Source organism: Callionymus lyra, chromosome 15, assembly GCF_982586985.1.
Source record: "Callionymus lyra chromosome 15, fCalLyr1.hap1.1, whole genome shotgun sequence".
Taxonomy (NCBI): domain Eukaryota; kingdom Metazoa; phylum Chordata; class Actinopteri; order Syngnathiformes; family Callionymidae; genus Callionymus; species Callionymus lyra.
In genome coordinates, this window is record NC_141832.1 from 20,090,716 (window position 1) to 20,338,356 (window position 247,641).

At 39.6% G+C, this 247,641-nt stretch overlaps 20 protein-coding genes and 2 pseudogenes across 31 annotated transcripts in view; 7 read left to right on the forward strand and 15 right to left on the reverse strand.

The window, feature by feature from the left end:
- LOC148065250 (actin-related protein 2/3 complex subunit 1A-A) overlaps positions 1 to 248 on the reverse strand; it is a 5,186-nt gene extending 4,938 nt beyond the window's left edge. The window contains exon 1 of the mRNA XM_087809618.1: positions 99 to 248. The gene's annotated coding sequence lies outside the window, so the exon portion shown is untranslated. The remainder of the gene's footprint in view (positions 1 to 98) is intronic.
- A 1,423-nt stretch (positions 249 to 1,671) lies between these two features.
- prkar1aa (protein kinase, cAMP-dependent, regulatory, type I, alpha (tissue specific extinguisher 1) a) lies at positions 1,672 to 8,432 on the forward strand. The gene is made up of 11 exons (XM_087808774.1): positions 1,672 to 1,761; positions 3,407 to 3,591; positions 3,660 to 3,827; positions 4,901 to 4,992; positions 5,065 to 5,126; positions 5,194 to 5,240; positions 5,309 to 5,467; positions 5,533 to 5,593; positions 5,831 to 5,952; positions 6,651 to 6,732; positions 7,867 to 8,432. The coding sequence occupies exons 2-11, from the start codon at positions 3,418 to 3,420 to the stop codon at positions 8,037 to 8,039; spliced, it is 1,140 nt and encodes a 379-aa protein (XP_087664900.1). The 5' UTR covers positions 1,672 to 1,761; positions 3,407 to 3,417; the 3' UTR covers positions 8,040 to 8,432.
- A 647-nt stretch (positions 8,433 to 9,079) lies between these two features.
- LOC148065252 (primary amine oxidase, liver isozyme-like) lies at positions 9,080 to 13,918 on the reverse strand. Its single transcript, XM_087808773.1, has 5 exons — positions 12,336 to 13,918; positions 11,011 to 11,129; positions 10,781 to 10,947; positions 10,571 to 10,703; positions 9,080 to 9,627 (listed from the first exon to the last, which is right to left on the reverse strand). Exons 1-5 carry the CDS (start codon positions 13,906 to 13,908, stop codon positions 9,334 to 9,336), a joined length of 2,286 nt encoding a protein of 761 aa, XP_087664899.1. The 5' UTR covers positions 13,909 to 13,918; the 3' UTR covers positions 9,080 to 9,333.
- Positions 13,919 to 17,452: 3,534 nt separating this feature from the next.
- On the reverse strand, positions 17,453 to 30,858 carry carm1 (coactivator-associated arginine methyltransferase 1). Of its 3 annotated transcripts, none has more exons than XM_087809182.1 (16): positions 30,679 to 30,857; positions 28,900 to 29,022; positions 27,799 to 27,905; positions 27,605 to 27,709; positions 27,404 to 27,514; positions 27,155 to 27,332; positions 26,075 to 26,165; positions 24,148 to 24,229; positions 22,964 to 23,049; positions 22,795 to 22,884; positions 22,592 to 22,729; positions 22,432 to 22,521; positions 22,210 to 22,322; positions 21,015 to 21,092; positions 19,064 to 19,132; positions 17,453 to 18,962 (listed from the first exon to the last, which is right to left on the reverse strand). In XM_087809182.1, the coding sequence occupies exons 1-16, from the start codon at positions 30,818 to 30,820 to the stop codon at positions 18,823 to 18,825; spliced, it is 1,743 nt and encodes a 580-aa protein (XP_087665308.1). In that variant the 5' UTR covers positions 30,821 to 30,857; the 3' UTR covers positions 17,453 to 18,822. The 3 variants fall into 3 exon arrangements, with proteins under 3 accessions (XP_087665308.1, XP_087665307.1, XP_087665309.1); XM_087809181.1 differs by having other exon boundaries at positions 28,900 to 29,025; XM_087809183.1 differs by lacking the exon at positions 19,064 to 19,132 and having other exon boundaries at positions 28,900 to 29,025; positions 30,679 to 30,858.
- Positions 30,859 to 33,745: 2,887 nt separating this feature from the next.
- On the reverse strand, positions 33,746 to 36,026 carry LOC148065254 (guanine nucleotide-binding protein G(I)/G(S)/G(O) subunit gamma-5-like). The gene is made up of 3 exons (XM_087808821.1): positions 35,912 to 36,026; positions 34,723 to 34,849; positions 33,746 to 34,615 (listed from the first exon to the last, which is right to left on the reverse strand). Exons 1-2 carry the CDS (start codon positions 35,999 to 36,001, stop codon positions 34,724 to 34,726), a joined length of 216 nt encoding a protein of 71 aa, XP_087664947.1. The 5' UTR covers positions 36,002 to 36,026; the 3' UTR covers positions 33,746 to 34,615; position 34,723.
- A 300-nt stretch (positions 36,027 to 36,326) lies between these two features.
- clpp (caseinolytic mitochondrial matrix peptidase proteolytic subunit) lies at positions 36,327 to 39,977 on the forward strand. The gene is made up of 7 exons (XM_087809212.1): positions 36,327 to 36,394; positions 36,998 to 37,099; positions 37,831 to 37,902; positions 37,980 to 38,076; positions 38,588 to 38,775; positions 38,843 to 38,948; positions 39,630 to 39,977. Exons 1-7 carry the CDS (start codon positions 36,383 to 36,385, stop codon positions 39,854 to 39,856), a joined length of 804 nt encoding a protein of 267 aa, XP_087665338.1. The 5' UTR covers positions 36,327 to 36,382; the 3' UTR covers positions 39,857 to 39,977.
- Positions 39,978 to 41,441: 1,464 nt separating this feature from the next.
- Positions 41,442 to 43,037, reverse strand: hspb9 (heat shock protein, alpha-crystallin-related, 9). The gene is made up of 2 exons (XM_087809466.1): positions 42,773 to 43,037; positions 41,442 to 41,950 (listed from the first exon to the last, which is right to left on the reverse strand). The coding sequence occupies exons 1-2, from the start codon at positions 42,976 to 42,978 to the stop codon at positions 41,494 to 41,496; spliced, it is 663 nt and encodes a 220-aa protein (XP_087665592.1). The 5' UTR covers positions 42,979 to 43,037; the 3' UTR covers positions 41,442 to 41,493.
- Positions 43,038 to 46,027: 2,990 nt separating this feature from the next.
- aldh3b1 (aldehyde dehydrogenase 3 family, member B1) lies at positions 46,028 to 54,398 on the reverse strand. 2 transcript variants are annotated; one of them, XM_087810132.1, is made up of 10 exons: positions 54,165 to 54,398; positions 53,275 to 53,478; positions 53,098 to 53,208; positions 51,764 to 51,884; positions 50,682 to 50,767; positions 50,105 to 50,186; positions 49,657 to 50,049; positions 48,161 to 48,327; positions 47,997 to 48,096; positions 46,028 to 46,525 (listed from the first exon to the last, which is right to left on the reverse strand). In XM_087810132.1, exons 2-10 carry the CDS (start codon positions 53,455 to 53,457, stop codon positions 46,341 to 46,343), a joined length of 1,428 nt encoding a protein of 475 aa, XP_087666258.1. In that variant the 5' UTR covers positions 53,458 to 53,478; positions 54,165 to 54,398; the 3' UTR covers positions 46,028 to 46,340. The 2 variants fall into 2 exon arrangements, with proteins under 2 accessions (XP_087666258.1, XP_087666257.1); XM_087810131.1 differs by having other exon boundaries at positions 53,275 to 53,465; positions 54,165 to 54,397.
- Positions 54,399 to 55,288: 890 nt separating this feature from the next.
- On the reverse strand, positions 55,289 to 59,822 carry LOC148065258 (serine/threonine-protein phosphatase 4 catalytic subunit B). Its single transcript, XM_087810134.1, has 9 exons — positions 59,685 to 59,822; positions 58,365 to 58,613; positions 58,167 to 58,218; positions 58,048 to 58,098; positions 57,043 to 57,144; positions 56,606 to 56,779; positions 56,390 to 56,516; positions 56,121 to 56,310; positions 55,289 to 56,016 (listed from the first exon to the last, which is right to left on the reverse strand). Exons 2-9 carry the CDS (start codon positions 58,472 to 58,474, stop codon positions 55,887 to 55,889), a joined length of 936 nt encoding a protein of 311 aa, XP_087666260.1. The 5' UTR covers positions 58,475 to 58,613; positions 59,685 to 59,822; the 3' UTR covers positions 55,289 to 55,886.
- A 912-nt stretch (positions 59,823 to 60,734) lies between these two features.
- Positions 60,735 to 69,772, reverse strand: cln3 (CLN3 lysosomal/endosomal transmembrane protein, battenin). The gene is made up of 15 exons (XM_087810135.1): positions 69,599 to 69,772; positions 69,472 to 69,508; positions 68,302 to 68,398; positions 68,146 to 68,232; positions 67,682 to 67,761; positions 67,055 to 67,140; positions 66,621 to 66,693; positions 65,645 to 65,788; positions 64,808 to 64,947; positions 64,531 to 64,586; positions 64,395 to 64,463; positions 64,201 to 64,256; positions 64,037 to 64,130; positions 61,923 to 62,063; positions 60,735 to 61,854 (listed from the first exon to the last, which is right to left on the reverse strand). The coding sequence occupies exons 1-15, from the start codon at positions 69,636 to 69,638 to the stop codon at positions 61,738 to 61,740; spliced, it is 1,317 nt and encodes a 438-aa protein (XP_087666261.1). The 5' UTR covers positions 69,639 to 69,772; the 3' UTR covers positions 60,735 to 61,737.
- A 535-nt stretch (positions 69,773 to 70,307) lies between these two features.
- dus1l (dihydrouridine synthase 1-like (S. cerevisiae)) lies at positions 70,308 to 77,430 on the reverse strand. Its single transcript, XM_087810136.1, has 14 exons — positions 77,333 to 77,430; positions 75,784 to 76,029; positions 75,607 to 75,715; positions 75,497 to 75,547; positions 74,534 to 74,646; positions 74,164 to 74,246; positions 73,979 to 74,082; positions 73,766 to 73,913; positions 73,073 to 73,169; positions 72,424 to 72,506; positions 72,189 to 72,352; positions 72,084 to 72,121; positions 71,934 to 72,009; positions 70,308 to 71,270 (listed from the first exon to the last, which is right to left on the reverse strand). The coding sequence occupies exons 2-14, from the start codon at positions 76,018 to 76,020 to the stop codon at positions 71,140 to 71,142; spliced, it is 1,434 nt and encodes a 477-aa protein (XP_087666262.1). The 5' UTR covers positions 76,021 to 76,029; positions 77,333 to 77,430; the 3' UTR covers positions 70,308 to 71,139.
- Positions 77,431 to 78,077: 647 nt separating this feature from the next.
- csnk1da (casein kinase 1, delta a) lies at positions 78,078 to 85,621 on the reverse strand. Its single transcript, XM_087809979.1, has 9 exons — positions 85,175 to 85,621; positions 82,970 to 83,080; positions 81,796 to 81,944; positions 80,929 to 81,157; positions 80,688 to 80,858; positions 80,448 to 80,596; positions 79,710 to 79,878; positions 79,527 to 79,630; positions 78,078 to 79,454 (listed from the first exon to the last, which is right to left on the reverse strand). The coding sequence occupies exons 1-9, from the start codon at positions 85,248 to 85,250 to the stop codon at positions 79,404 to 79,406; spliced, it is 1,209 nt and encodes a 402-aa protein (XP_087666105.1). The 5' UTR covers positions 85,251 to 85,621; the 3' UTR covers positions 78,078 to 79,403.
- Positions 85,622 to 86,490: 869 nt separating this feature from the next.
- engase (endo-beta-N-acetylglucosaminidase) lies at positions 86,491 to 98,186 on the forward strand. Its single transcript, XM_087809980.1, has 14 exons — positions 86,491 to 86,585; positions 86,900 to 86,973; positions 88,974 to 89,175; positions 89,309 to 89,457; positions 89,524 to 89,678; positions 90,578 to 90,726; positions 91,542 to 91,713; positions 95,362 to 95,468; positions 95,538 to 95,649; positions 95,716 to 95,903; positions 95,965 to 96,107; positions 96,861 to 96,975; positions 97,031 to 97,139; positions 97,196 to 98,186. Exons 1-14 carry the CDS (start codon positions 86,518 to 86,520, stop codon positions 97,595 to 97,597), a joined length of 2,145 nt encoding a protein of 714 aa, XP_087666106.1. The 5' UTR covers positions 86,491 to 86,517; the 3' UTR covers positions 97,598 to 98,186.
- Positions 91,726 to 93,002, reverse strand: LOC148065263 (cold shock domain-containing protein E1 pseudogene; annotated as a pseudogene).
- A 286-nt stretch (positions 98,187 to 98,472) lies between the features above and the next one.
- On the reverse strand, positions 98,473 to 103,022 carry scpep1 (serine carboxypeptidase 1). Its single transcript, XM_087809981.1, has 13 exons — positions 102,900 to 103,022; positions 102,634 to 102,773; positions 102,329 to 102,418; positions 101,755 to 101,910; positions 101,582 to 101,656; positions 100,690 to 100,762; positions 100,537 to 100,574; positions 100,349 to 100,477; positions 100,200 to 100,284; positions 100,019 to 100,132; positions 98,997 to 99,134; positions 98,775 to 98,938; positions 98,473 to 98,698 (listed from the first exon to the last, which is right to left on the reverse strand). The coding sequence occupies exons 1-13, from the start codon at positions 102,955 to 102,957 to the stop codon at positions 98,633 to 98,635; spliced, it is 1,326 nt and encodes a 441-aa protein (XP_087666107.1). The 5' UTR covers positions 102,958 to 103,022; the 3' UTR covers positions 98,473 to 98,632.
- Positions 103,023 to 103,382: 360 nt separating this feature from the next.
- coil (coilin p80) lies at positions 103,383 to 107,248 on the forward strand. The gene is made up of 7 exons (XM_087809982.1): positions 103,383 to 103,634; positions 103,767 to 104,817; positions 105,623 to 105,709; positions 105,950 to 105,997; positions 106,546 to 106,615; positions 106,767 to 106,858; positions 107,104 to 107,248. Exons 1-7 carry the CDS (start codon positions 103,384 to 103,386, stop codon positions 107,149 to 107,151), a joined length of 1,647 nt encoding a protein of 548 aa, XP_087666108.1. The 5' UTR covers position 103,383; the 3' UTR covers positions 107,152 to 107,248.
- An 861-nt stretch (positions 107,249 to 108,109) lies between these two features.
- On the forward strand, positions 108,110 to 119,113 carry rab11fip4a (RAB11 family interacting protein 4 (class II) a). The gene is made up of 15 exons (XM_087809984.1): positions 108,110 to 108,371; positions 110,342 to 110,429; positions 110,685 to 110,773; positions 113,120 to 113,274; positions 113,386 to 113,517; positions 114,375 to 114,509; positions 114,718 to 114,753; positions 114,832 to 114,940; positions 115,325 to 115,428; positions 116,063 to 116,203; positions 116,277 to 116,358; positions 116,422 to 116,559; positions 116,614 to 116,754; positions 117,016 to 117,159; positions 118,303 to 119,113. Exons 1-15 carry the CDS (start codon positions 108,219 to 108,221, stop codon positions 118,417 to 118,419), a joined length of 1,764 nt encoding a protein of 587 aa, XP_087666110.1. The 5' UTR covers positions 108,110 to 108,218; the 3' UTR covers positions 118,420 to 119,113.
- A 2,082-nt stretch (positions 119,114 to 121,195) lies between these two features.
- On the forward strand, positions 121,196 to 131,374 carry LOC148065267 (uncharacterized). 4 transcript variants are annotated; one of them, XM_087809516.1, is made up of 7 exons: positions 121,196 to 121,407; positions 122,779 to 123,032; positions 124,073 to 124,319; positions 126,977 to 127,066; positions 128,952 to 129,176; positions 129,256 to 129,429; positions 129,975 to 131,374. In XM_087809516.1, the coding sequence occupies exons 1-7, from the start codon at positions 121,273 to 121,275 to the stop codon at positions 130,140 to 130,142; spliced, it is 1,293 nt and encodes a 430-aa protein (XP_087665642.1). In that variant the 5' UTR covers positions 121,196 to 121,272; the 3' UTR covers positions 130,143 to 131,374. The 4 variants fall into 4 exon arrangements, with proteins under 4 accessions (XP_087665642.1, XP_087665644.1, XP_087665645.1 ...); XM_087809518.1 differs by having other exon boundaries at positions 129,256 to 129,381; XM_087809519.1 differs by lacking the exon at positions 126,977 to 127,066.
- Positions 131,375 to 140,037: 8,663 nt separating this feature from the next.
- Positions 140,038 to 169,405, forward strand: LOC148065268 (insulin-like growth factor 2 mRNA-binding protein 1). 3 transcript variants are annotated; one of them, XM_087809252.1, is made up of 15 exons: positions 140,038 to 140,858; positions 141,554 to 141,614; positions 157,060 to 157,108; positions 158,006 to 158,057; positions 158,937 to 159,000; positions 160,403 to 160,696; positions 161,041 to 161,193; positions 161,262 to 161,387; positions 162,423 to 162,558; positions 162,639 to 162,761; positions 163,207 to 163,323; positions 163,409 to 163,483; positions 163,553 to 163,684; positions 163,768 to 163,881; positions 164,545 to 169,405. In XM_087809252.1, the coding sequence occupies exons 1-15, from the start codon at positions 140,684 to 140,686 to the stop codon at positions 164,737 to 164,739; spliced, it is 1,866 nt and encodes a 621-aa protein (XP_087665378.1). In that variant the 5' UTR covers positions 140,038 to 140,683; the 3' UTR covers positions 164,740 to 169,405. The 3 variants fall into 3 exon arrangements, with proteins under 3 accessions (XP_087665378.1, XP_087665379.1, XP_087665381.1); XM_087809253.1 differs by having other exon boundaries at positions 162,645 to 162,761; XM_087809255.1 differs by having other exon boundaries at positions 161,041 to 161,175.
- Positions 169,406 to 185,574: 16,169 nt separating this feature from the next.
- On the reverse strand, positions 185,575 to 189,895 carry LOC148065269 (tumor necrosis factor receptor superfamily member 5-like). 2 transcript variants are annotated; one of them, XM_087809679.1, is made up of 9 exons: positions 189,847 to 189,895; positions 188,885 to 188,993; positions 188,318 to 188,411; positions 188,096 to 188,221; positions 187,440 to 187,595; positions 187,236 to 187,323; positions 187,022 to 187,177; positions 186,896 to 186,941; positions 185,575 to 186,718 (listed from the first exon to the last, which is right to left on the reverse strand). In XM_087809679.1, exons 2-8 carry the CDS (start codon positions 188,909 to 188,911, stop codon positions 186,917 to 186,919), a joined length of 672 nt encoding a protein of 223 aa, XP_087665805.1. In that variant the 5' UTR covers positions 188,912 to 188,993; positions 189,847 to 189,895; the 3' UTR covers positions 185,575 to 186,718; positions 186,896 to 186,916. The 2 variants fall into 2 exon arrangements, with proteins under 2 accessions (XP_087665805.1, XP_087665806.1); XM_087809680.1 differs by lacking the exon at positions 189,847 to 189,895 and adding an exon at positions 189,790 to 189,844.
- Positions 189,896 to 196,056: 6,161 nt separating this feature from the next.
- LOC148065270 (general transcription factor II-I repeat domain-containing protein 2 pseudogene) lies at positions 196,057 to 198,807 on the reverse strand (annotated as a pseudogene).
- A 4,301-nt stretch (positions 198,808 to 203,108) lies between these two features.
- On the reverse strand, positions 203,109 to 212,188 carry LOC148065271 (uncharacterized). 3 transcript variants are annotated; one of them, XR_015713431.1, is made up of 6 exons: positions 212,134 to 212,188; positions 204,872 to 204,965; positions 204,650 to 204,775; positions 203,523 to 203,678; positions 203,319 to 203,406; positions 203,109 to 203,260 (listed from the first exon to the last, which is right to left on the reverse strand). XR_015713431.1 is itself a non-coding variant. In XM_087809681.1 (6 exons), the coding sequence occupies exons 1-2, from the start codon at positions 211,255 to 211,257 to the stop codon at positions 205,076 to 205,078; spliced, it is 507 nt and encodes a 168-aa protein (XP_087665807.1). In that variant the 5' UTR covers positions 211,258 to 211,661; the 3' UTR covers positions 203,109 to 203,260; positions 203,319 to 203,406; positions 203,523 to 203,678; positions 204,650 to 204,775; positions 204,872 to 205,075. The 3 variants fall into 3 exon arrangements, 1 of the variants encoding a protein (XP_087665807.1); XR_015713430.1 differs by lacking the exon at positions 212,134 to 212,188 and adding an exon at positions 211,243 to 211,661; XM_087809681.1 differs by lacking the exon at positions 212,134 to 212,188 and adding an exon at positions 211,243 to 211,661 and having other exon boundaries at positions 204,872 to 205,567.
- Positions 212,189 to 247,641: the final 35,453 nt, after the last annotated feature.

The following is a 247,641-nucleotide window of genomic DNA, read 5'->3' on the forward strand; positions in this document are numbered from 1 at the left end:
TTTAGTCCCTACTTTTTTTATCTTTTAGAAAGAGACCGATGGGCTTGAAAAGTCCAATTGTTAGGGAGCAGAAGATTTCAAGTAAAACCAATCCTTACCTGGAAGACTCTGAGGGTCACTTGGAGGTGGATGTTCAGGGGTGCAGGTCTCTATCCGCGGACTCTGGGCAGTCAACACGAATGGAGCGGAGCAGCAATGAGAAGGAAGTGCCAGCGTTAAATCTGAGGGGAAAGAAAGGTGGGTGTGTCTGCTGGCAGAGGTTGTAAAAGCACATTATCTGGAGCTGTGGTGAAGCAGGACCAGGCTTGCAGACACAACACTGCAAATGCATTCTTTCAAATCCCTCAGCAAATGGACAGTCAGCAGTGTGTACTATAGTGAGCGCTGCAATGACTTGTGGGTATAACAAATGAGTTCACTAGCCTGAGGAAAACAAGATTGTTTCCCAAGAAGTCTTTATTACCAAACAGATGCAGGGTTTACAATAAATGCAGGAAAAACATGCACAAATCAACCATGATAACGAAAGTCAAAGTCATGAAAAAACATGCATGTCCCAGTACAAAGTCCTCTTTTCACTGCATACCCTGGACAAACACTGAACATTTCTTTGGGGAATTACCGCCACCTACTGGTACGGAGTCTACATTTAGTGGACATAGTTTCTCTTATCTCCATGAAATTCAACTATATAAATACTGTTAATAGACATATATCATAAGAACTTCTGATAAAATTATCCTTTAAATCCAATAAAAAAACTTTTTGTCTTTGTATCTCTTCATTACTATTGGATATCAATTAAATCAATTAATACATGCTCTCCCGTTTACTTTCCTCACAATAGTCACAATTTCCTGAACTCTATATCTTTGTTATAAAACATGTACTGTTCAGTCCTTCGTGTCTTAAAAGGATTTTACCTTGACTGTACCTGTGTACAGGTCAGGTCAAACTTTACAGTACATCAGTAACAACTGAAACTGAAACTGAAACAATATCTCTACTACTTATTATACAATTCTCAATGGTAGTTCTAGTTAAGCACATTTGTGAAAGTATCATGACCTGTAATGATGTAACTACCAGGTCATGTTCCCCTTTGGCCTCATAATACCTAGTTTGCATTAAAAACCAAATCATCATCTCTTTTTCCATCTCATATTTTTTCAAAACAACGCAGATGAGAAGTAAAAAAAAAAGTATAAAGCAGTTCTATTTATAACTGAAACGGTTAATCTGAAAAACAGTGTTCAACTTTGGTCTGTGGGCTAAATGTTGCCGAAAAACTAGCATTGTACATCTAACCTGGGACTCAGAAAGGGGTTGCGAAATGGAGTTATTTATGCTGCTAGAAAAATAAAACTATTGTAAATGCTCTTGCACTTTGACTACATTGAACTAGTAGAGATCTTGTCAAATTATTTTAGTTATAATAATATATAATAACATAGTTTGTAACATACAAGATCCCAGCAAAAAATCAACTGGAGACAAAATAATTGTGGATGTTATTTTAAAAACAGCAATGAATAAAACATTTATTTAAAGTAATTATTTCATATTAGACGAGTCCTGAACGATGATATGAAAAACAGTTTGTTCATCTTTCAATGTGATTTTTTTCTTACCGTAAAGGAACCAATAATGCGCAACATGTTTCATCGGTTACCGTAGTGACCGTAGTGACGAATTGGGCGGAAGTGGTTTTTCGTCGAAGCTAAAAGAAAACAAACGACGACGACGAAGGTCCATATTTCAGTAAGAACTTCCTGCATTTGTTTTATTTAAAAATATGAACGTAAACAAGTGCGTGTGTTTATGAGACATGAACGATAAAAGCGCAGTTAAACACGTTACTTAAATTATGGCTCAGTTAGCACGAGAAGCTAAAGTATTTTTCAACGCTTTGAGCCGTTAATGTTGATGTATATTCACATTTTAACCTCGTTTTTACAAACCAGGCGTGTTTTCTTGAGGTACTTACAGTTGTCTAAACAGAAAAGGTCATGTTAGTCAGTGGGAAAGGATCGTGCAAAACATTAGCAGCTAACAACGTAGCATTTACTGTACGAACTGTAGTGGTATTGATATTATATTCTTCTTAATATGAAGCTTTACTATTGTAACAATGGCCGCCTTGAAGGATATTCATCTGAGTTATGGTGTTTAAAAGCTTAAACAATATGGATACATGCTATGTTGTTGTTACTGTGTAATGTAAAAGTATATTAACCCGCGTTAGCTTAACATTTGCAACATATTTTTATTTTCATTAAGTAATTCATTTTGGGTAAGTACACAAGTACATTTGACAGTAAACAAGTCACACTACATTAATATTTTACCAAAACTAGGACGTTAGACGTAATGTGGACATCTTCATTTTTAAACATTATTTTTTTCAAAAGTTTTTTTTCCAGTTGTTTTTTAACCTGGTACTTCAACAAACACCGTATGGAACTAAAGTCAAAAGTAGTAATGGGTGAACTACTACAAATAATTTACATTTTAAAATAAATTGCCATGACCTTGAGCATCAGTGATGTCTCACAATGTCCAGAAGTCAACTTGTTGTGTCCTTACGGTTCTCCTCGGATCACAGAGGAACAGATTTTTAAAGTATGTCAAATAACCAAAAAGGTTCATTTGTATTTCAGGCACAAATAGTTATTTACAACTTAAAGTCTATACACAAATGTTACATCGTAACAAAAATAGTACAGTTTATATAAATGTATTATATTCTTAAAACTAAACATTTTTGGCATTGTAAAACCATTAAAACCACTTTATTTGTATAACAAGTCTCTTTCCAAAAATGATGTGTTAGTGACTGTGTGAAGTAGATATTTGAGGCCCTGGTCGTACTAACATGGTGCCTGTAAAGCAAAATAAACACTGCATCGAGCACTGCGGGTACAGAGCATAATGGAATGATTACCATCATCAACGGTCTGACAGAATATTGCACATAAACATTACATTAAAAAAAAAATCTTTATGTTTTACAAAGAAGTAAATGTGACCAAATGTTGACACTTTACAGGAAATGTTATCAAATATTACAGATAAAATAGGGTAATGGTCCTGTAAAATAATGTGTCCTGTAACAATAAAGGCTGCAATAAGGTTTTGAACATACAATTGTGTTGTACTATATGGATTCATGGTCTTCAATCATCTTATTTTATACAGATCTTATAAGAGTACTTTATATCATCATTGGTGCTGAATTTGATTATCATAAATTAACTGATGATAAAAATATATATAGTATTTAAAGGAATAGTATCCATCCACGTTCTTAATTTATCTATGATCTTAGTTACATCTAAAAGCAAGGATTTTGTTACCACTTGACTGTGATGCGTGATTTCTAATGTTTATCTCTTTCTAAAATCAGCAACGGTTACAATGGCGTCAAACACTTCCAGCAGCGATGAAGAGCGGAGTTTACGAGAGTGTGAGGTGTATGTTCAGAAGCACAACATCCACCAGCTGCTCAAGGACTGCATCGTGCAGCTCTGCACGGCCCGCCCAGAGAAACCCATGGCATTCCTGAGGGAGCACTTCGACAGACTAGAAAGGGTAAGTGACAGTCAACAGCGTTGTGTATAATAGTGGAGTGGAAGGTTCCTGAGATGTGTGCTGTGTAGGAGGAGGCCCAGCAGATGGCCTCCCAGCAGAAGTCCAGCATGAGAAGAGACTCGCGTGACGACGAGGTGTCTCCGCTCATGAATCCAGTCGTACGAGGACGGAATCGAAGAGGAGCCATCAGTGCTGAGGTGTACACAGAGGAGGATGCTACTTCCTACGTCCGGAAGGTGAGGATCTCAGATTGTCTTGCATCTTTTGTCCATAATTAGCTTATATTGCTATTTAACCACAGCCTTACACAAGTTTTCTGGACATCTCTTAATCAACAAACATAAACAAGCATCACCTTTAGAAGTATACTTTATCTCTGTTTAACTGGGTCATGTAACCTAATCCCCTCCTCTCCTGTTCCCTCCACAGCTTTGTCTGTTTCACAAATATTGGAAGCATTTGTTGGAATCTAAACAGAGGCAGCACTGTTTATGTGGACGTGACTGGCGTTCATCTTCCTAGTGACTTTTGCGATGAGTTTATTGGCCTCGACATGTTCTTTCAGTTGTTACTGCTGTTGCATTTGCACGTCCCTTGGTGTTAAGTGGGTGTTTTTTAGGAAGCGGGGCAGCGTCCTCGTTCATGCCTTTTCCTGATCTGGTGTCATTGTATAGTTTGAACTTATTGTGGCTTAAATTAGGACTCAAAGATTTAGGGAAAGTTATCAGTATTGTGATTGAGTATGTTTTTTGGGGGGAGGGGGCATACTGTACAACATTTGATAGAATCAACATTAAGCCAGGCCTGCATATTATTATGAAATGTTATATTTGTAGTATTACTAGAGTACTTGTCTCTGGTGGGGCAGACTTTATAGACCACATGACTCTTGACGAAGTCGTAACTGCTTTCATGTGTTTTGAATCCAAAATATGTCCAAACATCACATTTTATAGCTGGTGGAGTTTACAGTATCCTCTTGTCCTCAGTAATTGCAGGGATCTCGCAGGATTTCTTTGTTCTTTTAGCTGCCGAGGACGTAATGAAAGCTGCCATCTAGCCGCCAGAAGTTAAATTGTAACCCAAAATTATGTGAATATATGTTAATGTGAATTATTATTTTTTAATATATCTTACACTTTTGAACCAAGACCTCAAGATACTATAACTCCCCGCATTATTATGGCTGAAAAGCATGGTCCTTGGAGGTGACGATTTTCATTCCTGCCGCCTTGAAAATCGTTCACAAAAAAGTTGAAGGTCATGAACCACAACCTTGAAAGAACTATAATACCGTCTCTGATTCCAGGTCATCCCGAAAGACTATAAAAGCACGGCGGCTCTGTCCAAAGCCATGGAGAAGAACGTCTTGTTCGCTCACCTGGACGACAACGAAAGAAGGTGCTTCTAGTTTAGCTCAACACGTCGAGCTCACAACGTCATCGTTCTAATGATTCTTTCATTTCTCCTCAGTGATATTTTTGATGCAATGTTCTCAGTCAACTACATCGCCGGAGAGACCGTCATTGTCCAAGGTTCGTACTTAATCTTTACCTTCATATTTGACTCCAGTTATCTGATGTTTCTGTTTTCTTTTGGCAGGTGATGAAGGAGACAACTTCTATGTCATTGATCAGGGAGAAATGGATGTACGTTTTTCTAGTTTAGATTTTTTTTTTAACTGACAGAGACCCACAGCAAACATGTCTCTGTCCAGGTTTATGTCAACAACGAGTTGGTGACCAGCATCGGAGAAGGAGGCAGCTTCGGGGAGCTGGCGCTGATCTACGGGACGCCTCGCGCCGCCACGGTGCAAGCCAAGTCTGACGTCAAGCTGTGGGGCATCGACCGGGACAGCTACAGAAGAATCCTGATGGTGAGCAGACACTCTGACTTGATTGTGAGGCCACTTCTAAACTCTCCTGGTGATGGGTTGTGTAGGGAAGCACTTTGAGGAAGCGTAAGATGTACGAAGAGTTCCTCAGCAAAGTCTCTATCCTGGGTGAGCCAAACCTTTTTCCTCTCGGACCTCGAGTTTGTGACTGTTTCAGCTCAAAGTGTTGCTTAATTAAAGAAGTTATGTCAGTTAATAAACTGAAGATTGTGCCAAGTCTCAATTCAAATCTCTTTAGCTTTAACCACAATAATTTGGACAACAAGTTACGAATCGTAATAATGTTAAAGTGAGGCACACTCAGCTGTGGACTGACAACATTTTCCTTTTCCTGATGCTGAACAGAGTCTCTGGACAAATGGGAGCGTCTCACTGTAGCCGACGCTCTGGAGACGGTTCCCTTTGAGGACGGGCAGAAGATTGTGGTGCAAGGAGAGCCAGGAGACGAGTTCTTCATCATCCTGGAGGTGCCTGAGATATGACATGTTTTGAACCTCTGATGAAGAAGCTCTTTTTGTGTTAACGACAATAATCAGGACACAGTTATATTTAATCAGCAGTAAAAAAAAGTTCTTTAAAATTAAAAAATTACAAATTAAAAATGTAAAAATACAGTTAAAATAGGAGGAAGAAATAAAAATACTTGTCCTAACCCTTTTATACTCTATTAATTTAATATTATTTAGTATATATAGAGACATATAGTTACATAAAATAAAACTATGCCACATATATAAAATATAATTTAATACAATAATGTACAATGTAATATAAAATTGTATATATACGCATATACTAAGCAGATGTCTGTATATCTACCTACGACACACTACTACTAACACAAACATACTACGTTTTTATCTTTATCACAATATATACAATGTACTAAGTTAATTGCTATTTAACCATCAACATGATCCTATTTCTAGTTTTATCCATCATCATCCTCAGTTATAATACTATACAAAATACTCTTTCAGTAATATTATTTTTAGATTTTTAAAATGGATTTATATTTGTACCGTTTAATTTCTGTCCACAAAATGTTCCACAAAGTCACAGCTCGATACACACATGCTTTTCATTATCATTGATGTTTAAGTGACAAATATAAAACCGTGTAAAGAGGTTCACAGGTTTTTAATGTGATGCTGCCTTGCTCCAGGGAACAGCGGCAGTGCTGCAGAGACGCTCTGAGCACGAGGAATTCGTGGAGGTGGGCAGACTTGGACCTTCAGATTACTTTGGTGAGTAACTAAACTTCTAGATGGTTGTTGTTGTTGATAGTGTGTTTCACTAGTAACACATGTGGCCTGAATACCATCTGTGGTGTTTGAATGGAAACATTCTGGGTTGTGTTTACACTTTCAGACGTTGTCTGTGTATGTGATGGAAAATGATTCAAGTGTCAGTGGATAAGAGGAGCTTCTGTCACCAACTGTCAAGCCACATATAGAGACACACAAAGCTTCATTAGCATTAAAGGACACTTTTATGGATCGTAACTGTTGTTATTGAGATAAAACCACACATTTGTAGATTAGAATGTGTATTTTTTTTATTATTTTTTTAGGGTAAAGTGTCATAGTTACAGTATGTTGGGATGTTGTTTTTCTACTGTGTTCTAGATCTAAAGGAAGCTGTTTTTTTGACTGCTTTGAAAAACGATTAATCTTATTTTCATACAAATCTAAAGTAAATGTTTAGTAAAATAAAAGTAAAAAAAACTAGATAATGTCAATTAAACCAGTCATGGGGCTCAACTGTACGGTTTAATGGACACATTTGTTTGTTGTTATGCTAATGTTTGTTCTAAATAAGTTTAGTTCTAATCACATATAACCAGTGTGACTTTGTCGACAGAGTTTAATATCAAAGCTAAATGCTAACATTTTTTTATTACATAGGCAGATGTGTTGCTTTTTTTGTTCAACTAAATATGATTCTTCAATAGATAAAAAGTGACTTTTCTTTACAATAGAAACATTTATTTCCAATCAAAGAAAATTGCTTTAATTAAAAAAATGTAATCATTAAAAATATGTATAAGACCCAAAAAGGCGCTTCCTTTATAATAAATGAATTGAAAAAAGTGTGCTTCATTTCCATTTCTTATGGAATAACAAAGAAACAAATAAACCTTTATTTTGTTTCATTATACAGTAATAGTCCTAAACCAGTTTAAAAAACAGCCGTTTATAAAGTCCTTTATATCCGTTTCAGTGGCAAATTTTGTAGTTTTAGGCAAATTTAAATTTCATATATTTAATGCAGTTTTCTCTCTGAGGTCCGATTCCATACATTTTTAACTGGAATAAAAGTCACATTTGTGAAGTCCTGGATATGGTCTTCAGTAGTTGATGACATGATTTGTGCTCCAGGTGAGATCGCCCTCCTGATGAACCGGCCTCGTGCGGCCACCGTCCTCGCCTCGGGACCCCTCAAGTGCGTAAAGCTGGACCGGCCCAGGTTCGAGAGAGTCCTCGGCCCGTGTTCCGACATCCTGAAGAGGAACATCGAGCAGTACAACAGTTTCGTGTCTCTCTCCGTCTGAGCTGCGAGCGCAGCACGAGTCTGTAACATCCAGACTGTTGTTGGTGTCCACAACCGTTCCTGCTCCTGTGTGTGTGTGTGTGACACGGAGTTACTGCTGCAACCACAGGTGTGTGTCGCTCTGACTGCATATATGAAGGTCTGCTCAGAGCTCAGGACACCCAGAAGAGCACCAGCAAATAATAGATTTTTTAAAGACTGCTGATTTAATATTTACTCTCTTTTTATTTCCCTCTGTGTGTCACTTAACCACACGATGTAGTCTTAACCACATCCACACACACCTCGAATTATATATATATGACATTATTTGTTTGTGCGACTCGCCTTCTACGTCTTTCCAGGACTCACTTCCTGCACAATATTTTTCAATAAAAGTGATTTTAAAGTGTTATACGACGCAACCGGGTGATTTCTTTTGTGTATTTAAGTCGATTGTGATCCCGAGAAGCTGCAGGGCGCCCCCTGTTGTACACAGAGCGAATAGTCACTGTCGATGTATCGTCGAACGACATTTTGTCATTAAGGACGTATATATAAGGATTATTCAACAGAAAGCTTTAGTCCGTCCTGACTTGCATTGAACCATTTGAGCAGTGGTAGCTGGTCAACAGGTGGCGCTAGAATGGTGAACATTTAATTATTTTTCTGGACATAAATTAATCTGCTTTCATTTTATTAATTTAAAATAAACCTGTTGTTAGAAAAGCATGGCCTGGGGGCCACATGCAGCCCTCTGACTGTATTTTTTGCGGCCCGTCACAGTGAAACTATAAAATGATCATCAATGAATGTTTCTGTTGGAAAACAATTGTATTATTTAACTACTTTGAGTCATTAGATATGTTATTTTAAAGACTTATTTTCTCTTGTCTTTCTTTTTTTGCATAATATAATTTTACATCATATTTCTAGAATTAAATATAAGATGATATATTAAACAGTAAAATAGCTAATTTAGATTTATTTGAAAATTATTATTTAATATAAGAATTTAAAACAAATGTAATACTTTTTGTTCTTCAGGATCTTAACAAATGGAATATCATCAAATATGCAATGAAATGACATCTTGATCTTATTTTATAATATGTTTTCCGATCCTATAAAAGCTACTTTTATTTGTCTCTTCTTTCTTTGTGCTTGATGACCCCTTTCAATATTCCCAGTCTTTGATACGACCCCTGAGGGAATCTAACTGCCCACTTTTGTTCTAAGATAATCTACTTTTCCACTCGTTTATTTCCTCCATTTTCAGTTTTTATTGAGTAAAAAGTCGGCTCAGAAATGAAAAGTCATTCGAACCAGTCTTCAAACTTGACCACATTATCGAAGCCCTGGTAGGAAAAGGGCTCCAGCACAGGACCGCAGGTCTCTTGAGCAAGGCACGCCATTCTGTTCGAGTCACAGCTGCTCTCGGTGCCCGGTCGCATGTACACGGCATCTGGAGAGTCTATGGACGGGTCCTTGTCGAAATAGTTGTGTGGTCGCAGCAGGATGCTTCCTCCGTTGCCCACGGTTACCGTGTTAGGGATGTCCTCCGCGTGAGGGATGTGGAGGAAGCCGGTGGTGACCCAGGCGACAAGGTCCTGTCAGGTAGAGACACGTCAGTATATTCCATGTAGCAAGAGCTTTAATATGGAACTATACAAGTGCAGCAACATCGCATACATCTGCCAAGGAGCTCATTTGACTTTATTTACAAACCCTAAAACATCATTACTGCCCTACTGTTTAATCCTGCATCAAGGTTGAGGGTCAACTGGAGTCTATCCCAGCTACTCAGGGCAAGAGAGAATCTAGAATCCATTCAAGTGAATTTCTAAATCCTCAAAACTATCTTATGCTTATCAAGATGAAACCCCAGAGGTTTTCTTCTGGATGATGTCCCCATTATTCTATTGAATTGTTGTTTTTAAAGCATTTAATTGTTTTTTGGAATCATTGAATTCAATAGTTTCTATATTAAAGGTTAAAATGATTTTTTTTATTGAAATATTTAATTGAATACGTTTTATATAGAAAAGTTAAATCTGTTGTTTTTTTTGTAATAAAATATAATTCAAAATAGAATAAAGAAAATACATTTTCTAAATTCATTTTTCTCTGTGATTCTTAGCATTTTAAATTAAATAAATATTCTATTTTAATTATTCAAATAAATAATTCAAGGCTTAACTCTTGTGTTATCTCTGGGTCATGATGACCCGGTGGCCAGAAAACAAATGTGTTTGTTGTATCCAGCAAGGGAGGTCGTTCACCTTAACACAGAGGCAACTTTGTTTTTGGGCCACCGGGTCAACTTGACCCAGAGACAAAACAAGAGATACCTCAAACACATTTGCTGTCAGGACACGGGGTCACCTTGAACCAGAGACAAAAGAAGGGATACCTCAATCACATTTGTTTTGTAGGGCCACTGAATCACATTGACCCAGAGACAAAACAAGGGATACCTCAAACACATTTGTTTTCAGCCTTCGGGTCACCTTGACCCAGGGATGACACACGTTTAAAATCATCCGGACTCACCTCATCCACAATGTTTTCGTTGTCCTGGATGAAGGTGCTGAAGTCTACAGGAGGGGACCAGATGTTGTTGAGGTTATACACACTGCTGCTGGTTCGCTCCTCGTCCTTGTGCTTGGTGACGGCGACCTTGTACCTTCAACCAGGAGAGAAACACACCGTCAACGTCCCTGACCCGGAGCAGGAATATTCAGGGTCAAAGTTGGTACCGACCTGGCCCAGGACATGGAGCGCTCCTCGGCCTCGCTCTCGGGGAGCGGGTCCCCCGTCATGCTGAACACCTGCAGCCTGTAGCTGCGGTGGTGACCCCAGCGGTTGGTCTTGTTGCTGGCGATGTGAAGGTAGCGCGGAGTCTTGGCGTCGAAGCGCAGCGCCGCCTCCTGCAACATCCACCAGCATCTTCAGCCTCCACCTCCGAGAGCATGACAACAGAGGAGACCAACCTGCTCCGTCTTCAGCTGCTTCTCCACCAGCTCGGGCACCATGGCGTAGTGCTCGGGCATCCAGGGCAGCGACGTGTTGACGAACTTCATGTCTTTGGTCTGGAAGACGTTCTTCACTCCTGCCATGAAACAGTAGTGATGATGTCATAGGCGGGTCATGTTGAAGACGTTAAAGAATGTCAGTCAGTAAATATGTTTTCTAATTGATGTTCATCATTCTATGTTAAACTGGAACCTAAATGGCAGCTAATAACTAAGGTAAGGTAAGGTAAAACTTTATTGATTATTGATTATTGAAATAGTTTTTTTCCAATAGCCACAGAAAATACAGCAATTTTAAATAAAAATCAAAATAAATCAAAAATAAAATAAGAATAAGAACATAAAGAGAAAGAACAAGATGATACAATCTAAGTCTAAAGACAAAGATAAAGAACATAGATCAAAGAAAAATAACAAAGACAAAGGATACAAAGACTAACATAGAACAGAACGTCATGATACTTTCACTCCACTCCTGCCCCCGAACTCAGAATTGAAAAAATGTTTTAACAACTAACTATTTCTAATACTGATTAATTTGAATTCCTCTGTATGTATAATTCTATTGATCAATTAAATCATCGTGTCCAGATGTTTATTTCATTTTTTGTTATTATGTTAAATAATAATAATTTCTTGATTTCTTCGAATTCTTTTCAAGATTTTCGATTTGATTTTAATAAATATTTACTATTTTATTTTATATTTAAATAGCTGAACAATGTGAGGAAAGTCTGGGCCTCCCTGCTGAAGCTGCTGCCCCCCCGACCCGAACCTGGATGAGACTTTTCTTCTGATAATATATATATAAATAATATGGAGCTGCTGATTATTAAACTGGTCGCTCATGTTCAAGTGATTTTCTTTTAAATGGTTTGATGAATCAGTAGAATATAATCTTATTAGTATTTTGCTATGAAGTAACTCTTTAACATAGTTTTGAAAAAATAGTTTCAAAATTGATGTGTTAAGTGTTAAGATATATAGAGAAATATGTGCTAAACTGAAAGCACAGAAGTCTCTCCAGTCATGTTATTATTATAGATATGAAAAAATCTTCCTATTTCTTAAACTTTTTGAATGTTCATCCATTTTTTCCTAAACAGGTGTTTCCTCGATTATTCCCCCGAAACTGATTTGAAGTTTCTAGTTGCAGTTTTAGGAACATTTCTTTGGAAACCATTGCATAAGTTGTAGTTTTCTCTTTAACTCTAAGGTTAAGAAGGTACTAGAGCTTTTTATTTTAATTTTTTTTGCTTTAATTCAGCACTTGATGGACTTACCGAGGATGTCCAGGTCCACCTTAAAGTTGACGAAGTGCGTGTGCATGTTCCCGAGGACGTTCTCCGCGACCTGGTGACCGTGTTTGAGAGCACCGTCCACCAGGTAAGAAGACGAGATGTATCCCGTGGCGTGGACTTTGGCCTCGACCGAACCGCTCTGGTAGAAGATGAAGTCCCACATGTAGTCGTAGTTCAAGATGGCCGTGATGGTCCGGACCACCAGGGCGCTGTTGCTCATCCCGCCGTAGCTCGTTTGGAAGAAGTCGGAGAAGTGCCTCCTCAAGGGCTGACCCGTGTTGACCTCGAATATGCAGATGGAGTTTCGATACCGGACCGGAACCGGGACGTCTATGTAGCGGTGGGTGTCCACATACACGGCATCAGGGGGGCAATCCACGCCTTTGACCAGCTCGTGGGCAAACCGTCCGATTCCAATGCTGGTGTCCAGGAACTTGGTGATCATCATGCCTGGCGTGACAGAACCATAGACGGAAATGGACTCCTGCACGCTCAGCTCATAGAGGATCCTCTCTCCTTTGAAGCGAACGTCAAACACCCGCATCCCTGTGACCGAGCTGAGCCCGAAGGCAAAGCTCCAGTCCAGGTAAAGAACCTGATTCCCGCTGACGCTGAAGCGTTTGCCCTCCACCTGAAACGGCTGCGGACCCACCTGGCGCCGCTCGTCCCCGGGCTTCAGAGAACCGTAGTCCTCCGACTCCTTGTAGACGATCTTCTTGACCATACCGGCGGCGTATTTGTCCCGGAGCTCGGTCACGCTGTCGAAGTACTGACCGTTATAGTAGAGCTTCTTCACGCTCCAGTCCCCCTCGTCCACGCTGTCGTGATGGACCAGGACCTCCAGGCCCACGGGCAGGATGTACACCCCGCTCATGTCTCGGAAGAAAGACATCCAGGTCTTCCGGTCCTTGGAGCGGACCCCCCGAGGCATCTGCTCGAACCCCTGCAGCTTCTTGCCCTCGTCCACGTCAAAGCTCTCCTTCATGAGTCGAGGAAGTCTGGAGAAGACTTCTCGCTCCAGGAAGTCGTAGAGCAGGACGTACTCGCCGCTGGTGACCGTGCGGGCGTTGATGGGGAGACCGGTCTTGTACCGATCCACGGTGACGTCCTTGTGGTATGTTGGGTTGGGGAGAGGTCCCACTACGTACTCCTTGATGTGGCCTTGAGATCCGTGGAAGACCACGACCGTGGCCTCGCGGACGGGTTTGGCTCCTTTCCCGTCCAAGTACGACAGGACATCTTTCTTCTTGGGCAGGGAGAGGTCGATCAGGAACAGGAAGTTCTCGGAGGGTTTGGCGATCTGGCTGGTGGTCACGTCCAGGTCCTTCTGCTGGACCATGTAGCGCTGGACCTGATGGTATTCCTCCCGGGAGAGATCGGCGAAGACCTGGCCGCGGTCGTCGTGCTTGGCGCGCGGAGGGTGGACCTTCTGCGTGGTGGCACATTTCGGGGACCTGTTGGAGTAGATGCAGATGAAGATGATGTTGAGGAGAACGGAGAAGACCAGGAGGGAGATCAGAGCCCACTTCAGGAGCGAGTTCTTTTTCTCAGCCATCGTGAAGGAGCTCCACGGTGAGAGTGGCGAGGAACGCCCATCTGCGCTCGCATGTCTCTCTCCCGCTCTGTTTATGTTCCCAGCAGATTCTTCTCAACCGTCACCGACTGGTTCGTTTCAGGAGGTCATTAGAACGTTCACAACCTTCTGCAATTTTTTTTCGCTCCACAACAGTTTTGGCAGCTCCGTCTTTTGTCCGCTCGCCAACGATTACACATGAATCCAAACACCAACTGCTCTGGTCTCACAAAACAAACAGAGCCACACTGTTGTAATCTGATCACCAGAGGTCCGTGCATTCCTGTGTACACTAAACACCCGCCGAAAATCTCCCCATTCAAAGAGATTGAAACCAGATGTGGGGGTCGACTCTTGGCGGGAACTCTTTCACTTGAGAGAAGTTACCGTGAAAAAAAAATGAAGTTTGAGTCGAAATAAAAGAGAAAATACAGCAGCAGGAAATGAAGTCAGTGTGGGAAGAATGTGCGACTTCTACTCAACACACTCTACCAACGACTGAGGACTTGGATACAAATCCAGGTTTGAAGTGATGCATGAAACCATTTCCGGCCGCAAACGTGTCTAGAAGGATTGTCCCAACCTAACGAAAAGTAACTCCAGGTGACATTTTTTCGTAATTGCTGCAGAATTTACGCATTTTGTGAACTGATCTCAGACAAACATCAAGAAGTTCTTTGTCAGACGGTTGTTAAAACAGGTTCCAGAGTCGACACATTTCATGCAGTTTATCAGCCACATGGTCAGAGGTCGGTTACTCCTTCACTCCTTGACACAGAGACATCTTTACTCCTCAAATTCCTTTGTCACACGTGCAAAGATGAAGATACCAGCAGTGATACAATAATAATAATGTTATACACATATACAGAAAAAAAGTTTGGACACACATTCTAGGCTCGTTCAAAGTTTTCTGACTGATCTTAACTTCTAAGAGTTATGATGGTTTGTTCTTCCATACAATTAGGTATAAGGATGTATCAACTTTATTTCTATACAACACAACTGATGGTTCCAACACCATTAATAAGGCAAAAAATTCCAGTAAGTATGCTTGAAAAGACGCACATGTGAAGTAAAAACTATATCTTGAAGGTCATCAAGATGATGCCAAAAGTCTGCATCGCAGTTACCAGAGAAGAAATGTGGCTAATTATTTTACACTTTCTCGTTGAGTACATAATTCTAAATGTGTTCATTTATAGTTTTGATGCATTCAGTGAAAATCTATCACGTAAATAATCGTGAAAACAAAAGGAAAAACGTTGAATCAGAAGGTGTGTGAAAACTTTTGGCCTGATCTGTATGTTGTATATTGATAAACATACTTTAGTTCAAAACATTCCCATAAAAAACACATGAAACAAATTAACAAATTCTGAAACAGATTTACAATGAATTCAATTTGTAAATGTGTTTCAGGAAAGTTGTCATTCTGTTTCAGAGTTTGTAAATGTGTTTTAGTAATTTTTAATTTTGTTTCTGTAAGTTTCAGTAATAAGTTAATTTGTTTAAGAGTTTTGTCAATTTTTTCAGCAAATTGCAACTTTTTTTAAAGTTTGTAAAATTGTCTTAATAATTTGTAATTTGTTTTCAGAGTTTTGTAAATTTGTTTCAGTAATTTATTAAAAAAAATAATTTGTTATTTTGTTTCACAGATTTTTTTTTAATTTAATTGCAACTTTGTTCAGAGTTAGTAAACGTGTTTCAGTAATTCCTAATCTAGTTTGGGAATTGTGTCATTAGTTTCAAAAATTGGTAATATTGTTTCAGAATTGTGTACATTTGTTTCAGTACTTTGGTTCAGTAATTTGTTTTTTTGTTTCAGAGTTTGTCATTTTTTTAAAGTAATTTCAATTTTGTTTCATTATTTTTTAATTCGGTTTCACAGTTTTCTAAATTTGTATCAGTAATTCCTAATCTAGTTTCAGAATTGTGTACATACGTTTCAATATATTGTAACTTTGTTTAGAGTTTGTAAATTTTCTTCAGGAAATTGTAATTTTGTTTCAGAGTAAATTAGTTTCACGATTTGTTAATTTGTTTCAGTGAATTGTACATTTGTTTTGTGCCTCTGGTCCACCGTAGAGGTAATAATGAGGGCAGCATCTGGTTTAAGACAGTGAAGGGCAAAAAGCTGCAGTTCACTCATTGGCCACTTGAGGTCAGGTGCAGACAGATATGAAGTCACTGTTCAGTCTGGTTTGACACACAATCTTCAGCTCATCTTCCATTATAATGAGCATTAAATAACCTGAATGATTCTGTTTATACCTTGTCATTAAAGAGTTCCGTCATCTCAGTGGAGCAATTATGTTTTCTATTCTAGTTTATTTGCATATCTTCCTGATCCCAGATCAGTTGTGTCTGCATCATCTCGACATCTGCCTTCAGTCTTCCCCGACAGGTCCGAGAAGATCCTTTTTACATTTAATCTCTGTGATTTTTAAGCTGTTTTACCCATTTTGGTTAAAATAGTGTCTGATAAAGGCTTTTATTAGCTTGTATTACAAATTACATTTGGCTTTGAACTAACGTAAACAGTGTTTGCCAATATCAAAACCTCTTGATGGTCAGAATAAACACCATTTGTTTAACAGGCTGAAGTATTTTAAATGTCACACCTCCAGAGTTACTCACCAGTTGATGAATATATTGTCATTTCAAACTTTTTTTCAGACCATAGACAGAAGACGCAATATATGAGACCTCTGGAATAATAGAACAAGATGGTTAAAACATGTTTCTACTTTCATCTGCCAGCAGACAAAGAATAGAAGTCTTTTGTAATTGTGACGTGAACTTGTCTTGAGGAAGAATCCCACCTTAAATGTTTGATACCTGCCTGAAAAAGTACAATATTAATACATATATATATATATATATATATATATGAAAAGATCCCACATTTTTGTTCAGCATATCCAAGTTGAAACTGTCCATCCAGGGACTCTTCCCTTGACTCACTGGTTCACAATTAACTTGTTAATAGTTGTCCCAACAAACTGGGACAGTTCTAATTAAATTAAGTATCTTTCATTTCAATCTTATACTTAATATTTATGTTACTATCGCAGGAATATTCCTGAAATAAATGTGATAATTCAATATCATAACAGTTGTTTTTACTTTTCAAAGCTTCACTAAGAAAGAAGTTTACACATTCATTTTATAATTTCTATTTATATAAATAATCTTTTTATTTATATTTTATTTTCATAGTCCAACACAAATTATTGTATAAGCCTTTATTATTCCTTTATTTAGCTTTTGTTTTGCTATTAATTTTATGCATTTTGTTAATTAAAATCCAGACTTTGGATCTTTTAGATATTTGTTATCCGCCATAGTTTTCAGACTATACAAATAAATACGAGTTGTTTTTGAGCAAGAATAAATAAGAGTATTTTATGTATAAAATAAACAAAAATACTGATATTTGACTTGAATAAAGATCTAATTCTGAACTGTAGCTACTACTATAATACACGGATCGAAGGCACAAATGAAACACGACACAAGTCTCTCCATCATGTACGTGGACGCCATTATTGACTATACAGAGCAGAGTGATCACGACAGAGGCGACAGGAACATTATCTGCTAGAACGAATGAAGCTCCAGAGTCCATGGAGCAAATCAACAAATTATTGTCCAAGATGGTACATTACCACATTTAATCTGCACTTTTTTTTTTTAACCCTTTGTTTTTTTTTTAAAGAAAAAGAAAAAAAAAAAGGACAAAAATAAACCCTACAAAGAGACGTTGCTCTCTTAAAATTCGTTCAGTCCATTGGTTGTGACGCTGGAAGCAACGAATGTCAGTCGTCCTCTGCTGGGCTGATATGTCGGTGGTCTTACACGGTGAAGAGACGGCTGTAGTGCATCTGTCAGAGTCTTGTTGAAAGTAAAAGGAAGGGGAAGCGAGGGAGGATGAAGGTGAGACTTCTTTCAGATCCTGCATGGTCCATAAATGTTCATAGACTTCCAGTTACTAACGGATCCTCCTGCTCCGGTCTTGGTTCAGGGGGGGGTCGAGGGGTTCCGTTTTGCCTGACAGATTTACACCAGGGGTTCTCGTGGTCACATGCAAAGAGACCCCCCCAGGGGAACCTTCCATGCTGAGGGTCTGAACATACCGGCAGACAATGGAACGGATGCATAATCTTCTCGGTCATTATTGCTTGTCCCGTATTGCTCCTCGTGAAGTCACGTAAGTGAGAGCCAATTTCAAAGCCCAGAACTTTGGGTCGGGAACAGATAACCGCTAAAGATGGCGCTGCCGGGGAACTCGAAAAGGAAAAAGTGGCAGTGGACGTTAAGACGGTGCGTTTACAGACGTGAATGAACATTTTTCAGGGAGCGTAAGTAAAGACATGATTTCGCTCGGATGGAAGACACATTTAGACGGGTTAAGATGATGGACAGATGTCTGTTGTCGTGTGCAGCAGCTGGTTTATTTCACTACCTCGGGGGGGACTCAGCATGAGAGGTTCCCTCTGTGAGCGACTGCTCAGGTCTGGTTCACTATAAACATGATGGGTGATCAGAAGATGAGGTGAAGCCTTCTTCTCTAGGTCCAGACGCGTGAACGGATGTCGACTACTTGGAGGGAGGGAGGGGGAGAAAAAAAAGATGGGGAAATCCTGAGCGGGCGACAGACAACAACTGCTGTGCACGTGTCACAGTCCAAGTAAAAGGGGGAGGAGCTCGAGTCTGGACGGATGTTTGTTCATACAGGGATGGACTCAGCACGGGATGATGGACGAGGACATGGGGGGAGTTTTGGTATTGGCTGCACTTTGTGAGTCAAGATGAGGGCGAGGGGTCGGGGTTCGGGGGGGGGGGTCTCGTCATGCAAGGGCCGTGAAGCCGAAGGGGGGCTCGACCTTCGTCTTAACTGCCGTAATGCATGGTGTTGCTGGGGATGACCATGGGGGAGGCCATGGAGATGGCCGCCCCGCCCATGGTGAACTGGTTGGTGACTGGGTAGTAGTTGCCGCCGCTGCTGGGGCCCGACTGGCCCGTGGTGGATCCTGGAGAGACAAAGAGGAGAAGAGCGAGTGTCACACTTGACGATCCTGCGACAAGGCTGTTTTTTTTTTTATTGTTAGAAGTGACAGATAGGTGGATGTACCCTGGACAATTCCTGTGCTCATGATGGAACCCATCCTGGAGTGGGTGTGGTTCACGATCCCCGTGTTCACTGGGACCAATCAAGAGAGGAAACACAGTCAGCCGTTTGTAGCTGTTCAGTCATATGACATCACCAACCAGAGGGCGCACAAGACTTTAAGACAGCAGGGAAGAGACGCCGAGGCTGAAACTAACTTAGTACGAAAAAACTCCAAAACTGTCTAAACCAATCAAGGACCATCAGGGAAGTGACGGACGAGGGACAAGTTTGAGTTAATTTCTCCCTTTTTCTCCTGATGACATGTGAATTTTTTTCCGTTTTTTGGTCAGTCATCGACACATTGTACTCATTACTACAATATCATGTTATCAGTGCATATTCAGTGACCAAATATATTTTCATTAAAATCTGACTTTTTTTTTCTATAGGAGTGAGAGGATCTGTTTTTACATTTTTTCCCCTAGATAAACCTCCACAAAGATTACAATAGTATGTGCAGCAATACTATAAGTTTGTTGATGCATTCGCTTTATACTAGTCCTTTTTCTCCGTCACAGTCGGTCAGATTTTTTTTTACGTTCAGGTTTACATATGATAATCAAAGTTATTTCCATTTCCTAATTAAACCCCCTTTTTTAAACCACGTTCTTGTCAGTAAAACCAAGAATTTCCTGGTTGGGTTTTTCCAATCAGTACGACTTTGGTCAAGCATTTGGGTTCAGAGGGAACCATTTTGTTAAATCAACAGACTTGCCCCGTACTTTACACTCGGGATGGTGACACTGGTGCCAAACTAGTACTTTTGAAATCTTGCACTGCCCAGAACATAGTTAGAGAATAGAAAAACTAAGTTTATTTAAATTCCCTTTTTGACTAAAAATGACAAAAAGGCAGTTGGAAATGAAACCAATACTTAAATATATTAATAGTATTAGTGTTGATACCCATCCCTGTCATGACAAAACACTTTCTTACTTTTGGCACCTTTATCTTTAGAACGATTAATTTCAATACAAGCTGAACGATGAAACACACGCTCTTCACAGGGTTGTCAAAATTAAAGTATACATGGAGTAAAAACCCATACTTTACTAAAGGTAACAAGGTATTTGTACCAGGTTACCCACAACCACTGTTATCTGAACAACTCCAGCCACACAAACGTTCTCATTGACCACACAATGAACACACACAAGCCCAAACTATCAACCAACACACGAGTCCTCGCCATATTTGAAATGCTGTTGCGTTTATTTCATACACATTTTACAAAAGAAGATTGCAACGTGTAAACCTGCCAATGCGCCGTTTGAAGGATTAACGGAGGCATGCCCGAATCGTGCGTCTTATTTTGTAAACGTCTGGTTTCAAATGTGTACTTCCTGACTGCCACTCAATGTTATTTGAAACATGGCGTCAACAACTCCAGTTTTGAAACACTTTTAGTGCATCAGCTGTTCAAAAGAATCATCAACTTGTCGAGTAATTAAAAACAGACTAGTAGATTCTGAAGGTTCTCTTCCTTCACAAATATTTGGACTTGATCACACAGTTGTGTAGTGTTTCAACTTATCATATAATCATGCCGGTAGCTCTGGTTTTAAAAAACTGTTTCACAGAGAATACCATCACAACAAGACACCAGTGTTGCTTTATTTTTGTGTAGTCACGTGTGGTTGGAGCACATTTAAAAGAAGCTCTTCAATAACTGCTCACATTAAACTTTTCTCACGATGGCCGCAGAGCTCCGGCCCGACTTCCTAGCATGTGTACAAAAATAAAATTGGCAGGGAAAGCCACTAGCTTTTGACCGTCATGATCAGCCATTGAACATTTAAAAACAAGTAGAGGGTGTTGCAGCATGAACGACTATACGAGAAGAGAAATGTGCTTCGATTAATGCGTCATCTTCACAATGTAAATGTTAGACAGGAGGAAGGGGGGGTCGTACCCAGAGGGATGATGTTGTTGTGGGTCACCGGCGGGCCACTGCCAATCACCGTACTGAGGTCATAAGCAGCTGGCATCCCTGCGGGGACAGAGCAAAAAACACAGTTTGTAAAGGAACACCGTTTGAATTCCGTACACATGAAGACAACATTGTTTGCGACACCTGCTGGTGTAATCCAGTAACACGAGCCCATCAGTCACATGTTATGAAACCAATGATACTTTGAACCACGAGTGTTGAAATAAGCCATGTCAAAATAAAAGCCACAAAAAATGAAAGACTATTTCGATTGATCTGATAAACGGTACAAAACACAAACAAAATAAAAGTACTTCAGCTTCAAGTATGATATAGGTAATAAAAATGTAGTATTTCACAACATCTGATCAATAGTAAAGTTTGTGTTGTGTAGTTTCTGGGAATCACAATCAATATAATGGGGTTTCCGTCCCATGTTAGTTCAATAGGATTGTTGTCCAACTATCATGTAAAAAAGTGTCAGCCCTTCAATGAAGCTTTTGCATTTTGATAAATGATAATTATGCTTTTAAATGAGAAAAATGAGCTTAATCTAGTGCAAATATTTTCCCTTCCTCGTTTACAAATAACATTCACACCATCGAGACGCATCTTTCTGTTTGTCAAGTTAAGGCAATCAAGTCTTTAGCCGCATGAAAAGAACACATTATGTAACAACATGGTTACATATGAAATCAGTCGGCAATAGTAATCACCATTTTGATAAATGTGACATTTCTGGCTCCTACTATCATCTTAATGGACTATGAACTCTTCATGATTGTGTGTGATAAGATATCAATGTTCAAGCGCTTGTGACCCTGGTCACATTTTCAGTGATGGGCTGAGCAAGTGAAAACATTGGAGAGGATGGCAGTGAGGCAACTATTAACTTGTTATCCAGTAGAATACAATAGAATCAGTGATGCACATGAAAGAATAGTAAAGCTTTCTTGAGCAAGAGTAACAACCTAGTGGTGGTGAAAGGAATGACAAGACTCTTGAGACGTAGCTCTATTCGTCTTCAAGCCAAGCATCAGTTGTAGTAAGAACTCTGGAGTCACAAAATAAAATCTAAATAAGATGAATAAAAAATGGGGGATTGTGGGTATTTTTCTGAGGTGATAACCTAGAAAAGGGGCCTAAACACATCAGCTTTGTATCTGTGCGTGTTCACCTGACACAGCCATCCCCTGATTCATGCTGTATGCAGCCCCTGTGTTCCACATATTCTCAGATGGGGAGGTGTAGTGTGAACCTGGGGGTGGGTTTGGGGTTGTGCCTGTGTACCTGCAGGACGAGATTGATCCACGTTAGCCAAACGTCTCACTGCCGCTTTTTTGATGGTACATTTTTTAAGAAAAAGAGTGTGTTTCGGGTGTATTTTGATGAGACTAACCTGAAAAAGGGGTTCTTCAAGTCCAGGAGGTTACTGGACTTTGATCCAGTCTGGTCCACCTGGGCAACAATACTGATGTCATAGCTTTGTCTGGGGGGGAGAAGAAGAAGAAACAGTGAATATCTTCTGACATGATTGTTTGGGAGAAGCAAGACAATACCTTTTGTTGGCGATCAATATGGCTGTGCCGGACAGCGTATCCCCAGCTTTGGTGAAAAGGGGCGACTGCAGCAGACAGCGGACCTGGTACCAGTGGGTGAGGGGCTCTGTGGGTGCCGTGGACAGCCATACCGTCATCCTTTTAGTGACGAGACAAGCCGTTAGAATCAAGTCAGAGTTCACGTTTCTCATTTACCAACTTACGATGATCCCATAAACGCCACATCGAACCAGAAAGCCAAACCGTGTACCAGACCTGAGTGCATCATATGGAACTTAAAAGGAATCTCTATCCTGGAAGACAGAAGACCAAGAGACATGAGATGAAAGACGTGGACGACTGGAGGAACAACCAGCAGGAAGTGACATGTACCTGTAGAGATCTTCTTCTTTGGCCTCCAGGAAGTTAACTGTGTATTTTACCGACTTGGCCATGAGGATACGGATATCAAACGTGTCCTATGGGGACAAATAAAACACAGTTGTTTGTTTAAGAATAAAATCTAGAATGCCAATTTCGGTTTTCACATTCATCATCTTTAAAGCAAAGAGATCTGTATGAAATAATATTAATGCTTATGTTCAAGTGTTCTATGTTGAAAGAGAACTAGAACAAGAAGAAGCCTGTGTTACAGGTCATTTAAATGACTTTTTTAGGAAACGTTTACATTGATAGTTGAATTTCCTGCTTGTGAAGTTCTGGAATCAGAAAGGTTTTAAAGGATTCATCATCCATTTGTTTGTATTTTAACCACTGCTGCTCACACACCGTGTTTCGTTAAGGGAATAAAAGCGAAAATGACCTCATAAAACAACTATCATGGGACTGTGGTGACAAAAGTGTTACTGTCCAATATTGTGTTTGGGACGCAGGGTAAAGTTTTATAGAGCCTATACAACTCTGAAATGCTTTAGATCACAAGTCCCAAACGCAAGGGCTAACAGCCAAATCTAGCACAGCAGGTGAATGAATTAATACATTAATATGTGACCTACAGAAATGCTAGTGTTTTAAGCCAAGTCACAGTTATAAACACTAAAAATGACAAAGAAGGAATTTGATGGGAGTGTTGGGGGAAGAAGGACAAACAGAAATACTGTAAATAAGATGGATTGAACATCCAAGATTGAACAAAAAAATGGAATAAGACTCATCCTTACTCAATCTTGGCAGTTTTTTGATTGGCCCACTACTTGAATGCAAACATTCTAAGGCCCCTTGTGTGATCAAGTTTGACACGGCTCAAGAAAATATTTATAGTAGGAAACTCAACAGATGACTATTCATTGGTTGAATTCTCATTTCTAAAGGATTCTCTACTCCCTTTCTTGCTTGCTCCCTCTACAGTGTTGTACAAGTGAGTTCTGAAATTTCACTGAAATAACTGTCGGTCAATAATGTGTGAAGAATAAATTACAATGAGGATTTTTAGTTATTTTGGTTGGATGTGTGACGTTTTAAAAGTCATGTCATAAGAGCTTCTAGGTAGTGGTATGAAGTGCTTTTCTAGTTAATATAATGACGTAATGAAGTAGTGACGGGAAACATTTACGCACCACAATTGGCTGGCGGAAATACTCGTCAACTGCTGCCCCCCGCAGGGCAGACAGATCCACACCGTGGAAGGATGGCTGGTACCTGAGAAACAAAACTTAATAGATCAAAAAGTGGCCTTTTAACCAACGGAAAACATCTGTGATCCTTTTTGAGGCCAAGCAGGTTTAAAACAGAGATTTGAAATGACAAATGTATTGATGGAAGCCAATTAAAGAAAACAGTGCAGTGTTTTGAAGCACTTTTTTTAATACACAAATATCAAATACTGGCCATACTAGTAGACACATTGTTTAAGTTAGTATAAGGTTCTGTCTCTTTAAACTTGGGGAACACAAAAGATCCAAGTTCATTTGGTAAGTCACCACCACTCATTCATGTTTCCAAAAGAACAAAGGTCCAAAATGTCACTTGAGAGCAGGACAATTCACTGTAGCCCTTTGACAGGTTGTTGAAATAGCCATGCAAAATAAATCTCAATACAAGTAAAGTTATAATAAGGAAACAGACAATACACCAGAGGGCACTAAAACTAAGAACCACAGAACAACAGCCCTTGTGACAGCAGACACTGTGTCTCAGGAGCAGGTTTTCAGTGTTTGCAAACATTATTACAAATTTGAACTGTGCAAGTGCTCTTGAGGTGCAGATTAGAGTGTGTTCCAAAGGTTGAAGCCTTTACGGGAGCACAACTACCTTTTCCGAACTACAAAGTACTCTCTTAGGGCCTTGTAATTCAAGATTTTGTTTCCGCTTGTGTGATGTCATCAACGAGCCATCAACTTTCGCTGCATTCTTGGAACGAAAATAAAAGCTTAGGTTTCCAAATACTGATTTCCCCTTATTTCTCCCTTATCCCATGACATTTTTCATACAATGTAGGTCGATTTCATGTCCATGTGATCATTAGAAGCACTTGTTTCTTTAATGGACACACATGTCGAGCAGTTGCATTATCATTTCTACTGGGAACTGTAGTCTTTAAGAAGGCAAATGGTCGCAGTATCGTCCGTCTGCATTTTACTGGAATCATGAGAACCAAACTGTCCAGCGAAAGAGGATTTCACTTGATATTTGACAATGCATTCTGACAAAAAGCTGTGGCAGTGATCCAGGCAGCTACTTGTACTGACAGAGACAGAACAGAACACACCTTATATTTTAAGATATTGCATATTGTTACTTGTATTCACCTTTTGCTCATTTAAAAAATATACATGTCAAGTCAATTCTACCCAGAAAATACCACTAAGTAGAAAGTCTCTGCATCTTCAAACCCCCCAAAAATGTTGATAATAATAATGACGGTCTTCATTAAAAATAATTATTGTTAATACAATTAAGATGAAGCTCTTTCTCTTTTTAACCACCACATGTGTATTCAACAAACTGATGCAATTTGATCTTTTTACAGGTCAAGAGAATTTCTGGACTTTTTTGCTTTAACTGTGCACACACCCCTGTTAAAAGCTGTGTAAACCAGCATCACCAAAAACAAAACGGTCACTTCATTTGGCCAAAACATTACAACCTGACCCCATGTTTGCACTGTAAACATGATCAAAGTAAATCGAAGACAGTGGAGCCTGACATGTAAACCTGTTCGATGTCAAATATAATTTAACATACATTAGCCAGCCACAGCAGCTGCCCTTGGACACATTTAGTAATGATCAGATTATTTTTAATAAAGCAAGAAAAAACAGGATATTTGGATAAAGGCAAGGATATAAAGTAAACAAGCATCTTTCCGTCCCAAAATAATTCCACAACGTGTCAATGCAGATCACAACATCTTGAAGATAAAGTAACTATGATAGGCAAAACATTAGTTGAAGCCCCCGGTACTGTCCATCGAATGATGCCGATTGACTTTTCTGATCTATGGATGGTTTTCCTTAATGATCCTTATGATTTCTTGTTACTCACCAGAAGTTGGCCTTAGTAAACTGCTCCATGTAAAGCTGCTCATCTGTAAATGGGGCCAAGTGGACATCTCCAATTGTGGGAAACATTTTACCTGAAACACAAAACACATCATTGTCCCATTACTGTTCTGAACCTTATTTACATCATTCAGTAACAGCCCTCACCTTTCCTCACGTACAAAAATTGATTTTTTTTTTATCATTTTGACAGTCTATTCAAAACTAGTCTTCATCGGTACAAATGAAAGTGATCTTAATTAATTAAAATGAACTCCAACAGTCAATGATCGATGTTCACCTGTACTTCAAAATGTAGAAACACAATGTGGTTCTTGGTCATGCATAACAGTTTAAGAATGCTTAAAATAAATGCCTAAATTAGAACAAAGGTAAACAAACATATATGCTTGAGAAAAGTAGCAGCTTCTGTAATTCCTCCAGCTTCAAGATGCACATTGCTTCCAGCTTTCTAATCAATAAAGAGCAGCAGGTTCGGCTTTAGCTCATTAACATGCAGTCAACACGATGCAAAAGCCATTTCTGAGCCAAGAAAATCATTTGTCTGCTGTACTGAGCTACGAGTCTGACACTCGTAACTTTTGGAAATAAATCGCGGGATCTGAGTAAATGCTAAATCAGACTGGACAGTAGAGTCGAAGAAAAAATAATCATACAGTGTTACAAGCATCTATTAAATCAATTGTTTTCTATGATGAGTTTATGGTAGAATGTTATCACCAGAAAGACTGATCATTGATACCCAGCTCGGCAGCTGTTCAACAGTTCCAACCAGATTTCTTGACTAACTTAATTTGACCTTGATTTTTGTGTACAATGACTTTCTTGTTGCAGTAGTAGACCAACAGTCAGTAGCCATGCACGTACATCTGGCATTAGATCATAGCAGGATCTTAAATGAATGTCGGTTGGCTAACTACCCTCTGAAAATGTACAAAAACTTATGTCTATTCTTGGAATGACAATTAAAAAAGCCTTAAGTCAGAAAGTAATCAAAGTGGGACCGAATGTCGTTTATTCCCGAAGCCCTTTTACTTGATTTCAAACAACGGTGTGTACTTACCATTGGGTCTGAGGAACTTCTTAGCGTGCAGGTAGCTCTCCAGCATGCGCTCGTTGAACAGCATGTAGCCCATGGGCTCTGAGATGATGATGTCTACTTGTTCAGGGAGTGTCACCTCCTCCACCTTTCCTGGAATTACAACTACGCGCTCGCCGAGGCGGTTGCTGTTGACGAGCACCTGCGGATGAGAGAACGCTCGTGAGTCCAAACTGATGTTTGCATTGACACAAAGGTATGTTGGCTGCACACCTCAGCGTGCTGGGCCATGGTGCTGGCCTCCACAGCATAGACTTTCCTGGCACCTGCTTGTGCGGCAAAGAACGAGAGAATCCCTGAACCACAACCAACGTCCAAGACGACCTGGACCAAAGAACAACAGGTCAGATAATGGCAATTGGAGAAGGTTAGTAAATAACTATCTGGGGATACATTAAGAGAAAACACAATCACCTTGTCTTTAAAGTCAGTGTGGTTCTGGAGGATTGCTCGCTGATAAGTCCCTGTCCGAACATAGTCCTGCATCATGTTCTGTTGCTGGGAGAGGTAGCCATAAAACTATATGGGGGGAAAAGGATTTATTACTCAAAGAAGAACTTTACAGGGTGAATCCATTTTAGGATGCCTGGTGCATGTAGTCACCTCACCTGAAAGTACTGTACAGCAGAGGACTCCTCTGTTCTATCACTGAAAACCGACCGCTCCCCGAGATGGCCGCGGGAGTTCTTCAGGACATTATAAAAGGACTGAAAGTCTGAGGAAACAAATGATAAAGTTAGAGTGCAAAACAGAGATTTGAAAAAAAAATGCTCACAATAACTTTGAGCTTTTAAGTAACAGGATGAAAGCTGAGGAGTGGTTAGGTCAGGGTTTTTAATGCATTGGACTAGTTAATTGTATGAAACTATGGAAGTGTCATTTTGAAAATGTGAAACTTTGGATGGTTTTATTATGCGTTTTGGCATGTATTTTTTAATAGTTCAAAAATATATTGTATACTAAATTTTTATAAATCAAACCTTTTCCAAATTAATCTGTTCTTTCTTTTTTTCTTTACAGATAGTTTAATATTATTATTCCATCAATTCAAACAAAAATTTCTATGGAATTTTGTTTATTGATGGCCTTTGGAATTGAATTTAAAAATGTAGGTATAATGCCACCAGAAAATTCCATAAGAGTACAGCCAGTTGATTTGATATTCAGTCAATCAAAGCAGCACCATCATAAAAACATTTAAATATAGAAATAGTTTGATTAAACCGTTTAAAAATAGTTTGATCCCTGAAACAACAACATTTCCAAACAAAATTGAAAGTTTCAAATTCAAAATGTTCAATATTGTCGTGGCACTAATGTACTTCCAACTAATTTGATATCTACCCATAATTTGAGGATGTAGTACTTAATAAAATAAATGTAGTTGGCTTCAAAACAGGTCTAAAGTTAATGATGCTATCAAATCATAATATCAGTAGCAGCATGTTTTTATTCTACTTCAACATTAAATCTGACACTGTAATTTTGTGAATCTTGACTTCAGCATACGACATATTAAATGTTGTTGTAAATTGTAAAATTATAAAACAAGTTTATTATTCACATTTTTTAAATAGATGCCAAGTCATGACAAGGTGTAATAAAAACAGATTTGTGTTGCCCTATTCAGTTTCGGAACTGCAATAGATAAAAGATGATTGCAAAACCCATGACAAGCTCATTATATACAGATCTGTGTTTTACTGTACCTGCGGGTGATGAGAACTGCAGTAGGACGCTGTTGCAGCCGAGTGTGATGATGAACGACTGTTTCCCCACGCGGCTGCACTCTGTCTCCCGGGAAACTGAACACTTGAACACACTCGCCTCCTCTCCTCGAAAGAAGGGGAAGAAAGTGTTATAAAAAAATATTCATCTTTAAACCGTTTTGAATAAATTTTGTTTTGAATTAAAAACTTTTGCATTTCTTTAATCAACACTCCATGCATTCCCAAGTACCAAAGCAGATTACGGTTTGATTATATGACTTCAAAGACCAGTCAAGTTTATATAGCAGATACAAAAGACCTTAACTGAAGACGAAAGGAATGCAAATAGAAATATAGATAGAACTTGATTGATCTCTTCTGACATTTTACATTTCTTTGGGGAATAAGGACACCAGTTACCACAAAGAAGCTAAAAGAAGAACACAGTGCAAACAAAGTACAAACAAATATATACATCAAAACAAAAATGATTTGGCTGCGTTTTCATACCATTACTACATTATTACCATTGGAAAAACTTGGCGCGTAGCAAGCTGATAAGAGGTTTTATTGACGGTTTAAATTTGTATGCAACTCAAACTTGACAATAACAAATAGAGTCGAGTACATTCAAATATCCGCCCCCTATCAAGTTAAACATCTGTCAAAAGAAAAAAACATTTTTGAGGAAGAAGAAATTATACTAAAAGGCTAAGCTGAGAATTTATTGATCGCGTTTGATCATTAAAAAACATCTGCTTCTGCTTTCAGTCGCATGTTTCATTTCGAAACAGGTCACAAGTCGGCCTTTGGTTCTTGATTCGTTTTTCTTTTTTATTGCTTATTTTTATTATCTTATTTCATTCTTTTATTCTGTTCTGCCACCTCAAAAATCCTACTTTGTGTTTAGATCACTGGCAATGAAAGTTTCTGATTCCGAAATAAGAAAGTAGCCTTATTAAATGATATAAATGATTTGCATAATACTTCTTTAAAAACCAGATGGCAAATCATCAAAATGTAAGAAAGAATTGTGAGATTATGATGATCTATAAAAATATACATTTCCGAGTATTTTGGAATCCAAGTTGTCCTAGAGCTTCTAAGCTGACGAACGTTTTCATGCGCAATGAAACTTTAAAGCTTCTTGGTTCCCTTTGAATCTCTTTTATGGATCAAACAATGGCATGAATGGAGGTGGCCGGGACAGCTTGCCGCGGGAAGTCCCGCTGAAGAGGTGCGGCGAGGATGCTGCCAGCGGGCGGGAGAGCTCGGCCAGCACCCGGCTATTGTTCCAATGAGAACAAAGATGAATGCATAAGTAATGAGGGGCCCAGGCTCACAACAAAATAAAGCGCCAATACTACAAATAATAAAAGACACTAAAAATCCAATAAACTTAATTAAAAGATGTATTTTTGTGTCTCGTATGCGCGAGGATTTTTGAGCGAAGCGTCCGCGGTGCGTCTGGCGAGATGCTCCGTTAGCTTCACCCATAAAGCAAAGTTAACTAGCGATTTAAATCAACCTTTCAACCTACTAACTATTTCTACGCCTTCCTCGTTTAACACCCGTGGATAAGTTTGTAGTTTTAATCCACTAGTTCTCGTTTCTCTGGTACATATTTCGGATCGTTCTCGGAATCCCTCGTGACACACTGTAGGGACGACGTGGTCTCAGCAGACGGGTTAGCTTCTTCAGATTAGCCCGGTGTTAGCATTAGCACTTAAGACGGGCCGAAGATCAGGAGACAACAACTTCGGGGACATATTAACTCACCATTGGAGAGGTTGATAAGGGCCGAGTCCTGCGTGCTCTTCACCTCTAACCGCAGCGGCTGCTGCTCAGAGTGTCGCTGGATATCTCCGTTCGCGTCTCCGATGGAGAGAAGCCGCACGCCGGGAAACACCGAGACCGCCATCTTCTTCACTAGAGGCCGGTGGCGCACTGCTCTGTGCTGGAGGCTAACACAGGGACCTGTCGAAACAGCGTCCCCGGTGGCTACGAGCGGGTACTGAATAAACACAACACAACGGACGCGGGAGTTGTTGGGTAAGTAGGAATATGGAAGTAAATTTGTTTTTGTAGAATCAAAATAACACTTTTAATTAAAAAAATAATGTTTTTAAGGACTTTTGTTTTCTGCGCAGAAATGCATGAAAATATCAGTATGAATTCAGTGTGTCAAAGAAATTAAATGTAAAAGAAAAAGTGTAAATATATTCAATTTTTAATAAAACAAATATAAAAATTGAATGTTAAAAATCTCAATGTAAAAAATTAAATATTTAAAAATTCAGTGTAAAAAATTCGATGTGCAATGTATCGAGTTATATCCATTATTTAATGTTACAAACATAAAAAAAATAATAAAGAGACTGAAACAAAGCAGCATCAGTATGATGTCGCAGCGTAATGCCAGGGATCGAATTCTTCTCTTTGGCTGCCTGTATGTTAACACTGATATTTTTTCCCAACAAATTTCTTACACTGAATTTATTTGCATTTCATTTTATATTACGTTAAAAAAAAATACGTTGAATTGTTTACATTAAATAGTTATGAATTACATTTAAATATTTTTTTATTTTTTTATTTCAAATATTTAATTTTACACTGAATGTATACATGCATTGAAATACAAAAAAAAACAGTGCTAGAAATTATTATTTTATGAATTCAAAGTCTGATTATGATGCTAAACTATTTAGTGTTAGAAATTTATATTCAAAGTCCAATGGCTCACATTTACTTCCATATAGGTAAATGCACTTTAAATAATTATTAAGTTTTAAAAATGTATTTTAATTTTGATCGATTTAAATATCAATATATTTATTTTGTGTGGTACTGAGTTTTGCTTTTAATGTTAAAGGTCAATTGTTAAGTACTGTAAATAAGTAGCTCTTATCTCATATCATCTTTAAAAGGTATTAATGCACAGATGCATGTGGACCCTGGTCTGGTCTCCTGGATTACGGATTATTTTACTGATCGACCACAGTATGTCAGGCTGAAGGACATCACGTCTGACACTGTGGTGTGCAGTACAGGAGCACCTCAGGGGACAGTACTGGCCCCTCTCCTCTTCACCATCTACACAGACTTCTGCTACAACTCAGAGCTGAGTCTCGTCCAGAAGTATGCTGACCACACTGCTATTGTTGGATGCATCAGGGACAACAGCGAAGACGAGTATAGGAGTCTGATACGTGACTGGAGTGAGAGGAACCACTTGCAGCTGAACACCTCAAAGACCAAGGAGCTGGTCATGGACTTCGGGAGGTCCAGGACAAAGCCACGTCCAGTGTCTATCAGAGGCGACGAGTTGGAGATAGTTGACAACTATAAGTTCCCTTGGTGTGTGGATGGACAGTAAACTGGACTAGTACTGCAACACAGACCATGTTTATAAGAGAGTTCAGAGTAGACTGTACTTTCTGAGGAGGCTTCGATCACTTAACATCTGCAAGAAGCTCCTCTGCATGTTCTACCAGTCTATAGTAGCCAGTGTCCTGTTCTATGCTGTGGTGTGTTGGGGTGGAAATGTGTCCAAGAGGAGTGTCAACAGGTTGGACAGGTTGATCAGGAGGGCTCCTGTGGTTGAAGCTGGACTCACTGGTGACAGTTGCTGAGAGGAGATCACTGAACAAACTACTGTCCATCATGGACGATGACAGTCATCCTCTGAACACTGTCATCAGTGAGCAGAGAAGCAGAATGAGTGCACGAATGCTCCTTCCCAGGTGCAAAACAAATAGACTCAAGGACTCATTCATTCCTCGGGCTGGAGTGGAGTGAGAGTATCTGGATGTTCTGTTCTATGTTAGTCTTTGTATCCTTTGTCTTTGTTATTTTTCTTTGATCTTGTTCTTTATCTTTATCTTTAGACTTAAGTAAGTAAGTAAGTAAGTTTTATTTATATAGCGCTTTTCCAGAACCAGGGTCACAAAGCGCTTAAACAATCAAAACAATATTCAATAAAGTATATACTTTAAAGGTCAAGATAACACTGATAACACAGCAGGAGTTCCAGAAAATCAAGGAAAAGCCTGAACAAATAAAAACGTCTTAAGAAGTTTCTTGAAGGAGTCAGTAGATCCATCAAACACAGAGAGAGAGTAAGATCGTTCCAAAGCTTAGGAGCAACAGCCTGGAAGGATTTCTCTCCTTTGGTCCTGAACCGTGTTCTGATCCACAGACCTCAGAGCCCGAGCTGGGGTGTAAGACTGGATCAGATCACTAATGTAAGGAGGAGCCTGACCATGAATAGCTCTGAAAGTAATAACCAGAAAGTTGTTCCTGAAAGAAACTGGAAGCCAGTGAATTGTATCATCTTGTTCTTTCACTTTATTTCTCTTTTTTCTTGTTCTTATTTTATTTTTATTTATTTTTTATGAAAAATTGCTGTATTTGCTGTGGATAATTGGAAAAAAAAAAACAATTTCCCCAAGGAGACCTCCTGAGGGATCAATAAAGTTCTACCTAATCTTCTTTCAAAACGTCACTTTTATTTTGGGGTAACTAGTTTCAGTGGTATATTAAGACATAAACACAAGCATACGCTAAATATCATCATAATTACATTACAAACGAGAAATATAAAATAAATAAATAAATAAAATATGTTTGTACAGTAAAAGAAAAATAAGAAAAGGGGGCAGATAAAATTAGAACTGTTTGTCTATCTGCTCCTTTTAATCTCTATAATCCTGGAATGCATAAAGTTCAGAGGTCAGATCAAGAGAGTTCAGATTAAAGGGACTTTATTTATTAACAAAATCTCAGGATGAACCTTCCAGATATGCATCAGTCGTCAATATGGTTTACACAATATAGTCTCAAAGATATTTTTTGGTTTACATCCAAATTCTAAGTGACCAATTAAAGGTAGCCTTCCCTTCTACGATCAGCAATCTTCGCTGGCTGATGGCTTAACGTTGGCAAAAAGCACTTGTGGTGAAACTACTATGGATTGTTTGGCTAGAAGATCATATCTCTCTCCTTCCTTACAACACACATACAAATGAATAAAACCACACACTCAGTCATCATACATTTTTTAATAGACTCATATTTAAAAAAAATTAAATCCCTAAAAAACACTATAAAGCAGATGTAAGGTAAGGTAAGGTAAGGTAAAACTTTATTGATCCCTCAGGAGGTCTCCTTCGGGAAATTGTTTTTTTCCAAGAGCCAATACATACAGCAATTTTTTATCTTTGTGACCCTGGTCTAGAAAGGCGCTATATAAATAGAGATTATTATTATTATTATTTAAAAAAAATAAAAAATAATCAAAATAAAATAAGAACAAGAGAAAGAACACAATTACACAATCTAAGTCTAAAGATAAAGACAAATAACATAGATCAAAGAAAAACAACAAAGACAAAGGATACAAAGACTAACATAGAACAGAACATCCAGATACTCTATATATGTCTGTGTAGAAATGTTTTTTTTTACAATTACATGGTCACTGAATCCATTAAGCTACATTCAATTTTACAGAGAGCCTGGTTTGACACAAAGTATAACTTGTTTTCTTTTTGACATTCTCCTTGGATACGGTGGGTTTACTATTTCCGCATACAATTGTGTGTGAGGTCCACGACAACACATGACACAAACATGTTTATCAGTAGATTTCTTCACTCCTAGTCCTTCAGAAGGCAGCAGATGCTCAGTTTGGCTTGCAGGGATGAGTCTTGTGCTGGAAAACAGAAAGTTCTTTGTTTAATGACTTGGAATAGGAATTTTCTTAGAGCAAAAAGAAGAAGCCTTCAAAGAGCGATTAAAGACTCTTGATAAATACCCCACCTCAAAGTAGAACACATGACTTTGGAGGTCTGAATGGGTTATCGCTGGAGGGAACACCCATCAAGAGCGGGTCTTTGTGGGCATTCTGGAGACAGAAGTTCTTCAGTTCTGCAGCCGCTTGAGAAACCTGCAGTAGTTGGGTTAGAAAACATAAACAAAATCTTCATTGCAATCCTATTAAAAAAACCATCAAATACTGGCAGTAATCACTTACTTAGTGAAAATAAGTGGAAAAGCACAGAAATAACAATCTAAACATAGTTTAACATAAAAAATGTTAAAATTTTCACATAGCAACACATCCTTTTGGTTACATGCAGCACGTCAATATTTTTTAACAATATTAAATACGTAAATAAATGAACACGTCAAGTAGAAAGTTTAGAATAAAAACGCTAGAATATGATCAACATTTGTATTGTTTGCTTCTAATATCTTTTAGCTCAACATAAGAATCAGAAAACTTTTATTTCCAGTGTTGTAAACACAACACAGTAAATTGTTGTTCTGGACAAGAGGACAGAAATCCTTCCAGGCTGTTGTTTTAAGCTTTAGTACAATCTTCTTCTCCCTCTGTGTTTAATGGAGTCTACTGACTCCTTAAAAAATCATCTTGAGACATTCTTTTTTCTGCAGGCTTTTCCCTGATTTTCTGGGACTCCTGTGTTAGTTTTAAGTTTCTTGGCTTTTCTGAGTTTTTAAATCTGTAGATATTTAAAATCTTTTGAATTGCTTTTGATTGTTCAAGCGCTTTATGACCCTGGTCTTGAAAGGCGCTTTACAAATAACTGTTACTTACTTACTTACTAACATTACAGAATATAATGATACATAAGTACATATAAATTAAATACTAAAATATGAGATCAATAAAAAAAATATATATAAGTAATAATACAATAAGAGACAGTACCTTATAATGGAATATAAATAAATAATGAATACAAATTAAATTAAATACATGTTAAAGCTTTAAACAGAATATTTCCTTTAGCACAAAATAATACTTGTTGAAAAAACAAATGTGAAATGACCAGATAATAATATGGCAAAATAATCATTTTATAAGGTGACAATGGAAAGCAAATTGTCAAATTTGCTAGTATGTTATTTATTTTTGTTGAACTGTTTTTTTTTAATAATAAAAAGACTTAAAGGAACAGGTTTGACTGGTTAAACTGATGCGTACCTTGATGCGCGGAACACTGGCCTCCAGTCGCAGCTGCTTCACCGCCTTATGAGCCAACACCAGACTACTGTTGCCGGTGTTGTTGGACATTCTCGCACCAGAATGAAAAAAGCAATACAAAAAAAGTCAAACTCCCAAACTGGGCTTTATACTGAAGCGTCACTTGGGGGGGGGGGGGTCATAAAAACATCTTCAAAATAAAAGCTCCTTCACACAATTTCGAAAAGTGAAAATAAGATGTTTCATTTCACTTGTCTAATCTTTGTCTATGTTTATAGTTATGGTATGTATCTCTAACAGTTATTACTGAGCCCGATGCGAATGTTGAGGACAGGAACTTTTACGTGTACTACTCCGGAGCGTTAGATGGCGCTGTTTTTTAAACCTGAGCGTCTATGTTTATGTTTGCGTAATGCGTGCGTATGACACTGTTTCCGGTGTGTCAGTGTCATACAATTCCCAACAACTAAAATGCTTTTACGAGTAAGTATTATCCGTTTCTATTGGTCTGTTTAACATGGGCGTATAAAAATGTTGTTAAGGCAAGACACCTAGTGCTAATATTGCAATATTAACAATATTATGTCAACTGTGCGAGTGGTTTTGCTGATAAAAATGTTGTATCACCTCTAACCTCCTGAGTCAGTGGTGATCTCCTCACGCATGTCTCTCACCTATCCTGCTGTTGGGAAAAAGACGATACGTTTAACAACGTATTAGTATTGAAACGATCAGAGAAATACATTTTTGGATGTCTGCAAATGATTTTTAGAAAATCTACTTAATTGGTGTTTTTAATTAAATTTATCTGAACATTGAACAAACTATATACAGTTATTGGTTGACTTATATTCTGGTTGGCAATAAAGGTAATGTCTCAAGTTACTACTTTTGATTTTTTCGTATGAAACGTACTGTGATCACATCATGACTTGTAAATATTCTAAGACTCATCCCTTACACAAACAGATTATGAGACACAACAGTCAGCCGCTGGGTTAAAGCTGTACTCAAACTGTCTTTAGTAACAAAGTGAATGCATGTCTCGTTGTCTAACAACTTTTCTTCATCTCTTCTGCATCTTAGAAGGTGCTGACGCTCGGAGGACTCAGTCTGAAACAAGCCCGATTCATCCATCACAGCCCCACATGGAGAACTCCACTAATACCCATAGTTGTGGAGCAAACGGTGAGTCAGATTACAAGACTATTGTCATTTTTTTTAAATCCATATTATGGGTTCCTTTTTTTATATTTATAATGTGAGAGAAATGTCAACATTATGGCTTTAGCTTGGAAGGATACTTGCATCATCTCATCCAGCTGTGTCAGTCAGGAAATGTGAAGATACAATTTATATTATGTTATATTTATAATATGATAAATATAATTTCATCACAAAATAAAAAAAAGGAACACCATGAATATGGTTTGTTTATTGTACTTCTAAATAAAAAAAAATCAATAAAAAAAAATCTAATCCTTCTTGAACTATAAACCATAAAATAACTATGGTTAAAATGTAATGTGATTTGAAAGCAACTCTTAAATAAACATCGCAACCAAAAAGAAAAAGTAGAACCTTCTCTGTGGTAAGAGCATAACATTTCGCGAGTTCCTAAACCATCATGATTTTACTCTTATTTAACTGACTAGTGCAGTGAATAGATGTGAAATTAGTTTTAATTGTATTCATCATGTTCTTAAATAAAGTATTTAAAAGTCTATAATCTTACTTGTAGACACCTGCTGCGGCCCAGATAATATTCTTTACACATTCAGTTGAAATATAATTTAATCTGAGAACAGATAATATCTCCAAACTGTCTGTTATTGTCTGTATATGGCTCTTCTATCTTGCATCTATATTTTCATTTTTCACATGTTTGTCCTGACTGTTGTCAAAATCCATATTTACAGGGCAGAGGGGAGCGAGCCTACGACATCTACTCTCGTCTGTTGAGGGAGAGAATCATCTGTGTCATGGGTCCTGTAAGTGTTTGCCTGGAAGACTTCCGTCGCCTGCCGTCACTCTTAAACTAACGGTCGTGTCTCTTCTCTGTGGTCAGATCGACGACTCGGTGGCCAGCCTTGTCATTGCTCAGCTGCTCTTCCTTCAGTCTGAGAGCAACAACAAACCCATCCACATGTACATCAACAGTCCAGGTGTGGCCCTCAAACAGTCCTACATGTTGGTCTCAATGAAGAAATGATACCTTCGGTTATTTAAAAAAAAAATGCAGTGAAAGAAGCTAAAATAGCCTAAATCAGTTTGCAGACCTCTCTTCCCTCTCTCAAGCCCCTGTTTTTGCAGACTTCCACCTCTCCTCTCAGGTCCATAATCTGTTCTCAGGCCCTTACCTCTGCAGACCACTACCTCCCTCTCAAGCCCCTACATGCATACAAACGTATATCTATATTCAAATCAATTTCAATCCATGTTGAATACATACCTAGTCTCTAACCACTCTCTCTTAATTTTTGATTGATTTCTATTTGAGTAATTTATATATTTTTCCTTGTGTACATAAATATATACACACACATGTACACAGAAATACTACATAGAGAAAATTAAGCATCAACAAGGTTAGAGATCATCAACAAAGTTAAAGATCTTAAAACAAAAGATATTTTTTATGTATTACAAGCTGAATTTTGTATTGATGTCCTGCAGGGGGCGTGGTCACCTCAGGCCTGGCCATCTATGATACCATGCAGTACATCCTCAACCCCATCTCCACCTGGTGTGTGGGTCAAGCAGCCAGCATGGGAAGTTTACTGCTGGCCGCAGGGACGACAGGCATGAGGCATTCACTGCCCAATGCTCGCATCATGGTGCACCAGCCCTCAGGAGGCGCCAGGGTAAAGCTCAGCCCACATCTTCATCGCATTGTCTGACTAAACGTGTGTGTGATGTGTGTGTGACCAGGGTCAGGCCACTGACATCGCCATCCAGGCTGAGGAGATCCTCAAGCTGAAGAGACAGATCAACCACCTGTACGCCAAACACACCGGCCAGCTGTTGGAAACCATCGGTACGTTGCTGATTAACACCGAAGTTTGTTTTCTTCCATGGGTCGTTTAAACCCTTGACCAGTAAGATCAATCAAAAACACATTCATTACACAAATCAAAGCAGCAACAAGTAAGATTTGACATTATTTTTGTCACAATTGTTGTAATTGTTAAAGTTCATGACTTGTATAAGTCTTTAGCCATTATTTTATTTTTATTTTAGTTTCGCCTGGAAGTAACCAAATGATAAATACAAAAACTGTAACAACTAGAGTCTTCATGAAAAAATACAGGAAGAAAATTAATGTAACTGGCTAAACAGACTAACACTGCAGTTCCATTATAATGACACAAGGGGGATCCATAAACATTATTATCAATTCTACATTGAACAATGTCTGGCATTATGAAGTCTAGGTACCAATGTTCAATAATAACAAAACTCTAACCAGAACCGAAAACAAGGCAGATTCCAATATTTTCCCAAATAACAATCTTTATATAACACTAGAGCACAATTCTCTCCCTGAAACCTAACTTGCATGAACACATAATTCACCCACAAGAGAAAAAATGTGAACTCTACAACAAAACAAAACACAAACATTCTGACTCTTATCTGTGTGTCTGTGTTTAACATTCTTTAAGCACTGTTTAAAAAAACTTCCTGATGGTAAAAGTGTGTCTCATGGGTCTTTCAGAGAATGTGATGGAGCGGGATCGCTACATGAGTCCGATGGAGGCGCAGGACTTCGGCATCATCGACCGCGTCCTCGTCCACCCGCCTCACGCGGGCCAGGACGAACCAGAACTGGTGCAGAAGGAGCCGCCTGCTGCTGCAAGTGTGTCTCCATCAACAGAGTCTGCTGCTCCAGATGTGAGCGTACCCGGGAAAAGCCCTCCGTCCTCCTGCAAACCCGAGCCCTGAGGTTCCTCCACAGACGTCTTGTGTGACTGTGCTGCGTTGAGATCTTCACTGTCATTATACTCGTGACCCGCAGCAAGTGTTTATGAACATTTCTAGTAAAATATAATTTTGGTGAATTCTTTTTAAGTGTGTATTTATTTGTCTTCTAATGTCAACCAGAGACAAACTGCCTCATTTATGCCATTTTTAATCGAGAGATATGACTGAAAGTCAGGCCTCGGGGCAAAAAATCAATCGGCCAAGACCTTTCACATGACCCTCATACATCTATTGAACACCAATCTAAGGTTCATCCAAAACTACATCGTGACCGGTGATGTCATGCGGTTCAAAAGGCTGTTGAGATTAGAAACGTCTACAATGAATCTGGTTAATGCAGATGGAAGGAACTTATCATTGCTTTCTATTTTAGACCTAATAGTATGTATATTATATATTTAACAAAAAAGCTCAATTACTATTGTTACATTATTGACTTAAGAATTCATAATTAATTAATTGAGTTTATTTTTATTGTTTTTGATTTGATTCGTCCCACACTATTGAATGCACCTTCGATGTCCTAAGCTAATGAATGCATCACATCGTGTCAACCACAATGCCAAGAAAGTGTATCCATTCGGTTTTAAAACAAAATTGAACGTAAAAGTTATTTTTGCATGTTTTTTTTAACTGCGTTCCATCTTATCTTATTTTCCTCACATTAATATTTCATCAATTTTTTAGGGGTGTGGGTGTCTATGGCAGAACACTATGGTCCCATTCTATATGGAAAATGGTGAAATCACAGGCTGAGGTTAACAAATGATTTCACAACCCAGTAGGAGCCGAACCATCTGTATTAAACACCTGTTTACTAAAAGTGATTTCCTTTGCTCGAAAAACAATCACAATGATCATTTAAGAGATTAGTGGATAAAACATTAATGTACATATTAATGCAGATAATTTCTTTCTTCTCCAGCATGAGTTTCACACAAATTCGAATGTCAAGAGTTACAAATCATTAAGGACAAATGGAAATAAGATAAATGAGGTAACATCCTCAAAGACAAACAACACAAAACAGAGCAAACCACCAAATGAAAATGGCAAAAAAAAAGCCTCTATAGTACAATTATACGACCGCACATACATGTGGTGTCAAAGTAGCACAAGGCCACTGATTCAACTATAGAAAATGAATTGATAAAAAAAGGATAAAATTGTATATAATTCATTACAAATAGTCATCCATTGAGAGAAAGATGAATTTCTAACTTTCTAGTTTCTATCTAAACAATTTGTCTTGTAACCTTTATGAAAAATGTGACGCACATAAAGTACAAGCACATGATTCTAATCTCTCCTCCAACACAAAACTACATTTACTTCCATGAATTAAAATACTTTGAAAAACAAGAACCCATTTTCTTTCTTTTAATAGAAATGGAAACAAACAGGTGACTAGATTTGTTCCTCACATATATTTGTTGACAACTTCCTTGAATATTTAAGAGGCCCCCATGTAAGGACAAACTTGAGGACACCAGTTTGAGAAGGTCAAACATTTTATTCCAAATATAAACTGTTTAAATTGATTTAAAAAAAATGTAATCTTTGATCAAACATGCCGGGTGCATTCCTGTGTCCAGAGGTCACTCTTCCTTCTTGTCGCTGCTGATGGGAAACTCCAGCGACGACCTGAAGCGAGTGGGCTCCTCTTCTTGCTCTTCTTCTTTTGCTGGTGTTACAGCAGCAGGGGCTGAGATACAGAGCTGTCCGTTGTCCATCAGGGAGCAGGCGAGCGCCGACAGGTCCAGGTTCTGAGGGAGGTCGATCTCTCTGGTGAATCCCGTCTGACATGAAGCCAAGGAGCAGGAGGACATGGAGGAGGAGGCCGAGGAGCAGGACTGAGAGTCTTCTGCGAGAGCCTTCTTCTGAGCCACCACGACGATGCGTCTGTCCTTCAGTTTGACTGTGATGTCGCTGGGAGCGTAGCCGCGAGCGTCCAGGGTCACCAGGAGGTTCCCGTGGGCGTCGGTGGTCTGTGGTGATCTCTGCTGCAGCGCTGTCCTCTTCATCTCCTTCTGTGTGTCGTCATCCTCCTGAAATCTGGATGAAGACTCATATTTAGTATTTGGTGTCTTCTCCTCATTGTCACTACATACAAGCATTTAATTATTGTTTTTTAATATAATTGAATACAATCATTTGTAGATTGAATTTGTTTTTCAAATAAGTAAATAAATTAGAAAATTTAAAAAAAATGTTTTTTCAATATAACATTTTGTATTATATATTTTACATTCTAATTCCAATAATCCAAAAATAAAAATTGTAAATGTAATCATTTTTCATTAATAATTGCCATAACAGAAAATTCAAATATTACCAAAATTAATGATTTTCTATTACACATATAAATTGATATTCTAGTTTGTTTTTAGTTCTGCGTTTTTTTATCCCTTAAAATTTGCTTTACAAATGTTCTTATAATGGCGCCATCATTTATTTAATAAATAGCCAAATCTTTAAAAATGTATCCACTTATTTGATTTACATTGAGTTTAATATTCTTATGCCAATAATTAAAAAAAACCCTATTTTATTCAATATAATTCTCATTTGTAGCCTTTTGAATTAAATATAAAATGATCATATAATAGTGCCATAATTTAATTTTAGTTCACACTTTGAAAATGTTTTATTAAGTTCAAATATACAAAGTATTTATATCGTTGTTAAATTCAACCTTTCAGTCTAGAAGTTATTGAATACAATTATTTAAAAAATGCATTTAAAACTTTTCATATAAAAGTTTCAAAGTTTGAAATGTTACATTCAACCATTCAATATTCTGATATAATAATAATAATAATAATAATAATCTCTATTTATATAGCGCATATACTTCCATAAAGGCAGGAAACCTACCTGGCAAAAGATGAGGGAATGAGGGGCAGGAGAGTGAACTGCTGGCTGCTGTCACTGAGCTCCTTCAGGAGACCCTTAGGTCTTCTGTTGAAGAAGTCGTCCTGCATCTGCGAGAGGGCTCCAGAGGCCGAGGGCCAGAGCGGCTCCTGGTTGAAGAAAGGGTCGTCATTGAAGAGGCTGGATAAGGCGGAGCGCTGGGCAAGCATGTCGGCTCGAGTGGGTCGTATGGTCTCCGGAGAAGAGGGAAGATTCCTTGGTGTTCCGTCTAGGAGTTCCTTGGTGTCTGAGTATTTCAGCAGAGGTCCGCTAGATTTATAGCCCGGCCTCGTCCCACCCTCCGAGTATTTACGGATCATGAGCTCAGCGCTGTTTATGTGCCAGTGAGCTCAGGAGTGTCCCTGGATCATCTTGAGTCTTAGGAAAGATATGTCACAACTAAACACATCAACACCAAAGATGAGTCAGTGAAGACGATCAGAAGTGATGACTCAGCTGGTGATCAATAACTATAAGAGGTAAAAAGGATGATTTTGTGTTATTACTTGTTTATTATATAGTATTCCACTTCCCTCACAAACCAGATATTGACTTTATCTCACAGCTTAGATCTGATGTATTTACCGAGTCAAATTAACTCTTTCTTTTTTCCCTTTCTTTTCCCATTTTCATTCTCAAAAAGACCAAATAATCCATCCATCTACAAATGACCTTTTTCAATCTACACCTTTAAACCGACTCTACTGAGAAACGGAGGGTTTTTCATTGAGAGCAGTCAGTTTTTGTGTTCAGAAAACAAACACATACCTTGACAATGTACTACTTTTTCCTGAAAATATATTTGATAATGTACTTTGATCAATCCAGTCGTTATGTACTATTACTCCTCGTGGTAAAGGAGACTCTGATCTGCCCTTTTTTATGGGCAAGTAGGAGAAGATCCAGTGTTGAATAAAGAACTGTTGACCATCTAGGAGGCATGGTAGGAGCCGACCGGCCCATATGAATGGTACATTTTTATGATGTTTTATGGACTGAAAACAGCTGTATCTGCACTAAATTATCAGCTTTAGGTAGAAAGAGTAAACAGGCTTTTCATGTTTTAAACACAAACAAACAAAAGAACATCTCTTTCTTTTTAGCCAAGTGCAGAGAATACAGATCTCTGTCACCCCCTCAAAAGATTGAAATGTCCCTTCTTGTTATTTATTCATTTTGACAGGAAACACAACAGGTGGACCGAGTGGATGGACTCGTTTGAAACATTCAATACATAAAACAAGTCACCGGGGGGACGTCCCAGTTGTGTCTGGCATCTATATTTGTCTTTCTACACATTTACAGTTGCCGGAGAAGAATGTGCAAGTGGATCTTCTCAAGTTACAAGTCTTCGTGGTTGTGCTGTGGAGGGGGTTGATCTCATCGCGTGAGTGGCTTCTATTAAAAAAAAAGAACATGTGTCATATCTACTTGATGTCACTCAAGAATGTCTTAATAAGGACTTGACAATCCAGCGTTAATCCAAGTAAGAAAAGTATGATTTATGATGAGGAAATGTATGATGCATTCTTCATTTGGGTAATGAGAATTTAAAAAAACATTGAAAGTTGTTTTTTTGTTTGTTTTTTAAATCACACTAGAAATTTGAAAAACAATTTCTGTTAAAGCCCCAATATGTAAGTTTGAAATGAATGTTTCTGAAAATTACTACAATGTTGGGGTTCCTATGTTTTTCATTTCCCGTGTGTACATTTGTTATCAAAACATGATAAAGGCTTTTGTTGTTTCTGGTTTTGGTTTATCTTCTGATAACTTCAGTCTCTCAGTACTTGACGTAAAACACTGTTTCATGCATGAGGTGCTACAAAAAAACCTTCTCCAGATTCATGAACCAGACTGACCTGATCGTGAACACGCGAGTATTTGACGAATTTAAAGTCTTATGGTAATGAATCATTATCATTGATCTCTGCCAAAGAATAGACAATAACCATTTAAGGAGGTGGAGATGACTGTCCACCTGTCAGACAGGCTGTAAACAGCAACAGAAGCAGAAATCAAAAATAATTTTGGGCTGAGTTAGGAAAAACATTTGATGTTCTATTGTTTGTATTGGAGTGAAAAATATACATATTTTATTTTAAATGTTACCTTGTCCATCACTCTTTAGAATAGAGAATGAACCAGTATTACAGTTGAAACTAAAATGCTTTGAGATGAAACTGGGGGCAAATAAAGCATTTATTCTTGTGTTTTTATCATTATTACTTAATAAACATACATTATGTCGAAATTGTTAATTATATTAGTGGATACTAATGAACTCTACACATACTCAGGTGTAGATTTATAGTATCTCACAAGATCAGAGCTACTAAAATATTGATGAATGCCAGAACAATCCAGTAAATTTACCCCTTTGACAGTTTACACACAAAATTTGTTCTGCTCACGCTTCATGAATGAGAGCAACTGTCTGGTGGTCATTCATAGACTCAAATCACCAGTTGGTCTTCACATTCCACACTCAGTACGTCAACAATCCTCAGGGACAAGTTTCTCTTCAGTCGTTCGCTTTAATGACCCTCGCTCGACACGTTGATTGTTCTGATGAGAGCTCTCGAAGTAGAACCTGTAGTCATGGCGTGGCAAGAGCTTTTCCTGGCGACAGCAAACGTGCATCGTTGACCCACTTAGGTCTTTTCAAGGGTACTTCACACAAGGAGCATTTGTCGTGAGATATAACGGTCAATGGTTTTGGTGTCAACAGGTTGGACTGGTTGATCAGGCTCTGTGGTTGAAGCTGGTGACGGTTGCTGAGAGGAGATAACTGGACAAACTACTCTCCATCATGGATGATGGCATTAACGAATGCTCCTTCCCAGATGCAACACTTACAGACTCAGGGACTCATTAATTCCTTGTGCTATTAGATTGTATATTTCTCAGTTTGGGAGCAGGAGTGGACTGAAAAGATGATTCTATTCTATGTTAATCTTTCTATCCTTTGTCTTTGTTTTTTTTATTTGATCCATGTTCTTTATCTTTAGATTGCACTTTATTTTTATTGCACTTTGTTCTTGTTTTATTAATCTATCGTCTGTATTGCTGTTCGCTTGAAAACCAATTTCACGAAAGAGACTTCCAGAGGGATCAATAAAGTTAATCTATAATAGGTGTTCATCCACATAAGATTCTGTCATCTTCAGTGTTTTCCACAGAACTCCCTGGTCAGGTAGAGAAAGAGGAGACACTGGAACCATTTCTCAGTTTTATGGAAAGTCTGGAGCTCCTGAGATAAGCTGTAGAAGAAGAAGCTAGACAGTACAGTCACTTTTACAATTAAACAGTCAAGTTTTAGCTTTTATTTACAACCCCTGGTCCCAGTTACCTCAAAGCATCCCAATAATAAAGTAATTAAAAAAAACAACAGAACAGTAAAAGCATTAGTAAATGTCAGTGCAAAAGCCAGAGTGAGAGGCTTTTAAAAAAAAGAAACAGTGTCCATGTGCTCAAAATCCACCTCAAAACTTTTAAAAAGGACTTGTCACAGAACTGGACTCCAAGGCGGTCACAAGATGACGCAGGTTTTCTTGGTGCCGGTCCAGCGCAGCCAGCTCAGCTTGTCCTCCTGGTAAGGCGGATACCGTAAGCCGTTGAGCATCTCTAGAGCCCAGCCTCGCTTCATGCAGGCTCGCCTGTGGCTCAGCGTCTCGAAGCCCCACCTGCCATGGTAGCTGCCCCAACCGCTGCCCCCTGCAGGTGGAGATAAGAGTAAGAATTCTCTTCTAAAAGACCAATGGCAAGTTTGATGATACGTCATGTGTTGTACAATTAATGTGCATGTTAAACCTCATATAAAACATTAAATAGATAAATGTTATGACGATTACAACTTCTCTTGTAGACAAAGTCGTACATTTTTCAGAGTCAGATTACAATCATGGTTCTCATACATATTGGGTTAATCCTCATTCAGCTTCAAATCTCTCAGATCCTCATCATGTCACCATCACTCAGTTTCTTTTGTTTCGCTGTATTTTATACAATGGCAGTCAATGAGTTGGAGCCGGCAACTGTCGCCCCAACATAACCACACCTATTTTCCTGTTAGACCAGAGGGGGCGGCTTTAACAAACATCTTTTTAAATTCACTTTAATTTACAAGAGGGTCCACACGAAGGTTCTCCTTGAGTCCAAGTTAAATAATGATCTAATTACATTGTGTACATCTAAGATTCAAGGAATTTAATTTTTATTATATTTAAATAAATGGAAGCAAATTATCATCAAGGCCCTGTGAATAAGCAACAAAACAACACAAGACAAAAAACAAAAGCCAAGCAACCCGATAATAAAAGTCAAATAAATATTACTGTTTGCAGAAAGTAACCATAAAAAACTGCACGTCACCACCACTACATATAATGTTCCATCTAGATCGAAAAGATCGCAGATAAGTTAAAAGAACAAGATCCAGGCACAGAAACAAGCTCAAACATCCGTTACTATCGTCAAGTTTAATCAAAGCTCGACTCATTCTTTGAAGCTCGAAGACATTTATTTAGTGCTACCGTCTTCAAATGCACCAATAAGGCCATCAGTGACAAGAAAACAAACGCAGAACTAGACCTCACTCCCTCAAGGGAATAAAGTTTATTTATGAACACTTTGTTGTTTTTCACAACAAGCACAACAATTCTCTCGCTTCATGTCCTCGTCTTGTGTGTGTCGCACATACAATTCCCCCTCGCAACGTAATGAAGCCGAAAAAAAAAAAAGTAAAATATTTATTAATCTGAAAATGCATTTTCAGAGATTTTTTATGAAATCTGAACATAAAAACTAAATTAAGAAATGGTGAGAATAGCTACAAAATGTGTTTTGTGAGAGGGATGTGTGAATTGATATTGAGGAACCAACAAATAGCCAAGACAGAAACATCCATACAGTGACGGCAACACACTCACTTTCAACCATCTATAAAAACACTGCTTCTTTCTCTTTAGTTTATACCTTCAGTATTGTAACTTCCATTACCTTTCAAATCTGTTTCACTAGAACAACAAAAACACCAGGAGATGAACTTGCCTGCCAAGTTACTCGTTTTTCTTTGGCACTGATCATTGCCAGACATGAATGTGTCAATCAAATTAATCCATGTGTCAGATTATATGAGCGGTTGATTGTTTCTGCTGTGATGAAGGTGATAGCGTCTGTCACTCACCAACACCTCCGAAAGGCAGGCTCGGCAGGGTCATGTGCATGATTCCGTCGTTGGAGCAGAAGCCACCGCTGCTGGTCTTGTCCAGGACGGCGTTCACCACCTTTCCCGATAAAAAAACAACGTCAGCGGAAGCTACGAAAATCTCCAGTTCGAGTGAGATTTACCGAAGACTCCTCAGAGAAGACGTAGGTGGCCAGTGGGTGTTCTCTCCGGTTGACATATTCGATGGCGTCCTCCAGAGTCTCGATGGTGATTATAGGCAGAATTGGCCCGAAAATCTCCTCCTCCATGAGCGAGTCGTCTTCAGACACGTCCACCAAAACTGTGGGAGCTGAGAGGTCCAACACAGAAGCTCCGGTTACAACTTCTCACATTTTTATATCGTCAATCGGTTGTTCAAAAGTGATCGGATTGAACCTTTAAAATGGTTTGTTTAAAGGGAAAATAAGTAGCCTGAAATTAGACTGGATGATGTAATCCAATCCTAGCTTTTACCTGGATCAAACTTTCAGTTTGTGTCATTTAAATATTTCAGTAGGATCTGAATCATGTGATTAAAAAAACTGGACTATCCTGCGCCTAACAGGTCAAACAAGATCAAGAGCAGCTCACCAGAACAAATCGTTATATTTATTCTGTATTGATTCTTTTGTGGCTGTCGACGTCTTTGGAATTGAAACAAAAATTAGAAGAGGATTATAGGTAAGAATAAACAATATACACAAAAATATAAATAATCACTTATTATTATTATTTTATTTATATTTTCCACCTGATTTTTCCAACTATTGCAGTGATAAAGTAGCTAAAAAAGATAAGTAAAATATAGTACAGATCATTTTCAATCTGCTTTGATAACCCCCCATAAAAGTAAGACTTATCTGATTCTGGACAGCAAAAAGGGGATTTTAAACTCTGGATAATTTTAACCAGAAGTCATTATCCATGCGTTTGCATCTTCTCGTTTAGACTATTGTAACAGATTATTTTCTTGTCTTAACAAGAAGGATCTGTCTCGCCTGCAGTTGATTCAGAACTCTGCAGCGAGAATTCTGGCCCCGCTCTGGTAGAAGAACTCACATTTCCCCGATCCTTAAAACTCTTCACTGGCTTCCAGTTTCTTTCAGGATCAACTTTAAAATTCTGGTTCTTACTTTCAGAGCTATTCATTGTCAGGCTCCTCCTTAGATCAGTGATCTGATCCAGCCTTACACCCCAGCTCGGGCTCTGAGGTCTGTGGATCAGAATCTACTTTTGGTTTCTGAACGGGCTTCTGAAGCAGAGAAGAGAAATCCTTCCAGGCTGTTGCTCCTAAGCTTTGGAACGATCTCCATCTGTGTTTGATGATCTACTGACTCCTTCAAGAAACATCTTAACACACTTTTATTTGTGCAGGCCTTTCCCTGATTTTCTGGGACTCCTGTGTTTGTCTTATGTGTCTTGGCCTTTAAGAATTTTTAAATCTGTAGGTATTTTTAACTGTATATTGCTTTTGATTGTTCAAGCGCTATGTGACCCTGCTCTAGAAAGGCGCTTTACTAATAACTGTTACTTACTCACTTATTTCCTGAACAACTGACCCATCATGATTCAGTGAACATTTCAGTTAAACGGCTAGAAAACGACAAACAACTGTTGATGGTGTAAAAAAACACATTACCAATGTATTTGTCCTCCTGGTCGCTCTCTCCTCCAATCACGATCTTGCCTTTGGACCTCTTCAGCATCTCAGTCAGGCGAGTCCAGTGGCGCTGGGACACGATGCGAGACAGGTCGGGAGACTTCTGCGGATCTTTGTCGTAGAAGGCTGCTATGGTTTCAACGATGGCGGGCAGCAGCGAGTCGCACATTTCTCGCGAGCACAGCACGTAGTCCGGAGCCACGCAGCTCTGGCCGGCGTTGAAGAACTTGGACCAGACCAGGCGCCGGGCCGCCGACGTCACGTTGACCTGACCGTACACCAGACAGGGACACTTGCCGCCCAGCTCCAGGGTGACCGGGGTGATGTGCTTGGCGGCCGCCTGAAGGATGCTGCGAGCCACCGCCTGTGAGCCTGAGAGGACACGTGTCAGATCAGATGATGCCGACTTTGGTCCACGTCTGCTCACCGGTGTAGAAGATGTGGTCGAAGCGATGCTGCATAAGAGCCTGAGTCTCTTCCGCTCCGCCTCGGACGACTGCGTAACAGTCCTGCAAGAGACAGAAGGTCAACGAGATCATTTGTGGGAGAAAATCAGTGCCACTACAATATTGAATGGTCGGTAAAACAGTGCCAAAATAAAAGTTAATATTTTTCTTACACATAGAGTCTGATCTTCCAATTCCATTAATTGAACATTTTATTTTCTAAATATAATATTTTTTTATTCATAGCCATCTAAATTCAATATAAAAATGTTGGTATAATAGTTACGTTGTATATTGAATTTAAAAGCCTATTAGTTCAAAAATATTTAGTAAATGTATTTTTATTTATTGAAATTTGAATATCCTGAACATTTTTCGTTTTTTAAATTCAATTATTTTAATATAGAATTATTGAATTAAAAAAAACAAACTGCAATGCTTAAAAACAACAACATTTTGTTCAATTCAAACTCTATATAATTTCTGATGGCACTAATATACTTCCATACATTTGCTTCCAGAGACTCTCGACACTTGATTGAGAAAGAGTTTAAGAACCTGGTGCATGTATTTGGGGATGAGGTCTGCGACCAGTTGTTCAGTGGCGGCGCTGACCTCTGACGGTTTGAGGACCACACAGTTCCCTGCGGAGCGATGACATCATGTCAAGTCTTGAGAGAAAATTGGTCGTTTCATTGGGAAAAGACATCGACTTTTTAGTTCATCTTTTATGAATCATTTTTGCCCTCCTAAAGTTTCCTTTTTTTTAATATCATAATCACATTCCTGGAGATTAACTTTGTATCAACACTATATTTTTAACTGGTGTCTCATCTCAGGGTCAAGGTGACCCAGTGGCCTGAAAACAAACGTGTTTGTGGTATCCATTGTGTCGTCTCTGGGTCAAGGTGAACGACCAGTTTTCTGGCCTGCGGGACACTTTGACCCAGAGCTAACATAAGGTTTTAATGTTTTTGTTTATCACATTAAATTGATATGTTTTTAAATATGGCTGCCTCATTCAAAAACAACTGTTTGCAAAAAAATTAAACAAAAATGGAGGGATGAAACATTTACCCAAACTCTCCCACATATTTTTGTAAATATTTCACAAGAATAAATTCTAGTAACCAATAGAAATGTTTGAGATTAAAATGCTAACAAAGCTAAGAAGTAGACATCCATAGGGCAGACCAGGCGGACTTGTCTTCTCCTCACTCATCAGTTCAGGGTCAGAGTGTCCATCAAGACTCTAAAAACTCTACGCTAACCTGTCACTGAATTGCATAAAACGAACCGTCGTGCTGACATTGCAGATAAACGAGTTGAAAAAGGGGGGATGAGCTCAATGAGGAAGGATGACTTCATGTAAGACCTTATCCAAAGATCAACATGTCGAACAACATTCCAGTTTCATTGACGGCATCTACTGATCTTCGTGGAAACCGATTGCCTTTCAAAGGGAATGTCTGTCCTTAAGAAACGCTCCAGGTCAAAGGTCATTTTGTAGCATTAGCTTCCCTCGATAAAACAAGAGTTTGGTCACATTTTCAAAGTCGATGTAAAGCTGCATCTGTTGAGGCGTCTAAAGTGAACTAGTGACTCGTCTGTGAGTCGCCCTCAGTGGAGGAGTCGGTCACCTGCCGCGATGGCCGCCACGAAGGGCAGGATAAGAAGCTGCAGTGGGTAGTTCCACGCCCCAATGATCAGGACGACCCCCAGTGGAACCCTGCGCACAAAACACTCGTCCATCTTGGTGGCCTGGTGAAGAAACAAAGGCGTGATGAGTGACTGGAGAACGCTGAATATAGTGTTGAGTTCACATATTTCAACGTCAAATTTTTTGCTATCGACGTGCCTTTTATCAAGCGAGTCCTCTGTGCCTCAACCTCCATTCAGAGAATTCTACATGTCCCGAACCAGAGGAACAACGATGACGTGTTTTTAAGACGAGTGAATGTTCCGTTCCTCTCTGGGGGAGCCATCTTATTTCACATTCTGTGGCTGTTACGAAATGTTGCTCTTGAGCTCAGAGTAAAACTAGAACAATAACATTACTCCAAACGTTTAAATCATTTCTAAATACATTTTTGTTAATTACCAATTGATTAACTAAAATAAGTTAGTTATATAGTTATATAAGTTATAGTTAAATAGTTTTTCCAACTCAGGGCCCACTTTTAAGTCTCAATAACCTTTGCAGCTCCGACCCCATAAATACGAAGGCATTATAATGCGTTCTCAGAGCACTTTCTTTTTTTATTGAAGATTGAACAGAAAAGGACTGAAATCAATAAAGAAAAGAATATTTAAAAATGTTTAATACCCTTTTTAACTTAACGAGTTTTAACATTTAAAACTGTTATTTATTATTATTATTATTATTATGTGCATTTTTATTTTTATATAATTTTATTCAACCTCCCACAAAAAAAACGATACCATTTTAGAAACGATTTTGCGGCCCACTTGCAATACCTTCGCTTCCCACCAGGGTGGGAATCACTGATCTATTCTAGGGCATAACTTTTATTCCTTTACACATCTTTCTGTCCCGATTGTGTCCTTATTTCACACATCCACTTAACCTTTCATGTATTACTTGAGCGAGTTGTTAAAATAGTAAAATAGTTTAAAAAAAGGATTAAAAAAGGCCTTTTAGTGACTGAAATTTCCAACAATTCAAAGATGCCGTGTCACACATAAATCCAATAAGTTAGGTTCAACATAAAACTAGTGTATGTTTATTATACCTTGTCATGACTTGGCATCTATTTTAAAAATGTGAATAATAAACTTTTGTAAATTTACAATTTACAACAAGATTTAATATGTCCTATGCTGAAGTCAAGATTCACAAAATTACAGTCTCCGATTTAATGTTGAAGTAGAATAAAAACATGCTGCTACTGATATTATGAATTGATAGCGTCATTTAGGGACGACATGGAATCAAATGTTACTTCAGACCCACCAGGTTCTTGCCGACATACTCCTGTTCCATCCAGCTGTGCAGGTTCTCAGTGGCATAGACAAGGTCGTTGATGACGATGTCCACCTCTGACAGGATGGCCTCAAACTTGGGCTAGGGACACGAAGCATGAAGTCAGTACAAGTTCCTAGTTACAAGGAGAACCATCTAGTGCGTCACCTTGGCCAGGTCCTTGTGTAGCGCCTGGAGGATCTGCTCCTCGTTCTCCTTGATCAGGGCCTTCAGTCTCCCCAGTTGACTCTTGCGAAACTGCTCCGGCATCGTGATGCCAGAGCGGAACGTTGAGCGCAGCCTGTCCATTACTTCCGAATGTGTGTCCATTACTTCCGAATGTGTGTCCATAGCTTCACCTGCAAACAATCCCTTTAAGGTAAGGTAAGGTAACACTTTATTGATGTTTGAAATTGTTTTTTTCCCAATAGCCACAGCAAATACAGCATTTGTTCATAAAAGAAAAATAAAAATAAAATAAGAACAAGAACAAAAAGAAATAAAGAGAAAGAACAAGATGATACAATCTAAGTCTAAAGATAAAGAACATAGATTAAAACAGTTATTAAAGCTACCAAAGAGTTGAGCTCAATTTAAAAGAAACGTTAATCACATTTTTTTTTTAATGAAAAATGTTTGTTTTTTAAGTTTCTAATAAAAAAGATCAACATTTATAAACTGAATTTATAACACCTGACTGGATTAGACTGTGTGGAAGGATCACGGGAACATTTAAATCCCAGCAGCACGTTTGTTCTTAAAGTAAAGCAGAACAAAATGGGGCAACAAAAAGTTTAAAATGAACGCCCTAAAAATTCGGCAACTGGTAATCGTTTTTTTTTTTAAACACGAGGGACCTCTAAAGAATTTTCCATTTGCTTTATCTTCCAACTATAATATTCAAAAACTCGACAAAAAGCTAAAATAAATATATTATGTAGACTATAAAGCACACGAGTAGGAAGTTCAAAGATGTGTGTGAAAGTTCGTCTATCACTGCTTCCTGCAGGATAAACTTGTGCTTCACTTCGATACAAATACATTTCCCCGCATTTTACCTTTTTTTTCCGGAAGATTTCTCTGAAAGGCTTTTCCTGTTCTGTCCCTTTTTCACCTGCTTCCCGGTCACTTCGCGGTTGAGTGGAGCGAGTATAATGTCCGGTGTTTCAAGAAAAACAAGCCACGGAGCTTGACAGATGAGAAAACTACGGAACACGGAGAGGCTCAGAATGAATATATCATTGAGGCTCAGGACCAGAGGAGAGAAATCTTTTCAGGCTGTTGCTCCTGAGCTTTGGAACGATCTTCCTCTCCCTCCGTGTTTGATGGATCTACTGACTCCTTTAAGAAACATCTTAAGACGTTTTTATTTGTTCAGGCTTTTCCTTGATTTTCTGGAACTCCTGTGTTGTTCTCAGTATTATCTTGATCTTTAAAGTATATACTTTTTTGAGTATTGTTTTGATTGTTTAAGCGCTTTGTGACCCTGGTCTGGAAAAGCGCTATATAAATAAATATTACTTACTTACTTGTTGAACAAAAACTCGTGTTCATGTTTCTTTGGTCAGACCACAGGAGGGCGCTGTCTGTCTAGAAAACAGTGGGCGATCACGTGAAATAATTATAATTATATATATATATATATATATATATAGGAATTCCAATCTCTATTAGTACAGATTAGAATCCTACTACAGAACTGGGATCTGAATATTGGTAATACAATCTCTACTAGTGGGATTCCAGATCCTACTGGATTCCAATCTGTACTGTCATATATATATATATATATATATATATACTGTGACATATATATATATATATATATATATATATATATATATACTGTATATATGTGTATTTTAATTATGCGTAAAGCAAGAGTCTATTTAATCACCCATTTCATCTATGGGCTAAGAATAGTGGTATTTAGGCTTAAAAAGGGATATAACTTTATGCTAAAGTCAAGAATGAAACCAAACTATAATGAAAAATAAAAAATCTAAATGAAAATTCAAGATATACATTTAATTGGTCTGCTTCATTTTCTTATTTAAATCGTTATTTTCTATGCCAATGTTTTTGTGTCAATTCAAATTATGCTTTTTCAGCCAACAATCAAACCCTCTGGCCAGACTAGAGACGTGCCGTAGTAAAATAAATGCTCACAACCCAATTATATTGATACAAAAAAACTTTATTTGACAATATCAAAACCGACAGACCTACAGAGACTTAAAGAGATAAAAAGGAATTATGAGAGAATGATGAACGAGATGACAGAAATGGTTGAAGGGATAGGTGCATGTGGAGCAGCACTGGTTATGTCACGAGGTCATCAAAGCAACGGAGCCACAGGTTTTTCTGCACAGAGCCTTGACAACACTCAGATCATTCAAAAACATGTCAAAGGAAATGTTTAAATCATACTGTCAAACATCTACATAAGCATCATCCCAACATAATTGACCGGAAGCTACCTTATTAGAAAAGTCTGTGATGTGATGTCAAGATGTCTACATCAGAAGGAAGCCGAAAAACCGGAACAGTGGATGGCAGAAAAAAACAAAAACAAATCATGGACCCAATTTCCACCTCCTCTGAAATCCTTCCACCGTGACCATCAGATGGCAGCGGTGAGGCAAAGTCCAGCTGTGTGTGAATCTGTGCATAACTGTGAGGGTTTGCCGTCTTGGTTTGAATGGACCAGAGTGTCCTGTTGCAGGGTGGAGGACAACAGCTTTGAGGAGCAACACAAACTTGGACAGGCCGCAAACACGTCACAGGAAGTAGTCGGCCACTGGTTTTTTGGAGGGGATTCCTCTGGTCTCTTGTGGTGCTGCCTCGAAGATGATGAACTCTCGCTGTAGATGCTCATCCAGCTCCAAGATGGCTGCCACATTGCCACATCTGCACGAGGACAGAGCGAGTGAGAGCAGGAAAATACCCACACAACAATTCAAGTATATTCATGAATGTCAGACTTTGAGACATATCACGTGATGATGACGTACCTGTAGCAGTAATTTGGTGCCGACCACACGGTCAACACCGTTTCATTGAAGTGCCACTTGTATCCCTCCATCACCAGCTGGTGGGCCCGGCAGATCATGTGGATGTCATTGGCGGCGTTGAACTGGGCTACTACGTCGCTGCCAAACAAATAGCCAGCACCCCTCGGACTGACGCCCCATCCTGTTGTGTCTGCAGGTGCAATGTGACAGAAGACAGCGGTGAGATCAGGTTCACGGCCATCAAAAGGAACACGGAAACATCTGGTTACCTTCGGGGTCCGACCAGAGGAGATCACACATGGGTCCGTCATGGGGCACTTCTTGTTTCCTGTCAATTGTCCTGATTTGATCCAGGGTTTGAATGGAAGGAGACAAGCCTCCATGTACACAAAATATCTGTATAAATGAAGAGGGAAAAACATAAATTAAATGTTTTTCAACGGGAATCGTTAGACGGCGTTCTGCTCAAGGCAACAAAAGCTCACCTTGCCATCAATGATCGCTGAGAGGGAGAGATAGTCGAATATCTCTGTGCAGTACCTCCACACAGTTACTGAACCATACTTGCGGAGGCACTCGTCGTAGAAACCATACACTTGTGTGATCTGCCGAGACTCATGGTTTCCCCGTATCAATGTGATTCTATCTGGGTAACGGACCTGACACAGGACACATAAACAACATAGTCAAGTATATGCAAAGCATTAGTGCGTATTATTCATTTTACTATTCTAAATAATCAAATATCATTAATAAAATCAAGTCACACATGAAACCCATTAAATGAAAACTACTTTAGGAATTCATGTGGCTTGGATTGGGTCTCAGGAAAAGTAAAATGCAGCAAAAAAACTAAATAAATAAACAACAAAATGCTCAAACTGTCTTGCTCATTAGAATACAAAGACGATTCACATCTTACCTTCAGAGCTAGCAGGAGCAGGAATGTCTCCACACTGTAAAAGCCTCGGTCCACAAAGTCTCCCATGAAGAGATAATTTGTCTCTGGGACATCTCCACCTACCTGAAAACCCAAACACAATGGTTTACAAAATTTGCTGAGGCAAAATAAAAAAGTGAATCATTCAGCACTTGGTTTTTCAAACTTTTTTCCCCCATCAATTATTTTCTGAAGGTTTAATAAATCAAGAGTTTGAAGAGCATTAGTTCCATTTTCATTTCTTAAAAAAAAAAAAATTTGAGTTGTTTTGTGTATGTGTTTTGGAGAAGAGACATGACTGTTTAATAAGATCTTAAAGTGAGGGAAAGAGTTTCAGGCTAGGAGGAGGAGTCAGCAGGATGACTTCATGCCAAGAAACAGCACCAGGTACTTGTTTTTTGCAAGTGCAGAAAAAGTCAAGTACATATTAAGTGACATCACAGGGTCCAAAAAAATAAAAATCAATCTTGCTAAAGGATTATAGCACGACAAAGCTTTTCCAAGATGTGCAACGACGTTACTGCACAAGGACACAGTGAAATTGTGGGCCATTACAGTTGCTGGTGCAGCCTTTAAACCTCAAGCTACCTCGAAGATGACTTGCAACATGTTACTTGACTTGCCAAAAGACTTTACATTATTAGTAAAAGACAATAAATTATTGGCGTAAAATAACTGCTCACATGGACAGAGGAAGTGAACTTTTAAAAAATATGAGATAGAGCTTGTGTTAATATTAGGGTTTAGGAAAAAAAATAGCCTTTTGCCAAGTCAGTGACCTTGACATTTGTATAAACAGATTTTCTTGTTCCTCAGTCATTTATCTTTGAAGAGTTCTTTGACAAAACAAAAAGTAGGTGCCTGTGAAATTTTCCATAACCAAACTGCACTTTTCCATCAAGTTCTCAACTCCTGCATTCTAAAGTCTTGGAACTGAAATCTTACAAAAGTAACAGAGCGTACAGCCATCTGGTGAAATGAACTTACTCTGAAGAGTTCCTTCAAGTCATAGAACTGACCATGAATATCACCGCACACCTGCAGGACAAAGAAATTACAATTATTTTTACTTGGAATCTACGTATTATGCAGGTAAAGTAACTCACAGTGACGGGGGAATCTACTCTCTGGACGTTGCTTTCTTCCACAAGTATTTCTCTGAAATTATGTTATAAAATGAGTTATTTATCCAACAAAAAAGGGCAAATAATCAAACTTGTATGGAAAAATAAAGAACAATACAGCATTCATTATATATCTATGAATGATGAATGTGTTGTCAAGGAAACAGAAAGGTGCACTACCTGGCTTTTGCACAAAGAGCTTTGACTTCATTTTCCTTTATGAGCTCACAGCGTCTGAGCTGCTCAATCTGTCGGTCCAGGTCACTGATATCCCCCATCGTCACACACATATGGAGACTCAGCTCACGCTTCCTCTTACACAAAGTTCTAATTAAAATAAAGGGTTGTTCTTTTCAGCCCACAGATGAGAGAAGAGTTTGGAAATAGTTCCACCTCTTGCAGGACGCTAACAAAAAAAAAAATCAGGATCTGTGGAGAGAAACAGAACAGTGATTAATATTGAGTGATATTAAGCCTATTATGTATCTGAAATAAAACATATGACAAAGGGTATACCAAAAAACGACCCAACAACACCAGATAAACAAAAATCCTGAATCCTGAACCAAAATTTAAATTAAATTGCAGATAAATCCACATGACATACTTTTGGAAATCCATGACACGAATTAATGTGATTCCTATTAATTTTCTACATGTAGATGGCTTTGCTCAGTGTAAAGCTGTAGAACAGCACCAAGAGGAGAAAGCAATGTAGATCCATCAAACACACAGCAAAGTCTATTTACCCTTCTGGTCTCAACCCTTACTGAACAAATAAATGCATATAGAAAACGACGAAAACAATTACTGAAATAACATTTAAGATTGAAAGAGTACTTTAGTATAGAAAAGATACAAATATATAGGATTCAAAAACAAAAACGTTGTAATGTTATATCATAATCTCGTATTTAATCGCCATATAACTAGTTTGCGTTGTGACATGTGATAACACTAGTAAATGTTGGTAGTTATAAAAACAGTTCATCATTGTTGTGTCTCGGTAAGTGGACGTGAACGATTAAAAGTTAACATTCAAAAATAAAAGCTCAATCGAACTAAAAATAACATTGAGTGCAAGTAACACACTGGGTACTGAGAACAACAGCTAAAACTTTACATTTACAGCGACCGAAGTTCGGGAAATGGGGCCTTCGGGCGTTGCAAGCCGGTAAGCTAACGGTTAGCGCGCTAGCTTACATCAGTGCTAACGACGTCAGAGCAAAACTTGTCAACGGAAAACACGTTTATAAAACCTTTGTTCTTCACATGTTATCAAATGGTAAACAGTTAACATATACACAATAGTACATGGTCTTCGCAGTATAACATAAACCTGACGTCGTAAATTATTGTATTTCAACTACCGAGTTGATGCTAGCAAACTAGCTAACAGTGTTAGCAACAACTAAGTTAGCACCGGGGCTAAGTATTGTCATAAAAACGAATCCTTTCGGGCGAACAGTATTAATCTCGTTCATTTCAAATTCACGTCACCTTAACGTCTATGACAAGAGGGCGACGAAGTTCCAATCTATCATTCCAAAAAAGTCCTCAGCCTTTTTTCCCTCGCTGCTGCTCCAGCCGGTTCTCAGCTGCAGGTCTGATGACGACCACACCGACTGACTGCCACTTCCGGTCCAAAGAGCACGCTGACAACCGCCTACATAGACGCGGGGAGCGGAGGAAGCAGCGACTCTGTTGGCCTCAATCGATTGTTGTAGGAAGATCCACTTTTGTGTGTTTGCTGTTGGAATTCCATCTACATTATAACGACTTTTAAATTCATAAGGCTATAATTTCTACTGATTTTTTTTAAAACCTAAAATGTTCATTAATCGTTGTAAATTATATACACATATTACTATTTGATTATTGGTGAGAACATTGAAAATGATTAAGATTGTGGTTTGTCTTGAACACAACAAATGTATACAAGACTGAACCTTCCGGTTCTATGATGTAATAAAGTGGAGAACAAAGACATTTAGGTGCAGTAGATCACAATGGAAACATAAAAGGACTCCACAATGACTGGGCAGATTAAACGGGAAAGTATTAACAGATGGATGAACTGGTCCTTCTAGAAACATTTGAAATATTTAGTATTACAAATTGGTCATGTTTGCTGCTGGTAAATGATGAATAAAACACCCGTCTTTATGTTTTGCATCATGTGTCTGAGAGGACTACAATTTAAAGTATGCTGCATGTCTTGATACAAGTATATTTGACAATAAAAGAACTTGACTTGAACTAAAAACAATTTAGCAGCTCCTTCAGTGTCGGACTTGTACATCCGTTCTGCAGGAAGGATTCTGCTGCTCCTTTTCTGCCGACTGTGGCATTGTGCATGTTTATTAGCATTGTTTATTTAGAGTTATACTTTGTTGATTTTTTCTCAATTTTTTAAAATTTCTTATTGGGTTTTGTTTTTAATATATAACATACTTACTGTATGTTTCAATATTATCCGTTTGTATGGTTAATCATTGTTTTTGGGAGCTGCTGTGACAACCAAACATTACTCCAATGTGAAGAAAATAATGACATATTATATCTATAACTTTATTTGTGAGTCCAATGTTAATGTTTATGAGACACAAAACAACATAATCAAAACCAGGATAATCTGATTATATAAATCTCTGATCACAGAGTCCAAATAGCATCACCATCATTATTATTATTATTATTATCATAAGGTAAAACTTTATTGATCCCTCAGGAGGTCTCCTTCGGGAAATTGTTTTTTTCCAATAGCCAGCAGCAATAACAGTAACAGTTAAATCATCATCAACATCCACAGCACTGCCATACTTATAATATTGCACCAAAAAAATAGAAAACATTTGCAATACAGCACTTCAAACTGGTAAACAATTATCTGCATGTTAACCAAAACCCTGATGAATGCACAAACCTTTATCTCAGCCAGTGGTCATCATAAAAAGTGTCCTGCCTACACTGCATTTGAGTCATGTGTTTACAGTTCAACAACAGGTTGTTAACACAGTTATTAGCCTGGACCCGTTGCCATGACTACCATGGTTATGCATTACAGCGGTAAGTTCTTCTTCTCGTAAGAGGTTAATTCAAAAACCTATATTACATTTCATGTTTTTTTTTGTGTTTTCATTTAAAAATAATAATATTTATTTAAATATTGAAGTAAACTTTTCAGAAATGTTTCAGCTGAACCCATTATCTTTAAAGAATAATCCATCTATCTATTTAAATGAAACATTTTAAACGTTTTAATTCTATATTCCAATTTTTTGGTTTTGTTTTTTGTATTATTGTCATTATTATACCTAACCCATCACTAAATATGTTTAAAAAAAAACTCTGTAAAATTAAAAAAAGATAAGACAGTAACGTTTTGGTAAAAGTAGTATTAGTAAATTAGAAATAAGTCATTATATTATCTTCATCATAATAGGAAATAAATCCATAAACAATTTAAAATGGAACAAAACACAGTAAGAAAAAAGTGTCAAGGAAACACGTACAACATGTCATTCTGCTCAGCACCCACTTCTGATGTGGATCATAGTGAGCAGAAGTAGTGATGGGTGGGTAAAGCAGCGAGTGCAGCCAGGGCGATGCCAAAACTGTCTCCTACACTGGCTGTGGCCATGGCAAACTCCCGGTGTCGCTCCTCACTCTGTGAAGCAGAACGTAGGTCATGTGATCACCAGAGGACGCCTTTACACTTGAGAATGTGTCGGGTACCTCCTTGCTGATGAAGAAGAAGGTGTTGACGTATGCGGCCCCTCCCAGCAGCCCCTCGTAGAAGATGATGACAAACACCAGCCAGGCGCTCGGTAAGAAGAGGTAACGTACTGCGAATAGCAGCAGGACAGCGTTCAGCACCTGCAAGACAGAGAAAATAGATCAGAATATCAATTCTAATATTGTTTACTAGAGGATATTGTTCTCACAAATTAGAGTAAATAGTTTGATGTTGATGTAAAGGTGCATATGATAGATAATGTAAACGTTTTTTTCAAGATATATTAATATGCTTAAAAATAAAAGTAACATTTTAATAATAAAATAATAATAATTTATTTCTGTAATGGTAATAGATTGAAAAATGTCTTATAATGATTGTTTGAATGCAAAGAAGGAAATGCATTTATTACATAAAAGAAAACCCATATTAGATTAAATTAAATCTAGATTATATTAATGAAATATATTCATTTTATAATTGTTCATTACAGAGACAATGTCATTTCATGTACGTCAAAACTGTTCTTTTTCATATTTTCTTTAATGATGGTTGAATTTCCAATCCATGTAGTGAAACTTTGTATTATTTTAATTATGCTCTTCACTTGTCTGGACGACCCCGCTGGAGCCTGGAGTGTCATGTGACCACTCAACAGATGTACATCACTGCGTCAATAACAGTGTTTTCATAAAGGACTGAACTGAAACTATAACAGTGTTTTCTTTGTTGTGTAAACAAATGTACCTGTCCAGTGAAGTTACACTGTTCTGACAAGCGGGGGAGCTAAAAACTAAAACTTATTAACTTGTGTGTATGTGTGTCACTTTAAGGCAGAGGTAATAAAACTTTCTCAGCAGTCGACTACAGAACTTAAAACATGAGCCAAAATGTCAAAGTCAAAATAATCTACATATTAAATGCAAACATATATATACTACTTTTGCATAGCTTCTCACAGGCTGTCAAAGAATGGCTTTTAGACCACCAGTCCTGCACGCACTAATAGTACCAGATATGTATTTGGATTCCACCGGATTAACAAAGAATCTGTGTAATTTTATTATCTTGTAAGTACACACAGTACCAACTGGGTATTTATGATATCTGATGCTACCTTCGCGGGTACCATCTGTTAGCCGCCACACTGTGAATGATGATGAACAGATGGAAATTAGCATTGTGCTAAATCTGGTGTAGCCATCTTTTTACTGTAACTGCACATTGTCCTTTTAAATAAATTGAAACTGAATCCAACATTTTAGTCATATCTTGAGTCTACTGATGACATCTTCAAGATCAATGCAGTTATAACATTTCAATCCAATTGGTTAATTTTCGAGTAGAGTGAGTAAGTAAGTAAGTAAAGGTTATTCCTCAGACCAGGGTCACAAAGCGCTTAAACAATCAAAATCAATACACAGTTAAAATACAAACTTCAAAATGTCAAGACTACAGAGTGTCACACAAAAAAAACCCAAGAAACTTAAGAAAAAGCACAAATAAAAAGGTCTTAAGATGTTTCCTGAAGGAGTCAGTAGATCATCAAACGTAGAGGGTTGGTCCAATTAACTCGACCTTCACAAACATCTTTTTCCTGGACCGTGTACTGTCAATAAATGTACTTTTATTACTGCAATAAAATACCAAAGTCAAACCGTGAGGGACAAAGACATTTTACAAGACTAGTGTGACTGATTGAATTGATGATGTAATGCGATCTAACTTCACCACCTTGGTGACCGACTGGTGGATCACATTTGAAATTTTGAGCCTCAAAGGAGTCAAGGTTTTTCCGAATTGCCACCTGGATTTGGAGTCGTTACTCCAAAGCTCCATTCTACCTCATCTCTGTGAGTTGCATTAGCAAGGTTTGGAAAATCATTGCTACCTGATGTCCAGTCGATACGCATTTTAATTCAAGGTCAAGGTTAAACATCTCTTAATTTAGCTGTCAGTCTATCTTCCTTCCTATATTTCTGTCACCAACTTTGAAACTAGAATTGCCCCGATTTAAAAAATGATTCATTTCCTATGAATCAGCCTAAAAAAATATACATTGGTGGAACTTTTCAATAAATAAATGTACGTTCAGAACAGTTCAGAATCTCACCTGCAACCAGGAAAGAGCCCAGAGTTTGCGGATCTTCAGGCAGCACAGTGAGGAGCGAGAAACCAGCACCCCGATCTGATACAGCGTCTGATACCTTTCACAAGACAATGTCAAGAATCTACATACACTGGTAGAACTAGCTCACTCTGCAGGTGTTTACTGACCAGCGGTACTGCTCTGCATGGGACAAGAAGAACGTTGGGAAATATAGGAGTTCCATCTATACAAAAAATGATCGTCACTTTAGGAAAATTGTCCAACCACAGAAGTAAAGAGATGTTAATGCAACTTATTTCGAGCTAAAGGAAGTCGATTTCCACGACCTGCCAATCATGCAGAAGGGAAATGCAAAACTCACCAAGCCCTGGTTAATGAAGTACTCGGCGAAGTAGACGAGGCCCAGAGGCAGAACAAACTTCAGCAGACCCTGCTCCAGCATCAGGAAGTAAGAGTTTTAACAATGATTCAATGCGAGACACACTCAGACAACTCACCCTGATGACCAGGAGTTTCTCTTGGAGAGTCAGAGCGTCTTGTCTTCTGCACATTACTAGAATTAAGAAAAAGATACGAAAAAACGGACAGTTAAGAAATGTGACGTGTCTGACATTTTTCAAATCCACATCATACACCAGGTATTGATAATTACAGTTTATCCGTTGATAGTCAAAGTACTTTTGAGAAGATGCTAGTGAGTAACCATTAGCAAACTTCGTCCTCCAACTTTACAATATCATGCATTGTTTGCCAACTAATGTCTTCTTCAGTTACCCGTTTCGCGCGTTTCCTTACGATCCTCTCCTTCGTCGTCCATCAGGGGGCGTCTGTCCTCTGAGCCTCTGTCTATGTTTGCCGTCGGTTTGGTCCTCCACTGTGGCAATGATGGAGGAGCCACCAGAAGACCGAAATAACTGCACGAGGATAGAATAAATTACAACTCACACTTGGTAACATTCATAATAGAATTGAAAATTAAACTAAATTAAAAAGCACAATAATAATAATTATTATTATTATAATCTTTCTTAATAAAAAACGTTGCTTAATAACTCAATAGTAACAAGGATTATTGCATGTTAAATGCATTTAACATAAAAGATTAATTTTGATGACTTAAAAATTGTAATTTAATATTCAAAACAACATTCGATGCCTGCTAGATTTCATAAGCTCTTAAAACCTTTATGAAATATTGATGGATCCGACCATCATGAGGGATGGATGGACATATTGGTGGATGGAGGGATTCACTTAACAGATAAATTGTTGGTTTAAAAAAAAACATGGATTAAAACAGTAAGATTATATAATAAATAATAATAAAGATGATATTCAAATATTGAAGTCTATATACTTTTTAGTAACATTTAAGGCATTGAAATTGCGAAAAAATAAATCAATCTAAAATCAAATATTCTAGCACTACCTTTAGAAATCTTAAACAGTCATTAAAAAAAGAAAAAAATCTTGATTTCTCTAGCAGGGAAACAACAAAATGAAACTGAATGAAGGTCCCTAAAGTGAGCAGGTTACAACTGCTTAAACTACTGATGAATTCTTATTTAAAATGTTTCTCCCTCCATGAATAAATCCGAGCTCCACACTCACCTGAGGAGCATGATGACCGGCACCACGAGCATGATTTGGAGAGTGACCTGCGGTGTCAGACCAGCCTGAGTGAGTAGAGAGTAGAGGAAGGCTCCAGCAACACCAGCACCACCAGTGCCAGAGCCCCAGCCTCCCAGTACATCCCTGAGGAGGGAGACACATGCTTTTACAAGAATGAAACACAAAGTTACGATAATGATGTTCACTTATGGGTCGCTCGACAAATACTTTAAGCTGAGTTGAGGAAGTGAAAAGGATGAAAAGCTTTGCTCATAAAGTATCAACCATTATTAAGTAGTCAGCATTATCAAATTATCCTCTTCTTTTTGCATTTTCATAAAGAAAATGTCACCAAAAGTCAGAAGACTCCACCTAAATCTATGTTTGCTTATCCTTCTTCTTCCCCTGTGTTCTATAAATATATCCTTAAACCTTAGTAGTTGTTTTTCACTCCTTCTATAATATCGATTTCTAACATTTTCTCTTTCTTTTCTCAACATGTCCAAACCATCTGAGACACTTCACCTCTTCTAACAATTTTTCCATAGCTTGTTTATAATTGAATAGAGTAGGTACAAAATATATATATATATTTTTATTATAAATGCAATTAACGTGCAAACATTCAGAGCATTCATTCATTTTGGAGTAGCAATTAAACTTCCAGCTGCTACATGCAGTCATTACATCTACAGCAGCTAAAGGAACAATTATATCCTGCAATGACTGAGGACGAGAGGATACAGTCAACTCCAGCAGCTTTTAAAGCTGATGTTTGCATATTTCGTGTGTTTTTAGAGAAACTCCAAAATACTACAATTAAATCCTACACTATCACAATGTATCATATTGTTGCCCCCGTCTCGTGATATTTATATCGGGAGATTTTTTGCCAATACAAAGACCCTTCTACCTGGAATAATAGAAAAGCTCTCTTTAAAATGTCTTTTAAAAAGGGTGTTTAAGACGTTATTACCTGCTGAAGAAAACGGTGAGAGACAGGAAAGACAACTCTCCCAGTCCAGCGCCAAAACTGGCAAAGATAACACCTTGAAACATAGAAGAGAATATTCAGGTGAACATTTAGCAGCAACACTTTGAATACAAACAAGATAATAAATGAGTATTTATAGACTCTGACTTGAAGCATCTATAGAAAATGTTAGATACAAGGAATTGGTAATGTTATGGTCGTCATGCCAACCATACAACCTCTGATGTGTCGATGTTTAAGGTGCTAATGATGACGCTCGTAGATATTTTAGTTGTGCACTCTACAGTATTTGTAGTTGGAAATGTTTTTACAAAAGTGAGTCAAACGGGTGAAAATAAATCAGCTGTCTATGACATGTATGTCATGTAATAAAAAAACAGAGCGAAAACAATCAAAAAATCACAGTACATTCTTACCGAGAATGCTCAACCACACAGATGTAGAGAGGGACACCAGAAGGAAACTTGTAGTAGCCATGACAACACAGAACAGTACACGTAACCTGAAATAAGAAAAAATAATAGAGAATGAAAAGACATCTTGATGACAATGCAATTATGATCACCAGGGATTTTGTATGGTTCTTGAAAAATACAATCTGAAGGTACAGGTTAGACTTTTTCATAGTACATCACACTCTTGTAAGAACCGGCAGTAAACAGTAACAGACATTGAGTGAATTTATTTTTTAAATATATAAATATAGTTCATGATATTTGTAGATGGCCACAGAATCTGAACGCTACATCAGTGTTTGCATTTTGAAAGTAGTTTCATTTACATGGGACAGTTTGTCATTCAAACATTTGCTTTAATGTTCTCCTCTGTCACTATTATGCAAACTATCATTAGCTAGTTGCTTTTCATAACTGTATGGATGCGATAGATAACTAAACCTTCGACAGATCCTATTGAAAAATGAAACTGAAAATACTTTCAATTGGTGAGCTTTTCTGAGCAACAGACAGGAACACTCATTTTACAGATATTGTCTTCCAAGAGACTTAAAGCTTTTTAATACTTATTGACTAAAACAAACTTACCCATAAGGCACTTTGTGGATGAAAAAGGGGGCAGACAATTTGATGATCAGAGTTGGAAGGATGTCAGCCAACAAGACCGTCTGTGCGGACAAATAGCACAAAAAAGAAACAATAATTTCAAGTTTCTTTTCTTTCTTTTTCTCAAACAAAATATAATTCATGTGAAACAACTACAGTTAAAGCACCAACTCAAATATTGGTTTTGATCCAGTCATTCCCAAACTGTTTTTTCGCCACTGTCAAAAGAAATGTAGTCTTAAAAGAATGTATTTAAATTGTTGTTTTACAAAAACACTGTAAATCAACAATGTCTGAGTGTTATTTGTGAAGATTTTGTATATTGTGTGTGCATAAAATATATGTATATATATACATATATATATATACATGTACATACTTTGAGAAAGAAATGGATGGAAGGATGGATAACAATGATTTTGCTCTTGTACTTCATGCTCAATTACCGCAGTAGATGCAGGGTTGCAGTCATAGTTGCTGCTGCTGTTGCTGCTGCTGTTGTTATCCTTCACCTGCTCGACCGACGGAGATATCTAACATTTCATAAATCATCATTGGTCAGTTTTGATACCCATCAGAAGGAGCAGAAAACATGTTCTTACAGATGATGTGTTGTTTCTAGACTCCTGTTTCTTAAGGATGTCATGAGCCGCACTCAGCATCACCACATATGCAAAATTGTTACACAATCCTAAAAGCCTGCAGAATAGGAGGAAAGATAGTTAGAATCTAAATGATCAGGGGTTTAATAAAATGTGTAGTAAAGTAAATAATGCAACAGAAAACGGCTTTTTGCTCTGGACCATAACAAGACCACTTGAATATGTGCAATTCAAAGAAGAGAAGTTAAAATTATAATTTCAATAATATTGTACACAATATCCTCATTTAAAAAAAAGTGTCCATCTGGGTTTATGCCATTTTTTATGGAATACTAACTGACAATACTTACGATGCAAAATGAAATATCTCTAATTTAACACATGCCCCTAGAAAAAATATTGTCCATAGAAAAAAAAAAATACGGTGGATTTTAATCAGTACTGCCAATAAAAAGTAATATCCATAGCTGAATAAAATCATTCTTTCTGTGACTTCAGAAACACATCAGAAATAATTAACAAGAATGTTATTTAGACACTGAAAATGCCTTTTTTCCATAATGAAGACTTGCTATTTCAAAAATTGGTCAATATTAGAAAGAACCCACTTTCTATCCATGTCTAAAGTGGGATGTAACCACTCCATATATATATATATATTTGTCACAGTAAAGATTGGAATCCAGTAGGATCTGGAATCCTACTAGTACAGATTGGAATTCCAATCTGTAAATTTAAGTGTTAGAAAAATGATAATTCCTAATTGTATTTTTTAGAGATTTTGAAGCTTAGCTATGGAATTTCTGATTCCAAGTCTGGATGTGTAGATTCTGAATAAAATCATGGTTTGTAAGAAAATTGTTGTTTCGTTTATATTAATACCATACCATGGCAATAGATTTAGGTTGATCCTCGGACAGATTGCGATTGACGGTATTTTAATTGCGAATTGTCCAATGACAAATTTTGTTTAAGTATATTACATAAGTGTGTATATATATATATATATACATGTACATATAAACACACACACAAGTACGTGTTACCGACTGACTAACCTCAGGAAGAATGACGTTTAAGGGGCTACCCTTGATGTGTTAGTTTGTGTTGTTACTTTTAAATAAGAGATATTCAACATATGTTGCTGTTTTTATATCCTCATATACTCACCAAAAGGCCGCCCAGTTCCTCCACCGCGCGACCCGACCTGAACAGAGATCCAACCCGACATTAGGAAGTTTATTATCGTCAATTGTTTGTACGTCACGAGTTTTAAGAGTTTGATCAACTGTCTCACCATCGCTGCTGTCCGGAGAAGAGTCAGAGTTCTGCTCCATTGTCAAGTAAATAGGTGTCTGCAACAATCCTACAACTACAGTGTTTTCTTAGGCCTAAATCAGCTCTAAAGCCAAGAGTCTGTCGTTAGCTCTCTGTTTACCTCCATAGCAGACACTTTTGAGTTGCAGTGGATCCGTCGGTACGTCACCAGAAATTCGGTGTTTCACAAAAATAAACCCCACGGGAAACTCGGTTTCAACGTTCCGACTCACGGCGTCGACATGTACCTTACAAAATATGAACCCTCTACTATAACACTTCTATACTTTTTTTCACCACAGTAAAAGGTGAGTCTACAAGTCAAAGTTGCCAAATAGTTTTGTTGCAAGTAAAATAATAATATTCCCAACAAGCAAAATGGCCGACGGAGGAGATGAGATGCTGCACATTGGACTGTCAATTTCCTGTTTAAAATACACTTCAAATAAAGTTTTGAGTATTTATTTCGGGATTTTCTTCGAGAAGATTGTGAACAGGAAGTTGAATCAATATATATAGACTTAACTCGTGTAATCACAAATGTGTTAATGTTTTATATTCAGTACAACCATTTAATTTAATATTGGCTTCAAGCTAAAGATATGTTTTAAAATGTCAGACGAAATGAGTATTGACGCCACCAGGCAAATCAAATAATCATAAATAAAAAAAAAACAACAAAAGCACAGTTTATCTCTGAATGTTTTTTATTACCAGCTAATGTAACATTGTTTTTTGTAATCCTCCATGTAAACAAGAAGTGGAATTCATCAAAAGGCACATATAAAATGCACAAGCCATTAACCTTAAAAAATAAATAACCAGTCTGGATTTAACCTGCCCTGCTGCGTATTACTGTTTATTTTTTAAATATTAGGAAACCAAACGGGTGTGAATGGCGCAGAATGCAACTCAAAATAGTGCAAAAATAAAATAGTCTAGATTGAGCAGTCTTGTCACCAGCAACACCAGCAAACCGTCTACTAAATAAAAATTAAATATTGTTCTACATTAAAAGGCAAATCTATAGATGTTTTAAGAGATGAGGATAATGCAAATTAAGTAATAATTTACAGAGAAACTGAAGAAACAAAGAACCATTTTGTAGTTGAGAAGAAACATGTGCAATTATGTAAAGCACAATTTGATTTCTTGAAAAAAAACAACAATTGACTTTTCATCGGGGTGATAGATAAAAGGATCAACCTTTAAAAAAGTATTTATAAAAAATGAATTATTTTCCTCTTTTTTTTTTTATCTTCCTGCTATTGTCAAATCAAACTTCTGATGCGTGTCTGAAGACAATTGGATCATCTATGTATTGACTTCAGCTCCAGCCATTAGCAAGTGCCAAACATGAAAATCCAAACCACATTGTAATCGACTGAGAACATATTATCTGAACAGGAGTAACAGTGTTGATGCGCATCGTTGTCATTTGTTCATTAGATTCAGTTGAAGGTAAAGCCTAAAGTTAAAGGGATGGTGTTGAAGGGTAGAGGAGCAGCTCATCTAGAGGCCTCACACGTTCTCTGCAAGAGAACCAGCGTTGAGATGTTCTGAAGCAAACTCTGGAGGTGCATTTGCTATGATGTTCTCCTGCTCTTCTGCTTTGCGCTTATCTGCCTTCGTCTTAAATCTCAGACCGTGACCTGTGCGGGGAAATAAGAACGTGTCAGATTTGCGATGGGCAGTAACAGATCACAGATCATAGGAATACCATTTCATTGATCAACGGTGATGAAGATAATTAAAAAGCTGACAATACAAATGATGACTTGCGTTTCTAAAGTTAAAAATTATTAGTGAATCTTATGCTGGAAATTACACAGCGAAATGCAAATAATGCAGATTTTAAACGTGATCAATCTGCTTGTTAAACAAGGAAATACAGCATGTAAACCTGGCATTGATGAATTGATGCTGAGACGACAGAGACGGCAGCGTAAAAAACTGACAACACAATAAGCTGTCAGAAATAATACAATCAGATGGCCTTAAAATGACGGTCCTGTCTGCAGTTTTATAAGCCATCTGCTTTATTGCTTTGTTAGAAAAAAATATATAATTTGTACCATCTGTCTATGCAAATATCTCTCGTTACAGTGTTATTGGACCTGTCACTTATAAACAAACGATAAAATGAAAATGTTCAAATCACTTTTCTTTTAGAATTTGGTTAGGGTGTTTTATATTCTGGCTCTAGAGTCCACAAATCACATTATTTATTTAATCCTGCCAACACATAATTTATATTTTCTATTTTATTCTCGCAGTGTTCAGTCAAGGAAGCTGATAATGTTGTGTTTACTGACTTGGACAATCTGCCACCTCCTTGAAGGCTTTCTTCTTACAACATCCTCGACACAGGTTGAAGACACATTTGTTGCCCTGAGGGTGGAAACACGGTCAGAGACAAGAACCTGGAGCTGAACACGAGAAAATGAAGCAGACATGGAACAGACCTTTGGGTTTCCACACTGCTCACACTTGACGTACTTGGCTGTAGGAGAACAAAACAACTTAGTCAGTCTGTTAAACAATGAAGTGCCCCAAAAAAAACAACTCACTTTTTTGATCTGCGTTAAAGTTCTTGTTGGGGTTGCGGGATTTCTTCTTCAGCTTGTTTTTGGAGAGGCTGTCCGCCGTGAGCTCAGAGTTCTCCAGCGCCCTCTTCTGACACAGCGTTCTCTTCACCACTGCACACGGACCGTTGCCGTCCGCCTCCTTTGGCCTGTGAGAGCAGAGTCGCGCGTCATTATCGAGTCTCCTCGACACCTTTTAAAGAATGACATGGGAACTCACAGAGGTCTAACGTAGGGTTGACAGATCCAGTGAGGGAAGGGAAGGGAACCGATGTCGACTTCTTTTTCTGTGGCGATCTCCTCCTAAACACACACACACACACAAACATCCCTTGTATTTACTCATCTTGCCTACTAATGTGTTGCAAGAGGGTTAAACATTTTGCATTTTGGAGTCAATAGTTGAATGGAGTAGAAAAACATCATCTTAGTTCAAAGTTCAACCCAGAGTTGTTAAAATGGTTCCCATAACTGCTGCATGACCAAAAAAAAATTGTTTAATTAAGACAGCCATTGTCATTATTCGTTCTTTCCATGTTGTCAACTGAAGATCCAAGTAGTTAATGCATAAACCTGCTTTTCATCTACACAGGTCTGAAAATGAATGCACGTAAAAGGCTGAACAAAGCTTTGGTCGTCCCATTATCAACATTTGATTTGATCATGAGGAAAACCATGGAAAGCTTCTCCAATAAATGTAATTCTCTGTATGAAAAAGTATCTTGTAACTGTGATCTTAACTTGGTAAAGATGTGGAAAATTATTATCAACCTTCAACCATCATTGTGTGGGCAGTTGCAATTCAAAGTGCAGGATTATTGAGCAGCGAGTCCTCAACATTGGGGTCTTAAATGAAGATAAAGATTCACCTGACAGCGGAGCCTCAGCTGCCGGCTGACCTCTGCCAGGCAGTCCAGCGTTTTAACTTTGGCCAACTCTTCTCGCAGGTCCTGGTGGATCTGAAGCCTGCAACAAACCGTGAGCATGTTTCAGTTTAAGAAAAGGTGTTAAAACTCTGAGAAGACCATTGTGAAACAAACTCAAAAGGACTCTTGGACCTCAACATGCTAGTCTGAGTAGACACACGTTGGAAAATCCATAAAACAATAGTATTGATCAGTAACTTCATAGTCACATGACCATCTTTACCAATGAGTGGAATAATTACTCAATCCACAGGCCTTTAACCCTTGTTTTTCTTTAGGATCAATGTGACCTGGAGGCTTGAAAACAAATTAGTTTCTGGTATCCCTTGTGTTCTCTCTTGGTCAAGGTGAACAACCTCCCTGTCTCCCATAAATACATATGCAGTTGAGGAGGTCGTTCACCTTGACCCAGAGAAAACACAAGGGATACCACAAAAACATTTGTTTTCGGATCTCTGGGTCACACTGACCCTGAGATAACGCAAGGGTTAATTAAAACGAACAGTTGAAAATATATTAAGTACTCGAGAAATTACTGTAATAGGTTTTATAATACATATATTTGATTGTGTGGTTGAAAATAGTTGGTTTATCAATACATGTTAATACTAAACATAGATGTAAATCGGAACATACGTGTGGTGCCACATCTTAAACAGGTGAGCTCGGACATAGGACAGCGTACAGGGCGTGTGTTTCCGAACAACCTCCAGGTATTCTTCCGCCATCTCCCACACCGGAGGGCTGCGGCCTTCGAACAACGCAGGGTTGTGCAGGTTTCCCTCTGGAAGAGACGTAAACCCACGTCAGCGCTGGCCTTCAAAGATCAGCCTGAACAGGTCCACTGACCGGCGCTCATGATTCCATGCACGCCCGTCTCCTGGATGCAGCGCTCCACGTCACTCAAGTACTGGATGTTACCGTTGGCAAACACTGGGATGTTCACAGCTTTCCTGCCATTGAATATATCAAACGTTCACTATGTAGGTGACGTTTCCTCCACTCCATGTAGAGCAAACGTTAAGAATCCTCACCTGACGGCCTTTATGTGCTCCCAGCTGGCGATGCCCGTCATCGGCCCTTTCTGGTCTTTGGTACGACCGTGAACAGTCAGTAGCTGATCAATGAAAAAACACTTGTGTTACAAATATAAAACAACTTCTTTTACTGTGACGATAACTCAAATGAGCTAAAAACAGACATGAACACAACAAAAATGGTTTTATTCTCGCAATATACAAGTACTTGGATATTCTGAATAAATACCTTGTTTTCTTATATTGTTGCTAATCCACAGTCATTTTAAAAATATTATGTTTTAAAATTTACTCTCAATGTGCTTTACAGAAATAAGTATAACATTTTTGATTAATTTGATCCACCTTGTGATTAAAAGCCTTGTACCTGACATCCAGCTTTCTCCAGCATCTGGGCATATTGAATCGTCTTCTCCACGTCCGGAAACACCCGGATTTTACAGGTCACTGGCACGGACAGCTTTTCATCTGCCAACTTAACTGCAAGAAATGACGAGAAATGATAATAAGAAATGTTTTTCAACTTTTGTCAAGTTGCCATCATGTCATATCACAACATTTCAAAATCTCAACCCGAAGAGGTTAAGTTGAGAAAACGTCAAAGTTTAAGATATAAATACTCATGTCTTGTCTCATCTTAGTAAAGCTTAACTTGATTCAAACTACTTTCCATTTGCTTATACAATTTTCCTGCCAGACCCAAAATTAAGATTATGATGAGGCGTCTTCAATCAATAAAAACATCCCTTTGCTTTCCTATTAAACACAGCTTTCAATTGGCTGGAAAACCTATTTAGAAGAAGTGAGAAATCATTTTAGAAAAATGAGACACATTTATTTGTTCTATGAATATCAGACACAATTACTACAACTAAAAACCAATCTTCTCCCTACTAGCCAGTCACAGTAGGAGGCCGTCTACACCGAGTCTGGTTCTGATTGAGGATTCTGCCTGTTGAAAGAAAAGTTTTTCCTCTCCATTGTGATTTGCTGTGACCCGTTTCCTCTTCTCTTATATACATTTAAACTGTGTTTAAAAGTGTCTTAAGATAACACAATTTAAATGAAATTATTTTATATTTTTCTTAAACTTCGTTATCTTTGTTTTGGTAAATTAACTTTGCAGTTTGTTCAATTCTTGAGTCATTTTCTGCATTTTATTTCAGCTGCAGATAGAAAACTATGTCCAACTGTGCTGTTCTTAAACCGTTTCTCACAACTTGTCATTTGCTGAATGCCGGTCAGTGGATGATTTAGATGTGGTGGTTAGTTTGACTGTAGAAAACAAAAGTTTGTCTTAGATTAAAATGTAAGAAGAGATCAAAATTACCCATTTTCTCCAACAGCTCCCACTCCTCCTGCAGAAATGCTCCGTAGTGACCTAAATAAAAAGGCAGAAAGTCGAGTCGTTCTCCAGCTCCTCTAAGTAACAGGGGTTACCTCTCTTGGCGATCATCTGAGGACAACCCAAGTTCAGGTCGATGGCATCACAGTAGTCCTGAGCAAGGATGGCTGCCTGGACAAACACTTCCGGGTTGTTGGCACAGAACTGTGAAAGGAGAAGAAGAGCATGACGCAACCATCTGATGGTTTTAAGACTGCAAAGATGCTGCTGACCTGAGCTATGAGCGGCCGGTCCTCCTCGCACACCTCACTGTACAGGTTCTCTCTCCGGTAGTTGGCGTCCCGGACGAACACCTGAGCGTGCAGCATTGGGGTGTAGCACAGATGAGCCCCGTGGCGACGGCTCAGGAGGCGCCACGCCAGCTCGCTCTGGTCTACCATCGGCGCCACCACGTATCGTGCTCCCTTCAGGGTCTTTTTCCAGAACTCAAAGCCCTTCAGCTTGGTCATGATGGGTGACTACAAAACAGAAATATTCCTCAATCAGCTGTTATAATTCTCCCCGAAATATCACCATCAGTAAAGTGTCTACATTGAAAACAAGGATAATCATGGTGAAAAAGTCAGATGAGGTACAATGGTCAGCCTTCATCTTTTCAAAGTCTCAGAGGGCATTAGAAAGGCTGGGAAAAAAAATCAATTTTCGGCATCACTAGCCCAGCATAGTACAAATGATCTGAAACATATAGAAACTGGCAAAATGGCGACCACTGGTTTTTACCACTTTGATGTAGGTAATACTTCATGCATCTTGGTGGATGGTGTCTGATGAACTATTGAAGAACCAACTGCGTCTTCCACCGATTAAAGTGTTTATATATGACATGAAGAGCATTTTGTAACTCATGCAGCTGATGCCTCATGGACAAACGCCAAAAAAAACATCAGATCATGGGCACAAATTGAAACCAAGCATATCTCCTTCCATCTCCATTATCAAGGGTTCACTTTTCCAGGTAAGATCAGAGCAACGATCCCGAAGAAGTCTACAAAAAGCATTAGTCGTTTGGATAATTCAGAGCTCAAAGAGTCACAATAAATTGAAACAACTTTTCAAGATACTACTAGTGGCCTCAAACTAATAAACAACACTGCTGTATCAGGAATGCTTTCACTTTCACCCAGTATTCTGCTTCTACTCCTGCTAGAAGAATAAATCTGCAAGACTCAGTTGGGTCAGGGAACTAAGTCATAGAAAAACACGATCCAACCAACCCAAGAATTTTTTTTTTTATGATCGCCAACTTAGTCTTTACAACATCGAACTTCTATAGAAATATCACAACGTAATTTAATGTTTAAAGATAGCAGTTGAGCAAACTGAAAACATTACCAAATAAATCAGGAAATAAAGTGTTGACTACTTTCTTTTTTAATTTCAACAAGTTATTTTAGACACACATTTACTGGAAAATTTGAGGAAATCCCTGATGAAAAGGAACCGTTTACTCCACCTCTCCCATGTGATGGCCTCTCACAATACTGTCATGGTGAGCACTTTAATAGTCACATGTACTGACCACTGCAGACCAGAAGTATTTGAGCTGATGTTTCAAGCGAAACTACATATCATGGCCAAGGTATCAGATGAAGACTTTAGAAAGATGCTCCTCGAAAATTCCGCTGAATTGTTTCCCCAGCGACAAGCATTGAGGTGGAACCACATGAATCACAGCAGTTGGACACAAGTTCAGAGTTTAACATAAACCCAACTCAGGCAGATGTATTTCTGCAAAATACGATTCAAAACACATGTACTTACTGTGTTTTCGCCTGGTTATTTGACTGTCTTTTCTTCTGCAGTAGTAAACACAAATGTATGTCGCCCAACACGTTTTCTGTTGTGTGTAACAGTGAAACGGCGTCGATGGGAAACTTCAACTCTTCTTCTGCGCAGGTAATCGCGAGACTTCTTCACATCTTTCAAGCTTTTCCGCCATCTTTTGGTTTTACTGCAGAACTGCATCAATAAATCCCTTATCGACTACAGAATATTGCTTTTTTGTTTTACTTTCGATTCTCTGCTCTTCCCTCCCTTTTCAAGCAACAGCGAGTCAAGTTGTCAAACTTTATTTATTTATTGTTCGGCATGTGTTGAGTTGCTAATATTTATTTTAAATGGGATTTCAAAATTTAAGTCAACTGGGTTCATATCAACATTATTACACCGATATTAAAATTAGAAACCAAATTAACTTTTTCCCATAAGGCTTTGAATAAAAAAAAGTTTGGTGAGAAGTCTTTTAGCAACTGCCACCAATAAAGTACCTGTGACCGCTGGTTAAAAGAACCTACTTTAAATTAAAGTACATCAAATGCTGTGAACTAGTCATATAAAGAAAAACAAACAAAAAAATAAAGGATTAAAAAGGACATGGGATAATCATACATTGAATTAAAAGAGTAACTGTTATAATATGGTGCATTTTATGTTAAACATTGTAAATAAACACACACAGACAACTGAATACGAGATATGTGCCATTGAGTGACGAAATAAAGACAAATTATAACATACGTATTAATTTATTTACACACATTTTAAAATACACAAATACAGTGGCATTACAAAGCAAAAGGTTTTTAAGAGTGGAAAGATTCCCCATCATTGGACACGAGCAACCATCTCCACTCCTCTTAAAACAACAGACAAGTGGGAGAAACAAAAAGTGAGTAAAACGACATGATCTACTCTTCATGTTCATCATCAGTAGGTAAAGTTCCTCATCACGCAGTGAAGAAAATAACAGTTAAAGAGTGAAGTATTCCAGCGCGTCTGCTGAGCTTAGAGTTACAACATACACACCACCACTGCAACCCCGCCCCCTTTATCTAGACTAAATGCCCTAAAATACTTTTTGACTATACTAGCAATTTAAAAAGTCATTTAAAAGTGGTCAGGGGAGCCCCATCAGAAACCAGCCTTGACCCCTAATGAACTATGTAGTTGAGCTGTAGTAGTAGAGGGAGTTAAAAGTATTAACAGTTGTGCTAGACCTGCTTAAAATGAGACAAAAACAAATGTAGCTTCACTTCAAGCTTCCTTTTGCTCTTTGGTCAAACATCTTCCTCCTTCCCTCTTGCAATGTATACAGTTCCTTGTTCATTTTTTTGTTTGACGGATGCATTAGGCAGCATATTAGTAAAAGAAAAGATCCAATATGGGCCTCAAATCAGGGGCAGTAGTTTGATGTTTGGAGGGTAAAATGGGCAAACTAGCACAGTTGAACCTGCCCGCAGATTGTGAAACCCAAAGACAGCACCACACAAACCTACGCACAAATAATCACCACATCACTACACAAACAACTTGTCTTGCTGCGCGCGCACACACACACACTGCACTTAGTAATACATCCTGCTTCCACACTACAGACCACCAGGGGTCAACATGTTGAATTTAAAATGACCGAAGTGTAAAAATGATCTGAGGAGAGGCACTGTTCTGTGGTGCATTAAAACTCTTTTTCTCTCAAGATCAAGAGCTGAACATTATGAACGTCAGTTTAGATGTTTATTATCGAAAACACGTCAAGAGTAGTTGAAAACAAGGTGTTGCCTGAGAACAGTGAGACAAAGTCTTCAAAGATGGCTGGGGGAGTAGATCCCACCTCTGTGGGAGAAGGCTGCAGCTGCCTCTGTGTCAAGGCAGTCCACACACACACACGCACGGACCCCCAAATACACACACACACTTGTGCATCTCTGAGTAAACAAGAGCCAAACTGGACTTTAGTGCAACGGCTTGTGAGTCAAGAGTCCAGTGGTTAGGGTGTATGTGTGGGTGTGAGGTGCATGTCGAGGCCTCCTTGGTGCACAGATGTGGGGAATGCTCATCGCGGGGCTGCAGCCTGGACTCCACCGGGCGTCACACGAGACAACGCCTGACACACAAACACACGGAAAGATTTGTAAGACAGTCGCTCTTAACACGCTCCGTTAAAAAAGTGCGTTACCTGGGATGACATGCGTGACGCGTCCTGGCGTCCGGTCAGGTCTGAAGAAGAGATGTTGACCGGCGCTCCTCGGTGTAAGCGCATGCTCACCTTCCTGTCCTTGTCTGCAGACGGTGAATTAAGAAATGGTTAAAGCTCCGCTCGACCCGACGGTTGAGCTCGTATAACGGTGCGATCGTCCACCTGTGTGTGAGGCAGGGTTGAGTGGTGAAGGTGCCGTTATGTCCTGAGCTGCTCGAGCTCGTCCGGAGCCCGATGCTACACCTCTGGCTGCTGGGTTTCTGCCATGTCTCAACCTCTCCTCACGCTCCCGCCGCTCTCTGTCTGCGTCTTCCACGGCTCTGTTGGCGCCCTAACACACACACAAACACACACACACACACACACACATAATGATGATGATTCAGGTCAAGGTGAGGAACTACTGTTTCACATAATGTTTCAAAGGATCATGTTATTTAAGCAGCTAGAAAAGACGTCAGTGATCAGTGCCATCAAGATATTGAATGTTGAATTTCATATAACATTTCTTTATTTAAATGTTTTTTTAAGCATTTAATTGTTTTCAAAAAAGAATGACATCGAATGACATTCGTATTATAATAAATCAAAAACACATTTTCTTAACACAATATTTTTTAATTCGTTACTCTTAGTTATTTTTACCTTTGGAAATAAATACAATAATGTTGGTTTTGTAGTGCAAATAATCGAATTGTGTTATTTAATTATTAAAGTAAACAAATTTAAGCTTCAAAATCTATTTTTTTGCATTAAATAATTTTTTTAAATGGTAAAAAACAACATTCAAATAAATAAAATAAAACCTTATATAGTATATAATATATATAATATAATATAATAATATAATATCATGATTGCACTGTTATACTTCCAGAGTGACGGGAGAAATGTACTCACAAACTTGAGCATGTTCCAGTCGAACACGTAGTCGTAGGAGAAGCCTTGTCGGTGGAAGAGGTTCCTGAAGAGTTGCCGCAGGTAAGAATAGTCGGGTTTGTCGTCGAAGCGCAGCGAGCGGCAGAAGTTCAGGTATGTGGCGAACTCGGCTGTAAGCAGGACAATGACGATAAGCTTTGATGACGCATGGTTCACACACACACACACACGTGGTGAGTTTGGAGGACTAGCTCCACCTACATGGGTAGCCCTTGCAGAGGACTTCGATGGGTGTAGACATTTTCTTCTCGCTGATGCGTTCATACTTCTGCCTCTTGGTGGCCGCCTTCAGGCCTTGCCAAGGCAGAGAACCCAGGTTGAAGTACATGAGGACGTAGCCCAGCGACTCCAGGTCGTCCCTCCTGGACTGTTCTGTAGGGACACGGGGGACCATCATCAGCAAGCGGATCTCACCGTCATCCATTGGTCTCTCTTTACTTACCAATTCCAAGATGTGTGTTGATGGAGGCGTAGCGAGCGGTGCCGGTGAGGTTCTTGTTCTCACGGTACGGTATGTGCTGGTGAGTTCGAGCATCACGGTATTTCTTGGCCAGGCCGAAGTCAATGATGTATACCAGGTTGCCCTTTTTGCCAAGACCCATCAGGAAGTTGTCAGGCTTGACATCTCTGTGGATGAAGTTCTTCGAGTGGATGTACTCGATGCGGCTGATCTGGATAAAAAAAAAAGGGAAAGAGTTTATTTCAAACTTAATGTTTAAATGATTGGGTGGCAGCGGGTCTACTGTCAAAGGAAATAAATATTCTTCATCCTAGGATGCGTCATACTCTCGGGGGGCACGCTATACCGAGGAGGGGACTGTGAACTTGGAACAGATCCAGAGCTCTGCTGGCTCCGGAGGCAGAAACCTTCCCTGCACTGAGCCCCTGAACCACATTTTGTTCTGCTCCTATCAGCCAAGTTTATGACATGTGACAACATTTTGGAAAATCCACCTCAGCGACCCCATGAAGAATGCAAAAAATGAACAAAAGAATGGAACAACAGACCATGAAAGATGTCCTTCAAAAAGACAAAAAAGGCAGACTAAAGTGAAGATATATGCGCTTTGTGACCCTGGTCTGCGAAAAGGCCATTTGCAAAAAAAAAAGACTTTCTTACTTACATAAATAGGGGATCGTCATCAAATTGTAACAATTTTTAAAAACAAAAATAATTTTGAGGGTTTATGTTAAATGTTGAGTATAACTGGACCCGCATTTTGAAAAATACATTTTATACTGGAATGCTGGTCATGCACAAATACTTATAATAACTAGGATAAAGCATAATTATGGTGTGGATTCTCACCATCTGGTCAGCGAGCAGCAGGACAGTTTTGAGGCTGAACTTCCTTGAGCAGAAGTTGAAGAGATCCTCGAGACTGGGTCCCAGAAGCTCCATCACCATCACATTGTAGTCGCCCTCAGCGCCGCACCACTTGATCGTGGGAATACCAACTGAGAGGAAGAAGGAGCTTAAGTTATAACATGCAGGAAAATGTCAACAACCCAAGTCATAGGGTCACGGTCGCAACATTCAAATCCTAATTTAAAAAAAAAACAATAATAATAATTAACAAGTAATCAAAGCAATTGGGGGTTCTTTCATAGAACCCTTTCAAAAAACATAATCTGATCATGTTTGGGATGTAGTCATGAACTTCAAAATGTTGCTAGACGACAGTGGATCACAATTAAGAGTGACACCCATGTTTGGCTAAGGCTAAGAGAGTCTCATCTTACACCCACAGGAAAATTGATGCTTAACATTATGTAACATTTGTAATGTAAAGATTACTATACAGCATCACTGTAAGGATTTTAATACATCAGTTTTATACAAGGCCAAGCACGGCAAGAAGTTCACTATCCTAAATATAAAAAAGAACCCAGGCAGTTTGAACTTTGACCAGCGTGGAAGCATCTGACGCTGCAGATGCATCGAGGCCATCTGGCATTTCCTTCTAGAGGCAGAGAACCAGCAGCAAAGTGCTGGTGGAAGCACCTATCACTATACACCGTGTTGGCTATTTATACACACACGCAAATAAACATTGTAATCTGGGACCTGATCTACTTGTACAAAGTTATCCTGCCATGTTGGATTAAGTGGAACACGTTGTGTAGGTTAACTGAATGAATAAGCTGTTTCTTCTACAAGACGTCAAACTCAAAAGGGAGGAGGAGTTTAAGCTGATGTCATTGAAACACGTTGTTAAATACTCCACAATCCTTTTTAAATTCACAGCAGACTGACAAAAAAATAAGAGTGAATTGAGTTTTCAAAAATAAGCTATGATTACAGAGTTGGTTTTGGAAACTAAACATAAAACCAAAATTATTCCTATGTGGAACCATCCACTACTGCTCCTAAATGGAGAAGGAGGGGGAGTCGTTTTATTTTGGGTGGTAAAATGATCCCTTTGGAGGAAATAGACTTTATGCACTAAATAAAAAGGCACTAGTACAAAAGTGTTCTGTACCTCCTCCTTGCATCATCTTGTATATTTTACTCTCAATGTGGAGTTGTGGGTGTTTGGTCTTGACACATTCCAGTTTAATGGCCACTTCCTCCCCAACAGAGATGTCAGTTCCTGCAAAAAAAAGTACAAATTAGCATTAAGACATGTTTTCACTTCATCAATGCTTCCAAATTAAAGAGGTTCACAACTAGGGGGGAATGAAAATACACTTAAATATCTCCATTTACTCACAACACAGTATAGATATTTACTGACTCTTTCAAGAAACATCTTAAGACGTTTTTACTTGTTCAGGCTTTTCCTTGATTTTCTGGAACTCCTGTTGTGTTATCAGTTTTATCTTGATCTTTAAAATATATACTTTATTGAATATTGTTTTGATTGTTTAAGCGCTTTGTGACCCTGGTCTGGAAAAGCGCTATACAAATAAAAATTACTTACTTACTTAGTAACAATTTATATATATTTTTTACTATTTTTTTTTGGCTTTTAAACCATTATTTATTTTATGGTTTATATTTCAATAAAGTGGGTACACATTAAAATAATTTGATTTATATATTTACAATGAACATGCAAATATTCTTGACATTGTTTATTTTGTGTAGCAATAGACATTCAGTCACTAGATGGCACTTATTACAACATTCACGACGAAAAGGGGAAAAAAAAAAAAAAATCAAGAGATGACTGTGGACGAGAGGATACAGTCGAGCAACTTCAAGAGTTGATGTTTGGACATATTTTTGGTTTAAAAACAAATGAAAGCAGTAACGACTTTGTCAAGAGTCATGTGGTCTATAAAGTCTGCAACACTAGAGTCAAGTACTCGGACAATACTACAAATATATCCTTTTGTTCATACACTATCGCAATATCGTTGCCCCTGTATCTTGGTATCATTTGCCAGATTATTGCCAACACACACAATTAAACACAACAACAACATCAAAATAGTTTTTTTCTTCTCAGCTGCAGCACAGGTTTCAATAAAGTAATAATAACTTTGGAAATAAACTATGTACCATTAGAAATTAAATGAGTGGACGCTTTGGTGGAGCAATGGGGATACCAATACTCCAATGACAAATCGGGACGGTGTCCATCTGACAAATTTAGACTTTGTTGTACAAAACCTGTGGATCCTGCAAACAGCATGCACCACTAACCATTAACCTACTTGACTCTACATTATGCTAAATTTAAAAAGGGGAACACTGTTATGAATCCGACAGCTGTAGGATAATAAACAAGGTGTTCCTCCGTCTGCTCTGGATACTTTCAGTTCCTACCCAGAGGGAAATGAGTGCATGTTCTGGCTGGGTGGAGTCTTTCATAATGGTGGAGGCTCCACACATATCAGGTGGCGCAGGCTTCTCCCGAGTGATTTGTGTGCTCGAAATATGACACAGAATGATGCTAGTTTCACTGATGAGGAAAGGATAATATATAGAATGAATGATTTCTTAGTGGAAATTCCGGATGTACAATGAAAAAAGAAGACAGGGTAAAATAAACATTCAACCAAATAACCACAAACAGAAGAGGCCCCAAAATATACACTTATTTAAATAACAAACAGAATTCGAAACTAAATATTTATCTCTGCAACGACATTTAACATTTAGGGATACAGGTGAGGTAGAATTGTGGTATTAATTCGTTTTGGTTACTTTCCTCAGAATATAAATTCATTTTTTTTTTTACCAGATCCACCAGTTTAAATTGTATGCCTGACATCGCAATGGCGGGATGTTTTTTTATTTTTTAAATAAACAATATATTTTGAAATAGGTCACACTGTCTCTGTGGCATAAACCAGACATTTTATTTGTGTGTCTTTAGCTAAAGTTGACCAGCTAAACTGGTCACCAGAGATGGTTAGCCGCACAGACGCCACCGGTTTTAACTCAATAACTTGGCAAAGAATCATAGTTAAGATGATTTCAAACGCTTGAATTACAGAATGTATATCTATAACGTGAGTAAAGCGAACATATTAGCATATAAACTCGCAAGTTAAAGATTATAGTTGTCGATAACCGGGGACAGCTAATCCGAAGCTAATGTTGCTAACAGTAACAGGGAACAGCTGATCAAGCCTTCATGTTCACACCCGGATGGACTGATGTCAGCGCCTCACAAAACAATATCAAATAAAACAATATTCTTACGAAAAATAAAAAGTTGAAGAGATCGACTCACCCAAGTAAATGTCTCCAAACGATCCACTCCCAATTTTCCTGCCAAGTCTGTATCGGTTACCAACTCTTAACTCCATCTTCGGGTCAAATATAAACTAGCAAACGTTTGCTCGGTAATAACAAAACAAAGAAAAAGATGAACAAGTAAAAAAAAAAAAATGTCAGCGCTAGTGATAAAAACAAAAGTGATAATCCAATATCGACATCCGAAGGGGTTGCGCGTAGAGACACCTTTCAGGTCACAATCTTTCACCGCTTGTTTCAAAACCTCAACATTTCCATATCGCAGTAATATTGTGCTGGTTAGAGAGGATGAAGACCGGACTTGATGCTCCTGCTGAAATGGATTCTCAAAATGTCGAATTTACGGAGGATGAAGACAGATTAACAAACAATTCGCTCATCGCTTCTCTTCCTTGTTGTCTCCTCTGTGTCCTGTACGCATCAGTGGGAGGATTGCGTCACTTCCGAGGTAACGAGACGCGAACAGACAGGATCGGAAAAAATGATGATAATAATATTTTTTATTATAGAGTTTTCATTTGTGTCCGACACTTGTTTTTATAGTGTTGCTGGCGATGATTCTTAAAAGACGAGAACAAATCTAAAAAGTAACTGACATTGTTACGAATGAAACTGTTTTAAATGAAAGGACAGTATGTTTTTACCTAAGAAAAACATAAACATGTTTAAAGATACACGTCACGTTCTCTATTTTTATTTACTTGTTCGATTGTCCTTGTTATTTATACAACACACAATAGTGTAATTTGGAGGATAAAATGACCTTGCGCCAATAGTTTTATATTTAAAACATTTCCCCCCATTTTACCACCGAAACCACTTGAATCTCTCCAGTAAACCAAAACTATACCGGCGTTAAAAAGAATAAATAAATCAACGTGTATTTCGATTTTATTTATGCCGATCCATCTTTCCCGGTTTGTTCTTGCGGCCGAGTTTTCAGAATAAGAGTTTAACTCTCGTCGAAAATGATAAACGAGATTCGTTTCAATAACAACGTAACGTGTGATGATGGTAGTCGTTGCTTTTAACTGTTTTAAATGTATATAAAGTTGCTTGCTAATTGTTAATTTTGTGGATTTTACTTTATAGCAATGCAGAATTATTATAAATAAATAATACAATTATTACCATGTTGTCTTGTTTGAATGTTTTTTTTTCTTTTTTGCACATGTCTCCATCATTACTATTAATTCGTTCAACATATTTAACATATTTGTTTACACACACAAAAAAAGTTGCTTTTACTCTGAAGGTCCAAAAGCGTGCTGTCACTTCCGGTTGAGTGTTTCCGTATTTTCGAGGCACCAGTGGCGTGAAATGTCGTCAACAGACGATGTAACTGGAGTCTCCCCCGAAGGAAAAGTACAGGATCACCCATTACCTGGGTACATACTTTTTTTTTTGTTTTGATTCAATTTAATGTAATAAACTTAAGTGAAGGATTCTGGTCCCATGAATATATGGACTGGACGTAAACACTGTCATTATGTTTAAAACACAATTTTCAAGTGTAAAAACAATGCAAACTTTCCTTCATTGCTGTGATATTGTTTGTTTTGAATAGAAATGAGGGTAGAGAGAATGAAACATTAATAACCAGCAGATGTTATGAGCTCTCTTGTTGATTTAGTGCATGTTGGTTTAGAACAAAGTTTCATCTGTTTATGATGATTCATTCCATTTACTAATCTTACTCCAGGATACAGTCATGTCTGGCACCGGATTCCAGCATCATCCATGAAGTGGTAAACCATACACAAACACTATTGCCAGGTAAATAATCTTTCTATTATCATTTTATGTTTCTTTTTGCATTATTAGTTTGAAGATTCTCATCCTGCGAACATATTTACTTATTACTATATAGTTACACATTATTAAGTGGTCATTGCTCAGTTAAAAAAACAAACTTGCCAACTGTACCTCTAACACATTTCTTTCTCTTTTTTTGCTTGAAAAAACAAAACATTTCAACATCACAGAATTTGTATTTTTATTGAACAATAATCTAATCATGATATTGTTTCTGTATTATTTTTAGATGTTATAATAAAAATGTGACATATGTAGGGTTCAGTAGAAATATGGGTACGAGGGCACAGGTTCTGACATAGACGGTAGTTAGCAGAGATGGTTTTGGTGTCATTTTACCTGATTCATTTTTTTTCTCCAAAATACAAACATCAACATGTATTTAAAAAAATTACTCAACACTCGCCGGGTAAAGTCCGTCATGCACACTCTAACGAAACACAATTTAACCCCATATAAACAGAAATACTGATGTACATTTGTTTGTAAAGATTGACAACATTTTGCCCCAATACAACAACCTTATTTTCATATAATGCATATTTTATTAAAGTTTTTGGACAAATTTTGCGATGATTTTTAAAGCATGGTTTCGGTAACTGTTTTAGAAGTATTAGTTTAGCACCATTCGTGGATAAAAACCTGTAAAATATTCTTAATGTCGCATACAGTGGCTTGCAAAAGTATTCATACCCCTTGAACTTTTCCACATTTTGTCTCATTACACACCACAGAAATAAATATATCTTATTAGAATTCAATGTGAAAGACCAACACAAAGTGCCACACAATTGTCAAGTACAAAGAAAATGATACATGATTTTTAAAATAAAAGTGAAAAGTGCAGTGTGCAAAAGTATCTCTCTAGTTTCTCTGAGTGCAACTAATCGTCTTAAGGCGTTGCCTGATGATTGAATGATTGAATGTTGACCTATCGACTAAATAGATCCTGCGTGTAATCTAATCTCAGTACAAATACAGCTGTTCTGTGACGGCCTCAGGGGTGTGTTCAGAGAATATTGGCGAGCATACAGGACCATGAAGTCCAAGGAACACACCAGACAAGTCATAGATAAAGTTGTGGAGAAGTTTAAAGCAGGGTTAGGCTATAAAAAGATTTCCCAAGCTTTGAACATCTCACAGGGCCAAACATATATTCAAAGTTTTCCAATATGATGGTCTGCGACTCCATTTTTATTTCCATCTCATTTAATGTAGTTTGTGTTCTTTAATGCTATGGAATTATATCAGAGCCATTAGAAAACTGAATGTTTGAAGTCAATATGTTGGTATAAATTGAATTTAAAAGGATTTGAATGAAAAAATAATGAATTTTGAAAATATATTTTGAATGATTGGAATTGGAATATTAACCTAGATGTGTTAAACAATTTCAATCAATAAATTCCTATCTATCTAAAACTAAACTAATTTATTTTTAAAATATTTAATTATATTTTTAAACCATTAAACCATTTAATGGATGGTTTTTAAACAATCCTTCAATATAAAATGTATTGAATCCTATTATTCAATAAAATCAAGTTGAGCCTTTCTTTATACACATTTTTAAATTTGATTATTCAATAAAACCAATTTCAAACTTTTTATCAGAGTCTGAAACTTGAATTCCTAGTGGTGTAACCAAAACCTAGAATTTTTGGTGGCAGTCAGTACAGAATAAAAGAATGAAAAATTGAATTTAATGATTCAGTAAAAACAACTTCAAACTTTCAATACACAAATTATTGGAATTAATATTTCAGTCAAAACAAATGTAACCTTTCAATGAACCCTTTTTTTCTGTTTCTCTTCATTAGATGTTAGCTCAACCTATCAATTGCTGGATCTGTATTCGATGTATTAGATCCAACACCTGGATTTTGTAAAACTTCTAATTTCCTCTGTAAATAAACCCATGATTAGCTAAAAGAAATTATGTTTTTTTTTTTTATTGTCAGCCAAACATTATGATGCCGACACCACCGAGCCTATAAGTGGGGGTCTCCACACCTTGGAGCAGTTGTTGTCATGGAAGCGAAGCGAGGCGAACCCCTTCAATATTGCAGTCGTTCCTCGAGCTGCAAGAGAACCTTCCCTCGCCAGCTGCTCACGTCGGACTTTGGTGTCCCATGACATGATGGGTGGCTACTTGGATGACAGGTCCGGTAGATAATAATAATAATACTCTTAAGTTATAAGTACAAACATTCACAGATTCACACGAATCCAACACAACCATCAGAAAAGTAATTAAATTCTGGTTTGTCTTTTTATCAACACATCTGTTTCCCAGGTTCATCCAGGGAACGTCGGCTAAAACTCCGTACGCGTTCTATCACTGGCAGTACATCGACATCTTCAACTACTTCACGCACTCTTTGGTGACGGTTCCTCCTGCCGTGTGGACCAACGCTGCACACAAACATGGAGTCGCCGTCCTCGGTGAGCTTCACGCGGATTTTGACCTGAATTTGAGATCCCTGTCGTCATGGTAACGTCGCTCGGCAGGAACGTTCATCACGGAGTGGACGGAGGGAGCCACGCTGTGCGAGGCCTTCCTGAAAGACGAGGAGTCGTACAGAAGCGTGGCTGATAAACTGGTGCAGATTAGTCTTTGTTACGGCTTTGACGGCTGGTTGATCAACATCGAGAACACGCTCAGTGTGAGTTTGAAATGTCTTTCCATCACTGTTTGGAATGTACTCATGTTTGTTCTAGTTTGCAAACTGTGGTCTCATAAACTTTATTATCAAAGAATTATTCAACCCCAAAAAAATATTTGAAATGTCATCAAGCTTTCATTGACAATATCCCACAACGAAGTGTCGATGCTTATTCCTAAACACTGAACAAAATGTCTGTGAATAAAAGTTCTCAATTTATTATTGTTTAACCGGATAAAGGTATAGAAACCTTTATGTTATAACTTTTGATTAAGATCGTATGTTCCATCATATGCTGGGATGTTTTTTACTGAAATGTATTTTTTTTTCAAATAGTTAGCCTCTTTGTGTCTAATAGTTTTTATATTGAAAGGTCTTGGCATATTATATCAACATTTTTTAATATTAAATTTAATGATACAAATGAAAAACAATATAGAATTTAGAAAATATATTTTTGAATTATTGAAATAAGAATATAAAACTATATCTGTAAAAAATGTAATAATTAATTTAGAAAATATTCAATTTTCTAATTATTTAAAAAAAAACCGATATATCCTTTATATACTCAAATTATCATTGACTTGTATTATGGCTCAGGTTCAAATGCTTGTAGTTAACTCAAGATTAATGCTTTTTTTCTCTTTTGATGTATTTCAACAAAAAGTTATTTTTTGTTGACGCTGAATAGCAACATTTAAAATAAAAATGATAACGAAGATCACAAAAATATGAGCCCCTCGTGAGAATATATTCTACCCATTAACTAGGTCATGCTTTAAAGATGGTTTGTTATATGTTACCTGGTATTTCCTTTATTTGATTCAAGATCAAGATATTGAGTTTTGATGTGCATCCATCTTCCTGTGTGACCTTGAGTCTGCATCTTCTTGCAGGAGGAAGCGGTCAAAAACACACCTTTATTCCTGAGGTATCTAAGTGACCAAATGCACGAGCGGATCCCAGGCAGCCTGGTTCTGTGGTACGACAGTGTGCTCCAGTCTGGGAAGCTGACGTGGCAGAATGAGCTCAACGAATCCAACAGGTAGAATACGCAGATGTTCCCTATAGTTAGGGACTGTATTTTACCTGTTAGGGACTGTATTGAAGCAGCTTAACTAAAGTGGGAAAGAATATATTTTACTTTATTATGTTATCCACCATTTTTTCTAAGTTTACAGAATTTTAAAATTCAGTCAGATTTGTACTTTTTGTGTGAAATATTATTGTGAGATTTATGTTAAACTCACAACAGTCTCTGCCAAGATTCGCCAAAGTCTTAAAGAAACTCTCCTTCGAATGTTTTAATTTTATGTGTGCAAGTAATATCATGGTTTACTGTATATCAGACCTATGCAAAGTGCAGACTGAGGGCCAGAGTAAAACTATATTTTGTTCAGTATTTTCAATCTAAATCTGACTATTAAAGTCATAACTTTATTTGCCCTTTTACGTAAACCTTGGTTTTGCGACAATTTTTAATTCATCCAGTTTTTTAAACGTACATTTTTGGGCACATTTTTTCAACCATTGAAAACCTATTGATTTTGTTCCAGATTTTTGAGATGACTAAAACTGACATTTTCAACATGTTATAAACTTGGTTTCGCGGCATTTGTATCCTTTTAAAAAAGTCAATTTTGGCACATTTTTGTCAATATTTTTAGCCCCCAGAAGTTGTTTTTTTCTTGAGATTTTGGAAGAACACATTTTTAACATTCATGCAGAATCTCTTCTACTATGAATTATTACAGAGACATCTGACGGAAAGGAAAAAAACTTCAGTTTAGTAGCTGAAATAATGAGACGTGTTAAATACGAATACTTTGGTTTATTGATGACATGCCTGTCTTTCAACAGGATTTTTTTCGATTCCTGCGATGGTTTCTTCACCAACTACAACTGGACTGAAAGAAGTCTGGAGTGGATGAGCAACTACAGCGGGGCTAATGGCCGCCGAGCGGACATCTACGTCGGGGTGGATGTGTTTGCAAGAGGCGAAGTGGTGGGAGGAAAATTGGAAACCAATAAGGTATGGATGTGGTGCGGGGGTTGTTTGTGTTGGCAGTCCAAATTTTAAACTTCCTGTTTGGATATGACATTAGATCTTGAGGGATTGGTGCAGGTTCAGTTGCTCAGATAATCACGCCAGGTTGACAAGCCATGCGTTTAACGGTGAAGCCCTTCGGACTGTCTGGTCCGAGAGGCTTTCTCACGATGACCAGGCGAGGATTATTGACGTCATCAACGGCGTTTGACTTCAGAGCGTAGGCAAGACGGTTGGGCCTCTTTCCTGCCGGCTTCGCCCACTTGATAGCCCTGTGGACGTTGCAGGCGTTGCACTTCCCGGTGTGCTGGTTGAAGACCACCGAGAATTCCACCTCGTCCCCGGCCTTGAGCTGCAGCCCGTCCTGAACTTCCTTGATGTTGAAATACAGCTTCTTGCTTTTGCCGACCTCGTATTTGATGAAGCCGAACTTGTCCTTCACGAACGCCACCAAGCCCTTGCGCTGAGGGACCACGTTGCAGGCCATCTTCTGTCCCGTCTGAGACACCGTGCAAACCTGAAACTTCACCACCTCTCCCTGGTGAACGCAGTCGGCCTTGTTGGCCATCCCCATAATTTCAAAGGGAAACGTTTGGACTTTACCTTCATCCTCCTTGACTTCGATGAGTCCGTGACATTCGGTCTGCGTGGCGTCCCCGTTGCATAAGGGACGGATGACTTTTCCCACCATCACTCTTTTATCTATATCCTCCTCGGGTATGTTCGCAGGAGGGACTTTGGTCACTTTCTCGGCACTGACTTTATTACCTTTGCCCTTTGAGAGAGTGTACTCGACCACGTCGCCCAGCTCCAAGTTCTTAATCTCACCGGAGAGCTTGCTAAAGTGAAAGAAGATCTCCTGGTCGTGATTGACCGTCTTAATAAAGCCAAAGTTTTCCTTCAGTCTGGCCACAAATCCCTGCATTCTCTTAGTATTTGAGTTTTGGTTGGGGCTGGTTTTCACGGCCTCTTTGACGCAAGACGGATCCGCCTGTACGGCTTCCTTGTCCACGTGGAACGGAATGGTCAGCTTCACTCTGCAGTCTTCAAACGCCCTCTCTCCATCCTCCGCCTTCTTCTTGTTGCCGTTGATGCAGCTGCCATGAGTGAGGGTGGCTGTTACCTTGTCCTCCGCCGCACCGGTGAAGTGCTGCTTGGACTGGCTGAAGAAGGACTTGGTGCCCATGGGCAGCTTCAATTGGGTCGACATTTCTGGCACAACACAGGTCACCACCTTCATCACTAAATGGCAATTATTAGTCACCGACACCAAAGATTCCAGACGCTTTGACTGCGACCTGAACACATGCACTTATGTTTACCACCTTCACTTTGATCTCCGCCTTATCTCCTTATTCTCCTTAGTTGGCCTCTTTGTGCGGGCTTTCATCTGAGCGCCACCTTTGGACTTAATTCAAAATGTTTTCTTTTGTCGCACCTTTTTCTGTCACTTTGTTTGTTTCCACAATAAGGTGTTCGTTATGCTTTGTTGTGTCATTGAATAACTAGTTTCATATTCTTTTTAATTGAAATATAAACTATAAGAGAGCCTTAGAAACATGGGGTAAAAATAGTTAATTTTAAAGATAAAATGAAGAATAATTGATTTCTTAAAAACTGTTGACATAAATAAAAGGATGTAGTTGGTTTAGCAGAGAAAAATAGTTGTTTTAATGGACGGCAGATACATTTACATATGGATAAAACAGGAGCTAACAAAGCTATTCCCAAATTATATATTATTATATATTAAAAATACAAAACATAAATAACACCTCTTAAATACAAAAGTGAAACCAATGAAATAATAATAGCCTTCGAAGAAACCAAAAGAAAACAAAGACAGGCATGCCAAGCAAAAACGGCTAACAACGTTAAGCTAATGAACAAGAGTTAACTTGTGACTTTAACAATGTTAAGCTAGTGAACAAGAGTAAACTTAATGCTAACAATGTTAAGCTAGGTGAAAAGAGTAAACTTAATGCTAACAATGTTAAGATAGGTAAAAAGAGTAAAGTTAATGCAAACAATGTTAAGCTAGGTAAAAAGAGTAAACTTAATGCTAACAATGTTAAGCTAGGTAAAAAGAGTAAAGTTAATGCAAACAATGTTAAGCTAGGTAAAAAGAGTAAACTTAATGCTAACAATGTTAAGCTAGGTAAAAAGAGTAAAATTAATGCTAACAATGTTAAGCTAGGTGAAAAGAGTAAACTTAATGCTAACAATGTTAAGCTAGGTAAAAAGAGTCAACTTAATGCTAAAAATGTTAAGCTAGTGAAAAATAGTAAACTCATGGCTAACAATATTTATAAAAACAATTACACATTTGAAGGACATCGAACCCATAATGAATAATCTAAAAAAAAAATACAAAGTACAATAATATGCTGATACACCTGTACTCTTCAGTTTGGTTGAAACAAGTTTGTTTTGGAGTTGGTACGGTTCAGATGTTACCTACCATCATATCATAAATATTTAAGAAAGACAACATGTTCTTTTTTTTTTTTTTCAAAGGGACCAATAAAGGTTTTAGTGTCAAACAATTGTGTGTTGATTGTTCAGTAGTTAAATGGTGAGCGTGAACTAAAATATTCTCTGGTTGCCCACTAATGGAGGCTCCTTATCTTTCAACCAACAATAACTAATTCATGAGATATCCCGCAGAAGACTTGACTAGGCAGGCGCCCAGGAATTAGGTTCACAGTTCAATGATGCTTTCTAGATGCTTACTAGCTAAGTTAGCAAGTGCAGTATACACCCAGGGGAAACAAATCAAAGTACATTGTATAAGAACTTACCTGCTTGAGACCTTGGCTCTTTTGATGACACTTAAAGAAACCTTGTCTTTTAATAGTTGTAACTTTCAAGTATATTGAACTGTGTGATGATGGGTGTGAATAATATTTGTTTGGTGAACTATACTTTAATTTAAAAATAAACCTGTAGATTAAAATCAAGGGCATAGTTTCTTTACATAGAATTAACGGAAAATGCCCCAAAAAGTGAAGGATAAGTATTCACTTGAAAGTTCTTTTTGCCTAAATTTCTCCATTTCTTAATCGTTTACACAAAACCAATGCTTTTTGTTTTACACAATGACGCAAAATATTGATACATAGCAGTCCCACAACTTTGCACATTGGAACCCAACAGACTCGTTACCATGGTGATTAAATATAGGCTGGATCATATTGACGGGCAATGTTTACATATGAAGATATATTGTTTCTGTTGGATTTTAATCACTGTTTCCTGGAAGACGACTGTGGTGTCTCTGCTAATAATAATAATGAGAGATGATTGTGTCAATCCAGTGCAGTCCCTGGGTATCACTGTATTAAAACCATTGGCCAATATTACTGGAAAATGATCTCCAGTTCATCAGGTCAGTTATTGGAGCCCATTTTTGTGATTGAAACGCCCTAATATGGGTAACTACCCAAGACGAACCACTTGCAAGAAACATGCCATTAATTTCACCCATCCATCTTTTCGACCTAACCCTTTGCCTAAAATGTTACCTTTGTGGTAACTACCTGTCTAGGAACTGGTATTTCTCACTTTACTACCTCAAACCTTGTCGACGTTGACGATAGGTTGCTGTGGCTGACGGGCTGTTTGTTCTTACAGGCTCTAGAAAAAATCCGAAAGCACAACTTCTCTGCTGCCATCTTTGCTCCGGGATGGGTCTACGAGAGTCTGGAAAACAAAAGGGACTTCTGCCAGAATCAGGACAAGTGAGTGTTTTCTCTAGTCGACGGTTTAAATGATCGTGGAATTACTGAAGGATTTCTGCTATCATTTAGGTTCTGGCATCTGCTGAAGGACTTCCTGTATGATCATCGAATCTCCTTACGCTTGCCCTTCATCTCCAACTTTTGCCAGGGTTTTGGGAAATCCATCTACCGGGAAGGACAGGTACTTAGGAAGAAGTGTTCCTTGTGGTGCTCTCTAGCTGTCTAAAACCTTTTGTAATGGCCTCAGGTTGAATCTAAGAGAAGCTGGCTGCACCTGTCGGCTCAGGAGGTGCAGCCGTTATACCAGCATCAGCAGTTGGAGGGTGAGGGCTGGGTCATGAGTCGTGGCTGCTCAGAAGACGCCTGGGATGGAGGCAGCTCTTTTCTGCTGGAAGGCCTCATTCCTGCCACTCGCTCCTCTCCAGTTTGTATCAAGTGTGTGAACACGAGGGTCCTCATTCACTCTCTGCTCTCTGACTTCAATTACCTGTACCAGGATCTTCTCCCTGCATGTTCCTCTGCCAGCCAGGACCATGGTGAGACTCCTGTACAAATGTTCTCCCGGAGTGTCCATGTCTCTGGAGCTCCAGACCACAGAGGGCAGCGTATGCAATGTCGGGGATTCACATGATGTCAATGGTTGGTTCGACTCTAAGCACAACTCCATGTTTTCACTGATGGATAGTTTGATAAACACAATAAGAAAGAAATAAATGCTGTGTATGTGGTTCTAAAACATTACAGTGTGAGTGGAGAAGCTTGAGGAGGAGATGGTGGCCAGATCCACCAAGAGTCACAAAACTATTTTTACCGAATATGTTTTAAATAAAAAAATCAGGTGCACAAATAAGCAATCTACAGGTATTGTAAATTTACAAATTTTAACAAATTGACGCTATAGAATGATGTGTCTCGCAAGTAGGTGTGAGAAAATATGGATGCACTGAAATATTGCAATATTTACCACGTCAATATATAACCGCACTGCAATGCTATTTGAAAAATAAATGTACAATTGTTTTATACTTCAATAAAGTGTGCATGAAATAAAACTGTATTTACAATCAACCTGCAAATGTTCACAGCGTTTGTTCATGTGTTGCAATTAAACGTACGGCCTCTAGATGACAGCAGCAATACCCTTCTTTATTATATATTTTTAAATTACAATATAAAATGTTGGTGTAAGAGTGCCAACATTTCTATATAGACATTATTAAATTCAGTTTTTCAAAAACAATTGAATGCTTAAAAATGCTTAAAAAATAAAGTTTCAACATTTTAAATGTTATTCAATGTTCTGATGGCACTGATTTTTCCACTTTATCACTTGTACTACTTGTATTTTTCACATTCATTAGTCTCTCATATGCATCAATCTCATTCCCTCAGGATCTCAGAGTGATGCTCACAGGGTTTCTCTGGCGAGTCTGCCTGAAGACCACCAGCTCATGAAGGACTTGCCTCAGTTTTGTGGGAAGGACGGTCCAGAAGGATGGACAGTCAGGTAACCCCACATGGCTGCACACTTGATCCACAGGCATGTAACTGTCACTGCTCAGGTGCTCGGTGTTGGAGCTCCAGGACTCTTCTATTCAGGGCGTGTACGTCAACATCCAGAGAGAGCAGAACCAGGACACGGACTTCCGCTGCAGGCTGGGACAGATCATGGTGAGCAACACACACAAACTCATGATCACATGATAACTCTTGTTACTTTTGACTAGATCCAGGACGTGGCGCGACTCCAGGACCCCTTTGTTCCGATTCAAAGTCTCTGCATTTATGACCTGGTATGGTTTCAAGGAGACGGCGTATCTTCAGAAGCCACCTCCCCCCGCCTAGTCCTCAACGCCACCATGCGCTGGAACTACCAAACCGGTCTTGCTCAGTATTTCCGTGTCTACTGGAGACGACTCCGAGGTCCAGACCCCAGGATCCCCGCCGGGCCACTGACGATGGTGGGACGAGCATATTGCAGTCTCTACAGAGTCACAGAGCTGGTGGTGCCGAACCCTCCTGGTCTGATAGAACTGGTGGTGGAGCCGGTGAGCAAGGAGGGGGTGCCGGTGCCTGAGAGTGACTGGGGAAGAAGAACCATAAGCTACTACGCAGACTCCACACAGTGAAGAATCACAAGGCTGCCAGGGTCACATTTAAACGTGTATGCAGGTCTATAATCATGAGTTCCTCCGTTTACTAAGATGATGAAATGACCCCGAGGTCTCCTTTGACATCCTATATCATAGTCAAGTCGGTTTAATGAAGAGGACTTAGGTAATACGCTTTTAAAAAGCATGCCAAATCAGGTTAAAAATCTGTAAAAATGTATTTTTATTTCATATTTGCACAACCAACCAATGATTGAATATCTGTTGAAGAGCAGGATATGTACTGCGAAAAGAAAGTGTAACGCTACTTATTTGTAAACGTCTGGCTCATTTTGATTGATTTACTTAAACAATATATTCCCCTACTTTTCCTGACAAGTGATTTAGAAAGAAAAGAAACCTCCAAATTAAAGTCTAATTTTAACAAATTGACGCTATAGAATGATGTGTCTCGCAAGTAGGTGTGAGAAAATATGGATGCACTAAGATATTGCAATATTTACCACGTCAATATATAACCGCACTGCATTGCTATTTGAAAAATAAATGTACAATTGTTTTATACTTCAATAAAGTGTGCATGAAATAAAACTGTCTTTACAATAAACCTGGAAATATTCACAGCGTTTGTTCATATGTTTTGCAATTAAATGTGCGGCCTCTAGATGGCAGCAGCTAAAAGAACAATGAAGTCCTGCGAGATCCTGGCGATGACTGAGGACAAGAAGATACAGCCGACTCTTGCACCTTTTAAAGTTGATGTCAAGACTTTGTCAAGAGTCATGTGGTCTGTAAATTCTGCAACACCAGATCGTGATACGCATCGTATTGCTTGATTCCTGCTAATACACACCCCGACTAGCAAGTGTTTAGTAGGTGGAACTTGAGGGAGAAACAGTTGAACACGTTTATTTTTGAAAAATCAAATCTTGTACAAAATATATTTTCAAAGTAAGAAAATACTGCTTTATTTGCATATTGTTATTCAAGTGCATTTCAAAACTGAATTGTTTTTTGGTTGAGCTGCTGATCATGTGATTGTCAGGGCTGACGTCAGTCCTCCTGCTGAGTGATCATCTTCATCATCTGCAGAGCCATCGGGCCCTGATCCGATGGAATCTGTCAACAAAGAAGGAGCGTCAAGATGTTCCTTAAAGTTTTACCTAAAAAAAAAAAAATCTGGCTCACTACTTACCATGTGACCCGCTTTGAGAATCCAGTAGAAGGCAAAGTTGTTGTATAGCTTGTAGAAGGCTCCCGTGACACCTGGGGCCACAGGGTCGTCGAGGGGTGTCCACCTGAGAGTGTTAAAAAGAGCAATTCCCTTCCACTTCAGCTGCTTCACCCACTGCTCTTGACCTGCAGCACATATCTTGAGTTATGAAGTTAACACAAGAGGTGCGGTAATGAGTTTTACCCATGGTGTCCACAATAAGGTCCAGCTGTCCATTGTACACGGTCACATTGACACCAGTTGACAGGAGCTCGTCCACAATGTCGACTACAGGCTTCATGAAGTCTCCTGACATGTAGCTGAACACATCCTCTGCTTGACCTGGACAGAAAAGGAGAACAACACAATATATCAATATACAATATGCACGTTTTCTGTAATGATTGGTTTAAGGGACCAAAAAAAACAACCTTTTTATAGAATTGAGTAGAAGCAAAATGTACATCTTCCAAACTGTATGGAAATTTAATGGGAAGTGTTTTAACATTTTTGTTATTTGTATTTTCTTAATAAATGTTGACATGTTTCCAAGTCGTCATGTGATCGTCTGTGTGTCGCATGATTCACTGAAGGTTTGATTAGCTCTGTACTCTTATTTAAGCAAAGCTCTTCACTACACAACTTTACCTGGGTGACCTGCTCGGTCACATGACGACCAACCAAAAATTGATAAGACAGACGGTTAAGAGACGGCAGTTGCATTCATTTCCATTATGGCTGAAGTACTAAGAGGACATTTTTAACGCCTCCAGAAGAAGAAGAAGAAAACCAGGCGCAGAAAAATATATTTCTCTCGTTTCTTAAACTCTACTGGTTGTAAAGAATTTAGTTTTCACTTTACATTTAGCAATAACACCATGTTAACAAATGGGGCGCCAGAAATGAAGGTTTCAATCTTCTGTATAGCAACTTTTAAAGTCATTGTTTACATACAGAAAATGTCCACAAACAACCACTAAACATTGTTTTCTGATCTAATTTTCCATCATCTCAATATGATTTTTATCTACATTTATTTAAAAATCAGAAACCAATAGTTCATCAAACTGATTTCTGGTTATTTCGACTTTAAGAAAAAAGTTTGGTATGTACTTTTAATAAACATTATTAATTAGTCTGATGAAAGACTAAACATTTTGTAAAATATGAGAAATGTATACAAGTTATTATGTAAAGGTGAATCTCTTTTTAATTAACAGTGTTACCTCCCCAGGTGACATTATGTGGGATGATGCCCAGCTTCTTTCTGATTGGTCCGTTCATCAGCTGACTCAGGGACTGGCTGTGGAGAGGCCTGATGTGGCGACGTGTCAGTTGAGCTGGACAGGAAACAAGGTTGAAAGGTCACAGCGAAGGTGACGTCGAAAGAATTTAAACGAGTCTCACTGATGTAGTTTCCTCCTGCAGAAGACACTTGACCCTCCTCCACGTCTGGTGTCAGGATGTTGTAAAAGTTGACTCCGTTCGTGTTCTGAGAGTCAAACGTCTGAATGAGACTCATGCCTCCATCATAAAAGGTTAGATAAAGAACTCGCCTGCTCCACCACCGTCTCAGTCACGGACCAGAGTTCTGTCGCTTTTTCAAACTGCTGCTTCTCCACTGCCAGCTTCACCGCCGCCGCCGCTCCGTTCACGTCTGCCAAGCCGACGTCGTCCAGCAGAGACTGTACAGAACCAGACGGGATGTAGTGGAAATAGTCTCTGACCTTTGACCTGTACTTACCGTAGAGTAGAGGTAAGGCCCCCAGGTCATGACCGAGTCTGTGGAGGAAGGTAGAGAAAAGTTAATCTAAAAACGTAAAAGTACGACATATTATAAGAGTTTAAAAGAAACATTTTATCTTTTATCAACTTGTAAAATCTCAATCATACTGACCAAGAGGAGAAATCCAGGAGTCGCCAAGTGCCACACCAGCAAAATTGCACTTCAACACTCCCTGTGACATCACCTGCAAATGGAAAAACAACAATATGTGACTCCTGCAGAACTGCTGTGCATCAATCAATAGTTAGAGCAGAGTTACACAACTACAAGTCCGAAAGGGCCACAAAAGATTGAAAGGCTGATCAGGCAAAGTATACTATATTTACAGTTTTGATTTATTTTATTGCTCTTGTGCTCTTCTTAATAAGTTATTTTTCCTATAGCGTTGTTTTCAACAGTTCCCACACCTCTTGAGCCACTCATTTGAAAGAAGAGTCGTTGAACAACTTTTGACCTTCATTAGTTTGTTGTGTGTACGTAGGCGTGCATGCGTTTAGATATGTAGGTCTGTATGTGTGTGCGTTTGTGCTGCATTTGCGTTTATAGAATGCGTTACTGTGTGCATCTTCTATGTGTGTGTACATGTAGGTCTGTGTGTGATTCTACGTGTGGGTCTGTGTGCGAGTCTATATGTACAGAGTAATGCGTTTGTGTCCATCAATGTGTGCATGTGTAGGTCTGTTTGTGTGCGGGGGTACGGCATGTATAGTATGTGTATGTTCGTGTCCATTTCGGTGGGTAATTGCAGGTCTGTGTGTGTGTGTGTGTGTGTGTGTTTTATTTTATGTATTCGTGTGCACAGCCTGCATGTGTTGCGTTAAGTTGTGTGTTCAATATCTACATGCATGTGTGGGTCTCTGTATGTGTTTTATATGCATGTGTGTGTGACTGTGAGCATCTCTTTGTCTATGTGAAGGTCTGTGTGTTTTTATAAGCATGCGTGTTTATATATGTGTGTATAATACGTGCTTGTGTGTATATACATGTGTGCGTGCATGCTTGCCTTGGTCAGCTCCAGTGAAATAGCTGCTGCCATCTTTCCACCATATGACTCAGAGAAGATGTAGAAAGGGATGGTCTGTGGGAGAAAAGCACAAAAACATACATTGATGAACTTTATTCACAAACTTTAGTACACATGTGTAACTTTCGAAGGGGTTGTGAAAGAAGACGTACCTGAAACTCCTTTCTCGCTTTGAAGAAGTGCGTCAGCAGGACCATCATGTCAGATGCAACGGTGGCAACGTCAGTAGCAAAAGCGTCTGGACTGTCCGTGTAGCTGAAGCCTGTTCCTACAGGGTTGTCCACGAACAGAACACTGGCTGTCTGGACCTGAGGAGGCACATACGTTTACATTCAGATGACGGCAATTGCATTTTTTTTAATGTTCCTCTTTTAACACGAGTTAAATGTTAAACGGGAGATGTTGGGTATTGTTACCACAAACCTGCTGACCACAGTCATCTGTTCAACTTTGTACTTCCTCAGAGTGCTTAAATCATTCACTGTATCACATTTGAATGCCCCAGAGGTGGTAACGTAGGTAGTCGATAAGTGAACGAACATCTCTTTATTGGCAAAACAATGAATTGAAGAAACATTGACCGGAGAAACATTTGATTGAATTATTATCTGAGATTTGTTTTTGTCTTTTTAGAGGGAAAAAAAAAACTTGGATGGATTTCCAGTTCAACTGGAATTTTCTCATGAATCTCATATGTATCTACAACTAAACAAATAAATCTCTTACCCAGCTGTACTTCCTAGGCTGAAGATTGCGATCCAGCGGTCCGATTTCTTCAAAATTCCCAAAGCCAGTCCCGGATCCTCCTGGTCCCCCCTTAGACAGACAAAAGAAAGACCCCTTCATATGTAGACGAATAGATCCAAGATAGAAATCGTTCGTTTAAAATGTTAAAAATGTAAAGCCGATTATTAATTTTGACAATAAGATTTAACATTTTTTAAATGACTCAGCTTAAAAGTTAATCATTTTGAATAATAACATAACTTTACTCTTAAGGCTTGTAGGTGATGATTTAGATAGAACCCTACCTGGAGCCACATGACCAGAGGAAGGTCCGTGTATTTGGCAGCCTGGCTGTCAGACCGGTACAGCCACCAGAACATGTGAGCTCCCTCCCTGACGTCCACATATCCCCATTGCTCCTCTGGTTCTGTGGGAGCACACGCGCCTGCGAGAAGAACAAAAATGAAAACAAAAACACACACACACTGCTATAGTTCTAGCCTCTCTATAGTTACACTTCAAAACATGCCACACACTAATATCTCTGTTCGAATGTGTGAACGTTTTCTACCTGAAGCTAGCAGAAAGGACAGAAGAACCAGCCGTGAAACAGTAGGTATCAGACCCATCGTATCCGTTCAGAAACTTCGAGGGAACTGGCGTCCTTATGAGTCACGTGACGCAGTCACCCAACGTCATGTGACTATTTAATCAGCTGACCTAGTAAAAGAAAAGAAAAAAAACGTTAACATTTTTTATAAGATTTAAATATTGGTTAATAAGTGTAGAAACGTTTTCCTTTATTTTTTTTAATTCTAAAACATTGCACACTACTTTTTTATATGGGAAATGGAGTTCATTTATTGAAGTTTGTATATATATATTTTTTTTTTACGCCGTTGTTTTTCATAGTTAGTAACACAACAGCTTTGTTTTACTATAAGTTTAAAAGTTTTACGTTTTTACTTTACGAAAGGACTCCGTTGTAAATCGGATATGACGTCATCGAACCGCCAACGCGCGTCCGTCCAGCAGCAGCAGCACTAGCGACTGTCATGGCGGCGCCCAGTAAGAGCTGCATTCGCGTGCGCCTTCACTTCGACTTCCCGCCTCCTTCAGTGGCCGGTTGTCGCATGTGTTGGATGCTCGTGGACACGAGTTCGTGCCGCTTCATCACCGACCTGGAGAGCCTGGTTCGAGACAAGTTCGAGTACAGCCCGGGCAGCATCCTCAGCCTCTTCCTCGACGACTGCTACCTGCCGCACACGGAGAGCGTGGCGCTGGTGCGTGACAACGACTGCGTCAGGTGAGTCCGTGTGTGGACCAGGACATCCTATCACCCAACTTTGTCACAAATAAAGTTTACAGTTATAAGTTGCTGAATCAGTCAAAATGTTTGATAATTGATCAAAGATGAATTCTTATTATTTTCTGACAGGGTCAGACTTGATACTGTCCCTCAGGTGAATGGACACAGCGACTCACCTGCACAGCCAAGCCGAAAGAGACGGAGAGACGTAGAGGCGGATGTTCCGGCCGAGGCGGCGGAGGATGTGGAATGGAAGACGAAGAAGAGGAAAAAAAGTGTTAAGGAGAAGCAGGTGGAGGATAAGATAGTTTCTGAAGATGATGAAAGCAAGAACTCTGTGGTAAAGGAATCTAGGAAGAAGAAAAAGTTGTCGGAGGAAAATGTCAAGACCGTTGCAGCCAAGTCGGCGACAACACCCAAGAAGAAGAAGAAGAAGAAAAAGCAAAGTAATGATGCATCAAAGACAAATAAAGCCCAACCTGGGAATTCCAGCAGCAGTAGTAGTGAGGAAGATGTTGCTCCTAAAAAAGCAGCACCCAAAGCTCAGACAGTCCCCAAGAAACTAAATTCCAAACCATCCATTTCTTCTCCGACATCTTCCAAAACAAACCTTTCTAGTGTAAAACAGGCTCCATCCAAAAACCAGCAGGAAAATAATAATAAATCAAAAATGCATAAAACCAAACCTGTGAATTCTAGCAGCAGCAGTAGTGGTAGTACTTGTAGTAGTAGTAGTGAGGAGGATGTTGCTCCTAAAAAAGCAGCATCCAAACCTCAGAAGTTTCCAACAGTCCCTGAGAAACTGCTTAAATCCAAATCAGCCGTTTCTTCTCCGACATCTTCCAAAACTATCCCTTCGATCCAGAAACAGGCAAAGCCTATAAAGGACAAGACGGAGTTCAAAACCTACCATGAGCCCAAATCCCAGGAGGCGTCAAACCTCGACCAGCCTATGAGCGAGGAAGAGGAGATTGAGTTTGTTATCCACGCTCCAAGACAGCCGGCAGATCTTAACATCAACGGTCATTCATTTGGACGGGGTCGGGGTCGGGGTACTGGGCCTCAGAGAAATGTTGGTGGAGAGTTTGGTCGGGCTAGAGAAAGACCTGGCAACTCTAATGGATACCAGGAACCCTCCTACCACACTGACATTTTGAGAAACACATCAGTCGTTGTCCAGGTTGGTCTACGTTTGCAAAACCTAGTTTCATTTCTACTCTGCTGTATCTCCAAACTGGAATCATATTTCCCTACTTTTAGCGTGTTATTATTCACCAATAGAACTTTATTTAGAGAGTCAATTTCTTTCAGAGTACTTTACATGTAAGTAATTTATATTTGTGGAGCGCTTGTGCAGACCAGGGTCACAAAGCGCTTGAAATCTGTGTTAAAAACGTATCTGAAACTCTACGATTCATAACAGAACTTTTAATGTCATGGTCAACTTGAAATGCAGATGTGTTGTTTTTAAACATTCATATTTAAATGTTGTTAAAACAATCATCATTTATTACAAGTCAAATGACCGTTATGAGTATTTCTTTTTAATTAGTCTTTATGAATTTTCCCAATCATTTACTTTTATCCCACATCGCTATATTGTATAAAAGTTAGGCCATATTTTGCTTCATTACTTTAATCGTTCTCCAGTAAATCTAAAATGATCACACAACGGGCCAAAATCTTTCGCGCTCTTAATCACAGGCGGAACATCCTCTTTATTTAACAAATTGTCTATAAGGTTGTCTAATTCCCATTTTACTGTTGTTTAAAGTCTCAATTGTTCATGTTGATCATCTCTGATCCTGTTCTTGGCTCAATCCCTATCTTGAGTCATTGTATTAACCATAACATTTATCTACTTGTATTTTGAGAAACGGTCCGAAGGGCCCCAAAAATGACATGGTGGGCCAGATTGGGTTTTCATGGTTCTCAATGTATTGTTCTGATATGATAAATAGTGAGTCTGATTTTTCTCTCTCTAGAACGCAGCCAAAATCCCCAAACCAGACTACAGTGTCATGCCTCTTTTGGCTGCCCCCCCACCAGTGGGACAGAAGCTAGCCTTTAAGGTAAAACCCCAAATGAGTGTTTGCAGAATCCATCATCAGACATTGTTTCTTATCTGAATAGAAAATAGTTCTATTATATACAAACTGAAGATAGACATAAGACACCTGGATGCCTCAATAAGCTGCAAGCATGTTGTTTTGTTAGCATTGATAGCATAGCTCGAAACCTGATTATTGTAGTTATTATATACAAACTATTATTTTCCTTTTGTGATCGATCATCTTCTACATCTTCTACAGCTGCTGGAGTTGACAGAGAATTATTCACCAGAAGTGTCTGACTATAAGGTGAGTAAGATGTGTGACCTTGTATCAAATGATGAAAATATACTTTTAAAGTCAGCTATTTAAAGCAGGGCTGGACCATTACATTTCTGCAGAGGGCACATTGCATTTCTCTGTCCAGCAAAAGGAAAGAAGGAAATGATTAAGATTAATTAATAAATTAAATAAAGCAACTATAGAAATATATTTGAAACACTAAACAAGTAATGCATGTTTTTTGTATTGTGTTTTAATTAATTTGATACAAATTGTATTTAATAGTACGTAAAGATTTGTAATGCTTTAATAGAGTTGGAAAGTGTATCACTGGAATATAAAGAATTGGTAGATTCGTACAGTGTTTAAACAATGGAAATGTAATAGTTACAAGAGATCTATTCCAGAAGCATCTTCACCATCAAGGAGAAATTAATAGAGCAGCATTTTCAAACTTGTTCCAACTGAAAACATTCACTGAGCATATTGTTGTTCTGTTGGTACGATCTCTTAAGACTGGTCTTTCTCAAACTGCAGTTAATGTGAGAATAAATGAACCAAAAATGTGTTTTCAGGAGGGAAAGGTTATAAGCTTTGATTACACCAGCCAACAGATTGAGTTGGAGCTGCTGAACACTACACAAGGTAAATGTATTAGTCAAGTCAATTATCTGGTTTGTTATATTACTTGCAATGTTGACCTGGCGACAGGATTTCCAAATCTGTTTCTATATTATTGTAATATACATTTCACATCTAATTGCATAAAATAAAAAGCAGTTTTTTTCTTCTCCAGCTGTTGCTCTAGAGCCGGGCAGATTTGACCTGGTGTACTCGAACCCAGACGGCTCAGAGCGAGTGGAGTATGCTGTGTCCAGAGGATCAAAGGTAATGGTATTAAAACATTCATATGACATGTACTTTTTTGCAGATTTATTCACTTTACACGACTGTAATAAACAAACCCAAGCTACAAAGAGTAGCCGTTTATGGGTGTGTGTATAAGGGAGCTGGTGTCTCTGCTGGATGGAGAGTGTTTTTTCAGAATTCAACTTCATCTTTGAAAATGAAAATCATATCTTGTGTTCCCTCTTGTTTTCATCTTTGATGAGCATATTTTTTTGTCCCCACAGGTCACTGAACGATGGGACTCCCTGCTGGAACCGAGGCTCATTATTTAAGCTTTAAACTGGATTTAATATGTCAGATATTTTGACTTTTAAACCCTTTAGTTGTCAGATATTAATGGATTTGATTCACCTTTCCTTTTATGATGAATCTTGTTTTAATATGTTGTAGGGTTTCCTTTTTTTTACATAATAAAGTATTTTATTTCTTCGTTTGTGTAACATTTATTTTGTTTCAAAAAATACGAACGTACACAGAGTTTTGGTGGAAATAACGTGTATTAAATGTATGTAAGTAAGTAATTTTTATTTATATAGTGCTTTTCCAGACCAGGGTCACAAAGCGCTTAAACAATCACTGACTCCTTCAAGAAACATCTTAAGACATTTTTATTTGTTCAGGCTTTTCCTTGATTTCCTGGAGCTCCTGTTGTGTTGTCGGTTTTATCTTGATCTTTTAAGTATATACTTTATTGAATATTGTCCTATTTTTATTTGGGGAAATATTCTTTCTTATTGAACAGTATTCAAACTGCATTAGTTATTAAATCAGCTGATTCAACTTATCAAGTTTCAATACTATACAATTGATGCTTAATTAGAAATGAATAAGAGTTAATTTGTGTGCAATAAATGAGTATAAAGTCAAATAAATATACCTGGACTATTTTTGTCAAATTTCACATTTCGTCAGAAAGTGCCGGAATTATTTAACCTTTAAATAAACTCAATTTGATCACATGCATCACAGAAGACGTGTCACTCAGGCATTAACAAATAATATAAACGAACAAAACTTCAAAACAACATCGTTAGAAAGAGAACATAACGCTGCGTACTGAACAGTTACAGGCTTAAATATAAATATAAAGTCCTGCTTACACCTTTATGTATTAATAAAAAAAAACATATTTGGAAGTGAGCGCACCTGCAACAGCAGCTGGCGTGTGACGTAACGCCTCGTGTGGAATCGTGCGTCTTCGTTCTTTTCCGTTCGCCATCTCGCCTCCCGTGTGTCTGCCGACAACAGCAGCGGCAGCTGCTCGGATCTGGAGATTTTCAAGATGACTGCTTGGGTTCACTGCACACTCCTATGACACATCCGGGAGCGACTCATCATCATGGAAGGACACGTATTTCCCGACCAGGAGCAGCTGGTGGTGTTTCTGAAAAGGCTGAAGGAGGTTTTTGACGTGTGTGACGAGGATGCTGACGGCTTCATCCGGGTGGAGCACTTGCTGGATCTGGGCGCACAGTTCGGTCAAGGAGACGAGGTGAGGCGTTGGAAACGAGACACAAAAAAAACAACGGCTACAGTGTGTGTCCATGTTTTTTAAACCTATTGTTTGAGCTCAATAAATACCAGACGCGCCGGACCACGTTAGAAATATACCTGTCGCCAGGTGAACGTGCTAATTCAAAGATTGCGTAATGATCACGTCTGGTTTAAAGTGTTGTGGTTAAATACCTCGATAAACTAACTATTTTTGGTCGGATCTATCGTCTCATTTGTCCAAAACAATAAGCCGATATTACAGCTGAATCATGTCTCGTACAAGGGAGTTACCAGCGATTTCAGTAAAATGGATGCGAAATTGAAAATGAGTGACAAGTTTTGCACCACATTTTGCGGCAGAATATAGTATTAACTATTTAGGATTTTATCAAAAAACTATACTCGTGTAATAATAAGTATGTTGATTGTCAGAAAGTGACAGAATTCATTTTCTGGATGTACCCTTTAAATGGTCTAATGTGTACAGTTATTTATACATTTATTCCATAATTCATTTGTTGCATACATCACTTTTCTGCAGTGCGTTTTGAGTATGCTCCTCAGTGTGCCACCATTTAAAGTAAAAAATGAAAATGGGATTTATTTTAAATATTTAAAAAACCCTAAAGAACTACTTGAATGTAGATGTTTTTTGGTTATTAAATTATTGTGATTTTTCAATATTACAAATTACTAATACGAACATTTCTATGATTAATTTAACATTCGGCGTCTTTTTTAAAAAGAAAGCTGAGTCACTAAGCATCTGAGTTGCAGAAAAAAGAAGTCCAAAACTTCTTTCAGTGTCTTGTTTATTTAACGTCGACTCGTAAGAGTCACATCTCCTGTTACAGCCAATAACATGGATGATTCAATGGCTGCACAGTGTTGTAGTTGTTAGGAGTATTTGAGGATATAAGGCGGAGTAATAAGTCAATGCCACTTGTGTTTGTTGGAATCATTAGAGGAGTCAGTGTGGATGGAGAACATGATGTATAGCTGCATGCCGTCCTTGTAAAGCTCCACGGTGTCCCGTGGTGCTCACAGAGACTGATCAGGTCACTACGAGACCACCTGTGATTTTTGGTAATGAAAAATGTCTGATCCTAGAATGATTATATTTGCTTTTATCTTTTTATTTTAATTTTAAAGAAGACCAAACTATTTTGTCAGAGATAGAAAAAGGTCTACACCTGGATGCATCCCTCATAAGTTGTCATGGCAGCCCAGCACTCTAAACACTAAAAATAACAGCAGTGCTACGTCTTCCTCCTCCCCGCTTACGAGTTCTTTGTATCCATGACGATGAGGGAAAACACTGATTGGTTGCATATAAAATAATGATATGATGTGTGATATTTCTCGGACAGCCTATGGTGAGAAACAGATTTACGAAGAGCAACATTATCCGTGCATTACTATCAGAATAACATTATCAATAATCTTTAATAGTTCATAAATTTCCCTCCATGTTATGGAATAGCAATAATAGCTTAACATTCTTTTTTTTTTTTTCATGAGATTTTCAAGTCCACAGGTATCTTTTAGAGAACTTTGGACCTAGTGTGTTAAAATGTGTGATCTTAGTCAGCGTCTAGTCCACATTGGGGGGATGTCCGACCCGCATCAAATGAGGAGAAGGCTTTGTCGTGGCTAACTTTTGTCCTTGTATTGTTAACAAGAACAATTGTGGGTCAATGTTAAAGCAGCCCTATAGTGAAACTTGACCCAAAGGGAGACAGCCCGTTTATTTTTGTCCTTCCATTTTGATTTATTATCAAAACCATTAAGAGTTGGGTGTGATATAATCCATGTGATTATTCACCAAGTTTTGAGGGTGTGAATTTCAGAAATATAAATGTAAAGAGCCTAATGATGAATTGATGGAATAGATGGTCGTTTTTTTTTCCCTTTCTGACCTCCCAAGACAAATGCAATGTAGTCCAATTTACCATTTGTGTCTTCTAGGTGAAAAAATTGACTGGGTATCTGGATCCAAACGCCCATGGGAAAATCAACTTTAAAGACTTCTGCCATGGAGTATTTGCCATTAAAGGTAATGTATTGAACACTCATTTACATTTTCCCTCTGGTATTGGCTGTTTTTATTTAGTTTTATCATGCATAAGATGTGAATTTAGAAATAGTATTATAAATGTTTTCTTTGATATTTTACAAACTATAAAGCTATAATTTTTATTATTAAATAATGTTTATAGTAAACAAACTATTAGTTAATTTTATCTTTTTAAAATAAAAAATAACAATAAGGCTCACTCGATTTGACTTAAATTAAAATGTTTTTTTACAGGTTGTGAGGAGATACTGAAGCTAGCCGTTGGTCCTCGTACTCCGTCTTCCGGCCAGCCAGCTGTGACCGACAACGGCTACATTTACCAGGTCATTCAAAACAAACACTGTCAGATTTCTGTGACACTTTCATTATCATTTAACATTAACTTTTAACAATTAGCTCAACATTGTTTTTACTTTGTATTCAAGTTTGGTTTCGCTGAACAACGTTCCTCACTGCAGGACACAAAACTTCCATACTAGGTCTGAGGAAGGTGGTTGTTTTTTTTTGTTGACCCTTCTTTGGGGTTAAATTCAGCTGAAGGTAAGGAGTGAACATTTCGTAGTAGTCGTGGCAAGACCTTTAAGTACTGAGCTCGGCAAAATGGGATTACTTATCTAGATGTTTTGAAAATGCATTTAATGTTTTATTTCTCTTAGATTTGGTATTTTGTTCATGTTTGGTTGTGATGGTGTGCCTGTGTTTGAGAACAAATATTGGGGCAACATAATTGTGATGCTACACATGACTCGACATACCTTTATTGTCATCTGGAGTCTTGCCCTGGTACTGAATTGGGGGCGGCTTTCTGGCACAACTCAAAAGGAGTCAATGGTGATGAGGTATTGTGGAACTTGTTGTTTGGATGTAAACTCTTGGACTTGTATTTCATGTCTTCAATGTATTGATCTCACCAATTCCTTTTAAACGTTCTGCTCCAATTCTATCAATGTCCGTTTAAATGTATTGTTGTGTATGATTCTCTGGGATAAGATACTTCAATTATAGATACTTAGGAAGACTGTGGACAATCTTAACATTGTGACTTCAAAGAATGCATTTTTTTTCTTCTTTATTTTGGACAAACATTATTTTTTTCTTGAATTCAAATGCTTTTCATAAACAAGAAGGGAAAGTACATTTCATGTTCTTTGTTTTTTTTTAAGTTCATCCATCCCTTGCTTTCCTCACTTTAAATCTATCTTAGTCCAACTGCATTTCTTCTATACGCACCTATTCTTACATTCATTATTACATAAACACTTACTCCAAGTTGCCCATCTTGAAACCCAAATGCTCTGCCCATTGTACCCACATTGTAGGTACACATGCTGGATGATGGGGATTCTAAATTGTAAATTACGATTTTAGATTTTACGCTCTCCTTGCCTATTGCATTGTAATTCCATATTTTGTGAGGCCAATAAGAAGCATCTTTACTTGAAGATTATGTAGGTCAAAGTACATTTTATTGCTTAATTGGTACATATTTTTACTACATAACTGGCATCATGTCTCGTATACAAACCATTTATAAAACCACATCTTCTGTCCAGAGCTTGGGTGGGGGGTAAATAATTCTTCTAGCACAACAGTACATTTAAAAAATATATTTTCATCTGAGACGAGCCGTTTGCGAAAACATTCTTAAGTGCCGGGTTTAATCCACCACAGAGGCAAGATTATCATTAAATATTAAGCATACAATTCTCATGCTGCATACTTGGATACTTATGACAGCATTTTGGATTATCCTCCGTACTGTAACCTAGCAACAAGAGAGGGGGAAAAAAAGGAGGGGGCAGAGTGTGGATGTGTGGATGTGTGGCTTTGTCCGAGCTTCAGTGTGTTGCAACGCAAAAGATGGAGCTCAAGCTTGGGAAGACCATGATCTTCATTACTGTAAAGTGCAGAACCGTTTTTGGGTGATTCCTAATAACAATATGCCCAGTTGAGCAAAGATAATTTGGGATTTGGTTTATTACTATTGAATGTATTCACGATTGAAGTAGCTTAAAAGCATCTATGTTATTTTTCTTAATACTAATCTTGCATATACATAACCATAATACACCATTTTCAACATTTTCTAACTTAGGATCTTTACTCCAAAAGCCATGTATTTGGCTGTGGATCATCCCACACATAGCGCCTTGTTCTGATGGAGCCAACGACACCTACTTATCTGCAGCATAGCAGTGATGAGATCCTGAAATGGTCTAACCAGGCCCTGGCAGTGAGCAACAGATAGTTATGATGTTTGTTGTACTCCAGAGCCTTACGGTACTCTAGAAGGATCTTGTATTCAATCAGGCCATTAAAGAGATTTTTAACTACACTAGACTGGAATAATTCTCTCCTCTGATCCTGAAGCATGTTCAGGAATGATGAGTAGATTCTGATCCACAGACCTCAGACCCAGAGCTGGGGTATAAGGCTGGATCAGATCACTGATGTAAGGAGGAGTCTGACCATGAATAGATCTGAAAGTAAGAACCAGAAATTTAAAATGGATCCTGAAAGAAACCGGCAGCCAGTGCAGAGTTTTAAGAATAGGGGAAATGTGAGTTCTTCTACTAGAGCTGGTCAAATTTCTTGCTGCAATTAAATACCATGAAGTTGTTGCTGTGTTTTTGAAGTCCATTTTACTAAAGAGATTCTCATTTCCTCAGGATGGCAAGGCAAAGTTGGCCCCCCCTAGAATCATGTGCACACGCTCAAATCCTCATTCAAGGGAATTCTCTGATTCGATTGGTGCTGATGGAGATGTGATGGACAGTAGTGCTGAAAGTTGCAACAACTCGATGCATAAAACAAGGCAAAACCGGTCAGTGTCAGCCCGGGACTGTTGATATACTTTCCTGAATATCAATTTAATCAATCGCCATAAGCCCTTTATAGACTTGACTGAACCAACATTCGTCCTTGTGTATCACAGTCACCTCCTGAGCACAGCAGCAGCATCAACAGCCTCTGGTGAGGAGCAGTTTGAGGACTATGGTGAAGGGGAGGACGTAGATGAGAACAGAACTAATAGCTTCTCAGACATGGGATCGTCTCTTCCCTCGAGGTAAGATCTATTTATTTAGTGTTGATCAACTAACTCTAATTTAAATCTGGCAACGTAGAGCTTGAAAGTAAATAAAAAAATATGTTCCCTGGAAAACCAACAGGTGATCCCTCACATTGTATAATTGTATACCGTTTCCTCTTTAAGGAAATACATTACATCTTTTAAAAAAAAGTGGAAACTGATGGTTTCACATCTCTGAGAATATCTTAAAATATTTTCTAAAAGGAGCTGAACGTTATTGTGACTATTAAAAATCATATCAAAGTATAGGTCTTGAAAGTTGTTTACGCTCTTACATACCAATGGGAGAAGGCTTTGTCCTCATAAGATTGGGTAAACAAATGATTATTTTGCATTGGACTGTATTGTATCTAAAGTTCTTCCAAAATGTATACCAAATTTTAACAGTGTTACCTACTGTACTTTTATATTCTTTACATCCGTTTGTCAGCAGCATTAATGGAGGAAAAAGATAGACATTAAGAACCATTCCAATCGCTCCAAGGTCAATTTATAGCATGAATAAGATGTCAGATTTCTTGAATTTGAGTAACCCAATAGAAAAATTGAAAGTTGGGAAGTTGAGTTTTAGTTCATGTTTATACAGTAGATACTAGAGGATTCACCTGAAATCTGTTTGGTTGTAAATATCTGGCCTCTGTCTCACCCACTAGGCAGAAGAGCTTTATATAATATATTGTACGTAATAATTATAATTTGACCGTAAATCTTGGATTTCTGTCAAGGTTTCATCTACTCGTTTTCTTCCGCTTTGGACAGAGCAGTAAACTTTTGATGTCAAGTGTTGATAAATCAGATGTGAATGAGTGTTCATCGTCCTTCTGCTCCTGTAGTGGTGGCCAGACCCCTCAGAAGATGGGACAGCTGTGTAACAGTGAGTTACTGGACATCTACTGCTCTCAGTGCTGCAAGAAGGTCAACCTGCTCAACGATCTAGAAGCTCGTCTGAGAAACCTTAAAGCCAATAGGTAAAACTCTCTCTCCTAATAAACTACTACTGCAGATGTAAATCATCATGAATGTATTATTCTCATGAACCAGATGCACTTTGTTTTTTCTTTATAACACCAATAGCATAGCAACACCATGACTGAAAAAAGCAGGTTAATTAAATATTGGAAAAAAACAAAGCCCATTTGTTTAGCTTTTTAATTATGAATCATGTTTGTTTTTCAGCCCTAACAAAAAGATTTCAAGTACTGCCTTTGGACGGTGAGACACCCGACCTCTACCTTACCTTACCCATTAAAAGAAAACGTGTACTCACTTTTTTTTATTGCCTCACTGCAGTCAATTGTTCCAGGCCAACCACAGTGTGTTTGGATCCAGCCAGGGCAGCAGCACTGAGGATCTTTTCATTGACAGTATTGACTCCTGTGATCTGGACATCACAGAGAAGGTAAAAACACACCCTTTAAGTTTGAATTATTAATAAGAATGTATTTTGCATCCATATACAAAGCCTTAAGTTATATGATCAGTCGTGTGAAAGATTATTAGATCATCATTTTTTCTCCAATTGTTGCCTGGTACAACTAAAGGTACATTTGTCTTTACACATATATGAAGAAACAGCTCTTTAATCAAATTGTTTTCTAATTTAATTTTGAGACATTGTTCATGGTTTTCTTGATAATAAGCACACATCAATAGCAATGTTTTCCTTTTTGCCTAATAGTCACACAAGAGTTGCAAAACCATTGATGAAGTAAACAAGACTGCTCTAACCTTCTTTTTAATGACTCATGTTTCTCCTGAATTTCACACATTTTACGTCCATTAGGTCAGTTATCTGGAGAAGAAGGTGACAGAGCTGGAGAGTGAGAGTCTGGCCAACGGTGACCTGAAGTTAAAGCTCAAGCAGGAAAACACACACTTGGTCCACAGGTAGTAAACTCCATGTCCAAGTTAAATTAATCTACCTTTCAATGTTATCACTTGTACATTTTTACATTTTAAATGAAATTATTTAACCTCAGTCAGTTAAAGAAAACAGAAGGACACATGGCCTTGACATGGCTGTCTTAGGTTTCAGCCCCCCAAAAAGTTCAAGATCATAGATGGTCAATTCAATTTCCCAAGAATCTGGGGGGGTCAAAAAATAAATTGTTTTTTTTATATAAATCATATATTTCTTTCAACATAATCCCTAAAACAAATATTAAAATGAACATGTTGATACAACTAAACCCATAGATCCAGAAATGTTGATTATTCTTATGTAAAAAAAGAAGAAAAAAGTTAAGACTTAAATGAGTAATAATACAATTATAAACAGCTGTCTGAACCCTTTCTATATGATCAGTTTTATAGTTGTATTCTTTAAAGACTAATCATTGCAGAAACACTGCCATAAAAAAATCTTATACAATCAAGATTCAACCACAATTGAAAGATGTTCCCAAACTTCGGACGTTATTTCATGATTAATGGATTTTTCTTTACTTTCCAAAATGAGGATCTTCATGAGAACGTGTAAGTAGATCATCTTGCATGATGGCTCTGCTGTGTGTCTTTCTAGGGTGAATGAACTAGAGGAGCAGGTGAAAGATGCAGAGATGAGGGCGGATCAGTGTCTAGTGGACGAGACCAAGAGACACAGGGAGGTTTACACCAAGATCGAGAGAGACAGGAATTCAGAGATGGACCTGTTTTGTAACAGGTCTGTATATATACGCAAGTTTTTATTAAATATCTGTGCGTGGTGCTACAATAAACTGCATGTTTGTTACCAGAATGCAAATGTTGGAGGATGAGAACGTAGAAATGAAGATCAACGTGTGCAGACTGAAGTCGCAGACGGAGAAGCTGGATCAGGTACATATGTCGTTGCCTTCTAATGATGAATTTAAGGCGGAGAAGTCAAACCTTTCTTTTTAGGAGAAGCAAAGGATGACGGACAAGCTGGAAGACACAAGTTTGAGACTGAAGGACGAGATGGATCTGTACAGAAAGATCATGGATAAGCTGTGGCACAACAGGCATGAATTCCAGAAGGAGAAAGAGTCCATGCAGGAGGTGAGCTTGACACTTTGTCGGGTTGACCGGCACTGATTTCTCCACCTCTACCAGCTGATAGACGACCTCCGCAGAGAAGTCGACTACCTGCAGATCTTCAAGATGGAGATGGAGAATCCAGGATCGTCCAAGGGGCTGGCAGAGTACAACGCAAAGACCTTTGAGATGGAGAATGAAGTCAAGAGACTCAAACAGGTTCTGTAAAGTAATCACTTCGTAATGATATTAAAACATTTGAATCTTTCTCCATAATGTATTTTCTGAATTATTTTTACATTGTTTTCAAGGAAAACATGAATTTAAAGGTGTTTTTTAGATAGTGGGAATGACGTTAAATGCTAAATGATGGCATTTTAAGGGGTGTAATTCGGATTTTCTTTCATTCATATTTTCTTCATCTAAGAACTGAAATGATATCTCATTCATTAATAATTGACTCTGAGACTGTGTCTGCAGGAGAACTTTAAGCTGCGAGATCAGAACGATGACTTGAACGCTCAGATTCTCACGCTGAGTTTATACGAGGCCAAGAACTTGTTCGCCTGCCAGAGCAAGGCCCAGTGCCTGGCTGCTGAAATCGACAACGCCTCCAGAGACGAGGTACAATCCACGTCCATCCGTCATCATGTGTAAAATATTGTGTTTGCTAAATTGTACAAACAACAACGTGAGAATGGTTTCAAACGAATATGATTCACCCTTTAATTACCGCGTGATGTAATTTATTGTGTTACAGTTTATGTCAAGGGCTAAATATTTACTTAATGATTTTGGAGAATTATGAAAATGTACTCCGCTAAACGGGTTGTTTTTTTTTAATAATCTGTATGTTTCTGGTTCGTCTACCCCTGAGACCATTTGTGTTTAATTCTAAATATGAAATTCATAATAAATTTGAGTCCAGGAATGAAGACATCAATGAATTGACTGAGGTCTAACTCAACTAAATGTTTAATTTCCTTACATAATTAATCTTTGTTTGACCCTTATCTTCACTCATGAATGTGAAATTAGTTTCATTGCAAATTGAAATGTAGGTATTGATGCTTTTCATTATCTTCCACTTAGAAGTCTTTCCTAGCTGCTCAGGGCAACTTGGAGTAAACCATAAAGCTCTCTATGTTATTGGCCTGTGGGAGGAAACTGGAGCACCTAAAATAAACCCACACAAGCATAGAAACGTAACTAAGAAATTACACTAGATTCCTCTAACTGGAAGCAAACCCTCAACCATCTTAAGGCAGTGATGCTAACCACTATTTGTGCGCCCGATTGTTTCTTACACCTAAAAAATGAATTTACCACAAATAATAACATTTAACTGACATACAAAGATGAGATCAATACTTGGGGGAGATTTGAGGTGAGCAAGAGAACATTAATGTTTTCTGTTCTGTCAAGACTGGGATCTGTTGCAGGGGTAGGGAACCTGGTCCAGAAAGAGCCGCAGTGGGTGCAGGTTTTCGTTCCAACCATTCAAGAGGACACATTTTATCCAATCAGGTGTCTTAGGAGTGTAATCAGTTGATTGTCAGTCTGGTGTTGCTTGTTCAGCTGAAACCTCATTGGTTAAACTGTACATGCTTGATCGGTTGGAACAAAAACCTGCACCCACTGCGGCTCTTTCTGGACCAGGTTTCCTACCCCTGTGTTAGGGATCTGTAACTTACACAATGTAGTGATCATCCTTATTCCTTGCCCAGTTGACATTGTTCAAATAAATCCTGTGTCTGTCTCTCTCAGCTGGTGGATGCTGTGAAGGATCAAGAAGAGATCAACCTTCGGTTAAAACAGTACATGGACAAAATCATTCTTGCCATCCTGGACCACAACCCCTCCATACTGGAAATTAAGAATTAACACTCGTACTTGCACTCGTCGTGATCAATTTGTTACTAGGAATTGTAAACAAATCACATTTAATAAATGTAGATGATTATGTATGTTTATAAAAACACAACACATGAAAGTATATTTTGATGTTCACCTTGTTGTACTTGACACTTTAGAAAAGAATGAACTTCATCTGAAGCAGCAACTATATTTCGCTATTTCTGACTTCATCTCAATGTCTTTTTATCTTAATGACCACATCTTAATGATGATTAACATACATGGATACATGTGATGTACAATTTTGGACATAAGAGAATGAAAGGGTTTGATGATCGACAGTTTGCTGACTAACAGATGAATAGGTTTACTGCACAAGTGGTTCACCGTGTTTATTTCTTTAAATCTTTTGATTTCATTGATGTGTAAGAAGTTGAGCATATTTTTCGTCTCGTGCCAGTTAAAATGTGTACTTAATACATGTATTCAAAACACAGAAACCTATTAAGCTTGAGTTTAACTGAATGTAAATGTAAAGTGAGCATGTAGGGGGGATGTGCTGTATCACAGTGTCTTAGAGAGGTTTGGGCACCATCGGTATCATGAGCGCTTACTAGAGAGATTCATCATGCTGTAAAAAATCAAATGTAACATGTTCACTCATCTGTGTTTCACATATGAAAATTGTAGTAAATAAACACTTGGGCTTCGCCTTTCCAGAGAGTCGGTTGTTTATGCAGAAAAGAAAGTAAGATTTGTATTTTTACACAGTAGACACAAGACCGCATTCTTCAAAATGAAAAGATAAAACAATTGGAAACATGTATTTAATCTACGTCTCTTTCATCTGTGATCATTTCTTCTAATATTAAAACTACCCTGCTCAACCCCACCTTGTCATGGATAGGATTAGTTCAAAGACGAAATACTTTACTGTAATCAAACAAATCATTGTTAAAATGTCTTCTAAGGTCTTGGAAAAACATTTATAATAAGATAATAGAATATCTTATTGACGGCATACTTGATGGAAAGTATTCAATGTTCCTGCCAGTCTGGATTCAAAAAGAACCACCTTATGACTCACTAGCAAATATTTCTGAATGGACATTATTCAAAATATTGAAGGAAAATAAATGTAGTTCCAGTTTCTAACAGAATTACGAAGTACCTGATATTCCCTTGAGGTTTTTCTGTCTAACTCCAAGGCAAGTGTTTGGTGAAGATAAGCAGGAGCATCATGGATTCAGGTGGCATGTAAGATGCCAAATAAAAATAATAAAGAAATGTTAGCTAAAATAATTTGCATTCAGTTGTGTTTCCTCACTTTTAATGATACTGATAAGATAACGGTCTTACATGAGCCTGGCCTCTACACACTAAAATTAATGAAAGTTAATCTTGACTTAATATTCAAAGAGACCAGACTTAGCATCTAGTTTTCCTCAATCAAACTTAAAAGCAGCTTTATCAACTGCAATCCTAATAAATACATGACTGGTCGAGGTATTGAAGTGTGTTTCACCAGGCACAAGCAGAACCAGCCCCGTCAAACACACAGTCGATAGTCGGAACACATTTATAAATCAAGTATGATATAAAAATCCAATGAGATAGAAATTTATGGTCCCTGTCAAGCTTAATTCTGATTAATGGAAAGAAAAGTGTCTAAACAATTAAATGTCCCTGACCATTCAATAAATTGTGTTTTTGGATACTCCAGTACCTTTTTCCCTAAAACTCTTCACTTGCTTCCAGTTTCTTTCAGGATCAACTTTAAAATTCTGGTTCTTACTTTCAGATCTATTTATGGTCAGGCTCCTCCTTACATCAGAGATCTGATCCAGCCTTACACCCCAGCTCGGGCTCTGAGGTCTGTGGATCAGAATCTACTGATGGTTCCTCGCACACGGTTCAGGACCAGAGGAGATAAATCCTTCCAGGCTGTTGCTCCTAAGCTTTGGAACGATCTTCCTCTCTCTTTGCGATTGATGGATCTACTGACTCCTTTAAGAAACGTCTAAAGACATTTTTATTTGTTCAGGCTTTTCCTTGATTTTCTGGAACTCCTGTTGTGTTATCAGTTTTATCTTGACCTTTAAAGTATATACTTTATTGAGTATTGTTCTGATTGTTTAAGTGATTTGTGACCCTGGTCTGGAAAAGCGCTATACAAATACAAATAATTTACTTACTTAATTCTGATTAATGAAAAGAAAACTGTCTAAAAAAGTAAATGTCCCTGACCAAAGAGGTCCAGATTATAAGTAAGACGACAAAAACAGCTATAATAATAGAGAGGAGGGAGTTGCTATTCCTCATGAATATGACATGACAAGAAGGGGAGTCTGGCAAGAGAACAGTGGTACGTCAGAAAAAGGGTTTTTAGCGTATTAAAGAAAAATGGTGCAGACTTTCAGAACATAAGTTAATATTTTATGAAGGCAGCGAGGTTTTGGTAAAAAAAACTGTGGTTGTGGGAGAAAAGTGTGGCTTGTGTTGTTGTTCAGTGTTTGTGAGTTTCTCTACAAAAGTTTAAGTGAGTGCTACAGACCAAACAATAAATTGTGTTTTTGGCTACTTCAGCTCCTTTTTTTAAAATATATTCATATTGTTATTTTTTTTCTGGGCGTATTAATACCGGTTCCAAATTTTACTTTCGCATTGTTAAACAATATTAAAAAAAAATAGAAGTAAACACCACTGAACCCTGAACCCTCCCGTTCAGCAGGTGGCGAGAGTGCTCCAGATGCTCCGTTGCGTCTACCGCCAAAAACGCTCATTTCACAGAAGCACTATTTTTCTTTTCCGAAGAAGATCCCCGTCCAAAGCGGGCCTGATTTTTATTCCATCATTGTCCAGGGATTTAAAAAACCTACCATGTATGCCAGGAGTAACACCGGTAGCGCGCACGGAGACTTCCAGGACCGGAACGGGGTGAATTATGTGACATCGACAGAGTCTTTCGGGCACTGCTCCCAATTGTTCTGGAAAAAGGATCCAAACGACTCTGGAGTAAGAGACGCAGCTGCAGCAACATCCAGAGAAGCAGCCACACACTAGCCAGAGACACCATTCCTCGTTTTTAAACGTGTTTTCTCTCGCATTCTCCGACGTTATTTACACTCGGTGGTTCCGAGCTTGTTGTTGTGACACAAGAACCTCAGTTGCGGCGTTTTTTAGCGTCATGCTGAGCGGCTCCCGGCCTAGCATCTCCTTGTTTTCCTGCGTTTAAACCACCCGTTTTTGTCCGTTAAAATATTCCCGTGTGCTTTCTGAAAAAACACGTGTGTGTTTACAAGTTTTGAACGCCTGGTTTTTAAAAACAAAGCTGCCGAGTTTGGCGAAGCGGCGGTGCAACGATGCTAAGCTAATGCTAACAGGACAACATCGGGTTGCTTCTGCACTGGACGTGGCAACGTTGTGAGATTCTCTCTGGTGTAATGGAGTTTGTTTGGTGACCCCCTTAGTGTCCAGGGTTTTAGCTTTATGGCTCTAGTCTGTGGCATTTTCAGTCTGGGTAAACAGACTCTACTGCCCCACAGGAAACTCGAGCGGAAGACGCCCTGCGGAGTGAGAAAGGGTTCTTTGTGGACCCAAAACTGATGGTGTCGCTTCGCCACATGCACGATCCGAACCAAGGTTTTTTTTTATATGCCTGGACTAGTCCTGGTAGTAGTAGATCAAAACACCAACACACTTCCGTTATTGCGTGTTTCGATTAGTGTCACACACGTGATTCAGGTAAACAATCGCTGTCAACGTCAGCCCGGCCTTCACCACATAGTGAAGGATATCACACGGATATTTAATGTTATTCTCAAACTAATAATGCATGCTTGTATAAATACTACTTGATTTGGTTTAAGTTTTTGTGAGCAGCTGCTTTCCATTTACAAAAAAAAAAACCTTACTTAATAAGAACGTACACAACATCTGTGTTTTATCTGCTCACAAGGAATCAAAACATACAGACAATTTCTTAGTTCCATGCAGGCAAAGGCTAATAATGTGTCGTCATGGTTATTTTACGAGCAACTAGACCAGATGACCTTCAGGAGTTTGCATCTATAGAGTCCAACAAAAGTGGGGTCATTTAGATGTGTCACTAAGACAACATCTGTGTATATTATAATATAAAATGATATCATACGTTAACAATTTTCGCGAAAATATTTAGAAATTAAGAAATTTTAAAATGTCACTTTAAAAATATTCTATTAAAAAAGGAAGCTTTTTTTCATATTTAAACTGTAACCGGGTTAAAATACACATCCAAGTATTTATCATAAGTGCGATGTATGTGTGCTTCCTTACCAGCCACATTATTGTCGTCTTTCTGTGCAAAAACTAACTCACCCTGGAACTTGTGTTTGTCAACAACAGCCCAGCTCGACCATCAACTGGTGCGATCAGCTCCCCTCGTCGTCCGCGCCGCTCTCCACCTCCAGTCTCTCCTCGACGTCACTCTCAAGTTCAAGTTTGTCACTGGAGTCTCGGGCGGCGGTGCAAGCGACGACGACGCCAGATGACGGGGATTCAGACGAGAGGCCGTATGTGTGCGACATGTGCACCTGCGCCTACAAGCACGCCAGTTCCCTCCTCAACCACAAGCTCACACACAAGACTGGAGACTTCAGGTAGTATACACTTAATGGAGATGTGTATTTTTATATTGGTAGTCAATTTAAAAGCGTTGCTTGATTAAAAACTAGGGTATTATGGTTTTTCCAATACCGGTGCTGCAATGCTGCCTGAACTATGGATTCCAATTTTTTCTAAGAATTACTATAAAACGTATCACACTAAATTATTATTTATAAATTTTCGATATCCACAATATTTTGATTGAAGAATCAGGCTTGAATTTAGCTTCCATTGCCACCTTTGCTGAATAATTAAAATAAAGCAAAACATTTTCCTGTAAATTCATTTTACATTTCCAAAGGTAATGGCTAAATTGGGTACAGTGTAGATGATATCAAGTATTTATTTAGTTTCTGTCAAACTGGAATAAATGCAAGTTACTCTCAAATAGTGAATGCAAATTGCCTTTTTATAATTTGAGTAATGTTTTCTCTAAATAAAAGGGTTATTCTTTTCAATACATTGTAATTGCCTAATTAAAGCCATGTAGCGACTAAATTGTATCACTTTATATAAATTGTAATTCGAATATATAGATAGATAGAACTTTATTATGTTTATGAGATGTTTTTTGGCTCTATTTTTTTAATTAAATCTTTATTGTATATTATTTTCATACAATAAATGACATTTAACTTCAGCCAAGAGAACCTGTGTAGATAATTATCCTCATTATCAAGCCCTGGGGGAGAACAAAATTAAACTAGCATTCTTTACTGACAGAGGGGACATCAGCCAAGGGCAAATTCTCTTTTCAAGTTTAAGTTCTTTTATTGTCAAATATACATGTATCAAGACATACAGCTATATATAGATGAAATTGTGGTCCTGTCAGACCCATGATGCAAAACATAAAGTAGACATTAAATAACGCATTCAAGAAAATATAATAAATAAATAATCAACAAATGAAATAAAGAATCAACAATACTTAGATAATTAACAAATAAACAGAATATGAACAAAAAACAGAGTTAAGGCACAGTCATTCATCCCAAATCACTCACTCGTACTACTTCTCCATCCAACTCAGGTGTGACTTCTGCAGCAAGCCTTACACTAACTACATGTCCCTCCGAAATCACATGAGAATCCACGGTCAGAAGCGATACATGTGCGACCTCTGTGGGAAAGCCTTCCGCCTGGCACGGTATCTACGGAACCATCAGAGAATCCACGATGACGGGCCGAACCGCTTCGACTGCCCGTCCTGCTGTAAGAGCTACAGGACCATGCTGGAGCTGGCTCAGCACCGCTGCACAGCAGCCTCAACCAACCAGGTGAGAGAAGCTGCTGGGAATCCCCTTCTTCTGTTCTCCTCCTCTCTTGATTCCACAGACCTTGCATGAATAACATCTTGATGCAAAACGATCATTCTTCAGGTGAATGAGTAAGAGATCAGGTGGACAGGTTATTAAAAGTAATAATATTTTTCATGTTTTCACCAGTAAATCAGCAGGACAACCACATTTCTAGAGATAATTCCTGGATATACTTTCAAATTGTACATTTTGCAGAGTTTTAAATCCTGTGGTCGCATCAGCTAAACTTTACGTCGGGTTTCACTGTTGCATTACGGTGTTAAACCTGCAGACTGTGATCTGCAGTATCTTTATGTGGTTTTACTTCAAGTCGTGGATAAATACATTTCTCCTCACCGTGTCAGTGAACGCAGCATTGAACTAAACCAGCGTTGACAACACGGTGCCTATTGTGATCATGTAGCACAGGAGGAGCCTATTTTCATTAATAATAAAAGAAAAATTGGATAATTGGTTTCAATTGTAATTTTGGTAATTTTGCGAAAACTTTGATCATCTGAGACCATAATCGACAATTTCGTTACGTTTTATGTTATTGGTAGCTTGTGTCAAAAATTTAGAAATTTAAATTAAACAAGTGGTGGAAAAAAATGTGTTCTTAAAGAAGACATCTTCATCATTGAGAATTATCTTCTCAATAATTAATCTTCTCTCTTCATCTTGGTTTCCATGATGGAGTGTTGCCCATGAATGGCTGTAACGTGAAATGTTTGCATTAATTCAGTTTGCCTTTGCAAGTAACTCGTAGACAACAGCTTTAAGAAAGAAAGGGATGCAAAAGATATATATGATAGGAAAAGTAACAAGAACAGTTGTAAGAAAGGATATTACAATGTGCGATTAACATTAAAACACTTGTTCATATTTAAAACAACAAAGGAACTAAGAACAGAATGCTGAAGGTTTTCTAAATCATCCATCTTAAAGTTTTTCTCCTTATGTTTGCATATATGTAACCAAAGGTTGGCTTTTGGCCACAGGATTGTTGTAGATGGTACTTTGCTGTGGAGGCAGAACTTTTACTCCCAGAGATCGATCCATGAATCACACAATGAGTCGCATTATCGGGTGAACCCTGTTATTTTTTCTCTCTTGAAAATACACACACTCGATTCAGAAGAAAGCAGAATGCATATTGAATTGTGTGGAAAAAAAGACACGATTTGTACTGAATACAATTCTGACGCTCTGAAGTATTTTATTAAAATGCCTCATGATAGCCATACTGAGATCCAACCTCTTTTTAAACAACCCATTAAAAGGACTCCTTTAAATTCCACATCTCTGCTCCATAGATTTCATTGTTATTTTACTGGGGTATACAACTAAATTTGTTATTGCAAATGCTTGTTTCTCTAAACTCTTAGACCTTCAAATTTCCAGCACCCTTGAAGTATTCTATTGTTTTGAAAAGGTTTGTGATTCCAGGGGAGGATTCAAGTATATGTTCAACACAACTCTGCCTTGTTTCCATGTTTTTGCTGGATATTGCTCTGAAAAAAAAATAATTTCCTAAGCGGTCAGAAACAAGAGAAATTTGGTCAATAACATTTTATAACTTCAATCCAGCGTTGTTTGAAACGTTACTTCAACTGTTTAAATCTCTTAGGACTCAATGTGCCGACCTGACGTCGAAGACCATCTGGCTGCTCACTGGTTATTTTTTTAAACTAGCAGTGGTCTTGTTAAACCAGCTTGTATAGTGTCAATAAAGTTGTAAATATATATTTATAACATTATAAAATGCCAAAGTTAAAGCTAAACAAATGAAAATGTTAGATTTGAAAAAAAAAGTAACTAAATGAACTGTTAACGTGTTAAGTCGCATCACTTTGACCCTGGTCTAGAAAAGCGCTCTATAAATATAAATTACTTAATTACTTACTCTCCGGAGAGAAAAACACTTTTACTGTGGGTGGCTGCAATGGAAGATGAGCTGCTTTCGGCCAGGAAATTTGTAGCCATTTCAAAATAAGCTAAGTTCTTTAAAATTTTAAATAAACATGTCTGTCTTAACACAACAAACACAACTTCAAAACATTGTGTACACATGTACTAATATGAAGGTAAATTAACATACAGAAGTGATTAAGCTGGAAAGACACTGAGATAAACAGGAAACTCATTTTCTGTTTGAAGACATTAACATGGTTAAGTTGAACACAACTGCTTTGTTTAACCTAAACTGGTTTTTGGCTATTTAAGCTCAAACTCACTCGTCTGGTTGTCTATATCACGCCATCATTCGAACCCTCGGCTTTGTCTGCTGCACTAATGCTACTGCCTGTCCGCTTTCAAAGATTCTTCGTTCTGATCTGGAAAGTTGTTCAGTGACTCGGGTTCATACGTGTGCAGCAGGATGTGGACAGTTCTGAGTCCTCTCTGTCCTGAATGTGCATGTGCTCTGTTCCCCCTCTAACCCCGACATCAAGCATGCCGTAGCACCAGGGTTAGCTCAGGGTTAGTCCAGTGCAGGGACAGACTCAGGGACAGAGATCAGACACTTAAACATTTTGTGGATCATAATCAAAAACTTGTGTGCTTGTGTGTGTGTCTGTTTGATTTTGTGCGTGTGTCTGTCTGTGTGTGTGCGCGTGGGGGCTTTGGTTCATAAGAACCGGTTCAACTGCCCGTCCTGCTTTAAGAGCTACCGAACCATGCTGGACCTGGCCCAGCACCGCTGCAGCGCCGCGGCCAAAAACCAGGTTGGTCCGAGTGTGCATGTTCGTAAACCGTGTGCATGTCCATGTGTGTAAGAGAAAACATGGCTGTACTGTAGTTGAGTTGAGGGTCATCTGTAGACGTGGCGAGTGTAGCCCCAGATCTCAACTTCTCTTTTCGGACCATCAGTGGAGATGGTACCAAATGTCGTGACTTCTCTGAAGATTTAACACATATGAACCTTTAATTGATCACTATTGGACGTCAGTCGAGTCTTTCAAAGCTGACGCAAAAACATCTATATTTATTGAGAGCTGCCTTCTGTCTAATAATGCTTTGCGATGTTATCTTTCTAAATCCTCATCTCAATAGAGCAAATATCATCCCTTCTGTTCCATTTGTGTGTCGACAGAAAAAGAAAACCTTAGATTCTCTTATTGTGAGACTCTTTTGCTGCGTCTTCAATGAGAAATATTTGGCCTGGTCGATTTCCACTCATGTTTCGGCCTGAGCTGCCGTGAATATACTGTGCAGGAGAGTAAATGTTGACTCGTTCTACACCAGCATTTGATGTCAGCTTTATAGTCATGGACCGACCTTCAGATAAGTTAATGGTTTATTTGATGAACTAACTTCACAGGAAAGAGTGTTTGATGTGTCAAGAGTGAGAGACTTATGTTAGTTCAGAGAGCATATAATCTTTAAAATGATAATAATATTAACCAAAACGAACGACAGAAATTAAATTTTACAGTTTATCAGTCTTGCCTGGTAACAAATGACTGGTACTGACCAGTTCATGACACACCAAGGTCTGAATTAAAACGGTTTAAAGTAAAGCATAAATCCTATTCATTTCAAATCAAATCAATAAACTGCTGCAACTTTCTCACATGGATTATATTATACAAATATTAATGTTATTAGAAATACTCTTTACACATGTTGTCTGTAGAAGATGATTTTAATTATTTTTAGTGCAGTAGGTTTAACTGAATAGGCCAGAAGGTATTGGTGATCCGAAATTCATGTGAAAACTGTGAGTAAATGTTTTGAAAAGGGCCAAGAAGACACTTGGAATTATTTTTTTTCAAAATTCAAGTTAAATAAAAAAAAAAATCCCCATTTCATTAAATATAGAGTTAATATCACTAAACCAAATAGTATTCATAAGATTGAAGATGATCTAAACAAAGAAATTTCTTAAAAATTATACATCCTGCGTTGATCTCTGTGTCGTCTTAACCTTTTAAGTATACATTTATTGGGTATTGTTTTGAATGTTATTTAAGCGCTTTGTGACCCTGGTCAGGAAAAGTACTCTACAAATATAAATGACTTACTTACTTACAATGACATTTCCTAAATTGGCAAATTAAAAAATGTCTGCTTTCTGGCACCAAAAAGATTCAAAGGTTCAAACATTAAAAAAGAAAAAAAGTTGATGATAAGAGAGAAAACAAAACACAACGTTTTTTCACTATTTTTAAAATCACGCAAAAGATGGCTGACCAAGTCCGAAATGTCAGTACTGGACGTAACGTGTAAACGCGAAGAGTTAAAAACATGTTTTTCTGACATTTTAGAAAAGGTTAAAAAAAAATGTTATTTTGGGATCATCTCCTAGGATTTCAAACTCCCCAGACACAGAATGTTGAGGCAGAGTTCAGGCTGCAGGTGTACATTGTAAACGTTGTTGTCATTATTTCATGTTCTGTTGTGAGGTTTGCGTGGGTGTCACTCAACAAGACGATGAAGAGGAGTTGTTGTCCATCTGTCAACATGTGATGCAGCCTCTCAGTCATCCGTCCTCCCGTCCATCGTCCATCGCTCTCTCTATATATATAACATTAGGTGTGTCTCTGCTCTGTGATCTTCACCTCTCTGCTTGTGTCTCTGCACCCCCCTGCTCTCCTTCCCTCCCTCCAGACTGGTGGTGGACGGCGCAACAACTTCGGAGTGAATCAGCGCCGCCAGCAGCAGAGGAACAACAACAACAACGCCAACACCCCGTCCATGATGCAGCACACGGGACACAGCCAGCAGGAGTCCCTGCCCTCCCACTGTGTCTCCCCCATGTCCCAGGGAGGCCAGGGTGGCGGCGTGGCCGGCCAGCCCGTGCCCGACCCCCACCAGGTCGGGAGGAGCTACCAGGTCGGTTTGTTGTCTTCGAGTCACTCGTATTTCCGCGACCAATCGTAGCGACGCTAGTCAACGTTTCGGTGTCCCTCAGGGTCGTCCCAGCTCGGTGTCCTCCCAGAGCAGCCAGCAGAGCATGAGGAGCTCCAACAAACACGTGTCCTCCGGCTCAGGCGCCACCTCCTCCTACTCCTCCCTGCTGCATCCCCTGGTGCCCGAGGTAAAGGAGATGAGCTCGGGATACACTAGGCTGAGCGCCCACCCCATGGTAGGAGATGCACCTGCTAACTAGCTAGCTAGCTGCCACTCCTTCTGTCTGCCTACTAACCCCAGCAGATGAGCTCCGACATCTCTGCGACACTAACTGGAAACCATCCCAGTTGAACGCCAACACTCATCTCCTTCCTTTCTGCGTGCGTGTGTGTGTGTGACCCCCATAACTTGATATGCATTACATATCTGGGTGCAGAAAATGAGTTTGCTTGAGTTCGGATGAAAACAAAGTCCTGTTTACTACCTCAATTTAAAGATGCGTTCAAAGTTTAACCTTTGAACTTTACCCTTTTCCTGCTGTTTCACTTTGCATGTAGCTCTCCGTTCATTGTCACATTGTTTCCCCCCCGACATCCGTCTGCTTTTATTGTCCCAGAACACAGCGCCGAGTCTTCCAGTTATTTGGTCGTTAAGAGGATTTTAGCGCAGAACTTTATTTAAAATCAGGAAAAATCACAGGGTCCAACAATTATCTTAGTTTTTTTTTTCCTGTCAAATACTTGGAATTCTAAAGTTTTTTATTCTTGTCTCCGCACACAGCCGAAGCACCAGGACACCTTCTCTCTGGCCCCGCAGCGGCCGCTCACCACCATCAACCCCATCGGTCACTCCCTCCATCCCAACGGAGCGCCGTCGCTGAAGCCCTCGCCCGTGCCGCGCTCCATCCAGAGCATGCCCTGGGAGCAGCGCTCGCTCTACAATCAATGAGACCCACATAAACCCCCCGCCTCTGTTCCCCCCTTTTTACCACACGTCCACCGACCACCACGCCTCCTGCTCATTCCTCCACATCCAGCCCCGCGGGTGGAGCACGTTGGCATGCTGGGACGACATTCGGGAAGCGTGGAACGTTGAACTAGTAGATTACTGTTAGTTAGTTTCGAAGCAGATATGTTGCCTTCACCGATATAAGTTGATCAGAAAAATGACCCCCTCCCCCATTATAGGTATATCGTCCGGCCCTCCTATTATGAATAGTGTTTGCTCCTCCCACTCCCCCCCCTCCCCCTCAAGTGTTGATTGCCCACCTTCAAAACCATAGTACCGGGTCGACGGCTCCAGAGGAACCTTCGGTGTACAAATGTTTATTTTCACTGTTTTTCGACTAATACGACTCAAACATTAGAGGGAGAAGCTAACCGTGTTGCTCAAGGGCAATATTCCAGATTACAACCCGTTTTTTTTAATTTTTTTTAGGGGGTGTTATCCCCGGGCCGACGTCTGGTATGTTGAAGAACATACGCGGTTCTGAAAGTGACTGAAAGGTTTGACGTGAACTTTGATGTCCTGGTGTCCAGGACGTGTGTGCGTGTGTGTGTGTGTGTGTCTCAGGTGCTATCATGACCAGTTTTCTGTTCGTGCCGACCAGAGCCGCGTGCAGAATGAAAACGAGGGCGCCCCCCTTGTTGATTCCAAGAACTGCCACCCATGGACTCTCCACCTGTTACAAGCCTGTTTTCACTTTTTTTTTTTTTTTTTGTTATGTTGTTCTTGTAGTTTTTATTAACTTATTGGCTGGGAGTTGAACCGTCACCTGATTTCTGTTCCAAAAACTGACTGTTAAGTTTCCCTCACAAGAAGCACTTGAAGTGCTTTGTACATCCCACCCACCTCACCCCTCACTGCCGTCTCACCCGCCTGACCGTCAGATGTGACCCAGCAGCTGCTCAGTGGCCAAACACAGCACATCCGCACACCCTGGTCCTCGGTCAGTGGGGTCGAGGGTCAGTGCGACCTCGGCGTGAAGAAGGATCAGGACGCAGAAGAACGTGGCGAACACGAGGGTCCTTTGACATTTCACTCGATTCTACTGACATTGTATTTTCTCTTTTGAAAGTTGTTTCTATTTTTATTCATAATGTTCTCATTGTTGCTTTCTCTCCGTGTCAAGTGTCTTTGAGTATTTAGAAAAGTGCTATACAAATAAAATGTTTTATTATTATCACCAACAGTGCTGCTGCTTGTGTGAGGGAGAGGAGAGTTCTAGAAAGTCCGGATCCATTTCTTATTATTTCTGATGATTTTTTTGGATCAAACATTCCACAGAGACCTTCCCGTCATCAGGAGATATGGATTCTACGACTGGCCCTCTTTTGAAAACCTCTTTTATGAGTTAGACCCAGTTTTACCTTCCATCTCTCTCTGGACCATAGATGAAGGCCTTCAGTATTTCAGACCAAATCATCCGTCAAGAGTTTAGGATTTATTTTATGAGTAATTAAATTGTTGCGTAAAAGTACTTTTGATTTACGTACATTTCATAAAACATCAATAATTTAATTTTGTAATTAAAATAATTAAATCAGATTTAGGAAACTTGACTTCACCATCTTTACTACACTAAATGCTGACAAAGAATATTTTAAAAATAACAGGAAAAACTTTCACATGATTTAAGATTTTTTTTGTAATTTGGATTTATTTTTCTGTGCAGACATCTTTCTATAATTGTATCTGATGTAAGCTTTAGATTGATTAGAGAGTTTATTTTCAATAAATTAAGCAATATACGTTCATAGTTGTTTGGTTGAAAAGGATTCACACATTTTTTACACTTTAATATGAGTTCCTGAAAAGTCATCCAAATATTTAAGCACATGTTTTCCTCTTCTTTTTAATCTATAGTCGCATAAAGAGAAATCAGAGTAAAAATATTAAAGAAACATCAAAATGAAAACTTTTATTTAATGGGCAAACTTTCTTGTAAAAGTTCTGAGTTGTTTTCTTCAAGATCACTTCTCTTCTCCCTGGAAATACTAGAGGGTAAATGGAGCAGCAGAGGATCAGCTCCTCTGAATCCATAAAAAGTGTGGAATATTCTACCGCTTTGAAGATCTAGATAAAAAGATAAACTTTATTGATCCCTCTCTCTCAAGGTAGGGATGGAAAGATGATATAATAGGTCAGACTACTGGGTGAAGTAATCCGGGGTCTGACCCACAGTTCACCTGGGAACACATCTGTGGAAAGAAAAGTTCAAACCATCCACTGGAAATGCAATATAAAAAAAGAATGAAAAACGTTTTTAAATATTTTCTTTATCTCAACTCATGCATTGTTTTTCATCTTTATTTGGCCCAGCTACTTCTTCTATAAATAAAGGTTTTATTATCTGCAGTGATGATGTTTCAGTCACATAATAATAATTTAAGTTAAGCAAAGTTATCAGTGTGTTTTATTGGGACACAGTGCTGCCCCTGAACGCACCATGACTGACACTCGCTTTGATAACAGTCTCTGAACTATGATGAAGGCAAGTTTGCGTCTTTAGTTATTGTCTCGCGAGTCGGGGACACGCACGCGCAACGAGAGCGCGCACATGTTTTAAATTTTAAAGGTGCGAACGCGCGTGATCGCGCACTATTGCATAGGTTATTACCGCCGGCGGGCGAGTCCGGCGTGCGCGCTCTCGCCGCCAATCATCGCGAATTAATATTTCCCGACGCGCCTTGCGGTCGATCGGTTCGGATCGAAGCCCGGTATCGACAGAAAATCGTTTCCTGTTTCGTTCTCAGGCGGGTTCGGGCCTTCGTCGGCCTCCGATGTTGGGGCCATGCTCGAATGAGTTCGTGCGCGTGGGTGCGCGTGAGTTGGGGGGAAGGGTCGAGTGTGGGGGGTCCAGTGTTCGCGCGTGAGTGTGTATCGACACACGACGACCCGTCATAGCTGTCGTTCAACATATCGATCAGGATCCGAAGTAAATGGATTTGACGTTTATCAAAGCGGTAGTTGTTTTTGAACTAAACACGTCATCAAACACGCTGATAATAAATACAAATAAAAGATTTAAATCATGATAAACTTACTTCTGGGCAAAATAATACTTATAATTAATTATTAAATTATTTTAAAAAATGGATTGATCATAAGATGAAAAATCAATCATTCTTCAAGGGTTCCGGGACGAGATAAGGACCCGCGGGGACGGACCCTCAGACGGACTCACTATAGGCCGCAGGTCTGGATCAAAAGGCCCGCCCGCAGTGCTGCCCTCCGACCTCCTGGTGGCGCTCTTGTCGTGGGAAGCTGGGGTTCGTCGCTGGACCCTGTCACGCCTGGAACGTGTTGGACTTCAAAACAGTTTATTTAAACGGAATATCACGTTGGTAAGAAAAACTATCTTTTATAAATACTTAATAATTGTTTTGTTTGTTTTAACAGATACACAGATGCTTGTTTAAAACATTTAACTTTAGTTTGGACTTCATCTGGTTAACCTATGGCGAACCTAGTGGTTTTGTCAACAGCTGTGCTTTCAATACTGGTTATAATGTATATATCTGTCTACTCTGATTTGAATATTTATAAAATTACAGTTTTTAAAATGTAGTTTTCAAACTTTAATGTCTTGGGTGTTCATTTATATAAATTAGTAAAAAGCTATTGATAAATGTTTATGTTGTAAATTAATTAAATTACAAGTTATAAGATTTATTATGGCCGATACTATGTCTATTTCTCTCGATGCAGACTTTAGTTCAACTCTTGTGCTGCTATGAATATGAACAAAACGTTTATTCTTACTATCAATTTATTTATTAAAACATTATCTTAATAGTTATTAAATAAACACAATTGGTGAATTTGTATCTCGTGTTTGCAAGTCCAGATGCGCTAAAAGGTTTTAACAAAACAAGGAAAAAGTTAGTTAGAGGTTTCATGCAGTTACTTTTTCACAGAGTTTAAATGTTCTTTAAATTTGGTTGGATCTATTTATGACACTGAACATAAATGAATTAAAAGTGTTCACATCAGACTAGTCAAAGTTAGGGGGGAAAAAACGCCACATTAGGAAATCTTATAACAATATTTTAATCAAACAATAATAAGATTTATAAAAGCAAGAGTTTAAGGTTCCAGGACATGAACAAAACCACTTTTATAAGCCAAGAAATGTATGGCTCATGATAAAAATGAATGACTGCTGTGTTTTTTCAAAAAGTTTTCACTTTTTCACTATAGGGTTCATGAACTTCAGATGGAACTACAGAATATCAATCCTATCACAGCAAGACTGACATGGAATGTTTCCACTCACTGACTCGGGTAAATGAAACTATTGATGGAAAAAGATCAACGTGGAATAAATAAAAATGTTTAATATTTCTGTTCACAAAACAATGTAATTTAAAGGTAAATAGAAAATATAAAAACTCTAAAAGAAAGTATTACAAGAAGCTAATATTTCAAAGTATTTTCTTATCCTTACACAATGTAAACAATATCTAAAGACTTTCTCTTTTGTTTTGATCATCTAAAAACCTTTCCTCTTTTTCTGTCTTTTCTCCTGCTTTGAGACGTATTGCTGCTGCAACAAGTGACTTCCACTGATGGAAAAACGTTTTCCTCCATGTCATACCTATTTTAAAACTTAAACTAGAATCACATTAACAAAGTAAAAGGAGGAATTAAACGAAAAAACACTGATGGATCAAACTACTAGACACGTTTGTCACCTTTCTAAATATGTCTGTGTTTTTGTTTTGTATGTGGGATCAATATCTAAGTCTTCATTATAATTGAGATTATTTTTGTGAATTTCTTCATGTTAGGGGTCGTCAAGACAACAGGGTTGAAGAGAACAGTCGTATGAGTACCTGGGAACAAATACAGAGAACATCGTTTTAATGAAACCATACCTTTTTGCACAAAAATGTATTTTTAGGGTGAATTAATTAATTATACTTTTGGATATGGCTGCATTAAATTGTAAGGTCCTAAAAAGAGCAGCTTAACACGTTTATTTGGAATTTTAATAGTATTGCATTATCTAATAATCTAGTACAAAATGAAGTTATCTCAATATACTTTGACATGTGGCTCCGGGACACACTTTGCCCAGGTCTAGATAAGGTGCATTTCCATATCATTTTTATTTCTTGCTTCTTGTAACAAAGATATCGGTAACGGTTGCAACCATCGACTGGTTCCGCCGTAGAAAAGGTCTTGATGTCCGTCCTGGCTCACACCTGTCACCAGGTTCAGCCTTAATAATCTCTCCTCTCACTCAGAAGGTTAAAGTGATCCAAAATTAACCATTATCCTGATTGTTCTCTGCCGTCATCCCTCCTGCTGAGCCACGCCCACCTTCATCTCTCTTCCACATGTGTTGCTCAGCAACCGCCACACGTCCACATGCTGGTCTCGCACACTGGAACATGAGACCCATCGGAGAACGACGAAAAGAAAAAACGCGCCAGCAGAATATCTAGATGTCGTTTAAGATGTGTGTGTTTCGATTATGTGTGAGATTCGTGTGCATTAGTGTGAAGTGCATTCATTTTTCAACGAGTCAATAATGTGTGTGTGCCGTCAGTGCATGTGTGCTTCACATTCTCTGCTCAGGTTGAACTTCAGACTGCGACACGTCAAGTGTCTTCATCATAAACATTCCAAGCAGCAACAGCAGAGAGGTCAAAGGTCAGTGAAGCCTCCTGTGTTTTTTGTTTTTTTTACAAGTGCTTTGAAACACACATTGTGTGTTTGTCCAGTGTGGTTCTGTTCCCTGGTGTGTGTCACCCTGAGCACGAGTGATCTCTGAGTATTTGAACAAATGTGATGATATTTCTCTCAACTGACTCAACGCGACTGTATTAGTTCATCCTTCACCAACACAACAGATTTGTGTGTTTTTTTTCCTGACAAAAAGCTTATACAGTTTACTCAAGCAAATACAACTGCTTTTTTACCTTCTTAGGTACTAGTTAGTTAAGTCATAGGTTAACTATCTTGAGTAATTATGCAGCAAAACCTATTAAGATTCCTTACCCGTTAAAAGTTTAATACGAAATTGCAATTTTGAGTGACAAGCTTGAAGCTCATTGAGCACATTATTTGTGTACTAGTATACATACTTGAAATCATAATGAGTAGTTAAAAAAGTTGTGTCAAATGTCGAGATGGTACTTGTTTGCAATGCATCAATAAAAATATTGACATTAAAAAAAGTACCTTTACTGTTCTTTTTAATTTTACTTGAGTCGTTTTTTTAGACGGAACAATGTACTTGTACTTGTAATGTAATAGTACTTTGACTTGACCAGAATATTTCAGTACACTGAAGATAAACGGCAGAAACATGTGACCAGGAGTTTTTGTTTAGCAAATGTACTGTAAATCCAGCAAGAGTTTTTATCACGGATGATGCATCACCCTTTCCTGAGAGCGTTCCCAGAAACGGACATGACGAAAGAAAAGTTTTCAAACTACACATGCTCATCATGGGACGACTGACCCTTGTATCTGCACTCGATACGTCTGTGTAGCCCTTTTGTTGAGCTTGTATATCTTTTATCTTTGGTTTTTTTTTAGTTTACTCTGGTTACGGTTTTACTAGATGTATTTATTAGATAATGATAACATTAACAAATGAAAAGATTTATATTACCTAAGTTGTCTGGGGTCCATTATTTATCTTGACTAAATTGTACTCGCTTTATCTACCATGTATTTAATTCTACATTAATAACTGAGTCTACAAGTGTATTCAGATGTTCCAATAATATTAAAGAAGGAATTCACCTACTTTCACTTCACAAAGGAAATATTCAAAAGAGGATCTAAAGAAGAACCAAAGCTGCATCCTACTGTAGCTCTGGAGAAACATCAGGACACTTTCTTTTACCTTCTCAACCTTCTTCAAGCTCCTTATGTCTCCACAGAACCTCTTGATGAACAAACTGGCTGATCCTGGATCACCTGTAATATTCCCATCATTCATCTACATCAGAAATGACCAGCAACACCACTTTCCTTCTGCTAAGTGACGTGTCCTCCTCAACCTGCTGTGATGATCCCTGTGTCAGATCATAGGTTTCTATCGAAACAAGACACACTTGTTCACACTTTTATATTCGTGTCACTTACAATCATGGTGCCCTTTTATGTATTTGCAGCTCCGGACCACGTCACTACGAAGCCCTACACAGGCTTCCTGTGGGCAGAAGGATGGAGTTCAGAAGATTATTTAGCACGAAGAAGTCAAATTATTAAATACTGATACACGTATATTTATACTCTGACATTATGCTAGCTGTAGATGCATCTCCATCACTGTCCTTTCATTGAAGTCTGATCTTAAAGTTTGAAGGGTTTCTTATTTTTATCAACCCACTGCTATAATATGACATTGTGATGATCAATGTTGCGCTTTTTTTTTTTTTTTTGGTCCGTTTATTTATCTGAGAGCGGAAGTAAACTGTCTCTTGTCTAGCTACGAAACGTCTACAGATACTCAATATTTACCATTTTTATCAACAACTTTCCTCCCATAGTTCACATGTTTCTGTTTTTCAAAAAAAGGCAAATCGTTACCATAATAAATATTAACATTTTGCTTATAGTTTGACTTTAAAAAGACATTTAAACTCTTTTTGTTTGAACAAGATGCTTATGTGTCGTCTGTGATGAACTGGAAGAAGGTTTAAGTTCCAGTCTCCTGAGACGATGTTAAGGAAATGAGTAGTAAACTAAAAATCCTGTCTACGTTTAATGTGTTAATAAAAAAAATGTAATTCAACTCAAAATATTTACTCTTCCGCTGTGAATTCCATCTATAACAACGTAGTAGTGATCAGTTTAAAATAACACAACATAGTACATTGAGAAAACATAACTTGCATTACCTTCGCATTTTGTTAGTATATGATTGTAATGTATACAAGTTTTCTTGTGAATGTTGTGGCTCCACATCTAAACACATTAACCATTGAATATTGCCTTATTTACTGCTAATAATCTGATTGTTGAACGTGATTTATTAATTACAATCTGAAGGTTAAATTCAGTTTTGCTGATCAAAATGCTAACGATAAAATAGCCTGCTAATACAAATATGAATGGTGGAGTAGTGGTTGATATGTGTTGTATGATCTTATGTGTATCGGTTGTGTTGTGTTTTTTACAAAGGCAAAAAGAATTGTGTGTGTGCTTTTTTTTAAAGCCAAATAATGCAGTATTGTGTAGGTATATAGCAACGCTTTTCTTTTTAATTGAATACCTCTGTAAAGACATGTTTACGTTCTAACGGAATAGTAACTTCAACTCGTGCACGGGGCCAAACAGACGATTACAAAAACCTTAACCTAAGTCAGACCATGAACTTTAACCTGTTTGTTCTTTCAGAAACACTATTGCCTTTTCTGCATTCCCGCCTGATCAAGCCCGTTTTTTGCCACGACCTTTGACCCCCACTAGCCTGCACCTCCCCCAATACACACACAAACACACACACATATGAACACACCCTCCCCCCAAGGTTAGGAGAAATATCTGAGCAGAGGCAAATAGAAAGATGACTTTAGCCAAATGTTTGATCAAGTTAATGATATTTCTTAGTGTTTATGATGCATTTTGTGTCTGAATCAAGGATTTCTATATAGTTTATTAAACGTGTATTAATTGTCTTATGTTAGTAAATGTCAAGCTAACTTTCCTTTTGCACTGGAGCACAATCCTTCTGTGTTTTACAGGTTTATCCAGCCATGTGCTTGTGAACTCTCAAACATACTGCAGCTACTTGACCCCTGAGCTCATCTGGGGGTCAACGCACAAGAGGAAAACTACTGATCATCCTGTCTTCGGACCCTTTCAGGAGTGGGTTTGCCGGAAAAATTCCGTGACTACAATATGATCTAGTAAATATGATGATTTAATCAATTAACCTGTAGGTCATGAAACTGAAGATCCTTGAATAAAGTAAGACAGTTTTAGGGCGTCACCATTTTTTTTAGTACAATTTGATTTGTTGTAGAAACTCCATAAAAACATTGAGCTAAATCTGAACAGCAGAGATTTTGTGTACGTTTATCAGGAAAGTGTTTCGACAGTAACCTCAGTTATTTATATCCATTTAAATGTCAAAAGGTTCGTTTTTTGACTTCACACGCTACGCCCTTTTTTCCGCAACCCCTTCTTTTTTTCCCTACGTCAGTCGGTGTTTTACGGGATCGCTCGTGTCGTCCTTCGGAAACCAAACATACTTATCGAAAGTAAAGAACACACAAGCGCCATTGTTGCCAGCGAGTGTGTGTGGGGCGGGTGGGGAGGTGGAGGCAGGCCTCCGCGTCACAGCCTCCATTTTGAAAAACGCTTCATAGACCAAGCGAAAAGGGGGTTCTTCTTGGTGCAGGATCCCACTGCCATGACGTTTTTTTTAAAAACCCTGATCACGGCCACACGAAGCCTAGTCATCGGGTCTTTCCGGCCATACTCGGGAGAGTGACCCGGAATGTGTGTTGACGTTGAATGAACCAATGGTAGACTTCATAAACCTATGCAGCTTTTTTAGTTCGGGTCCTCCATAGGTCATTTATGTAACACCCGAACCACCAACTTGTATCCCACGCAGGGCGGGGGTCTCGCGGGTGTGTGTTAGAGAAGGGGGGGGGGGTCTATGCTATGGAATTAACAGGCGGCGCCTTGTTATTCAAATGCGAGACGTTTTTTTTGTGACCACCTTGGAACTACTCATGAGTGGGGGGGTCGCGCTCGACCCCTGAAGGTGGGTCACTTCCACTGCGAGCATCAGCTGAGAGCGTCGCTGCGCGTCCCCGCGCGCCCCCTTACTACAGTAGAGTACAGTCTGGAGAGAGGCTCTCGCGCACGCGCGTCGACGCACGCAAAAAAAAACCCTCCCTCCTCCCCTGATTGAGCGCTGGGGAAGCCCCGCCCTTTCCTCCTCTCTCCAAACACTCTCCAAACGCACCACGTGGTTTCCTCTTTGCAAAGAGAGAGAGAAAAAAAAAGGAAAAAAACCGTGAATTGAAGTCGCTGAAGGGGCGTGGCCTTCCATCTGCCGGACACCGGCGGCGGGCGGATCACTCCGAGGGAAGCGTAGAAAACTACAGAGAGGCGGAGAGAGAGGCAAACATTTTCTCCCGATCGTATCCCGCCATAGTTCCCCCTTTACACCTCCACCAACAGACTCATCCAAGCCGCTACAACAGAAACCCGCTGCCTCTGCTGCTCCTTCTCCTCCAGGGGGGCCGCCTACAAGTCCTTCTATTTCTCCTCGCTGCTCCACTTCTTCACCCGGACCCTCACTCTCGGCACATCTCATCTCACTCTCCTCTTTAGTTTATCCACCCGCTGCTTCTCGGACGCGGGTTTTTTTTTTGGTCGGGTTTTGATCCGCAGAACTTTTGCCACTTTTATTTTTCGTGCTTAGGTTTGGTCTTTTATTTTCTGTCACCCTGGAACCTGGAAGTACCACCACCACCTCCACCTCCTCCTCCTCCACCACCACCACCATGCACAAGCTGTACATTGGGAATCTAAGCGAAAATGTGAGCGCCGAGGACTTGGGGAAGACCTTTGACGACTACAAGATCCCCTACTCTGGACAGTTTCTCATGAAGACCGGCTACGCGTTCGTGGACTGTCCGGACGACCAGTGGGCCATGAAGGCTATCGAGACGTTATCTGGTGAGTTAGAACTCTCAACTCCACCTGACTTCACTCGTGGTTTCTGTAACGCTACCTTAAATGTTATTTAAAATAAAGGTGTGTGTGGATCAGATCCAGTAGCACACCATTCAACTTTTACAGGGGGGAGGGACGCACGGTTTGGGTCGCGACCACCACGGGGATCTCTCAGCTCATTCATCCACAACTACACGAGCAAACATTTCCCCCCTCATTCTAGAATGTATGTTTTAAATGTGTGGCAAAAAGTGGATTAAAATGTTCATTTAATTCCTCCTCTAGAGTAGCATATTGGTCGCTAGCCTGTGGAATGGAACTACTCCCCCTCCCCCCTTTAAAAAACCATCGCTTCACAATAGCAAAGCTAGAAAATACCCCTCCCCACGACCACTTCCAGAAGAAGGTCCTCAACACCGATCCTACAATAATCGAACCATCTCACACACACACACACACGTTATATTCGACCCTCGATTCATTTCTCATGACTTCCTCCATATATGGAGCAGTGGAGCCAAGGTCGCCATGTCAGCCCCAGCTCTCTCTCCTACCAAACCCCCTCGACATTCTCACACCGAGATCCACATTTGTTCACTTATTTTTCCTATAATTGATTTGTCAATTAAACAAGTGATTATTTGTGACGGTATTGTGACACAACATTAAAATCTGCGGGCCCTTCTCGTTTCTTGCAGGTAAAGTGGAACTTCAGGGGAAACGTATTGAGGTGGAGCACTCCGTCCCCAAGAAGCAAAGGTAGAGACCCCCCCCTCATTTACACCCCCCCCTCCCCAACACCCTTCTATGTGTTGCTGCTGACCATTTGATTGATTCATTCACACACACACATGCGCGTGTGTGTGTGCGCGCGCCTTACATTGTTGCTTTTGCTGTTTTTAGTGCATTGCTGTGTCACTTTCGTGATTTCACGTGCACAAATATTTCAGAGCTTTTTCCACACACAAGGTGTTCACTATTACTTCAGTTGGTGTGTATTTATGTTGTGAGGTTCGTGTACCTTAGTACGATCATGCATTGTTGTTTTTAAACATGTGTCATTTAAAAAAACGCAAAGGCAATTTTCTACTTTCTATTTAACTATAGGTACATTTTTTACGTCCAGATATTATTTTAGTATTGTTATTTTTTTTAAATGTAAGTCTCCATTAAGCTTCATTGGAACACAACAAAAGCCATTATTTAAAGGTCGTTGTTTTACGTTTCGACACTTGACGAGAATTTAGTTGAGAATGGTTGTGGATTTGATGTCTTAAGGTACGAAGAGTCATATGGAATTCGCCTCCAGATCCTTTTGCTCCTGCTGTAACCTTTGGCACAGATTCGAGGTAAAGAACAGCCATTATCGGGGTGATCTGGTTTTCAACAATGGCTTTTTAAAAAAGGACACCCCGTATTAAATAGATCAGGTATTTGGAATGTGTGGTTCCAATATTCTAGTTTTCTAGATTGAAACGTGTGATCTATTTAACGTTGAAGTGACGCAACATGATCAGGTCATTGGAGAGTCTCCACCAGCAACACTCATATAAAGCGTATTTTCCACCAATATAATTCCACGGCGTGGATTCTCGAGACGTGACATGACGTGGACTTGTAGTACAAGCTGCTCGTTTTTTTGTGAAATTGTGGAATAATTTGATTTAGTTAAATGTCGACAATTACGCTGTACGTACAAGGGCCCCCATGTGGGCGAGCAGAGGCCCCTCGCTGCACGACACGTGGTGCTTCCACGCTGAGAGTCCGTGGACACGTCACTCTAAAGGCAAAATGGCGATCCCACGGAGGAAGCTAACCGTTCTGCGTGTGTTTGCCTGCGCTTGCGTGTGTCGAAACTCACGCACAGTCGTGGCTCGGTTCGTGTCTACGGCTCGAAGAACGACTTGAATATGAATGTACGTTTATGGAGAATGTGGGAAAACTCTCAATCCTTAATCCATCCATTACGTGTTTAAAACAAGTGACCCCCCCCCCCCCCAAATAAAATGAAAAATACTTCTATTTTTGTTAAGAAAGCCGTTTTTAAAATGGGATCTAGTTTGATCGTACAAAGAGGTGTAGCGAGGTTCACGTAAGAATTGACAAATGCCAGTGTGTGTGTGTCAATAATTCCAAATATAACCGAATAAAATGACTGGTTCTGCAGGGGGCGCCAGGTCAACACGTTAATGCATACATGTGGCAGACACGTCTATGTGGCTTGAGAAGAAAAGGTTGTAAATGTAAATAGTGTTGCGTAAAACGTGTTGAATATGCTCCAAGTCTGCATTAAAATACGTGATAAACGACTAAAATAAAAAAGAAAAGAAAAAATATCTTAAACTCCAAGTTATGTGTATATATTAAAATGTATATCTCTATATTAAAATGGATTTTCAGCTAATTTGTCACACACATAATAAAGCATGGTTTTACTCATTGTAGCACTGTGCTCTCTTGTAAACTCACTATATACCTTAAAGTATACATTTAAATATTTGGTGTCAAACATCAAACTGAAATCATTTTAAATGACCCAGTTTTGTACAGGGTAGCAAACTGGTGTTAACATCATCACTATCGTAAATAATAATTTACGATTAACCTTAATCTTGACCAGCTGCGGTGAAATGACAAGATTAAGTCAGAATAATGCTTAAAGTTTTGTATAGTATGCATATTTTAAAATGTTATTAGAACAATTGAATGCCGCACCAAAGCATATGAATATTGGAATATAAAAGTACATACACTGGTTTATTGTCACAACTGGTGACTGATTTAATCTCTGTCCAACATCAGATATGATTATTTTTTTTACCTTCCAAAATGGGTGCAAGAGATTTAAAATAAAAGTGGGATATAAATGATTCTGGTCCCCTTAGATCTTGATTAACAATCACGTTTTTGTAAGATTTAGCAAGATTAAGGTGACTGAACACACATCTACAAACATTTTTTCCTTCCCTTCAGCTTTATGAATGCAGAAGAGTTTAGTTTAGGTGTGTGTTTCCATGGTTGGAGCCATTAGACAAGAAGAACAACAGTTTCCCTGTTTACTGGGCTCTTCCTGACCCGTCTGTGTCTGCATAGGAACTGAAAAGACTAATTCAGAAGCTTACGTCCTGTTCTCCCTCCATCTATCCCGTCAAGATGTGAAGATGTCATGGAGAATTCTCATGGCCCCAGTGTGTTGCTGGTCAGAGCTACGCCCAGTTGCAGAATATTTGAGCAGATCTAGTTCAAAAGTGGGGCTCGTACGAAAGCTTGTTCATGCTTAAATCTGTTTAGGGATTTGTTTTAAATTTAGCTGTGGCGTGAACGTTTCTGTTGCTTATTTTGTATCTGGTGTTGTTGGTCTGTTCCGGAGCAACACACGTATTTGTGTAACAAACTGACACTTTTGTCTTCACGGGCTGCTCTTTTCTAATAGCTGTATATGCTATCCATTCATGTCCCATAATCCTTTGCTGCTGAATGTTGTTTTTTTGAATGACATGCACTAGCAAAGTGGTTGCAGGATATTTTCTGTGGAATCATGATGGAAGTACTACTTCCTTTTTCGTAAATATTACTGCCCATTATTTAGTTTGAGCAGCTTTGTGACTCTCTTCAAACCCAGACTATTGCATGACCTATTGTCAAGGTGTGTAAATACCTTGAAAGAAATGGTAGATCCAGAATTGATCTGATGATATTGGGGTTGTTTAGCTTGAATTAAGAAATGCTACGTCCGCCCGCTGTCTCTTGAACAATTTCACTGTTGATTATATTGATGGAATTCGAACGCTCGACAATGTAAACGGCCATTTACTTTATTGTTGTAGTTTAAAGGTGCAAGTAATCGCAGCAGATGGAGATGTGAGGTTGTCACGGCTACCATTATGCTAACAATGTACTGTACGGCTGCTGTAAAATTCCCCTCATCACTCCTGCCAAACCCCTATTGTGGTGCAGATATTTTATTCCTACCATTTTTTTTGGCTGTGTGTTAATGTTCTGTTTGTGTAGGTGTGTTAATCGTTGTTAAACGGTTTACGATTGTCTCACGAGTGAAGTATAATTTTTAGCAGTTTTGCAGAATGGTTGTGTATCTGTGATTAGGTTAGAAACGAGGGAATCTCTATACACAAATGTTTGAAGGGATATTTAGGTGTGAAGTCAACTGGGAAATGACTTAATTTTCCTGGATTAATTTGTATTCTGTAATAGTAAAGTAAAGGATTATTATAATAAATTGGCAATAACTAAATTAATTTGAATTGCAACACGGACTCAGGTGTGACAAATGTATTTTTAAAATATTAATTTTACACGTACAAAAAGATGAGGCTCTAATCTCAGTCGAGTGTAATTGATGTGAAAAATAACCAACTCTATCGTCACCCGTTCAAATGGCTTATCTTCTCTTGAGATTTGGATCAGTTGGTGGTTGTTGCTGCTTATTATGACGAAACAGCGAGACTTGTTTGTTGTTAAAATAGTGTACGTCATGTTTATCCGAGGCCTATTTCTGGTTCAACTCTTCTGCTTATCTGTGGAGATGAATTATTTCTTTTCAGGGGAAGGTGTTCCTGGATAACACTGACCCTTTTCGTATCCATTTTTGTGGTTGTACTGTGTGAGGCACTGGTGTGTGTGTGGAAAAGGTAGTCAAGACTTTGTTAAACACACACAAGCTCGGAGAAGGCGATGCACGCCATAGTTTATAGTCCTCGCTCATGGCTGCCGAGGAGGAGGGGCCTGTGGGCGGAGGGATCTAGGGGGGTGCGACCAATCGTCTCGCCGGACGACTGAGGGAAATGGGCGAGAACAGGCGCTCCGCCCGTCTCGCTGCCTTGCCTCTCCCCTCCCTCTATGGTACAGTATGTTCAGTTCTCTCCCCCCCTCTCACCCCGCCCTCCCCCCTTTCCTGTGGCATGTTGCCATGTTCTCTGCAACATTCCTCCCCACTCACAAGAGTGAGCAGAATGAGGGAAGACAGATGATGGGATGCTGGGAGGGGGAATGAGATGGAAATGTAAGGGCTGCACCACGTTATGGTTGCACTTACAAACGAATCGGCGAAGACTCGCTCGTGGTTTAATCTGATTAAGTCTCCGCTGCAGCAGGTCTGGAGTCAGCGGTTATGGTGTCACTGAAACTGTACCGGTCCAAAAACCCAACTCTTATTTTACTCGTTTCACAGAAACTGTCGTAAGTTCGATAACCCCCATATCCCCAAAAGTATTTAAAAGTACATTTTTACAACATTTATAGTATCATTAAATTAATATGAATGCATATTGTATCTCTTGGTCACAATTATACTTTAAATGGCTTTAAGAGGGATAAAAAAAAAGTGTTGTGAAGTCTCAAAAAATGTATCTTTGTACACTTCAAGTAATATTCCCTTCAGTAATATATTGGCTCAAGAAGACAAAAACGCATCCGTTTATGTTACTTAAGAGTGATGCTTCCGATGCATTTGTCAGGTGTTAACCACATATTATCTCACCCGACTAACGTCATCAAGATATCAATACAGCTGCTGTGACGTCGCACTAATGTTGTCAACCTTTTAAAATCAGTTCTTGTTGGATGATTGTTCTTTAAGATGAGAGATAAGATTAGCCTTTATTTATCCCACAGTGGTGACAATTGTACAGTATCAACAGCACGGATCACATAATTAAAAAAAAGGAATAGATATTTGTACAAGTTAATTGTCTACTGTTGGTTTCCCTTGTGTTTCTACATTTATCCAATAATGAACCACTCTAGGGTTGTAAGATAAAATAGTTTTCCCCCCGATACGGTATTGATATTCCATAGCATTGTATCGTTTTACTATATATATATTAGAATATATAATAAATTTTCCCCTTTGTACATTTTATAATTCATAGTTATTTTAAGGTTTGTATTTCTAGTGTGTGTCTAAAAGACAACCATTCAATGTTTTGATTTACAATTACCACTCACAGTTTGTTTGAGGCTGTAAATATAATAAGTTTACATTCTATGTTAATATTTTCTCAAGTACTTTCTTAGTAATCAAATGTGCAAGTGCTTGTAAGAAAGTATACGCTCATGTCTATGTTGTAAAAGCCAGAAAGCATGTTAAAGCATTGTATGTTTATGCTATGATGGTTTTCGTACAATTAAATTCTTCAAAAAAACAATATATCGTTGTTTCTACAGTATCACAATATATCGTGATATATTATATCGTCATAGATTTATTGTGATGCATCGTATTGCCAGATTATTCCCAGTACACGGCCCTAGAAATTAGAAGATTAAATTATATTGTTTAATAATTTCAAACTGTATCATGGAAAATCCGACAAACATTTTATACAACTGTCTGATGTCCTTAACAATGGTCTCAATATATAATTGGCATGTTAGACAAAACTTAAAACAATATTGCTGTACAATAAATGTAGACTTAAGTATTTCATTGAGCGTCTTACATTTTATCTTTTCCTTGATCTCTAATCAATTTATTGGTTGTTTAAAAAAAAAAAGAAGTTTTTATTTTATTTTGGTATCAATTACTCATTAATCCTTCTATCTTTTATTATTCACAAATAGATTTTTTATTTCCTCCCGTATACCCATTTACAGTGACTGAGAAAATTCAAGCTCACTATTAACTCTAAAGGACTGAAAAACACAGAAGAGTTCATATATTGTTATGAAGATTTCTCTCAATGTTGCTCACCAGATCGTTAACAGTGTAAATGATGAGCCTATAAAGTATATCATAAAATGTAAGATAAAATTAAATGAGCCAGAAAGGTGTGCTGGAAAGTAGGTTTATGAATTTCATACAGGATTTTCTATAAAGGGATTACAATGTCATGGTTTGTTTTGTTCTATAGTAGACGTTGAAAAATTGGCTTGTAATATTTTCTTTTGTACAAACCCGGAAATGTACTTTAAGAATTTGAAGGAAATGACTACAAATTATTTTTCAAAAACGTTTTTAATGTATTAAAATGTTGCAGTAATGTATAAACTAAATGACATTGATTTATAAGAATTAAAAAGGAATACAGCGAGTGTCTGAGGTCAGGAAGAATGTCGCTTCAAAAAGCCAATGGCGGAAAGGAAAGTGTAAGCGGATGTATTCAGAAGTCTTAATGTAGGTGAAGGGGTAAATGAGTCCTGTTTCTTTAAGAAGACACCCCCTCCTCTTGTTCCACCAGTGCCCGGACCCATCTCCTTTATTGTCTTCTCTCTGGTTTAAACCATCTGTCTTCTCTCACAATGTCACTCCATCTCTTCGTCTTAAAGCCTCTCGTTCTCTGCCCTCCTCTCCAAATGAGTTTAACTTCTAAAAATAACTGCTAAAACAGTGGTTTGCATCAGCATCCTACCCCGCTTCACGTTTGTGTCGAGAGCACTGGGATAAAGAGAGGGTCGAAAGAAGAGGGGGTGGGGAACACAGGGGTCAGGTCTGTATGCTAGATGGGGCCCCCCGTGTGTGTGTGTGGGTGTGTGTGCATGTGTGTGTTTATGTCTACACATTGCTTATATTAAGTTGATGCAAAGAAAAAAAGCGTGTGTATTGAACTAACTATAATAGTTCCACAATCCACACGTAAAGCTTTTCAATAACCTATAACGATGCATTTATACTTGATGCAAACATTTTAAGAAAATTAACAAACCTTTTTTAAAAAATGTTTTATTAAAAAATAGATTTCAGTATAATAGTTCTTAAACTTCAACTTTTTTTTGACAATTGCAGTTTTAACAATTGCAAACATTTAACCAGGCCTAAAAAGTTTAATTACAAACGTGTATAAAAGCACTCTGTGATGGCCCTAAATCAGCCATTTTATTTACTAGTCATTCGGCATTACTGGTTTATGCAGCTAAGATTTTACCCATAAATTTGTGTGTGTATAAAGTGGAGTGTGTGTTTTCTATAAAATGATCTTGACTATAAAGGAGTGTGTATTTATTTATTTTTGTCTAAAGTTGACTTAAATCCAAACTGGCTCCTAAAAATGGTAATCAAACCTAAATAATGACATGTATAATGCAGAGATGACGAATACCTCCCCATTAGTCATAAAAGGGGAATGTAATACAAGACTGGTCACTGGTGTGTTGGCACGCAGATATTGCTTGTGCGATCAAATGTCTTTAATGCATTTCACATGAGCCTCCACATTGTTTGGCTTTCATGCAGGAAGTACATTTTATTTCCCTCACTCTTGACTTTGGATAAATTGTGAGAAGAAAAAAAATATATAAAAAGGATAGTTTGACGGTTGGCAATTAAAATGTTTCCATTGTTTTTTCATTATGTTATACATATATTGTGTGTGTGTGTATAGGTCTGGAGAGATGTATTGAATGTATTTATATATTTTATTTATTTTTGGAGGTGGAAATGTAATGGCTACTGAAAAAGTTACTATTTATAGTACTGTAGACATTGTGGTATTTATACCACTCTAATATATAATCATACTTGGTATCCCTAAAATGATGTGAAAGTGTGTTCATAAGAATTAAAAGAAAAAGAAACTAGCTTCAAGCTTCAGAAACTATTGTTTTTGTAAAATTCTGAAGCCAAGGTTTCATATGTTTTCACGTCGTCTTTCCATGATTCTCTTGCATGTGTAATGGTGAGTCCTTGACTCACAGTCTGCCCCCACATGCCTTCACCATGACTGTCTGAGTCTTCATGCTGCCAGTCTGGCAACTTCACCTTTTATAGCGTACAGAATAAATCCTCGGCTTCATGTGTGTAAAACACAAGCGATCCTGTGTGTTCATTGGCCGACACTGACACACACACACTGACCAGTGTGACCTAGTCAACTGTTGGAGTGTAACTGAACAAACCGGATTACCAACTGAAAATGAGATCACTAACAACATGTCGGGGTTCATTTCTTTACACTTTTGAGGTGATCTCTTGACTTCTGGGGCTGCACGAGACGTGGTTCTGGAGTCGCTCGCGCCGCCACAGAAACACTCAAAGAGTTAAAATGGAGGGTAGTCACATGTCTGACTCACAGGCATGTGCGTCGCGCACGCGCAATACATGCTCTCACACAGCATCACGCGCACGAGGAGACATGTATGAGCTGCAGAGAGGAAGGAGACCCGTAGGTGGGGGGGTTGGAGGGGTGGAGGGGACTCCCCTCCCCCAGCGCCTCTCTACTACAGCGCACTCCCGCCCCTCCCCTCACAGAGGTGGGCGTGGTCGGTTCGGGGGTGTGCCGTATCACAGCTACTGCTATTGGTCACGTGGTCTGGGCTTCGCTGCTGCTGTGAATTAAGATTAGTTCCAACAGTATCGATTAGAAATGAAAATGTGGAAGGAAGACGCGGATATAAATTAGTTTTATAGGATGATAAACATACCAAAGAATGTAGGGATGCATTCACTTGGTTTTGTGGTGGGGATAAAAAAATCAGTGTTTGCTTTTCATTGAATATACATTTTAAAATGATTAAATAAAAAGTCGTGATGTTAGTATAAGACCGAGGCGAGTTTGGCGACCACGATATATAAATGAGCGAGGTGACAGTGATGGCGTGAGCAGAACATAATCCCAATGCCAGTCGATCTGGTGTCCCTGTGAACACCCACCTGCTGCTGTCACAATGCTTTTTTTTCGGATTGAAACCTTCTAAAAAGAACATTAATTGCCAGAATGGAGTTTTTTATATTATTTAATCACATTGCGTTGAAATGGTGAATGCAGGAAAAAATATTACAATTAAAAGGTTCCATTTGTTTGTTTTGGGTAGTTCCTTAAATCTTTTAATTCACGTTATTTACACAGTACTTGAGCACAGTCTTAAAATAGGTAAATCGTCTAGACTGATGATTAATGAATGAATCAACTTGGGGTTTTTTAATTGACAAAAGATCTACCTAATGTACACATCTAGAGAAGATACAATAACCAATTAGTAATTTAATTCAAATTAACTATGCAATAAATGCTGGCAATAAATTCTTTATTTCAAAGCTCCTTAATGTATAGTTGTATACAAGTAATATTAAATCAAAAAAGATGTGGTGATAAAATATTCTTTATAGAAATTATGGATAATTATTGATAAATTACATGAAATGTGTGTATCCTAAATTATTGTAAATCCTGACAAATTATTGTATAATCTTATTTCTTTCATTGATTATTTGAAGGAATATAGTTGGATATTGGTTTGTAATTGGGTTCGATTTATTTATTTTGCAGTTAAGTTTGAATAAGGAATGAAACCCAAAGTATTCATTATTTCACTTTGCTTTTATCTGTCGCTACGTTGGTAAAACTGTTATTTTGATCATTATTTTTGCTGCAGTGCCGAAGTTGGCCCTCTGCTGTCCAGATCTGAGAACAAAGATGTATACAAGTGTTTCGCTTAAGACGGGCCCCTTCTCTAGCTCTCCTCCTATTGGCCGCTTGTGGCTGTCGATTCAAAATAATAGTAGAGGATGACGTCACGGACATCTACTTACACACTGACTGGCTCTCATTTGCAGGAAGTCCCTTTTCCTCCACCATTTTGTTTTTTCAACGAAGTACTCGTAAGATTTAGTATGTGCAGAAAAATAATCGGCCAAGTACTGGGTATTCTAAGTTACTGCACCAATTAGGTTATATTTCAATTGCCCCCAGAAGTGTAAAAATATCTTGATTGTATACATTTAGAATGGGCAGCAAGCATGTGTGTATTTTCATCATAACAACCGGACAAGTCATCATACACTTTTTGCACTCATTATTTTTTAAATGCAAGTATGCCTGAAGTTACTGACTGGAAAACAATTTAAACTTGTAATTGACAGTAATAGTTGACAGTGATACATTCCATCAGTTTCATATACTGTTATATGTGCTATTAAGCATGTATTGGCTGGTATTTAAAATGAACAGGAAAAAAACGTTTAATGAATATAGTGAAAATGGGTTTAATTGGAGTTTTAACAAATTATTAATTACACACTGTATTTTCAGTGTGTGTGTGTATGTATATATATATATATATATGGGTAACATGACAGTATAGTATTATATTTTGGTATACAATGGAAAAAAACGTATGAAGATTTAAAGTCAAAGGTTTTATTTGTCTCTGTATGACATAACACAATATTTGAAACAATGGTTGTATTTGATGTAAAGTTAATTATTGTTAATTTAAAAATTCACGTTTAGGTGGAATTACTTACAAAAAAAACATCAATTGGATAACTTTTAGTTTCTTACAAATCCAGATGTTGTATATTTTTGATAAATGTCTTTTAAAAACAAGTCTTTAGTTTCTATGTACTTCATATACATCATTTGATTGCAATGTCACGCGTAACTGCTTAATTTAATATTAATAAAAAGCACACAACTGTTTATAAATTAATTCCCTTTGTGGAGGCGAAGAATAGTTAAATAGGTATTGAAACGATGTGTAACAAAACGGTTACTGTCTCGATGTACAAGGGTGTTCATTTTGGCAAATAAAACCCCCCAAAACTAACACTTATTAAACAATAAAAACGATTTGAGCATGGGCAAATTATTTACAAAAAACAGTTGTCTTTTGTATTTAATTGTTTAACCATTCATTTACTACAAAAGCCCGGAGAAAGTACACCGGAGCTTATTGTTAATTAAAATAAAAATAAAAAAAGACAATACCACGGCATCTTGCAGCTTCCATCTTATTGTGCGTCTAAGTCGAACTCTCAACTGTTCTATTTCGACATCAACGTGAAACGGTCATCCGTCCGTGTGCTTCTGCTATCTGTTGTGTAATGGTTGAACTCGGGAGGTTTTTTTTTTCTTTCTGGAATTAGGAGAAGAATAGCGCTGTTCCCTCTCGCTGGCCCACTGCAGCCTCAAACCCCCATGTTGTGTTTCAGTGGCGGGCACTTATAGAACATTCTATAGGCCGCGCTGACCCCTCCCCCTTTCTGCTCTGAACCGCTGCCTTGTGAATGAAGGGACGCGCACACGCCTGCACCCCGAGTGTGCGATCCGAGTTTAGGCTCACACTTGAGCCATGAAAAGGATCCTGGCTATATTGGTATATTAGTGGAGCCACAAGTGTGTGGGGATCATGGCAATGAAACGTTATGTCAGAACACGACGCAAACCAACTTTAAAAAATAATTTCCTAAGTGATATAAATTGTTTTCATAATCGTAACAAATCGATCTCATATACTGCATCAAATTTATTGAAAGAAATATAATAAAAAAAAAGAGATTGTCTAGTAATGAAACTGGTATCGTTCTCGATTGTCACTTTGAGCTTTAGGTCGAGCTGACGTAGCAAAAAAAAAAAAGGTACTTTTTCTGAGGTGAGAAACGTGTTCAGAAAAATATAATAGCTCACGTATGTTTGTCAGTAATTGTAGTATATTTTCCTGTGTATCATTTGCGTGTGTGTGGGGGAACAAAAAGGCTGCGTGTAGCATTTAGTTGTAATGGTGTTGATCCCGCATTTGTTTTTATTTGAATGTACGTTCAACCCATTATAAATGCGTAACACTTAATTATAAAAAACACTCTTAATATCGTATAGGTTTGGAACAAAAAGTTGAATATCCATGTTTCCCGTTATTCTGTATTTGGCTTTTTTGTTAATGGATTTAATATGGGACGTCGTTAACTGGTCATGGATTATTTAATTTGTGAACATTGTTATTATTACACCTTAAATCACTTGCATTTCCTGCTAAAAAAGTAGTGTTTGAGGCGATGACTCGGACTGATCTAAATCGAGGTGATCGTCACAGATAAGATGACGTGTCTCCTAAATGTCATCTGGTGATCCCGCACTTTTTTAATACATATTTTTAGAATTATGATGAATTAATCTCGCTCGTTCGTTCGCTTTTTCCCGATCAAACTGCCGGACGGATATGCATGCATTTTTACGCACAGAGGACGAGTGTGTAATGGCGGACGATGTGTGTGTGTGTTCTTCGTATGTGCCATGAGAGCCCCTGGTCACGTGACTGCACGCTCATTGTAGTAAATGGGCGTTGTCTGTCAAAGATGGCCGCCTGCCGGCTCACATGTATATATGACTGGGAGGGGGCGGTGCAACGCGCCAGCATCAACCGTTATAGAAGTCTTCTTCTCTTTTTTTCTTCTCGCCTCCATATACTCTTTAAACTAGTACCTGTTTGACGACCTTGATGCTTTGGTTTAACCTGTGAAAGGTGAGGGTTACCACGTTACTAACCCACGTTGACTGCGACACTTACCGACGGAAATGTCGAAGATCCGTGTGTGTTTTTTGGGTAACCCCGTGAAAATCAAGTGTTTTCAGCCATTTATAAATCAACTTATCAAGAATAATTAATGACTAAATCGACATATATTATTCTCGTCAAGTTAGGGGGGGGGGGTTCTCATGTCGCAACGTGAGTGGAGTTGCACTCAACGTAAAATGGAGCCGCTGTGGTTCCGGTTCGCTTTATAGCAAAATGGTATCGAATGGTTGACTTGTCAACTTTCATGTGGGCCCTTCGCTTTCCCTCCGCCCTGCTCAGCCACATGAAATGGCTAGATGCTCCACAAAATGGCGAGCAGTGTGTGGGGGGAAGTGCCGGGGATGATGGCGTGGAGGACCTGAAACCGCTCGACCACCGAGGCTCCACCAGTTGAACATGTCAAATTGTTCTTTAAGATAAAATTAAAGAACACGCCCATGAAAATATCGGGAGCAGACCCTCGACTTCCGTGTGACCCCACGTCACGTCACGTACTTGGAAATGGCTAATTAAAATGTACGTTGTTTGTCGTGTGGCAAGCGTGTCCATTTTGTGAAAGAAGATTCTTTTTAAAATGGAGGCCCGCCGTTGAAGCTACAGGCGAGGTCAGGGTCTGAACTCTGACCCCTATTAAAGCAACTTCTCCCCAATTTGAATAAATGAATTCCAGAAGTGAGACCCTCTCCTCCTATATGTCCATTGCTTGTTTTTCTAAACGTTTAATTTCTGACATTTCTAACTTTTTTTTTTTAAATGTTAAATTTAAATGTATCCTTAAATCTATCCACAGTTAAAATAAAAAGAAAATGGCGATATGTTATTATAAATGTGTACTTACACGTTATTCTTACAAACTACATGTCAGACTGATGTTCAGGATCTTTATTTCCACATTTGTTCTAATTAAACAGAATGGATTTCTCATAATATATATATTTTTCTTATTATTATTATTAGAATTTATTAAAAGATTACATGTTTTGACTATTTAGATGACCTATAGTTATTATAAACATTTCTCATCCTTTATAATCAACAATTGAAGTACTATTGCAGTACCTACATTTTTCTTGGTAATTGATAGCCTTTGAAAATATGTCAAATTGTAGCTTTCATTCGACCTTCCTATGTAGTTGCATCAAAATGTTCCACATTTCCTATAACGTGGAGCTACTTTGACCTATTAAAAAGAACCTGTTGCAGACTGCCACCTACTGTGCTTTTCTTTGCTTTGCAGCGCTGAAGTCTTAATATAAGTACTGTTGCCATCAATGCGTTTCTATCATAGGAACAGAGACTCATTCTATATGGTATCATCGTATATTTGTATCAGTTAGAAGGCTTTTGGCAGCGTGTGTGTACCCACACTCTTGCTTCTCAACAAAATCTATAAAAAATTAATCGTTGATTTTCTTTTCACTAATCAAATATTAAAATCCATCCCCCTTAGCTTCTTACTCCAATAATATTGAGATCGGAATGCTTTTGCCCTGCAGTCGCTTTAAAGTCGAGATGCTGGAAGATTTATTCCATTGTATTTTGGTTTTGATAAATAACAGGCTTGGCTCAGTTTAAATCTCACTTCATATTTCGGTTGAAGAATACAGTAGACGCTGTCTAATGATGTTTCCCACGATATATTTTGACAATCTCAGTATATATTTTCTTATCTTTATAACTTGAAATGAGTTTAAATAAACCACTAAGAGGAAGTTAATGTTACAAAACAGGCTTGGCTCAGTTTAAATCTCACTTCATATTTCGGTTGAAGAAAAGGTTCAATAAACCACTAAGTTAATGTTACAAAACAGGCTTGGCTCAGTTTAAATCTCACTTCATATTTCGGTTGAAGAATACAGTAGACACTGTCTAATGTTGTTTCCCACTATATATTTTGACAATCTCAGTACAAAGATTTTAAATCTGTTTGAAAGCTTAATGTTTGGCGATTAAAAAAAATAAATATATATATATATATATATATATATATATATAATATGTATGTATGTATGGAATTGTATGAAATTGTGCAGGATTGAACTTGCATCTAATGAACGTAATCGGAGCCGTCGATTTCCCAAATTCGTATCTATTTTCAATGTGAAACTTGTTTTCTCAAGTATTGTTTATGCAATCGTAGCATGAGATTAACCGATAATAATAATAAAAAAAAAGAGTGCCTGAAATGTCATTGCTATTCTTTTAAGAACTTATTAACTCAAGTTATTATCAAGAAATCCATTTCAAATGTCTTGACCAGCTCCTAACTCAATCTTTTTCTTCTTATATTTCTTTTATAAGTCCGATTTGTCTTTCTGATATTTTCCTATTATCGATCACACTATCCTCATTCTATAGACTGCTTTTAATGTTCATATTCACTTGGTTTTATAGATGGATTTACTTGAAGGTAAAGACAAAAGATGTGACTTTACACATGTCTAGCATGTCGTTTTTCTTGGAGTTTTCACCGTTTTTCTTTGACCCGTTCATTCCTGATGCGTGTGGGCCGATGATAAAAGGCCATGGGTTGGCAGGCGGTGACAGTTGGGGTCGAATGGGTACATTGGTGGGGGTGGGGTCGTAAATGGCGGGGTGGTTTGTGGAGGCTCTGATGATCAGGAGGAACTTTGCTGACGTTGTATGTTGCGGGGGGTTCTATGATGAGGCTTTTGTCTAATGATCTTAATCAAGTGGGCTAATCTCTCATGGCGGGGGGGCGCTCAGGTAGTTCAGACAAATGCCCATTAATGGGTTTTGTACTTTGAGAAGTTTGGCTGGTTTTGTTTTTTTTAGTTAAAGGGACCAGTTTTGTGACAACATAGGCCCATAAGACAAACTGTATTTACCATTCGCTTCAGTTTAACATGCTCAGTTAAGAATATAAATCTGTTAAATGGACAACATTGATGCTTAATTTAAACTCTGTGATTAAAGGTTTTTTCCTCTTTTCTTTCAGGACCAGGAAATTGCAAATCAGAAACATCCCGCCTCACCTGCAGTGGGAGGTAAGCATTCCTTCCTTTCTCCTGGTTGTCTGCCCCATTGCTTAACTATTTTGACACAACAATTAATGACACGTAAAATGCCAGGAAATTTTAACAGAATTAAAAAAAAAACTTTGTAATAAAGGAAAAATAATTTTCTTAACAAATGCATATTATATAATGAATAATAATAATAATTTAAATTGTCACATTAATCAGAAGTAAACAGCAACTAACATATTTCATAACTCAATCTCAAAATCTAAATTTTCTTATCTTTATAACTTTAAATGAGTTTAAATAAACCACTAAGAGGAAGTTTAATTGTTACAAAACTAGGCAAAACAAAAAGTGTTACAAAGACAAAATGTCTTTGGACTATAAAAAGGAATAAAAAAGACATTACCTATTAAAATCTACACATGATCGATAAATAAAGTAAAGTCATAGCCACAGGAAGCAAAGGCCGTAACGTGTCATATTGATCAAACGAAAAAACTTTTTATGAAGAAATCCCAGAAAGTTTGTCATGATGTTAAACCATGAAGCTGTGGTAGAAACTAAACTATAAGTTAAGAAGTAATAATAATAATTTAATATTGTCACAAAATAAATGATGCAGATAGAGATGATTAAGACTTAAAGCATTAATCGAAAACGCTTTCAATAAAACATGTTTGTGTATAAAGAAAAATAATTAAGTTTTAAGTTTTTACCTACTAATCACAGTCAACTTCTGCACTGAATTTATTTATTTGTTTTGTCATATACTACGCAATAATATGTTCTAAATCCTTATCAAGGTCTGTCTTATGTTGAAATTATATATCTTTCCATTTTGATTGTTGAACACAAAACCCTTTAGACGTTGTTTTAACAAGTTCTCAGTATTTTGAACACACACTTTGTCTTTTTCAGGTGCTAGATGGTCTGATGGCCCAATGTGGAACCGTGGAAAACTGTGAACAAGGTATTTACTTTGAAACATAACTTCCTCCTTTAATTTATATTACTAAATAAAATGTTTCTTTTACATCCATACACAATTCATTTCCCCTTAACAAACAAATTGAATTGTATAGACTATATGTATATTGCTTTTAGAGTTTCGTCAATAAAGTACATTTTAGAAAGGGGTATATTGTAAATGTGTTTTCCAAGATATTTTCACTTAAAAATATTAACCAGCCATGAATATGTTTTTTATTATGATTAAATTGTTAATGCTCTGCTTGTTCAACGACGATGAAGTCTTCTAACCTCCTGTACTTGTTGCCACACTCAGGATATGTAACTACAAGTACTATTTTCTAATGATGTTTAAATGTCATCCCATTGGAATTCAACAAGAGAGCAAAAACGAATTAGGTTTAAAAAATAAACTCAAATAGCACAACAACAAACATGAATTCTATGATTGACTTCCATATATACTTAAAATGAATATATAAATTACTAAAATGAGAAACATTTACATTTCTTTTTCGAAATGTATTTTGCAAATATAATTTCCTACAAATTATTTGTAAAGCAATATAAATGCTCATTTTACTTAACAATTGCTTCTAAGAGAAGTACAATTTCCTTACTGTACGGGGTGAAAGGGTAACAATTATAAAATAATTAATGACAGTATGTATTCAATTTGTTTTAAAAATAACAAAAAGCCCATTTAATCCACTTTTTTGGAAAATATACAATATTAAGTGGCATTTATAGCTTTTGCTACCTTTAAATATTTGAATTATTTTCTGAATATCTTCTCTAACACATTTAAAATGTATATCTCATTATGTACTTGAGAAGGCATGATCATCTTTTGAACAACGTTTATCCTTTTTGACCTCAGTGAACACGGAGTGTGAGACTGCAGTGGTCAACGTCACATATGCATCAAGGGAACATGCCCGGCAGTAAGTGTCTTTATGATTTTTCTCAGTTTGTTGAAAATACATATGTTACACCCCTATGCCAAGATGTGTGCTATAAGAATTTATCCCGAGAAATGATCATAGGCTACATGCCTTGCACGATGATACGTTGTTGCCACCTACTGGCCGTATTATGAACTACAAACTCTTCTGCGGCCAGAAGCTGTTAAAATCGATAATTGGGAAGATACAATATGTAACGTATTCCCGTCTTCAAGTAGTAGTTTTAATATTTTCAGACTTGAAGTTCATATCAACTTTAATACTGGAAAATACATTTGCCTTCAAGGGGCCCTTCTCCCACTATTTTATCTCACAAGTATAAGTAGTGCAATTGGTATCTTTATGTGGATTAATTAATTAACCCTTATCAAGATTGGATTTTCCTCACCGGAATTTATTGAACGTAGTGTATTAAAACTTGATGAGTAACCCAAATGTTTTCCCCTCTCTTTGGAGGAACCACTGGAATCCAATAGTAAATGACTTTGACAAAAGTAGTTGAATAAAGAGATCCTCTGCTCATTTCTGATCTCACAATACAATAAAATGGTGACATCTTGTGATTGTTCCACTCACATTTGGTTGAATTAATAAAATTGAAAGCCAATATGTATCCGAACATCAGCTTTAAAAGCAGCTGAGGCCGACTGTATCCTCTAGTCCCCAGTAATCGCCGGGTTCTAGCAGAACTTCATCATTTCTTTTAGCTGTGTGGAATGTAATGTCGGCTGCCATCTAACTGCCCGATGTTTAATTGCAACACCAAAATGGACAATGTAAATATTTGGATGTAAATTGTAAATAGATAAAACAAATGATTTGATTTAATACACACTACATTGAATATAAAATGTAATTTGAAAGCCAATAAACAAAAATAATTAAAAAAAACAACAACATAAACTACTGTTTTATATCGATATACTATGGTGGAAAAAAAAACATTCTATACGGTTTATTAATTTCTTTACACATACACACACACACACTGTAGCTTCAGTCTACAATATACATGTTTTGGTGTATCGTTTAAATGCCTTAAATCTTGATTGAAATTAGCGTAGGACGTCTTTATGTAGACACTGTTGACTTGTCCATCGTTGTAATAGTCTTTTGTGAGACGTTTTTTGTCAAGTACTTTGAACTTATAATGGCTTTAATAAAGCCATTTATGTTTTATTGTATTTGACCTTAATTTCCCCGAGAGATTCATTAATTTAAAGTAAAATCAACGTTTTCATTTCTACAATGGGAATAATAAAAGTAGTTTGAATATTTTCAGGATGGAGTTAATGATCATGATTTATCTGTGATATATTTTCATAATTCATCTATTCGGGGATCTAAACGAGCTTGACTGATCTTATCTCTTCTCTTCTAGAGCCATCCAGAAGCTGAATGGTTACCAGTGTGAAAACAACTCCCTGCGCGTTTGTTACATCCCCGACGAAACCTCAGAGATCGAGGGAGGCGGCCACAGAGGCCAGGATAACGGCCGTCGCCCCGGTTACGGACCGCGTGGCCCTCGTGGCGGTTCCCCCAGCTCCGGCATGCCACCCAAATGTCAGCACGCCGACATGCCCCTCAGACTTCTGGTCCCGACGCAGTTCGTAGGAGCCATCATTGGCAAGGAGGGAGCCACGATTCGCAATATCACCAAGCAGACGCAGAGCAAGTACGTGTTCCTGCTCGGATGGAAAACATCTTCTCATGATCTTGCTGTTGTCTCTTTAAATCAAAATGGGGAAAAGGTACAATCTGGTAAAATGTCTGTTGCGCTATTGCCAGATACAGCATGTTTACAAAACAAGGTGAATACTATAGACGGTAGGAAGATAAAACTGGGAAGTAGAACCATCAAAAGTCTCTCTGTGCTTCATATAAATGCACAGTCTCTTCTATGTAGTAAAGAATGTCTATTAAAAAAATGTTCTATACTGCGCAGAATAAACAAATCTTTTATAAATGTATGTATTTCTTCCATGGTGCATCTTCTCAAACCTGTGTTTGTTCATGCAGGGTCGACGTCCACCGAAAGGAAAATGCCGGGGCTGCCGAGAAACCCATCAGCATTCACTCCACCCCCGAGGGCTGCTCGTCTGCCTGCAAAATGATCCTGGAAATCATGCAACAAGAAGCCAAAGACACCAAAGCGTGCGTCACAGAAGAAATGTAATGACGCGACACATTTTCTGGGAAGAAATGGCTAATTTTTAAAAAAATGGTCCGATGGTTTCCAGAGCCGAGGAGCTGATTCCTCTGAAGATCCTGGCACACAACAACTTTGTCGGACGTCTGATCGGAAAGGAGGGCAAGAACCTGAAGAAGATCGAGCAGGACACGGACACCAAGATCACCATCTCACCGTAAGAAGCAAACCTCTAAACGACAGTGTCCGTGGAAAAGCCATGTTTAACACACAACTGTAACATTGGGCACATTCGGTGTGAAACCACGGAACAGAAGGAGCTATTCTGCCTGGTCTTTTCACGCTCGATTAGAAGGAAGTGGGATTGAACAAACGATATTTTGTTCAACAACAGACTTGTTTTTACTTGTGTTAATGTTTCTTAAGAGAAAGAATTTTGCCATGGACCTTTTATATATAACGACTATCTGCTTCAGACAGGTTTTTTTTTTTACACACAAGTTGTTTATTTTTCTAGTAACGAATCCAAGAGGAACTGAAACGAGAAAATATTTGGAAACTAGTGCAAAGTTTCATTGGTTCCTTTTTTATTAAAAATGACTTGATATTCTTCATTAAATCTTACATTTTATTTAAACACAGTCTTCTAAATACATTTTAAAAACACACTTACTCTTGCAGATTGGATTTAATGTAATGAACCCTTGCTATCTCAGGGTCAAGGTGACCCGAAGGCCCGAAAACAAATATGGTTTTGGTATCCCTTGTGTTGTTTAGGGTCAAGGTGAACAAGGTCGTTCCCCTTGACCCAGAGCGAGACAAGGGATACCACAAACTCATTTTTTAATTTTTGTCTTTTAATTCTCAGCTGAATTAATGAATGGAATTTTACTCTTTTAGTCATTTCATTTTGCTGCATTTTCTCATTTTAATTTGCCATTTCATTACAAAATTATAATACGTAATTGATAGTCTTATTTTATTGATGTTACTTTTTTCCTGTTATTTTACGCTATTATGTCAACAATCTTGTGACTGATGGGCATCTGAAAGGTTCTATATGAATAAATTATTATTATTATTTCCAGTATATACATTTTTTATTTTCTTTTGAAATGCCTTTCATGTTAGTTTTGTCTGTAATGATTTAATGAACTGCGAGCCATTTTTGTAGCTTTTCCTTCCTCCGAACTGTGACCCGTAAATTGCATCATTTTCATCAAGTTTTAATTATTTTGTCCACTGTGTTCAGTCTTCAGGACTTGACCCTGTACAACCCGGAGAGAACCATCACTATCAAGGGCGCCATCGAGGCCTGCTGCCAGGCCGAAGTGGAGGTGATGAAGAAGATCAGGGAGGCGTACGAGAACGACATCGCCGCCATGAATGTGAGTCGACCCACAAACAACGTTAGTTTTTTGTATATTCGTCCCTTCAAATGGTTTTTAACCGGGAGTCTTCTCCATAGCAACAGACTCATCTTATTCCGGGTCTCAACCTGGGCGCACTGGGTCTGTTTCCATCTTCCTCCAACATGCCACCGCCACCACCTGGAAACGCGGTCGGTGGCGCCCCCTATGGTTGCTTTGGGGTGAGTACAGCCAAAGTAACGTTTGACTTTGAGTAAGATATCTGATTTACACAGATGAGCCACCTATCTTAGATAAAGCATATGTATTTAAATGAACTATCTGGAATAAATCTTCACAATTCTATAGAGCAAATGTTACAATTTGAGGGTGAAGATGCTTAACTTTCAGAAGTATTTTAGAAAAAATCTGCTTGTCTACTCTATAAAACTACATTTAATTACATAATTAAACGTATAACCTGCCCTGCAACCGTTGTTTGTTTGTATAATTAAAAAAAACTTAAGGTCCAGAAAATAAAATGTGGTAAAAATGTCTTTATTTGGTTTCTCTCTTTGACTGATCTAAATTAGTGGTCGTCAACATAGTTATTGTTTAGTTCAATATTGAAGTTAAGTTAATGACTATATTTGATAAACGGCTGACGAATAATACATTCTCACTCAGGCCCCGGAGCAGGAGACGGTCCACGTGTACATCCCAGCTCAAGCAGTGGGAGCCATCATTGGAAAGAAAGGACAACACATCAAGCAACTGAGTCGCTTTGCTGGAGCTTCAATTAAGGTTTGTGTCTGGAGAATTAAAGGCTCTTGGTCGGGAATGATCTTTACGGTGGATATTAAAATGAGCATGTTCCTTTTTACTTCAGATTGCCCCAGCTGAAACTCCTGATGCTAAGACGCGGATGGTGATCGTGACTGGACCTCCTGAGGCTCAGTTCAAGGTGAGCGTCTAGTTGACATCGCTCGTCATCGTAGCATCATGATCCTCAATGCTCTCAATGCTCCTTCAGGCTCAGGGCCGGATCTACGGCAAGCTGAAGGAGGAGAACTTCTTTGGTCCCAAAGAGGAAGTTAAACTTGAGACGCATATCAAGATGGCCGCCTCAGCTGCCGGAAGAGTCATCGGCAAGGGAGGGAAGACGGTGAGTACCGAGTACCGTTTGGTCCGTGGAAGCAGGAAGTGGTCGTCATGAACTCAACACCTCGTCTCGTGTCTGGTCTGAAGGTGACGGAGCTTCAGAACCTGACCGCGGCAGATGTCGTCGTACCCAGAGATCAGACCCCGGATGAAAACGATCAGGTCATCGTCAAAATCAACGGACATTTCTACGCCAGCCAGGTAGGCCACGACTTCCTCGATCTGAGCGTAGTTAAAGACTTGTTCTGAAAGTGTCATTATGTGATGTAGCCATGGCATTCTAATGTCTTTCGAGCTTCATTGCATTTTACATTTTGTCTGATATAAAGATTTCTATAAAGTTTCATAATATGTTGACAATGATGGATAAAAAGCCCAAATGAATTAAACAAGTTTTTGGTCTGATCTTAGTCTAGTTTCTTAATTTACTTTTTTAGTCACATTCATTTTCCTTCTATTCCAGTTTCGGTAGAACTTGTTTTAAAAAACTAAGTCTTGTTTAATCAACGACAATTGCTGACATTTTAGCCTAGTTCTCATCAAGGAAACTTCACAGGAATTAGATTAGACTTTATGTTTAATGGAATGTTTAACTTGTAGATTTAAGTGTACATGTGACTCATTAATCACAACATCACACAATGACTGTTGTGTTTTTTCCCATGTATTGATTCCACCATAACTGTTCCTATGCTATTGAACGCAACACACAAGCTGGTTTATTTGTCTCGTTTTTAAACTAAATTAAATAACTTTTCTTAATTTTGATCACGTTTGTTTATGCATATGGTTGAGTTTGTAATAGTTATCTTCACATGACTTGATTTCATCATAGTTTAGTAACTTTACTTTCTATGGTTCCAGTTGGCCCAGAGAAAGATCCGGGATATCCTGACCCAAGTCAAACCACCTCAGAAGGGGGGCGGCGGCGGCGGTGGCGGCGGCAGCGGCGGCGGCAGCAGCATGGCCATGGGCCCCGGGCCCCAGCCACAGGGCTTCACAGAGATGGGCAGTCCGACACAGGGACTCAACCAAGAGCACCAACAGCGCAGGAAGTGAGGGCCTCACACCACGTGGGTGAGCCTCGCCACCCGACGGACTGACAAAGACACACGGACGGACGGATATCGAAGAGCAACACACGGACCCAGCGATAGACAGGGGAGATACGAAGAGGGAGGGATTCGCCTGGAGATCAGACGTTTAAAGAGAATAGGAACAAATCAAAAGATGAAAAAACAAACGAGTAAATTATGGCAAAAACAAGATCAGAAGACAGGCCAGAAGAGAGACTGACTGAGGATGGGAGGTGAAGGAGTCGGGGGGGCAGTGTCTTCCTAGTGGTCATTCGTGGTCTGCAGCATCCAAAGACTTAAACCGATGATCAATAGATGACAACTATCGACTTTGATGCAGCTTTTTGAGACACTAGTGATGCTCACCTGTACCTCAGCCACCACCCTCCCCCCCCACACCCCCATCTCCACAGCCCTCGCTTCCCATCGGCAGCCAGTCCTATATTTTAAGGGTGGTTTTTTTTTTTTTTAAAGTAAAAAAGAGATATATGTATAGAAATGTTATATTCAGAGCTATTATTGATAGAATGCAGTGAGGCGGAGTCGGGAGAGGAAGCGTCGAAGCTGCTGTAGCGGCGCCGGGGAGGTGTGTGTGCGCCACGCCCACCTCCGACCCAGCAGCCAATGAAAGTATAGTCGAGGGGCCGCAGATGTTAACACTGCTCTTTGAGGAATTCTCCGAATAGCGGGGAGGCTAGAAAAAACAACAACAACAATATGAGGTTGTAAATATATAATCTTCATGTAAATGTTAACAGACGCTGTGTCCGACCGCCTTGCCTTTTTCTGGTGAAAAACAGGGTCTTTGGGATAACTTCCCGCCCCCTCGTCTACACGATTTTCACTACCTTGCAGGGTGGCGGGGACCGAGATTCGTGAGGTTTTTATTGAGTTTTTCGCCATGTGGCGGGAGGAACAGCGAGGGGGCAGCGCAGGCCACGGCTGGTCCTGCAGTTCTATTGCAGCGGCTCAGCTCACACACCTGAACAAGTCAGCAGCTATGCTCGCTGGCTGCCGGCCCGCCCCCTCTACGGCATATTTTATATATATTATATATATGATATGTGAGTTAGCCCGGCCCCTCCAGTGAATGTAACGGAAAGGCAGCGAAAATCAGGTTTGCTTGGCCTGAAGTGAAGTCCTGCGGTGACAGACGGACGACGTGCGTCCGAGGCGTTCTGCTCATTGACAAGAAGGCAAAGTCTTCCAAAAAAAAAAGAAAAAAAGAGAAAAGCTTTTCTGCCTCCAGCTCTGACGTGACATCCGAAGGAAAGTCGAGCAGCTTCCACGTTCTCTCTCCGTACCTGCCGAAAAGGCCTGTGGCCGGAGCCTCCAGACCCCGCCTGCGTATGATAATGAGGGGCGGGTCTTATCCTGGACGCTCCTGCCAAGATTAGAGCAGATTAGAGAAGAAAGGAAAAAAACCTACCTCAGGGTAAAGTTACCTCAGTATTACTAAAACGTTTTTTTGCTTGCTGGTGTTTTGTATAAGAAGAGAAAGAAGCGCTGAGTCCTGAATATTTTTTATTTTTTTAAGGAAAAAGTATTTTGTTTTCGGTATCGTCTTGAAGATTTGGTATTTTTTTTATTTTTTTTTTTCTGTTTTTTTTTTTTTTGCGTGTGAGTGAGCTCAGGATGATTAGAGTTTTTGTTCTGGTTGACATTCACAATAGAGGGCTGAGAGGCCATTTTTGGTTTCTTTGTTTCCTTTGAGAACGATCTCAGTCATCCTGACGTGTGATTGGACCATAGTTTAAATCAGAGAATTGGCCAATGGGGAGCCGTGTTGACTCGAGAGAGAGAGCGCAGGTCTTGATGGGCACCTGGTGAGAGGTCATGTGACTTCAAATGCCTGCCCTCTGTTAGCCTGTTGTAACGACATCATCAACGAGCGCCAAATTATAACAAGAGGGCTGAAGTGTTCACACAACCAACTCTACAAACAAACAAAAAAGCCTTTTCTATGCGCGCCCTCCTCCACAACCTGTCAGTCATCTGATGTCAGGGTTGATGAAGGATGACTTCACGAACACACACCTGAACTAGCTCTGACCTCTCTGAATGTGAATATTTATTATCTGTGCACTGACCACCACACCTCAGACGCTCCCTGTTGGCCACAGTCATGCTTGGCGAGTGGACGAATGTGTTTGCTGGGTTTTCTTTTTTTTTTTCGTCAACGGGATGTGGTCAGGTGGAAGAGAAAAAAAAAAGAAAAAAAGTAGGAATTTAATCTATGGCCCTCACACGAGGGGAAGGAGTTGAGAATGAAAGCAAAATGAAGGAGACTGTGATAACACTGTTGAGGAATGGATGCAGTCCTGAACATTCGTTTTGTATTTTTGGAAAAAAAATGCATAAAAACCTAAACGAGGGGAAAAAAGCTGGAGTTTGTGCAAAGGAAAGACAGGAGATTAGTTCTATGTCTCGCCTGCTTGAACCCCATCACCACCCCTTCAGGACAGATCTAGTCCCCATTTGTCCTGCTTCAGAGATCACGCCCGTGTTTGGTCTCCAGCTCTCTCAAACCATAGACTTCCCGACCACCAAGACACTATTCAGGATCATCGATCTAGCCGGCAGTCATTTGTTTTGTTTTAGGATTCATTTTTGTTTTGTTTTGAACAATACCGCAAGCTTTATTTGGACATGACATCTGTGACGTACGCTTTCACCAGATCTGTGACTACGTCGACCTATCAAAAAACGACTGAGACTCGATACCAATTCAGTAGAACTCCGCGGCGAAAGCGAGGAGACGTTTCCTTCTCTCCACTCGCGCTTGGTTCCTTCTTTCCTGCTCCAGGAGGGAAAAAAAAAACCACGAGATATTAAGTTTAGAGAATAATTGGATTTGTTGGGAGCGGGCGGGAACGTCCGGGTCCCTCACCCTCTCTTGCGCTGGTCTCCATCGTGTTTGTTTTTGCTCACTTCAGTTGAACACATTTCTTTTTGTTTTCTTTTTTTTTTTTTAAACTGATCTTATTTTGAATGCACAAATCTATGAGAAATGCAGCTTAAAAGTAAGACTAACATGTAGCTCCATATATGACGGTGACTGTGCCAAACACACAGGATGGGTCTCTGTATTAGATGCAATACAGCAAAGAAACACTGGGCCCGTCAAAAGTCCGAATTTAGGAGAGAACGATGGTGAAGTGTCATGGTAGGGATGAGATGACTCCACTCACCGTGCTGCCTACTCTTCTTCTAGATTCCCACACTAAACACACAACCGAATATGACCTCCTGCCTCCTTTTGGGTGCACAATTCACCACGTTCAAGCCGCAGATCATATCTGTCGTAGATGAGGCCCAAAATGTCATTTTTGGAGCCGAGTGGGTTTTTCTATATCTCTCTGCTGCGGTCCTTTTTTGAAACGTTCCCTTCTCTCGTCACTTTGAAAGAGTATTATCGGGTCGTACCATCAGCAAAACACTCTCCCTGCTCTGCCGAGGACGTGGAATTTCCTGAGGGAGGGAAAACGAACCACACGTAACTAGGAACGCTACCTCAAAATCAGAACTCAGCTAGAAGATTGTTTCTTTAAAAATTTTCTTTAACAAGAGCGTCAGATACGGACACCATGCGCAGTCTCTGTTACACTCACTTTGATAATTTATTTTCTTTTTTTTTTTCGCTTTTAAAAACTTACCTCTCGGCCCAGAAGGCGAGACTGTAACTGACTGAGAAGACAAAAAAAGCTAATATGGACTCTCACCGTGGGGCAGCAGGGATGTCGGCGGCAGCGGGCGCTCACGAAATGAGCGCCTGCTGCTGCACTCCCGCCCTCACCATCTCACTGCCTGAATCAAGAGGCAAAACACCTGTAACCATGTAATTGTTTTGTTGATCTACCTCTTAGAAAAAAAAATAGGTATTTTTGTTTTGTTTTTCTGAAAAAGGACACACAAAAATGTAAAAAAAAAAAAAAAAAAAAAAAAAAGTTGTTCAAAAATAAATCTAGATAAATTAATAAATACCTGGATAGCGGCATCTCCATATACTGTAGTGGATAGTCTATTAAAGGAAAACTTCTTCCAAAGATAATTTTTGTTTACTTTCTCCATTTTGATTCTATAAAAGGAATAATATGCTTCAATGTGGGGGATCAAACTCCCGTTTCTAATTTCTTCTTTAAAAAAAAAAAAAAAGCCCAACATGAAAGAGATTTCTTGATTCAAATTTATTTTTCTTTTCACGAAACTTACATTTTAAACATCGTTTTATTTTCGTCTGTTTTTTTATGACAGCAGATTGTATCTCTTGTGTTTGGGTGCATTTAGCAATTTCTTTTCTTTTTTTTTTTTTTTTGTTTTTGTTTCGGGAAAGCCTTCATAAGTTAGCGCGCCTGCAAGGACCTTCTACACTGATCAATAATCTATATTCACTTCTGATGAGTCACTTGAGAGCAAAAGGACCTGTTGTTGTTTTAGTTGACTGTGTAGCTGTAGGTGGAAGGAGGCGCCTCTGCTGCTCGCTGGCTGGTCGTTCCCTTCCACCACATGGCGCCTTTAGTCTTTACAGTATATGGACTTTCACCCTCTGCCTGCCTGATTCCTTTAGTCTTCATCAACACTTGTTTAAAACTCCTTGTAAACAAAACAGAGCATAGATATGAATGTGTTATTAAAGAAGAGAAAACGGATCATCATGTCTTTGTCTTTTTATTTCCAACTAAAGTCTTTGCATTAACCTAACAAAGCCTGAAAATGTGATTCAAAGTCGTCTTAAATTTACAACTTGTCCAACTTGTTAAAATTGTGTGAAACGTCGCCCTCTAGAGTTGAAAAGTGGTAAAGCGCGTCTTGGTGAATTTGTTATGCTCCTCCCAGCCACCGTAGTTTCCCCCCGAATAAACGGTGGAAACGTACAAACGCTTAAGATGAAATTGGAAATTTTGATACGCAATTACAAACTACAGAAATATAATTTTGTTTAAATTAATACTTTTTTTTTTTTTTTTTTTTAACCTACAAGAGTTTGTACATTCGTATTATTTACTGGTGAATCCTCCGGTATATTTAACTATATATTGTATTACAAGACATATCATCAAATGGGCAAATGTGGAGATGCTTTTTGCTTGTGTTGTTCCTCTGATTCCATCCATCTTTGTCACTGCCAACCTCAACATCTTCATCGCATACTTAAAATCCTCTACCTTCTTCATCTCCGCTCCCTGTAGCCTCATGGTTCCACTTTGGTTCCTCTCATTCACACGCATGTATTCTGTCTTGCTGCGTCTAACCTTCATTCTTCTCCTTTATAGAGCATATCTCCAGCTTTTCGTCCACCTGATCTCTGCTCCAACCACAGATCACAATGTCATCTGCAAACATCATAGTCCATGGAGATTCCTGTCTAACCTCATCTGTTGCCCACAAATGCTGATCTCTGCTGTCAGTCTAGTTTCCACTACTTATCCCATAACTTCATTGTATGGCTCATCAACTGTATTCCTCTACAGTTGCTACAATTCTGAACATCCCCCTTAATCTTAAAAACGAGCATCATCACAATTGTTCTCCATTCCTCAGGCATTTCCTCTCTAAGATCTTGTTGAATAGAAATAATATGGGGGAACCAGAAACTCTACTGCCTCCTCTCCTAGACATATCCATACCTCCACAGGTTCAGTGGGTATGGAGGGTAATCACTCTTAATTTCATTTTAGCAATTCTCTAAATCATATAAGTTCTTTTTTTTTTTTTCTCCCCTCAGCACCCAATCTTGACTGAAACAAGTTTTTCAAACCTGTATCTGGGGATCCTCTGCCATTCTTCCTTGCAGAACCTCTCCAGTTCTGTTCGGTTGGATGGTGAAAGTTGATGGACAGCCATTCTCGGGTCTCTCCAGAGATTCTCGATTGGGTTTAGGTCAGGGCTCTGGCTGGTCCATTCAAGAATAGTCACAGAGTTGTTCTGAAGCCACTAATTTGTTATTTTAGCTGTGTGTGCTCAAGGTCATTGTCTTGTTGGAAGGTGAACCTTCGGCCCAGTCTGAGGTGCTGAACACTCTGGAAAAGGTTTTCTTCCAGGATATCTCTGTACTGCGGCATTCATCTTTCCTTCAATTGCAACATGTCGTCCTGTCCCTGCAGCTGAAAAGTACCATCATAGCATGAAGCTGCCGCCATGTTCACTGTAGGATAGTATTGTGCAGGTGATGAGCAGTGCCTGGTTTTCTCCACACATACCTCTTAGGATTGAGGACAAAGAGTTCAATCTTGGTCTCATAAAATATGTTTTTTTAAAGGGCACCAAATGACCATCATGACAATATAGGCTATTTACTCATTCTACAGGAGCCTTGTTTTTAAAAGGTACAATAAAAACAATTCTGAACTCTCACCGAGCCCAAGTCCAAGGCAGGAGTCTTGGTGAGTTCAAGTAAAGGCTTTAGCTGCAGGACTCTCTCAGTTTGAATGTTCACTACAGTGTTCAGGTTAACTTCAGTGCTTGTGTTTTCAGTAGACATGGATGGTCTTCCTGCTCGCTCTCCTTGTTACTTTTTCATGTCATGGTATTACGGATGTCCATACTGAAAACCAAAACAAATGATTGACTCAAAAAGCAACTGTAACCATTAATGTATAATGATAACAATAACTGTAGTGGAACCTAATGACCACTTGGGTGTGCTGTTCTCTTGACATTGATGGATGTGTGTTGACAGATCGAAGTAGATAATAAACGAACATATTTTGGATTGCTGTTAGCATTGTTGTGTGTTCTCACATGAAAGTAACTAAAGAGTTGAGCTACTACATTGTACATTTACATCACCTGTAATAGGCATAACAGCGCTTTAGCTTCATACGACAGGGCAGAGGGGTGACCACTCTTATGTTAAAAAAAAAAACTTCCTGCCAGGGTGGGCACGGCTGACCCTGGGGGCGGGCATGGCCCCCCAATGCCCGCCCATGCCGCCGGGTCTGCTAGGAACCTTGAGTGCTGTAGAAATCCTTGGGTAACCTTGGCCAGATCTGTGCCACAATTCTGTCTCTGAGCCTTTCGGGCAGTTCTTTCGACCTCATGATTCTTATTTGCTCTGACATGCATTGTGAGCGTTAAGGTCTTATTTAGCCAGGTGTGTGCCTTTCCTAGTCGAGTACGATCAGTTTAATGAAACACAGATGGACTCCAATGATGGAGTAGAACCATCTCAAGGAGGATCAGAATAAATGGACAACACATGAATTAAATATAAGAGTCACAGCAAATGGTCTGAATGCATTTCCCCCATCCCACCACCAAATCTCCTTATGTACTTTCCTTCGAGACTATACAGCAAGTACTGTAAATTATTTCTCAACTCCTCCCTGAAAGCCATAGAGCAATCCTGTCTTTTCAGCTTCCACCACTTTGTCCTCTTCGTCTTTCTTGTCTCCAGATTCATCCTGCAAATCACCACTCTCACCCACCACTACTTTGTGTCAGTGGTCTCCTTCAGGTTACATTGTCTCTACAAGATGTAGTCTACCTGTGTGTTCCTACCTCCACTCTTATAAGTTACCGTATGCTCATGTCTCTTCTGGAAAAAAGGTATTCACTACAGCCTTTTTGCAAAGTCTACTGACATCTGTCCCTCTGTGTTCCTGTCCTGGATACCAAACAATGCCCATCACTTCTTCATCACCTCCATTTCCTGCACCAACATGTCCATTGAAGTCTGCACCAATTACCGCTTTCTCACCTCTGGGGATTTCTGTATCACTTCATCTTACTCACTCCAGAATGTTTCCTTCTCCTCTAATTCACATTCCACCTGTGGGGCATAGCCACTAATAACATTTAAAATCACACCTTCAATTTCAAGCTTGAGACTCATCAGTCTGACACTCTTGTCACTTCCAGGACATTCCTATCAAACTCCTCTTTCAGGATAACCCCTACTCCATTTCTCTGTCAATACCATATTAGTACAACTTGAAACCTGAACCTAAGCTTCTCGCCTAGCGTTCCACCTGGTCTGCTGGACACACAGTATATCCACATTCCTTCTCTGCATCATGTCAATCAACTCTGTAGCTTTTTTTGTCATCTTCCCAAATACTTAAAGTTCCTTCTCTCAGTCCCAGACACTTTTCTATCTATTTCTGAACCTGCCTTCCTCCTCTCCTCCCTCGACTTCGACCCACAGAAGTCAAATTTCCATTGTTACCCTCTAGGTTATCGGCATCAATACCCTGTAGGTTTTCGGCAGAAATGGCATTTTGAACTCGGGCCTTGTTGATAATGTTATATGTGTATATTTATACTTATATTTTTAAAACGAGTGTAAGTGTTTGGATCACAATGTTGGCTTTTGAGCACGATGTCAGCTGATTTGTTTGCTGGCGATGTGTTAAGAGTTTCGGAAATGTATTAGTTTTTTTAAATTAAGCGAAATTTCTCGCACTAGTGTCAAGCGTGAGACCCCGTGATGGCCACTAGATGGCAGCAATTAATCCTTACAACAATTGATCGGGCCCAGTGATTAAAAAAAAAATATATATATATATATATATATATATATAAACTGCTGCAGACTTTATACTACCAACTATTTTAACATGGAGTAGAAAGCGACGATGAACTGCTCAAAGGTTTATTGTTTATCTATAAATCCAGTGGCAGGTCTTGCATTGCAGCCCTAGGCCAGTACTGACGTCATATTCAACTTTAAGAGTAGGAAACTTAAGCAAAAATAAAAGCTGATTAAAAAAGACATGTCAACAGCTATTTAACTACTGCACCAACGGTATATGTGAGCTTTAACAAGTGCAGTCCAATAAAATGTGCACTATGACCATTTAATTTAAGACACAAACCAGACGAAACCAAATAATAATATAAAAATGAAAGAATCAAAACAATCACAGTATTTGCATTTGTTTTGATGAAAATGCAACAGGACACAAATGTGTTGCCCGGGAGCTTTGGATTTTTTCTTTAATATGTAGCATATTTATTAATTTTTATTTTGTTACCATTTATTGATTTTAAAACTAAATAAAAAGTCTTACTTGAGCGCACAGACACCAGCAACCTTGAGTCTCTAGTCTACCACCATGTTTCTGCTACCACGTGACCAGCTAGCAGAAACATGATTGGATAAAATCTCTACCAACATATTTGACACTAGAAACAGCGCAACCAAGTGGATATAAAGCATAACGTACAACAAACATGTCTGAGAATGTTGAGACGACAAAATCCATTGTTTTTTTTATTGTTTTTTTTAGAGCCCTAATCCATAAATGATTTTCTATTAACTATGAAAGCCACAAAATGCTTAATGTTCTAATACACAACACTGTCTGATTCACATCTGTCCAGCAGGCTGTTGGCCCATACGATGATTAGTAAAGGACAAATACATGTGAAGGTCAGGGAGCCTGGTGGCCCCAAAATACAATTCATTATCTATCTATCTAATCGCATTTAAAATCATGTGTTTTTATACCAACACAACTTTCAGATTAATAAATGTGTCTTTGTTCGATGAATACATACTTGGAACTACAACAACAAATCGGTTATTTAAATAACGGCACTTTTAAGCAGCATGTATACCTTTTAAATGTTAAATAGACTATACGCGTTGAAAGACAGCGCCCTCTATTGGTAAACAGGATGATATGTCAGATTAGAGATGCATTGTTTGAGGAGGGTAAACGCCTTTTCTAGAACAAAACTCAAGACTCGGTGAACATATTCTGACCAGGGTCTCAGGGCTGTTCACAGACAAAGTTGAGAGTCCTTGGCTGTGGCTCCAGAGTAAAGGACTTAAACTTAGACTTCCTTTTCATTGCACAGAAAAACACCGTTAAAAAACACAGCATAGAGATCTTAGAATAACGGAATAAATAAATAATGTTTTAAATGTTGCGTAGCTCGTGTTATATTGCATTTAGCCGTCTGATGGCCAGAGGGAAGAAGTTGTTGCTGAATCTTTCTGTTCTGCTGCAGATACTATGGAACCTTCTGCCAGACGCCAGGTGTGGTCGGACAGAATTCTGTGAGCTCTGTTCAGGCAGCGTGATTTTGCAATGTCGGGAATGGGGGGAGTTGTGTCCCGATGATCTTCTCCACGATGATCTTCTTCACGGTCCTAACCTCTCCTCTGCAGAGACTTCCAGTCGGAGGCCTTGCAGTTCCCCGACCAGATGGAGATGCTGCTGGTCAGTAGGCTCTAGATGGTCCCTCTGTAGGTGCAGAGGATGGGAGAGGGGAGAGACGCCTTTCTCATCCGTCTCAGGAAGAGCAGGCGCTGCTTGGCTTTCTTCACCAGGGCGGTGGTGCGAAGTGTCCAGCTGAGGTCCTCTGTGATGTGCAACCATACGAACCTGGTGCTGCTGACGACCTCCACCGTTGTGCCGTTGATGAGTGGTGCAGGAGCAGGTTGTTCACCTCACACCAGTCCACCAGGTGTTGCACCTCCTCTCTGTAGGCCAGTTTGTTGTCGTCCTGAATGAGGCCCACGACTGTTGTGTCATCTTTCATATTTCAGGATTTGGTTGTTATTGTACCTGGGACGACAGTCGTGGGTCATCAAGGTGAACAGCAGCGGGCTCAAGACCCTGTGGGGAGCCGGTGCGCACAGAAATGACTTTTGAGGTGTTGTTGCCCACACCAGCAAAATGGTAGCAAAATCCACATGCTGATGGGATTTAGGAAGAACAATCTTCATATTGGCCTGGTTAAAATCTGTAGCAACAATGAAAACGTCATAAAACACATGACAAGAAAATACTTTACAATGATATTAAACATCATTTTTAAATATTGCAATACGGTTGATCCCTTGTTAATGTACATTTGACATCAATGCAAGACATTATTTTTAAACGACTGTTGGTACCATTTCTTACATTTATCCAGCAGGGGGCAGTATTTTACCGAGTCTGAGACTGGTGGACAGAAGTTTTACTCGTCTTATGAAGTCTTTTACGCAAGATAAGAGAATTAAAACGCATACTCCTTCAAGAAGAATCTTAAGACTATTCTATTTGTGCAGGCTTTCTCTTAATTTTCTTTGAGCTGCTGTGTTTGTCACTGTTATCTTGGCCTTTTAAAGCATGTATTTTAACTGTTAAAGCGATTTGTGACCCTGGTCTGAGCTGGCTTTTGTAGGCGACGCCACTGTGTGGCCAACTGTGATACCGACAGGATAGGACTTTTTACTTTTATTGAGTAAGTATGAAAAGGTATGGTTGCGTGGTTTTTGGGCGTGTTTCTTCAGACAAATATAACAAGGACTGCTTTTTAAATGCTGAAGTTGACAAATTAAACCAACATTAACACTATTCACGCAATAAAATAAATAATATATCATCTTTATGGGCAAAAAAGGGTAGACACAGGTCTACATATTTAAATGGTGAACATTATGAAGACGTATAATGAATCATATATTCATCTACAATTTACATATTAACAAATAATCGCAAAAAAATATAAATGAACATTTGAAAATATTTAAGATAAACATTTACAAAACAAAACAAGTATTTTTTAAATATTTATTTTACCCAAACCCAGCCATTCTCAATTATTTGAATGAATAAAAGTTAAATACATTCTCCTTCCAAATACACCAGACTACCTGAAACCAAATGTCATGTCGATGATGACAAAAGTGTGTACAGATTTTTTACTTTGATTTTATTGTGACAGGAGTTCTATGAACACTTGGTCTTCCACCATAGACATAACTTTTAGTGTTTTATTTAACCATCATCCTTGGATATTTGCAATGACACATACTCATCGTGTGTCGGACACACAACACACACAGCAGCAGTGTGGCGTGTGTGTGTCCATTACTCACTGCAGTGCGACGTGACGGAGTCTGACGAAGAACAAAGTGATGAACAAGGTAAAGACGAGAGAATACGATACCAGAGTCTGAAAAGTGCTGATGAATGGGGGTCATGAGGTGTGGAGGTGGAGATGATGGAGGTGGAGTGGGAGGGGAGGGAGAGAAAGACGCTATCATTAGTCCTCTTTAGCCTCCTTTATGAAGATTAAAGTGATCTGCCTCCATTATGACCGCCTCCTTCAGTTTAACCATTTCAAGGCCAAACACAAACCTCATGTTCTCTTAACTTAACTCTTTTATTTAAAACCCATGTTCATCTCCTTAATTCTTATCTACCAAGTGATTATTTAGTAAATATTAAGTGACCTTTCTTCATAGTTAGACATTGTTTAAATTGTATTTCTTTATTAAAAGTCAATAGTGAACAACCAGTCAGTTTGACGGTTATAGTGATGGAAGATAATTGATATACATTGTACGATGTTGTTGCTCAACTCGTTAGTTTTTATAGGAGACACACAACAACGCTAACAGCCATTAGGGATTCCAAAAAACTATTTTTATTCTCTCCCGATCTCCCCACACACCTCCAACCACCTCAACAGTACAGTACACCCAAGTGGTCACCAGGTTCTACTACATCCCCTTTCCTTCTCAGCAGGCACTCTGAACTAAACTGTGATCTATATTACCAATCCAATCTTTGTGGAGGTCGAGATACTCTACCAGATCTTGTCACGGTTCCGTTGGAGTCTGTCTGAACCGTTGCACCCTGGATAGGTTCTGGAAGAATAGTCAAGTCCGCTCGATTTCTTCTCATTGTCTGTCACTAGCACCTCTGGGATTCCAAATCTAGCAAAGATGACTTTCAGTCTCTTCACTGTGGTTGTTGTGAGGGTTGGCAGATTGGCTACTTCAGTATACCTTGAAAAGTAGTCGATCACTACAAGGTAGTGATCTTTACCCCACGGGAAGATGTCTGCTGCTAACCTCTGCCACGGTCAAGCTGGTAAAGGTGTTGTTATCCATGGTTTGGTTCGATAAGCTGAATATTGACAACATACCTCACATCCTTCCGCCAGCTCAAGGATGTCTCTTGATAAACCTGGCCACCACATGGACTGCTGTGCTCTAGCACTTTGTCATACCCTGATGGCCTGATGGTGTATCTTTTCAAGCATTTCACTGCGCATCGGTGCTGGTATTATGATTCTTTCTTTCATCAAGAGGAGTCCCCCTGCAACATGTATATCGGTTCTGTAAGGCCAATACTGTTGGAGAGTTTCAGGCGTCGCTTTCCTGTGCTCCGGCCATCCTCTGTCTGTGTACATTTTCAGTTGTCTCAGAACACCGTCTTTACTTTGCAAGTCTCTGATTTGTTCCAACTTTGTCTTAGTTGCAGGACTATTTTCCATTATGTGGTGAACATAGACCTTGATTTCCTTTTCCAGGCTCTCGTTTTTTTTTCAGGTCCAAGTGGAGATCTTGACAGTGCATCCGCTGCTTCCAGTTGTTTCCCTGGCACATGAATGATCTTGTACCTGAATCTCATCATTCTTAGTCTGAATCTGAATATGGGTGGAGGTACATCATCCAGAAGATGACTTCCTAACAGCGAAATGAAAGGCTTGTGGTCTGTACGAACAGGGAAGTCTAACCCCAGGACTCAGTCGCTCACATGCCCATGTAACAGCAAGAGCCTCCTTCTCAATTTGGGCATATATAATTTCTGTGGCTGTTAGGCTTCTGGATATGTACACCACTGGTCTGAATTCTCCACCTGACTATGTTTCCATTAGGTTTTGGAACGACCACCATACCTGCGCACCACTCTGTTGGCTTTTGGATCTGCCGGACTACGCCCATATTTTCCATTCTCTGGAGCTCTGATTTTACCTTGTCCATAAGAGGCAATGCTACACGTCTTGGAGCTGACAGGGCATATGGTGTTGCTACTTCCGTCAGTTCAATCTTGTAGCAGCCTTGTAGTTTTCCCAAACCTGTGAAAACTGATGGAAACATTATTTTGAACTGGTTTTCTGTGGCATGAACAGCTGCCACCTGCTGGAGCAAGGGTAGACACTGAATAGCTGAAAGACCTAGTAATGGCATCACTAGGTTTTTCACAACAAATATTTCTTGTTCAGTTTTCTGTTTACCCTTTTTCAGACACGCCCTGAATGTGCCCGGGACGGTCAATGATTGATTCTACTTCATATTGGTGCTCCGCCCTCTGACCACTTCGCTATTGGTTTATCCTCAAGGCCCTGCCTCGTCTCTGCGAAAGCTTAATGAACTCACCACCCAGCTAGGTGCAGTCCACTTCCTATAAAGGCGGGAAACACCCGTCGCACTTCCTCCTTTACAACTCAGCAGAAAGCTCCTGACAGTTGAATGTAATGATGGCGAATGAATATTGAAGCGAACAAATGTGTGTACATGAAGTGCTAAGACTCCCAGAAGAGGGGAGACACACATGTCTGCTTCGTTTGCCTAGGCCCAAATCACACGATGACTGATTATGTGGCCTGCCGAGCGCCTCCCACGGCTTTTGACAGTGACGGGAAGCGTTCGAGTCTTGTCGATCCACGCCGCCTCAGCGATGATGATTATGATCAAGACAGGTTAATGCAATGTTGTTTAAGAAGAACAAACAACATGGCAGTCCTGTGCGGTGCACTAGACAAGCTCACGTTCCAACGTGATGAGAAGAAAAAGTTGTTGGGCCCTGATGAGTCGAGCTGAGTCGTCCCTCTATAGTGAACAGACCACGACGAGGAGCACGACTGGCTCGAGTCGGCCATGAGGTATGCGAGAGCGATCCAGGTAAGTATCTCTTGCAGGCCACATGGCCCTCCTGCAGCGCACTCGACGGGTTCACCTGAGAGAGATGTTAGTAGTGTGCATGTGTTTCCGTCTGTGAGTGTGACATATTCACAGGCGTCATTAGAAACTTTCGCCGCTAATGCTAAGCTAACATGCTCCGCCGTTCATAGACGGCGAGAGTTTCCTCTCAGAACACAGTTCGAAGGAGGTTTTAATATCCTTTGTCCGGGTCATGCCGAGACTGTAATAACGGAGTCTGTCCACACGAATGAAGGGCAGACTCAACCACGTGTGTTTGTTTCCAGATGAGCAAATGTCCACGAGACCGGCTTAATCAGCTGTGTTTACTTGACTTCCATGTTGATATACGCTGGTCTGACGGGGTTTGACAACTGATGAGGTAATTGAAAATAGACCGGACATGTCTATGTTGACCGGAGGTTGTTCCTTCCCTCACAGCGTTTTCACAAAATCCCGGCTCCATGGCATCATGTTTGGCGGGAGAGAAACGCCATGTAACCGACGCACCATGGAACCTTTACGCGAAAGGTTTTCGCCGCCACTGCTGGTCAGGCAGTTGGAGAGGTGCATGGCGGTCGGATCTCACTAGCGAGCAAGTGTGAGGACCGCCAGCAGAGCTTTAGAATGTACTTGATGCAGTGCGCGTGATCTGTTCTGAACTCAAATTTGCTTTGGGTAAATCCTCCAGCACCCTCCACATATCGGGTTTCACCAGCTCCGATGACACTAAGGAGTGCTCAAGGAGTTGGGGATACTTCCGGGGGAAGAGGGTACATGCAAGACACATCTGAAGTTTTCTCACGCGCACTCGCGCGTTTCTCCCACAGAGCTGGATTTTATATACGAGAGTGGGGGTTCTAGTGAATCCAGCTCGAGTACATGCACTGTTGGTTCAGGAGAGGGAGATGCGACTCTTGTGATGCCCTTTCGTCAACGGCCCACCCTATGCCAATGGCGGGGGCGGGCCGGAGGACAACCCAAAGTTCGTCAGGGCTGCGGTTCTGACGGAACATTATTCGACTTGGAGTTGCCTGGTTTTACTTTATTCTAGATTGCAGAGGGAAGTAATCAGGCGGGGCTATGCGCTCCAGTTGACCGTCAACCCCGCGTTTGTCTCTCATAGCAACGAGGCACGTCGGGTGCTTCGGCGCATACCTATCCTCTGGTGGTGCGTTTCTTGCTGGGGCCTACAGGCTTTGACCTCCGGTGAGGCCTTCCAGCCCTCGGCAGGATCTCCAGCTGGTGCTGGATTCTCTCGCAGACCTGACATTTGAGCTTCTTGACCAAGTCCCACTGGACATTTTGTTTGAGGGTCTCGCTCCTTCTGGTACAGACATCCACGAAGAGAGCGAGCGAGCCTCGTGCTCTCTCCATTAGTCCGGTTGACAACACAGTTGCTGGAAGCTTGACGTCATGTGACGTCAGCAGGCGCTGTGTGTCCCCCCTGGGGCTCATGGCAGCAGCTCACAGGCGGCTGGGCTTGCTGCAAATGAGGGCGGAGCACCAATATGAAGTAGAACCTGAGATTATGAAGATAACTCAGGGGTTATTTGGCCCACATATAATCCTCTGTGCCTTTTTCAGTTCACCATCTCTGACTCTGGAATATTCTGATTCTGGGATTGCTGTGACCGCTGCTCCAACTTAAAGTTAACAAGTTCTCCGTTAATTTCAATTTTTTGTTTCCATATGTCTTGTTTTTGACTTTGCATTGTTCCCATGAATGCACATTCAGCATTCTTCTGGTCGTCTTTTATTGACTCAACGCTGTGTCTTGTTCGACACATAGCAGCAAAATGACCAATTTTCTTGCACTTTCTGCATTCTGCTTCCCTTGCTGGACATTGCTTCCAAAGGTGTTGAGGGCATTTCCCACATCTTGAGCACTCTTTTGTTCTCTGGACTGTTTGTTTATTCTTCTGTTGTGAGAAAATCTTAAATTTGCCTTGTTTTCTTGTTGATAATGCGTCTACCTTTGCTTCTTTTATTTCTGACTTTTCTCTCATCACTAGCTGTTGTTTCTTTACCTCCTCATTTTGTCTGACCTGTGTTATTGTTTTGGTCAATGTGAGGTTAGGATCTAGCTGTAAACTTTCTGATAATTTTCCATCTCTTATTCCAATTACGATCTGATCTCTTATAATCTCTTCCTGCAGATGACCATATTGGCAGTATTCAGCTAGCTTATGAACATCAGTGATGAAGTTTTCCACTGTTTCTCCAGGCTGCTGATATCTGCTGTTAAACTTGGCTCTTTCATATATGACATTATGTCTGCCAATTAAATGTTCCCCCAGAGCTTTGCACACTTCTTCATATATTCGTCTCTGGTCATCAGCCATTGTGAGAGTGTTCAATACGTCATCACTTTTCTCATCCATAATGTATAGAAGCGAGTTGATCTGGTATGCCTCTGACTTATCTGCAAGTCCTGAAGCAATCCGGAATCGCTCAAAACCCCTGAGTTATCTATCATAATCTCAGGTTCTACGAATTGGTGCGAAGCCCTCTAACAGCTTCGCTATTGGTTTACCCCGAGGCACCGCCTCGTCTCTGAGAAAGCTTAATGAACTCGCCACCCAGCAGGGGGCAGTCCACTTCCTATAAAGGCGGGAAACACCTGCCGCACTTCCTCCAACTGAAAACTCAGCGTGAAGGGCGGCCCCTGGGCGACGAGTTTAGAGGGCTTCGCACCAATTTGTAGAACCTGAGATTATGATAGATAACTCAGGGATTCTACACAGCTTCGCTATTGGTTTAAACCCAAGGCGAAGCACGACGGGATAAATGTACCCCCAGCTGGACGTCGCTCCTGAAGCAGCATCACTAGGGCCCCGCTGGCCCAGGATCCAAGTCTACTGGAGCCGTGGACCTTGAGGGGGGCACAGCAGCACTCAAATCCGTATGAGCTACTGATCCCGCCGTCAAGTCGAGCAGATAGGCCTTAGCAAAGGTTGACGTGGACGCCCAAGAAGCAGCTGAGCAAATGTCCTCTGCTGCCACACCCCGCAAAAGAGCCACTGAGGCACCCTCAAACCCGACATGCCTCGTCACTATGGCTGATGCGAACACTCTCAGTGTCGCCACAGTCTGTCTGCTATCCAGCAAATGTTGCAGGAAAGACAGGACAGCAGAAACCAAACAGGAGCTGGGGTCAAGGACCTGTCTGCACACCAGTGATAGAAAATCCGCCCCTTTGAGGCATAAAGCCTGCGTGTCGACGGGGTTCTCCACACGCTGGAGAACGCCTGGGTCCAAATTCCAGCTCAGCTCGTCCCGTGCAGGAGCCACACTTTGAGAGGCCGGCCCAGCACTGGGAGCGCTGTCAGAGTCCCCCCTGCCTGACACAGGGCAGCGGGGGCCCAAGGGATGGCCTACGGGTCCCCGACCGCTATGCACACCAGCTCTGGGAACCAGAGCGCCCCTGGGGAGTCTGGCGCTACCAGTATTAACCTCAGCCCCTCCGGCCTCGTCCTCCGAACTAAGGGAAGGAGAAGCCGCGGAGGAGGGAAGGCGAACAGTAGTCCGGCCGGCCAATTCGAGTGGCGAAAAGGTCTGCCACCGGGTGACCGAACCGAGACCATATCTCGGTTGCCACTGCCTTGGACAGACCCCATTCGTCCTGGACGGCCCCCCTCGACAGTCTGTCCGCTACTGCATTCAGCTCGCCCAGCACATGCTGAGCTCTGAGAGAAAGCAGGTGAAGATCTGACCACAGCCAAATCTTCTTTGCCACACTCAGAAGGGCTGGGGATCTGACTCCACCTTGGCGATTTACATACGCCACAGCGGTGGAGCTGTCGGATAGCACTAGGATCTTGGACCGTGACAGTTGGGGAGAGAGGTGAAGCAGGACGTACACTGTATTTGGACCCACTGTACACTGGTCTGTTCCAGACCCTGCTGGCATAGGCCTGACCCGAGGTGCCTCCCCAACCTGTCAGAGAAGCGTAAAATCGCCATGTTGCGTCAGTTCCATGGCGTTTTCGTTTTTTCGCCGGCATTCGTGTTCGTTATTACAGTTCGTTCGTTATTACAGTCTCGGCATGACCCGGGCGAAGGGGTTTAAAACCTCCTTCAAACTGTGTTCTGAGAGGAAACTCTCGCCGTCTATGAACGGTGGAGCATGTTAGCTTAGCATTAGCGCCGAAAGTTTCTAATGACGCCTGCGAATACGTCAAACTCACGGAGTTTCCAGGCGGAAACACATGAAAAAGATGCCTCGCCTCCTCTGCGTCGTCCTTACTGCTAGTCCCTCGGCCGCCGACTCTGCTGCGGCTGCTGGCTCCCCGGCTCCCGCTGCGGATCTTGGCGACGCTCACTTGCCGCCGCTGTTGCCGTTGTTGTTGGTGCTGCTGGGGTGGCTGGCTCTGGTGACGCTTCCCACCAGCACCAGATGATGAGGCAGACGAACGGGATCTCCGTCTCCGAGCGCCGTATCCCCGTCGCCCCTCGTCATCACGCCCATGCAGGTGATGGCGGAGCTGCGCCGACTCCTGCTGCTCTGCCTCCTGGCAGGCCACGATGTTCCGGAGCTCCGGACCAAACAGAGAATCCTCAGTTGTGGGTCCATCCAGGAATGCCTTCCGATCTTTCTCCGGCAGCGCTGTGGCCAAGTCTAGCCACAGATGCCGGTGGCCAAGCTGTCCAGCGTCGCAGGGTCTCCCTCCCAGGATTGCATTCGCCTGCGACATCCTGAGGAGCGCAGCCACCGACTCCTTGACTTCCTCCATCTCAGAAGGTCCAAAGTCGTCTTGGTCCACAGTGAGCCTGTCGAGCGCACCGCACAGGAGAGCCATGTTGTTCGCGAGGGAGACCACCTGCGTCCCCCCATATAGGTTCTGTATAGCACACTGACATAGCTGTCAACCTGTCTTCAGAGCTACAGGGCGGCCTGGCCAGAGCTGAGCTCCCGGGTCAAGGGCAGCACGTACCGCAGCCGAGGGCTCCGGGGCACCGCGCCGCCAGTCCACCCCGTCCACACGGCAGTAGGGTCCTTAGGTTCCTACGGGAGGCCCCACAGCCATGGGAGAGGCAGACCACCGCATCGCGTAGTCCCAGATTTCGTCCAGCTTATGACAAACAACCCCTGGAACCGCAGCCCTGCGTGCCTCATTCCGCCCGACGTTCACTCATGCATGTAAACCGGGGTGGCGCGAGTGGAGGTGCGGGGGAGAGCTCGACCTCCATGCGGTTTGCCGCGGCAGGGAAGATGCGCGGGAGGACGTCAAGCAGGTAGCGAGGAACCAGCCCGGTTCCCCCACCCGCTTCGACATCTCCGGGCTCGGATCCGAACAGGGTGCTCGGATTCGCCTCATAACACCGCCGGTCGTCCTCCTCATCGTAGTCGTCCCACGACTTGGCTGGAGGACGCGGTATGCGTCAACAGGCCTCATACGCCTCCCATCTCCGTCGGACCTCCATGGGATCGCACGGCAGGCCCCAGAATCAGCAATCGCGTGATCAGGGCCTAGGCAGAGAAAACAGAAAACATGTGTGTATCCCCTCCCCAGGGCTCAGGCCTCCACGTCAGGCACATAGCTCTGTCTACATCGATGTTCATGCTTACGTCTGCCATGATGCTTCAGGAGCTTTCTCGCAGAGTTCTAAAGGAAAAAGTGCGGCGGGTGTTTCCCGCCTTTATAGGAAGTGGACTGCCCCCTGCTGGGTGGCAAGTCCATTAAGCTTTCTCAGGGACGAGGCGGTGCCTCGGGGTAAACCAATAGTGAAGCTGTTAGAGGGCGGAGCACCAATATGAAGTAAAACGCCGCTGCCACTGAGTCTAACTGTTTGGCTTGTCAAAGTTGAAGTTTCCCGGAGGAGGTATTGAAATAACTTGGTCCATCCTGACGCACACCCTGGCTTAGCTGCTTAGCATTAGCTTTAGCTTGTGTCCCGGAGAACAACTTCTGACGTCTTCCTGACACTTTACAGAAGTTTTCTTCACTCACGGTTGTCTTTCGCCAATTTCTGACACCATGTACGATGTTGTTGCTCAACTCGTTAGTTTTTATAGGAGACACACAAAAACGCTAACAGCCATTAGGGATTCCAAAAAACTCTTTATTCTCTCCCGATCTCCCCACACACCTCCAACCATGTCAACAGTACAGTACACCCAAGTGGTCATCAGGTTCTACTACATATATTAAGCCTGTTTTTTTGCATCCATCATGACCATGTTTTGAAGTTATTACTCTTTAAAGAACGTCCGAACGAGGGGTTACTTAGGAGTCCTTTAAGGAGTAAAATGGACTTCACTCCTCCAGCCAGCTGTAGAGTCCCTTGGAGGAGACTTCGTTGCGTGATGACAAATCTTGGGACTCAGGGTAAACTAGCTTTCATGCGCAGAAAAACAGACGTAGCATATCAAAGGAATTAAATTAAGAGAGCTCATTGGTTGTATTTAAGTACACTTTATTGATAAAGATGAAAGAAAGCATAATGTTTTTCCATTAAGACAGTCAAAGAATTTTGAACATCCCCCAAAACGATATATACTTAAACCTGAATACAAATGATTCTGGATGACAACAAAAAGGTTAAATGTTGAATGTATTTGGAGAACAGCCACGTCCAATTGTAACATACCAGATGTCACAAGGAATATATATATATATATATATATATATATATTATGGCATATATGAGCATGTTTTTGGTTATTGCTCTGTAAATTATGTAATTATATATCACATATATACACAATGGCAGAAGGAACGACCGGCGTGTTTGTGCTCATCAAAGTTACCAACTTTGTTAAAAGTGCCTCATATGTACAGCTACATACTTCTTCAGCACCAGTATTCCCTTCAGTGGATTCTTTTAAAGTGCATTTTTTAAAGTGCGTTTTAAGTGCATCTTCTTTGTGCCAGCACCAATGGAAGAACATTTAACTGAGTTAATACATAAAAAAGACTGGAATACGGTCACCCTAAACAGGGTATTATGTATGCATTCAACAACTTTGCTGGACAACTGGTCAGAAAACCGAGCGCAACTTCATTAGAACCGCAACCAAAGTCTTCCCTGAAGTTGGTTCTCTGTAAATATTCTGATACTTAGTGATATTTATCTGTAATGCCTTTCACAGACCAAGCTCACAAAGCGAAAGCAATGTAATAGATCTCTTCTAGTCAAACAAATTGTGACCAAGTCATGTCTGGGGCTCCATAAGAAACTAAGACAATACATTCACAACTAACCATCTTAACCATGTTAAAAAAGAAGAAGTTATTGGTCTCCAGAGCAAGGAGGGAGGTCATGCATGTAGTCATGGAGTCGGCCCCTTCTGAAAACTTTAATGCTGCAGGGAAATATAAGAAGGAAGTCATGTCAGTTACCTGTGATAAGTAATGACGCTAAACAAAAGATGAACATTTTCTTTTGCATGATAAGTCAATGAAATTTAAATACAACAGTACATATTTGAACATTTAAAATTCAGAACCTTGTCCTCAATTAATTAAAACCTGATACATACACTTTGTTCCTTGGAGGACCTTCAAGTCAGATTCTCCCTTTTTTTTCTGTTAAGTAGAAATATGATTCAAAAGAAAATTCTCCAGATTACTTTGAATCAGTGTAACAATGTTATTTTTCAATGTACCGTCTTTTCATACAGCAGTAGATGGAAAAGCCTGCGATTGCTGCAACCATCACAACAACTGTCACAGCAACAATCCCAGCCTTCTCTCCTGGTGTCAAACCTTCTCCACATACTGAATCTGAGGTAGTAGTGCCTTTTCGTAGAACCCTTGAACAGCTACAAAGACAGTTGAGATGAAAAACACTTAACCAAAAATTTGTGAAGCTTCACTCACCGTTTGTGACTCTCACAGGAGGTGGAAGTTCCATTTGAAAATGTTCCTTCACTGCAGGTTCTACAATCGGTGTCTCTGGAGGACGTCCCTGTGAAGAACATCGTCATCAGTGTGTTGAGATCAATCAAAGAAAAATGAATCTCAAATGTATCTACAAGTCATTGAATTAAGACACACATTCCACAAGTTTGATCTGAAACACACCTGCTCTGTAAATGTACTCTCCTGGTTCACATCTGGAGTGTCGCTGTGCTGCCATACATTTGTCCACTGGCCCTTCGACACAGAAAAACCCCTCCACTGGTCCACACTCAGCGTTTTCGCGGTTTGTACAGTACAGGATCTCTCGGAGTCCATTTTCTGTTGATCACATGGGAAATAAAATGTCACAAATCTTCACAGGAGGCATGTCGAATTGACAAAAAATCTGGATCGGAGAACTATTGACGGACATTACAGAATCGGTGAGTTGTGATAAGTAGCTTCGATTTGAATAAGAGCCTTTAATGCATAACTTCTCTGGATCTGATATATATATTATATATGTTATAAAAAAAAACTCCATAAATGAAGTTTGTTGATCCATTCCTCTTATTTTGAACCTTAAAGAACCAGGTTTAGCATTTCTGTCTATTCAGTCCACAGTAGCAGTGACGTGATGCAGTCTAGACAAACAGATTTTATTTTTCCAAATCCATCCTCATTGACTCATTCATAAAACTTATTTAAATGATTATAGGAGGAATCATTGATACTTTGTCGGGTGTGTTTGTCGACCTACTAAGAGAGAGATTGACGTTCATGGACACCCGAATAAACGCGTTCAAAGAAGCCTATATCTGGTGAAGAACAAACTTTACCTTCAGTACAGACGAGACACTTGTTGCAATGTTTCTCTCCGTTGAATTTGGTCATGTAGGTTCCATCATCACAGATATCACACACTGTACGATGTAATTCTGAGCAATACCTTACGATTCTGTGTCCTGTTAAGATAAATGAATCACAAGTTTGAGCAACAGTTTACATTAAGACGTTCGCCAGCTACATCTTTGTTTTCTGACCTGAAGACTAGATCTTACCTGGGATACACTTGGAACAACATTCTTCTTTGTCTGGCCTCAAGTATCTGTAAGGGTGACATTCGAGTGCGTTCATCCCCGTCATAGAAGAGAACTGAAAAAAACAAAACATAAAACATCTTCACTGATCAGAGAAGTGATGCTCGTTAGATCAACTCGTAATAAAACATCATTTTATTGTCCACAGTGTCTCGTTCACTGGGATTTCAGACGAGAAGGAGAACTTTATCAAGTAATAAATTCAAAACATCCTCATGATGAGAGACTTACTGAGGTTTGGGTTTTTACATTAGTTGACCTTTGAGAGTAGATGAGAAAAATGTATTGGAATATTCTCTTAAATTAGTGACAAGTTGTATCATGTAATAAAGTTGTATCTAGTATTTCAATACGAGTATTTATCTGTGTTACAAAAGATGCTTTATTAACTTGGGTACAAACGTTTTTTCTTGGTTTTACTTTTACATTTTATTCATCCTTTTACTGTGTTTTCTCTGCCACCATTCTGTTTTTTAATAGAAGCACCAACAGCATATTTTGTAAATGATTAGTTGGTTGTCATCTTACCAGTGCCAGAATAACCCAGGAGGCCATGACATCTCGAACTCTCTTCAAGATGATGCAACACTTCTGCTTGTGATGATGTTCACCTTTCAATATGAGGAAGTCTCAATAACTGTGAAAATCAGACATTACAACTATGTTGAAATCTATTGATATCAGAACACACTTCTAGGTTAGAAATTAATCGTATACAGGCACGTCTTCCACAGTACAAAGATACACAGTAATTGCTTGATACTGCTTCCTAACAATAAAGAAAATTAAACGTTTGTAATATTTACAATCTTTGTACCATTATGTACGGCAGAAGGGCTTATCTAGCGCTAGTTTAAAAGAAAGAGGGAGACTTTCCTCTCTCAAGTTTCTGGTGAAATTATCTTTCAGCTGCATGAGGTCGGCTAATCTACAGGGGAACACGGGAGACCAGTCCATTTACTCAACTATACATTACAAATCACTGATACATGACAAATCAACTACACCTCAATAATATAAAAAAAATCCTTTACAGGCTTTTCTGTCATAGGTTCGACTTTTTCTTTTAAATAACATTATTCTCTTTCCTCACATTAACATAATAACAGACAAACAAACAACAAACCCATGAATTTGATTCAGTTAAATCATGGAACAAAGATAAAGAACATTAGGTCCACTTGTGCTTTGTTGTTCAACTTTACTTGAAAACTTGACTTTTTTTTCTTTTTTTTTACACAACCTGCAGAACAGAGTTTAGTTCCAAACCAGAACACATAACAGACGATGTCCTCAAATTGTACACCGTACCAGCGTCACATTTGAGATATTTTCTTCTTAGCACTGGTTTAACAATACAAGTTAGTCAGTTAAAGTCAGTTAAACCTGACGTGAACACGGAGAATCTAACAATAAAATATAAAACAATTTACCGTAAATATCGATGATTTATAAAAGTCGGAGCGTGACATTGGATGAAGATTACTTACTTTTCCTTCTGTTGCCCATGATGTTTTGGTTCAAGTCTTTGGTTTTTTTCCACCAATGAGCCACGCCCCCAATTCGCCTGACACACAGGATAAGTCCCAGACCAAATACGGCCGCATGGGCGGGCATCCGGGGGCGTGCCGCCCTGGCAGAATGTAGTTTTTTTTTAACATAAGAGTGGTCAACCCTCTGCCCTGTCGTACGAAGCCATGATGATGATTTTGTTCAATGAGATGAAAACTTATTTGATTGTTCAAGGTCCCTCAAGTGCAGTGAATTTGAACCTCGGGTCATTAAACCTAGTAACGGATTGTTTGGTTGCGTTCAGGAAGTGGAAGATATTGCAGTCATGGCTCCATAAGCACTGAGTTAGTGATTTGGTGAACAAACGAACTGAACAAATCTTTTGAACGAATCCTTTTAATGAACTGATTCTAGTGATTCAGTACAGTCAAAAGAACTGCGGATCCCATCACTACTGAGCTCCGAAAGAGAGTTTCCTTGTTGGTGGGAGTGGTTTGACTTAGAGGTTGGATGAGACTTCCATCTTTTCCTCACTGACCCCCCCTGCTGTTTCATCTTCGCACACACATTCTTTCGTCATCTTAAATTATATTCTCTAGACTGTTTGTTTATGAAAGATAGTAATATCAATTAAAGTTAATGCGTTAAGTGATTGTTCAGGTTCTTATTTTGGTGTTCTGATTTTTTAATTTTTTAATTTTTTCATAGTTTTCTTTTACCATTATCAATTGTTGTCATTTCTATATTTATATTTTTATTGATTTCTATTATTTCTTGTTATCAATATTATTGTTTTCCATTTTTCTTTAGTTTCTTCCCTTCATTGTTTCTCTCAAGTATTTGGATTGGGTTTGGTATAATTATCTTTTCTCTTTATTAAGTAATATTCTTTGTTGACAATAGTTATTTTACTATTATTCCTGTTTCTTAATTAAGGTATATATGTTTATATATAGTTAGTGGTATAATTGGGTTAAGAGTAAAAACAAAAACAAATCACATTTCAATGTTCTTCTTCTTCTGCAGTATTCAATAACAATAACACAATTACCATTTATTGTTGGCACACTGCTGTATGTATTAATGATCTTGACCATACTCTTCCTATTTCACATTGTCAATGGATCAACTCACAATTGGTCACATTGCGTGTAAGTTTTGGTGTTTTGTTTAACAAATACTGCTTATCTGGAACAAGTGTGTCATTGACTGCTTGCACGGGTGTGTATGTTTTTTGATATCTAGTTCCTGTTTTCTCTTCTTCTACTCTCAATTTCTGATCTTTGGTGTTGTGTTTGCTGTTTTTATTATTATCATTAGTAAAAAAGGGATTTGATTTTGATTTTTTGAATTATTGGATGAATATTAAGTTATATGCTATATTTGGTCTTTAGACAGTCACTCTAATTCCTCTTTGTCAATTGTTCTATATATACATATATGCAACTAATTAGGAAGTTAAATAAATAATAATGAATAAATAATAAGTTGTTAATTGACTATTGACAAGTTAAAGCTCCTGACAGGGAAGAAAAATATGAAACGTTACTCATTTCTGAGCATTCATAATAAATAGAATAGTTAAACAAAGTGCTCTTATTGAGCTCCAGATACACCTAATTAAGATTCAACTTAAAGACTTGAAAGAGCTTCTCTAAAAATAGAAAGATAATGATAGTTCTAGGGTCCTATCATAGCTCCCAAATTGGCCACTGGCTGGAGTGCATGGGTGTGGCAGGAGAAGAGGACGAGGGTATGGAAACAAACAAAGAATTTTGGTCAACAATGGCGCATCTTTGGCTTTTATTCCAGGAACTTTGGTCCAGTTCCCTATTGGTGACACCTACGATTGAAGCATTTTTTCTGAGCTGAACAAACAAGAACTCAACCTCAACAACTCTCCACCAAGAATGAACTTCTGCTCCAGAGAGGGAGGCAGCTGTACTGGTTCAACGTGATTGAACATTTGATGGTTTCTCTTATCTTGAAAAGACTTATGAGATTTCATTCCTATAATCCACCTTTGGACCCCCCACTATGAACTATGTCTGGGATGATGATGAACCTGATTATGATGACAAATAGCACGATGTGGTCGCAAACATGAACTTGACTCTTGTCTGCGATGACATTTTTGTGGTCATTATGGTGTTGCTGCTGAACTAACAACCGAACAAGGTGTTCTCTATGCTCTCTCTTCTCAAACACCTTTAGACCAAGAGGAAATCTCTTTGAAGTGAAATTAATTAAAGAAAAATAGTTAAGAATAAGCAAAAGGGTAAACTAGAATACATCTGACACATTTGAACACACAGAACACTCTCAGACATTGACACACATCTTACAAATAACACACTGAGCTCAGAAATAAACAAACACATGATGTTAAATTTATAATAAAATAAGATAAAAAGTGTCACTGCTACAACCTGCTCCCTGTGTGTGTGAGAATGAAAGAATTCCCTCAAAACCCCGCTTCTGTTTCTCTCTTCTCCATGAGGTCAAAACATACTGATAATTTGAACTCTCTGCTAACTTCGAGGTTTATTCAAATAAAACACATGACAAACTTTAACTGACATCCACAGTACAATAATACACAACTCATGACACACACAATATCCTGATCACCACCTGAATAGATTCATAACTGACCTTCTCATAACATTCTGATCATTCTTATCCTGTTAGGTGGTGTTGAGAAGCTCCAGTGAGGGAGAAATCAGAAGCCACTGTCCACTGCAGACTTTTAGATATATTAAAAGATCTCCTTGTTAGAAGGTGAACAAGAAACATGAGCCAACATGAGTAAAGCTACAAACTTGACTAGCAGAGGTTTAAAAGTATATATGAACAAATGTAGTTTTAGGAAACTACTCTTTGGACATGTGGTGAAATAGTTAAGATGTGTAAATTACCAAACACAAGAAATCATGATTTGAGATAAATACAACTTCTCTACAACTAATAAGACTTTACTTAATGCCAAAAGAAGTTACATATTGGTATTATATATTTAAAAGGACAATCAAATGGGCTGGAAATTGTCCAATGATTGGAGAAGTTTTAAAGTACAGAAAATATCTTATTATTATTATATCTTATTATATAGTTATTATTATTATTATTAAAACATTTTTTCGGAATTTATATATATTTTTTTTAAATACATTAAAATAGAATACTGTTATCTACATCAATAGCAGCCAATAATACAATACACAATATAGAAAGTGAAACTTTCAATTAAAAATTAAATTGATTCATCGAAAAAGTTCAATATGAAATGGAAATGTCTTTCTAAAGCTGCTTCTAACGTTCTTAGGCAACTATAAACTTTAAACAAAAATAAAAAGCAGGGAAAAGAATTGACTCTGAAAAATGTAAGAAAAAAAATAAAAACAAAATAAATGATGCCTTCAGGAAAGAAAACAATAAATAATATATTTAGAAACTTCAGAATCATATCAGTCTCTAAATTACCTGTTAAAGATAAATATACCTTGAATCTAAGTTGTTCAAAAATAAGAACTAGAGCAAGAGATTGATGGAAAATAAACAAGTTGAGTTCTAAATTAAAATATGGACTTCTAAGTGTAATTTATTGAAGGAATTGAATTATATTAGCATTGGAAATTACTAGTCTTGACAAAATGATTTGATTGAAGTCTTAAACAAAGTAAACATAAAATAAATACCAAATGAATACTAGAGTTTAACAGTTCTTGGAGGACAACTTCAATATAAAGATGAAAAATGGGTTAATAATGGAAAATAAGGTTCTCAAAATTTAGGTGGAGTTCTTTATCTAAAAAAGGACAAGAACATAAAATAAAAGAATGAATCATTATAATTATAATCCGAAAAATATTTTATAGAGTAGATTTTTATTTTTAATTTATTTTTTGCATAAAGTAAGTCTTAGTTAGTCTTTTATTAATTGGTTAAACTTAAGTCCAGAAATCCAACGACAGAAATGTTAATATAGAAAAAACATAATTAAATAAATAAACGGCTGCAGAAATGGTTGCACATAGTCACTTTTTGCTATTTGATATTATCCATTTAGAGCAGCAATAGACTTTCAAACCAAATCTAAGAGGAATAATAATGATTCAACTGAACTTAGAATATCTTTGTAGCTGATAATTTCATATAATTGATGTCAAATTTAAGAGAGTCAATACCAAGAGTATTATGATTAATTCAATGATTTGAAGATATATTGGAATACAAAGTTTGTCAAGAAAACATTTTTTAAATACAAATAAATGAGGTTGTTTTATTTGTCCCTCAGGGGGAGGACTTAGATAGATACTTAGCTGGATAATGGGTTTGTTACATGTTTGGTGATTCTTGTTGCACGGTTCTGCCGATCAACACTGCTGAAGGGGGCTCTGTCCAGATTGCATTCAATTAGTTAAAATCTCATCTCTTTCCTATTTTGCAGGACAAGCTCAATGATGCACTGTTGACGGGGAAGTACGTCAACAACACCTCACATGAAGAGCCAACATCCATGGTCGCCGAAAACGGGGCTGCTGCTTCCTTTTTACCTCGCTAAAGAGGTTTTTCAAAGAAGTGGATACTGGCTCTATAATCATGATGTCGGCTGACTCTGGTAAATTCACTGTTCTGGTTCACTTGGATCTGTCCTCAGCCTTTGACACAGTTGATCACCAGATCCTGCTGAGAAGACTGAGGGATGAAGTGGGACTGTCTGGGTCTGTGTTAGAATGGTTCTCATCTTACCTTTCTGGGCGCAGTTTTAGTGTATCTGCCAATCAAATGAGGTCTGAATCGGCAGATCTGTTGTGTGGAGTCCCTCAAGGTTCTGTTCTGGGTCCTTTATTGTTTTTGCTGTACTTGATTCCCCTCGGTAAAATCATTCAGAGATTTCCAGATGTTTCTTATCATATTTTTGCTGATGACATCCAGCTCTACTGCTCTTTTGATCCAACTGAACCCCAGAGGCTGAACAGCTTAGTCAATTGTTTGCTAGAAATCAACCAATGGCTGAGTGAAAACACTCTACAGCTAAATGTGGACAAAACTGAAACTCTGGTGATTGCTCCTGATGATAAGGTTCCAGGGTTGAGTCAGTACTTGGGTGACTTAGGTCAGTCTGTCAAACTGAGCCTGAGAAACCTGGGTGTTGTATTTGATAAAGACATGTCTCTTGTTCGACACTGCAGAAAACTGACCAGAAACTGTTTCCTTCAACTGAGAAAAATCTCTAAACTTAGGAAAATGTTGTCGGAACATGATCTGGAGCTTGTAATCCATGCGTTTGTTTCTTCTCGTCTGGACTATTGTAACAGTTTGTTTTCATGTCTTAACAAGAAGGAGCTGTCTCGTCTGCAGTTGATTCAGAACTCTGCAGCCAGAATTCTGACCCGCTCAAGTAGAAGAACTCACATTTCTCCGGTCCTTAAAACTCTTCACTGGCTTCCAGTTTCTTTCAGGATCAACTTTAAAATTCTGGTTCTTACTTTCAGAGCTATTGATGGTCAGGCTCCTCCTTACATCACTGATCTGATCCAGCCTTACACCCCAGCTCGGGCTCTGAGGTCTGTGGATCAGAATCTACTGACGGTTCCACGCACACGGCTCAGGACCAGAGGAGAGAAATCTTTTCAGGCTTTTGCTCCTAAGCTTTAGAATGATCTTCCTCTCCCTCTGTGTTTGATGGATCTACTGACTCCTTTAAGAAACATCTTAAGACGTTTCTATTTGTTCAGTCTTTTCGTGGAATTTCTCGAACTCCTGTGTTGTTCTCAGTATTATCAGGATCTTTAAAGTATGTACTTTTTTGAGTATTGTTTTGATTGTTTAAGCGCTTTGTGACCCTGGTCTCGAAAAGCGCTATATAAATAAATATTACTTACTTACTTACTTACTATAATATCAATATGTATTTTAACAAAATCTTTACTTCAATATAGGCTTATTAGATTTTAGTTAGTGTAAACATGTTGGTTTTGATTATTAGTATTAGTAACCTGGATGTAACTCCTGTTCTATTAGTAAATGCTATTGGATGCTAGTGCTATTGAAAAAAAATTATTTCCCGAAGGAGACCTCCTAAGGCAGGGGTGTCAAACTGGTTTTCACCAGGGGCCGCATCATCATAATGGCTGCCCTCAAAGGGCCAGATGTAACTTATAAATGTAACTAAATGTAAGCTAATGTAAACTAAATGTAACTACTCCTTAATGTTAAATGACTTTGAATGTATTACTTGAGAGGGGGCATAACTACTGTAAAACCAACAATTGTGAGCTGCTAACAACATATGTGATGTAGCATTTTACAATAAAATAAAAATGGCTGCACACAGCCTTGCATGTGGTGCACTAAATACATTGCTACACATAAAAATAAGTCAAAACATACAGCTCAAGACTAACAAGTTGAAACAGTCTGACAAGCAACTTTTCCTGTTGATGCACATGTATCATCACACTTGTCACCTCAAGCAGAGAAAAAATAAATCAATTGCAGGAAAATCAGATTGGTGAGTCTTTATAACAAGAACAAGAACAAGAACAATTCAATTCTTGTGGATGAGTAGATCCTGAACAAGTGGATCCCCTCTCCACCATCCATTGGTCATGGTCTGAAAATAACAAGCACAATCATTAAATTTCACACAGTTTAACTATTCTTCTTCTTGGTTACATTACATTTTATTATATTCTAATTGGGTTTTTAAAAATGCTTACCTATGTCTTCTGACCAGATGTCTGACACCGTGTTCCCGTTACCAGTGTGTCAATGTCTGATTTTAGGTCCTGTGCTGAGGCAATCCGTAGAACAGAATGGAGGTTGTCATCAGTGATGCGAGATCTGTGCTTGTTTTTGTTTACATTCATTATTGAAAACAACTGTTCGCACAGGTAGGTGCTCCCAAACATTGAAAGAACACGGGCAGCATGAAGTCGAAGCTGTGGCATCAAAGCAGGGGGCAGCAGACGGTAAAAGTCCTGGATTGCAGCATCCTGGAACTTTGCTTTCAGGCCACTGTCGCTTTGCAGATCAATCAACTCCATCTGAAGGTGCCGGGGTGCAGTGCCGATGTCAGTGGTGAAAGGACTGGTAAAGAGGGCAAAGCCAGTGTGCTGTGCTCGTAAGTCAGAGAAGCGCCGATCAAACTCATTCCTTATCAGGCTCAGTTTGGAGGCCAACTCAGCACATGAAAAAGTGTGGGGAAATGAGCCCGAGATGCTCTGACTAACAGGAAAGTTACCAAGATCATTGTGTTTCACTTGGCACATCCATAGGTCCAGTTTACGCTGGAAAGCCGTGATCGTGTCGGACATCTTTGTGATGACTTGTTTGCGTCCCTGCAGCTTCTGATTCAGTTCGGCGAGATGCTGGGTTATGTCACACAACATAGCAAAGTCACACAGCCACTGATCATCTGACAGTTCAGGCAAGGGTTTTCCTTTACGCTGCATGAAAACAGCAATTTCTTCCCTGAGCTCAAAAAATCTTTTGAGGACTTTGCTCCTACTCAGCCACCGAACTTCTGTATGGTACGGCACATCTCCATGCTCCGAGTCCATCTCCTGCAAAAACAGCTGGAACTGACGATGATTCAGGCCACGAGCGCGAATGAAGTTCACTGTTTTCATGACCGTGGTCACTATGCCATCCATCCCCAGCACCTTCCCACACAAAGCTTCTTGATGGATAATGCAATGATATGTAATCAGAGGTGTGTGACAGTTAATTTCTTGCATTTTCCCCTTCATTATTCCAACTAAGCCCCTGTTTCCTCCACACATTGCGGGTGCACCGTCTGTAGTTAATCCCACCAACTTTTCCCAGGGCAATACATTTTTACTCATGGACTTCTCCACCGCATCAAAAATGTCCTGTCCTGTTGTGGTCCCATGCAAAGCAGCCACATCCAACAGCTCCTCAGTGACAGTGAGGTCCGACTTCACGCCTCTGATAAAAATTGATAACTGCGCTGTATCCGTGATATCTGTGCTTTCATCAACAGCTAATGAAAAAGCTATGTAGCTGCGTGTCTCGTCGGCCAGCTGTGTTGAAAGATTTCCTGCTATTACCTTAACTCGGTCCGCGATGGTGTTTCTTGATAAACTGACATTTTTAAAAGCCTGTACCTGGTCGGGACACACTTGCTCACACACTTTCACCATGCACCGCTTCAAAAACTCTCCCTCTGAAAAAGGCTTTGAACATTGGGCGATGTGTTCAGCCACAATAAAGCTAGCTTTCACTGCTGCATTATTTTTAGCTGTGGCTTTCGTGAAAACATTTTGCTGTGCTTGCAGTTTTCCTTTTAATTCTTCTGCAATTTTTTTTTTTTCTTCATGAGTAAATGTGGCATACTTAGCTCCATGTTTGGTGTCAAAATGCCGGCGTAAATTGTATTCTTTGACAACCGACACTGCCTCATAACATAAAAGACATACAGGCCTTTCTCCTTGCAGCACAAACATATATTCGCCTTCCCACCTTTCTTGAAATAGCCTTCCCTCCTTATCAACCTTTCTCCTCTTGGACATTTTGCTAGTATGTATTTATATTTTTCAATTCCACCTGTTCGCATTGATTTGATGACGCTGCAGCCTAGTGGCGGATGCCTAAATCGTGGGAAAAATAATACCGGTAGGCATGCATTGTGGGTAAATGTAGGTTTCTTTACAAGCCAGCAGCAACTTGTGCGACACTTTTTCTTGCTGAAATCGGTCATGTGACAGGGAGCGATTGACAGGCCAGGGACTCTGCGTGTGTGTGCGTGTGTGTGTGCGTGTGTGTGTGCGTGTGTGTGTGCGTGTGTGTGTGTGTGCCGCGATGAGAGCGCGCGCTGCTCACATCAAAGGCTCGCGGCCGGTTTTCCCAAAGCAGCGGCGCTATAATGCAAACACGTAGCGTGGATGACAATCTCTGGTGGGCTGATGTTGTTGATTCGAGCAGACAGACAGACTGACCGACAGACTGTATGGCCCATCGCCCCCCGCTTTGCAGGCTGGGCAATGAGAACCCGACCCGCCTGCAGCGCACCGCCACAGCGCTGCTGCGCCGTAGATTGCGTGCGTGCGTGTGTGCCTGCGCTTGTGAAAACCTGACCGAGGCAGAGTCAGAGAAGGGAACGCAAGCAGCGCGAATACAATAAGGAAAACCATTTTGTCTGTTGTTGGATTGGTTTGTCGGACAAGTTTTTTTTTTTTTTTTTTTTTTTTTTTTTCCTCGTTGGTCAAGGTAAGGCAGGCGGGCCACATAAAATCACATGGCGGGCCACATTTGGCCCGCGGGCCTTGAGTTTGACACATATGTCCTAAGGGATCAATAAAGTTTTACCTTACCTTACCTTACCTTACCTTAAATGCGTTCATCTCTTGAGGCTTCCGCCTCTGCACCTGAATAAATGTAATCCACTCTCAACTCCCAACTGGGGGCAAGGGTCCGCCCCCCTATAAATGCCCTCTGCTCTCACCGTTCGTCTCCCTTTTGAAACTCAATGACGGAGAGAAGACCCAGCTGGGCAAACAGTTAGAGGGCTTCCCATGTACTAATAGAACTGGAGTTACATCCAGGTAATTAATATTTCTATTACGTACATGCTCCGCCTCTAATGGGCTTCGCTATTGGTTTATAACCTGGGCGAAGGCCTTAGGGTAAAATTCACTCTTACCCAGAACCGGCTGCAGAAAAAAATTTAAGGGGGGCATTAAATTTTTTTCATGGGGGCAAACTTTTCAACCTAAAAACGTATTGGCTTCAGGCTGAACAATGGCTCTGAGACTACTCACACAGTACAGAGAAATAATTAAATAACTAAAAAGTGACGGTTGATCCCAAAGTTTAAAAAAAACTAACAACCAACAACAAAGTTTAGTGCTGTGTCCATTTATTAAACTAAAGCACCACAGCTTCACTTCTACTTAAAACATAAGCATTGAAGTCAACCTGAACACTGGATTGAACAAACAAATAAGTTGTCATCTCAATGATATTGTCAAATGATAAGAATAACTGTAGTGGAACCTAATGACCACTTGGGTGTGCTGTTCTCTTGACATTGATGGATGTGTGTTGAGCTATCGACGGGATTGCTGTTAGCATTGTTGTGTGTTCTCACATGAAAGTAAATAAAGAGTTGAGCTAAAACCAGGGCCGGGTCTAGACAGGCATGTATGAGGGGGCAGCCACAAATCTTGAGGGGGCATTGTGCCAGGCCCCCTCTTGCCCCTGCCTAAGCCCGGCCCTGGTTTGAGGGGGCACAACATTTATTTGAGGGGGCCAGGCCCCCTCTTGCCCCTGCCTAGACCCGGCCCTGGCTACAACATTGTACATTTACATCACCTGTAATGGGCGTAACAGCGCTTTGGCTTCGTTCGACAGGGCAGGGGGGTATGTTAAAAAAACTACCTTCCTGCAAGGGCTAGCACGGCTGACCCTGGGGGCGGGCATGGCCCCCCAATGCCCGCCCATGCCGGCGCGTCTGCTCCTAGCTGGGTCAGAGATCTTCACTCCATTCCCAAGAAACGAAAAAACTGTAGACTGTAGGCGACCACGATGCAGCTTGACGGATATCTTCAGCCGTCACTCCTCTGAACAAAGCGGCCCAAGACGCTCTACCCCAGGGTGACCGACTGCCTCATAAGATTTGAGAATAGCACTACAAATCCGTTGAGCAAAACTCCAGCTCCAGCATTCTTTCCCCCGTAAAAGACAAGCAGCTGATTTGATTCCCGTAAACTGGCTGCGTGTATAACATTATAGGCCAGAGCTTGTACTGGACACAGTGAATGCCATCACCTTGCCTCCTCATCTCGATATGGAGGCGGGAAAAAAGCCCTAAACAAATCGTCCTTTACCTAAAAGACGACGTAATGACCTTCGGGTCCACAGTTGTAATCTCTTCATTTCTAGAGGCATCTCTGACATCTCTTCCTGCATTGCTGCTGTTAGTGTTGTTCTTATTGCTCCTGTACATATTCTTAAGGCTTGATGTTAAAGTTTTGCTAAAAGGGTTTTTGCTGCTGAACGATGCGCTATCATCGCAAGAGTTGGTTAATGTAGTTAATGTTACAATAACTTATCGAAGAAAGCCTGGAAATATTCATAATACAAAACAAGTACAGTCAACAGAAAATATATTGGGCAATGGATTAAAAGAGAAATATGATTTTATCCTTATCCCTAGTATGGCTTTTTAAATGCATTTTGTTTATGGTGTTTATTTGTGTGTATGTATGTGTTTCTGCACTGTGCTGATAGAATGTCATAAATATATTGAGAAAAAAAAGAATGCATCTTTAATCAAACAGTTATATCTTTATCAATTCTTGCTTGTTTTGAATTTATTTGAATGTTCTTCTTCTTCTTGTCTTATTTCGGTATTAATTGTACTTTTTCTTTTAACACAATCCCCAAATTTTAATTTTGTTTTGAAATTTACAGTTTGGAAGCTTTGGAGATTAAGATTTTTTTTGTTTGTATAATTTTCTTACTGTCAACAAGGTATTTAACTTGGTTTATGACAAGCCCACGAATATAGTTAATAACATTTTTCATGTATTACAACTCTCATTAATTCATGAAACATAAATCCACAGCTACGTTATTTACAAATGTCCCAACAGTTGAACAGACAGACTAAACATCTAGAATAATGTAATGTAATGTTTTGCTTTCTGGCATGTGACTTGAGCTAACCTTGGAGAAGCAATATGGACGGCTGATGCAAATGCAGAGTGAACTGTCAAATAAAGACAATCTTTAAATTTAGAGAATGGATGATAAATACATGTGAAGACATTTTTACCATGAGCATCTGTTAAAGAATGTATGTTGCTTATGTTAGTGTTGAAATCTATCGATATCAGAACACACTTCTAGGTTAGGAAGTGTGTCCGAACGAGTGGTTACTTAAGAGTAATAATGGGTTTCGCTCCTCCAGCCAGCTGTAGAGTCCCTTGGAGGAGGAGACTCTCACGTCATGACAAACCCTTGATGGTTTCGCAATCACAGCAGAGTGGGCGTGGTCGGGGTAAACTAGCTTTCATCTGCAGAAAAACAGACGTATTAAGTGGGCGGGGCTCAAGCGCATGTACTATCTCAATAATCCGCTGAACACATAAGTAACATTACACAAAAGTAATGACATATCAGAGCATATCAAAAGATTTAAATCAAGAGAGCTCATTGGTTATTTTTAAGTACACTTTATTGACAACGATGTAAGAAATCATAATGTATATACAAGTAAGACAGTCAAACAAATAATTTTGAACATCCCCCAAAGCAATATATACTTAAACATGAATACAAATGATTCTGGATGAAAACAAAAAGGTTAAATGTTGAATGCCTTTGGAGAACAGCCATGTCCAATGGCAGAAGGAACGACCGGCGTGTTTGTGCTCATCAAAGTTACCAACTTTGTTAATAGTGCCTCATATGTACAGCTACATACTTCTTCAGCACCAGTACTGCCTCCAGTGGATTCTTTTAAAGTGCATTTTTAAAGTGCGTTTTAAGTGCATCTTCTTTGTGCCAGCACCAATGGAAGAACATTTAACTGAGTTAATACATAAAAAAGACTGGAATACGGTCACCCTAAACATTAGGGTATTAAGGTAAGGTAAGGTAAGGTAAAACTTTATTGGTACTTAATTGTTTTTTTCCAATAGCCAGCAATTTTTCATAAACAATAAAAAACAATAAATAAAAAATAAAATAATAAGAAGAACATAAAGAGAAAAAAAATTATTATGTATGCATGTGACAATTTTGCTGGACAACTGGTCAGAAAACATTCAAATCATTCATTAGAACCGCAACCAAAGTCTTCCCTGAAGTCAGTTCTCTATAAATATTCTGATTTTTAGTGATATTTATCTGTAAAGCCACAGACCAAGCTCACAAAGCGAAAGCAATGTAATATATCTCTCTTCTAGTCAAACAAATTGTGACCAAGTCATGTCTGGGGCTCCATAAGAAACCAAGATAATACATTACACAGCAAGGAGGGAGGTCATGCAAAAGATGAACATGTTATATTGCATGATAAGTCAATGAAATGTAAACACAACAGTACATATTTGAACATTTAAAATTCCAAACCTTGTCCTCAATGAATTCACTTGGTTCCTTCAAGTCAGATTCTCCCCTTTTTTTCTGTTAAGAAGAAATATGAGTCAAAAGAAAATTCTCCAGATGAATTTGAATCAGTGTAACAACATTATTTTTCAATGTATCGTCACACAGAAGTAGATGGAAAAGCCTTTGATTGCTGCAACCATCACAACAACCGTCCCAGCAACAATCCCAGCCTTCTCTCCTGGTGTCAAACCTTCTCCACATACTGAATCTGAGGTAGTAGTGCCTCTTTGTAGAACCCTTGAACAGCTACAAAGACAGTTGAGATGAAAAACATTTGACCAAACATTTGTGAAGCTTCACTTACCGTTTGTGACTCTCACAGGAGGTGGAAGTTCCATTTGAAAATGTTCCTTCACTGCAGGTTCTACAATCGATGTCTGTGGAGGACGTCCCTGTGAAGAACATCGTCATCAGTGTGTTGAGATCAGTCAAAGAAAAATGAATCTCAAATGTATCTACAAGTCATTGAATTAAGACACACATTCCAGAAGTTTGATCTGAAACACACCTGCTCTGTAAATATACTCTCCTGGTTCACATCTGGAGTGTCACTGTGCTGCCATACATTTGTCCACTGGCCCTTCGACACAGAAAAACCCCTCCACTGGTCCACACTCAGTGTTTTCTCGGTTTGTACAGTATAGTATCTCTCGAAGTCCATTTTCTGTTGATCACATGGGAAATTAAATGTCACAAATCTTCACAGGAGGCATGTCGAATTGACAAAAATGTCATGTTTATGTCCTTCCTGTTTTATTTTGAAGTTGTGTTTCCGTTTGGTACGTGCCTGTGTTTTGTTTTGCTGGCAGGTGCGCGGCTGGGGATGATTGTGTGGCGGGTTCTTCCTACTGATAAGGAGCATCTCTACCCGGAAGAACTCGCCAGAGTATTCAGTTTCCTGACCAGGTTGGCATCTCTGATCTCGCTCCGCGTTTTTTAAACTGAATGATCAATCCCTTGGAAACCCCTGACGTTGTCAGCTCTTTAAGTTACTCATGTGAGTCTTTTTGTCCTTTTGTTTTTAGTTGCTGTTCGAGACCCCGATCTCCAGCCTTGCCCTGTCTCCGTCCCGAGCGCCTGTTCTGTTTTTTGTTCCAGTCCTTTCCGACCGTTGGGATTATTAAAAGACTTTTATTCTGAACGATTCCTCCGAGGATTATTGACACTTCCGCATTTGGGTCTCCTGCTGTGATCGACTTGTGACAAAAAAATCTGGATCGGAGAACTATTGACGGACATTACAGAATCGGTGAGTTGTGATAAGTAGCTTCGACTTGAACAAGAGCCTTTAATGCCAAACTTCTCTGGATCTGATATATATATTATATATGTTATAAAAAAAAACAACCATACATGAAGTTTCTTGATCCATTCCTCTTATTTTGAATCAGAGCAGGATTTCTGTCTATTCAGTCCACAGTAGCAGTGACGTGATGCAGTCTAGACGTGCAGATTTTATTTTTCTAAATCCATCCTCATTGACTCATTCATAAAACTTGTTTAAATGATTATAGGAGAAATCATTGATACTTTGTCGGGTGTGTTTGTCGACCTACTAAGAGAGAGATTGACGTTCATGGACACCCGAATAAACGCGTTCAAAGAAGCCTATATCTGGTGAAGAACAAACTTTACCTTCAGTACAGACGAGACACTTGTTGCAATGTTTCTCTCCGTTGAATTTGGTCATGTAGGTTCCATCATCACAGATATCACACACTGTACGATGTAATTCTGAGCAATACGTTACGATTCTGTGTCCTGTTAAGATAAATGAATCACAAGTTTGAGCGACAGTTTACATTAAGACGTTCGCCAGTTACATCTTTGTTTTCTGACCTGAAGACTAGATCTTACCTGGGAAGCACTTGGGACAACATTTTTCTTCGTCTGGCTTCAAGTATGTGTAAGGGTGACATTCGAGTGCGTTCATCCCCGTCATAGAAGAGAACTGAAAAAAACAAAACGATTATAAAACATCTTCACTGATCAGAGAAGTGATGCTTGTGTTGGTCCACTCTGGGGCCCCATATCCGGAGCAGCAGGTAGTGCCACTGATCGTTAAACCACTCGATAAACCACCTGCCCCACCCTCTCTAAGACTCTGCAAGGACCAACCCAGTGACAGTCCAATTTGGGGCAACGACCCTTCTTTTTTCTGGGACTGAAAACCCACACAAGCTCGTCAGAACAGAAATGTCTCCCTTTAGTGGTCAGGTCATAGTTTCTCTTCTTGCGTATTCCCGCCTCCAACTGGTTCCTTGCAAACGCATGAGCTGTCTCCATACGGTCCTGTAGTTTCCGGGCGTAGTCAGGACCGGTTGCTGCAACTGGTGTTTCTGGTGGCACCCCGAAAGCCAGTTCTGCCGATGTCCTCAGCTCTCGACCCAGCATCAGCAGTGCCGGTGTGCAAGCTGTGGAATCCTGTACAGCAGAACGGTAGGCTAAGAGGACGAGAGGTAGGTGCACATCCCAGTCACGCTGATGCTCCGCAGAAAGAATGGCCAGATGCTGAGCCTGAGTCCTGTTGAACCTTTCCACAAGGCCATCACTCTGGGGGTGCAGGGGCGTAGTAAGAGGTTTTTTTTGTATCCCCAGGCGTTCGCACATGGTGTTATATTGACCTTTAAAGTAAATACTTTGTTGAATATTATATTGATTGTGTAACAGTCTTCCAGAAAAGTGTTGGGGCATATTTGTGTCGGGGGCGTGTCTGGGACGTGGGGGTGTTATTGAGTAGAGACACGTGTGGAGAGGTGCCTGCGAGCACGCTGGAGAGAGGAAAGTAAGGAGAGAGAATAAAGACTGTTTGGAGGACTGGCATCAAGAACTCTGCGTTTTACATCATTTGGGACCGCTCGGTTACATTGGTGGCAGCGGTGGGATATCGCGACCGAGACTTGAGACATGTGGAATCACGAGGATCCCTTCAAGACGAGCACACCGAACGGTAACGGTTTTAAAGTGGATTTACCGCCACCCTTTTCCGGCGATGGAGGGCAAAGTTTTTTAAGCTGGAGCAGACGATTGGAAGTTGCAGTGGAGGCAGCCACGGGTAGGCATGAATCTCAGAGCGAACTTGTAAGAATTCTGCCAACTCGCCTCAGCCATGCAGCATTTTTATTATGGGACAGTTTACCTTGGACAATAAAACAAGACTATGAGGCGGTTAAAGAAAGACTTGCCTCCGCGTTTGGTCAACGACAATTTATGGAGCGATTCAAGACTAATCTAGCCGCACGGGTGAGGGCTCCAGGCGAGAGTTTGGAGGTATATGCTGCGGACGTGAGCCGGCTCGTGATGGAGGCCTTCCCTGACTACGGAGAAACCGCACACCGTGAAGAAAAGTTCCGGAGGTTTCTAGCCGGGTTGGAACCTGGTTTAAAAGCCAAATGCCTGGAACAAGGTGCGACCGACTTGGACGAGGCCCTCATTATTGCTGAGCGGTGTGAGAATGCCCGTGCGGCCCTCCAACGAGACTCCATGCCAGACAAGAACGCCATGTTTGCCAACTTGAGTCCTGCGGTTCATTCCGTATCCCCTTCTCCATATCTTCAAAAGGCGGTGGAGCGGCTGACTGAGGAAATGTATGGTATGAAGATGGAGATGAAGGATATATGTGCAGAAAACCAGAGGTTGAAGGCAGTTCGTGAGGACAACCAAGACCAGAGACGGTACGAGAGGGATGGACGGTGTGGATGTCGCTGTGGAGAGAGAGGCTGTGCTTCCCGGTTTTTCCAGGCTGGATGGCGAGGGCGTTCACCCGACAAGGCACGTTCTCCAGGAGCACACCGTAACGCGGGGCAAGACCAGGCCTCATGGGGCTCCCATGGACCGGCATCAGAAGGAAGACACATGGGAAGGAGAAGCCCCAGCCCGGCATGGAGAGCGAGAACCGAGCCGGAAGCAAGAAGAAGGAGTGTGTCCTTTCAGGTCCAGAGAACGGAGCCAACCCCCGAGGTACAGGGAAACGAGTGGTAGCTGGTGTCGGGGCCCAGACATCAGCGATGGAGACGGAGGGCCCACGTCCAACAGCTCCCCGCAAAGTTCCTGCGGAAGATGATGGATTTACTTCCTACGTTCGAGGTATCATGGAAGGCACCGAGGTATCCATCTTGATTGATTCAGGAGCTACTGTGTCACTGTTGAGTGAAGATTTCCGTATGTCGGTTCCTGCTCTACGGAATCGACCCTTAAAAAGGAACATTATTGACACGAGGGCAGTGAATGGACAAACTTTGGATGTTTTAGGGACAATTGATGCCACCGTTCGCTTTGGTGCAGTGTCGTTGAGACATACTTTCCATGTCCTTCGTGGCTCCACACAACAGGTCCTGCTTGGGCTGGATTTCCTGACCAAGAACAATGCTTTGCTGGACTTGGATAAAGGCATATTACAACTATGGGACATTCTGGTGCCGCTTTTGAAGACTGCTGATATGGTTCCTGAATGCTGCAACGTATCGGTGGCCAATATGAGTACGATTCCACCCTGGAGTGAAGCTTTTGTTCCAGTAAATGTTTGTCCACCAGGGGAGAGTCATTTGTTGAGGAGTTTGAAGGTTACATAGAGCCCAATTGTCCTGAAAGAATGGGAGTGGTAGTAGCCCATACAGTTAACATGGTCAGAAAGGGGGTTACTATGGCTCGAGTTCTGAATCCTACAGCGGAGGCAATTGAGCTAAAAGTCGGATTCCATTTGGGCGAATTCTATGCGGTTGGGTGTAATGAAGTAATGACCCCTGAAATCTGTTCAGTCGCCGGTCAGCAGGAGGTGAACAGAATCCCTCTCAACCTCGATGATTCAGCCCTGACTCCAGCTCGTAGGAGTCAACTATCGACTTTACTCTCTCAGTTTCCAGACATATTTTCAGGGAATGTGAGTACACGGGGTAAATGTTCCTTAATACAGCATCACATCAGGACAGACTCTCCACCAGTAAATCAGCGGGCTTATAGAACCTGCCCAGGAAAACGGGCAGAGATCGAGCGCCAGGTAACTCAACTGTTGACTGATGGTCTGATTGAGGAAAGCTCAAGCCCCTGGGCTTCTCCTGTGGTACTAGTCAAAAAGAAGGGCGGCAAGTGGCGGTTTTGTGTTGATTACCGGCGGCTCAACTCCGTCACAGTGAAAGATTCGCATCCACTTCCCCGGGTGGATGACAGTTTAGATTCTCTAGCAGGGTCGTGCTGGTTCACCACACTGGATTTTTCGGATGGATATTGGCAGGTTGAAATGGCTGAGGAGGATCGTGAAAAGACAGCGTTTACCACAGGAAGAGGCCTTTATCAATGGCGCGTAATGCCCATGGGGTTGTCTAACTCCCCAGCCACTTTTCAACGTATGATGGAGTTGATACTACGTGGCCTTCCTTGGCACATCTGTATGGTCTATTTAGACGATATTTTGATTTACAGTCGGACCTTCGAGGAACACATGACACATTTGAAGCAAGTGTTGTCTAGAATTCAAGAAGCAGGCCTTCGATTGAATCCGCAGAAGTGTAATTTTGCTTGCGATCAGGTCGTATTCTTGGGTCATACGGTGTCCAGACAGGGTCTACAACCTGACCCCCAGAACATCAATAAAGTGAGGGATTGGCCCACACCCCAAACCCCATCTGAAGTGCGTGCTTTTGTGGGCCTTTGCTCGTATTACAGGCGCTTTGTTAGGAATTTTTCCCGGCATGCTGCCCCACTTCATTATTTGACTGGAAAGAATGTTTGCTTTGAGTGGACTCCGGAATGCGATGCAGCTTTCTCATATTTGAAACAGGTCTTGACTTCTTCTCCTGTCATGACACTCCCAAATTTTGAACAGCCATTTAAGATTTACACGGACGCTTCTAAGAACGCAGTTGGGGCAGTATTGGCGCAAGACAGTAAGGGACTAGAGAGGGTTGTTGCATATGCTAGTCAGGCTCTTACAGCCACCCAGAAACGCTGGTCAACGTTCGATCGTGAGTTATGGGCAGTAGTGTGGGCTGTTCGGGAGTTTAAACATTATGTGGGTTTCTCGTCCTTCACCATTATCACTGACCATCGTCCTTTGTTGGGCCTGCGGCACATGTCTTTGGATAACGACCCAACAGGGCGCCGGAGTCGATGGGTGTTGGAGTTGGACCCGTATGACTGGACTATGGTTCACAAAGAGGGCTCGCGGCATAAGAATGCAGATGCATTGTCGCGTCGCCCGGGGTCCGAGAGTGGAGCAAGTGCAGAGGTGCGTGCAGTCTCACCGGCAGATGGGCAAAGGCAAGATGTTAGCGACCCCCTTCAAAGTGACATGGAGATGATATTAAGGCAGGAAGAAGACTCGGACATCAGTACTGTAATTGAGTGGTTAGATAAAGGAAGGCCTCGACCACCGCGACCATTTTTGCGGGGGTCATCACTTTCTCTAAGAAAGCTGTGGGCTGAGTTCAGTAGGCTTCTGATGAAGGATGGGCTGCTGTGTCGCACAATACGGGTGATGCACACTGGGGAATCGAGGACCCAAGTTGTGCTCCCTGCAAAATTGGTACCCGAACTCCTGCAACATTTGCATGGGGGTCCAATGGCCGCCCATTTTTCAGCTGAGCGGGTATGGGAAAAAGCCAGGCAATCCTTTTATTGGCCCTTCATGCTGCGAGACATAAGGCTGTGGTGTGAGCAGTGTGAACCTTGTCAAACTCGCAGGTGTCCAACACCCAAACATAAAGCTCCGATGGGTGGCTCTGAGGTCATGAGACCTTTGCAGAGAGTGGCAACTGACATTTTGGAGTTACCGGTGACTACTCGGGGCAGTCGGTACATTTTAGTGGTGGAGGACTACTTTACGAAGTATGTGTCTTTGTATTCACTGCCGGATCAGACAGCTTGCACAGTAGCACAGTGTTTATTTGAGGACTTTGTTCTTGTGCACGGTGTCCCAGAGGTTTTGCATAGCGATCAAGGTCGTCAGTTTGAGTCGGAGATCATACAGAACTTATGTCGGTGGTCGGGGGTGAAGAAGACCCGCACCACGGCGTACAATCCAAAATCAGACGGTATGGTGGAACGGCATAACCGTACACTGATTGACCAACTAGCAAAGATTCTGTTGGCCTGCGGCGGTGAATGGGATATGTATGTCAAACAAGTGGCCTTTGCATATAACACCTCAGTTCATTCAACCACTCGTTTTTCCCCATATTTTCTGATGCACGGGCGTGAGGCCAGAGTTCCAGTGGATCTGTTGTTGCCGCCATCCTTGCAGAATACAAAGACTTTCAGCTCGATATCTGATTATGCCTCATCTCTTACAGGTCGTTTGACGAAGGCATTCAGTTGTGCCAGGATGGCTGCGGCAGAGGCCCACGAAAGACAACAGCTTTATCACAATGAGGGATCACAGTTTAGGCCCTACGGGGTAGGTTCGCTGGTGTGGCTTAACAATCCGACTGAGAGTCGCACCAAATTAGCCCCTAATTGGAAAGGACCGTATAAGGTGATGGAGGTTTTGAATGCTGGGGGGGTTCCGGGTATGGTCTACCGCATTGGGGACCCGTATGACATTAGGGAGGGGTCTCAGGTTGTTCACCACAATCGACTGAAGCCTTATACTCTTCCGTTACATGCTGCTGGACATCCGGCTACTGTCTCGCTAGAGACAGATGGATCTGCTGAGGACAGTTTTGAGCAGGAAACGGGGGTGGCCAATCAGTCACAAAGTTCCCCAAATGTGAGTCAAGTTAGATCCCGAAGAGGACGAGTTGTTCATCCACCTACATATCTAAGGGATTATTCGATGTTCTAATTGTTTGCATGTGTTATTTGTAAAAATTTGTACTGTTCGATTTAATGTTTCATCACTTTGTTTGACGAAGTTGTATATATATACTGTATATATGTATGTGTGTATATGTATATATATATATATATATATTTTTTTTTTATATGTTCAATTGGTGAAACGGGGACGTTTCTTCTGTGAGGGGGGGACATATGTAACAGTCTTCCAGAAAAGTGTTGGGGCATATTTGTGTCGGGGGCGTGTCTGGGACGTGGGGGTGTTATTGAGTAGAGACACGTGTGGAGAGGTGCCTGCGAGCACGCTGGAGAGAGGAAAGTAAGGAGAGAGAATAAAGACTGTTTGGAGGACTGGCATCAAGAACTCTGCGTTTTACATCATTTGGGACCGCTCGGTTACAATTGTTTAAGCGCTTTGTGACCCTGGTCTGGAAAATAATCTATAAATAAATACTTACTTTCTCTTTCCTCATGACTCAGCAGCAGCAGACATGAAGCAGAATCCTCCGTCAGACACAAGGCAAGCTGAAGTGCTCCGTGTTCAATATATACTGTGCTCAGCTGCGTGAGCAAGCATTTCAAACTGGGCTTTGAACACCTCCCATGGTGTTTTCCCCATTAAATGTCGGTTTCGTTTGTTGACATCACGTGACACACCGGGTCCACGTGGCGAAGAACTCGTCACGTTGATGTGATGACGTCACGCGCTCTATTTGAGAACGTCTCTTTAAAATATTTTTTATGGGTTAAAGAAACGTCAACAGAACGTTTAAATTATACTTTTTACCACACATAAAACATTTATATTGACAAAAATACGATCTTCGTCAACATAATCACTTTCCGTTCTTTCATTTCCTGGTCTGACGACACACGTGACTCTGAGACCAACGGTAGCGCTACATTTGACGAAGCCGCTGATTGGCTGAAGCTGTTTAACTAATAATAACGCACAAATGTAAAATGCAATACAAACATTCGAGTTCCGAAATAATTCGCTTATGTAAATTTAATAATTGATTTAAATCGGGGAAAAAAATCTAAATGAAAACTAAATAATTACTGAGGTGTTTATGATCCGAACTACAGACAGGTAGAATGTAAGTATCATGTAAACGTTCTGTTGACGTTTCTTTAACCCACAAAAAATATTTTTTACTAATCACTAAAATAAAACAAAATAATATTCACACAACCTGCAGAACATTTGAGATTCTTCTGAGCACTGGCTTAACGATACCAAACCTGACGTGAACACTGAGAATCTAGCAATAAAATATAAAACAATTTACCGTAAATATCGACGATTTATAAAACTCGGAGCATGACATTGTATGAAGTTTACTTACTTTTCCTTCTCTTTCCTTGGTTGCTTCAGCCTCTCCCCATCCAACTGGGTTCTGCGGCGCTTGGCAGTGGGCCCACCCCTCGCACATGCGCAGAACGTACACTTTCGTCGACGTGGTGACGTGTACGAGTCGTTTCAATATTCACGTTTCAATAACTCATTCTACCTTTCTGATTTAAATCAATTATTTAATGTAGACATGCCCACTTTAATGTACTTTTTTATTTTTTTATTTAATTCGTTCCATTTTTATATTGTATTGTTAAGGGGTTTTCTGTTCCGAGGAACACCGACCCCTCCCCGGTCTCGTACGTGGTGGTGAACAAGAAAGTACTGAGTTTAGGGGAAATAATGCTCGTTTAGTGAATTATGCAAAAGTCAGAGACAAGAACTTACATGATCATGGGCGCTAGGAAGCAGAGAGATCTATCGCAGACGTCTTCAAATGGCAGAATGCAAAGATCTCACAAAATGGTGGATCTTTTATAGTATGAATAATAATAATAATAATAATAATCTCTATTTATATAGCGCCTTTCTAGACCAGGGTCACAAAGCGCTTTGACAGCCATTCACACATACTGATGGGATATTCATGTTAACGCCTCTAGTCAATTGTACATGAAGGATTGGTCAGTAACTGTAAACACTTGTCTTCTAAGATGGCCGCCGCACGTGGCCGTCGTGGAAATTCACCCAAATTTGTTGTCTTCTGGAGAGAATCTGTTCCCAGCGACTTGCTGGCCTGTTGTGTCTTTCAGTGTGAGTTCTCAAACAGGTTCCCACAGACTTGCTGGGAATCTGGGATTGTTTAATCTTTCTCAGTGTGTGAAAGGCTTTATCTGACCTGGGCCTTTGTTTTCGCAGTTAATGGATGCAATGCAATGATTATTTAATATGAATTAAATATTAAAGATTATCAGTGAATCAAGTGACTATTTGAAATGTGTGTTAAATCTAGATTGATTACAGTAAAGTTAAGTCATTTCCTTACATTTCCCCTGATTGCATCATGAAATAATGATTCAATAAAACAAAGACAAGTCTGATTACAAAATAATAATCGTGAAACTGATCACAAACTAAACATGCTAAACTATCATCCGTATAGTGCCACACAAAGATTACATATGGTGAGAAAGCAACAGAGTAAACACAGATTCATTTAATCAATGCAGTTGTACATTTTGAGCATTTCAATCCCCCCCAAAAAATTATTCCAAATATGCATTAAAACTGAATTAATTGAATGCCAAATAATCAAAACAAACTTGTTTACACTAACTAACTAAAATCTAATAAGCCTATATTGAAGTAAAGATGTTATTAGAATATATATTGATATAGAGCCAGTATCCACTTCTTTGTAAAACCTCTTTAGCGAGGTAAAAAGGAAGCAGCAGCCCCGTTTTCGGCGACTTGGATGTGGGCCCTTCATGTGAGGTGTTGTTGACGTACTCCCTCGTCAACAGTGCATCATTGAGCTTGTCCTGCAACATAGGAAAGGGATGAATCGCATTCTCTGGACAAAGCAGAAACAATACATTTTTCAATAATTCTTCTCAGTAATGGAATGACACAGCAGCCACCTAGTGCTAGGACTCCAAAGACAATCAGTAGGGTAGTACCTACAGACATAATTACCCCCTTCCATTTACCAAATAGATGGGACAGATAGTCAGACACAGGATTGCTTGTACCTGATTCACAAGCTGTTTTCTCCGCCAATAATTTTTACCCATTCAACGCAATCTGGAAAGAGCCCCCTTCAGCGTTGTTGTTTGGCAGAACCGTGCAACAAGAATCACCAGACATGTAACGCACACCCCCTTTATTAGCCAGTAACATGTCTAAAGCAAGCCGATATTGATAAGTCACGAGAATTCTAGTAAAGCTCATCAGTTAAACCTTGAATTGCATTCCGGGTAAGATTCTGCAACATCTGAATATTAAAATGGAGAAAAATGATTCTGTTGATATTCTTATTTACAATGACCTAAACAAAAATAGACTCAAATCCTGCCAGTATCTCTTTAGCCATTTTGTACTCTTCAGGCACCCCCCTAGGTACCCCAATAGCGTCATAGTAAGTGATACCTCCTTCTGAAAGATCGAAATCTAAATCAAAAGTTGCGCTTCTTGGTCTTATGTTCAAGTAGTTATTTAGGGATCTAAATGGTTCCAATCAATAGACAAATCAGAGGATAGTTCGGGGCCAATCATAGTTACCGGCAGCATTAATCTTACAAGAGCGCACTGCCCTTCCCATTTCTTCTTAAGTATGTTGTGAAGGGTACGACCTCCGCAATACCAGAACAAGTCAGCTCTACTGACTGGCAAAGATGTAGCATTTTTCCAAGTTTTAACAATAATCTTAGTAGGGCACCAATTATCAGTTAACCAACCATAATTACGTATTGTCTCGTTCATCCATCCCACCCTATTGAGACATGTGTAATCATTATTAATTATTAATGGGAGTAAAAATTGGAGGAATAGTACTGTGTCAGACACAACGCCATACAATAAATCTAGAGCGTAGCAGTTTTGGGGATTCTCAGTCATCATCAAAGAAGGCATACAAAAAAATCCAGCCGGATCATCTATATCAGTGGTCCCCAACCACCGGGCCGCGGACCGGTGCGTGGATCAATTGGTACCGGGCTTCACAAGAAATAATTAATAATTTCCGTTTTACATTTTTACATTATCCAAGTATGAGAAATCTTTTATTTTGAAAAATTAACGGATTCTTTCAGTTACATCTGTGCGCCAAAATTTAACCCACAAGCTCTTTTGGGATACTCAGCTTTTGCACAGTGGCTGAGATGTATCCAATTGGAGGGCTTTCCCCTCTTCAAAACCTTAATGAGGAATGAGTTTTGGCTTCCAACACAAACGGATCCTTCCACTTTGGAAGCCTCCAGTGAACTCTAAAGTGTTTCTGCGAGATCCAATCCCCTGGCTTCAGCTGTAGATCTCCTTTCTCCAGGTCCCTCTGAAGGATGTCCCGCACCTGGTGAGTGAGAACTTGCACTATCTTATTCAAGGCAGAGATATATTCTGAAAGATCAACTCTAATGTCTTCAAGGGAACCGTCCGGTTCTCTAAACGGCCCCGATGTGCTATGTCCAGGCATCAACAGTCCGGTCATGAGGGGAGAGACCTAAAGTATCGTTAGGGCAAGATCTCGTTGCCATCAGTGCTAATGGAAATGCATCAAGCCACTTCAGTTTAGTTCCCACACACTGTTTTGCCAACATCCGCTTTAGTGTCCCATTCGCTCTCTCAACCAGACCTTGCGAATCAGGATGATACACAGAACCAAAAGTATGTTTGATGCCAAAGAAGTCTTCCACTGTTTTCAAGTCTTTGTTGTACCATTTTCAGACATAATGCACCTCCCGCACTTTTTCCAGGTCTCAAAAGTCTTTTCAAGTTTCAGAAAAACCATCAGGGGGTTCAATCACGTTGAACCAGTACACAGCGGCCTCCCTCTCTGGTGCAGGCAATAGTTCATTTTCGGTGGAGAGTTGGGCAAGGCTGAGTTCATGCTTGTACAGCTCAGAATAATTGCTGCAATTGTAGGTTTCACCATTTGGGAACTGGACCAAAGTTCCAGAGGGTGTGAAAGCCAAAGATGTGCCAGTGAGTGATAAAATGTCTCTTCCCAGCAGGCCAACTGGACATTGAGAAGAAATCAATAGTGAATGGGTAAACTTGATCCCCAATAGTTCACAAGGGAGAGGTATGCTGAAATGGAGGACCTGTGGTGTCCCAGAGATGCCAACAACTGAGGTGGTGTTGCCAGAGATAGGAAATTCATATTTACTTAGACTTAGACTTAGACTTAGACTGCACTTTATTGATCCCTTTGAGATGACACTCTCAGGGAAATTTCTGTTTTCCAGTAGCACAGAAGGAATAGAGAAAAACCAAAAAGCACACAGAAGAGGACGATAGCATTAAATAACAAAACAGTAACTGAATATAACAACAGTATAAACAAAATAGAAATATAAATAAAATAAAATTTACTTGACTTTACGTTATTGCAAATGAAAGTGTAGAGTGTTGTTAATCCACTGTAGAGGTGGAAGTGTCAGACTCCTTCCCCTCCGACTCCAGCCCCAAGCAACCTCCTCCTCCCAAGTGAGGAGTTGTACAGTCTGATGGCGTGAAAGACAAAGGAGTTTCTCAGTCTATTGGTCCTACACTTGGGGAGCAGCAGTCTCTGAGTGAACTGGCTCCTCTGGTTGGTGATGACAGTGTGCAGAGGGTGGCTGGTGTCATCCATGATGTCCATCAGTTTGTCCAGTGTCCTCTTCTCTGCCACCGACACCAGAGAGTCCAGTTTATTGCCGACCACAGAGCCTGCCCGCCTGATGAGTTTGTCCAGTCTGGATGACTTGGATATGCTGCCCCCCCAGCATACCACGGTGTAAAAGAGGATGCTGGAGACTACAGATTGATAAAACATCCGCAGTAGTTTGCTGCAGATGTTGAAGGACTGCAGTCTCCTTAGGAAATACATCCTGCTCTGGGTCTTTTTGTACTGGTGGTTGGTGTGTGTTGTCCAGTCCAATTTATTGTCCAACCATAGGCCAAGGTACTTGTAGGACTCCACTGCCTCCACCTCAGCTCCGTCTAAGACAACTGGTCGCGACCTTGGTCTGGACCTCCTAAAGTCAATGACCAGCTCCTTTGTCTTTGAGGTGTTAAGCTGTAGGTGGTTTGTGTGGCTCCATGCAGCGAAGTCATCCACCAGTCTCCTATACTCCTCCTCTCTGTCGTCCCTGATGCACCCAACGATGGCTGTGTCATCTGCATACTTCTGTATGTAGCATAGCTCCGAGTTGTAGCAGAAGTCTGAGGTGTACAGGGTGAAGAGAACAGGAGCCAACACTGTGCCTTGGGGGGCTCCCGTGCTGCTGACCACCGTGTCAGACGTGGTGTTCTTTAGCCTGACGTACTGGGGCCTGCCAGTGAGGTAGTCAGAGATCCAGTCTACCAGAAAGGGGTCCACTCCCATCCCGCCCAGTTTGTCCCGTAGTAAGGTTGGCCGGATGGTATTAAAGGCACTAGAGAAGTCCAGGAAAATAATCCTCACTGTGCCGCTTCCATTGTCCAGGTGGGAGTGGGCTCGGTGTAACATGTAGAGGATGGCATCCTCGACACTAACACCTGGCTGGTAGGCAAACTGAAGGTTCTCCTGGGCATGTTGTACCTGGGGTCTGAGGAGTTTGAGAAAGAGCCGCTCCATAGTCTTCATCAGATGTGAAGTGAGTGCCACTGGTCGGAAGTCATTTAGTTCGTTGGGCCGGTTCTTTTTCGGAACTGGGACGATGCATGATGTCTTCCAAATGGTGGGCACTCTCCTTAGCTTCAGGCTAAGGTTGAAGACGCGTTGGATTGGTACACCCAGTTCAGTAGCACATGTGTTCAGTACCCTTGGACACACCTTGTCTGGGCCTGCTGCTTTCCTGGGTCGGATTTACCTCAGCTGTCCTCTGACCTGGTCTGTGGTGATGTGAGGCGGGGATTGTTTGGGAATAGGGGAGACAAGGTGGGGTGATGAGGTGTCTGGGGGGAGTCGGTTGAGGGAAGAAGGAGATGTGGCTGCCGTGGGGATGAGGGCGTGGGGGGCAGGGACTGATCAAAGCGGTTGAAGAAGGTGTTAAGTTCATTAGCCCTCTCAGTAGTCCCCCCTGTGGCTTTGGTCTTTGTGTTAAGACCAGTGATGGTCCTCACACCTTCCCAGACGTCCCTCATGTTGTTCTCCCTCAGCTTTTCTTCCAACTTCCTCCTGTAGGTGTCCTTAGCTTCCCTCACACAGAGTTTTACCTCCTGCTGTGCAGCCTTCATGGCCTCCTTGTCTCTGCTCCTGAAGGCAACTTTCTTCTTGTTGAGAACAGCCTTGACTTCTCGCGTAACCCAGGGCTTGTTATTAGGGTAGCAGCGAACAGTCCTGACAGGTGTGACCACGTCAGTGCAGAAGTTCAGGTAATCCGTCAGGCAGTGTGTCATCCCCTCTATATCCTCTCCATGCGGGTCCAGCAGCACATCCCAAACCGTGGTGTCAAAACAGTCTTTCAGGGCATTCTCCATCTCTGGGGACCACCTCCTGATGGATCGCGTTGTAGCAGGCAACTTTTGGACCAGGGGGGTGTACAAAGGCTGTAGGTGAACCAAGTTGTGATCAGACTTCCCTAGTGGGGGGAGGGGAGTCGCTCTGTATGCGTCTTTAACATTAACATACAGGAGATCTATTGTCCTGTTGTTCCGTGTGGGACAATCAACAACTTGATTAAACACAGCCAATGTACTGTCCAAAGTTACATGATTAAAGTCCCCAGAAATGATCATGAGTGCATCAGGGTGCTGTGTCTGAAGCCTGGATGTGATGGAGTGGATTTTCTCACAGGCAGTGGCTGCGTCAGCGTTTGGGGGAATGTAGACACAAAGTGTGATTACGTGACTGATTTCCCTCGGCAGATAATATGGCCGCAGGCTAACAGCTAGCAGCTCGAGATTACGGCAACATGAGACTTTCTTCACAGAGATATGTCCAGGGTTACACCAACGATTGTTCACATACATGATGAGCCCCCCTCACTTACTTTTTCCGCTCGCTTCCGTGTCTCTGTTGGCTCTCACAACATTGAATCCCGGCAGGTCCACGTTAGCATCCGGAACGAGGTGGTTTAGCCATGACTCCGTGAAGAGTCATGGCTAAAGCTGCACTCACGGTAGGTCTGCTGGTTGTTCAAAGCGTACAACTCGTCGATCTTGTTCATCAGCGAGTTCACATTTCCCATGATGACGGATGGAATTGATGGCTTGTAGCGCCTCCGTTTCTCCGCTGTCTCTGCTTTTAGCTTTGCCCCAGCTTTGCAGCCCCGAGGTCTCTTCCTGAGTTCAGTGGGAATAGTGTGTTGTATCCCGAATCGTCCCTTTGTCCTCAGCTTCAGTAGTTCTCCTCGAGTGTACACGAGGGGAATGGCTTCTTGTTGAGTTCCAAAATTAAAAGTATCCATAGGATATATAAGGCACGCTATCCCTTAGTGGGAAAAGTAAAAAAAAAAGTAAAAAAGTAGAGATAAACTAAATAAAAAGGGTAAAGAAAGAGTTAGGGACCGGGAGCTACTGGAGAGGCAGCCGTCTCTCACAGCGCCAGAGGTGTGAATGTGTGTGGTGTATCTTGCACCGGTATAATCATAGTCTGTCCTCCAACAGTGAGCTCTATGAGTGGTTCTTTAAGAGCTAACACCTCAGAGCAGCGTCTCGGGCTTCCCTATTGTGGCATCTGATATTGATTTGGAGCCACATGACCGCCAAAACCACCCCTCGGCCTGGGTGGACCACCACGTCTCTGGTAGTTGTTGAATCCATTGTTGGTTGATTAATAGTGAGGACAATCATTCGCCCAGTGCTCGAGAACAACCTTGGTCGTTTGGTATGCTTCGTTTGTCTCTATACCTTGTCCTCTTCCTCTGCCACGCACACACACTCAAGCAAATCGCCACTGTGGAGCCATGATAGGGCCCTCAAAAGCATTTTCCGGGGCAGAGAAAGGAACAGAAGTCTGAGCCATATGTTTCTTTTTAGAGTCTTCTCTTATGTTTTTAAGTTCTGTCTAGCTGCGTCTGGATGTCATAATAAGAGTTATTTGTACTAGCTTCCTCTTTATTGTGGATTCTCAAAAAATTAATGACGTAAGTAACCCAGTCATCATAAGGTTTACTATTAAGGTTCACCACAAGACCCTTCTTGACAGACTCAGGCAGATAGTTTATCATATTCATGCGGAACACTATTTGGGTGGACTGATCATGGCGAGGATCAGCTCCAGTTAAGTCTTGCCACACCTGGAGACACCAATTTATGTACTCTCAAGGTTCCTCCATTGGCTTTGGTGGCAGATCAGAAAGTTGTCCAGAAGTGTAGCAGACAGGAAACTGTCCGATAACCGTCTGATAGCATTATACAGAGCCACGCGGTGATACTCGAAAGGATCGTCAGGATCGACGTCTTGAGTATTTGCTTCCTGTTCAATATTAGCTTCAGTCGTTGCGCCAGCAGCCCTGGAAGTGATGATGCGGAAATCTCTCATACACTCTCATACATAATCTCTCATACATTGCTAACTAAATGCAACAGGAGGGCTTAACTCACGTAGGTGGTCAGCAATGGATTTATCCCTCGAGGCTTGCTCAGCTTTACCTGCGGAAGTACTACAAGTACTATCTTGCCCTTTAAAGTATCTACTTTATTGAATATTGTTTTGATTGTTTAAGCGCTTTGTGACCCTGGTCTAGAAAAGCGCTATACAAATAAAAATAACTTACTTACTTACTTACTGTTTGTCGCCCACATGTTCAATACTACGAATCCAAGGTGCACCTCCCTGAGAGAGTGAAGGCATATTCTCCACCATCGACTGCAAATCCTTACGAGTGTAAGGAAGGTATATGGCTTGTGTAGGAATGTTAGGAAAAGGAACCATAGGCATTTGAGGAGTACCACGGGAAGGGTTCCTTGCATACTCTTTTAGTGATCGTAAGATATATTCAAGTTTCGGCTGAGTCTTAGACTTTGCACCTCTAGGAGGTTGAGTAACTACCTGCGCCAGAAAATCTTCATTTTCAGGATCACCATCAACAAAGTCACATGCTTCCGACTTTGCAGTTGGAGAATTATCAGGTGCAGTCATGTGACGCGAACTAAATGCAACAGGAGGGATTAACTCACATAGCTGGTCAGCAATGGATTTATCCCTTGAGGCTTGCTCAGCCTTACCTGCGGAAGTACTACAGGTATTTGAAGCTGACATTTGGGCAATTATATTTCTTGTCGGATCATGATTTGGCACTTTCTTAGTCAACTTTGCGTCTTGGGTTCGGCTTTCAACTACTTTCTCAGGTTTCAGTTTCTGTCATTAGTGCTAAGCAAATCAAGCATCCCAGAAACAATGGTGACAAGTGGAACTTGAATATCAGATATCATCTGATTGTTTATCTGGGGACATTGTTTTACCATTGTCTCTGATGTATTAAATCTGTATAAAAATCTGTGAAACAGGGGTTTGATAATGCAGCTTTAGCTTCTTCATAGGGGTCAGGATTTTGAGCAGCCATTGCAGAGGGTCTACAGAAATTAATGAGTGGAGCAACAGGAACCACCGTAACTTTGGCCTTATTTTCTTCCCTGTCAGGGGGCTTTGACTTGTCACCTTCCACAGAAGTACCTTTTATCATGATTGCACCATAACCGGCTGCAGCATATAGCTTCCACTTCCAGAGCCTTCCACTTAGCTGCATCTTCCAAAGCAGACTTTAGATTGCTTCTTTTAAGTTTATTCCCAAGCAGTGAGACAACGTTTTTCTTCATTGCAAACATGCTGTAGAAAATAATTGCATAGTTTTTTGGACAACATGGCACCACCATCATGCGGGAGAAACCCTAAAATGATTGATCCACTACCACGAGTAGAAGAGAAAGAAAGAAAAATAAATAAATAAAAATAAAATGAAATGAAAAAATAATAAAAATCATAGTAATACAAAAAAAAAGACAGGAAAATGAAAAACAAATGTAAAATGAATAATAATAATAAAAATAAAATAAAATAAATGAATGGAAAAATAATAAAAATGAATTGAAATAACAAATTCAGTATTTAAAAGAAAAACTATATATATATCAATGAAAGAAAAATATTACTAATAATAAAACAATAGTAAAGTTATAACTAATTGTTAAAATAATAAGATGTAATTTAAATGTATTAATCGAAAAATTAAGAAAACAAAATAAACATGAATAATGATCTAATTAGATAAATGTAATTGATTTAATTGAATAATTACACTAATTGAGTCAGAGCAATAGTCAATTAAGAAGTAAGCAAAGGGAAAACCAGCAGGGGGCAGCACAGCAAACACAACATCAAAGATCAGAAATTGAGAGTAGAAGAAGAGACAAAAACAGGAACTAGTGCTCTGTCTCAAATCGCATACTTCTCTTAGTATACCAGAAGTTAGTATGCATGCTCCTTGCTGGTGGTAAAAACTGGATTCTGACTCTGTTTGTTATTCTTACACTGAGACTCTGATCTTTTTCCGATTGTCCGGGAGAAAATCCCTGACAGCATCAAGACTCCACAGGGGTTTGAAGAGGATTGTACTTTAAAAAAAAAAGGCTAAACAAAACAAAACCTTTTTTTCCCTTTTATTATTTTTAGGGAATATCTTCATACAGTATTTAATAAATATATTTAAAAAAAAATCCTTGATTACAGCCACAATAGGCTATTTGTAAATAACCTACCTTTGTTGTGACTAGTTTTTCAATATCTCCTTGAAATACTTTTTGAGGAATATTTTCATGCCATATTTCATAAACATATTTAAAAATCTTTCAAAGATTTTGCACTGGACCAAAAGAAGGCTTGGATTTTATTATTTTTTGAATCAAGATTGAACAGGTTTGAAATGAAATATAACACTTTTTAAACAACCATTTATTTACAATTTTACAGTAAGCGTGACTCATGACAGAACATTGGTCTGAGAGGGAGGAGACTAAGCAAAGGATGTACTAAATAACTTTAATTTTAAATAATAATGGTTATACCATCTTACTATTTATTGGGGAGTTGTCGGTGCGACTCTACTCAGAATTCTTGTGGTTATCCAGCTGCACTTAATTTTTTTTTTTTTTTTTACAATTTCTAGTATTTATCAGCACAAAACATGTGGTAGAGAAAGTACTGAAAAGGCTGAATAAAGTAAAGCAAAACCAAGAAAAACACACGTTTCCCCTTCAACCTTGCACTTGAGTTATAGAAACTCTTAACAATTGGTACAAATTAAGATTCAATCTTAGTAAGATTATCTGAAGTTATTAAAGAAAAATTATATATTTGAACGATATGAACAAAATAAAACTAAGGTTTCAAAAAAAGCTAAAAACGAATTTAGTGCAGGTAAATATTTGTAAGGGAAAAAATATTTTCAAAACCTAATTTGAGTATAAATGATGTACCCAATTATTCAAGGTAAATATTAAGGGAAAACTTGTTTCCCAAAGCTCAAAATGATGTACTGGAGTTTATAAAAAACAATTCAGGAATGACAGCATTCGCATGTTTATAGCGCCTCTTTGTGGAATTCGGTGGTACTGCGCTCAAAGCGAGCCAGGCATCACCATGGCAACCAAACGTTGTTGCCATGTAGCTGTTTCATCTCAACTCGTTCTGACTCAGTGTCCCACCGTTTAACCTCGGTGCACGCCGGGAGCCCGCGGGGAGCGGCCAATCAGGAAACAGGAGGTCTTTGGGCACTTCCTGTCAGCAATCAGTGGTGGTCAGGTATGATGGATGGACGCACACACGCAGACACACACAAACACAAGCGGGGTTCGCTGTACAGTGGTTGATGTTAGCCAGGGCTCCGTGGATGACACCGTCATCCATTAACCTAAAAAAGCTGCCTTTGCGCCAAAACCTGACACTGCCCAGACCTTTGTGTGTGTGTGACTGTGTGTGTGTATGGGTGTGTGTGTGTGTGTGTGTGTGTGTGTGTAGCTCTTCCTGACACTTCTGCAGATTCTATTGTTGATTATTTCATGACTCAAATACAAACAGACATTGGGTCGTGTTCTGAATAAACATGGGAACTTCACCTAAAGGTCAGGGCAACGCACAGCCAGAGATCAATTACTGGTGACACTTTACGTCTATGATCCAAATTTAACGAGTACATTTTGAATATTTTTGGTGTGGTTTCACTGTTAATTTAGGCAACTCTTGTCTTATTGTACGTATTGTTTTCTACCTTTTACATTGTAATTATATAATCTATGTTATATAACATTTGATTTGTTGAAAATCTGACAAAAATGGAGTCGCTCGCTTTACCTTTACCATCAAAAAAACATAGGACCTCAAAAAAAGATCTCACAGGTCTGCAAGTTGGCAAGTCTGAGGGTTAAAGAACAGAAAATCAGTTCGACAGTAAAAACATGTTTCAGAAAAGTCAGTTCTCAGAATAACAGGCGCAGAATGTGTGGCGATGATGGAGGAACCTGAGCCGGGGGCGGAGTCAGAAGTGAAAACTAAATAAATCAAAGGAGAAGAACCACGACAGATAATTAATCAATAATTTTCGGGGGAAATCTGTATCAGATTCTGTGTGTATTTGAAGTAGTAATAATAGTATAAGAATTATTTGAATGTGCATTTATATATTTATATCTTTATATATATATATATATATAAAATATAAAATCACATTAAAACCTTGTTAAAATACATAAAAGGTAAAGAAAACTAAACAAGGAGTGATGATATAATCGTTGAAAGTCGTCTGTGTAGCAAATATGTTATAATAGAATAGATACTCTGACTTTATTAATTTCCTGTCACTGTCATAAATCTATAGCCCAGCAGAGAATTTCCCAGCTACACAGGGCAAAAGGCAGAGGACGCTATCTTTAAACAACATATTAACTAAACAACTACTACAATTTTTTTTTTCTGCAACCCAAGAACTATTTAACTAATTATTCAATATATCGTTTCATATGTTGCTGAAAAGTTTGAACTGTGATACTATTTCAATATATTAGTTGTGATGGATCGATATATTTTTTTCGAGCAGGTGAAAGTGAAGCACTTGTGTGCGTGCGTGTGTGTAGGTGTGCGGGTCGCTGAGGTGGGGGTGTGTTAACGCCGCGGGCTGCTGAATGAAACAGTGAGGGGAGTCGGCGAGAGCAGATAAAGCAGCGCTCATGTATCAGCCTGCTCACCTGTCGGCAGCTTGACTGCTGTAATGGATAGACACAAACATCAGCCATCACTCATCCTCACACTAGCTGTCTCCCCTTGTGTGTGTGTGTGTGTGTGTGTGTGTGTCTCAAGTAAAGTGTGGGTCAGTGTGTGTGTCTTCTGTATTTGATGGAGGTGGGAGTGATTATGTGTCTACTTGAATGCATAACAGAAACAAGGGTGTGTGTGTGTGTGTGTGTGTGTGTGTGTGTGTGGGTGCGCTCGTGCATGTGTGTGTATGTCAGTAGGTGTGTGCATGGTGTGTTATTCAAGTATGACTATGTCAATTTGATGGATACTTCTCACACTGACACAATTTTTCTCCGGAGTGGTGCTTGTGTGTGTGTGTGTACCTGATTGTTTGTGTGTGTAGCAATGAGTGTGTGCAGTTAAGGAAAGTGTGTGTGGTGGGAAGTGATGTGATGGACATCTGGCAGAACGCTGCAGTGAAAGAGTGTAAAGCTGTCAAAAGAGAAAACAACATCATTCCTTTTATTGTCGACTTTCTTGAGTTCTATTGAGACACTCGGCCAAGTTAGCATTGGCGCTGCAGCTAACCAGCTACAGCATTTTATATATATATACTGTATATAGTCCTACAACCTTCTGAAACTGTTTTTGTCTTCCTTTATTACGACCCCAGGCCAGCGAAGAAACAAATTGAATCTAAAAAGTTATCTGCCCAATACTTTCAACGAGCAACTCTGCTTTGTTTATAGAAATAAGCTAATGCTAATGCTAAAGTTCTTCAAAACATCCAAGTGGTGTCTATGCAAAGAAAAACGATTGATTCACCATCAAGTTCAAAAAGACTAATGAAGAAAAAAAAGAATATAGAAAAGTATTGCTGCATATCAATCTATCTATTTAACCAAAGGAGAAATATAATACAAAAAGTTATTGCAAAAAATAATTGCGACAAAAATATCAATCTAACTTTCCCGATTTTAAAACCCTAGAATATAAGCAAAGCCAAAAACATGTAAAATAAAAAGTACATATATCTATAATGCACCTGTCAATAACATATGTCCACATTGTTACATATAAAGATTGTACACAGAATGTTTTTTAAACCTTTTTTATTCAATAAAGATTTCCCCCAAATATTTGATGTAAGACAGCAGTAAAGCAGCTAGATGAAAAAAAAAAGTTACGGTAATCTTTTGTTACCTCTGCAAGCTTTTGTCGTCTTTTTGCATTCAGTTCTTTACGCTGCCGTCTCCAACGTCTCACCATTCATTTCATTGATAATGAAAGATTTATTTTTAATATATGGAATATTTTTTTAATTCACTATATACAAGGGTTGCCGTACCGAAGGCAATGATAATTTGTTTTCAAATATAAATAAATGATTCTTTTTTTTCTACTTAAATTTTTAATTATGTTAAGAAAAAAAAATCCAAATGTATTTTTGAAGTTATCGCCATCTTCTTGTCAGTAAAATATATATTTTTTAAAACAATGATGTGGATCATTTGTATTTGCTTCTTTGACAGCCAGATCAATAATATTTTACGTGAAAGCTTCATCTTTCTGTATAGTTTCCATCAAGAAATTACATCTTCTTGTTTTTGTCTGAATGTTTGCATCCAGCTTTTGATGAACCACCACCTCTTTTTCTTGACACTAACTTCCACTCCTCTGTCTTGCTATTTACTCACTGCTACAGCGCCTCCTGGTGGCTGTTAAGCCTAAATTCGCCACATACAAGCAGCTAGGGTCTAAGTTTTTTTTTTTTTAAAGTAGCAACATTCAGACCTGAAATCACTTTTAATTTTAGTTAAAACATTGCATTTTTGTAAAATATGTAGACATGACTTTGTACAAGACCTTTGTTGTGTGTTTTCCTCGAAACCAATCCCTCTATGAAAAAATATCTCTTCACAAATAGATCTAATCAGAGGTTGTGTTTCTGATCTCCCTTCATCCTGCTCCTACTTCAGAAACATTTGTGATTTATCATGATCTCATGCATGAGTGATAAGAAAAAACATCTTGTGTGAGATGGTCTCACGTTGAAGTGCAGAGAGAGACCATCTTTGTTCCAGCCAGATGCCACATGTCTTCCTCTGCAAATAACTGGAATCGATGCCATGCAACCCATGAGACCTGACCTCTCCAAGGGTCAAAGGTCGGCCTCTCTTTCTGTTGATTCAGTGATGGACGGCATCCTATAAAGTGTGTGCAGGGAAGGTATTTCACAGTGTGTCCATATGTGTGTAACAGAGATGAGAGATGTACATTATCTAAGAGCTAAAATTCAATTCTGCTTAATTTAATTACAAACAATGCAATCAGATTTCAAGACAGCAGAAGGTCCTGCGTGGATGGGCCACACACTGAGCACACACACACACACACACACACACACACACACACACACACACACACACACACACACACACACACACACACACACACACACGTACAGCCCCCCCTCACACGCACACATGCACACCAACAAAGGGTTTCCTGCAGCTGCATCTACAGAAGGTCAACTTGCCGGAGGCTCCAGGCATGACATCACCAGAGGTGGCCCCGGCACATGAAGTGGACGTGGGGTTTGTGCTGATGCGGTGACACACACAAGACTGTTTGTCTGAATATAAAACCAAACCACAAGACGACCCCACATACACACACACTCCGTTTTTAGTCTTTATGATAGCTTTTAATTTGTGCAAGTGAAAGAAAAGCAGCGTCAGATAATCTCTCTTGTAGGTGTTAATGTTGTGTTGCTCCTCCGTTGGAAGGATTTCTTTTTAGATTTTCCCCAACAAACAGATTGGATTTGTTTGCAACACAGGGAAAAGTGAGCAGTTTCCTCTGGTGCTGAGCCTCAAACTACCCTGAATCTTTTGAAAACCCTGTATAGTTAATTCAGTAGCTAAGACGGTTTGACAAGGTTTTTTTAAATTTTCCAATGGAAACCAACAAATAATAACAAATGAGTGTGATGTGTCGTACAGAAGTTGGGTTTCCAGCTCTAGTTTTCTTGCAAAATACGTTTCAAAAGAAATAATGTGTCTACCAACTAGATATTTTGATGGTTCCTTCTATATCATATGGTCATATCGTATCCACTATTTCATGGTGTTGTCATTCATTTTTTATAATTTATTTTAGTTTATTTCTACTGTGATAATCACCCTTAAGTTCAGTAAAAACCTTCTCTGTTCACAGAACTACGTTTTTGTAAATCTCAGGCATTTCTTTTTTTTAAGAGTACGTCATGCATTTGTTATCAACATAGATGTATATGACAGTCCTCTACATGTAAATGATACCAATGTTTTAATATAGCATAGTATAAAAACAGAGTATAAATAGAGAGAGAGACAGAACAAACAAAAATATTGTGTACCACTTTGAAATCTACAATTAACTTTACTCTGTTGTACTAAACATATTCCAAGACTTCACCAAGTATTCCATTACAATTATGTATGACAAGTAAAAGACTAGTGAGTGAAATGTATAACTTAACACTATTATTCAGTGCCATTCTTGTTAGGATTGTCATCCATAAAGCTGCAAATTACTTTAATCTTCATCATGTTTTTTTTTCATCATCCTTTATACAGAGAGTACTATCTCTCAAGTAGGTTCACTTCACCTTTAGAGTCTTTAGCCCATTTAACTTTGTTTCAACAAACCTTATGTGGCCTAGTGAGCTAAATGTTTCTCTATGGTGCTTTTTCTATTTATTTTCAAATTCCAAATATCCCTATTTGTTTCCATTGGCTGGAACTCATTTCTCAAGACTTGGTACGGACCTTACAGTTCGTACACTTGTTTGTGTAATATCGGGAAATTTGCAGTAGTTTTAACTCTTATGCCGTTTTTTTTGTGAGTCTGCCTCAAGTGTGCGTGTCTGTGGTTCCGTATTCCATATTTATCAAGTTGGCACATGTTACCCTTTCCACATTTGAATGCTTGTATTGTTAATTATTTAATAATAGTCCTGAACTTTGATTGCCCTAATGAAATCCATAGGCATTACTGAACACTACACTAGCTTCTGGACAGTATCTTCGTCAGCTAACTAAGTTGCCACTCAAGGTCTCTGCTCCTCCATAACTCAATCATAGAATTTTTGGCAGCCTTCTCTCAATGTGAACTACAAGTTTGCAACTGCAGCTACTTGCTCATAAACCTCAGCACTTATGTTCTCTGGTGTAGGAAAGCGCTTAAATCCCAAAAGAGATCTGGGAATTACCAGATCACAAAAACCTCACATACTTCAGAGGCTGAAAGTATACACTCTCTCCAGGTGTGTCACTTTAATTTATCCCTCTCTTATCGTCTGGGCAGAAAGAACTTGAAGCCTAATGCTTTGTCTCGTCCATTTCTGGGTGGGCCACTTGATCGCCGGATTATTCTTGAATCGGCATGCTCTAAGGTCGTCCAGTAGAGCCACACCTCCAAAGTAACTACATGCGTTCCAGGTCTGCCTTCGTTGGTATTCTGACTATGGTTGACCAACTCCCTCGACTGGTGTCACTTTAACCCACACCCCAAACTACCTACAACTCTGGAGTCAGTGGACATTCTTATTAATCAAGTTACAGAACATCTCTTGGTACACTGTTTCTAGCTGAGTACCCCTGACCTTCTCTTAGGTCTGGTAGCCATTCAAGAGAGCATTCATAGCCACCTCAAGCCCGGGTTCGGGATACCATCCGCAGTCCAACAGAGGGTCTGAGCCCCTAAACCAAGACCTGTGCTTGTCAGTTAGCCTCCACCTTGCATGGGTAGAAACTCCCTTACCACTCATGCAACTGGTTTGGGAACTTTTTCGTAGCTGACTATAAACCTCCTCTTTACCCTTCCCAGAAGAGAGAGGTTGCTGCTCCCGCAGTCCAAGTGTGCCGCTTCCACTCTGTCTAGAGACAAACCAGAGCAGAATCGTCGCGCACCACTGTCAACGACTTTCTAATGGCATACTAACTCACACAGGTTCGCAGGTCCCTTCGAACAAGGAAGGGTGCAAAGCCCCAACGTCTGAGATAATCTGCGTCCCTGAATGTACTTCGCACCTTCCACGTTTCTATCTAGACATCTAGACAATTTCTAATATTGTTTAGATCTGGCCTTATTCAGACTTCCCCATTAATCGTCCAGCTACTTTGGCAAGGGCGGGTGGGCTATTGTTTTTTTATCCCATGGTATAGTCTAGTGCAAAGACATTCAACTTAAGACGCACAACCAAATCAAAAGGTTGACTCAACTTTAAGTAGAACAAAAAGGAGTGTGAGGAGTCACTTACTGTAGCTTAGCAATGTGCTTTTTTTTTTTTTATCCGTCTGCCTCACACCTAACAGGAAAAATTAGTAGAGGGGTTGACCGGCCCACACACTGGAAATCCTTCCGAAAATCTGTCAAATAAAATATAAGTTGAATAGCCCTGGTCTAGTGGTTGAACATGTTGCACTTGTATTCCAAAATTAAGGGTTACTACCAAGACCACCGGTAGTCATCCCTACCAACAAGATACAGAATCCAGTACTTCTGTTAGTCGTGTACATTGAAAAAAAGCGTTCAAAGCTACAAAGTGGGCACAAGGGAAAACTGTGACCATGTGGCAGAACGAACTTCAGGTTGTGCCTTTGCTGTGTGTCAGTCGATGGGTATACAATGACCACGAGTGTGTGTGTGTGTTTGTTTCTGTCATGACATGTTAAAGGTTATTTATGATTTGGTTTATTAGCCAGTGTTATGATTTAATAAGATGAACGTAATTCTCTCCAAAGTCACTTGATTCATTCTAATCTAGGATAATGAGAGCAAATTGTGTGTGCACGCGTGTGCAGGCATGTGTGTATTCAGCAGGAGAGCGGAAAAACATTAGCGGCCTCTACAGAGAAACCCAGTTGGTTTGTTCGCAAAGAAAATAGATGTCATTAAGTAGCTGGGGCACACACACAAACACACACCTACACACACACACACACACACACACACACACACACACACACACACACACACACACACACACACACACACACACACAGAGATATCATTAGCCGGCTGTTTAGTATTCATACCCATTCCCTCTACATCTCCTGAACATGGACAGAGCGAAGAGGAAATTAGCCGGCAGCACCTGACACTCCATCATGATGTCACAGCGGGATTTGGAGTTGGTTGTGTGTTTGTATATGCATTGCTGTTTGTGTGTATATGTGTGTCTGTAACGCATTAAAAGCAGAGTGGAATAAAAAAGCCTGGAGGTGCTGGCTACCCAGCAGCCCCTCTACTTCCTGTGGGGAGCATCATGGAGAGACAAAAGGGGGGGAGGGGAGAAGAGGGGCGCAACGGACGTCGGGACCAAATATGCATCGATACATCCTCTGGTGTGGCCTTAGAAATGTAACGTTTAACTACTTCATGTATATATAAACAACCAGTGACGAAAGCTGAATCTCTTGGAAAGTGATTACATTCCTTAATCATAGATTACAAACAAACAAATACAGAATCACTAAGACTTTTTTTTGTGTCGTAAAGCACTGTTAAACATACCCAGAGTCAAAAACTGTACCTGTGAGCTGTTCTATTCTGTATTTTAATACAGTTTTTGGTTTCAGAAAAAGCATTGAGGTGTGTGAACGTTACCCTGGGTGGTGCTCGCCAATGTATAACAAGCAGGATACATTCCACCTACATCCCCCACTTGAGATACAAACATCTATCCTCTACGTCCACATAAAAGGGATAATAGAAAAATGAGTCAGTATAGAAATATTTATTCATTGACAAGACTATGATGAGTGTGACCTAGCAGTAAACTAATCGAATTCTTGAAGAGAAGGCAATGGAACTATGACAATAATACTTTTAAGTATGTTCCTGTTTGTCTTCTTTGTCCAGCCCCATATTCAGACTTGTGGTGATGCTCCAAAAGGACCCAGTGTTTGTTTCCCCATAACAGTGCTACTTTATATTTGTATCTAGTCTGTATACCATCAGAATCCCTCCACTGGCGTTGTCATCTCAGTGATCCGTACAGCCCTCACCCAACTGGAGAATAAGGAATCCTACGTCCGCCTCCTCTTTATGGACAACACTATCAACACCATAATCCTGAACACAAAAGGGCCGTGTGCTGAGCCCCCTCCTGTTCACCTTTCTGACATACGACTGCTTCTCTAGGAATTGGAGCTGCCAACGAAAGTGAGTTTCTAAATGCATACAGGATTTCGCGAATCTGGAGCTTTGGTGCAAAATAAATAACCTCTGCATTCATTGGAAGATTACAAATGAGATGATTGTGGACTCGTGGGTGTTGTCCCCCTGCTCTGCTACAGTTGAACTCGTCTCCAAATATCCAGGTGTTTACCTCAGTGATGACCTCACCTGGGGCACCTATGGAATAACTGAAAGAATGTTGAATCCTTATAGAACAATAATTATAGATAATTATTCAGTGTAGGGTTCATGTTTTTGGATCAGATTTCAAGTGAGATCCACAATTTTACTGTGATAACTTGTGTAGTCATTTGACTATTCCTTCAATGCTGATCGCTTTATTCAAATTCTTCAACAATTCACTTTTACTATTCAATATTGTCTTCAGCCAATATTCTGTTTATCACCTCCCTTTCTTGACTGATACGTTTACTCTCTTACTCTCCTTACACCTGGAGTTTTTTGTTAAGCACTTGTTATCCATACAATGTTTTTGTACAGTATAAGTGGACACCATTGGTTACATGATTTATCCATTAATTAGTTCATATTGTTTTTGTAGATTTCCAGTTTTCTTGATGACAAAAGCCTTCTAAAGATTCTCCAGTCCTTTTATATTCAGGTTTTATTGCCTTCTCTGGTCTTGTTCATGTCATTAAAATGTAGAAGTCGCCACTTATAGCCGTAATAGGTTCTCTCTGTATCTGTGACGATATTATCTATGTCATATTGGTGGATGTAATTCTTGATGGCTTCATCACAGGGGTCCTAGATCTATGCCATATAGTGTCTCCGGGATTCTGAGGTCACAAAGCATATTGAAATCTCTATATTCTTTGTTGTGTTTTAGATGATTCCTTTACACTACTGACTGTTTGCTTTTATAAAGTGTGTACAACAACGCTTACTCCTGTTGTAATAAAGCATGAATCGTTAGTATTTGGTTTTTATTTTTTTTACTTGTGAGCGAGTCATGATGATGAGATATTCAGTGACTTGGTGTATGTTATTCATGAACACCATTTGGCAAAATGTATCTTATTTTTGTTTATCGTCTTTTTGGAGTAATTTCTTCTTCTTTCCTTTGCAATTTTGTTGTTAGATGCCTTTAATTGAGAGACAATTCCCTTGTGATCAAATGTCGACCTTTAACCTCTTGCTGATGCTTCATGATTGCTTAATTATTTTAATCCATCTTTATCATCAGCTTTTCCCTTTAGCTTTAGCTGCCTTACTTTTTTATTGTTGGATTATTTAATTATTTGGTTATCAATCATAACCATTGTGTTATTTCTGGGTCAAGATGAACTACCTCTGGTCTTCCATAAATACATATGCAGAGGTGGACGTTGTCACCTTGACCCAAAAGACAACACAAGGAATACCACAAACACATTTGTTTTCAGGTCTTCGGGTCATCTTCACCCTGAGCTAACACAAGGGATAACCTTCTCTTTTCATGCTCGTCACCTTCTGTCAAGCGCTTTTTAAAATGCAACAAAAGAACCTGGGCGAGAACGTCATCCCAGACAACTCCTTGCAGTATAATGGAATAGGCTTTGGACACAACACTGACAAAAAAAGGTCACGAGAAGCAAGCTACTTGGTTGTATTTTGGTGATTCTACTTCCTGTATTGTGATCCTGAGGATGTTAGCAATCAAGTAGATTATCACGACAGCTTCGGAGTTTAAACCTCATAGATCTTATCCATGATCTAGGTGTGTTTTTCTGTGAGGGGATAGTGTTACTACTTACTGTATGACCTCTCTTTTAGTGTAAGACTGATTCAGTTACCATGGTATTGCTGGCCTGTTTTCTTCAACTAATCACTTCACATGTCGACATTAACTGTGTACTGTAGCTGTTATGTAAGCCGTTAAATAGGATCACTTTCTACATATGCTGATAACTTTTACTCTTTCGGTTGAATGCTCAGAGTAGGTCGACCATTAAGTTACGGTTTTATTAAACCGGCTTGTTAAAAAGACTCCAGGTCTTTTCCCTGTCTTTTACTCACGTGGAATTATTCGTGTTTTTGTCTGACCTTTGCCTGGTGCCTCTATGTTTGAGTTGACTACCATGTATTTAAAAAATAAATTGTAATCTGCCTGTTTCTGTATGAAGCAAAGACATGTTAAATGACATGTTAAAGACATGTTACATGTTATTTTTTTAACAATAACTCGATCCACACGCAGATAGAAACAAAAACAAAAAAACATTCAACTCTGAAAAACTAGCTGTCAATCAAAGGCGTCAGACAGGTCATCCAGTCATTCAGTATTAGGATGTTTGTCTCCAGTTCACCCTGAATGATTAAATTCTCACTCTAAGAAAAGGACAAACCAAACAACAGAAAGAGGGATCATCATGAAAGTGTGTTCAATTTGCGCATGAACATCTGTGTGTGTATGTGTGTGATGATGAGAAACCGAGGACGGCAGACAGTCAATTTGGCGCCACTGGTTCAACAGCCTTCACGTCTGCAGGGGGGCCTTTAGCATGTGCTCTTCCCTGCTAACTCAATTATTGTATAGCACCAGTGTGTGTGTGTGTGTGTAAGTGTGTTTGTTCTCTTTTTGTGTGTTTAAAGTTAATTTGATTCTGAGTAGTTGCTGTGAGACTGTCCACTGATAGAAAGTAGTACTTTACGATGCATTAAAGAAAGAAGCAAAAATACAATCAAGCTTATTTAGAACAGATATTAAATAAAAGCTTTGAATATCGAAAAACAAGAAATTGTGAAAAAATAAGTTTTTACTGATCGGTCGCAGACACATGCTGATGTAGAATGTCTTATGATGTGAACCAGATGTCTCGGATTAATTTATTTTCTCTCCTTAAGATCAGCTTCTTTGTAGAAGAGACACATGTTGCCATTGATTTCACCTACACCTCACGCCAATTGGTCACTGGAAAGCGAGGGGAAGTAAAGCCTTCCCTAGACGAGCAAGTTATTAAGAAATTCTATCACTTTTAGTTTTTCTAGACTCTTTTAAAAAAACGTATTCTCCCTGTTGCCCAGGAGGAGGTGGTGTTACCCGCTAATGCTATAGGTCAGTCTCTGCACATTTCTTTCCTCTTGGCAATCCTGAATCTTTAAAAAGTTCATGCGGCAAGTGAGACTTCTTCAACTGAACATATAATAGTTTGTGAATGAATATGTCACCCGGCTCCTACTTCCCACACCAAGGAACCATTTACAAACGAGAACATTCAAGTTGTTTGTCGGGCTGAAAAGCTAATGCTGTTGACCTCAAGATGTTGGCAGAAGTTGGTGATTGTGATGTTCCAGGTGAGTCCGTTCAGTTGTATCACCCACAGGAGATTAATTTTATACCTTCGACCACTCTTCTAAGGCTTGTGGAGCTGTGGCAGAAAGTCCAAGGTGGTTTTCTTCTAGATGAATTGCCTCTGTGTATTGCTCTAACACTGCTAACACGCCCTGAGTGTGTCGGTACATTCTTTGGCAGTGATCTGGTGGCGGTGAAGCCAGGAGGATATGTTCTGTCCCTCGTATGACTCACGGTGTAGTTTGCTGAGTTTGCTATACATACAGTAAGCAGACTCAACCCATTTTAGATGGATCTGTTTTGGGCGGATGGCCTTTTCCATCCAAGTCACCCAAACGGTTAGGATTACATGTCGAACCCGTAGCACAAGAAGACAAGAGAGCAGAGATGCAACAATTGAGGAGAATCCAGTAGGGAGGTAGAAAAGAAGGCCAGGAGTAAGTTGTTGTTTATTTTCTTGTTCTTGTAAGCACTAGAAGCATCTTATTTGTGCAGGCTTTTTCCTAATCGCCCTCCTGTGTTTGTCTTGGCCTTTTAGTGTTTTTAATTTGCAGGTATTTTTAATTGTGTTTTGCTTTTGATTGCTAAAGCGCTTTGTGACCCTGGTCTAGAAACAAAGAACTATTCACAACTAACTTACTTACTTACCTACTTACTTGTAATTCCAGATTCTTGATTTTAATATAAACATTCCTTATGGACTATCCTGGCTTCTGCTAATCTACACAAGATGCTGTTTGCAGCTCTCTCTTCACCCGGTAATTTTCCATAGATTATCTTAAGTACCGTTTCCTTTACTTCTTCATGGTGTGTCTCTGGCTTGAATCTCTTTCTTCAGGAGGTAAGTGGTTATGTCTTGATCAAGGTTCTGTCCCACATCACCCCTTAAATAAAAGCTCTCTAGAGTGAGTCAAGACCAGTGGTGTGGTGGCCAGGAAGCCGTACAACATCGTGTTACATATTCTCAATCGTATTCTCTCCTTTTCCATGGTGTCAAATATCAGAGAGATCCTCTAAATCCTGTCGGCTTAGTGCCTGAGTCACCGGTTAAGAAAGACGCAACGGAAAATGTATTTCAAATTCAGAATTTATACTTTAATTTTGGGAATTGACCAAAGCTTTGCGTTTACTCGACAACAAAAGCTTTATTGGAAATTGAAGGTTTTTGCAACAGACGTCGTCTGAATGGTTGAGTGTGGATCATTAGTTTTCTTTTTTGCTCAATATTCCCAAAGTGCATCCAATCCATTTTCCAGTTAATTCCCTTATGGGGGTGGGGATGCAGGGCCATCCCAGTTTCTTCAAATAACCTCCAATATTGGTGGTTAAGTTAAGAATATTTTCTGTTATCTGAATTTGTCGTTCAATAGTAATATTTTTATTTAATGCTAGGATTTTTAAAAAAAACACCATACGAGGCCACAATAAGTGTTATTTTTGCTGCAGCACCTTGTAATGATTCATTTATTCATAATCTCACGGTCATTTGAGAAGTCATTTAAAACACAATGTGAGACACACACATGTGACTTGACATATGCATGAGAAAATAAGCTGACAAACTGAATAACAAAAGAGCTCTCTCTCTCTTTCTCTCTCTCTCTTTCTCTCTATCTCTATTAGTAAGCAAGCTCCGCCCACCTACCCTAGCTACACCACCATTGGTGGACGGAGGTGTTTTCTGCCCCCTCATTGGCTTGCTCGCTCCTGATTCTCTCTCTCTCCATCGACACCCCCAACCCTTCCTTTCTCTCCCTGAATGAACCAATCACAGTCTGGGAATAGAAAGAGAGGAGAGTCTTTTATCTGCGTCTCTCTCTTTGTGTTGTGGTGAGGTAGATTGAAAGTGTGTGTGTGTGTGTGGGGTGGGGGTGCATTCATTAAACGAGTCAAGCGGAACAGAACACACACATGGACACACAAGTGTGTGGACTTAAAAGCACAAGTTTGAAAACGACACTTAAGTTACCTTCCTACTGAAAATGTGGCCGCTGGTGATGATTGTAGAAACACACAATCAAGCACACAGACTCACAAACACAGCCAAGGCTGCTGGACACACATCGTGGCCAGATGCTCTTTCTCTCTTCTCCCTGTCGGAGCTCAGCTGGTGGTAGAAGTGCTTTCAATTCCAAACACAAAAGGATGGCAGCTGGCAGACCTATGTCCTTCTGCGAGTGTGTGTGTGTGTGAGAGTGTGTTTAACCAAAAATGAAGTCATCTTACTCTACTGTGTCTCTGAGAAGGTGAAGGTTTTGATGCAAATCTTTGAAATCCATCACCGTAAATTCAATAAATTGTACTTTTTATTGACTTCCCCTCCGGTCCTCGACCAAATGTTGTTCAAATTCTCTCCAGGATTCATCGGAACTTCTCGTCCTCTGTCTGTGTGACTGACTTCTTGGCACTGTCGCCCAGATCATGGCAGCAGTCGTTGAGCGTCTGGCAATAGATAAGAAGGTTTTGGTTTTTTTTTTGCCAAACAGGCGAATAAATATTCCTTGCAGAAGAGTTTTCTCCAATTGCTTGTACATTTTAAAATAGAAGGTACATTTGTTTGCACAAACATGACGATAAGAAGAAAGTTCTTAAATATTTTCTGGATGATAACCACTTAAAATCAATAGCTATGGCTATGCTTTTAGGCATTCCAAGTTTTCTTGTCTGTCTGATAATGTTAATTTCTGTCCATCTTCCATAGCAAGATTATGTATAAATTACATTATTGTGTTGTGTCTTACCGAAGGTTTTCTGGTTTCAGTAAAGAACACTGAGTCGTCAGCATATTAGAGTAGTTCGTACAGTGTACTCCAGTTCTCCTGTAAGAATCCTGACAGATTTATCGCTGAAAATGCTTTATAATGACTTTCAATGTGACAATAATATATCAGTGGCTGATCAACCTAAAGTCCTAAAAATAAGGTCACACAAGAACTCATGTTAAGAGGTTATCTATGTTCAAGTTGCCAGTTTTTCTGGTCACGTGACATTCACACTTTTACAGTTGAAATAATCTAGTGTTTAATACTGTAGTGCAGGAAAAACTCTATCTGCAATTGTAGCATTTCTGGAATTGTTTGGCGAGATGGTAAAATCGAAGTATTTTCCTTATATGGAAAGATGACACGATGGTTTAGCATAAAAATGAAAAAATAAACGTGATAAAATAGCATTTTGACATATATTGTGTCGTCTTTTCTGGGCTTCTCTGCCACATTTAAGCGACTTACTGATGTTTAAACTCAGTTGTATTTTCACATCACTTGTACAGAGCTGTAGGTTTAGAAAGAGTCGATAAGTAATGATAATACATGTGATCTTCACTCTGAGTTCTTCTCAACAGTTGCAGACTTTAACTCAGTAAACTAAACTGTGGAAACCGATGATCTTTTTTTTGGTGGGGGGTGATATTTGTGCATGGCACTGTGAAGCCACTGTGAGAAAACTGGGACCCATTCAACACAAACGCACACTAGCAAACATGCCTTTGAATGGTTGTCAGTTCGCCTGTCCAAACCAACATAGTGGTATCCGGACAAAGGCCTTTGATTGGTCATGGCACATTTGATTGGCATTTGATGGCAGCTGTGGGGAGTGTGTGGGCGCAGCTTTACATCACTCTGCTGTCTGGGTTGTGTGTGCGGTCCTTCATGTGTGTGTGTGTGTGTGAAAAAAATGGAAAATATGTAATTATTATAATGGATCTATTATTTAATCTTGCCTTATTTTTTCAAATATATTATCATGGCAGCTTTAAAGAGTGTTTTCACAAAGTAATTTATTTATGCTCTGCATTCTTTTTTTTTTTACAAATTTTATTTTCATTTCAGACAAAAAAAGACAGTACAGAGTAACAAACAAACAAACAAACAAAAAAAAAATATATATATATATATATATATATATATATATATATATAGTAAATTATATTATATATGTAAAAGACAGAACAAATAAAACCAACAGGACAATAAGACACATCAAAACAAGAAAAAGTGCCAGACCACAAAAGAAAAAAAAAATAATAATAATAAGTTAACATTTTCAATGCTGCAGAAAAAAAAGAAGAAGTATTTACAAGGAGGTCAGAGAGTTCACAAAACTCCCTCTAGAGGAACAGCAACAATAGGTGTCATATGCCTCATTGTCATTTCCTGATAGCGTCCAGAAACGGTCCCCAGATCTTGACAAATTTCAAGTGTAAATTAGACATTGTGTATCTAATTTGTTCCAGATACAGGAGAGAAACCATATCATTGAGCCATTTTTTGAAGGAAGGTGGAGATGGTGATTTCCATTCACTCAGGATCACTCTCTTTGCAACAACCAGAGAGAAAGCTAGAGCTTGTTGCTGAGTGCTAGATAGATTAGAGGTTGATTCAGAACATCCCAAAACAACCAAAGCACCGGTCTGGATCACATTCACCTTGTATGCTTTAGAGAAAAAATTGAAAAACTTCAACCAATAAGTTCTTAACCTGCAGCAAGACCAGAACATATGTCCGAGTGAACCCTCTGACGTTTAACAGCGATCACATGAGGATGGAATGGCAGGGAAGATTCTGTTTAGCCTTGTTTTGGAATAGTGGAGTCTATGAGCGACCTTAAATTGAATTAATTGAAGCCTTGCATTTATCGAACAGAGTTTAATCCGGCTCAATCCCCTCGTCCACACATCGTCTGATATTTTCTCGCCCAAATCTTTTTATGCTCTGCATTCTTCATTGAAAAATAAAACAAAACTTCAGCGTCTATATAAAGATATGTAAGTTAAGACATTAAAAAACAAGCATTTTATGATTCACCAGACCAATCCGTTTGACAACTAAACACAAAAAAAACCAACACACACAAAAAGACAACTGGAAAGTTAGAGATAAAAACGTATTTTCCATCAAAATAGAATCCAAGCATTCATTATGACAATAAATCTCATAGTTTGACAGTCTTCTAACTGCACATTGGATTTGTGTGTTTGATTTTATTTGTGTATGTATCTTCTGATCTATGTGAGTGTGTGGTGATACTAAATACACGTACACACGGGCACACACGCCATGTTGGATCTAATCATGACTGGTTTATAATCCATCTCTGATTTTTGACAGTCGCTCTAAATAAACGCACTTTTTGAGTGTGTGTCTGGGCCGACACCTACACAAGGGTGTGCGACTGCACACGCCTAAGTTTGAGTGCACACAAACACGTGTCATTTAGCACTGTCATGTGAAGTGAAAAAAGTGGTTTCACGATCTATCAATCAACTCGACTGAGGCTCAATTCCACGCCATGATTATCCCACTCAGCCTGTGTGCGAGTGTCTGGCTTTAATGCTTAACACATGTCGAGAAGATCACGTTTCCTGCTGTACTTCTGCAAAAACGTTCTCACATTTATAGCGAGAAATTTACTCGATCGTTTCTTTCTTATTATTTGAAAACCAAATGGTTGAAGGGGCTCCAGTCACTTTTTATCCAACCTTAAAATTATTTTAATAAACAACTAAAAACACACAACACGCAAAATCCTTTATTCAAACAATCTTTTTAAAAATGAAAATACAGTAAATCACGTTAGCACTACAGTACAAACTAAATTAATTGATTACTTTTTAATTATTTATTATTTTTAATAACCAGAAAGCTTTTTTAGGATTTTAATGATCACATTTTCAATACAGGAGGGACAAAAACAAATGGTAAGAACAGTATAACTAGAGTTTTAACCTTTTAATTTCATATATAGATGATTTGTGACGATATTTTTGTCTATTTAGCATTAATTGTAAAGTCCAAGTAATACACGGTCAGAAGGTTTTACCACCACCTGGTGACCAAATGTTTTTACTACATGAAAATTACATTACAATCTATTTTAAAATAGTTTTTTTTATACAACCTGAATTTGGATTTGGTTCTTTTGTTCACAAAACGTAATGATCTATAGATGCAGTGTTATATTAATGCATTTCAAACAAGATATTGTTGAATTAATTGACATTTTTAAACACTTTTGTCACGTCTATGGTGTAATTTCCTGTCGGATAACACTGAATATTTCCTGTTCAACAGAACTTACTTACTCAGCATTATTTCTAGTTTAATCAAAATGTTCCCCGACCTCGGTCTCCTGTCCAACAACCATCTGCACACCACCCACTTCACTTGGAGCTCAGTCCATCCAACAGTCCCTCTCGTCTATTTTCACGGAGCTGTCCGTGCATGTTTATCTTTACGCCAGGATAAATGGTCATTCGGCTGCTAATTGCACCTCCATGTTTTTCTGCTGGCCGCTTGTGTGATTTTCCAATCAGAGAGGAGATCCTGTGTTTTCTCAAGCTCAACGGATCATTTGTAATACATGCACACGCCTGCGAGGATGAATGTGGAAAAACATGTTGGATAAGACTCCCTGGACGTCTCCACGTTTCCTCTTTGGCTTTCATCTTCATCACTGCTGGACTGCACACTCGTAGACCTGCTTACCTGGCGGCTATAGATCTCCCAGAGTATCTGTCTTACAACCTTCAGACCTGGGAGGTTTCAATCTACCAGCTCTACTTCCTGCTGCTTATCTCCAGATATACATCTTTTACTTCCACCACAAACAAGCAGCTCTTCTGTTTACCTGACCAGGAAGTCCAGGATTCATGATGATGGTGTTTTTACGTTTCTGCATTTGAAGCAGACTGTAGTACGGAAGCGTGTTCCAATCAAAATACAGAAAAAAACAACCCCTGTTTTACGGAGACATTTCTGTGTTTGTTTTTCGTGCGATTTTGTTCCTGATTGCGCACATTTTATTATTTTGGGAAGGACCAAAAAGGAAGTGAGGAGTCAACACCCATCCACAAGGGTCCCATGCATTTTAAAAGTTCTCGTGGGATTTCGAAGATAATTCAAGAAAACAAATTTGCACGAAAAACAACAAAATATGTGCAAAAAACAGGAAAAGAATGAACACTAAAAAAATAAAAAATGACTCAATAGTAACTAATGACTGAAATAGAAGGTTTCTTTTTCTTTTTCTTTACAAAATGACATGTTTTACATGTTGTTCACTCGTGTAGAAAAGGAGCTGTCCATCAATCAAAGTCAAAATATATTTTAAACTAACCAGTCTATAAACTATGAACCTATATGCAATGACACCTACACTCCGGGAGCTGAAACTATCTGTTACTAAAACAAAGTTTAAAGAAATTTTTCCAAAAATCCCGCCTTACTATGTGAAACAAAGATCACTCTCTCTTGTAATTGTTTTTTTTACTCTTTTATGTTTTACACAAAAGTAATCTTGCCTGTTTGAAATGTATATTTTTCGTTGAAAAAAAGAGGAAAAATAAAATACTCCATTGTAACATTTGTGAATCTTGCTATTTGCACTATATTCTATTTCCTCACTGTATATATGCTCTGGTATACGTGGTGACAGGGAGCAGATGGACAATTCCATCGTTTTAAATAATAATATATGGACAAATACTCACCTCAAGCGGGTTTTCCGACAGAAATCTGCTTCATATTTTTGCATATGTTGATTCCAACCCAAATATCGGTAGATTTTGGCATTTTATGGCCCCTTATTATTTCATATATATATAAACCAACATGCATTCCATTTGTTTATTTTACATGGCGAATGCAGAAAAAGAAAATAAATGCTAAAATGACTAACACAATGAAGAAGAAATCCATATATAAGTTTATAATTTAACAATACCTTGCTTTATGTTGCATGTACTTGGGTGAGACAAACACTTCCATTTTGAAGTACAAACTTGAATAGTTCATTCAAGAAACAAAAAATTGAAAATTTTGCTTTCGATTTCTTCTTTTTTTTGTTGCAAGGTTTGAGATCCATGCCAGGCCTTTTCCCCCCCGTGTCTTCACCACGCCAGGATTTACGACTCGGGCTGCTGACATTTTCGGGAGAGACACAGTCGGTGTACCCAGGATGGTGGGGGTCTCGGGTCAGACCTGAGCGGAGGGTCGTGTGTCTGCCGGCTGTCTCCAGCGCCGCTGTGTGCTAATGAACAAGTGGACTCGAGGGTGAGAAGAGAAGAGCAACCACAGGTCCACGTGGAAGTAATGACACCATTTGGACTAATGAAGTCTTTGGTTGTGCAACACAGGCTGCTGGACTGTAAAAATCCCCCTCCAGGCGCTCATTAGCGCCATCTTTTTTTATGCTGGGGAACATTAGGGAGAGCATCAGGGGGACCTTACAACACTGAATCAGTGTGACTCGAAATTCATTTTTAATATTAAATGTCCATATTCAAGCAAAACATACCATCTCTATCTCTCTCCCTTCACTCTCTCTCTCCTCCCCTTCTCTCTCCTCCCCCTCTCTCTCTCTCTCTCTCTCTCTCCCTCAGTCGCTCGCCCTTTCCTTCCACCAATCGCCAGTGAGTGACATCACAGATTAATGGTCCAATTATCGGTAGTCTAATCCATCACTGTCAACCCATTGACCAATCAGCTGTTGGATTCAGATCCATGTCGTCCAATGGCAACGGTGGGTTTCAGATCTGAGGATTATATAATACAGAGCCGAGTGTATGAATACTGTTCTGAGATGAAGTTGACCAAAAAATATAGTCAAATACAAATACCTCTTGTAAAATCCTCCAACAAAACATATTTTTTGTGCTTGCATCATAATCTGCTGTTGTTTTCTTACTCTCTTACTGTGGTGCTTTAGGTCCTCAAAAGTCTAGGTTTCAATAGATACGTTGAAACCCTTACATCTAAAAGGAATTCCCCCAAATTATATCTATATATCTATTTATCTAGATGAGTTAGACAATATAAAATGTGAGACATTTTCACTATATTGGATCTAAACTTGTTTTTTCACGTTTACTACTGCGCTATCTTGTGGTGAAAAGCTGATACTGCACAACATTAAAAAAGTCTGTATAGACATGAACTAGTTACCGTCAAACTAAAGCTTCTATGTGTTCTAAATAGCAAGAGCAGCTTATTATTCAACCAGAAAAGCTGAACCATAAATGTTATATATTGAAATAGTATAAACAACCACACACACCTAGTTAAAGGCAGGGTGTAAACCACACCCCCTGGAGTCCATAGGCGTGAATTGCAGGTGAAGGCTGTACATTGAGGCTGCACTACGAGACAGACAGTTTATGTTTGCGTCACCGATTAAACACATTAAAATAAAGAATAATAAACATGTTTTAAAACAAATTTATAGCACTATTCAGATAAAAGTATATAAGTAAGTAAGTAAGTATTTTTTATTTATATAGCGCTTTTCCAGACCAGGGTCACAAAGCGCTTAAACAATCAAAACAATATTCAATAAAGTATAAACTATAAAGATCAAGATAAAACTGATAACACAACAGGAGTTCCAGAAAATCAAGAAAAAAGCCTGAACAAAAAAAAAAACGTCTTAAGGTGTTTCTTGATCGTTCAAATAATCATTAACTAATAAATATGAATGTATAGTTCTAACATCATATAAGGGAATTATACTTATTTACCATGGAAGCTTTGAATGCTGAACAAATGAGATTTTTCTTCAGACATCAAATCACATGTCAAGAAGACCCTGTCTTTGAGTCTGAATTTTGAAGTGAGAAAAGTATTCTTGTCCAAGCACTGCGGATTATTTTGCTAATGTAGTGAAAGTAATGGTCGTAATAACACACATTTATGTATGCAGTACAAACACTAAAGACATCTTCCCATTGTTTTTGATACAAATTGTAACTGTAGTTAATGCATTGCAGTTACACTATTCGGACGCATGAGGGAGCTAGAAACAACATTTAAGACCGTATTGTCTCTTTGAGATCCAAATAACTGCGTCACTGAAGCGTCACAGTTGCTGCTGGATTCTCTGGTTGATCGTATCATTGCATGCAATCCGTCGCACTACAGTTACTTTATAATATACTGCTGCTAATTACATTAACAACCATCCTCTCAGTTTACACCTAACTCACACTGGACTAGTTAATACTCTTTTTCAATTTGTGTGGCTCCTTATTTGCGAGCTACTTCACTTCCCTGATGAACTTTATATCAGTCGACTACGGTGGTCTGAGCAGGAAGATACTGTACAACAACAAATCTCCAATCTAATAACCATTACTTACTTACTTAAAATATCAACTATTTTAATTGTATCTTCTATTCACAGATGAACTTTGTAACTCTTTTTGCGTTTACATTCCATTATTGGAAATGACTGTATGGTAACTTGTATAAAGAATGATAGTGTGAACAAGAGTACCAGTAATGATCCTGATGGAAATCTGTAACCCATTTCATACGTGTTTATTGTTTAATCCAGAACCCTCTAGTTTGTTAGTTCAACCCACACTGATGATGATGAGGTAGAGATGCAATAAAAACCAGATGTAATCTATTCATCTGGTTTGATGAGCCGACCACCCTGACATCGGAGGTAATAACAGTTTACTGATGAAGGCTACACGATTTAGTGTATCAGGATCAGTGTTTTTCTAGTTATCATGTGTTTCATTCTTTCAAGCATCTACACAGGTCTGTCATATCTCTGCGGAGAGTATACCATCACGACATGTGTGGGTATTTAGAGGGGTGGACGATTACATTTCTTGATGTAAGACAGTATGTACTGTAACTGTTTTGAGGGGGGGTAAAATCAAAGAAGGAAGGGATGAATAAAAAGAGCCGACGGAGGTTAGGTAAACAATACGACATGGATGTTATAGGAAAAATGTTGTATAGATGTATAATATGTTTGATTATGTAGGTAGGTAGGTAGGCAGAAAGGTAGATAGGCAGGTAGGCAGGCAGGCAGGCAGGCAGGCAGGCAGGCAGGCAGAAGGGTAGGTAGGTAGGTAGGTAGGTAGGTAGGTAGAAGGTAGGTAGGTAGGCAGGCAGGCAGAAAGGTAGGCAGGCAGGCAGGCAGGCAGGCAGGCAGGCAGGCAGGCAGGCAGGCAGGCAGGCAGGCAGCTAGGCAGGTAGGTAAGTAGGTAGGTCGGTAGGTAGGTAGATAGGTAGGAAGGTAGACAGGGAGGCAGGCAGGCAGGCAGAAATGTAGGTATGTATGTAGGTAGGTAGGTAGGTAGGCAGAAAGGTAGGTAGGTAGGTAGGTACGTAGGTAGGTAGACAGGGATGCAGGCAGAAAGGTAGGTAGGTAGGTAGGCAGAAAGGTAGGCAGGTAGGTTGGTAGGTAGGTAGATAGGTAGGAAGGTAGACAGGGAGGCAGGCAGGCAGGCAGGCAGGCAGGCTGAAAGGTGGGTAGGCAGTTAGGTAGTTAGGTAGGTAGGTAGGTAGGTAGATAGGTAGGTAGGTAGGTAGGTAGGTAGGTAGGTAGGTAGGTAGGTAGGTAGGTAGGTAGGTAGGTAGGTAGGTAGGTAGGGAGGCAGAAAGGTAGGCAGGCAGGCAGGCAGGCAGGTAGGCAGGTAGGTAGGCAGGTAGGCAGGTAGGCAGGTAGGTAAGTAGGTAGGTCGGTAGGTAGGTAGATAGGTAGGAAGGTAGACAGGGAGGCAGGCAGGTAGGTATGTAGGTAGGTAGGTAGGTAGGTAGGCAGAAAGGTAGGTAGGTAGGTAGGTACGTAGGTAGACAGGGAGGCAGGCAGAAAGGTAGGTAGGTAGGTAGGTAGGTAGGTAGGTAGGTAGGTAGGTAGGTAGGTAGGTAGGTAGGTAGGTAGGTAGGTAGGCAGAAAGGTAGGTAGGTAGGTAGGTAGGTAGGTAGGTAGGTAGGTAGGTAGGCAGGCAGGCAGGCAGGCAGGCAGGCAGGCAGGCAGGCAGGCAGGCAGGCAGGCAGGCAGGCAGGCAGGCAGAAGGGTAGGTAGGTAGGTAGGGAGGCAGGCAGGCAGGCAGGGAGGCAGGGAGGCAGGGAGGCATTGATGGATGGATAATGGATGGATGTATCTTTATAAAGAGACAATACGCTCTATTAAGAGGGAATAACATTTCCAAAACACACATCGCCGATTTTCTTGAACTAGAATTTGGAAATTATTTTTCATATGAATAGTCGCATGAATAAGATCCTTAACTCCCAAAGTCCAATACCACTGGATCATTAAATATTCACTTTTGGTCCATTTATCTGTCAAAAAAGAAAACAACAAAGATGTGAATAGGTGAACACATACACACATACACCACCTGATTCATGTGATCACATTGCTCTAAAATCTGTCTTCACAGTCCACAT

Coding starts and splice junctions, on each gene's coding strand:
- LOC148065268 (XM_087809252.1), top strand. CDS start 140,684: ATGCACAAGCTGTACATTGGGAATCTAAGCGAAAATGTGAGCGCCGAG. Junction 160,697..161,040: donor ACCAAGCAGACGCAGAGCAA/GTACGTGTTCCT, acceptor TTGTTCATGCAG/GGTCGACGTCCACCGAAAGG. Junction 163,484..163,552: donor CTCCTGAGGCTCAGTTCAAG/GTGAGCGTCTAG, acceptor ATGCTCCTTCAG/GCTCAGGGCCGGATCTACGG.
- csnk1da (XM_087809979.1), bottom strand. CDS start 85,250: ATGGAGTTAAGAGTTGGTAACCGATACAGACTTGGCAGGAAAATTGGG. Junction 81,945..82,969: donor CAAGATGATGCAAGGAGGAG/GTACAGAACACT, acceptor TCTTCCTCTCAG/TTGGTATTCCCACGATCAAG. Junction 81,158..81,795: donor TGCTGCTCGCTGACCAGATG/GTGAGAATCCAC, acceptor TTTTTTATCCAG/ATCAGCCGCATCGAGTACAT.
- hspb9 (XM_087809466.1), bottom strand. CDS start 42,978: ATGCTTGCCCAGCGCTCCGCCTTATCCAGCCTCTTCAATGACGACCCT. Junction 41,951..42,772: donor ATTCCCTCATCTTTTGCCAG/GTAGGTTTCCTG, acceptor GTCTTCATCCAG/ATTTCAGGAGGATGACGACA.
- carm1 (XM_087809181.1), bottom strand. CDS start 30,820: ATGGCGGTCTCGGTGTTTCCCGGCGTGCGGCTTCTCTCCATCGGAGAC. Junction 27,515..27,604: donor ACACTGACTTTAAAGACAAG/GTGATTGTGTTT, acceptor TCTTTGGTCCAG/GTCGTCTTGGACGTTGGTTG. Junction 22,885..22,963: donor AAAGAAGAAGATCTCTACAG/GTACATGTCACT, acceptor TCTGTCTTCCAG/GATAGAGATTCCTTTTAAGT.
- LOC148065254 (XM_087808821.1), bottom strand. CDS start 36,001: ATGTCCAACAACACCGGCAACAGTAGTCTGGTGTTGGCTCATAAGGCG. Junction 34,850..35,911: donor CCAGTGTTCCGCGCATCAAG/GTACGCATCAGT, acceptor CAACTACTGCAG/GTTTCTCAAGCGGCTGCAGA.
- rab11fip4a (XM_087809984.1), top strand. CDS start 108,219: ATGGAAGGACACGTATTTCCCGACCAGGAGCAGCTGGTGGTGTTTCTG. Junction 114,941..115,324: donor ATCTGGACATCACAGAGAAG/GTAAAAACACAC, acceptor TACGTCCATTAG/GTCAGTTATCTGGAGAAGAA. Junction 115,429..116,062: donor AACACACACTTGGTCCACAG/GTAGTAAACTCC, acceptor GTGTCTTTCTAG/GGTGAATGAACTAGAGGAGC.
- cln3 (XM_087810135.1), bottom strand. CDS start 69,638: ATGGAGCAGAACTCTGACTCTTCTCCGGACAGCAGCGATG. Junction 67,762..68,145: donor GCAACCCTGCATCTACTGCG/GTAATTGAGCAT, acceptor TTGTCCGCACAG/ACGGTCTTGTTGGCTGACAT. Junction 65,789..66,620: donor CTCACCGTTTTCTTCAGCAG/GTAATAACGTCT, acceptor CTCCCTCCTCAG/GGATGTACTGGGAGGCTGGG.
- LOC148065267 (XM_087809516.1), top strand. CDS start 121,273: ATGTATGCCAGGAGTAACACCGGTAGCGCGCACGGAGACTTCCAGGAC. Junction 127,067..128,951: donor GCGCCGCGGCCAAAAACCAG/GTTGGTCCGAGT, acceptor CCCTCCCTCCAG/ACTGGTGGTGGACGGCGCAA. Junction 129,430..129,974: donor GGCTGAGCGCCCACCCCATG/GTAGGAGATGCA, acceptor CTCCGCACACAG/CCGAAGCACCAGGACACCTT.
- LOC148065258 (XM_087810134.1), bottom strand. CDS start 58,474: ATGTGTGTGACGATGGGGGATATCAGTGACCTGGACCGACAGATTGAG. Junction 57,145..58,047: donor ACTTGAAGGAACTCTTCAGA/GTAAGTTCATTT, acceptor TTGGGTTTTCAG/GTAGGTGGAGATGTCCCAGA. Junction 56,017..56,120: donor GCACCAAATTACTGCTACAG/GTACGTCATCAT, acceptor GTCCTCGTGCAG/ATGTGGCAATGTGGCAGCCA.
- dus1l (XM_087810136.1), bottom strand. CDS start 76,020: ATGACCAAGCTGAAGGGCTTTGAGTTCTGGAAAAAGACCCTGAAGGGA. Junction 75,548..75,606: donor TCAGATGATCGCCAAGAGAG/GTAACCCCTGTT, acceptor CTTTTTATTTAG/GTCACTACGGAGCATTTCTG. Junction 74,083..74,163: donor GAGCACATAAAGGCCGTCAG/GTGAGGATTCTT, acceptor ATTCAATGGCAG/GAAAGCTGTGAACATCCCAG.
- LOC148065252 (XM_087808773.1), bottom strand. CDS start 13,908: ATGGCTGAGAAAAAGAACTCGCTCCTGAAGTGGGCTCTGATCTCCCTC. Junction 11,130..12,335: donor GGTGGACCTGGACATCCTCG/GTAAGTCCATCA, acceptor GTTTCATGGCAG/GAGTGAAGAACGTCTTCCAG. Junction 9,628..10,570: donor ACGAAAACATTGTGGATGAG/GTGAGTCCGGAT, acceptor TCTACCTGACAG/GACCTTGTCGCCTGGGTCAC.
- prkar1aa (XM_087808774.1), top strand. CDS start 3,418: ATGGCGTCAAACACTTCCAGCAGCGATGAAGAGCGGAGTTTACGAGAG. Junction 4,993..5,064: donor CTGGACGACAACGAAAGAAG/GTGCTTCTAGTT, acceptor ATTTCTCCTCAG/TGATATTTTTGATGCAATGT. Junction 5,127..5,193: donor AGAGACCGTCATTGTCCAAG/GTTCGTACTTAA, acceptor TTCTTTTGGCAG/GTGATGAAGGAGACAACTTC.
- engase (XM_087809980.1), top strand. CDS start 86,518: ATGTCGTCAACAGACGATGTAACTGGAGTCTCCCCCGAAGGAAAAGTA. Junction 95,650..95,715: donor CCATCTACCGGGAAGGACAG/GTACTTAGGAAG, acceptor TAATGGCCTCAG/GTTGAATCTAAGAGAAGCTG. Junction 97,140..97,195: donor GCAGGCTGGGACAGATCATG/GTGAGCAACACA, acceptor ACTTTTGACTAG/ATCCAGGACGTGGCGCGACT.
- aldh3b1 (XM_087810132.1), bottom strand. CDS start 53,457: ATGGACACACATTCGGAAGTAATGGACACACATTCGGAAGTAATGGAC. Junction 48,328..49,656: donor CCAGGAGGACAAATACATTG/GTAATGTGTTTT, acceptor TGGACCTCTCAG/CTCCCACAGTTTTGGTGGAC. Junction 48,097..48,160: donor TCTTCTCTGAGGAGTCTTCG/GTAAATCTCACT, acceptor TTATCGGGAAAG/GTGGTGAACGCCGTCCTGGA.
- clpp (XM_087809212.1), top strand. Junction 37,100..37,830: donor CCATAGTTGTGGAGCAAACG/GTGAGTCAGATT, acceptor CCATATTTACAG/GGCAGAGGGGAGCGAGCCTA. Junction 38,776..38,842: donor AGCCCTCAGGAGGCGCCAGG/GTAAAGCTCAGC, acceptor GTGTGTGACCAG/GGTCAGGCCACTGACATCGC.
- LOC148065269 (XM_087809679.1), bottom strand. CDS start 188,911: ATGGCCTCCTGGGTTATTCTGGCACTG. Junction 188,412..188,884: donor CCTGGGTTATTCTGGCACTG/GTAAGATGACAA, acceptor TGTTTTTTTCAG/TTCTCTTCTATGACGGGGAT. Junction 186,942..187,021: donor TACTGCTGTATGAAAAGACG/GTACATTGAAAA, acceptor TCTACTTAACAG/AAAAAAAAGGGAGAATCTGA.
- scpep1 (XM_087809981.1), bottom strand. CDS start 102,957: ATGGGTCTGATACCTACTGTTTCACGGCTGGTTCTTCTGTCCTTTCTG. Junction 100,575..100,689: donor CTCCTGGATTTCTCCTCTTG/GTCAGTATGATT, acceptor CTTCCTCCACAG/ACTCGGTCATGACCTGGGGG. Junction 98,939..98,996: donor CCTTATTGTGGACACCATGG/GTAAAACTCATT, acceptor TATGTGCTGCAG/GTCAAGAGCAGTGGGTGAAG.
- coil (XM_087809982.1), top strand. CDS start 103,384: ATGGCGGCGCCCAGTAAGAGCTGCATTCGCGTGCGCCTTCACTTCGAC. Junction 104,818..105,622: donor ACACATCAGTCGTTGTCCAG/GTTGGTCTACGT, acceptor TTCTCTCTCTAG/AACGCAGCCAAAATCCCCAA. Junction 105,710..105,949: donor GACAGAAGCTAGCCTTTAAG/GTAAAACCCCAA, acceptor CATCTTCTACAG/CTGCTGGAGTTGACAGAGAA.